Here is a 286,198-nt window from a genome sequence, read left to right as displayed (position 1 = left end):
GCTTCTTTCTGCCTTTTCATCCCCCTGATTCCTGACTATCAACATTAACTATCCATTCTCATCATGTACTCAGCACTGTATAAAAACTACAGCTTTTAAAAATAGTTTTATTTAGTCCTTGCATCAACCCATGAGATAAGTATTACTACCTCTATTCTACAGATAAGAAAGCTAAGGTTAGAGTTTTAGTAACGTATAAAAAATAACATAAAAAATATTAGTCCTAAGTATATCTGACCCCCATAAGCATTTTTACTACACAGCATACAAGATTTATGGATAAAACTTCTACAATCTGTTACTAGTAAGTATTGCTAAAATATAAGATGATGACTAATTTTATGTCTATCTTAATTATTGCCTATATTTCTCAATATTTAAAATTGGGTATACACGATTGAGTAACAGAGAAGGAATTCACCCTTACATCAAAAACAACAAAAAACAGGTGAAATAAGTGTGGTGCCCCAAGGACAAAAGAGCAAATAACCAAGGACGGTCTTGGAATGCAGGAACAGAAAAACCAGACCCTTATCGTCCTTCCCTCCCCCGTGTTGTAACTATTTTTTTTCTTTTTTAAAAAAAATTTATTTATTTATTTTAATTGGAGGCTAATTAATTTACAATATTATAGTCGTTTTTGTCATACACTGACATGAATCAGCCATGGGTGTACATGTATTCCCCATCCGGAACCCCCCTCCCACCTCCCTCCCCATCCCATCCCTCTGGGTCATCCCAGTGCACCAGCCCAGAGCACCCTGTATCATACATTGAACCTGGACTGGCGATCTGTTTCACATATGATAATATACATGTTTCAATGCTATTCTCTCAAATCATCCCTCACTCCCACCTTCTCCCAGAGTCCAAAAGACTGTTCTATACATTTGTGTCTCTTTTGCTGTCTTGCAGATAGGGTCATCGTTACTATCTTTCTAAAGTCCATATACATGCGTTAGTACACTGTATTGATGTTTTTATTTCTGGCTTATTTCACTCTGTATAATAGGCTCCAGTTTAATCCACCTCATTAGAACTGATTCAAATGCATTCTTTGTAATGGCTGAGTAATACTCCATTGTGTATATGTACCACAGTTTTCTTATCCATTCGTCTGCCAATGGACATCTAGGTTGCTTCCCATGTCCTACCTATTGTAAACAGTGCTGCAATGAACATTGGGGTACAGGTGTCTCTTTCAATTCTGGTTTTCTCAGTGTGTAAGACCAGCAGTGGGGTTGCTGGGTCATATGACCCAATCAAAAAATAGGCCAAAGAACTAAACATTTATCCAAAGAAGACATACAGATGGCTAACAAATTCATGAAAAGATGCTCAACATCACTCATGATCAGAGAATTGCAAATCAAAACCACAATGAGGTACCATCTCACGCCAGTCAGAATAGCTGCTATCAAAAAGTCTACAAACAATAAATGCTGGAGAGGGTGTGGAGAAAAGAGAATCCTACACTGTTGGTGGGAATGCAAACTAGTACAGCCACTATGGAGAACAGTGTGGAGATTCCTTAAAAAACTGGAAATAGAACCCCCATGTCGTAACTATTAATGGAACAGTATAACCTGTCTCCCCTCCTACCCCACAGGGAGAAGGTATTTGCCATACTCTTCCCCCACCCAGTATACGTGCCCCATCCAATCAGCAAATGACCTGCAAGATCCCCATCCCACTCCTTGCACCCTGGCTATAAAAGGGAACTGAGGACCCCTGTTCAACGTCAGTTCTCCCTAGAGCTGGTCCAATGTTCTAACAGCATCTCACACTCTAATAAACTTTATTTCCCTCCCGTTCTGTCTCATGTCCGGAAATTCTTTTCCAACCCGCACCCAGATCATGACAATAAGGACTTTCCTGGTGGTTCAATGGCTAAGACTCCCTGCTCCCAATGCAGAGGGCCCAGGTTCGATCCCTGGTCAGGGAACTAGATCCCACAAGCCACGACATTCACATGCTGCAACTAAAAATCCTGAATGCCGCAAGGAAGACCTGGCATGGCCAAATAAATAAAATAAGTACATTTTTTTTTAAAAAAGATGAAACTTATGAAACAAAAGTTTTCAAGACTCTGGATATCAAGCAACAAAGGCAGTGATCCCTGAGAGATGAGAAACAAACGAGGTGAGCCCTATGATTGCCTCAGAATACTTTATTTAGAAAGTGCACCTCTGCACAGCAGGGGAAACCAGGCAAAACCGAGCAGACTCCCTGAGTTGAAGAGGCAAATCTGAGAGTTCACAGAGACCAAAGTGGCTACAATTCACATCACAGAGAACCAGTAAGGAGGGAGGTGCACAGAGAACTCCAGACACCACAGAGGGTGCCCTTTAAGAATTTAACGAGGACTGATAAGTGCAGTGCATATGTGTGAAAAAACTACCCATCCAGACTAGAAAACCATGTGATGCACAAGTCGCTGAGTACACACTAGGGTCTTGCCTCAGTCATGGAGAGTAATTATCGCTAGACAGCTCTGCTCATATTCTACCTAATATTTCTTAAAAGCTATACACACAAGGATCAGATTTCTTCCAAGTAACTTAAATATGTCCCAGAATAAACCTCAAAAAGATTTAGAGGGATACAAAAATATCCAGCACTCTGTAAGGTAAAATTTACAATGTCTGGCATCTATTAAAAAATTAACAGACATGAAAAAGTAAAAAGATACAGCCATAATGAGGAGGATAATTAAAACTATTGGTATTCATGCAGTCCATATGTTCAAAATTTGAAGTACAGACATGAAAGATAAGATCCAAATCAAGCTTCTAGAGATGAAAAATACAATTATAAGATAAAAAAACTGACTTGATGAGAGTAACAGCAGACTAGACATTACAAAGAAAAAAATAAGTGAACTTAAAAACACAGCAATTAAAACTATTCAGAATGTACCACTGGGGGAAATATGTATCCTTGAGAGACAAGAGAACCCAATCTAATATATGGGTACTTGTAGCCCTAAAAAAGAGGAGGACGAGGAGAAAAAAATACTTGAACAAATTGCAGTCAAAAACTGTCAAATAGGATGAAAACTATAAACCACACATTCAAGCTCAAATGTACCCCAAGGACAAGAAAAAAATTTTAAAAACTATACCAAGATGTATCATGATCAAATTACAGACTGGTAAAAAAAAAAAATCTTAATTTCAGCTGGAGAAAAAAGACATGTAGAGAGGAACAAAGATAAGGATGAGAGCAGGTTTCTCATCAGAAACAAAACAAGGAACAAAATAGAAGAGTAACACATCTAAGTATGGAAAGACAAAACTGTCATAAAAGAATTCTAAGCCTAGCAAAAATGTCTTTCTAAATAAAAGCAATTCAACAGGGATGAACCTTGAAAACATTATGCAAAGTGAAAGAAGTCAGTGACAAAAGTCTACAGATACTATTTAATTTATATGAAATGTCTACAATAGGAAAAGCTATACAGAGAGAAAGTAAGTTAGTGGTCGCTTAGAGCTGGGAGGTGGGGGCAAAAGAAGGTGATTACTAAACTACAATAACAAAACAAAGAGTCACAGTTAATAAAGCTAACAAGGGTGATAAAAATAGAACCATAAAAAATACTCTCAAAAAAAAGACAGAAAAAGAAAACAAAGAACAGATGAGACAAACAGAAAACAACCTGAAAGATGATAGGCTTAAAACTAATCAAAGCAGTAATTACAACCAATGAAAATGATCCAAATATTCCAATTAAAGGCAGAAATTGCCAGGTTTACAAAATGTAAGACCCAACTAAAGATACACAAATAAATCCGTGGACTAGAACAGACCCCAGAAATAGACCCATAGATGTATGAAAAATTCAGTTGATTTTTTTCAATGACACTAAAACAATTCATTGAAGAAAACATCTTTCAACAAATGGAGATGGAGCAATTGTATTAGTATAATCTATATATAAACATAGAAAAAATAATTTTGATCTGTATCTCATACTATATACAAAAATTAACTCATTTGAAACCAAATATAAACCTTAAGCTTCTAGAATAATACAAACGAGAAAATACATTGAATTAGACAAAGGTTTCCTAGCTACAATACAAAAAGCACAATCCATAAAAGACCAAATTCATAAATTGAACTTCATGATAATTGAAGATCTTTGTCCTTCAAAAGACTATTAAAAGACTTAAAAGGCAAGTCACAAAGCAGAGGGAAATTTTTGCAAATCTTATACCTGATAAAAGACTTCTTTCCAGAATATTTTACCTCTCAAATCTCAAAAATAAGAAATCAATCTGATTTTTTTTTAATGGGCAAAAGAGTTAAACCAATTCTTCAGAAAATAAAAAGACATACGAATATATATAGAAGTATAAAATATATAAAGTATATTATACAAATATAAAGAAGTATAAAAAGATACTCAATATCATTATTCATTAAGAAAATGCAAATTAAAACCACAATGATACAGCACCACACACTCTAATTTGATGGCTCCAATTTAACAGACTGATCATTCCATGTACTAGTGAAGATGCAGAGGAGCTGGGCCCTTCAGACACTGCTGGTAGGAATGTAAAATGGTACAACTGCTTTGGAAAACAGTTTGGCACCTTCTTAAAAAATTAATAATACATCTACCATGTGCGTGCTAAGTTGCTTCAGTCACGTCCATCTTTGCAACCCAGTGGACAGTAGCCCACCAGACTCCTCTGTCCATGGGATTCTCTAGGCAAGAATACTGGAGTGGGTTGCCATGCCCTCCTCCAGGGATCTTCCCAACCCAGAGATGGAACCTGTGTCTCCTCCAACTCCTGCATTGCAAGCGGATTCTCTACCGCTGAGCCATGGAGGAAGCCCTACATCTACCATATGATCCAGCTATTCCACCCCTAGATATTTATCCAAGAAAAAAGAAGAGCTATGTCCCTACAAAGACTTAAGAATGTTACAGCAATTTTATTTGTGATAGCCAAGACTGGGAATAAGCCAAATGTCCATCAACAGGTAAAAGGATACAATTGTATATCCATACAATAGGATATATTCAGCAATAAAAAGGAATGAACTATTGATATACACAATATGAATGACTTTCAAAATAATCATGCTGAGTTAAGGAAGCCAGACTAAAAATACTTTAATAAAAAAACACATTTTGTCATTCTTTTTATATAAATTCTAGGAAATGCAAACTGATATAGTGGTTGGATAGCATCACTGACTCAATAGACAAGAACTTGTGCAAACTTCGGGAGATAGTAAGGGACAGAGAGGCCTGGTGTGCTGCAGTCCATGGGGTCACAAAGACTCAGATACAACTTAGTGACTGAACAACGACAATAGTGACAGAAAGCAGATCACTGGTTGGAGGGAAGAGGGAGCAGCCAGGATGATGAGGGACAAGAAGGAAGAATTTAAAGGAAAGCAAGAAAAACACAGGTCATGAATGATATGTTTACTACCTTGATTGTGACAGGTGTATACATAAGTCAAAATGTATTAAATTATGAACTATAATATGTGCCATTTATTGAATATCAATCATGCCTCAATAAAAATGGGCACTCACTACTTTAGAATCATAAAGCATTAAAGCATATCTTAATAAATCCAAAGAGATATCTAAACTAGTGGGAATTTCGTTTGCTATAATAAGAGAAGACACTTTAGGGGAAATGGAATCTTCAGTTTCTATGAGATATCAATCTGAAAGTCCAGCATGGCTAAAATATGTTATGGGCCAGACCATAGCTGGTGATAACTGCCTATTTGTCTTATAAGTACTAACAGAAGTAAAATCTAAAATAAAAATCTACAGAATTTCAAGAGATTTATTTCAACCATTCATACAAGGACTCTTTTCCTCGTGAGACCATTAAATGGGGCTCCTTCAACACTGACTCATAAATCTAGGATGAAAAAAAAAAAAAAACTTATTTCAGTAGATAATGCTCCATGCTAATGTTTCTTTTCAATCACCAAGTGAAAGTCCATCACAGTCATAAGGACTCCCACAAATCATTTCTCTAGGTGTTGCTGTCTACTTAAAAGCCGCCATCCAGTGAAACCTCTAGCTATCAATTTCACTCCTCTTTGAGGATTTCAAGACTGTCTTTTTAGCACTCAGGTTTGTAAGCCAAGCCACAATAATTACCAAAGATTCCACTACCGAAGCACCTCTCTGTTTAACTACTGATCTTCCTCGACTAACAAGGGTTACCTCCCGATACACATAAGTTGAAAATATAATAAATAGAAAATGAATTTAATATACCTAACTTACCAAACATCATAGTTTAACCTAACCTACTTTAAACTTGATCAGAACACTTACATTGGTGGCAGGGGCTTCCCTGAAGGCTCAGTGGTAAAGAATCTGCCTGCCAGTTCAGGTGACACAAGTTCGATCCCTGGGTCAGTAAGATCCCCTGGAGAAGGAAATGGCAACTGACTCCAGTATTCTTGCCTGGGAAATCCAATGGATAGAGAAGCCTGGCAGGCTACAGCCCATAGGGTCACAAAAGAGTCAGACATGACTTAGCAACAAAACAACCCCCTTAAACTTGCTCAGAACACTTACATTAGCCTACAATTGGACAAAGTCATCCAACGCAAAGCCTATTTTATCATAAAGTGTTGAAGATCTCTGAAGATACTGAATACTGTACTGAAAGTAAAGAACAGAATGATTAAAATGTATCAGTTATTTACCCTGGTGATCACGTGGCTGACTGGGAGCTGCGGTTCACTGTTGATGTCCAGCATCACAGGTGAGTATTACACATGTGTATTGCTGGCCCAGGAAGAGAGCAAATTTAAAATTCCAAGTACGATTTTTATTGAACACATATCACTTTCACATCATTGTTAAGTCTAAAAGTCATCAGTCAGGACCTCCTTGGTGGTACGGTGGATGAAAATTCACCAGCCAGTGCAGGGGACACGGGTTCGATCCCTGGTCCAGGAAGATCCCACATGCCTGGGAGCAACTAAGCCCACTACTGAAGCCCACGTGCCTGAGGCCTGTGCCGTGCAACCAGAGAAGTCACCGCAATAAGAAGCCCATGCACCGAAACGAAGAGCAGCCCCTGCTCACCGCAACTAAAGAAAGCCCGCATGTAGCAACAAAGACACAGCACTACCAAAAATAAATTAATCAATTAATAAAAAAGGAGGTTGTGCATTTTTTTAAATAAAAGAAAAATCATCAGTCGAAGCATTACAAGTTGAGGACAGTCTGTATTTAATTGCACTTGCCACAAGAGAAACTTCACAAGTGTAGACTCCCCCCACCCAAGACCACAGGGAAGAAACAGACATTTTGAAATGCTATATTCTTGTTTTAAAAGTTGATACTCTCATTTCGGGAAGAGAGGGAAGAAAAACAAGTAATTAGTTATACTGAAATCCTCTGGGAAAAAGAACCAGGATCAGAGACTGGAAGAGGGACTTTTACTTTTTACTTCACATCTTATAAAATTTTTTTGAATTTTCTACTCGACACATATAACTCTTTTAAGTCACCAGAGGATATCCTGATATTAGATTTAAGATCCTTTGGTATTCACTTCTACAATCCTCTGTGTTAAATCTTTTTAAAAGGTGATTTTTAATAAAGTTCATCCTCTGTTGTCACTGGGTCCATTCAGAACCAGGAGAAATAGAGATCTCTTCATCTGAGCCCTTCATTTTACAGATGGAAAAACTGATGCTCAGACTAGAGAACTAGACATTAGAGAACTAGTCTGCCTAAGTCTCACCCAGTAATTGGTATGGCCAATGCAGGGACTAAGGCTTCTTAACTTTCAATACATCCTAACTAATATCTATATAAAGACTCTACAACAAGCTTTTTAAACCCTAAATGTAGCAATATTTTGAATGCCATACCCTGAAAGAAAAGGGACGAAAGTGGGAACTATCAGATGTGAAGTAGTGGAGGAGATTCAAGGAGGAAACTAACGAAGCATGTGGACGTTTTCTTGTAATGCCTGAATTTCTTTAAAGTGACATCACAGGGACAGGTAAGGAACACGCTCTGTGCGGCTCTAGAAAGAAGAACTAGGTCCCAGGGGAGGAAGTCCAAAAGGGCAACTGCCGGCGGTCCAACTGTCCAGGATGGAGTGTTGCCTGTTTCTGCGTGTGTTTGCTCATGCGTACAGCAAGCTGGGCAACAATGTGCCAGCTATGTTGGAGAAAGAGACAGATGTAAGAAGAAAAATAAGCTGGATACAATCCAAGGTCTCTTGCCCTCTGGGCCAGGGCAGACTTGTACACACTGGCCGCTCCTTAAGTGCAGGAAAATCATTCTTCCTCTTGCCTCCTTTCACTTGGACACTGCCTCATCCTCTACTACTCTGCCCATGAAATAAATGAGCTACACGTGGCTTCACAGGATTAAAGCTTTAAATCAGCAGCAACCATTACTGGACACAGTGGCAAAGTAAGAGTACAGGGTCCCACAAACAGCCAAGGAGTAGAGCTCCCAAACAGAGCTAGACAAAGTTCAGAACTTGAGATGGCCTATTTGTTACATCCCAGTCTTTCCATCTCATGACCCTATACGTCTCACTAGGGTTTTAGTGTTATTTTTGCCTGTTTTCTTGTTTGTTTTGCACTCATTTCAAAGCATCCTGACTATTCAAATAACAGCAAAGCAGGCTAAACAATCTTAAACAGCCTAAGGGTACTGGATCTTTGAAGTAATATTAAACAAATACAGCTTCTAAACTTCCTTAGGGCGAGCCTACCCTTGTATCTTCTTTGAAAAAGAAAGTGAGAGGTAAGAATTAGCAGAATGAAAAGTGGGATCAACACTGAATATTATCCCCAAAAAGACTATTTTATAAGTTTCTTCATTAATTTATTTCCCCATGTAATGAGTAATGTGTGTAAAAATATAATAATAATAATGTGTGAAAAACATATGAGCTCTGACCAGACCAAACTTTGAACTTTGGGAAAGTGACTTAACCTCTGAGTTTCAAACTCATCAAGTGCATGGAAAGAAAAATAAATTTCTGTTGATCTTCAGATTCATACACTGAGCTAACTGAAAGCATCCTTACTCAAACTCAACATGAACCTATATAACCTTCCAGAGTTCTCTGTTCCGCATTGCATCACCACACACGTAGCCATAAATCTGAGTCATACTAAATATATTACTTCTTCCTTACCCACCCACATTGATCTAGTCACCAAAGTCCTCCACTCTAAAAAGGAGTATTGTGCAATCATTAAAAATAAGATTGAGGGACTTCCCTGGAAGTCTAGTAGTTAAGACTCCACACTCCCAAGGCAGGGAACTAAGATCCCACAGGCTGCATGGCACAGCCAAAATAAAAAAGAGGGAGAGATGGAGAAATACCTAATAGCTTAGAATGATGTCCCAAAAGCATGTGTACAAACACACAGAGGATAAGGTAAGAGACAGAAAGGGAGGGAAGAAGATACAAAAAGAAATTACAAATTGCTTTCACTAGTTACCTAAAGGATGTTGGAAATGGAGTCGTTGCTTATTTTTCTCTTTTTGCTTATCAATACTATGGGCTTCCCTGGTGGCTCAGAGGTTAAAGCATCTGTCTCCAATGCAGGAGACCCCGGTTCGATCCCTGGATCGGGAAGATCCCCTAGAGAAGGAAATGGTAACCCACTCTAGTATTCTTGCCTGGAGAATCCCATGAACAGAGGAGCCTGGCAGACTACAGTCCACGGGGTTGCAAAGAGTCGGACACAACTGAGCAACTTCACTTATCAATACTATATAAGTTTTCTATCATAACTATTAATCAAAGGATAAAGTTACAGTTTTAATTATGAGAATTAACTGTGGAATAGATTCCTTTGCTAAAATGCCAGAAAAACAAACCCTGTTGTTGCTTCAAGATTGAAAGAAGCAGCATGGAGCAGTGATTAGGACACGGACTCAGCCAGATAGCCTGGCCTGAACACGAGCTCGGCCACGTTGCCTTATGATACACTAGGTGAACTACTTAACCTCTTAGCTTCCTCATCTATAAAATGGGGATGATATTAGGGTCAACAGGACAATTAAATTAATTCCTACTACACCCTTTAAACGGAACCTGTAATATATCAGGATGTACTGCTGACCCTTGAACAATGTGGGTTTGAACTGCACAGGTCCACTTTCATGCAGATTTTTTTCAATAGTATATACTACAGTACCACCTGGTCCAAGGTTGGTTGAATTCACAGATGTGGAACCATGGGTAGGAGGGCCAACTATCAGTTAGATGGGGATTTTCAACTGCACGGAGCGGGGCAAGTTGGGGGGGCCCTGAGTTGTTCCAGGATCAACTGTATTTAAATGTTGCTATCGGTAGTAACAGTAGCACAAGCAACTTCATCATCATCATCCTGTCCTTCTCTGTCCTAAGGTAGGGCCTCAATTTCTCTCATTGGACTATCTCAACAACCTTCTAATTCCTCTCCCTGTTTCTAGCACATCATAAATTCATCATCCAATCAGTAACCAGACTGATGGATCTAAAGACAATTTTGTATCCATGTCACCTTATTTACAGACAACATCTTTATCTTAGTGGGCTATAGTTACTAGTTCTGGTCTGGCTCCCCTATCCATTCTCCTTTCCTCACTTCCAAAATAAGTTACTTTGTACTTTGGAGTGTGATAACTCCAAACTGATTTCCACAAACTCTGGTGAAACACCACATCATTTCCTACATACCTTCTGGCTTTGCTTATGCTATTTTCTTTGCTTGGATTGTATCGCCCTTCTTTTCTCCCTTGGATGGCTTTTATCCATTCAATCAGGTTCAACATAGACGCATGTCCAGAAAGCTTCCCTGAAACCCCAGCTAATATGACTCCCCTTCTTTTTTTACATAATATCCAGTATTCTACTACAAAGTGTTCTCGTGTGGCTATTTTGCACACCCAACTATGGGAATCTCAAGGGCAAGGACTATGTTGATTTCTTTGTATGCTCAGATTCTAGCTCTGCACACACACTCAAGTGTGTGTATAACTGAGTTTATCTGTGTAATTACCTCATAAAGATTTGCTTTCCAAGTGACTCAGTGGTACAGAATCCGCTTGCCAATGCTGGAGACCCAGGAGATGCAGGTTCTATCCCTGAGTCGGGAAGATCCCCTGGAGTAGGAAATGGCAACCCACTCTCATATTCTTGCCTGGAGAATTCCACGGACAGAGGAGCCAGGCAGGCTACAATCCATGGGGTCGCAGAGAGACAATCACAACTTAGCAATGAAACAGAAACGACGACAAAGATTTGTGGGATTAACTGAAATGGCAATTCTCTTTTTAGTTTACTTTTTAAATCAAAAGAAAGAACAGAAAAACATCACACACACACACACACACCTACTCAACCACCTACTATGTGCCAACTCTGAGCTAGGTACAGTGGAAATGGTGATGACATTATCATATAAAAACAGTGATAAAGTGAAAGTCACTCAGTCGTGTCTGACTCTTTGTGATCCCATGGATTGTACAGTCTATGGAATTCTCCAGGCCAAAATACTAGAGTGGGTAGCCTTTCCCTTCTCCAGGAGATCTTGCCAACCCAGGGATCAAACCCACGTCTCATGCATTGCAGGTGGATTCTTTACCAGCTGAGCCACAGGGAAGCCCGAGAATACTGGAGTGGTAGCCTATCCCTTCTCTGCTGGATCTTCCCAACCCGGGGATCGAACCAGGGTCTCCTGCATTGCAGGCAGATTCTTTACCAACTGAGCTATCAGGGAAACCCCAAAAACATTGATAAGGTTCTTAGAAAACAATAACAGTATGAGGTAACATTTGATTAAGTACAAAAATAAGATACAGATACAGGAATTTAAGGGATTAGCAAAGGAATAAGTTCTTTATTAAATTCAGTACATTGAGACCTGTGAAATTGGACCCTTGATGGTTCAGGGCATAACGGGGATTCTCCTAGACAGAAGCCTGGTGCATGAAGAGTGGTCTGTGTTTTGTCTTCTACTTGTATTCTTTCCTTTTATTCCACCGTAGCATGGTGTTTTTTTGGGGGGGAGGGGGGCCTCTCCATATGGCATGTAAGACCTTAATTTCCCGACCAGGGATCAAACCTGTGACCCCCGCACTGGGAGCATGGAGTCTTAACCACTGGGCCGCCAGGGAAGTCCTTTCTGTTCACTTCTTGGAATCCACAGTGGCCACTAAACATGTCCTCTTTGTCTTAAGTAGAGCAAGGATTCATTGTTCAAAAACAATGTCAATAACCACCAAAAGGTGAAAATATAAGTCAAGGAAACTATAATAGCAGAAATTAACAGTCAAACATTTGTGAGCACCCAAACAACAATAAAAGCATCAACACACACAGAGTGTACTTAAAGTGGTGATCATAGTGTCCTAGGAGTAATAAGCCTTGGCAACAAGTAGCTATAACTTCCTCAGAACAAACCAGTAGGTAGGAGGATTCTGCAGACAAGGAAACTGAGGCTCAGAATGATTAAGAGAGTGGCTCAAAGTCACAAGGTTTGTTGTAGAGACAATATTCAAGCCAGTGTCCACTAAATTGGAGAGTCTATATCCTTTTCATTATTGTGGGCTCCCCTCCTAGCCTGCTGTACCCCCCCAACACATAAAATAGATTTCTCTCCTGATCAATACTACCTATTACTTTAAGCTATACCTGCTAAGTATTGATTCACGTGTCGCTTCAAAATGCTCACCTCCTATTGGCAGAGGCCAGCCGAGCTGCAGAGGAAAAGAGGATCCAAGAAATCCATATACTCCATGATTCTGGTCTGTTTTGTTCCTTGACGCCCGAGACCAATTCACTGTCACGAGCATTCTATTCTGGCTGCCCCAGGCAGTAAGGAAGAAACACAATATTGGGAACTGTGTATACACGCTGCCCATATTTGCTGAAATAACCAAAGAGGGTATGGAAACAATAGAAGATCATATTCAAAGGCCTCTCCTAACCTCCCTATTCCCCACCACGTAAGAGGTAAAACAGAGTTCCCATCACAGAAGACAAAAGGCATAACCTCTGGTATCAGAACCAGGATTTAAAGTTGTGGAACTGAGACATATCAATTTTCTTATGTGTAAAAGGGGTTGTTATGAGGATTCAAAATAATAAGTGTAACTTGCCCAGCCCACTGTAAGGTCAGCTGAACACTGCTGCTATTGTAAATATTAGTAGTAGAAGTAGTAGTTACTGTTTTAGCACAGGACCACAAGTAACGAAACACTGGCCTGGCAAGTCCTCAACGAACTGTATGGGCTCTTGGAAACCAGCTCCTACACGAATCCTTTCCCTTCAACAAGGGACCATGTACAGTCCAACCTAGACAAATAATCAGGGGCTTGACAAAGCATATGTGAGGAGACAGTGCAATCTTCCCATTCCTTGAGGGGCTACTGATCTGATGAATGGTGAGAGTGAAAGTTGGTAATGAGGCATAATGGTAGGAAGCATTCCCCATTAAATATTTAAATCCCAGTCGCCATTCCCAAGGCCCCAGAACTCACATACTCAGATCTGAAACAAATGAAAAACAAGAGAGCAAGTAAAAGTTAGCAACCCACTTCAGAAATGACTGCATTCGTTCTGTTGAGCAGCTCTGTCAGTTCTGGTGGTTCCCACCCATTTGCCTGTGTGTAACTCTATTCAGAAGGGAAGTCTTTAATCACAGCACTATTACAGGATCTTATATCCTGAACCTATGAGGATTCTTGTCAAAAGTAAATATCTTGCAAAGGAAACTGAGTCACTGGCTCACAGCTCTATCTATCCCAGGCTTATTCCTGATGCTGAGCGGCCACAGGGCAGTACCTATCTTTCCCCTGTGTGCTTAAGGTTATCTAACTATGACTTGGCCTTCCACCTCCCCATGCACTGTCTATAAAGGTCATAAATGTCCTTCTATCTGCCTAGACTCAGGTCAGCACACAGATTCTGACTCTTATGTTATACTGGTCGTTTAACTTTCCCTCTCTTTTTTTTTACATGTAAAGCAGTATGTCAAGGCATCCTATCCCATTGAGCCCTCAATGCCTTGACACAGGGCAGTACCTATTCTGAGGTTAATGTGAGGATGTCAGGGGGAGGGATACGGTTAGGAGATATATACAGCTAATGCATCAGGCCATAAAAGTAACTGGGCTCCATTTGCATTTTAAAGTAACAAAGAAAAAAGGAAAAAATCATGTTAATAGCCCACAATATCTTGCCAAATAAATTTAAAGGAAAAGTGTCACATTTCCTCCTTATAAGCAATGACTCTTACCTTTGGATCAACTCCTGCAAACCACCTTGGCCCCCCCATCAGGTCAACAGCATTATTTGAAGTCAACTCAGTAGCCTAAAATTTAAACAACTGTATATTTGCAGAATCTATCCCATCCCTATTATTTTAGCTACTACGGCTGGTTATTTGACACCCATCTTTGATTCCATCTTCAGCTATCAACCCTTCAATATCTATACTCTTCTTTACCTCTAATCCATCCCAGGGGTCATTTAAAAGCTTCGGACATAAATCTCCTCTCAGTTAGCCTACAGAGAATTCATTCTCTTTTCATCCTGTCTTAAGTATCTGCATTTTCACATATCAAATCTACCTCTGTGGTTTTAACCTTTTTAAAATAAAGTTCTTATTCCCAAACACTAAATGTCTCCCCAGGAAATAAAGGTCCAGATATCTCAGCCTGGTTTTCGAGTATTTTTACAACCTGACCCCCAATGTCCTGCATCCATCACACTTTCTGTCCCCCTCCTTGAATTCTGGAGTCCACTCAAGATAAACTGGCTGTTGGTCCCGGAGTGCACAGGGTCCAGGAGGATCCTTTCCTCAACGTGTGTGCATGATGTTTCCTACCTGCAAGGAGACCTTCATCCACCATGTCTAAGCCATCCTTCAGCAGCAAATGTCCCCCTTCCTGAAGACCTCCCTGAACTCCCACACAGAAATGGTCTTTCCCTTCTCTGAGCCTTAGTGCCCTCTCTCTAACATGAAATACAGTGTGATGACTCCACAGGCGGAGTTTGTCACCAGTTCACTCAAACTTTTCTTAGTGCAACAAATTAATCTCTGAGGAGTTTGAATCCTGGCCATTTATTAAACCTGGGGTTGTTTAGTTAACCTCTACCAGCCTCCATTCCCTTGCTTGTATAATGGGGGTAAGACTCCCCTGGTGGTCCAGTGGCTATGACTCTGTGCTTCCAATGCAGGGGACCTGGGTTCAATCATTGGTCCGGGAACTAGATCCCACATACTGCAGCTAAAGATCCCGTGTGTTGCAACCAAGACCCAATGCAGCCAAATAAAATAAATAAATTAATAAAATGGGGGTAAGAATGATTCCTACTTCACTTAGGTTAATATGAGGATGTCGTGAGACAACATATGACCAGTACTTAGCTGGCTGTCTGACACAGAAGAGCTCACTAAATTTTAGCTATGGTTCTTATTTATTTGTATCTGTGGAAGGTACTCTCCAAAAAGAGTTCCCTCTCTATAAGTGTGTGTTCAGTCAGTTCAGTTCAGTCGCTCAGTCGTGTCCAACTCTGTGACCCCATGAACCACAGCATGCCAGGCCTCTCTGTCCATCACCAACTCCCAGAGTTCACCCAAATCCACGTCCATTGAGTCGGTGATGCCATCCAACCATCTCATCCTCTGTCGTCCCCTTCTCCTTCTGCCCTCAATCTTTCCCAGCATCAGGGTCTTTTCAAATGAGTCACTCTTCGCATGAGGTGGCCAAAATATTGGAGTTTCAGCTTCAGCATCAGTCCTTCCAATGAATATTCAGGACTGATTTCCTTTAGGATAGACTGGTTGGATCTCCCTGCAGTCCAAGGGACTCTCAAGAGTCTTCTCCAACACCACAGTTCAAAAGCATCAATTCTTCGGCGCTCAGCTTTCTTCACAGTCCAACTCTCACATCTATACATGACTACTGGAAAAACCATAGCCCTGACTAGACAGATCTTTGTTGACAAAGTAATGTCTCTGCTTTTTAATATGCTATCTAGGTTGGTCATAACTTTCCTTCCAAGGAGTGAGCCTACGTAGTGTGTGTTACTTCACCCATTACCACTATTACTACCCCTCCTCTTGAATCAGGGCTGGCATTATGACTTTCCTCGATCAGTAAAATGCAACAGGCCTTGCAGATGCCACCACCCCAGAGCCTTCTATACTGCCCAGCTATGGTCAGTCCCACTGTGTTCTTCAACACCACTGACAACAGCGAGTCTTTGGACCACGTCTCCTTTGAGCTGTCTGCAGACAAAGTTCCAAAGACAGTGGAAAACTTTCATGATCTGAGCACTGGAGGGAAAGGATAAATCCTGCTTTAATAGAAAAATTCCAGGATTTATGTGCCAGGGTGGTGACTTCACATGCCATAATGGCACTGGGTGGCAAGTCCATCGATGGGGAGAAATTTGATGATAAGAATTTCATCCTGAAATATACAGGTCCTGGCATCCTGTCCATGGCAAACACAGGCCCCAACACAAACGGTTTGCAACTTTTCATCTGCATGGCTAAGACTGAGTGGTTGGATGGCAAGCATGCAGTCTTTGGCAAGGTGAAGGAGGTCATGAATATTGCGGAAGCCATAGAGAGCTTTGGGTCCAGAAACGGCAATACCAGCAAGAAGATCACCACTGTGGACTGTGGACAAATCTAATAAATATGACTTTTTTATCCTTAAAAATAAATAAATAAAATGCAACAGAAGTGATACCACTTCTGGTCTTCTCCTTTAAAAAGCCAGGCAGCTTCTGCTTTCTCCCTGGTAAAGCCAGGCACCTCGCCGTAAAGAAACTTGGACTAGACTATTGGATGATGAGACCACAAAGAAAGAGAAAGGCCATATGGAAGAGCACCGAGATGCCAGACATATGAGTGATGTCATATTGGACTTCCAGCCAAGCTCAGTAGCCAGCTGAATGCATGTGCATGGGAGACTCCCCAAGCAAGACAAGCAGAAAACCTGCCCATTTGAGCCTCAGAAACCTTAAAGTCAGCCATGGATTTATGGGAAATCATAAATTACTATCTAGATAACTAAAACAACATCTATCCACTTTCCCCTCTGCTAGACCATGAGCTCCTTATGCGTAAGGATCATATCAAATTTACATTTGTATCACCAGCTCCAGAAGCGTCAATTAACTCATACATTAATACACTAGTGGAGTATGTGAGTGGCTAAGGCAGAGTTGTTTGAACGGAAAGCTACTGAATGAATTATTTCCTATCTCTTTATGAGGATACTGGACATACAGAATCAAAGCCCAGGGTACAAAAACATTAATACAATCTTACAACCTAAGCAAGAGGACCCCATTTTTGAAAGCTCCAGGCTCAGCACCTTGGTTAAACATTTCCCTTCCAAAACAACCTGGATCCACGTCAACTTCTAAGACACTGGCAACCTGGGCAGCCTGAGGAAAGGAAATGGGAAACTTGGATTTATTGCACCGAGTTGAAACTGCAGAGGGAAACAGACGGGAGATAAAACGTTCCTTGATGTTGACATTTTTCTACCCATTCAAGTAGTGATTGCTGCTCACCATCTGTCTTGGCTCCAGAGAGTTGGGTCTTTTGAGCATTGAAAGAGCTTCCTTCTGTCACTTCTGCAGAATGATATCAAATGTATCACCTCTTAAGATTATATTTTGTCTAACACAGAGTCTAGCTCTGTCCCTTTAAGCCTGACAGCCCATCCCCAGATCAAAAGACCTAAAATGAAGTTATCTCATCCAGCTTTTTCTCATTCTCAAATTTTGTCCTAAACCATAACCCTCTTGTTTTTACATCTCTTTTCTGTTAAGAATCTTGCCTATGTCCTCAGACTCTTACTATGCACCAGAGGTTCTGATCCCAAGCTCTTCGCCAGCCACAATGATTTATTTTCCCATGAACTTTCCAACTTCCAGTTATATGAACAAAGTGAAACCATGCCACCTCAGTCATAAAGCACCTTCTGACCAAAGCATCCAGAGTAAACCCTTGTGATCTCTATAATTTCTGGGCATTACACATGAGATCTCAAATGAAGCCCACATTCTATCTGCTGGAAAGCATTTTACACAAATCCTTTGGAAATGAGTTATGAAGAGAAACAAAAGGATCAAGGATATGATCCTGCTAACTTGAGTAGATGTGAATGAAACCCCATGCCAGATACACTTGATAGCTTTCATTCTTAACTTTTCATCAAATCAAAAGTCATGTCCTCCACAATAATTTTTGTTAATTCTCAAGGTTCTTATATTCTCACTGCCACTCCATACTGCAGTTCCCTGAATCTAATGAATTCTTGTTCCTAGTTTTAATAATGCCACATGTACATGTACTGAGCCTCAAATACCTTTCTTACATCATAAAATGCTTCTTGAGTCTTTCATATGTGAGTGCAACAAAACCCAGTCACTGCGGTCTAGGACATAATGACCCAGTGAAAGGACAGGGAAAAAAAAAAAAAACAGTAGACAAACAGCAGTGAACACTCCTCCAGGAAAAGTTGAATGTGCTCTGTAGAGCAGCACCTCATTCTGGAGGTGAGTTGGGAGAACAGAACAAGATTCCCAGGGAAATAAAAAACAGGAGATACTTACACTCAAAGTATGAGCCATTAAAACAGACAAATCCCAAGTTACAGCTAGACATTTCAGTATGTCTCAATAATTGATAGAACAAATGGACAGGAAATCAGCAAAGAGGTGGTAGATTTGAACAGCTATCAACCAGCTTGACCTGAGTGACATTTATAAAACACTCAACCCAACAATGTCAGGATACACATTCTGCTCAAATGCATCAAGAACAGTCATCAAGAAAAACCCTATACTGGGTCATACTCCAAATCTCAATTATTTCAAAAGGACTCAACTCCCAAAAAGTATTTTTCTCTGACCACAAAGAAATTAAATTAGAAATCAATAACAGAAAGATTTCTGAAAAAAATCCCCAAAGTTTTTAAAACTAAATACATATCTAAGTAATAAACAGGTCAAAAACAAAATCAAAAGGGAAATTAGAAAATACTTTGAACAGGAGGAAAATGAAAATATGAGAATTTATGGAATGTCACCAAAGCAGATAAATTTATAAGACTAAATGCTTATATTAGAAAAGAAAAATCAATTTCACTTTCCACATTAAAAATTAGAAGTAGAAGATAAAATTAAACCCACATTAAGCAGAAGAAACGATATACTAAAGATCAAAGTGGAAATAAATGAAACAGAAAACAAAAAGGCAATAGGAAAAAAAAAATGAAGCCAAAGTTGCTTCTCTGAGATCAATAAAATTAATAAAACTCTAGCCATAATGATTAAGAGAAAAGACTCAAATTATCAACATAATGAATAAATGAGCTACAACATTTAAATTTCTACTGGGAATTCTCTGGCAGTCCAGTGGTAGGACTTGTTATTTTCACTGCTGGGACCCAGGTTCTATCCCTGGTCTGGGAATTAAGATCCTGCAAGCCATATGGTACAGTCAAAAGTAAAAAAGTAAATTTCTACAGATATTAAAGGAAAACAGCAAATACAGGGGACTTCCCTGATGGTCCAGTGGTTAAAACGCTGCACTTTCAATGCAGGAGGCGTGGGTTTGATCCGTAGTTGGGGAACTAAGATCTCACATGCCACTCACCCAAAAAATAAATAAATAAAATTTTAAAAATAAAAGTAAATGTAATGAACAATCTTATGGCAATAAATACAAAAACTTATATGAAATGAACAAATTCCTTAGATGACACAAATGACCAAAGCTCATTAAAGACAAAATTTGGCAACCTGAAAATGTCTATCGATGAAAGGAACCTAAACTATAATTTAAAACACCCCATCAAGGGAGAACGGATACTTGTGTATGTGTGGCTGAGTCTCTTCACTGTTCACCTGAAACTATCACAGCATTGTTAATCAGCTATACACCAAAATGAAATAAAAAGTTTTTAAAAATAAGTAAGGTATTGTATATATAGGGGGGGAAATATATATATATACATATGTCCCAACGTTCATTGCAGCACTGTTTACAATAGCCAAGACGTGGAAGCAATCTAAATGTCCCTTGACAGTGGGTAGAGATGTGGTGCAATGGAAGATACAATGGAGCATCACTCAATGATTAAAAAGAATGAAATAATGCCATTTGCAGCAACATGGATGGATCTGGAGATCATCATACTAAGTAAAGTAAGTCAGAGAAAGACAAGTAGCGTATGCTATCACTTATATGTGGAATTTTTAAAAGTGATACAAATGAACTTATTTACAAAACAGAAACAGACTCACAGACTTAGACAAAGAACTTATAGTAACAGACAGGCGTGGGGGGTGGACGGGGGAAGCGTCGAAGGAGGGATCGGTTGGGGATTTAGGACTGACATGTACACGCTGCTGTATTTAAAACAGATAAGCAACAAGGACCTACTATACAGCACAGGGAACTCTTGCTCAATATTCCATAATAACCTAACTGGGAAAAGAATTTGAAAAAGATAGATATATGTATATGTTTAACAGAATCACTTTGCTGTACATTTAAAACTAATAAAACATTGTTAACTATCCAATATAAAATAAATTTTTTAAAAAATAGTAGCTGTATCATTAAAAAAGAAGAAAACTCCAGGTCAGATGACTTCCCAGTGCATTCTATCAAATATTTAAAGAAGAAATAATGTCAATTCAATAAAAACCCTTCCAAAAATTGAGAATGGACTACTCCCCAACTTATTCTGAGGCCAGCAGGACCCCAACAAAAAATCAGAAAAAGATACTACAAGAAAAGAAACAGACCAATATTCCTCTTGAATATAGATGCAAAAATTCTAAACAAAACTTCAGCAAATCAAAAGCAACAATATATTAAATGGATAATATATCAGGACTATGTGGGATTTTTCCAAGGAATGCAGGGTTATTTTAACGTTCAAAATTCAGTCAATGTAATTTACTATGTTACATAGTAAACTAACTAAAGACAAAAAAACACATGATAATCTTAATAGCCACAGAAAAAGCATTTGCCAAAATCCAACATCCAATCCTGATTTTAAAAAAAAAACCTCTGAAAAGAACAAACAGAAGAGAACTTCTCCAATCTGAGAAAAGCCATCCACACACACACACACACCCAAAAACAGTTAACATCATACTGAATGGTGAAAAACTTGAATGTTTCCTCCCTAAGATCAAGAACACGTCAAGGATTCCCACTCTTATCACTTCTACTGAACACTGTACTAGAAGTTCTAGACAGTGTAATCAAGCAAGAAAAAGAAGTAAACAGTATCCAGATTGTAAAGGAAGAAGGAAAATGTGAATCTTTATTCACAGATAATATGATAACCCATCTGGAAAAAAACAAAATCAACCAAAAAACTACTAGAATAAATAGATGAGTATAGGAAAGTTGTAGGAGTCAAGATCAATACATAAAAATCAATTATATTTGTATATGCTACCTATAGTTGGAATCTGAATTTTTAAAAATATCACTTAAAACAGGTATTTTAAAATAATAATTAGAGATAAACCAGAAAACAATGGGAAAGACCCAAACAGTGGAAACAACTGTTGCTGAGAGAAATTATGGATGAATTAAACAAATGGAGAGCTATACTTTGACTATGGGTCAGAAGACTCAGTGTTGTTAAGACATCAATTCTCCTCCAAACTGATCTGCAGATTCAAAGCAATCTCAATCAAAATCCTAGCAGACATTTTTGTAGAAATTGATAAGGTAACTCTAGAATTCATATGAAAAGATAAAGAACCTAGAATAACCAAAAACAACTTAGAAAAAGAACAAGTTTGAAGGACTAACATAACTCATTTTAAGAGTTTTTTTTTAAACTAGAGTGATCAAATCAGCATGGCATTGTATAAAAACAGACAAACAGAACAGTGAGTCCAGAAAAAAAAACCTACACATATATGAACAGCTGGATTTTTACAAAGGCACTCACACAATGCAGAAAGGATAGTCTTAACAACAAACAGGGATGTAACAATTGGATATAAATATACTCTGGCAACTCTAGACCTTCATTCCCATCAGCTAGCAACTTACTGGGCACCGTGCCAGTCACCCAGAAACCCACTCTGCATTTTGACCTGCTCCCCACTGCTCCCACCACCCAGCTTGACTCCCCTGCATAAATCATTCATTCTAGTTGCTCACTCAGCCCCTACAGACAGCTGAAGAGGGCACCCTCAGGGGACTCTCTCCAGACCTGTGGCCCCCTGGGCCTGCCATAACTGCTGCCATCCTCCCTGCAATGACCAGCCTCTGCGCTAGGAAAGGATTTCTGGATTCTGCCGGGGTGCAGATATGAAGCGAAGCCCACTGACACACAAGGCCAGACAGGGCCTGGGCAGTGGGCTGTCACACTGGTGACACTGGTGACTCCAACCACCTGGTCCCTCTTACAGAGCCTTCCCAGAAACTGGACACAAGTCAAGCTCTGGTTAAAAAATGGGCCCTTACCACAAATGCCCACAGGGTCTAGGCCTAGAAGTTGAACCAGTGGAGGGTCAGGGAGAAGACAACAGCAGATGGAGGGGATTGAGGCAAACTATATAGAACAGCCCATCCTGGTGGCAGCTGACTCCTGCCTACCCTGACACGAACTGGTATTGTCATAGCCTTGCTTTTTGAGAAGATGGGAGTCCAGATTTTCACATGTAACTGTCTAAGTGTCGTCAGTGAATCTAAAGTAAAAGAAAACCCACAAGAGGCAAACACCCCAGTTCTGAAGCCACATTCAGACTCAGATGCCAGCAGATCCCAGGTTAAACCCTTCAAGGCGTGGGATCAGCTCTGGTCCTGGGTGCCTGTGCGGCAGGTGTGAGCTGGAGGGGCCACAGGCAGGGCTTTTTGCTTCCATCTGGGAACAGCAGCCCAACCACAGCTCAGCTTCCCAGCTGCCTTCCCCAGCCAGGGCAGACTCCCAAAGAAGCTGTTGTCTCAGCCCCACCACCTGGAAGCCCAAGTGATGAGACTGGCAAAACCTCCCACACATGATGAGAGCAAATATGGCCATGCCTTTGCACTGCTGCTTGGTGACAGTCTTGTTCAAGATGAGCCCTCTGAACCTGGGGAGAGAAACAGCAAGCGGTTGGAGTGCAGACTTGCCACCCTTCTCCACAAAGACCACCCTATCAGCCTGTGTCCCCAGCTAAGCACTATTCTGGCCACCCTCAAAATATCTGTGGTGGCCCAGCTCGTTTCCCCAGTGTCCTCTGCACCCCACACATGCGTTCCCACCTCTGTTTGGAGTCTTGGCTCTTTCAGAAGGTTCACCTGATGATATCAGCCCACTGAAAACACAAGGAACCCCTTCGGAGACCACTTAGCTGGCGGAGGTCTGCCACCTGACAGCCTGTGAGCTACTTTTCAGCAGAAAGCTGAATCCGCAAAGGTCTCCCACTGCTCCCCCCTCCACTTCCCAGAAGACCTGCCCCATCCAGGCCCTGGCTCCACCAGGCACTGTAGTTTATCAAAGGCCTGGAGCCCAGAAGCTTCTGGAAGGAAAGACACCTTGACCACAACTTCCCCATCCTGAGAGTCAGTTAGGAAAACACATCGGAAAGGACTGGGGTGGTCCCCTTCTGGGTCCACGAGCAGAAAGGGCCCAGGAGGATGCGGCTGGAGAGCAGAAGGTGTGGGCTGGGACGGAGGCCCCAGGGCCCCGCTGCCCTAATCCCTCTGCCCTGTGAGTCCCACCAGCGGCGGTGCACTGAGCCGTCACCTTGCGGCCAGCTACACGGGGCCAGGTCGGCGAGGGGCCTGGCCAGCACTGTGCTCGGAGCCTCGCGTGCCTGACTCTCATTCTCAACGACAAGCCCAGACATGCCTAGGAGGAGGTGGCCGACGAGGACACAAGCCGGGGAGCTGTGATGCCAGCCCGGCTCCTGCAGAAGCCATTTCAGGGAACCTCCTCGGCGCCCTCCTTTCTCCCTGGGCCCGGACCTCGGCCTGCTTTGCACGACCTGCTCCAACCGCGGGAGCCGCGAAGATGGACCGCAGCCTGGGCCCAAGCCGGAGCCCACACCCGGGGCACAGGCGGCCCTTCGCCCACCGGACGCCACCACCACCTGCCTCCCACACACACGCAGAGTCACCGGCCTTGTGCAGAAGGGTCCCCCGACAGCCGGCGCGCCCAGGGCAGGCTCAGGGGTGCGCAGCCCTCCGGAGAGGCCGCAGGCCCAGAGTCCAGGCGCCGCTCCGTGTCCCCTGCCCTTCTCCGCAGGAAACAACCGTTGCCCGTGCTTCCGCCCTCCACGCCCTCTTCCAGCTGCCCGGCAGCTGCAGCGAAGGACCGGCCCCCACAGGCCACGGGCTCGCGGAGGGCGTCCTGGGCAGGAGGCGGGCCCGGGAGTCCGACGCCCTGGAAATGGCAGCCTGGAGAAGCAGCTACTTCTGCCCGGATCCTCCCAGCACCCTGGTGACCGCCTCTCAGACCACACGGCAGGCTTGATGGCCGAGAGCTCTCCAGCCAGCACGCACCTGACTGGTGCCCCGTCGGAGACCCGCGTGCCCCCGAGAAAATCCATCGTCCAACTGCAGCGACAGGTTACCCAAAACTCAACGCAGCCTCCAGTGCGTCGTGTGGGGACGTGGGGCTGAGCGCAGACTGAAGGGAGGGTCTAGGGGAGGCCTGTGGCTCCACGCTTCTGTAAATTAAACTCAATCACTAACCGGTGCACAAATCTCCTTTGAAATTCAATTTGGGTTGGGGTTTTTTTTGTTTTTTTAGAGTAAAATTACTCTACAGTGTTGTGTCAGTTTCTGCTGTGCAACAAAGTGAAATTCAATTTGTTTGAAAAATAAAATTAGGTCATCTTATAAAAGAGAGAGAGGAAGGAAGGGATCTCAAATAAACAAGCTAATTGTACACCTCAAGGAAATAGAAAAAGAAGAATAAACTAAACCTAAAGTTAGGAGAAGGAATAAAGATGAGGGTGGTGATAAATGAAATAGATAATAGAAAAACAATAGAAAATATTCATGAAACTCAGATCTGGGTTTTGTTTTGTTTTGTTTTGTTTTAAGATAAAGTTTGACAAATCTCTAGGTAGACTAGGAAAAAAGACTCAAAATTATAAATGAAAGAAGAGACATTACAACTAATATTATAGAAATGCAAAGGATCATAGAAGACTACCACAAACATTTATTTATACGCCCACAACCTAAGAGAAGCAGATAAATTCCTGGAAACACAAAACCTACCAAGAATGAATAATGAAGAAACAGAAAATCTGGACAGACCAATAATGAGTACGGAGATTGAATCAGTAATCAAAAGTCTCGCAACACAGAGAACAGGCCCTGATGACTCCACCAATTAATTCTACAGAATATTTAAAGAAGAATTAATGTCAAGCCTTCTCAAACTCTTCCAAAAATTTAAGAAGAGGGAACACTTCCAAACTCATTTTAAAAGGACAGCATTACTCTGATACCAAAGCCAGACAGAGCCATTACAAGAAAAGAAAATTACAGGTCAAGATCCCTGATGAATATAAATGAGAAATCCTTAAAATACTAGCAAATTAAATTCAACAACACATTAAAAGGGTCATATACCTTGACCAAGTGAAATTTATCCCTGAATGTGAGGATTGTTCAATATACACAAATCAGTAAGTGCAGTATACCACATTAACAAAATAAAGGACAAAAATTATAGGATCATTTCAGTAGATGCAGAAAAGGCATTTGACAAAATCCAATACCCATTCATTATAAGAACTCTCAACAAAATGAGTAGGGAGGGAACATAATAACATAAAGGCCACATATGACAGCTAACATTATACTAAATGGTAAAAAACTGAAAGCATTTTCTCTAAGATCAGGAACAAGACAAGGGTGCCCATTCGGACCACTTTTATCCAGTACAGTTATGGAATTCCTACTCAGAGCATTTAGGCAGGGAAAAGAAATAAAGGCATCCAAATTGGAAAGGAAGAAGTAAAAATGCCTCTGTTTACAGAGGACATGATATTATATAAAGGAAACCCTAAAGAGTCTGCCAGAAAAAAAAATGCTAGTACTAATACACAAATTCAGTAAAAATGCAGGGTGTAAAATCATATTCAAAAATCAGCTGCATTTCTACCCAGTGGTTTAAATCCTCTGGGCCACATTGGGGTTGTCAGCAAAAAGAAAAGAGAACAAATGAACCCTTGCTAGAATATTATGGAGAAGATTCAATTCTCTAAAATTCTTAGAAGAATACCTGGGTGGGGGTGGGGGTTTCTAAAGTGACTTTTACAAGCCCCTGTCTCCTGCCCAGCATTTCTAAAGGAACTGAACCTATACCTTGGACAGCGAAGGGTGATTCCAGCAGGCAGATGGGAGCTGAACGCCACAAGTATCAATAAATAAGTCTTGAATGTCACTTTGCGGTCTTTTTGGAAGCCAGATGGAGAGGGGGTAGGTAATGAGAATTTCCTTCCACAGGCTCTCTGTGATCAGCAGCCACAGCAAAAAGATCCCAGGATCCTCATTTCCAGAGCTCTCTGCCACTGGTCCCCAGTCTCATAAATCCAAGAGGAACCAAATCATGTGCCCGAACTCTCCATCTATCAGTGACAGAACCCAGCTGCTCTTCCCCACTGGACACACACACACACACCTTCCAATGTTCACCTGCTTTTCTGACCCATCAGCTACTCCACTCTGGAAAAGTAATGGTATTAGTTATTTTGAAATTTTGATCAGAAGTCAAGGTAGACATTCAGGTCACCATCACTGTCACAAAGATTTACCAGAAGGAGCAACGTCGGGTAATATGTTGAAATATTTCATCTCTATTGTATGTTTCCCAATTTCATGTCCTCAGTTCAGTTCAGTTCAGTCACTCAGTCATGTCCGACTCTTTGCGACCCCCTGAATCGCAGCATGCCAGGCCTCCCTGTCTAGGAGATAAGCAAATAACTGGGCATGTCACCATTGACTCAGGAGAAAAACAAGGCTAAGTTTAAATCAGACAGATGTTGCAAATCTTTTTGCAATTTTTATCTAAATGTTAACCCTCGGGAAGAAGAGGATTCAGAGGTATGGACACCTTAGGGCTATGTAATGGGTAATTTTATGTGTCAATTTGACTGGTCTAAGGGATGAGACCAAACAGCTGGTAAAACATTATTTCTGGGTGTGTCTGCAACAGTGTTTCCAGGAAAGATTGGCATATGAATCAGCAGTTGAGTAAAGAAGATTGCCCTCCCCAATGTGGGTGGGCATCATCCTATCCATTAAGAGCCTGAATTGGGACTTCCCTGGTGGTCCAATGGCTAAGACTCTGCACTCAGTGCAGGGGGCAGGTTCAATCCCTGGTCAGGGAACTAGATCTCACATGCGACAACTAAGAGTTTGTATGCCACAACTGAAAGATCCCTCATGTCGCAACTAAGACCTGGTTCAGTTCAGTTCAGTTCAGTCACTCAGTCGTGTCTGACTCTTTGCGACCCCATGAATCGCAGCACAACAGGCTTCCCTGTCCATCACCAACTCCCAGAATTCACCCAAACTCATGTGCATGGAGTCGGTGATGCCATCCAGCCATCTCATCCTCTGTTGTCCCCTTCTCCTCCTGCCCCCAATCCCTCCCAGCATCAGGGTCTTTTCCAATGAGTCAACTCTGCGCATGAGGTGGCCAAAGTATTGGAGTTTCAGCCTCAGCATCAGTCCTTCCAATGAACACCCAGGACTGATCTCCTTTAGGATAGACTGGTTGGATCTTCTTGCAGTCCAAGGGACTCTCAAGAGTCTTCTCCAACACCACAGTTCAAAAGCATCAATTCTTCGGCGCTCAGCTTTCTTCACAATCCAACTCTCATATCAATACATGACCACTGGAAAAACCATAGCCTTGACTAGATGGACCTTTGTTGGCAAAGTAATGTCTCTGCTTTTTAATATGCTATCTAGGTTGGTCATAATTTTCCTTCCAAGGAGTAGTGAAAAGTGAAAGTGAAGTCGCTCAGTCATGTCTGACTCTTTGCAACCCCATGGACCATAACCTACCAGGCTCTTCTGTCCATGGGATTTTCCAGGCAAGAGTACTGGAGTGGGTTGCCATTTCCTTCTCCAGGGGATCCTCCCAACCCAACGATCGAACCCGGGTCTCCTTTGCAGGCAGACGCTTTACCATCTGAGCCACCAGGGAAGCCAAGGAGTAAGCATCTTTTAATTTCATGGCTTCAATCACCATCTGCAGTGATTTTGGAGCCCAAAAAAATAAATTCTGACACTGTTTCCACTGTTTCCCTATCTATTTCCCATGAAGTGATGGGACCAGATGCCATGATCTTAGTTTTCTGAATGTTGAGCTTTAAATCAACTTTTTCATTCTCCTCTTTCACTTTCATCAAGAGGCTTTTTAGTTCCTCTTCAGTTCAGTTCAGTGGCTCAGTTGTGTCCGACTCTTTGTGACCCCATGAATCACAGCACCCCAGGCCTCCCTGTCCATCACACAGCCAAATAAACAATTTAAAAAAAAAGAACCTGAATTGAACAAAAAGGTAAAGGAAGGGAAAATTTGCTTTTTTGCTTGAACTTCATCTTCTCCTCTCCTCAGACATCAACACTTCTGGTCCTCCTGACATTCGCTTTACTGCAATGGTCTGGAACACAATGTGTGATCTCTCTGAGGTATGCCTGTATTATTTTTTTTCCTTACATGTTCAAAGTCGAGTGAAAGGGTTAATAAGGGTTTGGGTAGATATCCTTACGTGGCTTGGCATTCTGTAAAGTTTTGGGTGAACAGGCAGAGCACGAACGATTTTTTAGGGCAGAGAAGATATTCTGGACCATACATAATGACGGATACATGTCATTATACCTTTGTCCAAGTCTCTAGAAGGTACAACCCTAAGAATGAGCCCTCATGTAAACTGTGGACCTTGGATGATTACGATGAGTCAACGTAGTTTCAAAGGTTGTAACAAATGTAACACTCTGGTGGGAGACGTCGATAATGAGGGAAGCTAGGTGTCTAAGTAGGGGTACAGAGTTGATAAGGTAAATGTCTGTACCTTCTACTCAGTGTCGCTGTGAATCTAAAACTGCTCTAAAACAGTATTAAATAAAGTAAATATGACATACATTCTACTCCAGAATATATCTATCTTGTTTCAGGTTTGTTTTTTTTTTTTAATTGCTTTCTGGTAAAATCACTTAATCCTCTTCCAAAAGCAGAATGGGGACTGCTCAGCCTTTGCTGTGTCCTGCATGGAGCATTCTGAGAAGCTACCACGAGGTGGCAGCATCCACCCACAGACGCTACAACCAGCCTAGCCCGTCTCTGCAGCAAGGAGATGGGAAGAAACCTGAGTCCTCCTCATCTCTTTAGTGGGAGGCCGAGATGCCAGTTCAGTGCGGGTTCAGAAAACATTGTAACCCTATGTTTTAACCCTATGAGAGGCAATCTTCTCCTCGCCTCCACAGGTACACACGTAGTCCTCCCCTCACTCACTCAGAAGGTCCTGTCACTTTTTATACACTTGTGGCTCTTTTAAACACACATACACACTTACACACACACCCCACCCAAGTTGTCCAAGCCCAGAACAAGCCCCTAACACACTAAATGGTAAAGTTCAGAGGACTATTGCACCTGTTCATTCATCCCTATTTTAACTACAGAAGTCACTTCAGATGCAGCATGTTAAATAATACATGCTTTGTATGATTTACAAATAATACACAGCAAGACAGCTTCAGTATCAGGATTTACCAGCCGCAGTGTCAGCCAGGTCACCTCAGTGGGGTGGGGGGATGGTACTCTGCGCAGCCAGGACCTACAGGAAACCACAAACTAAGGAATCCCAGACATCGGATGAGCACACCCTGGGACCATGAAGCAATTCATTCCCTTTTTTCACTCCGTAACTGATTGTCAGTGTGCTTTAGTCACATCTCGATTTTCATAGACCACCTAGTGGTTGAAGAGAGATTCAAACCCAAATTGTCTGATTTCAAACCCCCTTCTTTCTACTATCACTTTATTGTAGTGTTTATCTACTTTATTGGAACTTTTCCTGCAATACTGGAGGCGGGGGGACAAGAATATTCGGTTCTCTGAAAAGATTTAGTGTCACTTGGGTATTTTTTTTTCTTCTTACAAATAGAATCCAATAGAATTAAACAAAGAATTTTGCCAAATGCTAAACAGAAGTTTTCCTATTAAAGACATAGCATAGTTCAATGAAATGGAATATGGAATTCTAGTCAACAAGAATTCTCACAAGTATAACAGATAAAGAAATTAGCACCTGAAATTAGCACCTGAACTGCCTTCAATAGCACCTGAACTGGAGAAGGCGATGGCACCCCACTCCAGTACTCTTGCCTGGAAAATCCCATGGACGGAGGAGACTGGTAGGCTGCAGTCCATGGGGTCGCTAGGAATCGGATACGACTGGGCGACTTCACTTTCACTTTTCACTTTCATGCATTGGAGGAGGAAATGGCAACCCACTCCAGTGCTCTTGCCTGGAGAATCCCAGGGACGGGGGAGCCTGGTGGGCTGCCGTCTATGGGGTCGCACGGAGTCAGACACGACTGCAGCGACTTAGCAGCAGCAGCAGCACCTGAAATGCCTCATCACCAATATAAAATTTAAGTTCTATGAAGATTGACACACTTGTTCAAAAACATCAGTAAAATAAACTATGCATTCTTATTAGTTTGAGGTTAGTGGTTATATAACTCTTACTCAGAAGAGTTTTTTCTATGCTACTGCTAGCCACAGGGCCATTATAACCAGGAAATCAATATGACATTAAGTTGCATTAATAAAAGAATGAAGTGATTATCGGGCCTCCCCCGTGGCTCAGATGGTAAAGAATCTGCCTGCTATGCAGGAGACCTGGGTTCGATTCCTGGGTTGAGAAGATCCCCTGGCAAAGGGAATGGCAACCCATTCCAGTATCCTTGCCTAGAGAATCCCATGGACAGAAGAGCCTGGTGGGCTACAGTCCAGGGGTCGCAAAGCCAGACACAACTGAGCAACTAGGCACAGCACAGCATAGGCTGATGATGTATTGATTATCTGTTCCTATGTAACAAAATGCCACGAAGTTAATGGTTTAAACTGAGAAATTCCAGTTTAGCTGGATTTAGAAAAGGCAGAGGAAACAGAGATCAAATTGCTAACACTCGTTGGATCATAGAAAATGCAAGAGAATTCCATAAAAACATCTACTTCTGCTTCATTGACTACACTAAAGCCTTTTAGCTTAGTCTATGTGGATCACATACAAACGGTATGGATCACAACAAAGTGGAAAATTCTAAGAGATGGGAACACCAGACCACTTTACCTGCCTCCTGAGAAATGTGTATGCAGGTCAAGAAGCAACAGAACCGAACATGGAATAATGGACTGGTTCCAAATTGGAAAAAGAGTACATCAAGGCTATATATTGTTACCCTGCTTATTTAACTTCTATGCAGAGTCAATGCGAAATGCTGGGCTGGATGAAGCACAAGCTGGAATCAAGATTGCCAGGAGAAATATCAATAACCTCCGATATGCAGATGACACCACCCTTATGGCAGAAAGTGGAGAGGAACTGAGGAGCCTCTTGATGAGGGTGAAAGAGGAGAGTGAAAAAGCTGGCTTAAAACTCAACATTCAAAAAACTACAATCATGCTATCCAGTCCCATCACTTCATGGCAAATAGATGGGGAAACAATGGAAACAATGACAGGCTTTATTTTCTTGAACTCCAAAATCACTGCAGGTGATGACTACAGCCATGAAATTAAAAGACACTTGTTTCTTAGAAGAAAAGCTAATACAAACCTAGAGAGCATATTAAAAAGCAGGGACATTACTTTGCCACAGCTATGGTTTTATCAGTAGTCATGTGAGAGTTGGAGTATAAAGAAAGCTGAGCGCCAAAGAAGTGATGCTTTTGAACTATGGTGTTGGAGAAGACTCTTGAGAGTTCCTTGGACTGCAAGGAGATCAACCCTAAAGAAAATCAATCCTGAATATTCATTGGAAGGACTGATGCTGAAGCTAAAACTCCAATACTTTGGCCACCTGATGCGAAGAGCTGACTCATTAGAAAAGACCCTGATGCTGGCAAGGATTGAAGGCAGGAGGAGACGGGGATAACAGAGGATGAGATGGTTGGATGGCATCACCGACTGGATGGACATGAGTTTGAGCAAGCTCCAGGAGTTGGTGATGGACAGGGAAGCCTGGCGTGCTGCAGTCCCTGGGGTCGCAAAGAGTCAGACACGACTGAGTGACTGAACTGAACTGAAAGTGATTATCACACTCTCCTCTGACTGGATCAGACCTCTCCCAATAGTGCCAAGTTCTTGTTATGACATTTTATGATGGATTTGTTAACCTAAAGAATGGGTTTTGATGCAAAAAGTTCTTATAATATTTTAGGATGAAAAGAGAAGAGAGCTCAGGATGGTCAGGAGCTCTATGCCAGACGTCCCCAGGATCCTCAGCTGCTTCTGCTGCCATGAACTGAAGAAGAAATGGTTTCTTATATTATTTATTTGGCTGCAACAGGTCTCAGTCGCAGCACTTGGGATCTTTTAGTTGCAGCCCATGGGATCTAGTTCCCTGACCAGGGATTGAGCCCAGCCCCCCTACACTGGGAGCACAAAGTCTCAGCCACTGGACCACCAGGGACGTCCCAAGAAATTAGTTAATGAGGGGGGCACAGCACCTGTACTCAAATATGCAGGGCATTTGTTTCCTGGCTCTAGTGGTCAGATGCAGATCTTTGAATAGAACGTACACAGATAGGGATTATATTGTGATGGGGAAAAGCACTGTCATGCTGAGTGCTGTCCCACAGTGGAACAGGTGACCTGGTGAGAGCATCAGTCTTTGATGAACCCGTGAGATCCATAAGCAGAAAACCCTCCCATGTATGTCCGATGCTGTGCCAAATTCTAGATGTGCAGTGGTGTTTGAGGTAGGCTTTGTCTTTGCCCTCACAGGACCTTCACAGAGAACACAGACCAGAAAACAATACAGTTTTAACTATAAGGTATAAAATGTACTATGGTAAGAACAAGAGGGCACCTTGTTCTCACCCATCCAAAGGGCACCTGACCCTGTCTCTGAGTGCAGAGGATTCTGAGAATGGATACCTAACATGACACTTAAATAGTGAAGGAGAATTCTTCGAACAAAGAAAATAGGAGAAAGAGAAGATTTTCCCCTGAGAAGAAAGCTCCTTCCCAAACAATTCTCTGTAACCTCCTTCACATATGTAACCTTTAAAAACATCAGGAAAAATAGCCCATCGTTATCAGTTATCTATTGCTGCATAATAATAAACCACCTCAATATTTTGTGACTTAAAACCATAACCATTTAGGGATCTTCCCTGGTGGTCCGGTGGTTAAGACTCCAAGCTTCCACTGCATAGGGCACAGGTTTGATCCCTGGTTGGGTAACTAAGATTCCATATGTCATATGGCAAAAAAAAAAAAAAAGGTAATATTTTAAAAACCACAATCATTTATATGCTTACGATTCTGCTCTTGGCCAGGCGTACACACAGGAACATCTCCTGGCTCACCTGGGCTCATTCCTGCAGCTAAAATTATCCAGTGGCTCCACTGTGATGGACTGGTCAGATGCCTTCAGCTAGGGCGCCTTGGTTCTCCCCCACAGCCTCTCACCCTCTGGCAGGCTAGACGGTTCCCCTGCTTAGTGGTCTCAGGGCTGCATTCCAAGAGGACACAGGAGACATCTTAAGGCACCTGGGGACCCAGGCTCTAGAACTCATATAGCATCATTTCTGCCACTTTCTATTAGTCAGAGCAGGTCATAAGGCCAGTTTGGATTCAAGCAAAAGGGGAACAAGCAAGAGACCTGGGTTCAATTCCGAGGTCAGGAAATTCCCCTGGAGAAGGAAATGGCAACTCACTCCAGTATTCTTGCATGGAGAATCCCATGGATAGAGGAGCCTGGCAGGCTACAGTTCGTGGGATCGCAAGAGTTGGACATGACTTAGCGCTACCTTTCTTTTCTTTCTTTAAAAGGGAAACAGACTCTTCCTTTTGATAGGAGGAGCTTCAAAATACTATGGCTCTCTTTTTCCATCTACCTTGTGTATTCTAAGAAAACCCAAAGTGGAAGGAATTAGGGGAGACTCCAGGGAAGAGATGGAGCTTGAATTCAGTCTTAAAGGATTAGTCAGATTTTTTTTTAGAAGAACACAGCATCATAATGACGTGGAGCTGTCAGAGAGGATAGACGACCTGTTTGAGGAAGAATACAGGGATTGGCATCCAGCTCAGGGGGCAGAATTGTGGCGAAAGACCTATCGGGAGAAGAATGTCACCGCATGTAGTCCTGTCCCACAGGCATCTGGCTGTTCATGATATGATTAATAAATGCTGACTGTGAGGGACTTCCCTGGTGGTACAGTGGTTAAGAATTCACCTTCCAATGGTGGGGACGTGGGTTCAAACCCTGGTGGGGGAACCTAAGATCCCACACACTGCTAGGCAACTAAGCCCAGGCACCGAAACAAAGACCCAGTGCAGCCAGTTTTTTAACTAAAAAATAAATAAATAAAATAATATACAATAAATACCGACTGCGTCCAATCAAGGCCAAAATTATGAAGGTTATATGATAAATGTAGGAGTTCGCCAAGAGAAAATGTTTAATCAAGGGAGTTAGGCAATGAGACTTTTCCTAATGTGTCTGAAATGTCAATTCATAGACACTGCATAAAGTATTGTAGCATCCAAACTATTTTCTTTCTATGGATCTGGTCACGACCTTTAATTATCTGTACTTTCTGTGGAGGCTGACGTGATCATCTGTGTCAATTCTGACTCCTTGTTCTGATCACATCAATTCACTCAGAGCAGAGGACAGAAATACTGTCCTCAGCAAGTTACATTTCCATCTGACATAAAAATGGACACTGAAACCAGGAGACCATTATGAAAGCAGACATGGAGGCATTTGCAGCTACCATCTAAGCCAACACACATTATCTCCCTCCAGTTGTGTTTACACAAGATTTTTTCTTCTCTGTGCCCTCAGTCGGTAGAAAGGAGATATTTTATTGCTAAAAGGTTGGAGAGAGAGAGAGCTGAGACTGTAATTCTGGAACTAATCAACTTTGGCAAAACCAAGATAGTAGTTATTTGTCACTAGAGTGGTAGATTTCCCAGGATCACATGGACCAAATGATTTAAGCTACTAAGAACAGAGCATAAACATTTCCCTACATCTGTGGTTGCTCTGTGAGCAGGAACCAACATGACTCATGATGAAAGTGCAGTCATAAAAGACCACGTATTATTACTGTATGATTCCACTTACATGCAAGGTCCAGAAGAAGCAAATCTACAGAGACAGGAAGTAGATTCGTGGTTGCATAGTACTATGAGGAGAAACAGAGGGTAGCTGCTGAAGGACACAGGGTTGCTTTTTTGTCTAGTCTCTAAGTCGTGTCCGATTCTTCTGCAACCGCATGAACTATAGCCCAAAAGGCTCCTCTGTCTGCGAGATTTCCCAGGCAAGAATACTGGAGTGGGTTGCCATTTCTTTCTCGAAGGGATCTTCCCGATCCAGGGATCGAACTTGCATCTCCCGCATTACAGGCAGATTCTTCACCGCTGAGCCACAGTTTCTTTGGGGGATGATAAAATGTTCAAAATTTGATTGTGTAACTGAGCAGAGGGCCTTCCTAGGACAAACCCTTTCACCATGTGCTCTGCCTGCCTATTATTTGTAGAAAAACTAGCCTCCTAAGGCGTTCCCCAGCTTCCAAAGAATATATTTAATCAAAGAGGTGAGAAAATACAAGGACAGAGGAAATACAGGAATACAGAAAATACAGGACAGAGGACAGCAGTTGAGCACAGGTATTAATAGTTGAGCCAATAAACAAATTCAAAGACCTTTGGTTCCTCTTCAAGGGCTGTAGATAATATTCTGAGCCAAATTCCTTGGGCTGTTTTGCAGCCACTGACACCCCCACCAGGTGGGAGAAGTTAACTGCATGCTGCCCACAAGCACATAGACCCCAGACTGGCTGGTTGATGATACTGACTCCCAGTTACCTCACCACCAGCCAATCAGAAGAGTGTCCACGAGCTGATCACACACACAGTGCCACCGCCTCCCTCTCCCTGTCTTTATAAACCTTTGTCTGAAAGCCATGGGGAGTTCGGGCCTTTTGAGAATTAGCTGCCTAAACCCTTTGCTTTTTCCTGGTATAAACACTGTACTTTTCTTCACCACAATCTGCTGTCATTAAATGGGCTTTTCTGCATGTAGGTGAGCAGACTGAGTTTGGTTCAGTAACAGTTGTGGTGATGGTTATAAAACTGAATACATTAAAAATCATTGAATTGTACACTTTAAATAGATGAATATATGGCATGTGAATGCTATATCAGTAAAGCTGTTCCAAATAATACTAAGTTAAATTAAAGCATAAACTCTCTTTACATGCAAATCCTGTCATTTGGATGCTGGCTGGCAACCAGCCTCCAATCTAACCTTTGTGCTCAGAAAGTCTTTTCGAAATCAAGGAGAGACATATTCTCAAAGCAAAAACAAGTATAATAAACATGTCTTCTGCTTTCTAATTGTGCCCTTTTTCAATCCAAAGGGAGCAAAGGGCTTTCACACACAATGGTCTTAGTGATACTCTCCTCAGTCATTGCCCGGAATAGTTTTTTTTTTTTTTCACTGACAAGTAAGTTTAATGTAGTTATTTTCAGTAAGTTTTTATTGGTGTCTTGTTGCTTTACAATGTTGTGTTGCTACTATACAGCAAAGTGATTCGGTTGTGTGTGCATTGCATGCGTGCTAAGTCGCTTCAGTTGTGTCCGACTCTTTGCAACCCCATGGACTGTAGCCCTCCAGGCTCCTGTGTCCATGGGATTCTCCAGGCAAGAATACTGGGTGGGCTGCCATGCCCTTCTCCAGGGGATCTTCCAGACCCAGGGACCGAACTTGCCTCTCTGAAGTCTTCTGCATTGGTAGGTGGGTTCTTTACCACTAGCACCACCTGGGAAGCTTGTTGTACGTGTACATATATCCCCGCTTTTTTGGATTTTTTTCCTTTTTAGGTCACCACAGAGCACTGAGTAGAGTTCCTTAAGTTATACAGTTGGTTCTCATTGGTTATCTATTTTGTGTATAACATCAATAGTGCATACACGTGAATCCCAAACTCCCAACTCATCCCACCAAACCCTCTTCCCCCACTGGTGTCCACATGCTTGTCCTCTGCGTCTGTGTCTCTATTTCTCATTTGCAGATAAGATCATCTACACCACTTTTATAGATACCACATATATGTGCTAATATATGGTTTATTTCTTTTTTAATGGAAGGATAATTGCTTTACAGAATGTTGTTGTTTTCTGTCAAACCTCAGTATGAATCAGCCATAGGTATCCATATACCCCCTCCCTCTTGAACCCCCCTCCCATCTCTCTCCCCATCCCACCCCTCTATATGAGGGGTGTTTTTGTCTTTCTGACTGACTTCATTCTGTATGACAGTCTCTAGGTCCATCCACATCTGTACAAATGACCCAAGTTCATTCCTTTCTATGGCTGAGTAACATTCCATTGTATATATGTACCTCATCTTCTTTATTCATCCTCTGTTGATAGACATTTAGGTTGCTTCCATGTCCTCATTTTCAGAAATAATTTTATTTACATTTATTTGCATATAGGAAACTGAGGTTCAGAAACATCAGAATATATAGTTGTCAGAGCTTAGCTTTAGTAGACATACAGTGCTTTGTTCAAATTCCTTAAATACAGCTTATTAACCCAAAGACTTTTGGCAAGTTTTTACACCTGAGTTTTAGTCGCCTCATCTTTATTAGGGATGATAATAATACCTCTCTCATAGGCTTGTTAGAACTAGAGGAGAATTTATCCACACGCACATGCACATACACACACACACACACACAAACACACACATGGACATACACACAGACAGAATGCTAAACTTCAAAAGAGTTTAGCAAATGGTTATTAAACTGGCCTCTGGAGTCTGACTACTTGGGTTCAAATGCCAGGCCTGCCATCTGCCAAAGCTCAATCATGGAAGAAGCTTGGCTTCGCTGTGCCACATTTTCCTAGCAAATGGGGACAGTAATGGACCGCACTAATGGCAGTGCTAATTCAGGGGACATGGGTTCTATCCCCGGTCTAGGAAGATCCCACATGCCACGGGGCAAGTAAGCCTGTGAGCCACACTACTGAGCCCTTGTGCCTAGACACTACAAGCTACAAGGGCAGCCACTGCAACTAGAGAGCAGCCCCTGCTTGTGACAGCTGGAGAGCCCGCAAAGCAGCAAGGATCCAACAGTCAACAATGAATAAAATTTCCTGGACAGGGATCAAACCCATGCCCCCTACAGTGGAAGCATGGAGTTTTAACTGGACGCACAAGGAAGTCCCCGTTCAGCTTACTTTTGATAAAGAGTTTTCTGCTATGATCACAAGGCACTCATATACCGCCCTGCGCTATGCTTAGTTACTCATTCGTGTCTGACTCTGCAACATCATGAACCCCACCAGGCCCCTCTGTCCACGGGAATTCTCCAGGCAAGAATACTGGAGTGGGTAGCCTATCCCTTCTCCAGGGACTCTTCCCAACCCAGGAATCGAACCAGGGTCTCTTGCATTGCAGGCAGATTCTTTACCAACTGAGCTACCAAGGAAGCCCCAGTACCTATTTTCAGGAGAGTATATGAAGGTGGCCATTTGTATCTTGACCTTCACCTAGGTCATTCATTCATTCAATCATTTTCCTAGTGCTTTAACTAACCCAAGTTCAAATACTTTGCAATATATTAAGTTTCAATTTCCTTATCCTTGTTGGGAGACAAGTCTGACCAGATTTCTCACCTGATGCAAGATCTGGGTCTTCTATGTAAGGTATGTTTGAATGGAAAACAGCCTTGGAAGCTAGAGACACATATTTCATGAGATGTTTGGCGATTATCTCTCTGGAGATACGGCAAGGTAGTAAAGATAAGCCTTTTCCTCCTCTCTCCCTCAGTGGAAACCTGCTTACATTCCAGGGGAATAACTGATCTCTCTCACCATTGGAAAGGATCACCAGTTTCCTAATCTGAGGGCTCCTGTCCCATAGGGCAACCCTCTGTATGAACAGGTAACCTCTAGCTTTCATCACCTTTCCCCTCGGAGCGTGAAGCAGGTGGAAAAGGTTCCCTGGCAGGTGAGTACTAAATCCTCCTTGTCTCTGACCCAGAGGTCTCATGTCTGCTCTACGTATATAAAAACTCTAACAGGCTAACTCATAAGCTTACAAGTAAGGTAAAAATCTCAGACTTTTCTCAATTTCTGACTGAAGATTTTATAAAATGAATAAGAAGAGTCACCCTTTAGGATTTTTGTCAAGACCATATGAAATAATGCAGGCAAGAATTAGCTATTACGTGTCAGTCACTGTGTCTTAATATAGGCTTCCCAGACAGCTCAGTGGAAAAGAATCCGCCTGGCAAATGGGAGACACGCGTTCAATCTGAGAGCACCTTGACTCTGACTATCTATGCCTTGTTCTCTGATGTCTTCCAGCCTTAACAAGTGCTGTTTCTTTATGTTGGTAACATCCTTCCTTTTCTGCTTAGTAAACTTGTACTCAGTCTTCAGATTCAAGTCAGTGTTTCCTCCTCCAGATGTTTTTTTCCATATTTTTTATTGAAGTATAGTTGATTTACAACATTAATATTAGCTTCAGGTGTACAAAGATAAGGAAATGCAAACCACTCCAGTATTCTTGCCTGGAGAAATTCATGGACAAACCTGGCAGGCTACAGTCCATGGGGTCGCAAAGAGTTGGACATGACTAAGCAACTACTTGATGGAATTCCAGTTGAGCTATTTCAAATCCTGAAAGATGATGCTGTGAAAGTGCTGCACTCAATATGCCAGCAAATTGGGAAAACTCAGCAGTGGCCACAGGACTGGAAAAGGTCAGTTTTCATTCCAATCCCAAAGAAAGGCAATGCCAAAGAATGCTCAAACTACTGCACAATTGCACTCATCTCACACGCTAGTAAAGTAATGCTCAAAATTCTCCAAGCCAGGCTTCAGCAATACGTGAACCGTGAACTTCCTGATGTTCAAGCTGGTTTAGAAAAGGCAGATGAACCAGAGATCAAATTGCCAACATCTGCTGGATCATGGAAAAAGCAAGAGAGTTCCAGAAAAACATCTATTTCTGCTTTATTGACTATGCCAAAGCCTTTGACTGTGTGTATCACAATAAACTGTGGAAAATTCTGAAAGAGATGGGAATACCAGACCACCTGATCTGCCTCTTGAGAAATCTGTATGCAGGTCAGGAAGCAACAGTTAGAATTGGACATGCAACAACAGGCTGGTTCCAAATAGGAAAAGGAGTACGTCAAGGCTGTATATTATCACCCTGCTTATTTAACTTATATGCAGAGTACATCATGAGAAACGCTGGACTGGAAGAAACACAAGCTGGAATCAAGATTGCCAGGAGAAATATCAATAACCTCAGACATGCAGATGACACCACCCTTATGGCAGAAAGTGAAGAGGAACTAAAAAGCCTCTTGATGAAAGTGAAAGAGGAGAGTGAAAAAGTTGGCTTAAAGCTCAACATTCAGAAAACGAAGATCATGGCATCTGGTCCCATCACTTCATGGGAAATAGATGGGGAAACCGTGGAAACAGTGTCAGATTTTATTTTGGGGGGCTCCAAAATCACTGCAGATGGTGATTGCAGTCATGAAATTAAAAGACGCTTGCTCCTTGGAAGGAAAGTTATGACCAACCTAGATAGCATATTGAAAAGCAGAGACATTACTCTGCCAACAAAGGTCCGTCTAGTCAAGGCTATGGTTTTTCCCGTGGTCACGTATGGATGTGAGAATTGGACTGTGAAGAAGGCTGAGTGCCGAAGAATTGATGCTTTTGAACTGTGGTGTTGGAGAAGACTCTTGAGAGTCCCTTGGACTGCAAGGAGATCCAACCAGTCCATTCTGAAGGAGATCAGCCCTGGGATTTCTTTGGAGGGAATGATGCTGAAGCTGAAACTCCAGTACTTTGGCCACCTCATGCTAAGAGTTGACTCATTGGAAAAGACTCTGATGCTGGGAGGGATTGGGGGCAGGAGAAGGGGACGACAGAGGATGAGATGGCTGGATGGCATCACTGACTCGATGGACGTGAGTCTGGGTGAACTCCGGGAGTTGGAGATGGACAGGTGAGAGAGTCATTTCCTAGGCAGGTTGATAGGAAATCTAGGGGTCCCCAAGGAGAGAGGGGTCTAGAATTCTCAAGGAGGAAGAAAGGACAAACTTTTTTTCTTTCTCCACATTCCTTAGGATTATATAACAATAATGTATCCTGCCTGAGGACAGTCTCTGGATTAAGGACAGTCTTTGGATTAAACCTTCTGTTATCTTAAAATGTTAATAATGGGAGTAGACCTGGTCTTTACAAGGATGTATCTTGCCTGAGGACAGTGTTATCTTAAAATGTAAATTATGGGAGTAGGTCTGATGAGGTCTTTACAACCTCCAGACATTCTTTGGATTCACTGGAGAGTATATAACTTCATTGTTAACACTAGCAAGCGGGTACTCTTTCTACCCCCTTCTGATGCCTATGTCAGAAGCTTTCTCTATCTCCTTTATACTTTAATAAAACTTTATTACACAAAAGCTCCAAGCGGTCAAGCCTCGTCTCTGGCCCTGGATTGAATTCTTCTCCTCCGGGGGCCAAGAATCCCGGTGTATTCGTGTGATTCAACAACAACCTTTCACAGGGAGGCCTGGCATGCTGCGATTCATGGGCTCGCGAAGAGTCAGACACGACTGAGTGACTGAACTGAAGCAACTATTTGGAGAAGGAAATGGCAACCCACTCCAGTGTTCTTGCCTGGAGAATCCCAGGGACGGGGGCGCCTGGTGGGCTGCCATCTATAGGGTCGCACAGAGTCAGACATGACTGAAGCGACTTAGCAGCAGAAGCAGCATCAAGCAACTATTACTCACTCACTCAGGTGTACAGCACAATGATTCAGTATTTTTATATGTTATACTCCACTTAAAGTTATTACAAAACAATGGCTTTATTCCCCATGCTGTACAATATAGCCTTGTTATTTATTTTATACATAATAGTTTGTTTCTCTTAATCTACCTTTCACCCCTATTCCCCTCTCCCTTCACTCTCCTCACTGGTAAATACTACTTTGTTCTCTATATGTGTGAGTCTGTTTCTGTTTTGTTATATGCCTTTGCTTGTTTTAGATTCCACATGTAAGTGACAACATAGAATATTTGTCTTTCTCTGATTTATTTAAGCATAATACCCTCTAGGTCCATCCACATTGCTGCAAATGGCAGAATTTCATCTTTTTTTTTTGACTGGAGTGATATTCTATTATATACATATATGTGTGTGTGAGTGCTCAGTCGTGTCCAGCTCTTCATATATATACATATATATCTTCTTCATTCATTCATCAGGATGCTTTCATATCAGAGCTATTGTCAATAATGTTGCTATGAACATTGGAGTGCATGTATCTTTTCAGATTATTGCTTTTGTTTTCTTCAGATATATACCAACAGTGGAATTGATGGATCATACTTCAGTGCTCTTGCCCATGGACGGAGGAGCCTGGTGGGCTGTAGTCCATGGAGTCGCTGGGAGTTGGACACGACTTCACTTTCACTTTCACTTTTCACTTTCATGCATTGGAGAAGGAAATGGCAACCCATTCCAGTGTTCTTGCCTGGAAAATCCCAGGGACGGGGGAGCCTGGTGGGCTGCCATCTATGGGGTCGCACAGAGTCAGACACGACTGAAGCAACTTAGCAGCAGCAGCATGTTTAAGTTTTAGTTTTTTGAGGAACCTCTATTCTGTTTTCCATAACCGCCGTACCAATTTACAACCCCACCAATAGTGTACTAGGGTTTCCTTTTCGCCACATCTTCACCAAAACTTGTTATTTGTAGACTTTATAATGATAGTCATTCCGACAGGTGTGAGGTGATATCTCACTGTGGTTTTGATTTGCATTTCTCTGATGATTAGAAGCTCCAACACATTGACCACCTGATGTGAAGAACTGACTCATTGGAAAAGACCCTGATGCTGGGAAAGATTGAAGGCAGGAGGAGAAGGGGACGACAGAGGATGAGATGGTTGGATGGCATCACCAGCTCGATGGACATGAGTTTGAGCAAGCTCTGGGAGTTGGTGATGGACAGGGAAGCCCGGCATGCTGCAGTCCATGGGGTTGCAAAGAGTTGAACACGACTGAGTGACTGGACTGAACTTATGATCAGTGACGCTGGGCCCTTTCTCATGTGCCTGTTGGCCATGTGTATGTCTTCTTTGGAAAATCCAGGTGGTTTTACTTGACATCACAGGTCAGATGTCTCTGCTCTGCACTTCTCTGGCCAGCAGCATCTGTATTTACATTTATTATCACATTTTGAGAACCCCAAATCAGTTCTGCCCTTCAAAATGCTGTCTTATGGCAGATGCTGCATCTTCCTTTATAATTGCCCTTTTTCGCAATGTCCCCTAGGGTGATGATATGTTTTAGAAGGACACTGCTGGCTGTCCTAAGGAGAATGCCCTAAGGGGCAAGACTGGAGTCCAACAGTCTAGTGACGGGCTTCTGGGGTGACCCAAGAGAGGGCTATGATGTAACCACGTGGATGAGAGGCAGGTGCCTTCTACTTCCTGTGATAATGAGAGATGGGCCTGATCCCCAACTCAGCCCCTCCCTTGCTATAGACTTTGGGCTCCAACTTCCTTCCAACTTATTGTGAGGAATAAATGAGGGAATAAATGTTTTAGTAGCTATTTGTTAGTATATTCTGGGGTCAACTGGGGAGTGTGGGAGGTGATAGAGAGTTGGATCAAGGATGACTTGGATTTCTGGTAAAGTCAGAAATGACTCAACACTGAGCATGTCAAGTCTTGATGGGAGGGCGTATTTGGGATCAGTGGATGCAATAGGCGCAGGCCTTCACATCTCAACCTGAATCCTGGTCCTCACCCCATGGGCAGGGCAGGGTGGATCCAGCAGAGGCAACCAGAGGGACAGAACTGTTTGGGAAAAACAACAGGCCACCTATGTGACAGGCTGCTGCTGCTGCTGCTGCTAAGTCGCTTCAGTCATGTCCAACTCTGTGCAACCCCATAGACGGCAGCCCACCAGGCTCCCCCGTCCCTGGGATTCTCCAGGCAAGAACACTGGAGTGGGTTGCCATTTCCTTCCAATGCATGAAAGTGAAAAAATAAAGTGAAGTGTGACAGGTTAGGCCCTATTAAAGGTGCTCTGTGTGGCCCTGGGTGAGTCACCTTCTCCACCTCACCCCTCCTGGTTCCCCAGTCACAGGCAACCCCTCTAGACTCTGGGCTCCTAGAACCACCACATGACAGGCAGTTACTTAGAGCTACCCCACAGCCCCAACACAGATGGCATACACAGGACATGCGAGGCCACGTGTGCACCTCCCTCTCATGCAGGTGACCGGCGTGAGCCAGGGCTGGTCCAGAACCCAGAGCTAGTCATGATTCTAGCTGACAGGGCAGCTGGGGTCCTTCAGGTGAAGTGTCTTGAGTGTGAAGCAGAACAAAGGGAAACCAAGACACACCCAAGGGCCGCACACAGGAGGCCACAGTTGGACACCTTTAATAAAGGGTTTTCAAAAATCATTTATTGAAATCCTTATAGTTATCAGGTAAAAACACGAAGTATACTTTTCCAGAGTGACTTCACAGGCACAGAAAAGTGTTTGGAGACATTCTGCGAGCCAGGGGGAGAGGTTTCCAGATGGTCCACCAGCCAAAGACCCCAATACATTCTGTGGGGGCTCTGGAGATGCCCTCCAATCCTGAGGAGGGGCAGAATCACCGGAACCTTCTCCTACAGCCTCCTTCTGGTAAGAGTGCCTGCACCCAGGCCTCCCCTCAAGCTCTTCTTCCAGGGCTGCACCTTTTCCTGGGGCAAGCTGGGCGTGGAGGACAAGGGTTGAGGGGATACAGAAGGCCCCGGTCCATCCAGAGAAAGGGCTGCTTCTTCAGATGAGGTGGCCTTCAGCAGTACCATCCCCTCCCCACCCAAGGCCACAAAGACAGCCCAGCATCCCCTGCCCTGGCTCAGGGGCCTCCTCTGTTCTCCTCGGAACAGGAGGCCACAGGGCTTCTCATCGAGTGGGTCTGGAGGCCAGTACATGTCCAGCTGCCACCACTCCCACACCCACACACAAATGGAGCACACCCAGACGTCGGCACAGAGCCACACACTGCTGACTTCCACGTGTACACACAAATGAATGACACAACAGGTCACACTCAAATGCAGGCACCCCAAGTGCACATGAACACTCTCTGAAGGTTCCAAAGAGGCACATTCCTATCCAGCCACCATATACACATGTGCGCGCGCACACACACACCCCCTACATACAAGTGGGTCCCTCATAAGTACTCTCTCATAAGTACTCTCTCCTTACAGTTTATATAAACATCCACGTGGTAGCCGCTGGGGGCGGCTGCTCAGATGCCCTGCTCCCTTTCCACTGAAGCATTCACTTGCCAGGCAAGGCCATGCAGCAGGACAAGGGACTGTGCACAGGTGTAAAAGCCAGACCCCTCGCCCCAGTTCAGGACCACTCTTCAGGGCCATTATAGCTTCAGAGCCTTTGTTCTTACTGCCCAGTCCTGCTTCCGTCATTCCCCCAGGTGGTGATGGCGAGAACACTCCCCTAAAAGTACAAGTCTGTGCAAAGGTCTCTCTTTCCTTAAGGGTCTTCAGTTCCCTGGCCTAGAAAAGATTATACCTTTTCTTCCTGCAGCCTGAGGCTGACCCGCAGCACCGATCCACAGCCTGGGCCTGGAACAGAAGCCTGGAGATGGTTCCTGGACAGGCCACCAAGGAGCTGACTCCAGGTCAGGAAGAGATCAGGGGATCCTCAGAGTCATCCGCAATTGGTAAAAGGAATCTACCCTTCATCTGTGCTTTTGTTCCCAGTCTCAAGCCCCAGCTGGCCAGGTGACCTTAGGCAATACTTCGTTCCTTTGACCTCAGATTCTCCATATATACAGTGGGAAGTCTGGAGTTTGGGACACAGGCTTCCACTGACATCTATAAAGTGCTGCATGGCATGGTCTAGATTTACACTGCTCCAAACATGGTCCACTGGTCAGCAGCAATGGCCTAGCCAGGGAGCTTATAAGAAAAGCAGAATTACAGGCCCCACTAAGACCTGCTGAATCAGAGCCTGCATTTTCACAAGACCCCTGGGTGGTTCCGATGCACATCACAGCATGAGAAGCACTGTCCTGAAGGAGCTCTGAAAGCCCTTTCAGTTTCTAGATTCTATGATCTACAACTGCATTGGGATGGAGTGTGGGCCTTTGGGTTGAGAGGAGTTATTGATTTGCTAGCGAAGTTTTGTCTTTGTTGCTCTCTCCAGCTCAGTTCCAGGCAGCTGGAACTCCAGCAGAATTCCTGGCTGTGTGGTAAGAGTAATTTTTAAAATAATAATACAAACAATGATGAGGGTTGAGTACAGTGAAAAATTTCTTTGACTCAGGATCTCCTCACTATTAGACATTCCTGCCCCCTTTCACCCAGGAGAATCCAATAAATATTTGGATCTACCTGGAGCCCAGGGGGCTGACTTTTCTGAGCTCAGAAAAGTTTCTGGAAACACTTCCTCTGAGTCTGCCTGAGGGCAACCAGGAAATGGGAGAAAGGCTCCAGACGCCATGTAACAGGGCATGATATTATCAACAGTCATTTCCAATTGCTGGAATCCAGAGCCTGTGACTGCCTGAATCCAAAGGTCACCCAGACTGCCTGGACCAAGGGCTTACATGTGGTCTGTTACAACTGATTTAAAGGGAATGGGAACTCCCTGGAAGTCCAATGGTTAGGGCTCCATGTTTTTACTGCCAAGGGCCTAGGTTCAATTCCTGGTCAGGGAACTAAGATCCCAAAGCCACACAGCATAGCCACCCCCCCCCCCCCAAAAAAAAAAAAAACTGATGAACTTGACATATATATATGAGTGTATGAGTGTTTACTTGGAAGTTTATATGTAAAATAAAGAGAATATAAATAAAGTACAGATACATGGTTGACTTGAGGGCAGAGGAGGCTGCCAGAGGCTCTCTGATTGCAAAAGCAGATGGATGGATTAAAGAATTCAGTCAGTTCAGTTCAGTCACTCAGTCGTGTCCAAACCTTTGCTACCGCATGGGCTGCAGCACACCAGGCTTCCCTGTCCATCACCAACTCCCAGAGCTTGTTCAAACTCATGTCCATCAAGTTAGTGATGCTATTCAACCAACTCATCCTCTGTCGTCCCCTTCTCCTGCCTTTGATCTTTCCCAGCTAATTAGCAGATGAGGACCAAAATCTGAAATGCAGGATTCAGGAGTCCAGGCCATTAATAGTAGGGTTGGGAGTGGGAGGTAAGAGGGTGAGGAAAAAAAAAACAGGAAATGGCCAGAAGAGATGATCAGTCAGAAGAGGGAAGCCAACTAGCCACTGTCTTCTGAAGATAAGAGTCAGAAGGTGGAGAGCCACCCTGATGATGGTTGAGAACAAAGACAGGAACCAGCAGGGGCAGCAGGGACAAGTTAGACAGTGAGGTGGAATACGGACCATGTTTTCTCCTTCCTTCCTCCCCAACGTGCAAACCATCATACATCCTACAAAGTTCAGATCAAATGCCATCTCCTCCATGAAGGCTTCCCTGCTTTCCACAACTGGCACTGAGTCCTCACTCCTGGGCCCTCCCCAGCTCTCTCTCCTCCAGCTCATCTTTGCCACATTCTGCCTCATTCTATTATAGCTCCCTTAAAAGGCAACTGGTTGAGAATTCTCTGGCATTCCAGTGGTTAGGACTCCATGTTTTCACTGCCAAGAGCTGGGGCCAGGGAACTAAGATCCCAAAAACCACCTGCCAAAAAAAGGTAATACTGTGTATCCTTTGTACTTGATTTTGTGTGTGTATGTGCGCCTCTTCCTTTAGACTCCTGCTTGGAATGGAGACGTGGTGGCTGAAGCTATGACTGCCTCCTTGGACCACTGGGTAAGGGCCACACCTTATGGAGGATGGAGGCACGAGCTGGGTTGCTGAGGGCTGTGTGGGGCAGAAATGCCATACTCGCCCTGGACTGCCTATCTCTAGATTTTTAAGTTAGAGAAATACATTTTATCTTGATTAAGCCTGTTATTTTGGATCTCTGTTACCTGCAGATAATTCTAATTTTAACTGATAAACTGGGAATTATTTCAGACTCCTTTTCTACTTCTACCTGAATTTTAATCACCAAACACTTTTGATTCTTCCTCGTTGATAAGTCCAGACCTGTAACCTTTCCTCCATCATTGCTACTTTTACCTGAACTCAGACAATCGAGAATTTCTTGCCTGGATTATTGTCAGCCTTCTTTTGACCTTGCCTCCCTACTCCTTGGACTTCCCTGGTGGCTCAGTGGTAAAGAATCCACCTGCCAATGGAGAAGACGCAAGTTCATAGCTCAGGAAGATCCCCTGGAGAACGAAATGGCAACCCACTCCAGTATTCTTGCCTGGAGAATTCCATGGATTCTCATGGACAGAGAGGAGCCTGGCAGGCTACACTCCATGGGATCACAAAGAGTTGGACATGACTCAGTGACTAAATAACAACAACCCTACCCCTAACAACTGTCTTTTCCAATTCACTTTTCATACCAGTATCTCAAATTTGCTTTCTTATGAGAAAGTAAAATGTATTTATTACAGAGTTCCGTACCCAGAATGGTGATAATTGGTAACATTTTCTGTAATTTTTTATGAAGCAAATATGACAAAGTTGTCTTATTCTCTCCACAAGGGCAAACACCCTCTTGTGCCCTCCTGATCCTGAACTCAACTGGATCTTTGGTGCATTCTTTCAAACTTTTACATATGTTTATCAATGCAAAGAAATAGAGGAAAACAACAGAATAGGAAAGACTAGAGATCTTTTCAAGAAAATTAGAGATACCAAGGGAACATTTCATGCAAAGATGGGCTCGATAAAGGACAGAAATGGTATGGACCTAACAGAAGCAGAAGATATTAAGAAGAGATGGCAAGAATACATAGAAGAACTGTACAAAAAAGATCTTCACAACCCAGATAATCACGATGGCGTGACCACTGACCTAGAGCCAGACATCCTGGAATGTGAAGTCAAGTGGGCCTTAGAAAGCATCACTACGAGCAAAGCTAGTGGAGGTGATGGAATTCCAGTTAAGCTATTTCGAATCCTGAAAGATGATGCTGTGAAAGTGCTGCACTCAATATGCCAGCAAATTGGGAAAACTCAGCAGTGGCCACAGGACTGGAAAAGGTCAGTGTTCATTCCAATCCCAAAGAAAGGCAATGCCAAAGAATGCTCAGACTCCCACACAATTGCACTCATCTCACACGCTAGTAAAGTAATGCTCAAAATTCTCCAAGCCAGGCTTCAGTAATATGTGAACCATGAACTTCCTGATGTTCAAGCTGGTTTTAGAAAAGGCAGAGGAACCAGAGATCAAATTGCCAACATATGCTGGATCATCGAAAAAGCAAGAGAGTTCCAGAAAAACATCTATTTCTGCTTTATTGACTATGCCAAAGCCTTTGACTGTGTGGATCACAATAAACTGTGGAAAATTCTGAAAGAGATGGGAATACCAGACCATCTGACCTGCCTCTTGAGAAATCTGTATGCAGGTCAGGAAGCAACAGTTAGAACTGGACATGCAACAACAGGCTGGTTCCAAATAGGAAAAGGAATACGTCAAGGCTGTATATTGTCACCCTGCTTATTTAACTTATATGCAGAGTACATCATGAGAAACGCTGGACTGGAAGAAGCACAAGCTGGAGTCAAGATTGCCGGGAGAAATTTCAATAACCTCAGACATGCAGATGACACCACCCTTATGGCAGAAAGTGAAGAGGAACTAAAAAGCCTCTTGATGAAAGTGAAAGAGGAGAGTGAAAAAGTTGGCTTAAAGCTCAACATTCAGAAAACTAAGATCATGGCATCTGGTCCCATCACTTCATGGGAAATAGATGGGGAAACAGTGGAAACAGTGTCAGACTTTATTTTCTGGGGCTCCAAAATCACTGCAGATGGTGATTGCAGCCATGAAATTAAAAGATGCTTACTCCTTGGAAGGAAAGTTATGACCAACCTAGATAGCATATTGAAAAGCAGAGACGTTACTTTGCCAACAAAGGTCCGTCTAGTCAAGGCTATGGTTTTTCCTGTGGTCATGTATGGATGTGAGAGTTGGACTGTGAAGAAGGCTGAGCGCTGAAGAATTGATGCTTTTGAACTGTGGTGTTGGAGAAGACTCTTGAGAGTCCCTTGGACTGCAAGGAGATCCAACCAGTCCATTCTGAAGGAGATAAGCCCTGGGATTTCTTTGGAGGGAATGATGCTAAAGCTGAAACTCCAGTACTTTGGCCACCTCATGTGAAGAGTTGACTCATTGGAAAAGACTCTGATGCTGGGAGGGATTGGGGGCAGGAGGAGAAGGGGACGACAGAGGATGAGATGGCTGGATGGCATCACTGACTCGATGGACATGAGTCTGGGTGAACTCCGGGAGTTGGTGATGGACAGGGAGGCCTGGCGTGCTGTGATTCACGGGGTCGCAAAGAGTCGGATACGACTGAGTGACTGAACTGAACTGATGAGTGAATGTATGCTATGGTTTTGTGTATTTTCAAATTTTATCTAAGGACTTCTCTGGCAGTCCAGTGCTTAAGAAGACTGAGTCAATGGTTAAGACTCGGTCTTCCAACACAGGAGCTGTAGATTTGACCCCTGGTTGGGGAACTAAGATCCTGCATGCTGCAGGGCACAGCCAAAGCAATAAACAAATAAGTAAATACGATCACTTCTTTAAAAAATAATAAATAAAATAAAATTTTATCTAAACGGCTCCATATTACACTTATAGTCCTGTAACTTGCTTTTTTATGTTCTTGAGGTCATACATATTGATACCTATAAACTGAGCTCATTCATGTCAGCAGTCTGTAATTCTTCACTGTGTGACTGTATCAGCACATGCGTCTAATTTTCTCTTGATAGGCAACTAGGTTGTTGCCTGTGTCTTAGTTTTACCAATAACGTTTCACTGACATCCTTAAACATACACAAGGTCTCTAGGATCTGTCCCGGGAAGTATAATTGCTGGGCTCTGGCGACAATGATTATTATGCATTGAAACGTATCCTGCAATCAGGTAGCTTGAAGTTCCAACCCACATACCTGGGAATGTGATTTACTAGCAAAGGAGGTCTTTGCAGATGTAATCAAGCCATTAATGGGAAGCCCTTATGGTGGTCCCTAACCCCATATGACTGGCATCCGTGTAAGAAGTGAAGAGACACACAGGGAGAGAACACCACGTGAAGATGGAGGCAGGGGTTAGAGCAATCTGTCAGTAAGCCAAGGAGCTAGCAAGGATTGCTGGCAACTGCCAGAAGCTAGGAGAAAGGCATGGAACAGATTCCATCTCAGAGACTCCCAAAGGAATGAACCCTGCCTTGATTTTGGAATTCTAGCCACTGAAAACTGTGACAGAACAGCTTCTGTTGCTTTAAAACATCCGGTTTGTAGTAATTTGTTACAGCAGTTGTTAGGATACTAATGCAGAAGGGGAATGGAAATCACGGCCTGTGAGGGCAAAGGCTGAGGTCGGAGAGTGAGCAGATGAGTCTGAGACAGTAAGTTGGGGCTGCTCTAGGAAGAGCCTAGAATGTGACACCAGGTAGGCATCCAGACTTACTCATTTACACACTGTCATGATATAGAAGATAAACTAAGTCGGCAAGAGACACAGTTCTACTTGGGTTTCAGAGAAGAGGGTCCCAGAAACAGCCACTGGGAATTACCTGGCGGTCCAGTGGTTAGGACTCTGTGATTTCACTGCCAAGGGCCAGGGCTCAGTCCCTGGTGGGGGAACCAAGTTCCCATAAACTGTGCAGCATGGCCCCAAAAAAGAGAAACAGCCACTGTTTAGAATGGACTTGTTTGAATCTTTCCACGTCTGGAGTCTCAAATTCATCTGCTTTTTCCTTTAAGAATGATTAATTCCCTTCCACACACAACTGCAAGGATTTGACAAACACAAGGTTATCATTAATAACCACGAGTTGTTTCTAGTTTGCTAAACCAGACCCTGTTTTTCGACCTAATCGGCTAATCTCGCCTAATCCTCAGAAGTGTCCCAGGAGATAACGCATGTTATCTTCTCCATAACAGAGATTAGAAACCACGCAGGAACAAGATGAGGTGATCTGCATTTACGGAAACATCCGGCTGAAGATTTAGGAACGTCCACTTAGGTAACTGGCTCTATAGTCTTAGGCAAATTACTTCACCTACGTCAGCCTACCTGTTCCCATCTTTTAAAGTGGCATAATAGCAGCTACCCCTTCGGTCGGGTCCGTCGTCGTTAAATGAGTGAAGTGTGTCGAGCGCTGTAAACTGCAATAAACTGTGCTGTCACTGTTTTCCGGGACCACGTGGCGCCGACCCGGGACCCGCCACCCAAGGCTGCACAGAAATCTAGCCGCTCCGCTCCGACCGCCAGGGTGCGCTGTGACGCGGCTCGGGGCCTGGCGGGAGGCCGCTCTAGCCTCTCCCGGGAAGTCGCTGCCCTTACTTTCAGCAGGACCTCGCGCCTCTGGGTCCGCGCCCGCTGGCATCTCCGCTCAGTCCTCCAGCTACCCACTGCCTGCCTGCCGCCCACCATGGCCCTGCTGCACTCTGGCCGCTTCCTGTCCGGAGTCGCCGCGGCTTTCCACCCAGGCCTCGCTGCCGCGGCTTCTGCCAGAGCCAGGTAAGCAGGGGGAAAAGGAGCTGAGGCGACAGGCCTGCCCAGCCGAGCTGCCGGCGCCCCAGGACATCTAACCCGCCTTGTAGGCACACGCGGGCACCCTCACACACCAACTTTCTCCGCTCCCCTCTCGGATTCACAGGGGGCTGATGATTGAGCGTCCACATCTCACAATGACCCTTTGGGTCCTACATCCCACCGCTCCCATGTCCCTGGGACTGTTGGAGAGCATGCCAACGTGTTCCCCTGGGTTAGGAAGTATGTCCCTCTACAGCACCCGGACTCCATTAGGGGTTGGGGGCGGGGGTGGGATCTCAGTTTCGGCTCAGTTGGGGGTGGGAGCGAGGGGAGAGCACCCGGGCTGCGGCGCAGAGGAGGCCTCGCGCGGATTGGCTGCGGCGCCGGCTCTGCCTCGCGCCTATTGGCTGCGGGGCCTGGGGAGCGTGTGCCCTTGACCGGCCGCTCTGGGGCAGGAGGCGGGGCTCACCCGTAGAAGTCTCCCTGGGCCGCGGCAGGCTTGGGCGGACTGCAGCTGACGGCCGTTTGTGCGTCGGGGCAAGGAAGCTCAAGGAAGGAAGATTCTTGGGCTCTGGCTTTCGGGTCCGGCTTTCCTCTCTCATTCTGTGGCCTTGGCTCCCGGCATCCTCCCGCCAGTCGTCTCCTGAGTCACCAGTGACCCCTCCCCCAGCCCTTTAGCCCTTGGATCTAAGAGTCCGGGTTGAGTGACCCCCCCCTCCCGCCTTTTATCCCTCAGGAGGTCTGGCCGTAGGAAAGTTGCCTTTCTTCCCCTCCCGCTCGCTCTGCTTTTTGATCTAGTGTTTCTTCATCCCAGTTTCACAGAGCCAGGCACTAGACCTGTGCTAGATAGATACTGCAGTGAACAAACAAGCCCGAGGGAGGCGTCGGTGCCACTCAAAAATTCCAAATTTGTCATTTCAAACTGTGTGATGTGTTGCAGAGAAAAGGTTGCAGCGCATGAAACGAGTCAGTAATCCCTTCCTAGTGGAGAGACCTAAGCCAGGCTGTTTAATTCACTCAAGAAGCCGATTTGGGACAGTGTCCTTAATAACTCCCTAATCAGGAACCGAGTCTCCAAAACCACCGCAATCAGATATTAACTCTAAAGAGCGAAGCCTTGACCTCTCGGACGTGTCTTGGCCTTTTCGTTTAAATGCATACAGGAAGCCTCTAAGCCGGCGGGACACTTTGTTCTTTCCAAACCCTGTCCAGGTTTGCCCAGGCTTTCCCGTTCTTCTCTCCCTGATTTGATTCCTTCTTGGCCCACTGTCAAGCTGTGCTCTTTAAGGCCGCCTATCTAGTGGGCCAGAGTTAGGGAGGGCTTATCATTTATGCAGCAAATTTGGAGAACAGAAAGTAGTGCCTAAAATTATAGCCAAGTGACAGTCTGTTTCACCATTGTAAATCTTCTTGTTCTCTGGATTTGACTGGGTGCCCTCAGCTCTACTTACAAAGTGATTGGTGAAAATCCCCGTGGCTCTGACCTTTTAGTCATTCTTTCACTTTGACAGCCTGATTCTTTTGTGTCTTTTCCCCATTAGAATGTGAATTCCATGAGAGCAGAGACTATACCTACTACGTTTACTGTTCCGTCTCAGCATTTAGAACATTGGCTGGCATGCCTTTCAAATGAAATATTTTAACTTTAAACTTTGCTTTTTAACTTAATGCAACAGAGACAAATACAACATTTTCACATTGTATCTTAGTTCAAAATCTAAACATAGGGGAACCAGAGTGGTGCAAAATGTGTACCAAAAAAGTCTTAAAGTATGTGAGCACCTGCAGTTGAGATGTTCAGGTTTAACACTGATGCATGATTGACTGATAGAAACAGGTGCCAGGCCTGGCTATGACTGTTAACTGTTCAGACAGCAAGAAAGTAAGAACCTCCTTTCCTGCCACTGTGGATGTGATCTTTACCTAAAGCCAAATGGTAAAGTTGGAAAACATTTATGAAAAATAAACTCAACTGGTTGAAGTTTCTTTTCTTTTTCTTTTTTTTTTTTAACAGCTCGTTCTAATACAGTGAAACCTTGGCAGTTGGTATTCTGAAGAACTGGGTATTTATCCTATGAAATACTTTATTTTCATACTTGAGTCATTTAAATGAACTAAGTTCAAGTGTTTCATATAGCTGCATTTTTTATACAGAAAGCACTAAACATTTAACCTTTCCTTATTGTGCTGTAAAAACACAGTAACATGAATTGAGACAGAGTCACAGGACAGTGAAGAAAGGAAAATATGCTAATGTATTTTATAGATATCTGTTGTTATTTAATTCTGATTATTTAATTTGTAGTGAAATAACTGAAAGAGTATCAGGAGACCCTTTAAAAGGCCGTGTACAGTAGTGGTACAGTAACCAGTAAGAAGATCACAGTTGTAGTATCGTCTTTGCTGTTTTTAGTTCTATGATCATAAGCAAGTTAATTAACTTCTCTTATTTTAAATTAAGAATCTGAGGGAAAGCATTTTTAAAACTATGAAGCACTAGATAGGCCTGCAGAAAGTTTTGCAGAGTTTTTGAGTTGGAGGTGTTTATCTGCATACTTTGCACCTGACATCTTTTGGTTGGCTGGTCAGTATTGCTCAATGGCTGAAGTTTTGCACTTTTGTCCAAAGTGCATAGATAAGAGTGCTTTGTAGGCCACAAGTTATCAGCATCAATTTTGTCCCTGGAGCACTCTTGGTTCCCACTAGTACTCTCTTAAAAACAGAGTTCTTGCAGTGTAGGTATAATCTTTACCCTTTTAAGCAATAGAATAATAAAGAGCATAAAGGACTCAAACATCCTTACTGATGTAGAACTAAATCAAATGAAATATCCCTGCTCCTTTATTTAGATTAAGATTTAATATTTTGAAATTCTTTTAGAATTCTTAAAAGATAGCACTCTCAGTGACTTCTCTGCCAGAAGACTCAAGGCTGTGATTTCTGAAGAAATTTCTCTACTAGATAAGCTTTTTAAAGAACTTGACAAATAATTGCTTTTCATACGCTTTAATAAGAAGGGTGCCTTCTCCTTGTGGTTTAGGAGCAGTGCTCTGTCATTGTTGATGGAAGGCCTTGGAAATAGAACTGTGTTTTTAAAAGTGAAAATTGCTTACTAAAAGTTCTATGTCCTTAGGTATTCAGGGTGTTCCTTGCACTCATCATTTAATGATAGTGATATAGATGGGCAGATGGCTACATGTTTTCAGGGTCTGAATCATGGGTAGGATATAATGAAAGCTTCGCCAGGCACAGTTCAGAAATTGCTTCGGGGTATCTGTTTCTTACTATTGCTTAGGTACTGAAACAACCTAGCAGCCTAGAACAATGAGAAAGAATGAGAAGGAATTTGACTCCTGGCAGGAGCGCTAGTAAGGAGGAAAATTGATGATATCTCCCAAGACTCCAGAAAAAAACTGAGTAGTAATCATTGAAAAGCAAGAAAGGCCTGCATTTGGTCATAAAGTTATAACTTACGCTCCTTGAATTTTTTTATGTACTTGCCTCATCAGTCTCTGTACTACTGGCAAGATGGTTTAAAAAAATATATAGTAGTAATTACTTAGTAGCAGTGATACCAGCTAACATCAAGCACTCACTGTGTACCAGACCCTGTTTTTGAGTGTTTCACATTTAATAACTCCTTTCATCCTTATAACAACCCTCTGAGATAGGTACTGTTGTGCCCCCACTTTACAAGTAAGCAAAGTTGAGGCTTAGAGAAGTTAATTGATTTGCCAGTGCTCACACAGCTGGTAGGTGACTGAGCATTGGAATCCATGCTGTTTGCCCAGTCCTAACATTGCCCAGGGCAAGCTGTTAAAAGAAGTAAAAGCCTGGGAAATCTGAAAATGGAATAATCCACCCTTTGACAAGAGAGAGTTAGCTGTACACACCAATTACTGCTCCAGAGACTGAGACAGTTTTCACCTTGTCAGGAGAGCTAAAATTTACCTCTGCGGCCGTGTCTGAACAGCTATCCCGTGTGCCTTGTGGAGGAAAGAGGTATATTAGTGCTGACTGGCCTCAAGTTCAACAAGAGAACGATTGTTGGGAAAGAAATTTTAATGAAATAATAATAATTCATCAGGCTTTCAGTGTGGATAGTGTGCTGTGCTGTGCTGAAACATTTGATTAGTTAGGATTGGATAAATGATTACTAGAAAAAGGTGGGCTGTTTCACCTAAGTCATTGGGAACCTTGCTTCCCTAGCTTCCAGTTTCAACTGCAACACCCTAGGCTCTTTCTTACCCCTAGCCTCTGCTTAGACTGTCTTTTTCCTCCTTTCATCTGTAGCAGTTAGCTCTCAGGTCACCCTCTCCTGGAAGCCTTCCTAAGCCTGTACTTCACTCCCCTTCCCAGGCTATCAGGCCCTTTCCTCAGGGCCCCCATGAATAATAATCTATGCCCTGAGCCTGTCTTCATCACTGTGCATTGTCCCCCTCACCTCCACCCCCCAGCCTACATTGTCTGTAACTCCCTACTGGTCACTCCACTGGGCTAATCTGGTGGTGAGGGATTGTGGTTTTATACCCAGCTCTTAGCACACAACAGGTTCTCAGCAATTGATTTAGAGATCATACTTTGTTTTCTATAATATGAAACTATAAAATAAAACCCTTTCTGTTCATTATCCCTGAAGGAAAATCTAGAATAATCTTTTTCTCAGAACAGTAATTTACCATGAGGTAAAACCTCAGTTTTATCCACTAATGCATCCATGCTGCCAGGAGTTTTATTGGGGGGAAAAAAAGATAGTGCTTTTCAGAGGTCAATCACAAAGATAGTTTTTGGTAAAAGATAGCCTGAAATTTTTATGTTTTCTGTAGCTATGATTCAATTTGGGGAAGGTCAAGTGAAAGTGTTGTTAGATGTTATTAATATTTGGTCCCTTGATTAAGATGAATGAAGGATTGTGAGTGCCAGAAAAGTGATCATTGCTTACCTATATGATCAAAACAACCACAAAATAATATAAACATATAACATGATTGTAAAGAACCTGGCTCTTTCAAATGTGCAGAACATCAAATTTAAAAAAAAACAACTTTGAGTTGGAAAATAGAAAGGAAAAAAAAAACTCATTGTACCTTAAATTCTTTTGTTCACCAAATTGCTAGCCAAAACTAAGATTAATCTACTAAATTTGTTCTAATTTATCCTTAAATAATCAAAGACTTAAGAGTCAACATAAAGCATAGAGAAGTATTCTGCTTTCTAAAACACAGAATCTCTAACATCTAGACAGATTACACAAAAGGTAAAAAGTAACCTTTCATATTGTTGGTAAAATCACCAAGAATGATTGAGCAAAAACCTTATTAAAATGGCAACATATTCCGTAGCTTCTTTTCAGACCCAGTTATTATAAATCAAAACAAAATTCACTTTCTAAGGTTTGTCATGTAACACCACTTGTGGCGTCTCAGTTCACTGACAAGGGATTGAACCAGGCCACGGCAATAAAAGCCCAGAATCCTACCCGTGAGGTTACCATAGAACTCAACTCCCCTAAAGTGTGTCTTACTTGTTCTTTCACAAACTGACACTTTAGGATAGTCTCTCAGTTTCATTTCTGATAGAGTAAATCTTGGTAGGCCTATGCCGTATAAATAAAGGCTCAAAGGCTCTTTTGGATCCTCAGTAAATTTTGGGAGAATAAAGGGATACAAAGACCAAAATGTTTGAGAGCAACTGCCCACTGCAGTACTCTTGCCTGGAAAATCCCATGGGTGGAGGAGCCTGGTAGGCTGCAGTCCATGGGGTCACTGAGGGTCAGACACGACTGAGCGACTTCACTTTCACTTTCATGCATTGGAGAAGGAAATGGCAACCCACTCCAGTGTTCTTGCCTGGAGAATCCCAGGGACGGGGGAGCCTGGTGGGCTGCCGTCTATGGGGCCGCACAGAGTCAGACACGACTGAAGCGACTTAGCAGCAGTAGCAGCTTTAGAACAACACTTTTTTCCCTTGAAAAACAAAAACTTACACATTTATTTCTGTGTCACTGTTGATCATAGTATAGTCTCAACCACTCAATAATTATAATCTTAACCAAAGTAACTTACATTTCACAGATAAAACAGGGGAGAGAGTTTATGTCAGTCCTACACAAGCATTTAATTAGGCTTAGTAATCAGCATTTCAGTATTTTGTCATACTTAGAAGTTATCTCTGTATCAATGATTAATTACTCTGTTAACTCATTATAATATGAATCCAAGATTTTAAGTTATTCAAAGATCTGAGAAATTGTCTTCGAGTATTCCAAAATTTACAGTTCTCCCAAAAATTCTCTCCAAAACCCATAACCCTAGTCTAATCATGAGAAGAACATCAGACAAATTCCAAAAGAGGGGCATCCTACAGAGTATCCCTAACCAGTCCCCACAAGCAGTCAACATCATCAGAATAAGGTATGTCTGATACTGTCGCAGGCAAGAAGAGCCTAGGGAGACATGACAACTAAGTGTAATGTGGTGTCCTGGAACAGATATAGAACACTGGGTAAAAACTAAAAAGTCTGAATAAATTGTAGACTTAATGTAGCAACCATTGGTTCTTTCATTGTAACAAGTGTACAATACTAATATAAAATGTTAAGAGGAAACTGTTGTGGAGTGGGTGTACAGGAGTTCTGTACTATCTATTCCATTTTCTCTAAATATAAACTGTTCTAAAAAATAAAGTCTGTTAATAAAAAGTAAAAGTATATTTTTACTGAGAACCTCCCTGGTGGTCCAGTGGTTAAGACTCCCTGCTCCCAAAGCAATGGCAGTGGCACCCCACTCCAGTACTCTTGCCTGGAAAATCCCATGGACAGAGGAGCCTGGTAGGCTGCAGTCCGGGTAGGCTGCAGTCCATGGGGTTGCTAAGAGTCAGACGCAGCTGAACAACTTCACTTTCAGTTTTCCCTTTCATGCATTGGAGAAGGAAATGGCAACCCACTCCAGTGTTCTGCCTGAAGAATCCCAGGGACGGGGAGCGTGGTGGGCTGCCGTCTATGGGGTCGCACAGAGGCAGACATGACTGAAGCGACTTAGCAACAGCAGCAGCAGCTCCCAAAGCAGAGTGCTGGGTTCGACCCCTGGTCAGGGAACTAGAGCCCACATGCCAAAATGAAGATCAAAGATCCCACGTGCCACTGCAGAGTCCCAGTGCAGCCAAATAAGTACAATTTTAAAAATATATTAAAAAATATACTATTACTGTTAAAATTTTAAATTTGTCAAAATAAGAATTGGTCGAACACAAATTTACATTTTCCATAATTTTGGGTGTTTAGGAGTGCTGTTGGGCTTCCTGGGTGACTCAGTGTAAAGAATTCACCTGCCATTGCAGGAGACGTAAGAGATGCGGCTTTTTTCTTTTTCTTTTTTTTAATTGAGGGATAATTGCTTTACAGATTGTGTGGTTTTCTGTTATACATCAACAAGAATCAGCCATTTATTTTCAGGGCAGCAATGGAGAAATGGACATGGAGGACAAACCTATGGACAAAGTGGGAGGAGAGGAGGGAGAAGGGGAGATGTATGGAGAGAGTAACACAGAAATTTACAATACCATGTGTAAAACAGATAGTCAGTGGGAATTTGCTGTATGACCCAGGGTACTCAAACAGGGGCTCTGCGACAGGCTGAAGGGTGGGGTGGGGAGGGAGATGCAGCTCTGATCCCTGGGTTTGGAAAGATCCCCTGGAGAAGAAAATGGCAACCTACTCCAGTATTCTTGCCTGGAGAATCCCATGGACAGAGGAGCCTGGTGGGCTACAGTCCATGCGGGATCACAAAGAGTTGGACACAACGGAGCATGCACCCGTAGGAGTGTTGTTAGTTTCTTTTATCAAGTGAACTAGTGTAAATTTAGAAAAAACAAACCCACATAGAATAAAACGTATGCTTGTATTATATTAACATGAATAAATAAAATATGTAGCTGGGTTTTTTAATCAAATTTAGTCTTATTTATCAAGGATTTAATTTATATGAACTTGAATTTCTAAAATGTTTCTGAGCTGTTTAAGAAAAATTGAGTCTAGCACATTTTAAGCACTAAAAATTCAGTTTCTGTAACAATTAGAACAGAGCACCTTTACTTTGAGGTTTTTATAATCTATTTTATCAAAGATAGAGTAATCTAATCAGTGTTTTCCATCTCTCGCCAGAGATGGAAAACATTTAACATTCAGACACTCAGAGATATAACAAACAAACAAAAAAAAGGACTTTCTGAATTATACATGGAGACCTTATATCTCTTAAGATCTGTAACTTCGGACTTCCTTGGTGGTCCGGTGGGGACACGGGTTTGATCCTTGCTCTGGGAACTAAGATCCTGCATGCCAAAAAGAAAAAACTATAACTTCAGTTACAGGTGAGGAGTAAAAACACACAATCTCAAGTCTTATTTTAAAAAAAGAAAAGGTGCAGGGAACTTCCCTGGTGGTCCAGTGGATAAGAATCCACCTGCCAATGCAGGGAACACAGGCTTGATCCCTGGTCTGAGAGGATTCTGCATGCCCCACAAAGCAGCTGGGCCCATGCAGCACAACTACTGAGCCCGCGTTCAAGAGCCCCACACTGCAACTACTGAGTCCAGGAGCTGCAACTATTAAAGCCCAAGTGCCCAGAGCCTGTGCTCTGCAACTAGAGAAAGCCCACACACAGCAACAAAGACTCGGCACAACCAAAATAAACATGCAGGGACTTACCTGGTGGTCCGTGGCTAGGACTCCACACTCTCAATGCAGAGGGGCTGGGTTCGATCCCAGATCTGGGAACTAGATCCCACGTGCCTCAACTAAAGATCCTACATGCCACAACAAAGATCAAAGATCCCATGTGCCATAGCTACAACCTGGTGCAGCCAAATAAGTAAACAAATAAATAAAGATGCAAAACGACAACAAACCAGAGTATCTGTCATCTCGCCCAATGGAGAATAGAGCTCTACTATCCATTTCCAGAAATCACTAATGGTCAAAGCATAATACCACATTCACAGTCTGTGTTGCTGACAACTGACCATAAAGGAACCAGAACCCCCAAATTAGTAGGGAGTGGGGAACAAGCTAGAGAAAGCTATTTAGGTGCGTTTCCCTTTTGGGATTCACTCTGGGAGTGCACTTCCCTAGCAAGGCAGTTCATCTGACCCCACCAGGTAAATCCACTGGGCAATGGTGGATGACCCCAAACACTGAAAGGATATGGTTTTTCTTTTAATTCTTATTTTTATACAACTTTTCAAAGGTTACTTTTCATTTGCAGTTATAACAAAATATTGACTATATTCCCTGTGTTGTACAATACATGCTTGAGCCTATCTTAATACCCAATAGCTTGCACCCCCACTCCCCCTGCACCCCTGTATTGCCCCTGCACACTCTCCACTGGTGACCACTAGTTTGTTTCCTGTATTTGTGGGTCTGCTGCTTTTTTGATAGGTTCACTAGCTTTGTTGTATTTTTTAGATTCCCCATGTAAGTGATATACCGTATTTGCCTTTCTCTGTCTGACTTAATTTCACTTAGCATAATGCCCTTCCAAGTCAATCCACATTGCTGAAAATGGCAAGATTTCATTTAAAGGATATTTTTTAAGGTAAAATCATGACTGATACAAATATAAAGTGCTGAACATTGTTAAACATTTTAACTCAATAAGTAATAAGGAAATCAGTGCAGTGTTACAACCGGCTCTAAATACCTGGCAGTTCTTTGTCATCTCCACCACTACTGCCCCGACCTGGTTCAAGCCTTCATCTCTTTCTCTTGCTGGGTAAGGAACCAGATTTTTCAGTGATCCTCCTGCATTTCCTCGCCCTCTGCATTCAGTGACCATCTTGTGACCAGACAAGCTATAAAAATCTATTCACATCACTGTTCTTACCTGATGACCATCTGCCCTCCAAAAAAAAACTTAAATGATTCTGTATAGTTTCACTGCATCCAAAGTAGAGCCCAGCAATCTGTATGTTAGCAGGCTCTCCAAATGATGCCCTCAACAAGTTGGTAAACAGGCTAAAATGCAACCCCCTTGGTTGGGTGTGTTACATAACAACTTTACATTGGCCTTGCTTCCTTCTCTTGTCTCGTCATTTACCACTCAGCTTCTTACTGCCAAATTACTTGTGATATCTTTTGCCTGGGAATTCAAGTCAGGTTTGGACTGCATTGAAAGCATGTACATCCACCCTGTCCTCCCCAGGATGATTCAGGTGTCCCTGCCTTTTGCCTCTCAAAGCATTTGTATTGATATTATTGGCCTTCTCCACTCTTCAGCAACTGCTGTGACATCTTAGGTATTGTATTATATTGGTGTCTGTTGCTATACTGTATAGCATAGTATAGCAGAAATAGTAGAAGAAATAGTAGACATTTCTTGAAATGGATTTTTGGCAGATCCAAGTTGTCTCTGGCCATGGAAGTCTAGGTACTGTGACTGATATCTTATTTTTCCCATTTCAGCTCCTGGTGGGCTCATGTGGAGATGGGGCCCCCAGATCCCATCCTGGGAGTAACAGAAGCCTTTAAGAGAGACACCAACAGCAAAAAGATGAACCTGGGAGTTGGTGCCTACCGGGATGATAATGGAAAGCCTTACGTGCTTCCAAGTGTCCGGAAGGTAAGCTTGCTAGACATCTGTTTGATGGGGATAAATAACTGAAGGGCCCTCCTGAAGACAGACTCCTGGATTGGGGAGACCTGGGTTCTCGTTCTGATGCTCACTACCTGAATCACATGTGTTATCTGGGGTAGTCTCCTTAGCTGTAAAAGTGAGAGGTTGGGACTATATGATCTTTTCCAAGATTGAACTTCTGTGATTATCTGTAAAACAGGCAGAGTGTAATGATGTTTGAGATGGTTGAATGGCATCACCGACTTGATAGACACGAATTTAAGCAAGCTCCAGGAGTTGGTAATGGACAGGGGGGAAGACTGGCGTGCTGTAGTCCATGGGGTCACAAAGAGTCTGACAGGACTGAGTGACTGAACTGAATTGACTATAATGATTAATCCTAAGGATGCACAAAAGGACCAAGAATTTAAACATTGTCTCTTGGTGATAGGAATAGCCCGTTATAGATGAGGGTTACCATTGTTATTTTCCATTTTTCCCATTTTGATTGCCTTAATAAGACACAACTACCTAGGTATGCTCTGTCCTTTCACCCTATTGAACTATTAAATAATTTTATTTTGTTATATTTTTATTAGTAGTCTTTTTACTGGTTATCACAACTCTAAATAATGTAACTAATTTCCTTCTAACAACTTTTTAAAAGAAAGTACTTCCTTTCCATCTGCACCTCCTCTGATGAAATATCAATGTGCTGCTGTGTTTCTTCCAAACATGGGGTAGTGATGTGTTGTTGCTACAAACAGCAGAACTAGGCATCCTGAGTGGCAGTTACAGAAGCATAATTTTGGGTGACAGTAAAGAACCGCATTTGAGCTTCAGTAGGCTGGCTCAGGCCCTTGTGAGCCACTGCAGTAACAGAGCAGGAGCTGAAGGAACCACCGAAAGAAGAAATTTCTGAGTGTGTAGGAGTACAGATTAGGTGTCATCTCTCTAGGAAAAAAAGGACTTAAGAAATAGCTGTGATGAGAAGACTCAGAAAAACTGCTGGCTCCTGGGTCTCAGGTCGTGCAGGGATTACTTTTGTTCTCAGTAAGTCAGTTTAAAGTATTTGGCGTGAGGCTTCCCTGGTGGTCCAGTGGGTGAGAACCTGCCTGCTAGTGCAGGGGTCAGGGGTTCAGTCTCTGGTCAAGAAGATCCCACATGCCTTGGCACAACTAAGCTCATGTGCCACCACTCCTGAGCCCATGCTCTAGAGCCCATGCTCCAGAACAAGAGACACCACTGCAGTGAGAAGCCTGTGTGCCACAACTAGAAAAAGCCCATGCACAGCAGTGAAGACCCAGTGAAATCAAAAATTAATTAATTAATTTTTTTAAAAGACCTGGAATAAAAAGGAGAAGAAAGAAAGATTATCTGCCTGAACAAATTTTTTAAAAATAAAATTTAATTTAAAAAATTAAGTATTTAGCATGTGTTAACTATTGACAGAAGCTGAAACACTACCACATACTTTTGTATATTACCTCCTAACTCTTTACCTGAGTCATATGAGGGGTAGAAACAGCTGTTGAGCAAACTGAAATTCAAGGAGGTTAATAAATCACCCAGAGTCACACAGCTAGTAAGGGTCAGCCAGGCCTCTGACTCCAAAGCATGAAGATACGTGACTATAACTGTCAGCCTTGAGACTCCATGGACTATTGCCCGCTAGGCTCCTCTGTCCATGGGGATTCTCCAGGCAAGAATACTGAAATGGGTTGCCATGCCCTCCTCCAGGCGATCTTCCCAACCCAGGGGTCTCCCACATTGCAGAAAGATTCTTTACCATCTGAGCCACCAGGGAAGCCCTCTTAGATTGGCATATACCTTAAAATACTCCCCCTTTATGTATTCAGATTTGATTTGCTCTTGTGCATCCCGAGACTGCCATTTTTTGTTAAACCAAGAGATATCATATACCTACCCATTCACATAAAACCTAACTTTAAAAAATAATAAAATATGATTAAAAAATATAAAATTTCTGTGCTATTTATAAAATATATTCTAGTTACCCTTCTTCTTGGACAGTATCTCCAAACTTTTTAAAAGAGGCTTTACTTCCAAAATTTAACTTAGAAAACATTTTTTCCTTATCTAGGCGGAGGCCCAGATTGCTGCAAAAAATTTGGATAAAGAATACCTGCCCATTGCGGGGCTGGCTGAATTTTGTAAGGCATCTGCAGAACTAGCCCTGGGTGAGAACAATGAAGTGTTGAAAAGTGGCCGGGTAAGTAGCACAGACTCTGGCATCATACAGGGTCTGTTTTTAAATTTAACAGATTAAAGAAATCTGAAATAATTTAAACAAGAAAAGATGTATCACTTTGTGTGTGATGGCTGTTTGGAGGTGGCTACACTATGACTAATGTCTCTTCCTTTAGATAGTAAATTGGCACTCATTCAATAGAAGATTTCCTATAATACTAATTCCCAAAATGGAGTAGGAATATGAAATGTTGTGATCTGACCAAAGATTTGCCACTGCTTTTGCTGTTAGTCTGTGTGAGCTTTTGCTCGTTTTACACTGAATGGCTTTTAAGAGTGCCAAACTGTGCCGAGTTTTAAGGCCTGAAGTTAGCGCTCTCACCCTCTGTTCCCACGCTTCAGCTTAGGTACAGGAAACAGGCGGAAAACAAGCCACAGGGCACTGCTGGGGCCAAGACAAGTCTGGCGGTCCTCTGCTGCCTCCTCACAGCCAGCTTGTAGAAAGAGAGCAGACCATACTTACTTGTGAGTGTCTCCCTCCTCTCAGGGCAGAGCGCATCGCTCTAGCCTTGAGAGGATGCACAAGAGACTCCTAGATGTCTCCCCCCTCCAGTTCCCTGGGGGGCCCTCTTTCTAGGAAAGAAAGAGGTTTTTACAAACAGATTCTTGTATGCACCCACAGAGAAAGCATAAGCCACTTCATGCACGTGGGATACAGCTGGCCAGCCTGACAGGTGGGCTCATGTGCATTACAGTTTACTTGCCTTTGAAGCAAATATATTTGTTAAATAGATAGATTTGTGTGTTTAAATATTTACTTTTCTGGGTAAGTCTGGGGGAAAACACACACAGTAGCAAAGCTAAACTAACACATCTCCCTTCCCTATTCCCCAGGCCAGAATAAATGGTTTATATAAGACTGGTCTAAGTCAGTACATCAGTTCATTAACTCCAAGAGAAGCATACACCCTCAACCGCAGGGTCATGTACTATTGATCGTAAGTCATGGACAAAATATGGTCTGATGGCTGTCTGTCAACCAACCACCTGTTGAAGTAAAGTGAAGTCGCTCAGTCGTGTGTGACTCTTCGTGACCCCATAGACTATAGCCTACCAGGCTCCTCCGTCCATGGAATTTTCCAGACAAGAGTACTGGAGTGGGTTGCCATTTCTTTCTCCAGGGGATCTTCCCAACCCAGAAATTGAACCCAGGTCTCCCACATTGCAGGCAGACGCTTTACGGTCTGAGCCACCAGGCAAGATCCAACCACCTGTTTACCAGTCACTAAAATGTCTATATTTTTCTGTAATTTTTGCTTAGTCTGTGTTCCTTGAGTGAATTACAGCTAAGTATAAGACTGGCCTATCTTAAAATAACAGTTTAAATAAAATAACATCAGTTTCTCTTTTATAAATTGCCATGCCTCTGTCAGTCTTATTATCAGATCTACAGTTAGGTTTTTATTTCTATCATGCCGAAGTTTGCATAGGCAAATTTTGTTTACGAAAGAGTACATTAGTAGGGGTTCCCACCATTTAATGCATCGCCTCCCAGTCCAGAAAATAGGTTTTGTAGAGCGTAGTACTTTGTGGTGCCTTCAAGCAAACAAACAAAAAAACCCTAACTGTAGTTTCTTCCTCATCCCCTAAAGTTGACCAATTTGAAGATTTACTGAGGCCGTTTCCCTGTTACCCAAAAGATATTTTCAGATTATGAAAACTCATAGGCTATGATTCATGTAATAATGTTATTCTAACATACTTGTTGACTTTTTAAGATGACTTGCTTTTTCATGTTCAGAGAGTCATTCGATTTCATCTAAGTCTAGATTCTATATATAAATCAGTCCTTTTTCATATCTGATTGAGGTGGGAGTTGTGTCCTGAGAATTTCTGCTACAACACAGTATGACTGACAATTTTCAGGCCAGGCAATAAGGAATTAGCGTCCACATCAGCAAAGGCGCTGGAAAGTGGAGAGCCAGCTCTTTTGAGAACGTGTAAGAAGAGTCTTGCCTGGAGAATCCCAGGGATGGGGGAGCCTGGTGGGCTGCTGTCTATGGGGTCACACAGAGTCGGACACAACTGAAGTGACCCAGCAGCAACAGCAAGGAGAGTCTATCTGTCACTTAGAAAATGGAATGAAAACAATAGTGCTGTTCTCTTGTTTCCAAATCTTCCCTTGGAAGGGTGTCCTCAGCTTCTGAAGAAGGAGGGGCACTGACTGTACAGTGCCTCTCTGTGGGCCTGAGCTCAGGTTGGGTAAGTCATGGGCCCATAGAGAGACTGCTGCACGTCACTGACCACTCACCTCTCTCCTTCAGTATGTCACCGTGCAGACCATTTCTGGAACCGGGGCCTTAAGGATCGGAGCCAGTTTTCTGGTGAGTCTGGAAATTCCTTCATGAAAGAGCAGTAAGACGGTCTGTAAATTAGGGATGATGGGGTTCCCAACTCCATATGTGTTTGACTTCTGACCTGGAAATAGATTTTCTCTTTCCACAAGGCTGGAAGATTTCCTGTTTTCTGATAAATGAAGTTTGAGGAGGGGAGGAATGGAAGTACTTAGAAGAAACAATTATTAGAAGAGTTATTATGAAGTACAACTTACTGAGCACGTACTGTAACTAGGAACTTTTATATTTTAACATGTTTTATCTTCTGAGGGAGACTTAGTTAATGCCATTTTACAGAGGAAGAAAGTGAGCCCAGACAAATCCTTGGCAACACAGCCCAGTATAATTGTCGGAGCCTGAACCAACCCAGGAAATCTCACTGCTGAGTCACCACTGTCTCTCAATCATAGAGAGAAGCTGACTTTCAGTAGAGAAAAACCTCCTCTCAGTAAAATATACTTTTTTTTGGCCTCTCCTTTCTTCATTTTTCCATTCACTTTCATTCAATCTTTTAGCAAAGATTTTTTAAGTTCAGCCGGGATGTCTTCCTGCCCAAACCAACCTGGGGGAATCATACACCCATCTTCAGGGATGCTGGCATGCAGCTCCAGAGTTATCGGTACTATGACCCCAAGACGTGCGGCTTTGACTTCACAGGCGCTATTGAGGACATTTCAGTAAGTGTGGCTCTCAGGGCAGGAGGGGGAGGGAATAAGGAATTAACCTCCTTGTGGAGGTTTGAAGTCTCCCTACTTGAGTCCAATATCCAACTTAAAATACTGGGATGTGGGACTTCCTGGTGGTCCAGGGACTTCCTGGTGGCCCAGTGGTTAAGCCTCTCCATTCACCGCAAGATGTTATGGATTTGATCCCTGGTCGGGGAACTAAGATCCTTCATGCCATGTGGAGTGGCCAGAAAAACAAAACCAAGATGAGCTAATTCCCAGACCTCATGTTATCTTCGTTACTTATCAAATAATGGTGACCCTGTGCATTTCAGGTAAGTGATCTCCTGTAAAGCTGCAGAGTAATCTCTTGGTCCTTGTTTTTTTAGAAAATACCAGCGCAGAGTGTCATTCTCCTGCACGCCTGTGCCCACAACCCCACGGGAGTGGACCCTCGTCCTGAGCAGTGGAAGGAGATGGCGACAGTGGTGAAGGTGAGGGGGTGAACTGACCGGTGACAGTTCTGCATTTAGGAACTAGCCTTGGACGCTTCACTTGGCAGAGTCTTAGCAGTGAGAATTAACCTCAAGGCTGCATGAGATTTCCACTCATTGTGTAGTCACCAGAAAAGAATTCCTCATTTGCATAATTAGCAGTTCTGTAATTCATGATACACTAGGAGTTTGAAAATAACCTTTTGTTCCTCAGCCAAGATGTATGGGATTCTGCTAAAACTTGTCTCTGGCTAGTCTGCACAGTTGGCATCGTCAGCCCCATGACGTCTGCTGCTGGTGCCTCCACTTGCCCTGGCCAGTGGTTACGTGGTCACCCTTTCATCCACTGTTGCACATCCCCTCCTGTCTGCCACTCTTCTCAGCACTGCCGTTAATTATTCACAGTGAGTCTCATTCTTCTACGAGAGAAGGCACTCGTCAAAGTTCCCAAGGAGGGAGATACCTATTGCCTCACATCCCCATTCTCATTCCTTTTGGTTTCCCCTTTCTTTCGATTCTGTCAAACCTAAGCTACGAACAGAATGAGACAGAGGAACAGCATTCAGAGAGCACTTTCAAGATGAAATGGTTATAATGAGGCCTGGAATAAGATGGCCTGCCGGAGTCACATTAGCCCCAGGAAAGGCTGAAGTTAGTCCTATGTTGACTGGACCAAAATAATTACCCAGACCACTGTGGGCCTTAGAAGAGCTTCCTGTTTGGACTTCCCTGGCAATCCAGTGGTTAAGACTCTGCTCTTCCAATGCAGGGGGCACGGGTTCAATTTCTGGTCAGGGAACTAAGATCCTACATGCTGCACAGGTGGGCCAAAAAACAAGGAAGCAGTTTTCCTGTTTGACCACGCAGCATTCTATCCAGATTGGATTATCTTTTCTTAATGTTTTCTTGAAGGCCTGTATCCACCAACATAAAAAATATATATATGTTAATACCTTAATTCTAGGAAAGTTAAACATCTCCAAACTGACACCTGGGGACAAAACTGTTGAATCTGAGCAAGGCAGGCATGGTCCCGATAAGCACAGGTAAACATCTGGGGCGTCTTGGGAAGGACTCCTAAAGCTTTGGCCATCTTTTCTTTCCTTCCCAGAAAAACAATCTCTTTGCATTCTTTGACATGGCCTACCAAGGCTTTGCCAGTGGCGATGGTAACAAGGATGCCTGGGCTGTGCGCCACTTCATCGAACAGGGCATTAATGTTTGTCTCTGCCAGTCCTATGCCAAGAACATGGGCTTATACGGTAAGCTAAAGGACTGAGGGTGATGTGTGTTCTGTTGAGATTGAAGAAGTGCTGGGAGAGGGGGCCGCAAAAGTGTAGAGTCGAGGAGGGAGGGATTGCACATGAAGATGTGTTTATAACAAAGAGTTATTTTTGCAGTGCTTCTAATGGAAACATATAAGACATAGCAAATTTAATCATGATTGCCTTTATCATTTTCAATCAGAGAACCAGAAGACGATCCATGTTGTCTTTTCAGGTGAGCGTGTGGGAGCCTTCACTGTGGTCTGCAAAGATGCCGAGGAAGCCAAAAGAGTTGAGTCCCAGTTGAAGATCCTGATCCGTCCCATGTATTCCAACCCCCCTATCAATGGGGCCCGGATTGCCTCCGCTATTCTCACCAGCCCGGATTTGCGGAAACAATGGTAAAGGCGATTTGCACCTCCCCAGCCATCTGCCTTTCCCACCACTGATCCTGCAAAGCTCCCTTATACTTGGCTTATAGGGACATGCAGTCATCACTCAGCTTCCACAGGTGGAAGGGGAAGGAGAGAGGAGTATGCATTTTGTCAGCACTTTTGAACAGATAAATTGGTTTTCCCCTGTAAGAGACAGGCCTAATTCAGAAACAGCAGTTCTCTGTAGTCCATTATCTCCATGTTGAGTAAAACCTGCCTTCTCCTAAACTGAAGTGTCTTATGTAGGAAAACTTTCTTCCGAATGTTATATCTTTTGTTTTTATCCTAATAATAGCAAGCATTGAATTGGTATTTCTGCATGTTTTATATTATCTATACTATCTGAATCTCTTGGCACCTGTGCTCTAAATTAGTGTTATTCAGAAAAAAAAAACTTTTTTAATCACAATCCACATAAAACTTATATCTTACATCATCACCTATGTATGTATGAATATATAACTGAAACTATATACATATATATACTATATACGTGTGTGTATATACACACACACACACACACAGCTTTCAAAACTCAGGATTTGGTCTTCCTGAGCTATACTCCAATTTTTTTTTAAATGCCAGTTGCCCCCAACTGTATTGAGTTTATGACCTACTAATGGGTCATGGCCACAGTTTAGAAAACATTGCTGTAGATCAGGGGTTGGCAAACTATGTTCTACAGATCAAATCTAGGCTGCCGCAATTCTAATAAATAACATTTTATTGGCACACAGCCCTACCCTCTTCTTGATGAATTTGTATGGATGCTCTCATATCACAACAGCAGAGTTCAATAGTTGTGACAGAGGGTTATACAGCCCATAGAACCTCATATATTTATGATCTAGCCCTTTAGAGAAAGCTTACCAAACCTTGCTCTATATAATTCAGAGTCTTGGAAGATGTGATTTGTTATGTAAGAGTTTATCCTGTATAGCTGATTAGCTGAGAGGTAGATCCCTAAGCAGCTAATGGGATAGAAGAACTAAGTCTGTAAGAAACTTCATCCTCAGCTCACCTGGACATCATGTGAGAACTATTTTTTCTACCTTAAATTAATCCTGTGAACACTGAGGGTAAATAGAGTCTGGTTCAGGATATTTCAGATATATGCTAGGCTTACTAAAAAATAAACTACTTTTTAAATTAGAATTTTATTTTTTTCCTTTACAAAATTATTGTGTGATTACATTACAGAAAATTTGGGCAAGTCACTATAACCCAGATTTTGTTTTTCCCTTTGCCTGTTATTATTCCTATTGTAACATTAATAATATGTCTATATATTTATTATATGTGTGTATATATTAGATATATATGTGTAGGGTTGGTTTGTTTTTGTCACAAAGAATTATAACCTTTTTTCTTAATTTTTAAGTGGTTTTTAAAAAAGATTTCCATGGTCCTTAATGGTTATCAAGATGTTTATTTTTTTTTAACGTGTGCATTTCAATATTCATTTTGAAGTCTGTAGTGATTGGAGAAGGAAATGGCAACCCACTCCAGTGTTCTTGCCTGGAGAATCCCAGGGACGCGGGAGCCTGGTGGGCTGCCGTCTCTGGGGTTGCACAGAGTCGGACACGACTGAAGTGACTTAGCAGTAGCAGCAGTAGCAGTGTACAAAGATGACAGAGATACTGTGCTAGGTGACTAAGATGTCTGTCCCTTTGGGGAGTTTATAATCTAGTGAGAGAAACATGTATGGCATTGATACAAGACGATAGGATAAATGCTGAGTAAAGGAAGAGCTGTTGATTAGTGGGAAATGAGGAAGGATGTGATGCAGACAGCATCATTTGACTGTGCCTTGAGGAGAGAGGGAGCTCTTTTCCGAAGGGAGGCGAAAGGAAACTTGGAGGGAGAGATGTGCATGAGGATCAGCACAGGCGCAGGATGTGCTTTGAACGTGGCAAGTGAGTTTTGTGGCAGAAACACTGAGTGTAAGGAGGATGGAAAGGGCAGCGAAGCTGGGAAGGAGCAGATCAGGAAGTACTCTGATATTGTAAGAAGCCAGATCTTCATTCTGTGGACAACAAGGATCATGGATGTGACCCTTGGAAGCAGTGGTTGCTGAGGTGGCCCTGCATCTAGCCATTTTGTGTACTCAGTGCCTTTAGGGCCCAGGCTCAAAGTGAGTGGAACTGGATGAATAGGACTACAGGAAATTTAAAATCAAATGCCATCCTTAGTGGGGCCAGGGGTTCCAGCTCCAGCCAATAATCGCACTGCCAATGCAATGCTGCCAGCTTCTTGTTTTTTAAGAGAGGCTGCAAATCTACATCTTTATATGCAAGTGCCAAATTTAGGAATCTTTAACTGGGTCAGATAAGTCACGACTAAGACTCTTATTTGACCTTTGGTTGGTAACCTGTAACCTCTGTTCTAACTCTGCATGACACTATCATAGAGAGATGGTTTGGAAAAGTGAACCCATGAGAACAAGGAGGTAAATTCTTCACAGTCATCTAGCTGGTAGGAGCCCACAAGAATTGCCCAGAGCTCCACAGGAATGGAAAAAAAGGGTAGATCCTGAGGAAGGGGGAGACTGTGTCTTGAATCCAGAGGACTGCTTTCTTTGCTCCCCCAGATGGAATTAGCCCTCTCTTCCAAAGGCTGTCTTAACGCAGCACCTATTGGTTCATGGCTTGTCCTGCTTTGTTCCATAGTGGGTTGTTTACAGGTGTGCCCCGGCCGCGGGTGGCGAGCCTTTAAAGGCAAGGGCCAGGTCTTAGCCCTGCCCTTCTCCTCAGCACTTAGACATGGCTGGGCACATGGCCATTTCACAGCACACTGTCTGAACTGTGAAGGTGGCAATGTTTCCTCCATCCATGTTAAAGAATAAGGTAATATTTTACTGTTTAATTTGAAGGTTTTGCCCCTGCATAAAAGATGGAGAGCCTTAGCCCTCGTAAGTTTTAGAATGATTTATTCATTCTTCTTTTTTTTTTTTAATTTGAAAATCTAATTGGCTTTATTAAATAATTCATAAATTGGGCAGTATCCATCTGGTAAGTAGAAAGGCACTCTGTTCATTTTCCTTAATAACTCCATTATGTCAACTATTTTAGTTGCCTGATCATAGTGTTTCTGATATAAAGCAGAAAGCTATCAAATAGCTTTCTTCCCAGACAAGGATTTGGTCAAGAACAGAGAATTGAGGCACCCTTGGGGGGTACTCAAGGGAGGTATTAATAAAAGCACTGAGAGCTGGCTTATCTGTCAGGGCTTGGCCAGAACTGAGCTACATCTTGGGGGATTTTTTTTTACAGGTTGCAAGAAGTGAAGGGCATGGCCGACCGCATCATCAGCATGCGGACACAGCTGGTGTCCAACCTCAAGAAGGAGGGCTCCTCCCACAACTGGCAGCACATCATTGACCAGATCGGCATGTTTTGTTACACAGGCCTAAAGCCTGAACAGGTGGGTAGACTCCCGTTCCTCTCCCACTGACTAACTGATCAGTCCTTGCAAACCAGAATTCCTCAGGTCACCTATGTATTTAGGATTACTCTGCTGCTGCTGCTGCTAAGTCACGTCAGTTGTGTCCAACTCTGTGCGACCCCATAGACGGCAGCCCACCAGGCTCCCCCATCCCTGGGATTCTCCAGGCAAGAACTCTGGAGTGGGTTGCCATTTCCTTCTCCAATGCAGGAAAGTGAAAAGTGAAAGTGAAGTCGCTTAGTCGTGTCCGACTTTTAGTGACCCCCATGGACTGCAGCCTACCAGGCTCCTGCATCCATGGGATTTTCCAGGCAAGAGTACTGGAGTGCGGTGCCATTGCCTTCTCCGAGGATTACTCTAGGAAGAAGCACTCATTTCATCTTATTCTTTGTTAGTCGTTTATCTTTTGTTAGTACTTTACCTATCTGTTTACTCTGTGAGGTTATAAACTTCTGAAGAACAGAGCTTGCCTTGGTCATTTTTATGACCAGCACTGTTTCTCAAAAGATTCCAGAACAAGCAAGAGCCTGAATATTGATAGGAGAAGTAGCTATTCCATAGCTAGATTCTGGATCCATTTTTCTAGAAATGCTGAATCTAAGATTTTTTTCACCTTTCCCTACCTCAGAATTCAACATCCTACTTTAAGATAGCTATTTATTCTTCTTTTGTTTTAAGCTAACACACCAAACTCTAGGAATGGGTTTAAATGAGAAAACAGAGCTTCTGTTATTTTTTTTCTGTTCTAAACATTGGCTAGTTGTGCTGTGCCAGGGCTGGGGAGACCACCCCCCTCAACCAGGAAGCACCCACACACTCTCCTCTCTGCAGGTGGAGCGGCTGACCAAGGAGTTCTCCATCTACATGACAAAGGATGGCCGCATCTCTGTGGCAGGGGTCACCTCAGGCAACGTGGCATACCTTGCTCACGCCATTCACCAGGTCACCAAGTAATTCCCCTGGTCAGCAGGAACAGAGACAACCTTCCTGTCTTCAGCCTCTGCTGTTATGAAATCCACATGGAGGAAGAGGGAGGGTGGATGGTGGTAAGCGGATCTTTTTTTTCCAACCACAGTACTGTAAAACTCAGCGATTGAATGTGTTTCTCAGAAAAGAACGTGCAGTGAAATAGGGCGGAGGCACCTGTGACTGGTGTCGGGAACTTTGTGGCTGTAAACCAAACTCATCCTTTATTTCCAGTTTTTCCACCAGAGTTTACATGTACGAGAAAGCCCCCCAAAAAAAAAAAAAACCCTGTCAGTCACACCATTGCAATATTTCAGAAGCTTTAAGTGAAATACCTTTTGGTGTCACGGGTTTCTCTGTAGAACCAGCCTGAAAACAGCACCTGTTAGAGGCTTTATGAAAAGATGAAGTTCTAACATTAGCAGTCAGCCTCATGTTTGTCCTCCCGTGACTGAGCAACTTGTCAACAAACTGTATTATGGAAATCATGTTTTACAGCGAGTCTGCTACCACTGTAGTGGGAGAAAATAAAAGATGCTCTTTCCCATCTTATTTAGGGAAAAGAGAAAGAAGGCTTTTCTTTCTAGTACCTGCAGGATTTTAATGTTCTTCTTTTCTCCCTAATCACTGCTGTTCCTTTCCTCGGGCCCAGAGATCTGTAACTAGCCCAGATATTCGTCCTGTCCTACTTCCTGAGTGACCATCAATCCCATCCCATAGGATTTATTTATTTGAAGAACGAAGAACATTATTTACTGCTCATCCCAATACCCTCGCTTTTCTTGGCAAAGAATAGCAGAGAGTAGGTAAACCGCTTTATTTTGGCATCCTCTTCAACGTGGGGATGTTGCCTCTGCCCAGCTGGCCCTCATCCCTTTGTGCAGTGTGGTTGTGCAGTCAGTCATCTCATCAGGAGTCAGGCCGTGCAGGGTAGAACCGGGAAAGAGGATACTCTGGGCTTCAGTTTTAACCCTTGTGTGCTGCCAGCTGGGCTCAGGCTTCACCCTCTGGAAAGAAAACCACCATTTGCTCTAATCATGTAGACTTGTTGCAGCCTGGTTTCTCTGTTACAATAAAGTTACTGTAGACCCAACCTGTCTACCATGTTATCTTTTTTCCTTAATGGGATGAAAAGGTATGAGTGGGTATATATCCCCGGAATCTAGAATTGTGTCCAGGTGACCATAAGCCAAGAGATGTTTTAGCTGTTTCGAATGTAAACTAAAGCCACATCCTAGGTGTCATTCCTTATATCCAGTCCAATAATGTTGAAAATGTGGGTATAATCGTTTGGACCTTGGGGGAACAAGTAAGTGGAGTACCTCAAAATCCTCTGGATATAGGCAGTGATGAGATGACGGGGAAGTGGCAACTTCAGATGTCTACAGGATTCAAGTAGGTAATGTAAATAAATAGTACATGTAAAGTAAAAAAGTAATGTGAACTTGACGTGAAATGCTTATTGGTGACCAGCCAACGTCCTCAGAGTGAGACATAGAGAAGTAATTGACAGGTACTGTGAAAACAAAAACCCAGGGTTGCAGGTCTTCATTTTTTCAAATAAAATGGAAATCCTGATTTTTTTTTTTTTAAGGAGGTCTATTGATGCTTAAAAGCTGGCAACTAATTCTTTTTTTTTAATGACTTATAAGCAAGATGCAAACTAGATCACCAGCCTCTACCATAAAGTCACGTACTCCATCAGCAAACATCCCAAGGTTTTCCTGTCACCTTATACTTCATGCCAGGAGCCATTCACGACAGGACAGCTCTGGACGGACAGGCAGTGGAGCAGGGGTCAGGCCCAGAGCCCATCCACAGAGTTTTGATTATAGTTAGGAGGGGAAAACGGGCTCACCTTGGTCCTTCCCCCTTGCATCTCCTCACTCTCTGAGAGACACAGTGCATAATGGGCTCATTCCCGCTTCTTGGCTCTGCGTGTTCCTGTTGCTAATGGATACCCCAGGTGATGAAGGGTCAAGTGAATGGACTGACTCACTGCATGTCTTTGGGAAGGTATCTTAAATGGGTAAACAGGCAACGGATTACTCAGCGGCTATGTAAAGGAGCTGACTGCCTATCATAGAAGAAACTGCTTAAAGTCGCCCTGTCTGGAGCCAAAGTGGTTGAAAGTTGGCCATCAAGACCTCAGCTGGAAAAGGAACTTGACCACGCAGCCAACCTTGTTATTTTTAAACACATGCATTTCCAGCTCACCCTGGAGTAAGTCCTATTCCTCACGAAAAAGTCATGCAGGGTGTGAACCTGATGTTTTTCTGACAGTTCAGTCTGTTTGCCATCAACCTTTTCCTTGCTTCCTACTAGAGTCTAAGATGTTAATGTTCTTCCACTTGATAGAGGAGGTGGTTTGCCTGCCCAGAAAGAGAAGTCATGCCTTTGTTTCACTATGATTTAAGGCAAAATAGTTCTCAAATCTGGATTTTTAAAATATTGATTCCCCGGTCTTACCTCTGGGCATTCTGGCTCAGTATGTCTGAGGTAAGGCTTGGAATTTGTTTTTTTAATAATAATAATAAACTTTCTAGGTGATGCGGAGATACAGCTGACCCATGGGCCAGCCATTGGGTGCTATTAGACCAAACTGCCCTTCTTACCTCTAAACAACCAAAGTCCAGCTCATTCAACCAACTTGAGAATTTTGTTTTTGAGAATTTTTTCCTTACTCCTAGGCTGTTGAAATTTTTTTAATTAGTTTTTATTGGAGTATGTTGATTGGAAAAATTTTAATAGAAATTAATGGTTCATTTCTATCTAATAACTGAAAGACCAACTTTTTTTTTAAAGTCTTATAAACATGTTGAGAATAGTGTTGTAAATCACATAATTGACAAGGGATTTATATCAAGAATATATAAAGGAATCTTACAACTCAATAAAAAATAACAGGAAAAGGGGTCTGAATAGACACTTCTTCAGAGAAGACATACTAATAGCTAATAGCCACATGAAAAGATGCTAACATGAGTCATCAGGGAAATGCAACTCAAAACCACAATGAGAATCACTTCACACCCATTAGGATGGTTCTAATCAGACAATAGCAAGGGTTTTCATGGAAATAGAGAAACGAACCGTTATGGACTTCCCAGGCATCAGTGGTAAAGCATCCACTGCCAGTGCAGGAGACACGAGAGACGCTAGCTCAATCCCTGGTTTGGGAAGATCCCCTGGAGTAGGAAATAGTAGCCCACTCCATTATTCTTGCCTGGAAAGTCCCATGGACAGAGGCGCCTGGCTGACTGTAGTTCACAGAGTTGCCAAGAGTTGGACACGACGGAGCACACGTGCAGTTATAGTTACAGAACGTTTATACATCTGCTGGTCAGAATGTAAAATGGGGCAATTGCTGTGGAAAACAGGCTGGCAATTCCTCAAAAGGTTAGACGTTGTTTCCGTTTGACCCAGCAAGTCTACTTCTGTGTATACAAAATAAATAAAACGCGCATACAAAAACATGTACCTGAATGGTCACTGTGGCATTATTCATAAGAGCCAAAAAATGGAAACCATAAATGTCCAATCAACTGACGAATGAATAAGCAAAATTTGATATAGCCATACACATACGTACATGTAATAATACTCAGCAATAAAAAGAAATAAAGTACTAAAATATGCTTCAATATGAATGAATCTTGAAAACAGTTCATGCAGGGCACAAAGTAGATTAGTGGTTGCCAGGGGCTTGGGAGAGGGAGGAATGGAGAATGGCTGCTAACGGTTGCAGGGTTTTGGGAGTGAGTGATAACAATGTTCTGATATTAGGTCTGGTTCCAAATAGGAAAAGGAGTACGTCAAGGCTGTATATTGTCACCCTGCTTATTTAACTTATATGCAGAGTACATCATGAGAAACGCTGGACTGGAAGAAGCACAAGCTGGAATCAAGATTGCCAGGAGAAATATCAATAACCTCAGATATGCAGATGACACCACCCTTACGGAAGACAGTGAAGAGGAACTAAAAAGCCTCTTGATGAAAGTGAAAGTGGAGAGTGAAAAAGTTGGCTTAAAGCTCAACATTCAGAAAACGAAGATCATGGCATCTGGTCCCATCACTTCATGGGAAATAGATGGGGAAACAGTGGAAACAGTGTCAGACTTTATTTTTTTTGGTGGGTGGGGGGGGCTCCAAAATCACTGCAGATGGTGACTGCAGCCATGAAATTAAAAGACGCTTACTCCTTGGAAGAAAAGTTATGACCAACCTAGATAGCATATTGAAAAGCAGAGACATTACTTTGCCAACAAAGGTCCGTCTAGACAAGCCTATGGTTTTTCCAGTGGTCATGTATGGATGTGAGAGTTGGACTGTGAAGAAGGCTGAGCGCTGAAGAATTGATGCTTTTGAACTGTGGTGTTGGAGAAGACTCTTGAGAGTCCCTTGGACTGCAAGGAGATCCAACCAGTCCATTCTGAAGGAGATCAGCCCTGGGATTTCTTTGGAAGGACTGATGCTAAAGCTGAAACTCCAGTACTTTGTCCACCTCATGCTAATAGTTGACTCATTGGAAAAGACTCTGATGCTGGGAGGGATTGGGGGCAGGAGGAGAAGGGGACGACAGAGGATGAGATGGCTGGATGGCATCACTGACTCAATGGACGTGAGTCTGAGTGAACTCCAGGAGTTGGTGATGGACAGGGAGGCCTGGCGTGCTACAGTTCATGGGGTCGCAAAGAGTCAGACACGACTGAGCAACTGAACTGAACTGAACTGATATTAGGTAGTGGTAATGAGCAAAACTCTGAATACACTAAAAACCACTGTACTGGGCACTGAAAGTATGAATTCTGTGGTAAAATTCATAAATCACAACAAAATCATTTTTGTTTTAAAAAACCTGAAACAGCTCAGATGTCCTTCAAAAGTGATTAGTTGCACAAACTGTGCACAGACCATGGAATATTGTTACTCGGTAACAAAACATATACTCCTTGCATGAGTCTTCCAGCAATTATGCTGGATAAAAATAGTCAATCCTAAAAATTTACAGACTTTATGATCCTATTTATAGAACATTTTTTGAAATCAGAACCTTTTAGAAATGGAGTTGACTGCCATGGATGAGTAATTGAGAGGAGTTGCAGAAGGGGGTAGCCTTGCTGGAGGGAGGTGAGTGTGGTTATGTTAATAAAAGGGCAACAGGAGGGATCCCTGTGATGAATGAAATATTCAGAATCTTGAATGTGGTATATGTAGATTTGTAAACTCCGCACATGATTAAGTTGTATCGAACTAAATATACACCAAAAATAACTATAAATGTGACTGAGGAAATGGAACATGATCAGTGGATCAAGTCAATGTCAGTATCCTGGTTGTGATATGGTGCTGTAATTGTGCAAAATGTCACCATTGAGGGAAACCAGGTAAACAGGACACAGAATCTCACCAGCAAGGACCTTTGGTGCGTGGAGAGGAGGTAATATAGATGAGACCGTTGGAAAGCCAAAGGTTATGTGGCAACTTTCAAGTGGCACACAGCCAGAAACAGAAGCCAGGGCTCTGGACACTGATTGCTTGGTTCAACAAATATTTATTTATTTGAGTGACACCAATGCCTCAGATTCTCAGTTGTAGAATCCAGGCTCTGGGGTTATAACTATTAATATGAACAACCCTCAGGCCAGCCACAGCTCAAGGAGGTACAGACGACCCCTCGCTATCCTGAGTCCCTGTCCGTGGGTGTGACGGCAAGAAGGGAAACAAAGAAGGACAATGAAGCCCAACAGCCAGGGCCCACGGGGCACCGGGACTGGCAAAGATACCAAACCTCCCAAAGCTCTTCCTAAAAGGAAGCAGAAGTGTGTGCTTTGGCCAAGGGACCCGGGACCAAAGGTAACGGGATAAATACGGGCGGACAGGGTGCCGGGAGTAGTTTGGGGCAGTGCTTTCAGGATGAGGATTAGAGAGCTGGCAGACTCATTGGAAAAGTCCCTGGTGCTGGGAAATACCGAGGGCAAAGCTTTTGGGATGAGGATTAGAGAGCTGGTAGACTCATTGGAAAAGTCCCTGATGCTGGGAAAGATCGAGGGCAGAAGGAAAAGAGGGCGTCAGAAGATGAGATGGCTGGACGGCCTCACCGATGCAATGAACATGCACTTGGGCAAACTCCTGAAGTTAGTGAGGGACAGGGAGGCCTGGCGTGCTGAACTACACCGGGGTCGGAAAGAGTCGGACAAGACTTGGTGACTGAACAACGGTCTAACACTGACGCCCCCAGAAGACTACAACTCCCAGCGTGCCCCACGGTCCGCCCCGGCCCCGGCGGTCATGTGATCGCTGCTCACGTGTCTACACTACCGGCCGGGGCTAGAAAGACCGCAGGTAGGTGGAAGGAGGTACAGGTTGGTGGAGGGTGGAATCTGGGTCCCCAAGGGCCCCACCGCGGCAGAACCCTACTCACTCGCTGCAGGGCTCTGCAACCTGTCATCCTCTGTACCACGCCCGCTCGGGGTCAGCCGGCCCTTGCCGCACCTTATCCCGGCCTGTCCCTACCTGGTCTCCACCTGTCGAGCCCCGGAACCCCCTCCACAGTTTACCACACAGCAGCCCACTCTCTGTCCCGGGTGGGCCGTGGCCCATTTTCCAATGCAGCCCACCCCTCGTATTTCTGGGATTCGGCCCCAGGCTGGCCTGGGTACTTACTCTCGTTGGGCTCTCAGGGGCCTACTGCAGTGGTTACAGCTCTGGCCTGAGGGCGTGGGCATTAAGCTGCTAGTTCTGAGTCTGCCAACGAGCCTCTGGGACATAAGCCTCTCTCCTCTCTCCCTCCGTGGGTCTGTTTCCCTAACTGAGCTGTTGCTTCACTCTGTGAGTTAAGTCATAGAGTCTCACTTCCCTTCACTCTGTTGACCAGCACTGGTGAAGTTTGAGAAAGGAAAAATTGAAGGCAGACAGGGAAGTGAGGAGAATCAGATCTCAGAGTTTGGGGAAGAAGGCGCCATAAGGAATAGCCCATAGCTCTCTGTCCACCAAAGCCAGAAGGGTGGAAAGAGCAGGTAAGCTGGGGACCATGGAGCAGAGTAATTTGAGGGGAGGGGAGGCTAAGAGATTCCGGAGCAGTGCAGAGACCTCTTGTGTCTGAGAGGTGAGCAGGATGGAGGGCGAGGTCTCACAGCGTGGGGAGCACCTGCTTTACATGGTTCTCTCTGGAGCTACACTGGAAGCCTGAGACCAAAAGTGCCTCCAGTACTCATTCACTGCTTTGATTTTTTGCTGAGTTGCTGGCTGGGTGGCAAGTTGCATAAGAGAAAGCCCTGTGGCATCTGACTGATCTTTCTGGATTTGAAGCCAGCAGGGAGATATTTTCCCTGGAGCTGTGTCCCTTGCTTGCATGCTTGGTGACATGTCTGAGAGTACCCAAACGCCCCCTTTTCTGTGTGATAAGTTTACAGCTCCCAACTTTGTTCAGCCATCACAGGAGGAGCCATGGCAAGAATCAGACCACCCAAGAGGCCTCAGTAGACATTTTAGACCCCCCAGTGTGTTGGGGGCATGAGATGGAATGCGTCTGTGATGGGCAGTGGTGAGGTCAGTCATGTGGGAGAAGAGAATTTAAATCCTCACTGAAATTTTGAAGGGCTTTGAAAGCTCCACAGCATTGAGACTCTGGGCAGGAGGGAGGTATGCTGGGTGTGAGAAACTGAAGTACCCACAGTTCTAGGTGAGGATTGTTCTTCAGACCCTGCGGTATAGAAACCAGTTGGGAAGCCAGACAGATTTGGATCTCAATCTTCCTCTGCAGCTTGCTACTGTGTGATCCTGAATGAGTGATTTGATCTCTCTGAACCTTATGACCACTGTAATCTAAGGAATGAATGAGATAAGATATGTGCATGACACTCCTGCTTGATGCACGCATGGCCTCTAGTGCTGACATGTCAGTACCCCTCTCTTCTGGGTTTGTGTCTTACTTACCTGATCAGTCCGTGAGCCTGAAGCAGGCAGGGGTTGCGTCTGACACCTTTCTGTCTCTGCCATTACGCTGTGGCACCCAGTGCAGTGATCCACACACCAACACACCTGGGTTTGGATCTCAGCCATCTGATCTTGGGAAAGTTGTTATCTTGGGATAACAGTATACCTGCCTTTCCCATCTAGGTTTAGGAGAGCCGGAATCCACAGGCCTCCTAGGATAACAGCCCCACACAGGCTGGGGCCACCCTTCCAGCTGAAGGTGTGTTCCCTCAGTTCCCCAGTGGATGAGGCCGTGAGACAGAACCCACAGACCCTGCGGGAACAGGACTCCAGGGGCCATGGCCCAGGTCAGCATCAACAGAGACCTTGGCGAATGGGGTTTAAGCACAGACTCTGGGGAGCGTGCCCGTCTGCTGCAGAGTCCCTCTGTGGACATAGCCCCCAAGAGTGAGGGGGAGGCCCCTCCTGGGGGTGTGGGCAGAGGCACCACTTCCACACTTGGAGCCATCTTCATCGTTGTCAATGCCTGCCTGGGCGCGGGGCTACTCAACTTCCCGGCAGCCTTCAGCACTGCCGGGGGCGTGGCAGCCGGCATCACATTGCAGATGGTGAGTGAGGGGGCCTGGCAGGCAGAAATGCAGAGTGGTGGGTCTGGGCTCCTGGCCTCAAAAGGGGGGCTCTGGATCGGAAGTGGTCAGTGACACATGCTAATCACTCTCCCCTCTGCCACACATGGCTGACATTATTAAACTACTGTAGCATTCTTTCCTTTGAGGCCAGATGAGAAGCGTTCTTAGCAATTAGGGAATTTCAGACATCAGTTGCGTATTTAATAGTTATGTGGTTACGTTTAAAAAGCGGGCCCACACCTTTTAGAACTGCATGGTGAAATATTTGCTGATGAAATTTGTATTTTCTTCAACATAATCCAGAGTGGGAGAGGGAAGAGATGAAACAAGACTGGTCTTGAATTGATGATTTTTTTGTTTTTAATCTTTTGGCCACACCACACAGCATGTGGGATATTAGTTGCCCACCAGGGATTGAACCTGCCCTCCCTGCATTGGCAGCATGGAGTCCTAACCACTGCCCCACCAAGGAAGTCCCTGAATTGATGATTTTTGAATTTGAGATTTGAGCGGTTTGAAATTTTCCTCAAAACTTTTTGTCTTTAAGGAAAATGCCGATTCCAGTAATCTATTAAAATTACCCTGCAGGATAAGGCTCATTTGCCAAATGGACTTTGGGCACCAGGCCAGTAAACGCTGAGCAAAACCAGGCTGCTCTTTGCTGCCAGGCCTTTCCCATACACTCTTGCTCCACCCTGCCTGCAGGCCATGCTGGTTTTCATCATCAGTGGCCTCGTCATCCTGGCCTACTGCTCCCAGGCCAGCAATGAGAGGACCTACCAGGAGGTGGTGTGGGCTGTGTGTGGCAAGCTGACAGGCGTGCTGTGTGAGGTCGCCATTGCCACCTACACTTTCGGGACCTGCATCGCCTTCCTCATCATCATCGGGGACCAGCAGGACAAGAGTGAGGTCCCCCCTCAGTATCTACCTCATCCCTCCCCCATGGCCCTGGGGATCCTGCAGTGGGCGGGGAAGAGCCTGGAATACCCACCCAAGGCCCGGGCCCGGCATTCATCTGGGAATCCTCCCTGCTGGCTGCTGGGCCCATGAGACAGTTGGAGATCCCAGCAGAGGTGGAGGACCATACCCTGCGGGAGCCTGGCATCACCTTCCCTCCTTCCTCCCTCTGCAGTTATAGCTGTGATGGCAAAGGAGCCTGAGGGGCCCGGCGGCAGCCCCTGGTACACAGACCGCAAGTTCACCATCAGCCTCACTGCCTTCCTCTTCATCCTGCCCCTCTCCATCCCCAGGGAGATCGGCTTCCAGAAATATTCCAGGTTTGGAGGCCCCACCCCAGCCTGTGCTGGACAGCAGTTCTGGTCACAGGCAGTCAGAGACCCAAGGGCAGCAGGGGAACCCCTCTCCTCCATGCCACCTTGCCTCCGGGGCAGAAAGAGGGGGCAAGGCAGAGACAGAACAGGGCTTGCAGAGGTTCTAGCAGAAGACGTTCCTTCTGTGTCAGCAGCTAGGGAGACAGTGGCTCTTTGCATCAGTGGGAGCATCAGTTCCAAACGTCCTTGTCCAAGAAGGGACGGATAGTAATCCTGAATGTGAAGGCCTCTCCTGGCCTGGGCCTTGTCTTTCTCACAAAGCATGAGATTTTTTGATCATTTGGGATGGTTAGCTTCACAGCATTTTCCATGCAGCTCAGTGTGAAGGGAAGGGACTAGCTTCTTGGCTCAGAGTCTGAAAAACAGGGATTCTAACCTGTTTGCTGTGATCCTTAATTGAAGGGGTCATGCTCAGTGTCTCCAAGGTTCTCTTTAATGTTGACTTTCTGGTATTAGTGCCTTGGAGCCTTCTCCCTCCAGCCTTTCCTGCTTCTCAAAGGCCCTGCTTGCAGCTCTGGCCATACCTGGGCTGCTCTGATTGAAGTAGCAGATGTGCTTTGAAGCCCAGCGCCCCCTGCTGCAGTCTCTGAGCTATGGAGCTGAACCACCTTATTTCCCAGTGGCCACACATGTCAGTCTGCTCCCCTCTTGGCTTCCTAACTGTGGCTTGTTTCTTTGAAATTTATTTCTCATGCATTTCTTAAGTCTTTGTTTGGAATGATCTCCCAGTTGGTTCCTTAGACACTTTTGGTCACTAAGGTGAAGGATGGATGTCCCTGGGGATAGAATCGAAGAAGAGGCAGCTGGGACTAGGGAGGAGGAGGCTTAATTCATCCTTTCTGGCAGCTTCCTGAGCGTCGTGGGTACCTGGTATGTCACTGCCATCATCATCATCAAATACATCTGGCCTGATAAAGAGATGACCCCAGCAGACATCCTGAACAGGTGAGTGAGGGCCCCCAGGAGGCACACAGGGTAGAAGCTGCACTTGGGCCCCAGGAGGTATTAGGTCAGGCATCAAAAAGCCACACAGGAGACTTCCCTGGTGGTCCAGTGGCTGAGCCTCCGTGCCCCCAAGGCAGGGGGCCCCTGGTCAGAGAACTAAATACCACGTCTAATGACTAAGACCTGGCACAGCCAAATAAATACATTAAAAAAAAAAAAAAATCCCAAGGCTCATTAGGGGTTTGACTCATTGGTCATTGTAGGAAGGAGACAAGAGGTCCTGATCTCCTTTTACTGGAGAGAAGAGTAAGAACCAGAGATGAGGGCCACTTTGCCATTGACGTACAACAAATGAGCCAGTGTGAGACTAGGCCTTGGGTTATAGATCCTGCCAAGGTGGAACTGCACGTTTTTTCAACATGTGCTTACCTGTATCTTCTTTGTGAAAATGAATCAATTTTCTCTTTTTTTTTTTTTAAAAAAGGTTTCTTTTTTTTTTTAAAACTTTAAAACTTTTTTAAATTAATTAATTTATTTTTGGTTGTGCTGGGTCTTCGTTGCCTCTAGAGCTTTTCTCTAGTTGTGGCAGGTGGGCACTACTCGCTAGTTGCGGCACACAGGCTTCTCTTACAGTGGCTTCTCTGTTGTCTTGTCGCGGAGCACAGCCTCAGGCTTCAGTAGTGGCAGCATGTGGGCTCAACAGTTGTGGCTCCAAGGCTTAGTTGCTCCTTGAAATATGGGCTCTTCCTGGACCAGGGATCAAACCCATGTCTCCTGCATTGGCAGGCAAGGTGTATTTTTTACCACTGAGAGGAAGTTTGGTTTCCTTTTTCTTGAAAGGAGCAAACCAGAGAAGCAGAAGCCCAAGTGCAAGAACCAGAACTTCTGGATTTGAGTCCCAGGAGGGCCTTCCAGAGCCTCAGTTTACTGACCTGTGAAGTGTGTCCTCTCCACTCCACCCTTGTGTGGGGGGAATGTGTGTCGCTGGCTGGTGGGGGCTGTGGGGGGCTGACTGAAGAGTAAAGGCGTGGGGCAGTTGGGGACTCCGAGGGCTTCACGGGCAGCAGCATCTTGTGTGTCTGTCCGCAGGCCAGCTTCCTGGATAGCCGTGTTCAATGCCATGCCCACCATCTGCTTCGGATTTCAGGTGGCAGTTTCAAGGTCCCTTTTGTTCCCTTAGCTCACTCCCCATCCTGGGATGGAATCTACATTATCGGTGGGACGGGCAGGGTGGTGGTGAGGGTGGTCCTGGAAGGGAGAGCTGAGTGGGAGTCCCAGGACTTTGCCCTTTGTCCTTGGGATGAAGTCACTTGCACACCCTGACCCTGCCCTTCACCCTGACAGTGTCACGTGAGCAGCGTACCCGTCTTCAACAGCATGCGGCAGCCCGAGGTGAAGACCTGGGGCGGCGTGGTGACAGCCGCCATGGTCATCGCCCTCGCTGTCTACATGGGCACAGGTGAGTGCTCCCCTCTGAGGGCCAGGCTTAGAGGGCTCCCACTCTCCATTTTCATCCCCAAGTCCTCTGGCCCAGGATTTCCTGGGCTTAACCCTGCATTCCCAGCACGTCAAATACTTCCGTTGGCGTTGGCTTGAACTTGGGGTTCCTTGGGGCTCCTCCCGCCCAAATGAGAGATGCATGCATGTATTCATTCAGCAGCTGTCAGTGGGTACCTAGTCAGTCAGTCCCAGGAACGTTCTCAGCATGGAGGGGATGCCATAGACAGAGAGAGGTCTGGTCCTGCTTTGCATGAAATTGACAGTCTATTTGGAGAGACAGTCTTATAGCAGTAAACCGGCAATCAGTAAGGAAATCCAGATGCGTGCCACAGTAACAGCGAACCAGGGAAGATGTGAGTGGGGCTGGCTTTAGGGGGCGGATCACAGACGGCTCCCCTCAGAGGAGATGGCATCTGGGGAAGCCCAAACCATGATAAGGAGCTAGAATCTGAAGAGCCCAGGGGGAAAGCATTCTAGACAGAGGAACGAGAAAATGCGGAGTCCCTGAGGCCAGGACAGAAGAAGGTCTGTGGAACAAGCTGTGGGGGTGGGTGGTGGGCAGCAGCACCAAACGGGGAGCACAGCCAGACCCTTGAGGACTGGTGGGAGCCAGAGAGGAAGCGTTTTCAGCAGGGGTGTGGCTCGGAGAAGGGTTGGCTCTGCGTATTGTGTGGAGAATGGTGTGGATGAGGGAGCAGGACTGGGAGACCAAGAAGAATGGCCCAGTGATTGCTCCCACAGATGGGTCTCAGGACCAGCTCTGTACTAGCCTCTGCAGATACAGCCAGGAATAGGGAGCCAAGAACAAGGGAGGCAAATAGGCAGAGCCCCTGTTCTCCTGGAGTTCATGTTTTTACTAGTTGAGGGAGACAGATGATAAACAAGTGGGGGAAAAAAAAAAAACCTCAGAGGAACACTGAAGAAAAGAGAACAAGGTGATGTCGAGAGAGTGCCAGGGGTCGGGGGTCACTGTGGATGAGGAGGGACCTCTGAGCTGAGACCTGAATGATGAGGAGATGGGCAGACAGAAGTTAATGCAGAAGCTCTGAGACAGGAACTGCTGGGGGAGTTCAAGATTGAAGAGGTTAACAGTGTGGGTGTGGGGAATGTGAGAAGTCAGGGAAGAGGGCTTCTGAGCCCAGCCCCGACACCCTTCTAAGCCTCAGTTTTAGCCTCCAGGGCTGGTCTGTCACCTCCCCATCTGCTGCTGGACTGAGCAAGGGATGGTCCCTCTCCCTTACCCTCCCAGGGTCGCTCTGACCCAGCCCTCTTGTCCCCGCCCTCAGGTATCTGCGGCTTCCTGACCTTTGGAGATGCCGTGGACCCTGACGTGCTCCTGTCCTACCCGTCAGAAGACATGGCTGTGGCTGTGGCCCGTGCCTTCATCATCCTGAGTGTGCTCACCTCCTACCCCATCCTGCACTTCTGCGGACGGTGAGCCCCCCGCCCCACCCCTCGAAGGTGGTGCTTCTCACCAGGGCCCCTGGATGCCCTTTGAACACGGCCTTGGGCCTTGTGAAACATCCCTTTTATAGAGAGAGACACTGAAGCCCATAGGAAACAGTCAATGCCTAGGATGGCCCTGTAAGCACCCCCAGCCGGGTCTTGGGGGGCAGAGTCACCAGGACAATCTGTGAGTGCTCTGAGAACCTCTAATCCAGGTCCCTTCCTGAACACCCTGTCTTCTGGATACCCCAGACCCTCCCTTTCCAGGAGTCTAGTGGAATCAGTTCCCATGGGGTGTGCAAACTCTGGACCAGGCAAGGCACTCAGTCTTTCACATTCACCATCCCATCCGGTCCCCATGGCAACCCTGAGAAGAATGCCACTAGACCCATTTCGCAGAAGAGGAGACTGAGGCCCAGGGATTGTCTTACCTACAGTCCATCCAGTTGGGGGTCTGGCTCCATGGCTGGAGTTGGGGGGGCACTGTCAGCAGGTATGCCTCTGAGCCCCTCTCTGTGTGGGCAGGGCGGTGATCGAAGGCCTGTGGCTGCGCTACCAGGGCATGCCGGTGGAGGAGGACGTGGGCCGGGAGCGGCGGCGGCGAGTGCTGCAGACGCTGGTCTGGTTCCTGCTCACCTTGCTGCTGGCGCTCTTCATCCCTGACATCGGCAAGGTCATCTCAGTCATTGGAGGCCTGGCCGCCTGCTTCATCTTTGTCTTCCCAGGTGTGGACCCCCGGTGTCCCCACAGCACTCACTCCCAGACCCTCCTGGCCTCAGCTCCTGTCTTGCTCACCTGCGGGGGAGAATAATCACCAGCATTTATCAGTCACCTTCAGGCTCTGTGGGAACCCCTGTTTGAGCATCACCTCCTGCAGAGAAGGTGTAATTGTCATCTCCATTTTACCCATGAGGAGGTGTGAGGTTCAGAGAGAGTAACAAACTTCCCTAGAGGTTAACAAACTCAACTAAAGAAGAATAGAATCTTTTCAAACTGAAGTCTGTCCAGATCCACAGTCTATATAGTCTTAACTCTTATTTCAAGAACCTGTTCCTCCATGACTGTCAGGGATCTGGCTGGGTCAGCCCACGACAGGGTAATTAGGGTCTGGCAGTGGCACCCTGACACGGAGGTTGGGAGACTTGAGTTTCAGACAGTCTGCCACCAGATCCCTGGGAAACTGTCCTGTCTGCCCAGTCACGAGTTCTGCCTATACCCAGCTTATTTCTACCCAAGAGGCCAGCTGGAAGGCCCTTGCCACTTGGCCTGGAGCAAGGGGGCCACACCTGCTCAGAAGTGCATTGGGAAAGCCCTGCAGCGAGGGCACCACAAAGTCGCCTCCCAGTGCTGCCCCTTTAGCTCGAGGTCTTATGTGCCACCCAAGGACCTCTCCTGGGAGCCCAGTTACCAGGCTTCCAGCTGGGTGCAGAGTGGAGGCAAAGATGGAAAATGTGGAGGAGGAAACACAGGCCTTTCTCTGTCCACCTCCCCTGTCTCCTGGCAAAGGTGGAGGCTGGCTGGTTACGGGGGGAACCCAGCCAAGCTCTCAGGGCCATCTCTTCTCTTCCAGGGCTGTGCCTCATTCAAGCCAAACTCTCTGAGATGGAGGAAGTCAAGCCAGCCAGGTAAAGCAGGGCCCAGCCTGTGGGCCTCTCAGGGAGGTGCTGGACGGGGAGGTACCCTTTAAACTGGTCGGAATCAGGAGACCTGTGTACTTTGAAAATAGGAGTTTCTAAAATACTGTTTAAAAAATATATATTTATTTATTTATTTGGCTGTGCTGGGTCTTAGTTGCAGCATGTGAGATCTAGTTCGCTGACCAGGGATCGAACCCAGGCCCCCTGCTTTGGGAGCATGGAGTCTTAGCCACTGGACCACCGGGGAAGTTCCTTAAAATACTTCTTTTAAAATGAGTAACGTGTTAGTTGTAACAGTTCAAACACTTCTGAAGGACTTTAGAGAAAAACATAGAAGTCCATCCTTCCCCACCGCCCTCTCCCTTCTCCTGAGAGAGTTCATGTCATGAGCATGGCCTGTGCCCTTGTACACTGTTGCTGTGTGTGCACGGATGTCTGTGTACACAAAGTGATGCGTGTGTATACACAGACACATGGGTTTTTGTGTCTGGTTAGCTTTTTTCCCCAAAATTATTTCAAGCCAGACACACTTTCCTACCCCTGCTTTTTTTCACTTAACCATGTATCTTGGAGATCACTCTCTGTCCACACAAGATCGACTGCTTCCTTTTTCAGTGGCTGTAGAGTCTGTTGTTTGAATGTGTCCTGAATGTGAACACACTTCTGCACATACACCTTGGCACACCTGTTCAAGGATCTTAGTGTCATCAATTCTTGGAAGGAAGTTGCTTTATCACAAGGCATGCCCCTTTTCACTTTGGCACGTGGGTTCAAATTACCCTCTCAAGAGGCAGTACCAGTTCGAGTCCCAGCAGCAGTGAATGAAAGTGCCCTGTTCCCCATATCCCTGCCAGCACAGTACATAGAGGCCTTTTCAATATTTCTTAGTCTATTGAAAACAAAACACTATATTTAAAAAAATTTTACCTTTTTAAAGTGTTCGGTAGTTATCAATTCCATTCATATTTTTGTGTAACCACCAGCCATCTCCAGAACTTTTGCATCATCCTAAACTGAAACTCTGTGCCCATTAAACAGTCACTCCTTGTTCCCTTTTGCCCCAGCCCCTGGCAACCAGCATTCTATTTTCTGTGTGAATCTGACTCTTCTAGGTACTTCCTGTAACTGGAATTGTATTTGTTTTTTTTGTACCTGGCTTCTTTCACTTAGCATAATGTCCTCAAGGTCTGTGTGTTGTAACTTGAGTCAGAATGTCCTTTGTTTTTAAGGCCAAATAATATTCATTGTATGTACAGGCCACATTTTGCAAAACACTGCATTGTTTTTAATATGTACATGTTCCTGAATGGTAGAGAGGTTATGACCAGGTTGCATGCTTTAAAAACAAACAAACAGAAAATTATTGTGGGGACTTCCCTGGCAGTCCACTGGTTAAGACTCTGTTCTTCCAATACAGGGGGAATGGGGAATCGGGGAACTAAGATCCCATATGCCATTTGGTAAGGCCTAAAAAAAAAAAAAATCCAGTTATAACCCTGCAGCTGTTTTTGATACACATAAGTTTGCAGATGCTTTTGACTTATTTTTTAATAAAATGGATCACTTCATGTGACTTGCTTTTTCCTGACCATCTTTCCCATCAGGAGACATACATTCTAATTCTGGTCCTGCCCTTGGTCTCCTGTGACCAGTCAGCTAATCGCATTAGGTCTTGGTCTCCTTACCCATGGTCTAGGAGTCATACACCCAGCCCCATAAACCTTTGTGTGAAAGCTGTTGAGAAGTAGGAAGTGCTCTACCCACAGGAGAAGTGGTATAAGTAATTACAGTAATTAACTGATACATGGCAACCCACTCCAATATTCTTGCCTGGAGAATCCCAGGGACAAAGGAGCATGGTTGGCTACAGTCCATAGGGTCACAAAGAGTCATGACTTCAGACACGACTGAAGTGACTTAGTACATACATTTACATATATATGAGAGTCTGCAATGTCATGAGTGGTTGACTGACCAGGCCCCCTCTCTCACCCTCTGCTCTACAGCTGGTGGGCGATGGTCAGTTACGGAGTCCTCTTGGTCACACTGGGAGCCTTCATCTTTGGCCAGACCACAGCCAACGCCATTTTTGTGGATCTTTTGGCGTAACCACTGCCTCCCAGAGAATTCTTGGCCTTTGTTGTTAGACCCAGGACCCCATCTCATAGAGCTTCAGGACCACCCTGGGCCCGGCATCATTCCCCTCCACTGGTGGGATGACATCCGCACATCCTTTTCCAGAAACAGTTCTGGGGTGAAATCAGACCCCACCCCCGTGGACAGTTCCAACTCAGCTCCCTTCCTGCTCCCCCATCCTGGCAGTGCCGTGGATGGTAGGAGGAAGTCTCATGCCACAGGAGAACCTCCTCCCCTCCTCCACTTCTCGACTTCTCCATGCCTGGACGCCATGGGTAAAGAGTGTTGGTAGGTCTCCAAAGAAAGAACTCAGCCTGACTTGCCTCTGGAGAAAGAGTGTGCACCGAGAGGTCCCCTCCTCCACAGAGAAGCCTGTCCTGAGTAGAGGCTCCGCTCATCACCCCGGGACTCAGCACCTGCTCCCGTGTGTCGGCAGCCCAGCCACCAGCGGCTTCCTCCCACAAGTCCCAGAGGTAGCCTGAAAGCAAATGAGTGCACCAAGGCAGGTAGATGGATGCCTGTCCACTGCCTCCTGGGCCCGTGGAGAGCCCGAGAGCCCCCTTGCCCATGGCTGATTGACATTTCCCAAGGCTTTTGGGGTCTCGCCCTGCCTCTTTACCCAGACCTGTGGTCCAGACATCCCTCTGCTCCTCCATCCCAGACATCACCAAGTCTAATGTTTACAAACGGTGCCAGCCCAGCTCTGAGCCAGGGGCCAGGAGCCACCCCGTGCCACGGTGCTGTGAGTACTCCCGGAACTCACCCCACGGTGGGGAGTCTGCTTTCTCTCTTAGATTCCAGGTGGGCCCCTCTTTTCAAAGCAATAAGAGTGGGGACGTCCCTGGTGGTCCAGTAGTTAAGACTCTGCTTGCAGTGTAGGGGGCACAGGTGCAATCCCTGTCAGGGAACTAAGATCCCACGTACTGCGAGGTGTGACCAGGAAAAAAAAATGGGACAAAGGCCCAAGAATGGGTGATGGAGCAGGCTGGAAATGCCACGTGGGCTGGGCTCGTGAGGATCAAGGTGACTGTGTCTGGTATCTTCACTTTCAATGGCTGCTTCTCTTCTCCCTGCCCTCCATGTCAACCCCAGCCTGGTACCCGGAGACAAGACAAAAAAGGCAGCTGACATGTCATTGTCTGGACAACATTTGAGTGTAGTCATGCTGGCCTAGAAGTTTCCCTTCCAGTCTGGATCTTGTCTGCTCCTTTCCCCCATCACCTCTTCTCCCCCACCCCATTTTCCTATGGAGCTCAGTCTCTCCTGCTCTCCTAAGTATGGTAGTGGGGTGGACCAAACCCTCCCTTGTCCACTTCCTCAACTCCACGTGTCCACCAAGCCTGGCCTCGGAGGCCTGTCAATCACATTAGGACATAGCTAGGTTGTGCCCCACGCGAGGTGAGGAGAGATACTCTCCGCCTTCATATTTTGAACACTTTGGCTACTCAGGCCAACCCCAGGCACCGAATCAGGCTTTCTCTGCCTGGAACACTCAGCATTTTCCCTGGCTCTTCCTGCCCAGAACCTCTGAATGGAGAAGTAGGGGTGAGAGGGACCCATGTGCTCAGGGCAGGGAGATACCAGAAGCAGAGGCTGGCTGGAGCCACATAGACTTCTGCTCAGCCCCAGCCTGGGTGACTTGCCCCTCTTCACATCCCCTCTGGGCTCCCCCAGGGCCAGGCCCACGTGGCCGTCTTCTCTCAGCCTGCTACACAGCACCAGGCCCTGCCAGCACGCATATGGACAAGGTTGGGAGGATGGACATCAGCAGGGCTGTACTGCCGCCTCATGTTGCATTTCAGTCACGGGTGGGGGTCCGCAAGGGGGAAATGAGCTGGAATCTGGCCTAATAACCTCAGGAGCGCCTTCCCCTGCCCTCCCTGCCTGGGCATTTTACTGTTTCTTTTTTACTTGTGCACATTCAGACCGGAAAGGAAGGTTAATAAAAAGGGACTTGTGCTGCTGAGCTGCGTGATCTGTGTCTGACACCGGGGACAGTCCAGGCCACTGGCAGAAGGAAGACGGACTTGGGTGGGCGGTAGGGGCTGGGATGTGGCAAGCCCCTTTTGGCTTCACTATCTATGACCCTTGAGTTGAGAATGGGCCCACTGCACTCCCTTTACCGAGCAAGAAACCTCAAGTGGTTCTAGACACCTCTGCCTTCTTCCACATCCCATCAGCCTTTCCCTGCTGACTTGGGACTCTGCCTTGGCTCACCCCCTCCTGTGCAGGCACACATGGGCCTCTGTGTTGTATGTCCCCCCACCAACCTCAAGTTTTGGGGTGAGCTTCAAACTCCTGAGCATCCCCTCTTTGTCCTTTCAGAGGCTGGTGTTGAGAGCAGGCCCCGTTGTCCCAGTTGAGGAGCCAGACACCGTGCTCAAGTGCTGGGGAGAAGATACTTGGCAAAACACACCAGCTCTGCTCTCCCTTTGCTTAGCAAGTCATCACAAATATAAACACACAAGTTGTGATACATGCCAAGAAGGGAAAATACAGAATGTTACATTTGGGGGTCTGGTGCTTCTCTGGAGAGTCAAGGAAGGTTTCCTAAGGGAAGTGACATATGAGCTGGCCTCGAAGGATGTGTAGGAATGAACTAAGTGAAGAGGTGGGGAGACCTTTGCAGGCCATGGGAAATGCATTTGCAAAGATGGGAGGAACATGGTGGTTTGAGGAATTGGAAAGTGGGCATTGTTGGTGGAGCATGGCCAGGGTGTGGGGGAGTCACAGAGGAGAGCAGAGAATTCTGGGATGGCTTCAGTCATCAATGGCTGCCCCTTAAAAGTCTAACCAGCTCACCTTCCACACACTCTACCTCTCACACTCTCTATCCATGCTCAGCTATTTTGCAAAGATCCTTCCCTCCAGGTGGAGATGAGGACTCTCTCCAAGGAGGAAACATGATGCGAGACTAGACAGGTGGGGGACTCCCCTGTGGTCCAGTGTCTAAGACTCCAAGCTTCCACTGCAGGAGGCATGGGTTCAGTCCCTGGTCAGGGAACTAAGATTTCACATGCTATGCAGCCAAATAAAAAGACGACACAGGTGGGACAGCTTTGGGCCACGCTCCACACTTGCTTAGTGGGCCAAGAGCTTGAGGGTGGTTTCACTTTCTCTGAGTAAACAGAGGGAAGAAAAGCTTACATCTAGGCTATAGGCAAATAAATAGCCAAATTCATCCATTCATCCATTGTAGCCAAGACTTGTAAGTACTTAATCAGTGTCTGTCTTCCTTCCCCATTAGACTGTAAATTCCATGGGGGCAGGCACATCTCCCTTACCCGTCAGTTATCTGAGCCAGTGCCTGGAACACACTTAGCAAGTGTTCAGTAGTTGCGTGAATGAATGAACATCAGCTAACACTTGCTGATTTCCTACTTTGTGCTAGCACTTGAATCATTCACATTTGAATCATTCACATCATACTTCTATGCAGAAGTAAAAGCTAAGAGATGTTACATGGTTTACCCAAGGACACACAGGAAGTAATACTGGAGCCAGACAGCCCTCTTGCCGTCCATGAATGAACAAGTGAGCAAAGGGTTCTTGGCCTGGTGACTTCTGACCCCAGAACGCAAGCTTAGGAACTTCCAACCCTCATGCCGGCACCAACATCAGATCCTGGAACCGCTGGCTTACCCTCCAGCCAAACCACATCAAGTGGTGGGATGTCAGCTGGCCAGTGGCTCTGGGCAAGTCACTTTCCATCTCTGAGCTTCTGTTTCCATATCTCTAATGTGGGACTGATCATCACTGACCTTATTTACCTCCCAGGATAAAGGAGAGCCAGTGCCAAGAAAGTACGTGAAAAAATGACAAGTGCTTTATGACCAGAAATCCACATTTACAGAAGAAATGTGAAAACTCAGTTTCTCCTCAGGAGGCCACATGCCAAGTTGCCCCTAACACTTCCTGGGAGTCAGGATATTTCTCAAACTTTAATGTACTTAAAAATGTTTTTATCTCCTTAGGATACAAATTCTGATGCAGTAGATCTGGTGTGGGGCTTCAGTCTGCATTGTAAATGCTCCCAGTTTTGCCCATGCTGGTCCTTGGACCGCACTTTGAGTATCAGGAGACTGGTAGACAAAGCAAAGGCTTTGGCTTCAGACAGAGCTGGCTTAGATCTGAGCAATACCTCTTTACACTGGGAACTCAGGAAATCAGTTCACTTCTAGGAACCCCACTTTCCTCAACTATGAAGTAGGAGTTATGGTGCCCATCTTGTAGATGAAAATATTAAAAATCCGAGGACACATGGTATAATATATGTGAAGTGCCTGGTAGAGAGCAGGGATCATGTTGGTCATTTCCTCATACTGGAAAGAAAGAGCAGGGCAGGGGGCGCATGGCGTGTAACTACAGTTCCACCCTTTCGTCAGTAGAGGGCACCTTTGTATAATTTCAGCCTGTAAAAGAGAGGCGCCTATGGCTTCAGAGGATGCTCCAGTCCGTTGAGTCCCTCAGGTTCCTAGTGATCTGCAGCCTAGCATTTCTGAATGATGTCCCTCTACTGGGGCAGGGCCACTTCTAGATCATGGCCTCCAACCTAGTGGGGGACTCAGACCAGTCAAATAATCTAATTATGTAGGTACATGTGCTAGATGTAGATTCAATATTACAAATCCAGATTTGGTAATTCACTGCTGTGATATGATGAAAAATTTTTCAGTTGATATGGAGGAAGGCCAGAGATAATGTAGCCAGGAAGAAGGAAGAAGGCAGACACCCTGTCCTCCAAATACTTTATGTTTCCTGAGAGGTGGGGTGAGAGGGGAGAGCAATAGGCACATGATTCATCTATTTGGATATTCTTCCATTAAAAATGAAATTGAAAAAAAGAAAAGATTTAATTGATGTGTTTCCTAGAGTCCAGCATTTAAGAAGTTTGGAAGTGGCCAATCCATCCTAACAAGTAAAAAGCTGAACAAACCAAAAAGTCAATTCATCTAAAATGTGTAAGATACGTCAGACTATAAGGCACACCCCTGCCCCTCAAATTGAAGAGAGACACAAATACAGAGCAGAAACCCACAAGCAGAAACCTCTGTGGGAGTCAGTGCCAGAGGAAGGGGACCTAAACTGTAATTGATGAATTTCTGGAGGTTCAATGCAGACAAATCAGAGGGAGAAAAACACCAAGGAGCCCAGTCCTTTTGGGAGAAGGAGGCATACTTTGAGACTTTTTACCTGAAGTTCTACCAAGTTCTCATAGTAAACATCAGAAAGAAATCCATCATGCTTCTAGCAGAGAAGAGTAAAAAGAACCATTCTGAAATTGCTAGAGCATTCTGTTCTTGTTAACAAAGATATGCCCTGGGGAGACACTTAAAATTTAACCAGAGCCTAACCTACTGGGATTTTATCAGAGCCTATGGGGGAGCCTGGTGGGCTGCTGTCTATGGGGTTGCACAGAGTCGGACACGACTGAAGCGACTTAGCAGCAGTAGCAGCAGCAACAGACCTAAGGGAAGGGAAACACACAATTTCGTCCCACTCTAGCCACTGTGTCCCACCTAAGGGGGACTGGACAGAGAGCTGAGAAACATAAGGCGTTCGCAGTCCAGAAGCACACAGGCTAAGAGTATGTGATCCAACCATAGGACTACAGACACTTCCCCTCCCCTTATACCATGCAACCTCATTACTAAAGGCCTACTTACAGCAATTCCTTTTACCTAGTACATTATGTCTATCAAAAAAAAATTATAAGAGGGCTTTGCTGGTGGTCTAGTGATTAAGACTCTGCCTGCTAATGCAAGGGACATAGGTTTGATCCCTGATCCAGGAGGATTCCCACATACCATGAAGCAACTAAGCCCGAGTGCTACAACTACTGAGCCCATATGCTGCAACCACTGAAGCCTGTGTACTCTGGAGCCCATGCTGCACGAGAGAAGCCATGACAACTAGGGAGTAGCCTCCGCTTGCCCCAACTAACGAAAGCCCTCACACAACAGTGAAGACCCAGTACAACCACAAATTCTTTTTAAAATACAGCATATACTAAAAGGCAAAAAATACAGTTTGGAGAGAGAGCATCAGAGCTAGACTCAGATATGGCAGGGGTGTTAGAATTATCAGAGCAGGAATTTTAAACAACTACGATTAAAATACTAAGGGCCCTCATGGATAAAGCAGACAACCTGCAGGAAGAGAGAGATGGGCAATGTAAGCAGAGAGATGGAAATTCTAAGAAAGAACCAAAAAGAAATGCTAGAGATTACAGAAGAAAAAAAACACTTTAAGAGAAATGCAGAATGCTTTTGATAGGCCTATACTATATAGGGGGGTTCCCAGTGGCTGAGTGGTAAAGAATTCACTGCAATGCAGAAGACTTGGGTTTGATCCCTGGGTTGGGAAGATCCCCTGGAGAAGGAAATGGCAACCCACTCCAGTATTCTTGCCTGGGAAATCCTGTGGACGCAGGAGCCTGGTGGGGTACAGTCCATGGCGTTGCAAGACTTGGACACAACTTAACAACAGAAACAAACACACAGTATAGATTAGATACAATTCAGGAAAGAATCTCTGAGCTTTGGGATATCTCAATAGAAACCTCCAAAACTGAAGAGAAAAAAAAAAAACTTAAAAAAGAAAATAAAATCCAAGAACTGTAGAAAACCAAAAGTAATAATGTACGCAGAATAGGAATATCAGAACAAGAAGAGAGAAAGGAACAGAAAAATATTTGAAGTAATAATGACAGAAATTCCCCCAAATTAATTTTAGGCACCTAATCAATCCTCTAAGGAGAAGTGGATGACAGAAGATGAGATGGTTGGGTGGCATCACCACTCGGTGGACATGAGTTTGAGCAAGCTCCGGGAGTTGGTGATGGACAGAGAAGCCTGGTGTTACTGCAGTCCATGGGGTCACAAAGAGTCAGACACGACTGACTGACTGAACTGAACTGAATTAACTAATGACTCATTCAGGAAGTTCAGAGAACACCAAGCAGGATAAATGACAAAAAGTTTGACACCAAGTCATATCATTTTCAAAAAAAAAAAAAATCAAAGAAAAAAATTCTGAAAGAAGCCAGAGGGCGAAAACACTGTACTTACAGAGAAGCAAAGATTAAGAATTACAGGACTTCCCCAGTGGTACAGTGGATAGGAATCTGCCTGCCAATGCAGGGGACACGGATTCAATCTCTGGTCTGGGAAGATTCCACATGCTGTGGAACAGCTAAGCCCCGGCACCAAAACTACTGAGCCCGAGCTCCAGAGACCTCAAGCCACAACTATAGAGCATATGTGCCCCAAGTACTGAAGACCATGTGTCTAAAGCCTGTGCTCTGAAACCACAGAAGCCACCACAATGAGAAGCCCATGCACTACAACGAGGAGCAGCCCCTGTTCATCACAGTTAGAGAAAGCCCACGTGCAGCAACAAAGACCCAGTGCAACCAAAAATAAATACATATTTAAAAATAACAAAAAATTTAAAACCTGCCTTCCTCCTCTATCCTCCCCCCTCACAAAAAAAAAAAAAAAGAATTACAGAGAATTCCCAGGACTTCCCTGCAGTCCAGTGGTTAGGACTGCACTTTCACTGCCCGGCCCTGGCTTCAATTCTTGGATGGGAAACCAAGATCCTGCAAGCCAACAGGTATGGCAAAAAAAAAAAAATTTACAGTTGACCCTAGAACAATATGGAAGTTAAAGGTTCTGACCCTCAACATACTTGAAAATTTCTATATAATTTATAGTTGGCTTTCTATACCCACAGTTCTCATCTACCAACTGCAGATCATGCAGTGTAGTAGTATTTACTACTGAAAAAAATCCACTATATATACACCTTCACAGTTCAAAGCCATGTTGTTCAATAGTGTACTACACATCTGACTTCTCTGAAACAATGCAAACATAAAGAGAGTTGAGTGAAATATTTTAAATGTTAAGAGAAACCTAGAATTCTATATTCTGTAAAATGGTCCTTCAAAAGTGAAGGAGAAATACTTTCTCAGACAAACAAAAATTGAGGGACTCTGTTGCCAGTAGACTTGCCTTCAAAGAACTGTTAAAAGGAGTTATTTAGAGAGAAGGGAATTTTTTTGGGGGGGGTGGGGGACATGCTATCTGGCTTGGCTTGTGGGATCCCCAGGGGTAGAACCCAGGCCCCCTGCAGTGGAAGTTCAGAGTCCTCACCACTGGACCATCAGGGGATTCCCAAGAGAAGGGCAATTAAATAAAGCAGATATCACAACTATAAAGCCAGAAGAGGACTTTGAAAAATGGACAAAAAGAAAACTAGCACCTAAAAATTAAAAATATGATTGCCAAATTTAAAAATAAATCAAAAGAAGGGTTAAAGATAGTTAAGACAATCTCCTGAAAAGACAAAGAGATGGAGAGAATTCCCTGGCTGCCCAGTTGTTGGGGGCCGGCGTGAGGCACTCCGCCCATGGCAAAGGTCAGGAGGAAGGAGGCTCGACATACGCAAAGGCGGAATCGAGCCTCAGGAGTCCCCCTGGAAATCCTCGAGCATCTACCCCCATAACCAGAGCCTGCCTACTTTACTACTTTGTGCTCTCCCCTACACCTCTGACTTTACGGGGGGCTGTCCCCCACCACCTCTTTCGAAGAAGGAGTTAACTTAGAGCTCCAGTTAATAATAATTCCTGGGCGTGATAGGAGTGTTTCAACCTACAAACTCCTCTGAAGGTTCTCTAGCCTGCCTGACAGGCTTGTCCGGCCACATGTGATTGCTCACAGCCTCCCAACCGTGAAAGGCACGAGATGCTTTAAACCTTCTAAAAACAGGTTCCTTAGAAAAGTTAGAAAACCATTAGTATAAGTATAGTGGGCTGATTAGAAATTGTATTGGTGAAGGGTTTTTCATTCGTTGACCCAATGTTTGTTGCTAAGACTCCACATCCCCTGCCCTTACACACATTAATGAATATATAGAAGAAATAAGTATTAACCTTTTATATAAATCACATTAGACCTTAGGCTAAGTAAATTCTTTCCTTAACTAAAACCCACTACACCCTCACCCTGTAGGAATGTAACTTTATTTGGGTGGCGTCTGTTTTAAGAATAATCACCCTTGGAGAAAAAAGTGTTCTGGTTGACTGATCACTGTCACAAGGAGAGGGTCATAAATTGTCAGCAGGCCCCCCTGGCCAGAAGATGATGTAACACCCCCAGGACCTCTGTATACATTTGTATGAAGCACCTGACTTTAATAAAAGTCAGGACTGCTGTCCCCGCGTGACTTTTGTATAACATCTCAGTGTATAAAAACAGACTCTGGAAAATAAAGAATTGGGATCAGTTCCTCGAAAGACTGGTCTCCCCATGTCTCTCTCTCTCTCACTCTGGCTGAGTCTCCATCTGGAGCGAGGAACACACCATGCTTACTAATTATGCCTGGGCTTCTAAGATCCGACCGGGGAGGCCTCAGTGTCTCCTCTCCTTCGGGAGAACAGAAGGACGCCTGAGGCCTACGTAAGTGATGCAAACTTCTTGTCTTGAAGTTTTATTGGTCTCCCGCGTAAACCAAGCTACTCAGCCTCTTTTCTCCACTGAATTTTCCTACTGAGCTATCCTCATTCTATTACTCTTTACATCTCTAATTAATGTCTAATTGAAGCTATTGTATCCTGATCCTCGCTGAAGCCGTCTCCACTTCGAATACCCTCGATCAGCTGGGGCTGGACCCCGGCACCCAGTGGTTAAGGCTTAGCAGCTTCATTGACAAAGAGATGGAAAAAAAGAGATAAGAAAATTAAGTTTCAACTCAGCTACAACATCTGACTAACAGGAATTCCAGAAATAGAGAACAGAGAAAATGGGCAGGGACAGGAAGTAGTGGAGCAGAGAAAAAGAGATATTATCAAAGAAATAACTCAAGAAAATTTTGCAAAGACAGACATGAATCTCAATATTTGAACCAGTGAATTGAATTTTAACAGCTGCACACTGGAAATAGAGAGAAAACCATAAAGATTTTCTGAGATGGTGGAGGGCAGGGTAGGGATGTCATACTTCTTGGCATCACTGCAGGCTAGAAGATAACACATCAATGTTTTCATAATTTTTTATATTTTTGAAAAATTAATTAAATTTTTGACTGCACCACACAGCATGTGGGATGTACTACATCCCGCCCCCTCCAAGTGGAAGTGCGAAGTTTTAACCACTGAACAGTCAGGGAATTTCCAATGCCTTCATTTTTTTTTTTTTGCCTTCACAATTTTTGAGTGAAACCTTTCAACCTAGAATTCATGTGCAACCAAACTTTCAATCAAGTATGAGGCTGAAATAAAAATATTCCCAGATAAATAAAGGGTAAATAAATGTACATCCTGTTTTACTTTTCTCAGAAAGTCACTGGAGAATATGTTTCAGCAAAATAAAGCTGTAAAGCAAGGAAGTGGAAAGCAGAGCATCTAGGAAACCAAGAATCAGTCTCAGAAGAACAACCAAGAGGTTTTCAAAAGACAGCTGGGGAACTGACCAGAATGTGGCCAGTTCAGTTGGAGCAAGAATATGGAGCACTATCAAAGGAAAGTCTCCAGGGAGAAATAAAACTAAGAGGTTATCTGACTTGTCTAAGCATTTGGAATAATTACTGACAGATCTGTTGGAGCATTTGGGTAAGTATGCATGTAACAAAGCAAATGGGAAAATATGGCCATTATTTATCACAGGAAAAACAAGCAAGATTTACACAAAAGGTAATCAAAGTAAACTGCTAAGCACAGCAGTGAACGATATTTGCATACTCAATAATGTCCATACTGATTATTTAACCCTATGGGCTGTATTGTGACATAACTTCATTTTAAAAGGGGAGGAAAGGACTTCAAGGTGCAGGAGTAAGAAAGCTAAATCTTTTATCAATAATTACTGCTTTTAGTTTTTAAATCACGAAATAACAATATAAGCACATTATCTTAAAAGTGAAAGTGAAGTCGCTCAGTCATGTCCAACTCTTTGCGACCCCATGGACTGTAGCCCACCAGGCTCCTCCGTCCATGGGATTCTCCAGGCAAGAGTACTGGAGTGGGTTGCCATTTAAATACTGAGATAAATGCCAAAAGAAACAGCTTAAAAGAGATAAATGTAGGCAACACAGCGAGCTGGAGGTGGGCAAAGCTAGGACAAAGGACTGCTGGCATTTCATGTGAGCTTTTTATTACCACTGGATTTTCTTTTAAAAAAAATGTGGCTGTGCCTGGTCTTAGCTGCGGCATGCAGGATCTCTGATCTTAGCTGTGGTGTGTGGGATCTTTAGTTGTGGCCTGTGGGATTTAGTTTCCTAACCAGGAAGCCAATCCAGGTCCCCTGCATTGGAAGGGTGGAGTCCCAGTCACTGGACCCCCAGGGAAGTCCCAGGACTGGCTTTTATAAAACAAGATGCATGACTAGTTGTTTTGTTGTTGTTGTTGTTGTTTTTGGCCACACCACGCGGATGCAGTACTCTTTCCCGACCAGGAATGGAAACTGTGCTCCCTGCAGTGGAAGCAGAGAGTCTTACCTACTGGACCACCAGGGAAGTCCTGTTTTGTTTTGATGCTTTAAACTTAAAATCATTTTTATACTTACAATAGCCAAGGTAGAGAAGCAACCTAAGTGCTCAGTGATAGACGAATGGATAAGATGTGGTGTACATATATGTGTTAGTCGCTCAGTCGTATCCATGGAATGTAAACCGCCAGGCTCCTCTGTGCAGGGGATTCTCCAGGCAAGAACACTGTAGTGAGTTGCCATTCCCTTCTCCAGGGGATCTTCCTAACCCAAGGATCAAACCCAGGTCTCCTGCATTGCAGGTGGACTCTTTACCATCTAAGCCAGTAGGGAAGCTGGTGTGTGTGTGTGTATATATATATATATATATATATATATATAATTTTTAGAGTGACTGATTATACACAGTGAACTATTTTTCAGTCATAAAAAAAGAATGAAATCTTGCCATTTGGGACAATATAGATGGACCCAGAGGATATTATACTAAATGAGATATAAGTCAGACAAAGACAATTATTTCAATTATTTGTGAAATCTTAAAAAACAAACACCACCACCACAACAGAATGTAAACAGAGTCATAGATACAAAGAACTAACAGGTGGATGCCAGAGGAGTAGGGTGGGGAGATGAGAAAAACAGATGAGGGAGATTAAGAGGTACAAACTTCCGGTTACAAAATAAATGAATCATGAGTATGGAATGTACAGCATGAGGGACACAGTCAGTAATTATATAATATCTTGTGTGGTGAAAGATGGTAACTAGATTTATCATAGTGATCATTTTGAAATGTATGTGTGCTTAGTTGCTCAGTCATGTCTGACTCTGCAACCCCATGGACTGTAATCCGCCAGATTCCTTTGTCCATGGGAGTTCTTCAGGCAAGAATACTGGAGTGGGTTGACATTCTCTTCTCCAGGGGATATTCCCAATCCAAGGATCGAACCCAGGTCTGCCACACTGCAGGTGAATTCTTTATGATCTTTGCCACCAGGGAAGCTCATGAATACTGGAGTGGGTAGCTTGTCCCTTCTCCAGGAGATCTTCCTGACCCAAGAATCGAACTGTGGTCTCCTGTACTGCAGGCAAATTCTTTAACAGCTGAGCTACCAGGGAAGCCCTTTGAAATGTAGAGAAATATCAAATCACAGTATTGTATACTAGGAAGTAATAAAATGTAGGTCAATTATACTTCAAAAAACAAACAAACCAAATCATAGAAAAAGAGATCAGATTTGTAGTTACCAGAGGTGGGGGAGTTTGATGAAATTAGTCCAAAAGGTACAAACTTCTAGTTATAAGATGAATCAGTATTAGGCGTGTAATGTACAGTATAATATATATAATTAATACTACTGCATGTTATCTATGAAAGTTGTTAGAAGAGTAAATCCTAAGAAATCACAAGAAACTTTTTTTTCTGTTTCTTTTATTTTGTATCTATATGAGGTGACAGATGTTCACTAAACTTATTGTGGTAATCATTTCGTTATGCTGTACACCTTAAACTTACAGAGTGCTGTGTATCAATTATATCTCAATAAAACTGGAAGAAAGAATGAATTAAAATAACAGCAGCAGAACTGACTACAGCAGAACTGAAACAGGAGGGAAGGGGTCCAGTCACAACCTTTACAAGAATGACAGGGACTTCCCTGGTGGCTCGGTGATTAAGAATCCGCCTTGAAATGCAGGGGACTCGGCTTCACTCACTGGTTGGGGAACTGAGATCCGACATGCTGCGGAGCAACTAAGCCCAAGTGCCGCAACCACTGAAGCCTGTGCTTCAACCAAAGAGTCCATGCTCCACAACAAAATATCCCATGTGACGCCAAGAAGATCCCATGTGCTGCAACTAAGACCCAATGCAGTCAAGTGAAAAAAAACAAGAATGACATAGCCTGAGGATAGGGCTTCCCAGGTGGCACCAGTGATAAAGAACCCACCTGCCAATGCAGGAGACTTCAGAGATATGGGTTCAATCCCTGGGTAGGGAAAATCCCCTGGAAGAGGGCTGTATTCTTGCCTGGAGAATCCTATGGATAGAGGAGCCTGGCAGGCTACAGTCCTTAGAGTCGAAAAGAGTTGAACACAACTGAAGGACTTCGCAGCAGCAGCAGCCTAAGGACCTGACAGAAGCTGTGTGTGTACTTAGTCACTCAGTCATGTCCGACTCTTTGCGACCCCATGGACTGTAGCCTGCCAGTCTCCTCTCTCCATGGTATTTTCCCAAGCAAGAATACTGAAGTGGGTTCCTAACCCAGGGATCAAACCCACATCTCTTGTGTCTTCTCTTGGCAGGCAGATTCTTTATCACTACGCCGCTTGGGAAGCCCATGACATAAAGTGATTAAAACCAAATAGGCCCAAGATACCAGTCTAAGGGCAGAAAGCAAAGAGGAACTAAAGAGCCTCTTGATGAGGGTGAAAAGAGAAGAGTGAAAAAGCTGCCTTAAAACTCAACATTCAAAAAACTAAGATCATGGCATCTGGTCCTATCACTTCCTGGCAAATAGATGGGGAAAAAGTGGAAACGGTGGCAGATTTTATTTTCTTTAGCTCCAAAATCACTGCGGACAGTGACTGCAGCCATGAAATTAAAAGACGCTTGCTCCTTGGAAGAAAAGCTATGATCAACCTAGACAGTATATTAAAAAAAACAGAGATATCACTTTGCCAACAAAGGTCTGTATAGTCAAAGCTATGGTTTTTCCAATAGTCATGTACAGGTGTGAGAGTTGGATCATAACAAAGGTTGAGCGCTGAAGAACTGATGCTTTCGAATTGTGGTGCTGAAGAAGACTCTTGAGAGCCCCTTGGATAGCAAGGAGATCAAACCAGTCAATCCTAAAGGAAATCAATCCTGAATATTCATTGGAGGGACTGATGCTGAAGCTGAAGCTCCAATACTTGGCCACCTGTTGCAAACAGCCAACTCACTGGAAAAGACCCCAATGCCAGGAAAGATTGAGGGCAGGAGGAGAAGGGGGCAAGAGAGGATGAGATGGCTGGATGGTATCACCTACTCAATGGACATGAGTTTGAGCAAGCTCTGGGAGATGGTAAAGGACAGGGAAGCCTGGCTTGCTTCAGTCCATGAGGTCACAAGGAGTCGGACACAACTGAGTGACTGAACAACAAGGTCCAAGGTGGCAGATGAGTGGACTTCCACTAGACCTTGAGCTTCTGTACATGACCACTGTAACACATCAGCAAGTAATGACATACCCACAGGCGCCATAACAGTTTCAAAGCTCAAAAAGTGGGTGGTGGCCCAATTACTGGAAATCCCCACCACTTCCCTGGTGACTTAGATGGTAAAGAATCTGCCTATAATGTGGGAGACCTGGGTTCGATCCCTGGATCAGGAAGATCCCCTGGAGAAGGGAATGACAACCCACTCTAGCATTCTTGCCTGAAGAATTCCATGGACAGAGGAGCCTGGCGGGCTACAGTCCATGGGGTCTCAAAGAGTGGGACACAACTGAGTGACTACACTTTCACTTTTCCCAAAATAGCTGTAATACTCCTTCCTCTCATTAACCTATGAAATCACCCACCCCTATATAAACTGACAACCCCATACCCTGGTGCCACTCTCTCCTTAGATGGCCCACATTCTATCTGCGGAGTGTGTTTCTCTACATAAATCCACTTCTTACCTATCACTTTGTCTCTCACTGGATTCTTCCTGTGACAAGACATCAAAGAACCTGAGCTTCATTAAGTCCTGAGACCAGGTGTACAATCTCAGTTAAAAGACCATTGGTTCAAGTCCCAATCTGGATATCGGTTGGGTTTGCATCCCAGCCTGTGGATTCAAGTCCCAGTCTAAGTTGCACAATTTCAGAAAGCCGAAGTGTTAGTCGCTCAGTTGTGTCCAACTCTTTGTGACCCCATGGACTGTACCCTGCCAGGCTCCTCTGTTCGTGGGATCCTCCAGGCAAGAATACTGAGTGGGTTACCATTCCCTTCTCCAAGGAATCTTCCTGATCCAGGGAATGAACCCAAGTCTCCCGCATTACAGGCAGATTCTCTACCATCTGAGCCACCAGGGAAGCAGTTTCAGAAGTGCTTGTTAAAAGTAATCATAAAACATTTTCTTTAAATAAGAGAAGAAAAAATTGATATCTATTATAGGCACCCCTCCAGTACTCCAGTACTCTTGCCTGGAAAATCCCATGGACGGAGGAGCATGGTAAGCTGCAGTCCATGGGGTCGCTAAGAATCGGATACGACTGAGCGACTGCACTTTCACTTTTCACTCCATTTCATTGGAGAAGGAAATGGCAACCCACTCCAGTGTTCTGCCTGGAGAATCCCAGGGATGGGGGAGTCTGGTGGGCTGCCGTCTATGGGGTCACACAGAGTCGGACACGACTGAAGCGACTTAGCAGCAGCAGCAGCAGAGGCCATGTTGGAATTCTAGCTTTGCTGCTTCTAATGAGGCCTTAGGCAATTAGTTAAACTATCTGGGCCTTGATTTCCTTATCTATGGATTACAATATTTGTTGTGGCAAAGACTGCTTGTCAGCCTCTCCATTCTTAGACAACAGTACAACTTGTGAAATAATAATTTTAAAAAAATACATGTATTGGTCTCTGCCCCATTTCTGGCACAGAGCTCCTGAAACGTTTGTAATTTCCTAAATGATAAGGGCACTTTGGAGCATCTTTTGTTATGATGTTTGGTCTTTGACCCTGACTCCTGCACAGAACTACTAAATCCCTTGGAATTTCCTGGGCAATGATTGGTGTGCTCTTGGATAACTGAAGGATTGGAGCAGGTCACCAGAAAGACCAGGCCATGATTAAAAGATTGGAACTTTCAGCCCCGCCCCCTCAAACTCTGGCAAGAGGAGAAGAGCTGGAGACTGAGTTAATGATCACTCAGGCCTATGTGTGAAGCCTCCACAGAAATCCTAAAAGTCCATGGCTGGCAGAAGTTCTGGGCTGGTGAACACATCCACATGCCAGGAGGGTGGTACATCCTAACTCCATGGGAACAGAAGCTCCTGTACTCAGGACCCTTCTGGACCTCACCCTATGTACCTCTTCATCCTAGCCATTCTTCTGTATCTTAAAATATCCTTTACAGTTTTATGTATTTAATTTTGGCTAAATTTTTGGCTATGCAGGGTCTTCGTTGCTCCTCAGACTTTTCTCTAGCTGTGGAGAGTGGGGGCTGCTCTCTAGCTAAAGTGCATGGGCTTCTCATTGCAACAGCTTCTCTTGTTTCCGAGCACAGGCTATAGGGTGAGCAGGCTTCGATAGTTGCAGCTCCCAGGCTCTAGAACACAGGCTCAATAATTCTGGTGCACAGGCTTAGTTGCTCCCGAGACATGTGGGATCTTCCCAGATTAGGGATCGAATTCTTATCTCCTGCATTGGCAGGCAGATTCTTTACCACCAAACCACCAGGGAAGCCCTGTATCTTATAATATCCTTTACAATAAACCAGCAAATGTAACTAAATGTTTCCCTGGGCTCTGTATGTTATTGTAGCAATCAATTAACCTCTGAAGTGGGAGTCATGGGAACCCCAATCCATAACTGGTCACCAGATTCAACTGGGGGAAGCTAGGCCCACCCCGCCAAGAGAGAAGTGACATTTGTGGCCATCTTTATCTACCACATACTCTGGAAAAATATACATAAATACTTAGCTCAAAGGGTTGTTGCAAAAATTATATCTAATTTATAAAAAGTGCTTTGCCTATAATAAGGAATAAATAAATGTTTTATTACTGTTATCCTTTTTAAGAGGTCACATTTGGCATCAGAGGGTACCTTTGTTTTTTGTTTGTTTGTTTGTTTTTTGCCCCATGGTTTACAGGATCTCAGTTTCCTGACTGGGGATTGAACCTGGGCCATAGCAGTGAAAACCCAGAATCCAAACCAATAGGCAACCAGGGAACTCCCACAGAATAATTTAAATAAATTAGGATAGAATTCTTCACTTACAAGAGTTCACCTCAAGTCTCTAAACAGCAAGATCTCCTTGGAAAAGAGGACTTGGGTTATGTTATTTCACTGACATCTTATTAGCTAGAACTCACCCTTCATACTCACTGAGGTGTCTTTTGAAGGGTCATCTTGGAGAAAGAGGCTCTTGCTGGGAATGTGACCAGCTTCATCTCCTGGAGGGACAGTGGTTGGAATAGGGGCCAACTAAGACTAGATGATGTCCCCAGGGCTTGACTCCTGATGACCAAAGCTGAGGATGGAGGAATGAGAGGATGCGTCCACAGGCCACTTGTTTATTCTCAGTGAGATTGATTCTGTGGTCCCTCCCAGCTCTGGAAGATTATCTTGTCCTCAGCCTTTCCCTCCTCAGTTCCTTATCACAGGGGTTGTCAATAGAAGCCCTGTGTGCTTATCATTTAAAAGGAAGGAGGAGGAGAAGGAGAAGAAAGAAAAGAAAGAAAGAGAAAAAAGGAAGAGAGTGAGGGGGGAAAGAAGGAAAGAAAAAAAGGAAGAAGAATTAATAACTAATGAGAACCTACTGTAGAGCACAGGGAACTCTACTTAATGCTCTGTGGTTACCTAAATGGGAAGGAAATCCAAGAAAGAGGGTATATATATTTATATACATGGGCTGATTCATTTTGCTGTACAGCAGAAACTAACACAAGAGCAAAGACAGAAATCTGGATGTTGAGCTTCTCTGAGAAACTACCACGTCTAGTAACACTGTGTTCAATCCTGTCTGGAAACCACCAGCTAGAGCTGGGTAGGCGCCTGCTTTCCAGTTCAGTACAGTAGCAACCCCGAAGCTTCTTGCATGTATGTTTCCTGCCTGGCACTTGGGGATATCTGGGTTTTGGAGCCCTGCAATGATCCTTGAACCAAATCAGCCAATCCCTGCCCGCCCAGGCACTACCCTGTGACCCAGCATCTGTCCTGAGGTTCTGGAATGCCAGTGGCTGAGCAGGAGCCAGCACTGGAGCCAGATGTCCTACCAGCCTCTGCCCAGAAGCTCAAGCTGACAGAGGGAATGGGACTGGCCAGGAATACTAGCCAGGGCAGTGTAGGGAGTAAATCGAGATGGATGTAGCCTCCTGGCTTCACCATTAACTTTGGCTGTTCTCAGACCCCAACATTCTCCAGGCTTGTCTGGCTGCTTATGGTTAACAGAAGGCCAAGGAGAAGCTGACCGTACCTTCTTCTGAGCCATGCCTGGGGGGCACCATGCATATTAGTATAAAGGAGGCTTCTGGGTGCTGTGATATTATGCTGGACCTCAAGTAACCAGAGTTGACCATAAAGAAGGCCGAGCACTAAGGAATTGATGCTGGTGAACTGAAGTGTTGGAGAAGATTCTTGAGAGTCCTTTGGACTGCAAGGAGATCAAAGCAGTCAATCCTAAAGGAAGTCAACCCTGAATACCATTGGAAGGACTGATGCTAAAGCTGAAGCTCCAATACTTTGGCCACCTGATGTGAAGAGCTGACTCATTAGAAAAGACCCTGATGCTGGGAAAGATTGAAGGCAAGAGGAGAAGAGGGCAACAGAGGATGAGATGGTTAGATGGTATCACCGACTCAATGGACGTAAGTCTGAGCAAACTTCAGGAGACAGTGAAAGACAAGGGGAAGCCTGGCAACTGCAGCCCACGGGGTTGCAGAGTCAGACACAACTGAGCAATGAACAACAACAAGTAACCACAACCAGTGACCCATCTTTCTGCTTAACTGAATTCCTGATTAACCTGTATATCCCTAACCTATGTATCCTTGATGTTTAAGATTAACAATTCCAAAATGTGTTAGGAATGCTTTCCTCTTTAGCAAAGAATACCTCATAAATACAATACAACTGAATCTTTCTTTGGGGAAAAAAGGTCTGGCAGAGAGCTTCTTTACTTCCTTCTTCCTTCCTCCACAAGCTGTTTTTAAGCATCTATGATGTGTCACCCCCTGTCGAGGCTTGAGGACAGAGAGGTGCAGATAGCTGGCTGGAGTAGGTATTAACTAGAGAATATTCCTGAGAAATTGCCTTCATAGACTAAATTCTGAATCCTGGTCTGTTTCCTGTGGATTTGCTTTTTGTTTGTTTGTTTGTTTTACAATTTTGAGTAGGAAGCTCAGGGGGAAAAAATCAACCTAATTGTGAGCTCTGGGTGGTGGTGGTGTTTAGTCGCTAAGTCATGTCCCACTCTTTGTGACCCCATGGACTGTAGCCCACCAGGCTCCTCTGTCCATGGGATTTCCCAGGCAAGAATACTGGAGTGGATTGCCATTTCCTTCTCGAAAGAATCTTCCCAACCAAGGGATCAAATCCACGTCTCCTGCATTGGCAGGCAGATTCTTCACCACTGAGCCACCAGGGAAGCCGAAACTCTGGCTAGCTGAGTTCAGATCAATCAAGTTTGAACTGAGCAGGGCTGGGACACTAGGAGAACCTAGATCCTTGGAATAGAGCAGAGGGGACTGGAATTGGATGGGTCTGAGTCTGAGTCTTGATCCTACATTGCCCTTTATTGAGCATTTACTATGCACTTAGCATTGTATTCAACACATCCCAGGCATTATCTCATTTGATAGGTGAACTTTAAAAGCACTGCCTAAGAAATACCTGGAGAGGCACTGTACCTTTCTGAGTCTGAATTTCTACATCTGCAAAGTGGAAACAAAAATAGCATCTGGGACTTCCCCGGCTGTCCAGTGGTTAAGACTCCTTTCTTCCACTGCAGGGAGCATGGGTTCAGTCCCTGATCTGGGAGCTAGCATCCTCTCTGCCAAGTGGCCCAGCCCCACCCCCCCAAAAAAAACAGTAAGAAACAAACCAAAAAAAATAGCATCTGACAGGTTTGTTGGGTAGATTGATTGAGCTCAGTGTTGGAAAGTCTTCCGAACTGGGTCTGGGCCAAGGTGAGTGCACAGCAGGTGTGGTAGCTAGGACCTGAGCGTGTGCACAGTTGCTCACTCGTGCCCAACTCTTTGCTACCCAATGGACTGTAGCCCACCAGGCTCCTCTGTCCATGGGATTCTTCAGACAGAATACTGGAGTGGGTTGCCATTTCCTACTCCAGGGGATCTTCCTGACTCAGGGATCAAACCCACATCTCCTGAGTCTCCTGCACTGGCAGGTGGATTCTTTACCACCCACCACCTGGGAAGCCTGGCAGGGCATTCCAAATGTGTCCTGCCAAGGTGCTCTGCTGGGCAGTCAGATTGGGGTTTTAATTTTTTCTTTCTTTTTAAAAATCTTGTCCCTCTTTTTATTTTTTTTTTGTCATTTTAAGGGAACTTTCTGCCCCAGTTCGACTGGGCATGAAAAATGATAGAAGACTTCCAAGGCCCAGACCAATGCTAAATGAGTGCTCCTTCTTTTCACTGGTTGCCTGCCCTCAGCAGGGTACAGACAGTAAGAGAAGAGTCACTGTTAGTCTAAACAGAACACTCTCTGGGTCTCAGGTTCTCTTCCTCTACAGTGGGAGGGCTGAAGCACATGACTGCTGAGGTCCTTCTGACTTCTGTGGGTCCAGCTGGAATTTGCCACTAACTGTGCTGCAGATATCTCCCAAACCCTAGCCCATCACATATGGCTGACGGGGCTGAAGCCAGGCCAGGAATTAGCCACAAGAACTAGAGCAGCCTGAGCCTTCAGTGAGAACCCCAGAAAAAAAAGAGAAGCTAGTAATTTTCCACCCCAACACAGGGCTTCTGTAGGAGGGGGGGAAAGGCAGGGAGGTCCACTTTCAAGCAGCTGGGCTGCTTCTTGGCCACAGGATCTGCCACATCATTTGTGGAGTCCTTGCTCAAAAGTTATTAAGAATTCAAGACAGTGACAGCAGAGCCGTCAACCAAGAGTGGGGACCTTCTAAATATCAGACCATGCGACTGCACAGATAACACGCCCATGAAGCTGGCCTGCCTGGAAACCCTGGGACATGGTGCCGGAGGACCCCTTTCTCTTTCTCCTGCAGGTTTGGGGAGTCCGAGGAGAACCCCTTGTCCAACTGTCTGGTGCCCTGGCTGAATGGTCTGCGCTGGAGCCCCATGCAGGGAATTCTGGCTGAGGTGGGCCCTGCTGGGTGAGGCAGGGGCTTCCTGGGAGCTGTGTTGGGGTGGGGCAGGAGGAATAAAGGCCATCTGGTCTGCTTTTTCCTTGATGATCTAAGTCAGAGCTATAGTGAGTTTCCCTAAGGAGCCCTGCTCCACCTAGTGCAGGGTGGAGGGTTGGAGGGTTGGAGGGTTGGATAATTAGATTCAGGCCTTCAGAGCCGAAACTCTGGGAGAGTAACCGGTGACAGCAGCTCCGTGTGGTGGAAAGAACACTGGACTTAGGTTCACGGGGCATGAGTTGTACTTGGTGTCACTTTGGGCCAGTCACTCCCCCTCTCTGAATCCCAGGATTCTGAACCATGTATTTTCTTATGGACTTTTTAGGATCAGATGAATAACATTCCATGGAAAGCAAACCATCCTGAGCATTACTAAAAGCTGCAGGGTCAAGGACTTCCCTGGTGTCCCAGGGGCTAAGACTCTGAGCTCCCAATGCAGCAGCTGCTGCTGCTGCCGCTAAGTTACTTCAGTTGTGTCCAACTCTGTGCGACCCCATAGACGGCAGCCCACCAGGCTCCCCCGTCCCTGGGATTCTCCAGGCAAGAACACTGGAGTGGGTTGCCATTTCCTTCTCCAATGCATGAAAGTGAAAAGTGAAAGTGAACTCGCTCAGTTGTGTCCGATTCTTAGCGACCCCGTGGACTGCAGCCCACCAGGCTCCCCCGTCCCTGGGATTCTCCAGGCAAGAACACTGGAGTGGGTTGCCATTGCCTTCTCCAATGCATGAAAGTGGAAGGTGAAAGTGCAGTCGCTCAGTCATATCCAACTCTTAGCGACCCCATGGACTGCAGCCCACGAGGCTCCTCCGTCCATGGGATTTTCCAGGCAAGAGTACTGGAGTGGGGTGCCATTGCCTTCTCTGCCAATGCAGCAGACACAGGCTCAATTCCTGGTTAGGGAACTAGATCCTATATGCCACAACTAAGACCTAAGACCCATCACAGCCAAATAAATAAATATATATATATATATTTTTTTTTTTTTTTTTAAAGTTGCAGACTCAGTTCATATGCTATGATAAGACCACCTCCCAGCTGTGGGAACTTGGGCAAATTACTTAACCTCTTTCTATTTAACCTCTCTCTGCAGGTCTCTGTGAAGTGGAAAATAATATTAGTATTGTGAAGATATAGATCATTTAGGAGAAGTTTAGCATATATGTGCCATGGAAACTGACTAGTTCAAATGTGAGCTCTGCCATATACTAGTTATATGGCTTTGGGTAAATAAACCTGGTTGGGCCTCAGTTTTTTCATCTAAGAAATGGGAATAATAAAAGAACCTACTTCATGGGAATTCCCTGACAGTCCAGTGGTTATGACTCTTTGCTTTCACTGTCAAGGGCCTGGGTTCAGTCCCTCATCAGGAGGGAACTAGGATTCCATAAGCTGTATAACAGAACCAGAAAAAAAAAAAAAAAAAAACGTACTTCAAAGGCTGCTGTGAGGAATAAGGAGACAATTCCTATAGAGTACTTAGTACAATAGCTGGCAGACAAATTATCTATCCATAAAAGAACAGGACAAGCCAGGGGCAGTTTTGAGGTTCAGGAAGAAGCTCCATAGTAAAGTTTGGCCTGAAATGGGAATACTCTCTGTCGCTTAGGTGGTGGAAGGATTCTCTCCAGGGAAGGTTGGAGAGGCTGGAAGACAGAGGGCTTCCCTCGCCTCCCTTGTGATACCAACCTGGGGGATACCCTGGAGCCACCTACTCCCAGGCTGGAGCAGCCACCTAACGCCCCTCCCTGGCTTCCATCTGGTTAGGAGGCACTGGCAAAAGGCCCACAACCCCTGCATTCAGCCTAGTGAGTGCCCTTTGTGCCTGCCACCCGAAGGACACCTACATATCTCCCTCCTCCCTATAGAGGGAATGCTGACAAATCCCTCTACATGAATCCCCGCTGCTGTGGATTTGAAAAGTTCCCCATTTTTTCCAGCCAGGACTTATATGTCTTTGGAGAAAAATACTGAAACTCCAATACTTTGGCTACCTCATGCAAAGAGTTGACTCATTGGAAAAGACTCTGATGCTGGGAGGAATTGGGGGCAGGAGGAGAAGGGGACAACAGAGGATTAGATGGCTGGATGGCATCACCGACTCGATGCACATGAGTTCGGGTAAACTCTAGGAGTTGGTCATGGACAGGGAGGCCTGGCGTGCTGCAATTCATGGGGTCTCAAAGAGTCAGACACGACTGAGCAACTGAACTAAACTGAACTGAACTGATGGGGGTATACGGGGCCTCCCTTGTAGCTTAGTCGGTAAAGAGTCTGCCTAGAATGCAGGAAACCCTGGTTCGATTCCTGGGTCGGGAAGATCCCCTGGAGAAGGAAATGGCGACCCACTCCAGTATTCTTGCCTGGAGAATCCCATGGACAGAGGAGCCTGGCGGGCTATAGTCTATTGGGTTGCAAAAGTTGGACACGACCGAGCAGCTAAGCACACACACAGTGCTTGGGGGGGATCGGGATATATACATCCCCCCCACCCCAAGTGCACAACTTTTCAAGGATGCATTTTCCAGCAACTTCAAGGTGAGTCTCAGGTCTCTGGATGGCTGAACAGGAGCCAAATGCCAACACTGCCCAATAATCTTTATCTTGTCCTTCACTCTTCAAATATTCTTTGAGCACCCAGTCTGACACAGACTGGGATATGGTGGTGACCAAGACAGTCTCTGCCTTCTAGGTGGGGGGAAAATAGACAATCAATGTACACACATATAAACCAGGTCATTTCAGAGGATGTTAAGGGCTGCTAAGGACTGCTTTAGACATCATAGTTGGAAAAACTTCCTGAGAAGGAGACAGATGAGTTAAGTGACAGGAAGCCAAGAGAAAAGCCTCAAGAAAAGTGGTCCAGACAGAAGAGAAAAACAAATGCAAGACTGAGGCATAAAAGCACAGGTAGAAAGAAAGCCACTGTGGATAGAGGAGAATGAATAGGAGCACATGGTAAAGTGCTACTGGGGAGATAAACAGGAACCTGGGGGCCTTGTAAGCCATAGTAAGAATTCTCTAAGAAGTCATTGGAACAGGCTTCCCAGGAGGCACTAATGGTAAAGAATCCACCTGCCAGTGCAGGAGACACAAGAGACACAGGTTAGATTCCTGGTTGGGTTTGATCCCTGGGTTGGAAGATCCCTGGGGGGAGGAAATGGCAACCTACTCCAGTATTCTTGCCCAGAAAATTCCAAGGACAGAGGAGCCTGGCAGGTTACAGTCCATGGGGCCTCAGAGAGTCAGACACAACAGAGTGACTGAGCAGCAGCAGAAGCAGGAAGCCACTGGAGGGGTTTTAGAAGGAGGCTGGATTGCAGGGGATGGAGGGAAAGCAGAAGGAAGGGACCCAGTAGGACCTGTTGCAGTGATCCAGGCAGAGATGACGGTGACACATGGACCAGAATGAGAGCACTGGAGGTGGAGATGAATGGAAAGATTTGGGATATATCTGGAAGACAGAGATCAATCTCTGACCTTGAGTCCTATCCCTTTGGCCTGTTTCCCATCTATACATAAGGTTAATCTGAGAGAAGTCAGCTGCTCTAAGATAACTGAGTATACATAAGGTTAATCTGAGAGAAGTCAGTTGCTCTAAGATAACTGAGTAGGGTTCTGTGTTATTTGTGCATGAGGCATTAAGAATAGAGACCTGGAGATGGCACTAAGCTGGGTTTGAACCCTGGCTCTGACACTGACTGGCTATATGGTGGTGAGCAAGCTCTTTAGCCTCTCTGTGCCTCAGTTTGCTTATATGTAAAGTGGGGATACACAAAATAGTACTTGCTTCACAGGATTACAGTGAATAAACATATTCAGTGACAATGAATATACAGGGCTCAGAGCAGGGCCTAGTGCTCAAGCTCAGCCATTATCACTGTTACCATCAGGAGGGACTTCTCAGCACTTATTTGTGTCTTCTGGTGTCTGGGCTTCAGCATGGGAAAGGAAATGAGCAACTACCAGCTGAGTGATGATGCCCTGATAGAGTATGGTTACTACCCTGGGCTCATTGGCAATGAGTAAGTCCTGTTTCCTTCCTTGGCATGCCTACTTTTGAGGCAGCTGGCTCTCTGCCATCCATAGGTCAGAGGCAGGTGATGCCACCAGGCAGGCCAGTTCACATTGATCAGAGGTAATTAACACGGCAGGCAATGGGGTAACTGCCATGGGAGTGGAGGTGAGCCCAGGTGGCCACACCCTCACTGCCTGATTCCAGGTCTCAGCCCACAGCCTCAGGCCTTCCCCCAACACCTACTACAGCTCTGCAGGTACACCACAGAGGACAACTGCTTCAGCGCTGTGAGTCCCCCTCTCCTCCATGAGGGCTGGAAACAGGACACCTCCTTCCTCCTCAGCTGGTGGGAGAGTAAAGGAAAAGAGGAGCTCAGAACCCCAGTGTGCAGAGCTGTCCTGACACACACAGTGCATGCTCCCAAGTCAGTTTACAACCCTGTGAGGCAGGCAGATTGGTGGGACTCACGTGGTGATCTAAAAATTCTTATTTCTGGGGACTTTCTGATGGTCTGGTGGTTAAGAATCCACCTTGCAATGCAGGGAACTCGGGTTTACTCCCTGGTTGGGGAACTAAGAGTCCACATGCCAAGGAGCAACTACTAAAGCCCGTGGGCTGCACCTACAGAGAGTTTGTGCTCAGCAGAGTATCCCAAGTGCTGCAACTAAGACCCGGCATAGTCAAATAAATAAATATGTAAATTCTTAAAGTCTTATTTCTGGAGGGTGGGGAAATTTCTGAAAATGGTCAAAAGGTACAAACTTCCAGTTATAAGATAAATAAGTTCTGGGGATGTAATTCAGCATGAAGACACTAGTGAATAATACTGTTGCTGTATATTTGAAAGTTGCTAGGAGAGTAGATCTTAAAAACTCTCATCACAAGAAAAAAAAATATAACTATAAGAGGCGATGGACAGTAACTAAACTTATTGTGGTAGTCACAATAAGTGATGCCTTCGAACTGTGGTGCTGGAGAGGACTCTTGAGAGTCCCTTGTACAGGAAGGAGATCAAACCAGTCAATCCTAAAGGAAATCAACCCTGAATATTCACTGGAAGGACTGAAGCTGAAGCTGAAGCTGAAGCTGAAGCTCCAATACTTTGGCCACCTGATGTGAAGAGCTAACTCATTGGAAAAGGCCCTGATGCTGGGGAAGATTGAAGGCAGGAGAAGGGGAAAATAGAGGATGAGATGGTTGGGTGGCATCACTGACTCAATTGGACGTGAGTTTGAACAAACTTAGGCTTCCCTGGTGGCTCAGACGGTAAAGCATCTGCCCGCAATGCGGGAGACCTGGGTTTGATTCCTGGGTCAGGAAGATCCCCTGGAGAAGGAAATGGCAATCCACTCCAGCACTCTTGCCTGGAAAATCCCATGGGTGTAAGAGCCTGATAGGCTACAGTCCATGGGGTCGCAAAGAGTCGGACACGACTGAGCGACTTCACTTTTCACTTTTCCTTGAACAAACTTCCAGGAGATGGTGAAGAACAGGAAGCCTGGCATGCTGCAGTCCATGGGGTCGAAAAGAGTCAGACAGGACTGAGAGACTGAACAGCAACAATGTGGTAGTCATTTTGCAATATATACGTATGTCCAATCATTATGGTGTATACCTTAAACTAATACAATGTTATATGTCAATTGTATCTCAATAAACCAGAAAAAAATTTAAATATGTAAAAATAAAATCTAAAAACATCCTGTCTCTTTTTGCTTTTCAATTGTAAATACAATATACTGTCCTCATTAAAAATTCAGGCAATATTTCCTCCCCATCTTGCAGAAAAACAAACAAGGCCTTCCAGCCAGTAAGAGGCCGAGTGTGCACTAGAATTCAGGATATTTTGTGTCTAAAGGCCAAGTTTGTCCTCTGGGCTACGTGGCCTCCCAGAGGGCCTCTACCTCTGCCCCCTACCCTGCCCTAATCCAGAAGAAACCTACATAGGGTTTAGCAAACAGCCAGCAGATAGGCCCCGATCCACATCAGATAACATTTACTCTCCCTCAGGAGACAGGACTGTCCCCCGTTGCTCCTGCAGTATTTGCTGTCACACCACTCTAGTCTCTTCCTCCCAAGAGGGTGTGCATATCTGAACGCAAATGATGCAAATCTGAGTGCAAGCTTTAGCACGCTATGATTTTTTAAGCCAAATATGCAGCAGGAGATCTCACTGGGAAAGATGACAACACTGAGGGGAGGACCTTCCCGGAGCAGCATTTCTGCCTCTGCTCCCTGGGCTGGTGCTTGTCCCTCAAGGCCCTTTTTTTTTTTTTAAGTATTTATTTATTTGGCTGTGCCAGGTATTAGTTCTGGCATACAGGACATACAGGATCTTTTAACTGCAGCATGCAAACTTGTAGCTGTGGCATGGAGGCTCTAGTTCCCTAACCAGGGATTGAACCTGGGCCTCCTGCATTTGGAGTGTGGAGCCTAAGCCACTGGACCACCTGGCCATTGCCAGAACCCCAAATGGAACATGCCTCACCCCTTCCTTTGACCCTTGACAAAGGGTTACTGTACACGGGGAGCTATTCTGGCTCACGAAATTTTGATTTGCAAATGAGGATGAGCATTTCAGGAGTGTTTACTGAGCAATTGAACCCCAGATTTCTGCCAAGGAGTTTGCCTGCCATGCAGCCTTGCAAAATTCCTGCTATGCGTGCTCACACGAAGATAGTGGAATGCCACGAGGACTACGAATGGGGAAGATAAGAGGACCACAGAGCCTTTGACCCTATCTAAACGGGCCAAACTTAAAAAAAAAAATCAATTGCTAATCCTGGCCTCTAGAGCAACGGTCCCTAACCTTTTTGGCACCAGGGAGTGGTTTCACGGAAGACAATTCTTCCATTGAGGGGGTGGCGGAGGGGATGATTTCCGAATGCTTCAAGTGCATTACGTTTATACTGCACTTTATTCCTAATCTAATGCCGGTGCTGATGTGACAGAAGGTTCCGGTCTGTGGCCTGGAGGTTGGGGACTGCTACTCTAGAGCATAATCCACCCCGCTGACTTGGTGGAGCCGGCTGGCACTTGGTGGTTCTCTCTCACGAGAAAGGAAGCAGCAGTGCCCTCAGCTCCCCGTCATATGGCACGGACGTGTCTCCCTGAGTCAGCGCCAAGACTGCTGCCCATCCAAGAGACCAGGGGGCACAGGCTCCGGTCCTTCATGCTTTGCTGACTGGTTTTACCATGTTAGGTATCAAAGTCAATAGAGTGTGCCTGAAAGGCCAGCAACCTGTGTTTTTACCCTCGACCCTGGAAAGCCCTTGGACTGGTTCCTCTCTGCAGGTTCTGGAAGCTTATGGCATGACTCAGGGCATTGCCCTCAACATCTGCAACCTCTGCTCACCCTGCTGGGGGGCACATGGCCACCAGGGGCCTTATGCTTGCTGACACGAGCAACCTCTTCTGAAGATACCAGGTCAAGACTTCCTGGGTGGTCCAGTGGCCGAGAACCTGCCTTGCAACACAGGGGACAGGGGTTTAATCTCTGGTTAGGGAACTAGGGTCCCATATGCCATGGAGCAGCTAAGCCCAGCTGAAACTGCTGAGAGCAGCACAACTGGAGAGTCTCTGAGCTCACACGACGTGATGGAGAGCCTGCACGATGCCACTGAGACCCGATGCAGCCAAATAAATAAAGAACATTTTTAAAGCTGCTCCTAACTAAAAATATATATATATATACCAGGTCAAAGGGCCACCTGAGTAACTGGTTGGCGAGGTGGGATGGGAAAGATTGAGGGCAGGTGGAGAAGGAGGCAACAGAGGGTGAGATAGTTGGATGGCATCATCGACTCAATGGTCATGAGTCTGAGCAAACTCCGGGAGCCAGTGAAGGACAGGGAAGCCTGGAGTGCTGCAGTCCAGGGGGTCGCAAGGAGTCGGACACGACTTAGCGACTGAACAACAACAACAACAAAGGTGGGATGGGGGATGGTGAGGGCTGTGCCCTGTAGTCTGGAGATAATTATTACGGGTAATGCTTCTCTCCACCTTTGCAACTAGTGTAATCCACCATCATGTCTTGCCTGGATTATTACATCCTTCTAATCTGGAGATTGCTGCTGCTCCCTGCCCCTTTGCTCTCCTGTAGTTTTCTCTTCCTGCAATAAGGTTTTAGAACTAAGGTCAGTTCACATCATCCTCAGCTCAAAATCTATGTATGGCTTTCTCGTCTTACTAGAACGAAAGCCACAGTCCTCACCATGGATGACAGGGTCCCATGATTCCGGTTCCCATCTGACCTCATCTTCTGCTACTCCTCCTCTCCCAGTGCTCAGCCCCAGTGGCAGACTCACCACCCTTCAGCCTCAGGGACTTTATACTTTCTGGTCTCCTGCTTGGAACCCTCTGCCACAAGATGTCTGCATGGTTCCCTCCCTCACTTCTTTTGGGGCTCTGCTCAGATCCTTTATCAGAGAGGTCTCCCTAAACAAACAGACCTGTCCATCTCCCTAAACCCCTCCTCTGTCACTCTAGCACCTTGTTCTGCTTCATTACTTTTTGTAGCATTTATACTGCCTCACATGATGTCTTTAGTATTATTGTTTATCACAACCCCCTGTTTAAAATCAAGATCAATGACTGAAAGAATTTGCTTTTTTTGCTGCCATAGTCTCAACACCTGACACATAAGAGGCACTTAAAAACTATTTTTTGGGGCTTTCCCAGTGGTCCAGCGGTTAAGACTCCGTGCTCCCAAAGCAGGGGCCCAGGTTGAGTCCCAGGTCAGGGAACTAGACCCTGTATGTCACAACTAAAAGATTCTGTGTGCCGCAACTAAGACCCAGCACAACCAAAAGAAAAAAAAAAAAAAAATCCAAAAACTATTTGTTGAATCCATGACTGAATAAATGAAGTGTCTCTGTGCTAGGCACTGAGTATTTTACATACTTCATCAGATCATGTAACTCTCTAAAGAACCTCCACAGTAGGTATTATGGTGACCCCACTTCACAGATGAAGGAACTGAAACTTAGGAGAGACAACATCCCAGTGCAAGTTTACCTAGGGCAACCTTGGACTGCGGACAGCATGGTCTGAGCCGAAAGAGATCAGGATGTGGGATGCTCAGGATGGTGGGAATGGGGACATGCAGCACTTCCCCAGGTTCCCCTGACCGGGACAGGTGTATCCTTGGAATCCTTACTTCTTGGGACTATCATGTGGTGATGGTGAGAGTGGAAGGCAGGCAAAGTAGCCTGGCTGCCCCTCCTCTCTCTATCCAGCCTTCTTCAGGCAACTTTCCCTGACAATTCCTATTTGGGGTACAGGGAGGACCAGAGGCTGCTGTGGAAGCCAGAAAAGTTCCAGAGAGAAAGGACTTTGAGATCACCTGGGTCAATTCTTCTGTTTTATAGGAGAGGATTCTGAAGTCAAGAGAAGGGGAAAGGGATGAGCAGAATCATAGTAGGGGCTCAGGGGCTTAGAAGATGGGAAGAGTTTGTGGGATCCCCAAATAGCATCTCTATGAGGCTCACCAAGTTTTGGGGGGACTGGCATGGAAAATGGGATGTTGGGAGGGAATAGTTGAGGCTTTCAACCCCTAATCCCTTCCATACTCTGCCTCCAGTCTCCTAATGGCCCCATCTCTGGGCTACCTGAATGTCTCCAGGCCACACCACATACCTGTGTTTCAACCATGGAGCTGAGACACATCCCCAACTCCCTCCCTGCCTGGGAACTGTGCAGGTAAGCCTGAGGAGATCTAGCAGCTCCTGGTAGAGGCATGAGAGTGTGGATGTGACCTCCCAGGATTACAGGGCCTTCTTGGGGAGAGGTAGGGCAGACATGTGTGTGTGTGTGTGTTACTCACTCAGTCGTGTCTGACTCTTTGTGACCCTACGGACAGTAGCCCGCCAGGCTCCTCTCTCCATGGAATTCTTCAGGCAAGAACACTGGAGTGGGTTGCCATTTCCTTCTCCAGGGGATCTTCCTGACCCAGGAATTGAATCCTGTTTCCGGCACTAGTCCAGGGCAGAGATAGCAGCACTCAGGTGTAGGTGAGGGCAGGCTGTTTGCTCACTGTTAGGATCCCAGCACTTGTGTCAGTGACTGGAACACAGTAAAGACTCAAATGGTTGTAGAAAGAAAAGATGGATGATGCAGAGGCACCTGCCACAGTCGGAATCAGATGGGATGGAGGTGCAGTCCGAAAGTCCAGGAAGAGGTGTGGGAAGGAATCGTTATCCTGGGAGAGTGGATAGGCCCATATCGAGGAGCAACTTTTCGCTGATTAAGAGGTGAGGCTGGGGCTTCCTTGGCGGCCCACTGGTTTAGACTCTGCCTTCCAATGCAGTGGACGCAGGCTCAATCCTTAGATGAGGACCTAAGGTCCCGCATACTCTGGGACAACTAAGCACACGAGCTGCAACTAGAGAAGCCAGAGGGCCACAACAAAGGGTTCCAAAAATAAACAAATACACATTTCTTTTTTAAAAAAGAGGCGAGGCTGAAAAGGGGCTCAGGAACTCCAGTTCCCAGTTTCCCTGTGTCCCAGAGTAGACATGGGTTGTCTGGACACCTTCGGCTGCTTCTCCCTGCCGCACCCAGATACCACCCCTCTCCCCTGAGAACTGCTGCAGGATGACCTCTGAGCCCTTGTCTATAAGGGGGACACTGACCCGGCTTACAACTTCTTGGGGAGGGCGATGTGCATGGAGGCCCCAAGGCAGCCAGTGAGGACATGATACCCCAGGAGAAGGGTGGACTCTGGGGTGGTCTGGGTGGGAGTGGCAGTGGGGTGGTTGTTCTTTTCTTCTTCCCAAACTTAGCAGCCAGAGGAAGAGTTGCTTCCCATGGGGGCTGTTGCTGGACACATTCTGCTTTGGAGAAGAACCCTCAGGAGAAGAAGGAAGAGGAGGAGGGCTGGAGAACATCAAAGCCCGAGTATTTCCAAAAAACGGTCCCTCTAGCTATCTAAAACTGCTAAGACTGAACTCCAAGGACTTTCAGTTCAGTTCAATTCAGTTGCTCAGTCGTGTCCAACTCTTTGCGACCCCCTGAATCGCAGCACGCCAGGCCTCCCTGTCCATCACCAACTCCCGGAGTTCACTCAAACTCACGTCCATCGAGTCGGTGATGCCATCCAGCCATCTCATCCTCTGTCGACCCCTTATCCTCCTGCCCCCAATCCCTCCCAGCATCAGAGTCTTTTCCAATGAGTCAACTCTTCGCATGAAATGGCCAAAGTATTGGAGTTTCAGCTTTAGCACCAGTCCTTCCAAAGAACACCCAGGACTGATCTCCTTTAGGATGGACTGGTTGGATCTCCTTGCAGTCCAAGGGACTCTCAAGAGTCTTCTCCAACACCACAGTTCAAAAGCATCAATTCTTTGGCGTTCAGCCTTCTTCACAGTCCAACTCTCACATCCATACATGACCATTGGAAAAACCATAGCCTTGACTAGACAGACCTTTGTTGGCAAAGTAATGTCTCTGCTTTTGAATATGCTATCTAGGTTGGTCATAACTTTCCTTTCAAGGAGTAGGCGTCTTTTAATTTCATGGCTGCAGTCACTATCTGCAGTGATTTTGGAGCCCCCCTCCCCAAAAAAATAAAATCTGACACTGTTTCCACGGTTTCCCCATCTATTTCCCATGAAGTGATGGGACCAGATGCCATGATCTTCATTTTCTGAATGTTGAGCTTTAAGCCAACTTTTTCACTCTCCTCTTTCACTTTCATCAAGAGGCTTTTTAGTTCCTCTTCACTTTCTGCCATAAGGGTGGTGTCATCTGCATATCTGAGGTTATTGATGTTTCTCCCGGCAATCTTGATTCCAGCTTGTGCTTCTTCCAGCCCAGCGTTTCTCATGATGTACTCTGCATAGAAGTTAAATAAGCAGGGTGACAATATACAGCCCTGAGGTACTCCTTGTCCTATTCGGAACCAGTCTGTTGTTCCATGTCCAGTTCTAACTGTTGCTTCCTGACCTGCATATATGTTTCTCAAGAGGCAGGTCAGGTGGTCTGGTATTCCCATCTCTTTCAGAATTTTCCAGTTTACTGTGATCCACACAGTCAAAGGCTTTGGCATAGTCAATAAAGCAGAAATAGATGTTTTTTTGGAACTCTTTTGCTTTTACCATGATGTTGCTTTTTCCAGCAGATGTTGGCAATTTGATTTCTGGTTCCTCTGCCTTTTCTAAAACCAGCTTGAACATCTGGAAGTTCACGGTTCACATACTGCTGAAGCCTGGTTGGAGAATTTTGAGCATTACTTTACTAGCGTGTGACATGAGTGCAATTGTGCGGGAGTCTGAGCATTCTTTGGCATTGCCTTTCTTTGGGATTGGAATGAAAACTGACCTTTTCCAGTCCTGTGGCCACTGCTGAGTTTTCCAAATTTGCTGGCATATTGAGTGCAGCACTTTCACAGCATCATCTTTCAGGATTTGAAATAGCTCAACTGGAATTCCATCACCTCTACTAGCTTTGTTCATAGTGATGCTTTCTAAGGTCCACTTGACTTTACATTCCAGGATGTCTGGGACTAGGTGAGTGATCACACCATCGTGATTATCTGGGTCATGAAGATCTTTTTTGTACAGCTGTTCTGTGTATTCTTACCACCTCTTCTTAATATCTTCTGCTTGTGTTAGGTCCATACCATTTCTGTCCTTTATCGAGCCCATCTTTGCATGAAATATTCCCTTGGTATCTCTAATTTTCTTGAAGAGATCTCTAGTCTTTCCCATTCTGTTGTTTTCCTCTATTTCTTTGCATTGATCGCTGAGGAAGGCTTTCTTATCTCTCCTTGCTATTCTTTGGAACTCTGCATTCAGATGCTTCATATCTTTCCTTTTCTCCTTTGCTTTTCGCTTCTCTTCTTTTCACAGCTATTTGTAAGGCCTCCCCAGATAGCCATTTTGCTTTTTTGCATTTCTTTTCCATGGGGATGGTCCCCATGTGCCCTAATCTCTATCTTGTGATAGAAATGTGCCTTAATCTCTATCTTAAAAACAAACCCTCCCTTCCCCTCCACCTACAGCTCTCCTGGCAGCCTAATCCCTTCTGGTTTAAGGTCCCCTCTCTCCATACACAGAAAAGGCTCTCTCCAAGGTCACATAGCCCTATCACACTGCCCAAGGCCTTGTCAATCTCTTCCCTGCTTGGCTGCTCTAAAACATTGAGTCCCTCTGTCCTCTGGCTAGGGTGACTGCATTCAGCCTCCAGCAGTCCTCAGGCCTTCGGGCTGGTCTATTTCCCAGCAAGCTAACGACTCTTCCCTCCTCAACCAGGGTTCTGAGTGTAGCTCTTCTCAGGGCCCCAGGGCCTCTGCTCTCTGAAGTCTCCCCCAGGGCCACCAGCTGGTCAGTGACTCAAGTCTCCATCAGCAGTTCCAGCTCTCAGTCGCCTCGGGCTTTAGCCCAAGGGGGCCACTCCACTTGTGTGAAACATATGCACTTTTAAATTGAACTCACTATCTCTGCCCCCAAACCTGCTCCTCCAGTCTCCCTGCTTTATGGGATGGGGTTGCGGGGGCAGGGGCGGGGGAAGTACCCAGGAGCAGACAATCCTTCCCTTTGCCCTCTCACCTTTCACATTCGATTAGTTGCCAAAGCCTGGCGCTTTGAGCTCCCACATCTGTGGTGGCCCCACTTCCCTCCACTCCCGCCTCCCCTGGATTTCTGTGGTGGCCTCCTGGTTAGTCTCCCAGCTACCTCTCTTGCTTGACACCAATCCTTTCTCCATGCCACAGCCAGTCTGACCTTCAAACAATGCAAATATTAGCACATCAGCTGTTCCATCCAAGAGCCCTTAGGATAACGGGCTGACCACAGAGGCTTAAGCCAGCCTCTGGCTGCTTCTCTAGGCTCCAACCTTTCCATTCTTTTAATTCCTCAAAAATGCCGGCAGTCGTCTCTTTGAGGCTTAGCTCTTTGCTGGAAGGTACTGCCACTCTGTCTAGAGTACCCCGATGCCTTTCATGTCCTTAGAGAGTCTTTGAATCCCTAGACTAGGTTGCAGGTTTCTCCCAAACTCCCTGTGTTCCCCATTTGTTAACATTGATCGCATTTGTAATCCTTTGTTCTGACAGTTGGCTTCTCGACTAGTTTGACCAGAGGATAATGAGCAACATTAACTTGCACAGGTGCCTGAAGTGCCTATTGGGTTCTGAGCAGAACAGAGGTGAAGTGAAGTGAAGTGAAGTTGCTCAGTTGTGTCCGACTCTTTGCGACCCCATGGACTGTAGCCTACCAGGCTTCTCTGTCCATGGGATTCTCCAGGCAAGAATGCTGGAGTGGGTTGCCATTTCCTTCTCCAGGAGATCTTCCCAACCCAGGGATTGAACCCGGGTCTCCCGCATTGTAGGCAGACACTTTAGCAGATGTTTAATCCACGATTATCTGTTGAAGAAATGAGGGTTCTGCCCTGGTCGGGGAGGGGGATGTTGAACTGTTCTGGCCCAGGATTCAGCTGATTGACCAGGGCTCAATCCCTGGTTGGGGAACTAACATCCTACAAGCTGTGAGGCTTGCATGTGTGCTCAATTGTGTCTGACTCTTTGTGATCCCATGGACTGTAGCCCACCAGGCTCCTCTGTCCATGAAATTTTTCCTGGCAAGAATACTGGAATGCATTGTCATTTCCTCCTCCAGGGGATCTTCCTGACTCAGGGATTGAACTCAAGTCTTCTCCATTGGCAGGCAGTCTTTCCCACTGGGCCACCTGGGAGGGGTGGCTTGGCACCCCTCAAAAGGGGAATTTGGAAGACAATATTCAACTTCTTGCCCCCTCCCCACTTCATTTCAGGATATCGTGTAAGTTTATTTTTTTAAGATGACAGTAGAGATGGGTGCTAGGTAAATGATGTTAAGTATAAGCTAGGGGCAGAGGGATTGAGACAGTGCACAGAGAAGTTTGTAGAACTAAAGGAGAACTATCTGTGAAGGCAGGGGCCCAGATGGGCAGAGGATGAAGAGCTCAGACTAATGGTGCAGGTTTCAGGCAATCGTTTCAAACGTCAGGTCTGTAATCAGGGAGAACATAGAAAATTAGGGCAGAGTCACACAGACTCTGCCCAGCTCAGAAGAATTCCATCGATAGTCCTAAAGTCCACTCATCTGTCTACAGCCCAAGGCAGGTTTCTCAGACCTGCTCCACTTGTTTGCAAGCATTCACTCATTGCTAAACTAACCATAAACTAACCATGAACCAGAGGAAATGCTTCACAGCTTTTCCTTTCCTCTCTTAGCTTCTTCCCTGTTCACTCATGAAAAGAGACAGAGGGATAAACAATCTTAAAAAAAAAAGTCAAAAGTTTCTACACAGTCTTTGGACAGAATCCTCTGTTAAGGAGAGGATCTAAAAATTCAAATGTAAACTTAACTGGAAAACTCCAAACTCATGGAAGTATTTTCAGAACCTGTGTCACTAATTTATAATACCCCTGTCAGATGATGCATCACATTTTTTTGGCTTGGAAACTGTCTGGTCATTCCTGGATCACTGAACATGACAGTTGGGAGATCACCTAGGCACGGCGGTTTCCAAGTGAAGGCTTAGAGGGCGATAACTGGGAATGTACGCCCTGAAGTCAGAGAGCTTGGGCTGCAAGGCATGCTTTGCCATTGACTAGGTATGTGATCTTGGGCGAGTGATTCACCTCCCTAAGCCTCAGTTTTATGATCTGTAAAATGGGGTCCCTATCCTACAGGGTCTTGAGGTATGGATGAGATAAAGCATGTAAAATTTTACCTTTAGAGTATACTACTACTACTACTAAGTTGCTTCAGTCGTGTCCGACTCTGTGCAACCCCATAGATGGCAGCCCACCAGGCTCCCTGCCCCTGGGATTCTCCAGGCAAGAACACTGGAGTGGGTTGCCATTTCCTTCTCCAGTGCATGAAAGTGGAAAGTGAAAGTGAAGTCGCTCAGTCGTGTCCGACTCTTTGCGACCCCATGGACTGCAGCCTACCAGGCTCCTCTGTCCATGGGATTTTCCAGGCAAGAGTACTGGAGTGGGATGCCATTGCCTTTAGAGTATAGTACTTGATATATTATTAGTTAATAAACCTATGTGCACATAAGAATTCCAGGACCCCACATTAAGTCCTTGCCTTCCTGCTGCTGCTGCTGCTGCTAAGTTGCTTCAGTCGTGTCTGACTCTGTGCGACCCCATAGATGGCAGCCCACCAGGCTCCTCCATCCATGGGGTTTTCCAGGCAAGAGTACTGGAGTGGGGTGCCATCGCCTTCTCCGCCTTGCCTTCCTAGGGGTCCACAGAACACAATCACACCAAGTATCCTCAAGTATTGGGGTCACGCCCAATATCCTCAGAATAATGAAGGGGGAAAAAGAAGTACAGGGAGGGGAAGTGACTTTCCCAAGGTTACACAGAAAGTTAAGGGCACAGTCCAGCTTAGGGACTGGATTTTTGAATTCCTCAATGGTCTTCATAGAACATGCCTCCTTGTTCATCCCGCATCAGGGTAGAGTCACCAAATTCATATCAAAGCTTGGGTGTCCAGGGAGCCAGAAGGTTTTGGAGCTAGGCAGTGGTGATGGACTGGAAGGAGATCAGAATTCAGACTTAGGCTGTCAATGAGTTGTTTTGGATAAGACAGTCAAAACTACTGTGAGTTGAGGTTACTGACTCTCTGATAAATGGGACTGAAAAACAAGAACATGGAATAAAAAGGTCTTGTATCTCCTCTTTCAGTTCAGCTCAGTTGCTCAGTCGTGTCCGACTCTTTGCGACCCCATGAATCACAGCACGCCAGGCCTCCCTGTCCATTACCAACTCCCAGAGTTCACTCAAACTCATGTCCATCGCGTCGGTGATGCCATCCAGCTATCTCATCCTCTGTCGTCCCCTTCTCCTCCTGCCCCCAATCCCTCCCAGCATCAGAGCCTTTTCCAATGAGTCAACTCTTCACATGAGGTGGCCAAAGTACTGGAGTTTCAGCTTTAGCATCAGTCCTTCCAAAGAACACGCAGGGCTGATCTCCTTTAGAATGGACTGGTTGGATCTCTTTGCAGTCCAAGGGACTCTCAAGAGTCTTCTCCAACACCACAGTTCAAAAGCATCAATTCTTCGGCACTCAGCTTTCTTCACAGTCCAACTCTCACATCCATACATGACCACTGGAAAAACCACAGCCTTGACTAGACAGACCTTTCCTGGCAAAGTAATGTCTCTGCTTTTGAATATGCTATCTAGGTTGGTCATAACTTTTCTTCCAAGGAGTAAGCGTCTTTAATTTCATGGCTGCAATCACCATCTGCAGTGATTTTGGAGCCCCCCAAAATGAAGTCTGACACTGTTTCCACTGTTTCCCCATCTATTTCCCCTAAAGTGATGGGACCAGATGTCATGATCTTCATTTTCTGAATGTTGAGCTTTAAGCCAACTTTTTCACTCTCCTCTTTCACTTTCATCAAGAGGCTTCTGAGTTCCTCTTCACTTTCTGCCATATGGTGTCATCTGCATATCTGAGGTTATTGATATTTCTCCTGGCAATCTTGATTCCAGCTTGTGCTTCTTCCATCCAGCATTTCTCATGATGTACTCTACATAGAAGTTAAATAAGCAGGGTGACAATATACAGCCTTGAGGTACTCCTTTTCCTATTTGGAACCAGTCTGTTGTTCCATGTCCAGTTCTAACTGTTGCTTCCTGACCTGCATACACGTTTCTCAAGAGGCAGGTCAGGTGGTCTGGTATTCCCATCTCTTTCAGAATTTTCCAGTTTACTGTGATCCACACAGTCAAAGGCTTTGGCATAGTCAATAAAGCAGAAATAGATGTTTTTCTGGAACTCTCTTGCTTTTTCCATGATCCAGCAGATGTTGGCAATTTAATCTCTGGTTCCTCTGCCTTTCCTAAAACCAGCTTGAACATCAGAAAGTTCACGGTTCACGTATTGCTGAAGCCTGGCTTGGAGAATTTTGAGCATTACTTTAAGCACCTCCAAACATTTTTATAACACAGTTTTCTGCAGACCTCAAAGTCTCAAAGTCCTTTGTCTTCTAAGTATTTTTGCCTCCACCCCAAGCCAATTCAATAAGGCTTTTGTTTCCTAGCACTTACATATTCCTCTCTAGGCTATTTTAAGAAACAATTAAAAGAGTTTGTATAGTTCTTCCAGAGTCTGGGATGCACAATTAATTGGGGGGTGAAGGACTGGAAGAAGGCTGAGCAAAGAGGCCAGGTGAGTAATTAACATCTGGTAAAAATATCGTGTTTCTAAATATGTTTGAACCCCAGAACACATAATTGCTGAGTTACAAGTTGATTCAATTCTTTGTGAAGGTCTCTAGTAAACTACTTTGTCTGGGCATGACTTCCAACTATGTCTTTCAATAAAATGAAAAAAGTACACCAGGTGATCTCCACTAACCCTTCCAATTGGAAAACATTCTATGCATCTCTCTCCTTTCTAGTGAGTATAGAAGCCACCCAGAATTCATGATAACACACAGTTGAAGACCTTTGATTTCCAAGCTATTTATTGTGGGAGTCCTTGCAGGTACTAGGCTAAGTCCCCAAAGCAAGTCAACTCCTAGGAGTAGTGTTGGTGTAGCTGGGGCTGTGAGTTTGGGGGCGGGAGGGAGGGGTTGGGAGTGGACAGAAGGGTCTCCCAGAGCAGCCTTAGGGTAAAGATAAGCTGAAGTGGGGAAAGGTAACTTAGCTTTATTTCATTCAACTTACTTTACTTTAGGAGATTTATGTCTAAGACCAACTACAATTCTAGTTGTAGAATTACAGTATTGATCTTAGATAGCTGACCTCTACAGGTATCTTTTAAAAAAAAATATTTTAAATTATACAAATGAAACATGAATACATCCTCTTTTCAAAAGTTCGAATAGTATGGTAATAAAACAAAACAAAAGTCAATCTTGTCAAAGCTATGGTTTTTCCAGTAGTCGTGTATGGATATGAGAGTTGGACTATAAAGAAAGCTGAGTGCCGAAGAATTGATGCTTTTGAACTGTGGTGTTGGAAAAGACTCTTGAGAGTCCCTTGGACTGTAAGGAGATCCAACCAGTCAATCCTAAAGAACATCAGTCCTGAATATTCATTGCAAAGACTGATTTTCAAGCGAAACTCCAATACTTTGGCCATCTGATGCAGAGAACTGACTCATTGGGAGAGACCCCGATGCTGGGAAAAATTGAAGGTGGGTGAAGAAGGGGACGACAGAGGATGAGATGGTTGGATGGCATCACCGACGCGATGGACATGAGTTTGAGTAGGCTCTGGGAGTTGGTGAGGAACAGGAAAGCCTGGCATGCTATAGTCCATAGGGTTGCAAAGAGTCAGACAGGACTGAGCCACGGAACTGACTGACTGAAAACAAAACAAAAAGCAAAAGCTCCCTTTACTCTTCCTCATTCCACTCCCTACCCAGGGATAACCACTGATGTCGGCTGGGGGAAATGGCATATATTTTCAAATCTTTTTATACATTTATTTATAGGTAAATACAAATATAGTTCACTTCTCCTACACAAATGGTAACACACTGATTATGCTATCCATTTTTGGTTTTGTTTTTCTTATTCTGCACCTAACGATTAACAATAAATCTTTGAATCATTCCATATTAGTACCTACAGACTTATAGTTTTAAAAAGCTTTGTGGTATTCCATACTCTTATTTGTCTTCTTTTCTATTGTGTCTAACCTTTTAGGACCTCATTAACCCCATCAATTAATATCTTTAAACATCCATCTCTGTACAAATTTTCAATATTCACCTGTGGAATAAATTATTAGATACTGGATCAATGGGTCTATGCATTTTCAGTTTTGATAACTCTGCCTAAAATTCTGCTATCCATTGAGGTTCCAGCAATTTTATACAGCAACAAGGTATAGGAAGGACTTATATTCTAATCCTTGATTCCCTGGTGGCTCAGACAGTAAAGCGTCTGCCCACAATGCAGGAGACCCGGGTTTGATCCCTGGGTTGGGAAGATCCCCTGGAGAAGGAAATGGCAACCCACTCCAGTACTCTTGCCTAGAAAATTCCATGGATGGAGGAACCTGGTGGGCTGCAGTCCATGGGGTTGCAGAGTCGGACACGACTGAGCGACTTCACTCGCTCACTGGTCTGTTTAAGGAGTCTTCTATCACTAACATTATAATGTTTTAAATCCAATTCTCCATTGCATGATTTTTCAACATTTATTTGCTCACGTGTCTATCAAGTGCCAGGCACTGTGCTAGGTGCTGGAATACAGCTATGAACAAGACTGAAGCAACCCTTGTGCTTATTGTACATGGGGTCCTTGGGTATCCTACAGGTATTTGAAACCACCAGATACTCAGTAAAAGTTTGCTGCAAGAGTTGGCGTCCAACCAAGGCAGGTGTCAAAAAGTGTTTTTAGGAGGTTAGAGAAATCAGTCAGTCACAAAAAGACAAATTCTGCATGAGTCCACCTAAAAGAGGTATCTAAAGTAGTCAAACTCTTAGAAAACAGAAGGGTGGCTGTCAAGGACTGGAGGGAGGAGATGAGGAGTTGTTTGACCGGTACACAGCTTCAGTTTTGCAAGATGAAAAACTTCTAGAGATCCACTGCACAGCAATATGCATAAAATTTTAACACTACTATGCAATACTGAACAACAACATGCAATACACATAAAAACGTAAATTTTGTTAAGCGTTTTTACCACTTTTTTTTTTAAGGTAAGATATGGACTTAGAAACATACTCCACAGAGTGTGGGACATCTCAGAAGGCCACAGGCCTTACCACAACTTTTTTTTTTTTTTTTTTTTAACTATTTTTAGACACAAAAGATAGTAGGAGAGATGGCTAGGAGACAACTCCGCGTAGCCCCAAGACGTGGATGACAACGATACGTGTTTTCAAAAAGTAAAAAAGCCACCAGTCAACACTTTCTTCTTACTTCTCCCACCCCTGAGCTGGATACAGGTGACCACAAAATCTTTTTTTTTTAACCACAAAATGTTAAAAAAAAGATGTTTCTATATTTTTTTCTCCTGACAGCAAAGGGCATAAGTATTCCTTCTGCTACCACTAACAGGGACTAAGCCAAACAAAGAACCCAAGAGTTTCCTATTTCTTCGTAAGGAGTGCCTTCTTCCAGAGGCAGAACTAGACGGGAAAGTTCTCCTGACGGGAGCATGAGAGTACCAAACGGGACTACGTTCTCCAGAATGCATTGCTCTTCCTGGGGCGCCGTAAATGAGGAAGGAACTCGCACTACTTTTGCGACAGGAATGGGCTGAGGGGGAGGACTACACATCCCAGGATGCAAAGCGCCAGAGCTCTAGTTAGAGCCTGGCTTGCTTGTAGCTTTCTCGTAACCGGCGTTCCCCGCCAAAGAGACGCGGGGGAGGACGGGAATGTTTAAGATTGGGAATCCCCGTGGTCTACCGGACGCTTGACACTTCGAAAGAGGAAGGAGAGTACTGGAAGGCTGTTTTTCACTCTAACTCAGAGTAGTTACCTCACAAGGTGGAGAGGGCTTAAGGGCCCCCTCCTTTATTTATTCTCAGAGGCTTTACCAGACCCCAATTGATCGAGGACCTCGAGGGCAGGTGGGAAGTCCGTGAAGCCCCAAATCGAAGTTATCTGCTTCTCCCCATTGGCCCTCGCCTCGAGCGCAGGCGCGAGAGCGCCGACTCCGGTCCCTGGGGACTGGTGAACGGCAATTGGCCAAAGCCCGCGAAGTAGGAGTCTGGATTGGTAGTTGCTAGCAGGAGCCTGGTTTCTTCCTTGACTTCTGCAAGTGATAGTGTGTGATTGGTTTAAATCCGCGGGCACCTGTCGGTGATTGGGCGGGAGCCACAGGCGGGGTGCGATCATTGGCTGGTGCTGGGTCCATCCCTCCTCGGGCGGGCAGCAAATGATGAAATGAGAATGGGGAGGGGAAAGGCCGCGACGTGAGCGCGCGACCTCCGGCGCCATTTTGTAGAGAAACAAGCGGAGTTAACCGAAGAGGGGGTCTAGGAAAGCCGGAGTCGGGGACCCAGGAGTTTCCTGTGTCCAGCGCCGCCGGAGCCGCTTGAGGTGTGGTGGGCTGGGGTCGGGTGCCGAGGCCGGCGGGCGGTGTCAGCTACGGAACGCGGGTGCCGGTGCGGGAAGGAACGGGGATGGTCCCGGGGCCACTGGGAGCGTTTCCCGGGGCTCCGAGGTGTGAGGGGCAGTCGGGACGGAGAAGTGGCGAGGCGAGAGAGGGCGGACTCTTTCCCCTCGGCCCGCGGAGTCTTCGGCCCCTGAAGAGAAGAGGGCTTGGTGAAAGCTCTACGAAACCGAGGGCAGGGCGCGGAATGAGACCCGGGATTGGCCCCCCCTTGCCCGGGCCTGGCGGCTCTGAGGGCGGCGTTGGCCGCACTTGGGGCGGCTGGGGCCTCGCTTCGCGCGGACTGCACCCTTTGCAGACTCCACGAGCTCCTCAACTGCCGGATGGGTGCTGCGGGCTTCGGCCTCGGAGGCCTAGCTCCAGGGCGGCGGGGGGGGGGAGTGGGTTGGGGGGCGAGGTGCCTGTGTTCGGAGTAGTTGCCGACTCCGGGTTCCTCTCGGTGGACCTGGAGCTGCCTGTCCCCTTCCCCCGCCCCCCAGCACGTTGTCAAACCCCGAGTGTTTCGGGTGTCCGCCGGTGGGAGGGGCGGGCGGGAGCGAGCACTTCCTCATTACTTCTTGCCACAGGTTTTGTTCCACTCGCGCGCCCAGGCGCTCAGTCAGTCTCCAAAGTCGGCCCCCACCCACCTGGCTCAGTGTCTGTTCTGTAGTAGCGGTGCTACTCGCCCAGGAGAAGTGCCCTCCTAGTGAGCTGAGCATTTGGGAGGCCTCAGTGAGAGATACTATGGGTCTCCAGGGGGGTTACATAAGGCCAAAAGCACAAATGTTCTTTTTCAGTCCCACCCCCTCTGCAGATTTCACCCAACTGGGTTCCCACAGATGAGTACCCTTCCTAGGATTAAACTTTAATGCTTGATGTCTGTGGGTTTGGAGATGTGTTTAAAATAAACTTTGAGCAGAAAGCTTTTCCCTTTGAAGCCACTCAGACATCACATATTTTAGGACTCTTAAAAGTATTTATTTCCTGAAAGTATTAACTCTTAGTCTCCCTTTTTATTTCTCTGTAACTCAATTGCCTTGGGGAGTTTAACAGTTAATAATTGAGTGAGTATAGTTGATTACTTTTGGCGGAGAAAATTCTGAGTGTTTGCCTCGCAACAGTCCGTTTGATAGTAGGGATACACGGATGGAAAAATGATTGGACAAATACAAAATCAGGAAGTAGGTCAAACAGATTAAGAACAAACTTGTTTGTGTAGAAGTATTTGGGTTTAATATCCTCAGGTTGTCATGTCTATCCTTCCAGAGATTTGGCAGTGTAGTATTTTAGCTCTCAATAAGATATATGGTAACAGTTTAAATTATCCTGTTTTAGGACATTCCAAATTGTTACCTTGTCTAAGAAGAAAATGAGCCAATGATGCATAACGTAGGCATCTAGTTGTGCTTTGAAATGGTAGCATGCTAATAAAACTTGTTTGGAGAGTTGGTCCCTTTTCAACAAGTGAAGGGTCCCAATTCCTTCCGTGGAAACAAGGCAGAAATTTGACCATCAATAACAACGTCTTATCCTTTCTTGCCTAAGATTGTAATTTTAGCAGTTTTAAGGCACCCTTTTCTGGCATTATTGTGGAACAGAAATGAAATGCTTTTGGTTCCTAACTCAAATGGATCTCTGGCTTAGCCAGAGAGAAATATAGTCTCTTAGATTTCTGCTGGGGTTTTAAGTACTGGTCTCTTTAATATGGATCTTGTCTGCTAAGTACTGTAATCTCCTAACTTTGGGTTAAGTCATTAAAAAAAAAAAAAACTCGGAGGACAGAAGAGGAAATGCTTATTTCTTGACAACATGCTTAAAGACTAATAGCAAATTATCCTTGAGTGTTGCTTTTTCCAAGTATGTTTTTGGTTAGATCCTGATCTAGTTATGAGAAGTTTCTTTTTAACCAACTTAAGTTTATGAATTTATGAACTTGAATCTTTATTTCATTCTACCATGTAACAAATCTTTGTTACTCAATACTATGGAAGAGAATTTGTCTACAGTAAATTGGATGCCCAGATGTTTCAAGATACTTATTTTTGGTAAGATGTTTATGATTCTTGAACTAACAAAATTTAGAGAAGGCAATGGCACCCCACTCTTGCCTGGAGAATCCCATGGACGGAGGAGCCTGGTGGGCTGCAGTCCATGGGGTCGCTAAGAGTCTGACACAACTGAGCGGCTTCACTTTCACTTTTCACTTTCATGTATTGTAGAAGGAAATGGCAACCCACTCCAGTGTTCTTCCCCGGAGAATCCCAGGGATGGGGGAGCCTGCTGGGCTGCCGTCTCTGGGGTCACACAGGGTCGGACACGACTGAAGCAACTTAGCAGCAGCAGCAGCAGTACCAGTCATAAACTTGGTATTTTTTTTTTTTTTTTGGTAAGAGAGCAAAACTAACTTGTAAGTCATTTAAAAAATATTGGTCAAAGCATTTAACTGGCCCTCTGTCCAAACTGAACTTCCTGCTGGGAAGTTTCAAAATGGCATCCTACTGAGTCTTATTTTAAGACCTTATATAAAGAAAGATCTTGCAGTTCCTTTCCTATTTGCTTACAATTTTTAAGAAGCATATTTCAAAGCTAAAATGGGCTCAAAACCTTTGCATCCTTTATGTACACAATAGTTAATTTTAAGGTACTTTTCATTCATGTATTTGCAAGAATGTAGCAAAGCGAATAAAATTATTCATTGAAAAACTCATTTGAGAAGTCAGTAGATATGTAGACTTAATTTGAAATCCTGTGTTGAGATTTGAAGGAAATACAGCCTTTGGGAGTATGGAGTATAGGTTTGAGAAATGCATTTCTGGAAAAAAAAAATGCATTTCTGCCTCTAGGCTAAATTAGAATGTTGAATGATATGTTGAAGGGTCTGCAGTGGAGGTGTAGGTTTTGTTCTTGTGGGTTTTTTTGTTTTTGTTTTGTGGTGGTGGACTAATTATATGAAATGTAAAGTGAAAGCATTATTTTGAAAGATACCATTTTATTGCTCTTAAGCTTCATATTAAGAGCTCAACACTTCCCCTTTTAGATAATTAGTTTGAAAGTTTGTCACCTTGGATTTAGAGCTCTTAGGTTTGAAATGCAGCATTACTGTTAATTTTTTTGTGAACTCATAATCAGAGTGGTTCCTTCTTTGTTTCAGACCCTGTCATTTTTTCATTATCTTTCTAACTGATCTCCAGTATCTTTTATTGGATTTCTTTATTACATAAATAATACATGAAAATGTAAATGATTCCAGGAATACAGTTAGTTCTTTATATTAATGACAAATTGTCTACCAAGTCATTGGTTTGAATCTAGGCATTCTGTACTCAAGTTTTTCAGTACCTTGACCTATCACTGTGTAAGTATTGATCCCTCTGTACTCATAGCAACATGTTACTAATATGGTGTAGTTAAAAGATTGTTGCAGAGTGGTGCCCCTATTGTCTGGAGTGTCATCATCTGTAGTTAACAAAATATTACCATTCCAATTTGTATTCACATGTACCGTCTATATTTTCCCTGATTTCCCTAAGCAAATTAATTTCTTCTTCCTCTTGGCTAGTTTCACTTACCTGTACCATATATTGATTTGTAAGTTTTCTATCCTACTTTGTAGTAGGTAAGGAGTCTCTCATTCTCCAAACACATACAGTTGTCCTGAGTTGTAATTGAATAATGCTTCCATTTGTTACACTTGGGTAGATTTATAGAACACGGAACACGGCGTTCTTGGAAAACCATACACCGTGGTTTTTGTTCTTTGAGGGCACAGGCTGTTTCTCTTCAAGCTATATATACTTACAATTCAGTTGACATCTTTTGGAAAGTTAAACTTTGAAATCTAGTCATACAGAATTAATGGTATGTTTAGAAAATTGAAGCCCAGGAAATTGAAGTGACTTCCTTAGATTAGTGTTAGACCAGGTTTTCCTACTCTAGCCTACTGTTGGTTCTGTCTTGCCGTACTGCTAAAGTACAAGGAAGACTTTGATCGTTCATCAAAAAGGTGAGGATAATCTATGATCAACCACTAATTTTTGGAGGACAAGATACAAGATTTGAGTTTTTCATCTCTTCAGTGTGAAAAATATAAAACTCAAGTATGACAGAAAGATAGTCTTTTCTCTTACAGTTATTGAAAGTAGGCATTATTGAACTTCAGTGTAATAAACTTGCATTTCTTTTGAGGCCTTCAAAGGATGAGCGGCTTTAAAAAAATTTTTTTTTTACATAAATTTTTAAATGTTCTTCACTGTAAATTGAATTGTGACAGATATTTGAGTAAGTTTTCTATTGGTGTAGTTAGAGTTTTAAGGTATAGCTCTAAGAAGAGTTCTCTAATTTTTTTAGCAGTCTTAAATATATGGCATAGCTTTGTAATTTTGCACATGTTACTGGGAAGATGCTTCTGAATATTTGGTTTCAGATCAAGAACTGATTCTTTTCTGATTTTGGAGTAAGCATGCTTTTTGAGATCGTTTCACTTTTTCCATTTTTATAAATAAATTGTTTTTTGCTAACACTAACAGTTGTTTAAAGTATGCTGATATATATATTGGAGAAGGCAATGGCACCCCACTCCAGTACTCCTGCCTGGAAAATCCCATGGACAGAGGAGCCTGGTAGGCTGCAGTCCATGGGGTCGCTAAAAGTCGGACACGACTGAATGACTTCACTTTCACTTTTCTCTTTCATGCATTGGAGAAGGAAATGGCAACCCACTCCAGTATTCTTGCCTGGAGAATCCCAGGGATGGCGGAGCCTGGTGGGCTGCCGTCTGTGGGGTCGCAGAGTTGGACACGACTGAAGCGACTTGACATAGCACAGCATAGCATATGCTGATATATGGATTGTATTCTATTAAAAGTGTGAAGAGACTTTCCTGGTGGTCCAGTGGTTGAGACTTTATGCTTCTACTTCAGGAAGTGCTGGTTCAGTCTCTGGTTGGGAAACTAAGATCCCATGTGCTGTGTGGCCATAAAATAAATAAAATTGCGAAGCTATCCACACAAGGCTATTAAATGTTTTTTGAGTTAGTATTAAGGTTCCATTGCCTTGAGTAAAATTGGCATATTTGAAGTGACATAGTTATGAAGTAAGTCAGCTCTTGATCAATTCGTTTTTATCCTTGGCAGAGCTTTCATTTCAAACCAATTTATTACCTGTCGACTCTTATACCCTTGAATATTTCCTTATTCCTTGCCAGGTGGGTTCTAAGAAAGTTTTACACTAAATCTTTCTAAGCCTGGAAATACATAATTTGGGGGTGTCCACAATTTGAATTATTTATGCTGGTGCTCTTTGTTCTTTAGGTAATGAAGAGATATGTATACCATGTATAAATAGTCACTATTATGGCATGAGTATTTTAGGAATAATCCTCTTCCCTTTTCAAACAGTTATGCTAGAGGTTACAGCAGTTGAGATTGTCTGTCCAAAGGTAAAATTTAAAAATTCCTTGAAAGTATTTCATTTTGATTTTTGTCTTTTCCAATCAGTAAGCCCTCAAGGACTTTGGCAACTACAAAATGTTGGTATGATAAATTGCTTTAGTATACTGACCTAGTTTTGGGATATGTGTATAGCTTTTTAGAGTTCTTCTGTGTTTGGGTTTTAGTCACTAATTCTCTTAATGTGCTATTATCTACTTTGCTTTCTACCCTTGGCTCCCCTTTGGTTTATTCTCATCATCTAGAGTGATTCTTACAGTTTTAAAACTAAGGTCGTGTCTTCCGTTCAAACTGGCCATTGATTCTCCATCTGTCTTTAGTAAAAGCCAAAGAAAGTCCTTTCATCATTAGCCCTGCCCTGTACCTTCTCAAATATTCCACCTTCCCCCTGCCAACTTACTCTCTCCCTCACTAAGTTTACTTCAGTTACAGTTGACCTCCATGTCTTTCATGTATCTCAGCCAATCCAAATAGCTTCCAGAATTGTCTTTATGATAAAATGTAAAATTCTCAAATGGATTCTGCACATTCTAGAGAAGAGACCCACAAATTGAGTCCACTTACCTTCAGAAGGCATTTCTTCTTGGCTAGTAACAGAATGAATGTGTTGGGAGGTGGGTGTCCAGTAATTTTGTAGAAGGACTCACAGGACTTGGCATATGGCTCTACTCAGGGCTGTGATTTATTACAAGAATACAAAGCAAAATCAGGAAAGCAAACATGCTGAGTCCACCTGCCAATGCAGGATATGCAGATTTCATCCCTGGATCAGGAATATTCCCTGGAGAAGGAAATGGTGACCCATTCCAGTATTCTTGCCTGGGAAATCCCATGGACAGAGGAGCCTGCCGGCGTACAGTCTTTGAGGTTGGAAAAGAGTCGGACACAACTTAGTGGTTAAACAACAGCCAAAGAAAACTAGGGCTTGTTCTCCCGTGCCTGAGCCTCTCCCAGTGGGAGTCATGCAGGACTCACTTAATTCCTCTAGCACTTGTGACAACACATGTGTATGAAATGTTGGCTGGCAAGGAAGCTCGTAGAGACTCAGTGCCTCGGTTGGTCATGAAGGCACCTACTGCCTACCACATAGAAAAATTCCAGATTCCCAGAGGGAAAACAGCTGTTCAGTATAAGCCACTTTTTTGGGTACAGTTTAGGCACAGTGAGCCTCATTCTGGGAATGGGAATTCTCTCAAAATCCAAGTACTGACAACAGCAAAGAGCCAACCTGGCAAGTCTTCCTAAGGAGAAGCAGTCTCAGGCCTTCTCTGTTAAATTAACTCTTTTCTGCACAGGGAATGAGGTTCAGACCTCTGTAGATTGGGATTTCTGTATAGAGAATCTTGGAATATGCAATAAACTTTTATTGACCTTTTGTTTTTGAAAATTACTTTTTTTTTTTTTTTTCAGGGAAATTTTATTTTATTTTATTTTTACTCTAACAATTTTTAATTTTATTTTATTTTTAAACTTTACAATATTGTATTAGTTTTGCCAAATATCGAAATGAATCCGCCACAGGTATACATGTGTTCCCCATCCTGAACCCTCCTCCCTCCTCCCTTCCCATACCACCCCTCTGGGTCGTCCCAGTGCACCAGCCCCAAGCATCCAGTATGGTGCATCGAACCTGGACTGGCGACTCGTTTCATACATGATAGTATACATGTTTCAATGCCATTCTCCCAAATCTTCCCACCCTCTCCCTCTCCCACAGAGTCCATAAGACTGTTCTATACATCAGTGTCTCTTTTGCTGTCTCGTACACAGGGTTATTGTTACCATCTTTCTAAATTCCATATATATGCGTTAGTATACTGTATTGGTGCTTTTCCTTCTGGCTTACTTCACTCTGTATAATAGGTTCCAGTTTCATCCATCTCATTAGAACTGATTCAAATGTATTCTTTTTAATGGCTGAGTAATACTCCATTGTGTATATGTACCACAGCTTTCTTATCCATTCATCTGCTGATGGACATCTAGGTTGCTTCCATGTCCTGGCTCTTACAAACAGTGCTGTGATGAGCATTGGGGTACACGTGTCTCTTTCCCTTCTGGTTTCCTCAGTGTGTATGCCCGGCAGTGGGATTGCTGGATCATAAGGCAGTTCTATTTCCAGTTTTTAAAGGAATCTCCACACTGTTCTCCATAGTGGCTGTACTAGTTTGCATTCCCACCAACAGTGTAAGAGGGTTCCGTTTTCTCCACATCCTCTCCAGCATTTATTGCTTGTAGACTTTTGGATCGAAGCCATTCTGACTGGCGTGAAATGGTACCTCATAGTGGTTTTGATTTGCATTTCTCTGATAATGAGTGATGTTGAGCATCTTTTCATGTGTTTGTTAGCCATCTGTATGTCTTCTTTGGAGAAATGTCTATTTAGTTCTTTGGCCCATTTTTTGATTGGGTCATTTATTTTTCTGGAGTTGAGCTGTAGGAGTTGCTTGTATATTTTTGAGATTAGTTGTTTGTCCATTGCTTCATTTGCTATTATTTTCTCCCGTTCTGAAGGCTGCCTTTTCACCTTGCTTATAGTTTCCTTTGCTGTGCAGAAGCTTTTAAGTTTAATTAGGTCCCATTTGTTTATTTTTGCTTTTATTTCCAATATTCTGGGAGGTGGGTCATAGAGGATCCTGCTGTGCTGTATGTCGGAGAGTGTTTTGCCTATGTTCTCCAAAAGGTTAATTCCCATCTTAGCTTCCTTCGTCTGACTTTTCATGTATGGTTACTGTTTGTATTCTTCTAGATAGTCCGCATATAAGGACATATACACACATGTAGCTTGCTTTTATCCCCTAATAGGTATTTCCAGTCTTTCTAGGTAGCTCCTCTTTTTTTTTTAGTGTTACATAATATTCCATTTTTTGATTTGCTTAACAAGTGCCCTTTTGGTGGATCCCAGGCAGTTCTGAGTAAGTTTTTTAAAGAGTTGGTCATTTCCTGGGTGAAGAAGGAATCAATTAAAAGACAAAGTGCAGAGATAGGGGGGCTTAGGGGCCTAAAGCTCTCTCTTTTTTTTTTTATGATGTATTATTATTTATCTGAAATTCAAATTTAGTTATCCTACTTTTTTACTTTTTGGCCACACTGTGCGGCATATGCTGAAGCTCTTATTTTTCATCACTTTCTTTAAGATTGGTGATACTTATATCAGGAAATGGCATTAAAACAATTAGATTCTTTAAAATACTTATTTGGAAGTTATAATACAAGTTGTGTTTTTTAAATCCTGTATCTCCTGCCCTATTATAACTGTGTCATAATTCTTCTACTTAGTAGCTGCAAGTTCAGCTATTTCTCTTTAAAGTTGGGATAATATCTTTCTCAACAAGTTACCAGGTTTAGATAAACTGACATAGTTGACCCTTGAACAATGTGAGAGTTGGGGCACCAACCCCATTGCAATAAACAACTAATGGACAGCTTTACTGTTGGCTCTTTTTATCTGTAGGTTCAACCAACTTTGGATGTGGTACTGCAGTATGTATTTATTGAACAAAAATCCACATATAAGAGGACCCTCTCAATTCAAACCCTTGTTTAAGGGTCAGCTGTAGGTAAAATGCTTAGATTAATTCTAATTATTAAAGTATTTGTTGTGATTATGCTTCTGTAAGTTATCCTATTATGTACACAGTAATTATAACTAGAATTTTAATAAGTGAGCCAACATTTTTGATGAATGACTTGGAGCTGTACACAGTAAATTTAGAGTCCCTGCCTACTGGAGAAATATTAAACATCAGGATATATATTTTAAGTTAGGGCGGGTTTGATCCCTGGGTCGGGAAGATCCCCTGCAGAAGGAAATGGCAACTCCAGTATTCTTGCTGGGAAAATCCATTGCACAGAAGAGCCTGGCAGGCTACAGGACATGGAATCGAGAAGAGCTAGACTCAACTTAGCGACTGAACAACAACAAGGGTTTAGTTGATCATGAAGTGAGCTCTTTTAAGGAAACCAAAGTGAAAAGTGGGACATCAGGGAAAATTAGTATTGGTTGCTTCTGGATGCAAGAGTAGATACTTACTCTGATTTATATGGGCCATAGCACTTTACAGCTTTGTCCAGTATGGTAGCACTACCCACATGCGGCTTAGTGTGGCACAGGGGAACTTAGTTTCCCAACCAGGGGTTGAACTTGAGCCCCCTGCATTTGAAGTGCATAATTTTAACCAGTGGACTGCCAGGGAAGTCCTTAATTTTGCACTAAGATAAGTTAAAATTAAGTAATATTTTAGAAATTGAGCCTTTTGGTCACTAGTCACATTTCAGTAGCCACATGTTCATAGCTGCCATATTGAACTGTTCAGTTGTAGAACATGTTGGGAATGAGAAAAGAAGGCTCAACTCAGCCTCTTTTAGTCAGAATGCTACTTTTAAAGACTTAGTAAAGAGAACAGACTTGTAGACAGTCAGGAAAGGAGAGGGAGGGACAATTGAAAGAGTAACATTGAAACAAACCTTTGTTGTTCAGTTGTGTGGGATTGTCTGCCACCCCATGGACTGCTGGGTGCCAGGCCTCCCTGTCCTCCGTCATCTCCTGGAGCCTGCTCAAACTCATGTCCATTGAGTTGATGATGCCATCCGACCGTCTTGTCTTCTGTCGTCCCCTTCTTCTGCCTTCAGTCTTTCTCAGCATCAGGGTCTTTTCTAATGAGTCAGCTACCATATGTAAAATAGCCAGTGGGAATTTGCCGAATGATGCTAACTGGTGCTCTGTGACAAACTGGAGGGGTGGGATGGGGGTTCAAGAGCGAGGGGACATATATGTATCTATGACTGATTAATGTTGATATATGGCAGAAACTAACACAATATTGTAAAGCAGTTATCCTCCAATTAAAAAAGCCTATCACAGGCAGAGCCTAAAAAAAAAAAAAGACTTAAGAATTTTCAAGGTCAGACTTTGGTATTAGTAGAGAATATCTGAGAATTCTGTGTGTTTTTAATAATGGAAGTTGGGGGTTCAGTAAACCTGATAGCCTTGGGCCTAGTCTGTTTGGCTTTTTTAGGGGGGCTTCTCAAAGTACCTATTGATACCATATTTAAACCTAGAGCAAGCAAGTTAGGTGATACTATGCAGGTTGCTGGCCTCTGCTATGAATAACCAAATTACCTTTACAAAGATGTCTCTGCTCTAGCCAAAAAAGGAATCAGTGGGAGGGACTTTCCTTATGTTACAACAACAGACTGTGTCAAGTTATACTTTTCTTAAACTAATCCCAGAGCTATTTGTAAAATCAGTGGTTTTGTAACTTTAAAATTCACAAAAACCCATCTCCAGAGTTTAAAATGCAGCGTTCTGTTCTCTTTCCCCGAAGATTTTGACTCTTGGTGTAAGGTGATGTTTAGGAATCATCATTTTTGGCCATGCCATGCAGCTTGCATGATCTTAGTTCCCTGATTAGGGACTGAACCTGGGCCCACAGCAGTGAAATCTTGGAGTCCTAACCACTGGACTGCTAGGGAATTCCCAGGAATCAGCTTTTTAGAAAAGAATTTTATATTTTTTTTGGCTGTGCTGTGTCTTCCTTGATGTGCGAGCTATTCTCTAGTTGTGGTGTGCAGTCTTTTCATTGTGATGGCTTCTCTTATTGTGGTGGCTTCTCTTCCGTGGAGCGTAGGCTCTGGGGGATGTGGGCTTCCGTTGTGGCACGTGGGCTCAGTAGTTGCAGTTCCCGGGCTTTAGAGCACAGGCTCAGTAGCTGTGGCAAATGGACTTACTTGTTTCTCAACATGTGGGATCTTTCCGAATCAGGGATGTCTCCTGCATTGGTAGGCAGATTCTTTACCACTGAGCCACCAGGGAAGCTCCAGGAATCAGCATTTTAAATACTGTTCCCCACCCCCCCCACTCCTTATATACAATTGCCTTGTTGCAAGCATTGCAGTAAATTCTGTATTCTGCTAAGCCCCTTGAGGTCAGTGTTTATTTTTGTGTTTTCTGTAGCATCTAAAGTATGCACATGGTATATGGTTAGGCTCAACTGTGAATTAAAGGAAGGTACAGGCCATCTCTAGAAGATGATTCTTATGGTATAGTATAGTGGAGTAAACTGCAAAAGAATCATTTGACATTTTGTATAATCCTGATAAAATAAGGAATAATAATAGTGAAACTTTCCAATTAAAAATATTTTCAAAGTTAATGAACTTGATCTTGTTTCTGTAGTAAGATTTATGTTAGTTTTATGCTTGAAAGAGCTACACATACTTTAATAATCCCCAAATTATTGACAGTCATCTTGAGCAAGAAGTTTCACTTTTACATAAATATATGATACATTCAGAGCATTTTTTTCAAGACATTCAAAAACTTTAAATTGAAGTGCTTAAAGATAAAGTCTTGTCCTTTTTATTTAGTACTGACTTTTAGAAAAATGTGAATGTATTTTGAGCCCAACATTAAAAATAATGATGTAAAAGTATAAAGATGTAACCTTAGTTTGAGAATTTGTGTGCATAGCAGCATTGCAACTGTCTTGAATGCCATTTGAACAGAGAAGACAAGAGATTTAAGGGTTTCAGTTGCTCCTGTCAGGAGCCAATGACTCAGCTTTACCATATCATCACGGAGACCAGTCAGTCACAACTTCGTCTGCCTGTTTACCCTTCTTGGCATGTGGTATGTAAACTTCCCCAGCAGCTCCACCGAAAAGATTGACAGTTGCTTACTTTTCAGCTAGCTGTTAAAGGTGATGTTGAGGTGAAAGAGCATCATCTACTGTTGTTCCCATGAGGGCTTAGGAGATCCTTATCTCTGCTATACCTTCTACCCCTTAAAGATAAACCCTTTTGGGAAAGCTTTGGTATAGCTGAGAGATTCCCAGGAGGTGCAGTGGTAAAGAATCCACTTGCAAGTATAGATGGGGTTTCCATCCCTGGGTTGGGAAGATCCTCTGGAGGAGGAAATGGCAACCCACTCCAGTATTCTTGCCTGGAAAATTCCATGGTCAGAGGAGCCTGTAGTCCACAAGGAGTCGAACACAATTGCGCTAGCTACTGGAGAGACAGAGCACTGGCTCAATAGTTGTGGCAAATGGACTTAATTGTTCCTTGACAGGTGGGATCTCCCCGATTCAGGGATTGAACCCATATCTTGTGCATCATTGGCAGGCAGATTCTTTACCACTGAGCTACCAGGGAAGCCCTAGGAATCAGCGTTTTGAGTACTGCAGATACACACACACACACTATAGCTGAGGCCTGATTTTACAAATGGGGGGAAGCATATATGTTCAGTCACTTATTCAAGGTCATTTACCCTTTCGTTACATGTAGTTAATGGTCTTAATGGCTTTAAATTTTGAATTTTTAAAAATAATTGCTTAAACTTACCTTGAATTTTTTACTTTGTAAAAATTACCATATACTTATAAAAATTTAAATACAACTTGAGTACAAAGTCAATTTTTGGAAATCTCATCATGTGCTGGTAATTCCTGCTTATAATTATGAAGGTAATACATGCCCCCATCCCCAGTTTTGTTAAGAAAAATTCTTTCACATGTACAGAAAAAAGAATAGTACAGTGAACAACCCTGTAACGTCTTCCTAGATTCAAGTTAACATTCTGCCATGTTTATTTTCTCTACATTTCTATATTTTTACTGAAGTATTTGATCATAAATGTTTCAGCATGCATCTCCTACAAATTAAGACTTTCTGGCATATGCATGTGTACATGATCACTTGTGTCTGACTCTTTGCAACCCCATGGACTATATAGCTTGCCAGGCTCCTCTGTCCATGGGATTTTCTGGGTAAGAATACTGAAGTGTTTGCCATTTTCTTCTCTGGGATTTTCCTGACCCAGGGGTAGAACCCCGCGTCCTGCGTTGCAGGCAAATGCTTTATTGCTGAGCCACTGGGGAAGCCCTGTATTATTGGTGATTCTTGCCTGAATTGGTTTTTATACTGGGCAGGGATATTACAAAATGGCAACTTAATCTTTTATACTTTTAAAATTTGTTAGCCACCACCTTTCTGTACGAGGTACATCTTGTCCTTCCTCTTTAAGGGTAATAATGGATTCAGGAATTCTCATTCACTGTGTTATGGTCATAGGCAATTTTTTTTTACCCTGTGATTTATTGGAAGGAACTTTTACCCATAGTAGCGTACTGCAATTACAGGTTAGATAACACATTTTCATTTAATCTTATAACTATGTCAGAATGCTTAACTGTTTGGATTTTATTTTCATCTGCACACATGAAGAACTTAGAATTCATAGAAAGAAATTTGTGGCTGCCAAAAGTAAATTTGATCACCAGTGTGGATTCAGAAATGTGTGTTCCATGTTCTGTTCCCTCAAGCATTTCTAAGTGATGTGGCATTTGGGGTAAATTATAGAAACATTGTTCATAAGTCCCTTCTGGTGCTCAAATAGACCTAGCATTAGTAACAGTCCTTTTAATTGGCTCTTGTGTCTTTCTGACATTATCCCCCTGAAACTTGTGAGTGTTTCCCGTTTTTGTCACAGGATGATCCAAATTCACCTTGCGTCTTCCTTGTTTAAAAATCCTGGAATTAGTCATGTCTCCAAGGAATCTTGATTCTTCTTAGTATTTAGAAACCAAGATCCAGAAGTTAGATGAGTTCCTTGCTTCTGGGGTATCATTGTTTCTAGGGCTTTTAAAAAACTGAGACAGAATTGATACATAACATTGTAAGTTTAAGGTGTATAATATGTTGGTTTGATACATTTATAATGTAATATGATTGCCTTTGTAATGTTAGCTAATACATCTGTCAACATCATACAATTATTTCTTATGCTGAGAACAATTACTGTCTTAATAAATTTAATGTTTATTATACAGTTTTGTTGTCCATAATCACTGTACTGTGTATTAGATCCCTAGGACTTATTTGCTAGTTGCAAGTATGTACCTTTTAAACATACATTCCCTCACCCCCTGGGTAACCACCATTCCACTATGTTTTTTCAAGTTTGATTTTTTAACATTTTAACTTATTTTTTATTGAGTTATACTCAATAGTTACAGGCATACATCAAAATGATTTGAAATTTGCATATATTTCAAAATGATCACAAGTCTAAATGTTTATTATTACACATAGTTGTTAAATCTGTTTTTTCCCTTTTTTCCTGACTTCTCAGATTTATTCTATTAATCACTATAGTCAGCATGTTGTATATTACATCCCCAGGACTTAAACTTTATAACTGGAAGCTTGTACCTTTAACCACCTTCACATACTTAATGCATACACCTCTGGCAACCATCAGTCAGTTATCAGTTCTCTGTATAAGTTTGATGGTAGTTTTTTTTTTTTAAAGATTCCACATAGAAGGGAAGTCATAGTCTTTGACTTATCTCACTTAGCATAATGTTCTCAGACCCAACCACATTGGGACAAATGGCAGGATATTTTTCCCCCTCATGGCTGAAGAGAATTCCATTGTATACAGAGTTGACCCTTGAATGATATGGAATTAGGGGCATGAATTCCCATGTATAACTTTGTAGTTGGTGTCAGTATGTGCAGTTTGGCATCCAGCCACAGATCATACAGTGCCATAGTACATATTTAGCATAAAAACCTTTGTGAAACCTTCGTTTGGTGGACCCACTCAGTTCAAGCCTGTGTCTTTCAAGGATCCATTGTATGTACTGCATCTTCATATGTTCGTCCATTGACAAAAACTTACGTTATTTCCGTATTGGCTATTGTGAATAATGCTGCAGTAAATACAGGAGTACAAATATCTCTTTAATAACCTGTTTTCATTACTTTTGGATGTATATGCAAGTGGGATTGTTGGATTGTATGGTTGTTTTATTAATATCTTGAGGAATCTCTACGTTCTCCATAGTGGCTGAACAAGTTTATAATTCCAACAGCAGTATATAGGGCTTCTCTTTTCTCCACATCCTTGCTAACTCCTCTTGTCTTACTGTTGATAGCCATCCTTATAGATGTGAGATGATACCCTGGTTTTGATTTGCATTTCCCCCAAGGATTAGTGATGTTTAGCACTTTTAATGTTGGCTAGCTGTTTTGGTGTCTTCTTTGTCCACTTAGTTCCTTTGCTCATTTTAAAATCAGATTTGGGACTTAACCTGGTGGTCCAGTGGCTGAGACTCAGAGCTCCCAGTGCAGGGGTGGGGGGTTCAATCCATGGTTGGGAAACTAGATTTTAGATGATGCAACAAAGAATTCCCGCAGCTTAAATATTTTTTTTAAGTCATATTTGTTTTTCTTACTGAATTGTATGAGTTCTTTATAAACTTTGGATATTAACCTCTTGATACATGGTTTGCAAATATTTTCTCCATTCTATAGGTTGTCTTTTCATTTTATTCTTTTGTTATACTGAAGCTTTTAAGTTTGTTGTGGCCTGATTTTGTTCTTTTTTATAATTGCCTTGGCTATTCAAGATCCTTTGGTTACATACAAATTTAGAATTTTTTTTTCCTATGGAAAAGGCCATTGGAATTTTGATATTATGTTGAATTTATTGATCGCTTTGGGTTGCATGGACATTTTAACAGTGTTAAGTAACACTTTCCTTCCTGTATTTATTACTATTATTTTTCTGATGCTTGCTTTCAACAAAGTCTTGTAGTTTTTGTTGTTCACTCTAATATATTTTATTAGACTCAGGACATTTTTGTTTATTTGGCTGCACTAGGTCTTAGTGGCATGTGGGTCTTAGTGAAGACCTAGTAGCACTGGGTTCAGTTTGCAGCATGTGGGGCCTAGTTTCCTGACCAAGGATTGAACCTGGGCCCCCCTTTGTTGGGAGAATAGAGTCTTCAACCACTGGGTCACCATGGAAGTCCCAGAAATTTTTCAAATGAGTTCCTGTTGATACTTATATTTCAAATAAAATATTTCAGGTTTTTTAAACTTTTATCTTTTTTAAAAATATATTTTTTAATTGAAGGATAATTCCTTTATAGAATTTTCGTGTTTTCTGTCAAACTAAACTTTGGTCTTTACTACATTGATCTGCACTGATTCTGGATGCCTATTCATTTATTTGCTGTGTCCAGTAATATATAAATGTAGCTTAGAATTGCAGTAAAATATTACTGCTAAAAGTAAACCTGTTGAGTCAGATTTCTTTGATTTCTTTCTGTCCTTAAAAATATATCCCACTCTACATCAAGAATGTTCAGGATACTGTGTTAGTTGAAGTATTTGTTTTTACTGTGTTCTTTATTATCAGCTTGATACTCGGGTTCATTTATGCTTTTTGTTTTTTTCTTATTAAATATCAAAGATGTAAATAATGGTTCAGAAGTCAAAACCATATAAAAGGTATAATCAGTGAATTTTTGTTCTGATTCCTGTGTCTACTACCCACTTCTCACCCACTCCAGTGTAGGTAGCTTTTTATTAGTTAATGGCTGATCTATCCATGTATTTTTTGCAAAAAAAAAAAAAAAAGGCAACTGTGTTTATGTGTGCATATATACAAAGTAAAAAGTAGCATTTATAGAAATTAAAGCTTTAAACAAAGAGTAGAATACTTTGTACATTATCCGAGATGTTTGTTCTCCAGTCACCAACTCATGACCGTTCCTTTGCTAGGATAAATATTGCAGTGAATAATACTGTGTATATGTTATGTTACATGTGTGACGTGTATAGATTTCTTAGTGGACTTAAAAAAAATGGAATTTTAAATGAAAGCCTCTCTGTAATCTCTGTTAATCTATAGCTTGTTTTCTCTGCACATGTAAACATAGATGTGTTTATGTGATGGCATCATGCTATTCAGAGTATTGCAGCTTTTCACTCAGTGTCATGAATATTCTTTTATGTTAACACTTAAAGGATTAACTGTAAACCACAACTGCCTGGTATTCCTTAGATTGGATGTTCAGCAAATAATTTTTAATATTGTGTAGTGTTTTTCATTTAAAATGTGAAATAATTTTATATAAGTTGGACTTCTACGTACCATTTTATAAGCTTTTCTTCATTCTGCACTGTGTAGTGGATGTTTATAGCAAAACTACATTTTAAATGTCTAGTTCACATGTAGGGTGGGATTCCATTGGATGTAGGTAGCTAATCCTTTTACTGCTATATATGTGTGTGTGTGTGTGTAAAAGATACTAGAGACAATATACATATATACTTTGAGCAATATATATACATATGTTCCAAAGAATAGCAAGAAGAGATAAGAAAGCCTTCCTCAGTGATCAATGCAAAGAAATAGAGGAAAACGACAGAATGGGAAAGACTAGGGATCTCTTCAAGAAAATCAGAGATACCAAGGGAACATTTCATGCAAAGATGGGCTCGATAAAGGGCAGAAATGGTATGGACCTAACACAAGCAGAAGATATTAAGAAGAGGTGGCAAGAATACACACAAGAACTGTACAAAAAAGAGCTTCATGACTCAGATAATCACCATGGTGTGATTACTCACCTAGAGCCAAACATCCTGGAATCTGAAGTCAAGTGGACCTTAGAAAGCATCACTACGAACAAAGCTAGTAGAGGTGATGGAATTCCAGTTGAGCTATTTCAAATCCTGAAAGATGATGCTGTGAAAGTGCTGCACTCAATATGCCAGCAAATTGGGAAAACTCAGCAGTGGCCACAGGACTGGAAAAGGTCAGTTTTCATCCCAGTCCCAAAGAAAGGCAATGTCAAAATGCTCAAACTATCGCACAATTGCACTCATCTCACATGCTAGCAAAGTAATGCTCAAAATTCTCCAAGCCAGGCTTCAGCAATATGTGAACTGCGAACTTCCAGATGTTCAAGCTGGTTTTAGAAAAGGCAGAGGAACCAGAGATCAAATTGCCAACATCTGCTGGATCATGGAAAAAGCAGGAGAGTTCCAGAAAAACATCTATTTCTGCTTTATTGACTATGCCAAAGCCTTTGACTGTGTGAATCACAATAAACTGGAAAATTCTGAAAGAGATGGGAATACCAGACCACCTGACCTGCCTCTTGAGAAACCTATATGCAGGTGAGGAAGCAACAGTTAGAACTGGACATGGAACAGCAGACTGGGTCCAAATAGGAAAAGGAGTACCTCAAGGCTGTATGCTGTCACCCTGCTTGTTTAACTTCTATGCAGAGTACATCATGAGAAACACTGGGCTGGAAGAAGCACAAGCTGGAATCAAGATTGCCGGGAGAAATATCAATAACCTCAGATATGCAGATGACACCACCCTTATGGCAGAAAGTGAAGAGGAACTAAAAAGCCTCTTGATGAAAGTGAAAGAGGAGAGTGAAAAAGTTGGCTTAAAGCTCAACATTCAGAAAATGAAGATCATGGCATCTGGTCCCATCACTTCATGGGAAATAGATGGGGAAACAGTGGAAACAGTGTCACACTTTATTTTGCGGGGGAGGAAGGGGGCTCCAAAATCACTGCAGATGGTGATTGCAGCCATGAAATTAAAAGATGCTTACTCCTTGGAAGGAAAGTTATGACCAACCTAGATAGCATATTGAAAAGCAGAGACATTACTTTGCCAACAAAGGTCCGTTTAGTCAAGGCTATGGTTTTTCCTGTGGTCATGTATGGATGTGAGAGTTGGACTGTGAAGAAAGCTGAGCGCTGAAGAATTGATGCTTTTGAACTGTGGTGTTGGAGAAGACTCTTGAGAGTCCCTTGGACTGTAAGGAGATCCAACCAGTCCATTCTAAAGGAGATCAGTCCTGGATGTTCTTCGGAAGGAATGATGCTAAAGCTGAAACTCCAGTACTTTGGCCACCTCATGTGAAGAGTTGACTCATTGGAAAAGACCCTGATGCTGGGAGGGATTGGGGGCAGGAGGAGAAGGGGACGACAGAGGATGAGATGGATGGATGGCATCACTGACTCGATGGACGTAAGTTTGAGTGAACTCCGGGAGTTGGTGATGGACAGGCAGGCCTTGCAACAATTCATGGGGTCACAAAGAGTTGGGACACAACTGAGCGACTGAACTGAGCTGAACTGAATATATACATATATTGTTTCTAATATCTTTAATATTAGGAAAAGTACCAAGAATACACTTAAACAGTCTTTGTCTTCCAAAGTTGCCGTTTTAATATTTACATAGCCATATCCTTGGTAGATTTCTTTTGTCCTTGGTAGATTTTTTAAAAATTACTTTGCTGTTTATTTGGCTGTACCCTGTCTTAGTTGGCAACATGTGGGATCTACAGTCTTTGTTGCAGCATGTGAATCTTCTAGTTGTGGCATTTGGGATCTTTTTTAGTTGCAACATTCAATCTCTTACTTGAGGCCTGCAAACTGTTAATTGCGGCATATGAGATCTAGTTCCCTGACCAAGGATTGAACTTGGGCCCCCTGCATTGGGAGTTTGGAGTCTTAGCCACTGCACCACTGGAGAAGTCCCTGAAGTTAGTAATTATTTAGCAATTTGAATCCCTGATATATATGGAGACCAAAACTAGGCACTGCGTATGCACATGAAATGCTCCTGGGCCACAGATCCGTTACAGTTGAGGAGTATCTTAGAATCTCAGATTTAGTGATCTTGAAATAATTTAACATCTAAACATTTTGATGGAAAGCTTTTGAAAGACACTTTATTGTTTTGCACTTATCTATTTCAATAAAGATGGCCTATAAAGACATTGTGACCCAATTTATATACACATTATGATGCTAAAGGTTAATTGGAAGGGTCTTAACAACTTGATAGGGCAGCTACTGAGGCAGTTAAATTAAAAATTATCTATCATTTACTCTCATGTGATTGTACTTCTGACTAGGAAAATTTCAGTGGATTGTCATACCTTTTGGTAGAGTCGGAATATAAGTGCAAAATCCTAAGCTTCAGTTTATAGTTTTTCAGATACGCAGTGAACTCCTTGTATGGGCCATGTAGTGCTTGTAATAAATTGATGAACAGTAGACAATTATGATCACTGCTTTCGTGGAACTTTTATATGAAGAGATAGGCAAATATGTTACCCATGTTTGGTGATATAATGTGGAAAGGAAAAAGACTGGTTGGGGGGGGTGCAGTTTGCAATTTAGACAGGGTAATACTCACTGAGAAGGTGACATTTGTGTAGACTTGAAGTAGTTAGCCATATTGGCATCTGGAAGAAGATGGTTCCAGGCAGAGGAATCTAAGGTAGGAGTATGCTGGAGAAGCAGCCAGGAGGCCACTGTAGCTAAAGGGAACTGAGCAGAGGGGAGTGAAGAAGAAGGCTAGAACAGCACCAGTGGCTAGGTTCCCTCAAGCTGTGTTTATTCATAGGCCATTGTAAGGGCTCAGGCTTCCATTCTGAGTCATTGGAGGGTTTTGAGCACAGGATGACCTGAGTGTTTTATATTTGGAAAGTCTTTTTGTCTTGTTGAGAATAGACTGGTGTGGAGCAAGGGTGCAAACAGGGAGACTAGTTTGGAGGTTAACATAGTAATCCCAGAGAGAGATGATGATTCTTGGTTATAGCTGTGGTGAGAAATGAATAGATTCTGTAGAGCCAAAAGAATTTTTTGACTGATTACGGTGAATGGGAAATCTAAGAATTTGGCCTGAGTAACTTAAAGATGGAGTTGGTATCAACTGAGATGGGGAAAACAGGTACAGGGATCGAGCCCATGTCCCTTGCACTGGAAGCACGGAGTCTTAACCACTGGACTGCCAGGGAAATCCCAGGGGCTCATTTTTGAACACGTTGTAGTTGAGTTGTCATTAGGAAATTAAATAATACAGTTTTAGATATATGAGAGAAATTTGGGTTGGAGATAGAATTTATAGAAGTTATTGCTATATGTAGTTTCTAACACTTGTAAGACTGAAGTATATCAAGAAAGTGAATGTAGAGAAGTCCACAGATTGCAGTACTGTGAGGTCAGAAGAGGAAGGGCTGGTAAAGGAGACTAAGTAAGAGACCAGTGACATGGCATTTTAGAAACAGATTAACAGAAGTGGATCTTGGAGAGACAGATCAGTTTGTCTAAGGCTTCTAGATGGCTAAGGTGATCACATGTCCTAGTTTATACCTGTTGTCTTGGTGTAAATTGTTAATGGTACCCCTTTATTTTCAGAAGCATCCTAGTTTGGTTAATAAATTATGTTGTCACCCTACTAATAGATCTCATAAAGTGAGGGCTTAATTGGGCATTAGTTTAATGCATTAACTTGCTTATGTAATGAAGATTGACTTGTTGAAAAGTGTGTTAGACTAGTATTTTTATCCTTTGCAGTTCTTTTTTTTTTTTTTGCCACGCCTTGCAGCTTCGGGATCTTAGTTCCAAGGATTGAACCCTGGCCTCCGGCAGTGAAAGCACCAAGTCCTAACCCTTGGACTGCCAGGGAACTCCCTCCTTCGTAGTCTTTAGATGTTAATGCGAAAAAGTTGTAACCCTTGTTATGGAGTTCATGTCGGTAGAGAAGATATAGTTTGAAGTGCCAAAGCAAGCAGGAATTCATTTTATTGGAAGGTCAGTGAACACTTACTTTGCTGGATTTGTGCTGTACCACAGGTAAACCTGCTTTCCAAGTGGCACTAGGGGTAAAGAATCCGCCTGCCAAAATAGGAGACACAGAGAGAGACGATGGTTTGATCCCTGGATTGGGAAGATCCTCTGGAGTAGGAAATGGCAACCTGCTCCAACTGTCTTGCCTGGGAAATCCCAAGGAGCTGGGTGGGCTTCTGTCCATGGGGTCACAAAAAGAGTTGGACATGACTTAGCAACTAAACAACAATATATTGTAAAGTAACTACTGTTCATATGAATAATATACTTTGAATAATACAAATTTGGGGGGTTTTTTGGCTCCACTGGGTTTGCATTGCAGCTTAAGGGCTTCTTCTCTTGATGCGGAGCACAGGCTCCAGAGCGTGAGGTCTTGGTAGTTGCGGCGTGCAGGCTCTCTAGTTGTGGCTTGAGGGCTTAGTTGCCCCGTGGCGTGTGGGATCTTAGTTCTCTGACCAGGGATTGAACGTGTGTCCCCTGCATTGGGAGGCAGATTATTCTTAACCACTACACCACCAGGAAAGACCTTGAATAATACAGTTTTAACTGAACACAACTTATAAAAATTAAAAATACTTTGACTTATACTTGCCACTAAAAACAAGCATTTTATTTTACTGTTGTTATTATTTGGCTGTACTACGCAGCTTGCAAGACCTTTAGTTCCCTGACCAGGGATTGGTACTGGGACCACGGCAGTGAAAGTGATAGGTCCTAACCACTGAATTGCCAGAGAAATCCCCCAAAATGAGCATTTTAGATTTTTAATAAAGAGGTCTTCTTTTGACCCCTTTTATTCACACAGTTCTGGTGTTAATGTTATCTGAAGGCATCTTAGCCAAGGATTTCTGACTTTGAGTTTTTATTTTGAACTTGGGAGGGTATTGAGTGGTTTCTTGGACTTTTTTTTTCCTGGAAATGACTTGTATATAAGCTGCTTGGTTTAGCTTGGATGTGAAGATTCTTGAAACAACCAGTGGTATATATGTGTAGCTCTGTTCATTTTTCCTCTAGTTTCTTTGGCTGATATTTTACCAAAAATCTCAAGTAATCTACTTATTCTAAACTTATCTACCCTTCTGATGGGTTTCCCCCCCTTTTCTTTAAACTTTTCTTTGAAAAAGAAAGGTGGAAAATAAAATATATACTTGTGGGAAAACAATGTTAGAAACTAAAGAAGATACAAAGGGCAGTCTTCCACACTTTACCTTCTTACGCAGAGGTAGCTATTAAATACTTACTCAACAAAAATTCCTATGTCCTCACCCCCACCTGCAGGATCTTAGTTCCCTGATCTAAGTTCCCTTAGTTCCCTGGGATGAAACCTGGGCCTAGGCAGTGAGAGTCCTAACCACTGGCCTGCCAGGGAATTCCCATCTGTGTCCCTTTTTTTGTCTTAATAAGTGTCTTTCCTGCACAGTTTTGCTTCATTTCTGTTTAACAGCTGCCTTGTTTCAATATACCATAATTTATTTCTTGTATTTCTTCATATTTAAGCAGTTACTTTTTGCTCTACTTTCTATTTGCTATGATACACAGTATTTCACTGAAAATCTGTTTCCCTTGAGTTCTTGAGGTAATATACATCAAAAGATACAGTCTTAATGGTGGAATTATAGTTTCTGAAGTAATGCAAAAATCACTTTCTACAATAATTGCCAATTTGAGTTTCAGAAAAGGTTGTACCAGTTAATAATGTTAACAATTTTGGTGAAATATGCCATCATCATACTATGAAGGAAACAACTTGCTCTAAGAATTTATAGCAAGCATGTTAGTTACATATAATGGATAGATATTATCAGTTTATCTTCGACTTCTTATATGGTATTACTTTCAGAGAAGGCAATGGCACCCCACTCCACTACTCTTGCCTGGAGAATCCCATGGACTGAGGAGCCTGGTGGTCTGCAGTCCATAGGGTCACTAAGAGTCGGACAGGACTGAGGGACTTCACTTTCACTTTTCACTTTCACGCATTGGAGAAGGAAATGGCAACCCACTCCAGTGTTCTTGCCGGGAGAATCCCAGGGACGGGGGAGCCTGGTGGGCTTCCGTCTATGGGGTCGCACAGAGTTGGACACGACTGAAGCGACTTAGCAGTAGCAGCAGCATGGTATTACTTTAGAATAGACAAAAATGCCTTGCCACATCCCCAAGATTCTCTTACTGTTTTTTTTTCTCCCCAGGAAGATGTAGAGAAGAATAACATAGGTAGAAACAAAACAGAACAAAGCAGGGTAGTCTTTCTACATTGTTAAGAAGTTATTAAAGGTTTAAATGCCCTTACCAAGGGGGTTTTTAATCTTCATGAATTTCCTTTACCTTATGTAGTAAGTTCTGATGGTAATGAAGTTATGAGCAGATTTCTGATTATGAAGCTGTGTATAAGCTCAGCTCCTTGCATTCAAAGATTCTTGTGTCAGCAGTGGTACTTGGTGAATTCTTAAAAACTTGGCGGGGGGGCGGTGTATGTGTTGTGATACAGAATAGTCCTGTATGTGTTGTAATATAGAATAGTTCCTGACTCAGCAGGTGGTTGGAATTAATAAAATGATAAGCATCCTGTCATTTTAGCTATATTGCTGCTTTTTCCTTTCTAAATTCTGTTACTGAGAAGTTTGAACAGTACAGGAAGGAATTTGGGTTCTGGGGTCCTTAATTTTAAGTCAGCTGTTCAAATACTGAAACATATATCCTAAAATACAGCTTTAAAACCAAACTACTGTCTGATTCTGAAGCAATACATAAGTAGTAAGGTGAATAAATGGAATCTTTTAAATAAGTTGTAGACAGTGTGGGAAGAGGGATTGAGAATGTCAGATGAATGTTTCTTTCCACAAGCCCTAATTTTAGGGTAATACTTCCTTGTGGCTTCTAAAGGATGTAGTGTAAATTATCATTGAAATTGTTACAGGAGAAGCCTCATGTTATAGGACATCTTGCGAAAAATACAGTCTTTTATGAAGCGGATGGATGTATTTTCTTTTTATACTGCCCCTACCTAATTTTTCAAACTTGGCATTTTTTTATCAGTAATGGTTGAGACGACATAATTTTTTAAAAGGTCCTTGGTTGTATTTCAGGTCTTAAGATGGAGAGTTATTTAACCTCTTTTAATCCTAATAAAAAATTAGCTAATTAAAATTTTTTTTATTCTAAACAGGTGCCATGTTTCAGAACAGAGTAAGACTCCTGGTAAAAAAGAACTGAAGACACTGTACGGACACCAGATACAGGCTGATTACAAAGAAAGCATTAACCTGCCTCTGAGGTGACTAAAGGGGAATAATGGTGATTTTGCGCCGGGCTCGGCCGCCTGCTTCCGCCCCAACCAGCAATGAATCTTGACTCGCTCTCGCTGGCCTTGTCTCAAATCAGCTACCTGGTGGACAATTTAACCAAGAAAAACTACCGAGCCAGCCAGCAGGAAATACAGCATGTAAGTAAACTAGTGAGAAAACAAGCATCATTAAAGGAATGAGTATACAGTGAAGAAAATTGGAAATTTATGTGGGTATGCTGCATGAAAAATGCCTCTTATTTCTAGTGATTTCAGCTTAATATATAGACGAGATCTTACTTCATTGCTTTTTTCTAAATTTTAGGATTCACAGATTTTGATTTTTCTATAAAATTTAGGAAATCTGATCTGTTTCATTTTAGTCTGTCCCGTTTTCTTTTCTGTCTTAAAGTGAGATATACTTCACAAACTATAAAACTGATCCTTTTAAAATGTAAAATTGGCTAGTTTTTAGTATATTAATAAAGTTGTTTGGCTGTCGCCATCTAACTTGAGAATGTTCGCATCACCTGAAGAGGAAACACCTGAATCCATTAGCAGTTGCTTTCCATTTCTCCCTCCCTCCAGCCACTGGCAACCACTAACCTACTTTGTGCCTCCATGGGTTTGTCTTTCTAAACATTTCATATAAATGGAATCATACCATATGAGGCATTTTGTTTCTGCCTTCTTTCACTAGCGTAAGTTTTCAAGGTTAATTCATGTCGAAGCATGCATCTGGATATTTAGGTTTGGTTCCACTTTTTGGCTGTTGTAGATATTGTGGCTATCAACATTCATTTACAAGTTTTGGGTGGATGTTTATTTTAAATTTTGAGAGTATATACCGAAGAATGGAATTGCTTGGTTATATGGTAATTCAGGAGAACTGTGGTGGAAACTCAGTAAAAATCTTGGCCAGCTCCACAGGGAGAACTGGAGTGGATATCACAGTGGTCCTCTGGGGGGCCCAGATGGCTTGGCCTTTATATCCATCTTGTTGTTTGAGGGCTGCCTCAGAAAGACATGTGTTCTTGAGTAATACAATTGCAGCTTAGACGAACACGGAAGGAGCCAATTGCAGGGGCACCTACAACTTCACCTTGAAGTGGGAAATATGGTGGCACTGCCTGGATTTCCCCCAGCAAGGCTCTATGTGGTCAACTTAATAGTATATTATAATTGGTTTGATCGTCTTCTCTACTCCAAAGACCTCAAGGTGTGGGACTGTCCTTTAGTCTCTGTCTCCTATACCTAACCTTTAGTGTTCAAGTGCATTTGAATTGAAATGAAAGAAGGAATAAATTATTTAGTAATTAATTTTGAACGTCGATGTTAGAATGTTTGGTTTTAGCCTTGGGCTGAGGTTTTCAGTGTGTACAGATTTTCTTTATACAAGTATGGCCTCACTGGTACCTTTGCAGATAGCCCCCTCTCTTAACTTTGAGAATGGTAAGAAATTTAGAACTGGGATGGGAATAGGGTTCTAGTTCTTGACTCTGGATTTCCTTTGGTGATAGGTAAAGGCTTACTGCAGTTCTAAGCTGCCTAGTATTTATTTTTATAAATATTTAGGGGCTTCCCTCGTGGCTCACTGAATGATGCTAAAGCTGAAACTCCAGTACTTTGGCCACCTCATGCGAAGAGTTGACTCATTGGAAAAGACCCTGATGCTGGGAGGGATTGGGGGCAGGAGGAGAAGGGGACGACAGGGGATGAGATGGCTGGATGGCATCACTGACTCGATGGACGTGAGTCTGAGTGAACTCCAGGAGTTGGTGATGGACAGGGAGGCCTGGTGTGCTGTGATTCATGGGGTCACAAAGAGTTGGACACAACTGAGCGACTGAACCGACCTGAACTGAACTCGTGGCTCAGACAGTAAAGAATCTGCCTGCAGTGCAGGAGACCCTTGTTCAGTCCCTGGGTTGGGAAGATCCCCTGGAGAAGGGATCTTCTCCAGTATTCTTGCCTGGAGAATTCCATGAACTGAGGAGCCTGGTGGGCTATAGTCCATGGAGTCACAAAGAGTTGGACACAACTGAGTGACTAACACTTTTCACTTGTTGTGGCTTAAATAGGTTGACTGGAATTGTGTTCCTTTTGTTCTTTCTTCTGCTGACAAGTAGGAAGAAGGAATATTTATCAGATTTTCTTTAGATGTATGAAATCCCTAAATGTGAATGAGCTGGCTAGTATTACTATGCTATAGGTGAAAAAGCAACTTGAGAATTTAATTTGCCCCCTTAGTCAGGGTTTTATGATGTTCTTTAGAGAGTAACTCCTATAGTTGTTATTTTCTTTGAAAATATTTGTTGTCATTATTAAAGAAAACATGAGGACTTTCCTGGTGGTCCATTGGCTAAGACTCCACACTCCCAACTCAGGGGGCCCTGGTTTGATTCCTGGTCAGGGAACTAGCTCCCACATGCTACAATTAAAGATCAAAGATCCCCCAAGCTGCTGCTAAGACCCGGTGCTGCCAAATAAACAAACAAATTAGTAAATATTTAAAAAGGTACTATGTAAGTAAAATATAGAAAAATAAAATCAAGCCTGGTTTTCCTACTCAGCTTTTTAATACTTGAGTAATTTTTGGTTTGCATTAAAAGTATTTTTATTATAAAAACATTTTATACTGTTCTTTAAATGATAGTCTCAATAAATTTAAAAATTTTATTAAAATTTCAATTATTTCATCCATAAAATGTAATAATAAAATTGCAGTTTAAGATTTTATTAAAGATGATCTCAGTCACACATGAGTAGGTATAATAGAACCCCCATGAATCTGTCATCTGGTTTCATTTGAAACCAGACTGGTTTCGTAACCAGTCTTGTTTCATCTAACCCATTCTCTTCAGTTGTTTTAAAGCAGATCCCAGGCATAATTTCATTTATGTCTTACCATAAACCTAATCTCAATACCATTATCACATCTTTTTTTAAAATGCTCAGTAACTTTTTTTTTTTTAATGTTATTAGAGTATAGTTGATTTACAGTGTTGGTTAGTTTCTGGTGTACAGCAGAGTGATTCAGTTATGTGTATGTATATTATTTTTTGTATTCTTTTTCATTATTTTATATATTATTTCATTATTCAGGATACTGAATATAATTCTTTTTGTTGTAGAATAGGATGTTTATCCAGTAGGATGTGTTTATCCATTCTGTACAGTAGTTTGCACCTGCTACTCTCAAATTCCCAATCCTCCTCCAAACCCTTCCCCCTGGCAGAATAGTTCTTAAGCATCAAATATCCAGTTAACATTAGCATTTTTTCAGTTTGCCTCATTTAAAAAAAGGTAAAAACTGTTGACTTGAGTCAGGACTTCTGCCCCATAGTTTGTTGCATTTTTATTAAATCTCTTAAAATCTGTGTTTTATCCTTCTTCCCTCCCCAACCCCCCCACCCTTGCAGTTATTTTGTTAAAGAAATCAGATTGTCCGGTAGTTATCCACTGTCTGAATATTGCTGATTACATTCCCAGGGTGGTATTTTACATGTTCTTTACTTTGCTATAAATTGATAATTAAATTTGGGAGCTTAATCAGATTAAGGTTTTTTTCTCCCTTAGGACAGTTTTATGGGTGGCAGTGTATACTTTATTTAATTAGGAGTTCATAATGTCTAGTCTCTATTTTTGTGATTTTTGTCAGGCTTTGTTCATTGACTGGATTCATTGATTGTTAAGGATTGCAAAGTGGTAACATTCTAATTGTTAGCATTTTTTATTAGTTGAAATAGTTCTGTAAATGGAAACTTGCCCTTACCACCTGTAATTGTCTGGTTGCCTGAAGTATGATTTATATAGAGGAAGGGCTTGATTCTGTTTGCCAGTTTTCAAAATGACTTGTTTCCTAGCCTCCAAATAAGACCAATGAATGGTTTTTTAATATTAGAAATCTGCGTATTTTTTTAACATATTTGATGTGTTTGAAGCCATTGAAAGTATTCTTGATATTCATCCATTATCCTCTTTGGCCACTGAAAGCTTATTCTTATCAGCTTCCAAGTCCTTTGACCCTATTTTAAATTTAAAAAAAAAAAAAAAATTGCCTCCTTCCTTCCTTGAGCCTTTGTTGCTGTGTGGAATTTCTCTAGTGGTGGTGTCCTGGCTTCCCACTGTGGTGTCTTCTCTTGTTGCAGAGCACAAGCTCTAGGTGCACAGGCTTCAGTAGTTGTGGCACATGGTATCAGTTGGTCCGTGACATGTGGGATCTTCTTGGACCAGGTATTGAGCTTATGTCCCCTGCATTGGTAGGCAGATTCTTAAACCACTGGATGACCAAAGAAGTCACTGAAGTTTTTTGTTTTTTTTTTAATATGAGAGGCTAGAATAGGGAAAAAGTAGTCTTAGTTCCACCATCTTTTACTTAGGAGTTTGACAATTATGTCTTTTGTGTTAAAAGTAATCTTTTATGTCTCCCGCAAAAATTTTTCATGTTCTTTTTAATATGTTAAACTGTTTGAATAGGTGCACTGTTTTTTATAAAGTAATCCAAAGCATTCATACAGATAATATACTAAAAACCCAGAACGAATCTTTTGGCTCATGGAGTCTGTTAATGTGCTATTTAATAGACAGATGATTACTCTACATATACATTGTGCTAAGCTCTTTTCAATCACCTCAGATATGCAGATGACACGCCCTTATGGCAGAAAGTGAAGAGGAACTCAAAAGCCTCTTGATGAAAGTGAAAGAGGAGAGTGAAAAAGTTGGGTTAAAGCTCAACATTCAGAAAACGAAGACCATGGCATCCGGTCCCATCACTTCATGGGAAATAGATGGGGAAACAGTGGAAACAGTGTCCACTGCAGATGGTGATTGCAGCCATGAAATTAAAAGACGCTTACTCCTTGGCTTCCCTGGTGGCTCAGATGGTAAAGCGTCTGCCTGCAATGTGGGAGACCCAGGTTCGATCGCTGGGTTGGGAGGATCCCCTGGAGAAGGAAATGGCAACCCACTCCAGTACTCTTGCCTGGAGAATCCCATGGACAGAAGAGCCTGGTAGGTTATGGTCCATGGGGTCGCAAAGAGTTAGACATGACTTCACTTTCACTTTTCACTACTCCTTGGAAGGAAAGTTATGACCAACCTAGATAGCATACTGAAAAGCAGAGACATTACTTTGCCAACAAAGGTCTGTCTAGTCAAGGCTATGGTTTTTCCAGTAGTCGTGTATGGATGTGAGAGTTGGACTGTGAAGAAAGCTGAGTGCCAAAGAATTGATGCTTTTGAACTGTGGTGTTGGAGAAGACTCTTGAGAGTCCCTTGGACTGCAAGGAGATCCAACCAGTCCATTCTAAAGGAGATTAGTCCTGGGTGTTCTTTGGAAGGAATGATGCTAAAGCTGAAACTCCAGTACTTTGGCCACCTCATGCGAAGAGTTGACTCATTGGAAAAGACTCTGATGCTGGGAGGGATTAGGGGGAGGAGGAGAAGGGGACAACAGAGGATGAAATGGCTGGATGGCATCACCGACTCGATGGACGTGAGTCTGAGTGAACTCTGGGAGTTTGTGATGGACAGGGAGGCCTGGTGTGCTATGATTCATTGGGTCGCAAAGAGTCGGACACAACTGAGCGACTGAACTGAACTGAAGCTCTTTTCTTGACTAGATATGACATGAACACAGATATATAAATTCCCAGTTCTCACTTATAGTCTAGTGAGATGTAGAAAATAGAAAATTATCTGGTGATGGTAAGTACCATGGAGAGAAGTAAAGCAGGGTGAGGGGTGATGATGGCAGGTCATATTGCTGTTTTAGGGAGGGTAATTAGGAAACCTCTCACTGATGAAGTGACTTTAGAGCAGAAACCTAAAGGAGGTGAGAAGACAAACCAATTTGTAGATATCTGGAGTTTTTTAGTTATAGGGAATAGCATTGGTAAATTTGAGCAACAGCCAGAAGCTCAGGGCCAGTACTAATAATTAGATCAGTTCCTTTAGGGCTTTTCCATGTGGGCTATTATTATAAAAATTGCAGTTGTGTTAGATTTTAGGTTATACTCTTTAGGGTAAAAACAACAATGGACAGAAAAAATGAGGCTCCCACGAGTGCAGTTTGTTATAAACTTGTTGCCTTACAACTTCAGTGTGTTATTTGTGCTGTTTGATGCTTTTGATATAGAGGGGAATCAGAGAACACAATTAGGTGGGGCTAATTCCTGGTAGTTTTTGTTTTTCTTTCCTTCTTGCTAGTGCCTGTAGGGAGCATTTTAAAAATATTTAATCACAAAATATTGGCACCTCCATCTCAATTCCTAGAACTCTTATTCCAGAATGAACAGTTATGTAATTTGGGATGTTGTCCTAGAGGTGAATTTAAAAAAAAAATCACTCAGTTTTGACTACAAACTCATATTTTTGGTCTTTTTAGATTGTGAATCGGCACGGTCCTGAGGCAGACAGGCATTTATTACGCTGCCTATTTTCGCATGTGGATTTCAGTGGCGATGGTAAAAGTAGTGGCAAAGATTTTCATCAGGTATTTGGGGCTTACACAGTATATATTCACTTAGATCTGATTGTTCCCTGAGTTGCATTTTGGGCCTAGTTGCATAGCAGATCTCACATACAAATAGGATCCAGAAATAATCTTAGCTGAATGGCTTAAAGATAGAGGGACTTCTCCTTTTCTTGTCCTTCTCTTGTCTTGCCTGGCTGCAGACCATTATAGCTACACAATTCAGGCTTAGAGAACTGGGAATGAGACCTGCCTGAAGGAAGCGGGACTGTAGGGCAGTCCTGCTTGACAAGTAAGTCAGGCAGAAAGATCTCTTGTCCTAGATTGAGTTCTATGGCTTGATTCTCAATTTGGGAGCAGTTTGTCATGATATTACATGATATTATGGTGACCTTGTCAATGGACTCTGTCCTACAGAGGTTTTGGTAACACTTCTTGTTAATAGACTTTGGTAGTTTCAGTGGGATTTTTAAAGAGCTGATTTTGATAATGTAGGAACAGTATACAGTATCAGGTTACCCTTTAATGTTCTGAGCAACGCTGTTTCTGTTTATGCAAGATAATGACTGAGTGCTAATGAAATTTTATTTTTTATTTTTAAAGACTCAGTTTCTGATTCAGGAGTGTGCGTCACTGATTACGAAGCCAAATTTTATCTCGACGCTGTCCTATGCCATTGATAATCCATTGCACTATCAGAAGGTTGGTATTCCTTTTAGTAGCCCTAAGATGTGATATCTTATTAGATGTTGTAAAAAAGCCTTAATCCTTGATCTCATATCATATTTTAATTAAAAAACTTCAAATACTTACTTTGGAGGGTTTTATAGCTTTCTAAAAAAGTCAAGGTAGTTTGATAATAATTAGAATCTTAATAAAACCAGGTCATATCAAGGCTTAAGCTTGTCAGAACACAGTTCCACAACTGTTGCTAGCCTCAGTACAGATTTGTCACTCCTGTGCAGCACCATAATTGGGTGAACAGATGCTTTTATAGATCTGAAAATTGTATGTTCCTATTTTAAAATAAAGTTTGGTTTGTTTCAGAGTTTAAAGCCTGCACCCCACTTATTTGCCCAGCTGAGTAAAGTTCTCAAGTTAAGCAAAGTACAAGAGGTAAGTGATTTAAGAAAAGAGATAGACAGAATTAGAAATAAAGCAACTATTTGTACTCTTTGGTCAATCTGACCCTTCTTCTTTCAGGTAATTTTTGGCCTTGCCCTCTTGAATTCTTCCAGCACAGATCTCAGAGGTTTTGGTAAGTTCTTCTTTCCTGTAGTGAGGTTAGAGTCTTTAAAATCTGTGGATTTCTGAATCTTGAACTTAGTTTAGAGAGTATGATTATTTTTGTTTGATCTCCTTTATGTGTGTGTGTATATAGTAAAAACACATTAAAATCTGCCTTCATAACCATTTTCAAATGTATAATTCATTAGTGTTAACTGTTCACATTGTTATGTAATGGATGTCTGAAACTTCTTTGTTCTAAAAAACTGAAGCTCTGTACCTGTCCAAAAATTCTCTACCCCCTCACCAAGCCCTTGGCAATTGGTCTTTTATTTTATGTCTGCCAGCTAGAGCTGTGAAAATACAGAGGGTGAAGGGTGAGTTGGTGAATGAGAACGATGGTCATCTATCTACATTTTGATGGTATGTGACTTCTGACCTGTTGTGGTACAAAAATAACTTGTTTTGTTTGTTTGTTTACCCTTCTAGCTGCCCAGTTTATCAAACAGAAGCTTCCAGATCTTCTGCGTTCTTACATTGACGCAGACGTCAGTGGAAATCAGGAAGGTGGCTTCCAAGATATAGCAATAGAGGTCCTACACCTCCTCCTGTCCCATCTCCTCTTTGGGCAGAAGGGAGCCTTTGGAGTTGGACAGGAACAGATAGACGCTTTTCTTAAGACGCTGCGCAGAGGTAAAAAGACTGTCTGTAGCCTATAAAAGATGAGACAAAAGATGGTTTTTTTGGATGAATATACATGGCAAAGGGATTTCAGAATACAAATGAAGACAGCGATTTACCTTTCTGTTAAGTTGATAATCTTTGAGAAGGAAAAGAGTATTTTAGTGACAAAGCCTCGTTATAGAAACAGTATAATGCGAAGAGCACTTCACTGACAATCTTGTTATCTAAGTGCCATCTCAGTTTGGACTTGGTGTATTTCCATGTGGTCAGATTTTTCCCTTTTATGGGATACAGAGACTATGGTATTGTGGCATGTTCTTTTTGGTTGAAATAAGTTGATCACTTTTGATATACCGACTTTACCTCTTTGGCTGTTGGCATTGTTGTGCTAAGATAACTCCTGGTTCTGTTATTGCCATCTTCCTTTCAGAGATCTTTAAAACAAATCTTATAGTGGACTAGCCACTATCCATTTTCACTGTTATTATTGTTTTCTTAATGTTTATATAATTATATTAAAATTTATATAATTTTAAACTGCATTAACTTTCTCAGTAATAGGAAGTTTTCCACTTGTCAGTGAAATGAAAAGACATGGATGTACCAGTTGTTTCTGATGCCTTCCTTGCATGGGAATTGATAGCGCTGTGTGACATTTTAGAGTGATATATAGGGTGTGAACTATATAGTGATATATAGGAACAACAGACTGGTTCCAAATAGGAAAAGGAGTACGTCAAGGCTGTATATTGTCACCCTGCTTATTTAACTTATATGCAGAGTACATCATGAGAAACGCTGGGCTGGAAGAAGCACAAGCTGGAATCAAGATTGCTGGGAGAAATATCAATAACCTCAGATATGCAGACGACACCACCCTTATGGCAGAAAGTGGAGAGGAACTGAGGAGCCTCTTGATGAAAGTGAAAGAGGAGAGTGAAAAAGTTGGCTTAAAGCTCAACATTCAGAAAATGAAGATCATGGCATCTGGTCCCATCACTTCATGGCAAATAGATGGGGAAACAGTGGCTGACTTTATTTTTCTGGGCTCCAAAATCACTGCAGATGGTGATTGCAGCCATGAAATTAAAAGATGTTTACTCCTTGAAAGGGAACTTACGACCAACCTAGACAGCATATTGAAAAGCAGAGACATTACTTTGCCAACAAAGGTCTGTCTAGTCAAGGCTATGGTTTTTCCAGTGGTCATGTATGGGTATGAGAGTTGGACTATAAAGAAAGCTGAGCACCGAAGAATTAGAGTCCCTTGGACTGCAAGGAGATCCAACCAGTCCATCCTAAAGGAGATCAGTCCTGGGTGTTCATTGGAAGGACTGTCTTGAAGCTGAAACTCCAATACTTTGGCCACCTGATGTGAAGAGCTGACTCATTTGAAAAGACCCTGATGCTGGGAAAGATTGAGGGCAGGAGAGGAGGATGACAGAGGATGAGATGGTTGGGTGGCATCACCGACTCAATGGACATAGGTTTGGGTGGACTCCAGGAGTTGGTGATGGACAGGGAGGCCTGGTGTGCTGTGGTTCATGGGGTCGCAAAGAGTCGGACACGACTGAACTGAACTGAACTGATAGGGTGTGACTTAGTCAATGTCAATGGATAATGGGATCTAAAAGAATTAAAAATATACTCATGACCATTATATATGACAAAGGAACATTCAAATTTTAGAATTGGTGTTGAAGTCATAGTTTGGACTGGGCTAGCTGAATAAACTGAATAAACTTTGCTTTGAGTATGAACTTGTCAAAGACTCAGGTTTGAGGGACTTTTAGAGAGTTAAAGAGGACAGTTCGTTTTTAATCAATATAGCAGTTATAAGTATCTTCTTCCTTTTCTCAGATTTTCCCCAGGAACGCTGTCCTGTGGTGCTTGCACCACTTTTATACCCTGAAAAACGGGACATTCTAATGGACAGAATCCTGCCTGATTCCGGAGGGGTAGCTAAAACCATGATGGAGAGCTCTTTGGCTGATTTTATGCAAGAAGTGGGCTATGGCTTTTGTGCAAGGTTGGTAGGAAGGCATTTTAAACCTCTGATTACTCTTAGGACAAGTACAGTGTCATTTTTTACAGCAAGTTCCTGATGATTCCTTGATGTGTTATCTTTGCCTCTCAAGAATTTTGCTTCTAAATTCAATCTTCCACATATTAGTTTTGCTGCCACCTATTAGTGTTTTGGTGGCTAAATTTCTACTTATCCATCCCCCCTAATTGCTCACATTTACAGACAGGGGTTCCTAGCCTAGTTGGCATGTTATGCGTTTTTAGCTTTTGAGAGAGAAAGGGCATTGCAGCAAGTGTTAATGGGATCGTGTCCCATCCAGCATGCCTGATTTGCTTCTGCCTCCTCCCACCCTCAGTTTCCTCACTGTGCCTTGATTTTTACAGTCTTCCTTTTCTAGCCTTTCATACCCTGCCTTTCAAATATTTTCCCCACTTGCCAGGGGCATCAGAGGAAATTGCTTACCCTAATGGTAGCACTTAAGACTATTAAACAGTGGATTATTAATGTTTCTTCTGAGAATATATTATTAAGGGCATTTATGTGCTTTAGTTTGACTTTAAGTGTAACATTTAATATTTTTAAAACTCAAATCACATTTCCACTTAGTTTGAAAGTGTATTTCTTATGTGTATATATGTGTCTGGCATAAAACTTCTGTTGATGCAAAGTGAAAAAAAGTACATTTTCAAGGCTTTGTACATATCAGAATAACCCTTGATTGGTATAAATCAAGTTATTCTTTAAAATACTGATATTCAAAGATTGAGGAGGATAATTTTGTTTCTTTTTGAAAAATACTACTCTTAATTCATATTTCCTTCTTTAATCAGTATTTTAAACTTTTTTCTTAACTGGACATTTTTTCCATTACTTGCTATGTGAAAGTAAGAAGAAATGAAGTGTATTACTCTATGTTAGTAAAACTAGTGATTTCACTCAAAGACTCATATGAGTGTTTCTTAACCTTGGTGTTGAGGGTGCTATTTTTCTGAAGTTAAATTTTTGTTTCAGTATTGAAGAATGTCGCAATATAATCATGCAGTTTGGTGTTCGGGAGGTCACAGCTGCCCAGGTTGCAAGGGTTTTAGGAATGATGGCTCGAACTCATTCAGGATTAACAGACGGAATTCCATTACAGGTAAGTGTGGCAATCAACTATTTTACAAAGTGAATTAATGTCCTACCCTTTTTATTTTATTAAGTCAGTATGATTGTTCTATCAACCCGAGCTGAACACATGCAGTAGTTGGCTTTGTTTAATTCATTTTTTACTCCTACAGAGTATCTCTGCTCCTGGCAGTGGAATCTGGAGTGATGGGAAAGATAAAAGTGATGGAGCACAGGCACACACATGGAATGTAGAAGTCTTGATCGATGTTCTCAAAGAACTGGTGAGTACATGTAATGTCGTATATTTATGATATTAGTAAGGTATAGCCCAGAGAATGAAAATTTTAATAAGTGCCTAGCTGAATGAGGGCTGCACTGTTTTGTAATTTCTGACTTCATTGGCTTAAATGTAATGAAACATCAGAAGTAATTATGTACTGGAAATAGCACATAGTCAAACTCTGGCTTTGTTCATAATGAATTGTTGCTATGCAGTTCTGAATCACACTGATGAGATGATTGGCTGGCAGTTAGTGTGTGGTTTTTGGGGAAGGGTGAATTTGTTACAAAATAATGATTATATGAAGAATTATTGAGGAGAAAGAAAGTCTGAATGTTTTCTGGAAGGTGTACAAAAACCCTGCCAACTTTGTTTATGGTGGATAGGAATAATAAAAATCAGTACATCTCTTACTAGTTCCACTTCTGGAATATCCATAAGCTAAATAATTGGCTCCCAAATAAAAAGTACCTCTCGTAAAATAAAAAGTACCTCTCCTAAAATGTTGAAATGTTAAATACAAGGGTAAAACTTCTAGTTATTAAAAGGGAGTGTGGAGTCAAGATCAAGGTGTAATATTCCAGGCTTGTTCATAAAATGTCAGGGAACTACATATAAGGCTAACGACTACATACACACATATAACATTCTTGGTAAGGTGTCAGGTCATTTGTCTATCCTATATTTCAGTTTTAGTTTTCCACATATGTAACTTAGAGGCAGAACTGAATAACAGGGAATCATACCATTCTCTTTATGACCTTAACATCAAAGAGTTTTCCTTTTATTTTAATAGTAGATGGATTTATGGTGTTCAAACCTATTAAAAAATAACATGATCATGGCGGAAAATTTGGAAAGTGAAATGAAATAAAAGCAAAATAAAATCACAGTTTTATCACTTATGGATAACCAGTTATTAATTTGTTCTTAACCTGTGGTTGTCTATAAAATGAAAACATGCTTTTCTCTCTGTTTCATCTCAGTAGTTTATTGCCTTATTGATGATACTCTTTTTTTTTTTTTTATTGTAGACAAGGACAGTGTTCCATGTTATCTGAACCTATGTTGTTTTGATTTCAGAGTGCAAAGGCTATAAATTAAATACCTTCAGTGTGGATTTGAATAGTTGAATTAGTAATATTTTCCTCTTCCTTTTTCTTCTCATATATTTGAGTTTCTGTATATTTTTTTGTAGACAGGGAGCAGAGGACAATTTCAGACATACATTGGGTTAATAATTTGTTTGGTTTTTTTTTTTACTACCCAGGATGGAAGGAGGAAACCATAGGGGCATACCTGTGGACTTTCCAAACTTAACCTCTTTCTAGGAATGCTATTTAATAGTATATTTATGATTCTGTTCTGTCACATTCAGTCCTTGAAACAAACTGTAGAAAAAAATCTCACCTCTGAATGCTATTGTTGCCTTAGAGTGAATACCCCAACTGAGGTTTACTCTTTGTACTGTATACAAAGCAAGTCTTCAGAGAAGTCACCTTAAAGCAAAACTAAATTGGATATGATGTTTTGGTTGGAGATTTAATTTTGAAGTATGCACATCCTTTTTTTTTTCCCTTTCAAGCACAAAATATTCTTTTTTTTTCCATTTTGGCCACATGATGTGGCATGCAGGATCTTAGTCTCCCATCCAGGGATCCAACTTGTGCCCCTGACATTGGGAGCTCAAAGTCTTAACCACTGGGACACCCACTTGGGACACCAGAGAAGTCCCAAGCACAAAATATTCTTATTGCTTGGTGCAGACTGTTTGGTAAATGATCTTCTAAAGTTGTTTCCTGTGCTTTGTGTTTCTTTAAGGAATCTCATACTGCTTTTATGAATACCTTTTCATAAAACATTTTTGAATAGAATATTTTTAGTCTTTTTGTCATAAAGAATTTAGATCACTTTTCCTGATACATACATTGAGATACTTTTAGGGGAGATCTTTAAGATTGACATTTGGGATAATTGGTTTATCTTTGCCACTTTGTTCCAAAGTAATGAAGTCTTCTGTAAAGAAGAGGCATTATCGGGATGGGCGTGTTCATTGCACTAAAGTAGAGGAAGAGAAATTTCCCCATTATGTCCTCATATATATTCAGAAGTATATCATGAGCTGAAAGGTTGGAGTTGCTTGCTGAAAGATTGGAGTTACTTACTAGTAGAGCTGGTTTATTTTGAATATTAAGAATTTGCTTTTCTGAGACTCCCCTGGTGGTCCACTGGTTAAGAATCTGCCTTGCAGTGCTGGAGATACAGATTCGATCCCTGGTCACTAAACTAAGATCCCATATGCTGCGGGGCAGCTAAGCCCATGTGGTACAATGAAGACCCAGCACAGCCAAAATAAAAATAAAAATTTTTTAAAAAAGGAATATACCTCTTCTAAGACTTTTTGGTAATGCCGGAAAGATTTAGATGATTTTGTGTCTATAATTAGACTATTACCATCTTGATTAAACTAAAGATTTAATGTGACTCTTTGGATAAAGCAATCAAAATATGTGCACTTTTGTTCATTAAACTTTGAAGTGCTTTTCTTTTTTAGAACCCAAGTTTGAATTTCAAGGAAGTAACTTATGAACTGGACCATCCTGGGTTTCAAATTCGTGATAGTAAAGGACTTCATAATGTAGTCTATGGCATTCAAAGGGGTCTGGGTATGGAAGTGTTCCCTGTAGATCTCATATACAGACCTTGGAAACACGCAGAAGGCCAGGTAAGTGAATAGTGTTTAGCTATAGAAGAGACACAAAATAACAACTAACATAGTGACATCTATCCTTTGATTAAAATATTGTTTTAAAATAGAATTTGTTTTGCATTGCTCAGAAAAGCAGGGACTCCCGTGAATTTTGAAGAAACATTATTATAGTTTAATACCAGACTCAGCTGAAGTGTAGCAATCCATCTGTTTTCCCAGTATTTTAAGGATGTTTGTCTCTAGGGTCATCATGTACCTTATTTTGTCTGAATTACCTGTGGTTTTGAAAGATCAAATAATTAAGATTTTAAAGGGAAATTTCTGATAACCTTAAGGTTGAAATTGCTTTGTTAAAATGTTTCAGTTTTTTAACATCCACAGTCATTTATGGTAGTAAGGACTTTTTTCTCTTTTTCCAGCTCTCCTTCATTCAGCATTCCCTTATAAATCCAGAGATCTTCTGTTTTGCCGACTATCCCTGTCATACTGTTGCCACTGATATTCTGAAAGCACCACCAGAGGATGACAATCGAGAAATTGCCACATGGTAAACACTCTTCATCTAGCTTTTCTTGAAAGGATCACTTCTACTTTTTTGAAATATAAGATTAATAGTTAGCCAACTACATAGTTAAAGGTTTAAATGAAATAGTATTTTTAGCAAGCCTGCTTACCCTAAATTTTATATAGTAGGGTGTTCTTGGGTGAAAATCTCTATTTAGTCCCCTTATCACTAGACACATCTTTCTTCTTGTAATATCTGCCATTGTATATTTTCTGAAACTATCAGATACGTTAGAAGGAGATTTGCACTTCTCTATTAGGGATAAATCCCTTTCTTTTCTCTGTAGATTTTGCTTGCTTGCTTTTGTAAGTGGCTCAAAGTGGCCAACTCATGAAATCTCAAATTTTAAGTTAATTATCTATTTTCTCTGAGTTTCAATTCCAAATTTCTGAGGGAAAATCTGACTGGCTGAGTTGGTTTCTCCTGAAACTTAAGTCATTCCTCTCTGAGGGATGGATGTGCATTACTATTAAAATACACTCATGGCTATAGGGAGTGGCCATGGGCTGCTTTGGTCCTCAAAGACATCTACTTTATAATGTTTTTTCCATTTTTTTCAACCATACTCTACTGGGACACTTTTTCAACATGAACAGTTAGTGTTTGGGGGGAGGGGGAGGGAGGAGGACGTGTTGTGGCTGTTCGTTTTAGGTCAGTATAAAGCCCTATTGGGCTTCCCAGGTGGCACCAGTAGTAAAGAACCCTCCGGAGAATACAGGAGACTTAAGAGATGTGGGTTCAATCCCTGGGTTGGGAAGATCCCCTGGAGTAGGAAATGGCAATCCACTCCAGTATTCTTGCCTGGAGAATCCCCATGGACAGAGGACCCTGGCAGGCTACAGTCCATAGGGTCACACAGAGTCAGACACGACTGAAGCTACTTAGCATGCACGCACGCACAAAGCCCTATTGACATCATCTTACAAGACAAAGGATGGTAAATTTTCCCTGTAAAGGGTTTAATATGTGGCTTTGCAGGCCAGATGGTCTCTGTGCAACTACTTAACTCTTAAATTGTAGCACAGTATAAATGTGAGTGTGACTCTATTCCAGCAAAACAGTATTTACAAAAATTAGGCAGTGTGAGATTGGGCCTGTGAATGTTGTTTGCTGATCCCTGTTCTGAAGCAGTGGTCTGTTCTAAAGTGTATCGATTCCCCAGATGTCCAGGTGGTAGCCAGTGTTGGATCTGCTGGGTTGGTTGATTTTTTTTTTTTTTTTTCCCCTTCCTGTTAAGATTAATGTGTATGGTAGTGTTTCTTCATTTTAACAGATAAAAACCTCTTTCCAATTTATAAAACTGAAATGTCATTATATATTTAATAACTCCTTGATACAGCTGTATATTCAGGTTTCCCTAATTGTCTCAAAAATGGTTTATAACACTTTGTATGATTGGGAGTCCACACAAGGTCTAAGTACATAGTTTCTTTCATTCTATGAGTCTTCCTCCTTTTTTTTTTTTTTTAATATAATTCTTGACCATTGATTTAATGGAAAAATAGCATCCTGTAGTCTTCCCTATGAATAGGGTATCTATTTCCTCATGGTGTTTAATTTGATCTCTATCCCATAGTTTTTATGGACTAGGATTAGTAAGATTTGAGGCTTGGCTGAAGCCAACCACGTTTAGCTTCCAATTCATAGGAGGTATTGATTACTTCTGAACTTGTATAGACATCAGAGGGGGCACGTAAGTTAAAACTGTGTTACCAAAGTAAGTGTTCTGGCTGGGCTTTCTTTTTAAATTGAAATACAGTTGATTTGCAGTGTTGTGTGAGTCAGGTTGTATTTTTATGTAGAATGTTTGTTGTGTTTATGTTTTATTGAATTTTTGACTGTTTGTAAACTCTGATATTTTTACTTTTCACTCTAATCACAAAAAGTTTTTCATGGTGAGGAGGTCCGTGGTTATGCAAATGGTCAGTCACGTCTACTCCTTCATCACTTATTTTGTTAATTTGGACGGCTTTTAAAGTTAGTTTGAAAGCATGCCAGCATTATATATTTGAGATGAATCAGCACCAATTTAAATATTTTTCAAATACTAAAGATGACAGCAACTTGGTTTTGTCTTGATAGCTGGTATCATTTATTTGGAAAATGGATTTTGTGTCCTTAGATTTTCACTGACAGATTATCTTATTTCCATTCTTGTTAGGAAGAGCTTGGATTTGATTGAATCTCTGCTAAGGCTCGCAGAGGTAGGGCAATATGAGCAAGTCAAACAGCTCTTCAGCTTCCCTATCAAACACTGTCCAGACATGCTGGTATTGGCCTTATTACAAATCAACACCTCCTGGCACACCTTGCGCCACGAACTCATCTCCACTCTGATGCCAATTTTCCTTGGAAACCACCCTAACTCAGCTATAATTTTGCACTATGCATGGCATGGACAGGTAAGATACGACCATTTCTTTGTCTTAATAATCAACATTAAAACTTTTTTGTTGATTTGTGTTTTGGGTGTACAGCAAAGTGAGTGTTATACGTACACATATTCATTCTTTCAGATTCTGTTCCATACATGCCATTTCAGAGTGTTGAGTAGAGCTTCCTTTGCTGTACAGTAGGTTCTTATTTAGTTATCTCTCTTTTGTACATAGTAGTGTGTATATGTCGTTCCCAATCCCCACCCCCCATAACTGTGTTAGTTTCCTACATCTGTAATTCTATTTCTGCATAATAGACATTCTTTTGATGATGTTCAACTAGAGAAATTGTCAACCTTGGAATCCTGACACTCTGAGAAAGTCACACTTCCATAAAATTTATTTTATCTTTTAGCATCATGTAGGTATTAAGTATAAAACTTGAAAGAGCAAGGAGGCTAGACAATTAAAAAAAAAATTCAGTATTATGAAAACTGTATCGCTAGGGTACCAGTACAGAGCTTAATAGAAACAGAAGGTTCTCATTTTACTTCTTAATAGCAAATGAGAGAATATCACAGATCAATTGAATTGACATAATTGTACTTTAAATCCAGCATTTAGAAAGATGCTAACAATAACCCTGTGTACGAGACAGCAAAAGAGACACTGATGTATAGAACAGTCTTATGGACTCTGTTGCAGAGGGAGAGGGTGGGAAGATTTGGGAGAATGGCATTGAAACATGTATAATATCATATATGAAACGAGTTGCCAGTCCAGGTTCGATGCACGATACTGGATGCTTGGGGCTAATGCACTGGGACAACCCAGAGGGATGGTATGAGGAGGGAGGAGGGTTCAGGATGGGGAACACATGTATACCTGTGGCGGATTCATTTTGATATTTGGCAAAACTAATACAATTTGTAAAGTTTAAAAATAAAATAAAATTTAAAAAAAAAAATTTTATTTTGGTTCCTGCTGAGTTTTCAAGCCCTTGTGCCCCCCACCCAATTTTGTAGGATGCATTTGACAAGTAAATACTCTTCTGTCCATTGATCTTCCCCTCCTCCCCAGTAGCCTGCATTTTAAATGCAGATATATGTAGAGGCTTTAAGAAAAAGCAGTTGTTTTCCCCTTTATACCAAGTTCCCCTCTTTAAGATATTCCTGCTATTATTCGTTATATACCAGATAAAACTTGGAAAACATTAGCCTTGGTTCCATTCCTTTCCTCGGGCCACCTGCATTGCTGGAGACTGAAATCACATGATAGATAAGAGTTTACAAAGTGTTTATCAAACATTTAACCAGAAGTTTGAAGCGTAGGCCTTCTTAGACTTTTCTCAATAAATCTGTGAGAGAGGGCACAGTGAAGGGACATGCATCACCATTCCTGATTAGATACGTGTCTCACTTGGGCTTTCTGTCACTCTGAGACAGTTACTGGAAAGTGGTTTAGATAGTAGATTTAGATTGCTGTTGCTTCTCTGAGAGACATTAGCTAAATTACCATTCAACTGCAAAGACAGGCTGTTTTCTGCTGAACACTGTTTTGTCTTTATAGGCCAGTAATATGTAATTGAATTTAAGGGATCATGTAAATTTGATGCACCCTCATGTTCACATCATATATTGTCTTTGAAAGTGTTTTATAGGACAGATTTGTTGTAGTGAGTATATGACCTAAGGGTTTATGGGTAGGCATCATTTGGAAGATATGGAAATAACACCCCTTCCCCCACAACACACAAGTCACTGTAATCAATGCTTTATCATTTGCACTGATACAGCTCAATTTTACATGAGTACAGGTGAAATCAGCGTTTGTAATAGCAGTTGCAACAACGTATCAAAATGGTTAGTAGTAGTAGTGCTATTTAACTCCCCTTTTTCTTTTCTTAGGGACAGTCTCCCTCAATCCGCCAACTTATCATGCATGCAATGGCAGAATGGTACATGCGAGGGGAGCAGTATGACCAGGCCAAGTTGTCTCGAATACTTGATGTGGCCCAGGACTTGAAGGTGAGTTTGAAGGGACAGAGAACGCTTTATTTATTGATGATAAAAATTCCAAGTGTCTTAGGAATAAGTCACATGTAACTCTAAGCTAGAATGGATGAGATTTAGTTTTTCCTTATAGGTAGAAAGAGGTTGGAAGAAGAGTGGTTCTTTAGAAGTGTAAAAATGTTTTCATTTACATTTCACTGAGTTTTGTTTGGTCTTCTATGATATTTAAAGGGCTGTTTTAAAATAAGTGATATTGACATCTTCTTAGATGTAATCTGTGAGATACAATTTTTGGAGAAACTGATTGGCTATCGACTTTTCTACAGATTTCATTAGCATTAACGGATTCTTTTGACAAATAGTCTGATTCTTGATGTCTTTGATTTGATGTACACAGTACTGGTGGTGTAGTTGTACTTAGAGGAAGCCTGAGTTTAGATTTTTTTTTTTTTAACAGATAAAGATAATTTTTCATGCTTTGTGTTTTGCTTTGCTTTAGGTTTATTTGAAAAAACACAGGGTAAAGTTTATTGTGAAGGTAAAGTCATGTGTTTGTCTTTGAAATGTGATCGTATAGTTAGGGACAAGTGTTACCATTGATATACACTAAGCTGTTTTGTTTAAAAAATTACGATTAAGAAAATATTAGCAATATTTTATTTAGACTTGTTTGTGAAAATAAAAACTGGAAACAGAAAATAGGACAGAAAAGTCACTCAATTGCTTGACTCGTAGTTTCTAATATTCTTTTTCTTTAGGCTTTGTCAATGCTGCTAAATGGTACTCCATTTGCCTTTGTTATTGACCTTGCTGCACTTGCTTCACGTCGTGAATACCTCAAACTTGACAAATGGCTCACAGATAAAATTCGAGAGCACGGAGTAAGTGGGATTTGTCCGTTTATTACTTCTTTTAAGTTTTGATGGTCAAGATAACTGAAGAAAATGGCAAAATGTTATTACTATATTCTGGAGTTGAGTTGTAGTGCTTAGTCTGAAATCAGTTAATGATGAGTTTCAAATACACTGAAAGACTTTCTCTTTTTCAGGAGCCTTTTATCCAGGCTTGTATGACTTTTTTAAAGAGACGGTGTCCTTCTATTTTGGGGGGACTTGCCCCAGAGAAAGATCAGCCCAAAAGTGCTCAACTTCCTCCAGAAACCCTCGCGACAATGTTGGCCTGTTTACAAGCTTGTGCAGGGTAAGAAGAGTATATTTAATACTGGAACTGGATTGTGTGGATAATTATTGATTTGAGGAAGAGGGTTTGAATGATTAAATACAACAGCATTTAAAGTAATCCAGTGGGTTTTAAGTCCAAAGTACTATACTACTGAAGTATGAGCTCTGTTTGAGTTAATTTTTTAATATGTGGTGTGAGATAGGATCCTAAATGCATGGTTTTACATGTGAATAGTCGATTTGTTTGTTGAAGAGACTGGTCTTTCCATTTGGGACTATCTTCTGAAAAATCAGTTGCACATAATAGGAGTTTATTCTGGGCTCTTAGTTCTATTCCATTGATCTATATGCCTGTCCTTATGCCAGTACCACATTGTCTTGATAACTTTCACTTTTAAGTAAATTTTTAAATTGAAGTGTGAGTTCTCTAACTTTGCTTTCTACTTCTCCAAAATTGTTTCGGTCATTCTGGGTTCCTTAATTTTCATAAGAATTTTAGGGTCAGCTTGTCCATTTCTGCAGAGAAATTACATAGCCCAGTGGGATTTTGATAAGGATTATGTTCAATCTTTAGATCACCTCGGGGGATAGTGCCATTTTAATAGTATTAAGTCTTCCAGTTAACAAATCTAGGATATCTTCCCATTTCTTTAGTTGTCTCTAATTTCTTTCAGTGATGTTTGCATTGCCTTAGTCGTGCTTTTTGCTGGATATTTGATACAAGTCATGGTATCTGAATAGAGAGTTGGATTGTTTTTTTTGGTCTAATTGTTCTTGTTTGAACCTCCAGTCTAAAGTTGAATAGACGTGGTGAGAACAGACAACCTTATCTTGTTCCTGATTTAGGAGGAAAGTATCCAGTGTTTGACCATTAGCTATAATGTTAGTTATGGGTTTTATAGTTACGTTTCACATTGAAGGGAGTTTCCTTACCTCTGTTTCTAGTTAGTTTGGTTATATGTGTGTGTGTTGCATGTCTTATTTGTGGTTGAAAGCTGGAAAGTTTAATATGGCAATTCTCGAAATCACAATTCTCGAAAACCCACTCAAGGGTTTTTTGTTTTGTTAATGCTCTTTTCTGAACGAATTCAGTAATATCTGTATTCTTTGTCTTCTTTGGTCACTGATATCTCTGGATAAGCTTTGTGGTTAGCTAAGATTGGAGGTTTTGTTAAACTAAACTCTGAAATCAGTAAGCTATTCTTCACCCTGTGATTCTATGTGCTGTGTCCAGGCATATCTTTAACCCTAAGTTGGTCTCTTGACAAGTCCACTGTGGTATTCACTTGCTTCTTAGTCAGAACCTGAAGGTTGGCTTGAGGTGAACTTGGGCTTGAACCTAAGAACTTGGGCTTTCTTAGATCTTTCATGGCAGTGGCACAGCTTTAGATGCTAGCACAACCCTACACACACCTCATACCTTCTAGATTCCTGGGGAAATGTGAGAGTTTTTCAGATTTCCACCCATGGGAATCATCTGAAGTTTTTCTTTTGAACTTTTGGTTAGCCTGTTGTTTCGTCAGACTGTTATCTTCTACCTTAGGCATTCAGGAAGTTAAAACAGTGACCTTTAAAATGTTTTCTGCAAATAACCATGAGGAAGAGTCTGTTTGCCCTGGGTCAGTTCTTAGGTCCAGTATAGACAACCCGGCCATTGTGGTCTCACAGGGAATCCTCAGATAGGTGAAATAATGATTATTTCTTTGAGAATGAACTTGGAAGATGTTTCAGCCCAGTTCTGAGCCCTCTTGATCTGGTGGTTGTCAGGTTGCTTGCTGGTTTTCACTGTGATTGTGTTTTAATTCTGAGTTGGGCAAATTAAGATGTCATGAAGCTTGCTGTTGTTACCAAGAAGTAATCATCTTTCTGGAAGAAAAATTCCCCTCATGTTTTTTTTTTCTTGGCCACTCTGCGCTGCTCTACCTGGGATTGATCCCTGGCTCCAGCAGTAAAATGAAAGCAAGAAGTCTTAATTCCTGCACTGACAGGGAATTCCTTCCCTTGACTGTTGTAAAGCCTGTTGTTCATTTCTAGAGTTTTGGAAAAATCAACTCCTACCTTTTTTTGGCTAGTGTTCTAGTTGGTTTTATGGAGGAGAGAATATTTAGAGGTCTTTACTCCACCGTCCTCACTTTTGTTCTGTCCTATATATTCTTTTTTGTAATTTCTGAAGCATAGTAAAATGAATACCTGTGTGATTCTCAAAGGGGAAAAGTAGTAACATTTCAGTAGAGAAGGCTGGATCTGACATTTACGACATTAATTTATTGATCAGGAGGTCACCAGCTCCATTCTACACGTGCCTCATGATAAAACCCATTGAGAACGTTGTGTACGTTATGTGGTAATCTCGCTGTCAGCAAAATACAAAGTAGCAGACAAACACAAATCAAGGGGACATTGTATAAAAACAAAAAACTGGCTTCTACTTTGTAAAAAAATCAAGTTTAAGAAAAGAGAAATAAAAGTTGATGAATTCTTGACAGTTTAAAGAAACAGAAGAGATGTGACAACTCAGTGCAATGGATTCTGATCCAAGTGGGGGAAAAGAGCATTGAGGACATTATGGGAATAATTGATGTAATTTGAATCTGGCCTATTTTATTTTATCCTTGCCCAACTTGCGTTGGATTTCATGATTGTTGTTCTACAAGGTTATGTAAGAAAATGACCTTGTTCTTAGAAAACAGGTTATAAAGTATTTAGAGATAAAAGATACATGATGTATCTAATCTAAAATGTTTTGGAGAGAAGTGGATATTATAGAAAAAATGGTTAAATAGGGCAAAATGTAGCTAATTGGTGAGTGAAGCATTTATGGGAGTTCCTTCTAGTACTCTGGTTTCTTTAAGTTTGGAATTTTGTCAGCTATGGCAAGTTCTGCAATAGCAAGGAATAATATTTTAATTAACCATTTTTATCAATCATAAGTTACACAGTTTTAATATTGTAACATCTCTGAAATGATGATTCATCTCATTGGTGACCTCTTACAATTAGAATTAACCCAGTTAATTTTGTAGAGCATGTAAAATAATGCTGTGGCTTACAATTGAAGGCATTTTGTGTTGAATATAATATGATAATTATTATCTATTACTTGTAGCCATTAACCCATGGCATAGAAGTCTTTGAAACGGTTTTCCTTTTAATTTAAAGGGGTGTTTTTTTGTTTGTTTGTTTGTTTTGGAGAAGGCACCCTACTCCAGTACTCTTGCCTGGAAAATCCCATGGATGGAGGAGCCTGGTAGGCTGCAGTCCATGGGGTTGCTAAGAGTCGGACACGACTGAGCAACTTCCCTTTCACTTTTCACTTTCATGCATTGGAGAAGGAAATGGCAACCCACTCCAGTGTTCTTGCCTAGAGAATCCCAGGGATGGGGGAGCCTGGTGAGCTGCCGTCTGTGGGGTCGCACAGGGTCAGACACGACTGAAGCGACTTAGCAGCAGTAGCAGCAGCACTCTACTAAATAGATGTTTTGTGCCTTAGTGAACTAGTACCTATTTGTGAATATTCAGTTTGTTTTTCACTATATATCACAAATAATGTTGCAATGAATAGCATTTTGCATCCATCGTCTTTGCCAGTGTATATTTGGGCCCACTAGAAGTGGAATTGTTAGGTTAAAGGGAAATGGCATATGCAGTTTTGCTAGGTGCTATAAAATTTTTCTCTATAGCAAGTTCTCCATTTATTATAACCAGAGGCAGTTGGTCTATTTCCCCATAGTTTTGTGCTTATCTGCAAGATAAATTATTTGTTTTGGCTGTGCCTCATGACATGTGGGATGTTAGTTCCCTGACCAGGGATTGAACCTACACTCCCTGAAGTGGAAGCTCAGAGTCTTAACCACTGGTCCTCCAGAGAATTCTCTGAACTGTTTAATGTAGAGTTTTACTTGGTACTTTAAATATCCTAATCTGTCCTCTCCCTCCCCTCAGAAACAACTTTCTTGTCTGAATGACTGCTTTTACTTTTTAGAGTCAACAGTATGATTAAGAATTTAGAGGGTAAGGTCTAAGACAGTAGGAAGTTTGCATAGCATTTATGAGTGCAAGGGGTTCCACAGTTTTAGGAGACAGTAGCACCCTGTGATAGGAAGGTGGATTTTCCTGTCAAACGTATAGCCTATTTCACATTTTAGAAGTCAGTTTTTTACATGCTTGCCTAATACAGTTACTGACTACACGTATGACATTTTTATCTATACATAAATTAATGTCTTATTTTTGACTGAAAACCTTGTCTAAAGATTGTTTATCTGTTTACTGTGATAACTTTTATCCACTTTTGTGCATAATTTTTGATGAAGTAGTTGAGGATATGGAATGTTTCTTAGAGCGGTATTTCAAAATATATGGGCAGCAGTGTACCCAAGGCTTGTTAATTTCAGAGTTATTAAAAAATATTTTCACAAGAAAGGCAGTGCTCAGAAAATCCTGGTGATTAGTAACAGATAGAGAGACATGGGATATGGTGGAAATTGAGCCATAGGTTCCAGCAAGTTTTCTATTTATTAGAAATCCAGATTTGTTTGTTTAGGTGTTCTAGGGAATAATTAATGATATTTTTCTCTTTTTGTGTCTCTCCAGGAGTGTTTCTCAGGAGTTATCAGAAACCATCCTCACCATGGTGGCCAATTGCAGTAACGTTATGAACAAGGCCAGGCAGCCACCACCGGGAGTTATGCCAAAAGGACGCCCTCCTAGTGCTAGCAGCTTGGACGCCATTTCTCCCGTTCAGGTAAATGAACACTACATTTGGTACATCTCCATTTGGTCATAGATTTGAAATAGAATAAACTTCTGCATCATCATTAATAGTCTACTCAAAGGAGATTTTTGTCTGAATTTATTACATTTTAGATAACTGCATGTCTAGTATCCACTTAAAGGAGATCTGTAAATAGGCATTGTGGTTGAGAATAGATTTGAATCATTAAACAGACTATGAGAGGAAAGATACAAAACAACTTAGGTATATGGTAAGGGCTTCTTTTTAAAATAAGAATAACAGACTTGAGAAATAAGCACTGCCTTTGAACCTGATGTGTCTTGTTTGTAGCTTCACGGGCCAAGCAACAGTGCTAGAGCATAAGGACTTGTTATAACTGGGGCTCTTCAGCTCTCAACTGAACTGCTCTTTTAAAAACAAGGTACATTTAAGTTACTCCCTGACACCAACCACCCCCTTCTCTCTGGGAGCAACATATTCCGCTTCTATTTTCAGCTGCATTGAATGGCAGGTTGGGGTTTATTTTAAGAAAGAGCACTTAGGGAACCACTTCAGTGACCACTTTATAAAAGGCATATCATATATTATTTTCTATAGTCACAGAAGTCTGAAATAATGTCACAAACTAAGAAGTTTAGAAGTGTAGTTATTAGATATTTTATAAAATCTTTTGGTATGAATAGTATACCTTGTTTTTTGTTTTTTAAATTAGAGCTGATCTCCTCCAACCCCAAGATTCTCAAAGTTTGACAAGATTTGTTTTGACTAGATTTCTAATTTCTAATGCTTTTATTGTATTAAAAGTTAATTTAATTGAGATTTGTTTATATTAAAGGGGCCTATTGGAAATTATAAGGATCGCCCCATGTCACTACTAAATGTTTAGTAGTACAGCTTCAGAGAACTTCATCTGAAATGTTATTCTTGAAGTTTTAAAGCCCTTATATTGTGGCTCTGGTTCTTTGGCAGGGGCTCTTTAAACCTGCTGTATCACAGATCCTGTGATATAGTTGTGATATATTAAGAAAAATGACTGGTACACTTGGTTTGGGAATTAAGCATCATCATGTTTTGCAGTTTATTAAGCATTTGAAGAGCTATTGCTAAAGATTGCTTTACCTGTGTCATTTATCTGCCTTTGCTTGAAGTGTGTTTAATACGTTTTTATAATGTTTTTCTTTAGATTGACCCTCTTGCTGGAATGGCATCTCTTAGTATAGGTGGTTCAGCTGCCCCTCACACCCAGAGTATGCAGGGCTTTCCTCCAAATTTGGGTTCTGCATTCAGTACCCCACAGTCACCAGCAAAAGCATTTCCACCCCTTTCAACCCCAAATCAGACAACTGCATTCAGTGGTATTGGAGGACTTTCATCACAGCTTCCAGGTAAGAGGAGTGGTGGGGAGGGGTACAGATTATCTGTAAGCTTCATCATGCCTTAGTGCATGTAAGGTGTTCTGAGTCACTGTGATAAAGGAAAAGTGCTTAAACTAAATCGTGAAAGTTGTTTTCACATCCAGAGCTGGGAAGAGAAAAACATTATTACATTAATTTAGTCAAATTGTAATGAGGATATTTATACTTATAAATTTTTTAGTTGAGTTATTCAGTAAGGATTCTATTACCACATGATACTATAAACAGTAACAAGTTCGTTAATCACATTCTAAAGAACTTAGGCTTAGATCAAAACTCATAGCTTTATAAATTACCCAACCTTCGTATAATAAAGGTGAAATGTTTCATACATCAGATTCAGGTATATGTCCTGCCTTTTTGCATCTACCTTGAAAATGATAGGAAAGCACTAGAACTTTCCCACATATTTTGGCTTTTAACGTGGAAGTAAAGTTTACATTTTCCCCCGTAGTACCAACATGTTTCTCCTAAGCTGTTTGCACCTTTTATTGCCAGAGTATAAGTTTAGAATACTAAAACCTAATTAGTGAAATGTTGTAATAACTTGGGCTTCCCTGATAGCTCATTTGGTAAAGAATCTGCCAGCAGTGCAGGAGACCCCGGTTCGATTCCTGGGTCAGGAAGATCTGCTGGAAAAGGGATAGGCTACCCACAATATTCTGGGCTTTCCTGGTGGCTCAGCTGGTAAAGAACCTGCCTGCAATGCAGGAGACCTGGGTTCGATCCCTAGGTTGGGAAGATCCCCTGGAGAAGGGAAAGGCTACCCACTCCAGTTTTCTGGCCTGGAGAATTTCATGGCAGCCTGACTGGTATAGAAACTGGGGCTCTTGGACTCCCTGCAGTGTAATAACTCTGTAACCTAGTTGCAACTGAGTTAACAAAAGACCATGACTTTTTAATTAAGAATTTGTCTTTGATAAAGTCAAGAAGATGAGTAATGATAAGACTTTTGGCTGCCTTCATTCTTTCTAGTAGGTGGTCTTGGCACAGGCAGCCTGACTGGTATAGGAACTGGGGCTCTTGGACTCCCTGCAGTGAATAGCGATCCTTTTGTACAGAGGAAACTGGGCACCTCTGGACTGAACCAGCCTACATTCCAGCAGAGTAAGATGAAACCTTGTAAGTGGTAGTGTTGTCTGTGATTGTGAAGTGTGACTGATACATATATAACTTACATGTCCAATTTGTTGTCCCCAGAGATACATGGACAAAAACATTGACTTTGTCTTAATATGCTGTTAAAAGGCCATTATGTTGACATGCCTCCTAGATGGGTGGGAGTATCATGAATTTAAATTTTTAAAACAAAAATTTGAGGTATTATTCCACCTTTCATCCTGGATTGTCAGAACAAGGTGACAGTTAAGAGGTGGCATTCTTCAAGGTGTTATCCGAGGAGTAAGGAGCAAAGTAAAAAAAGGCTCAGTAGTTTAAATCTATGTATATAAACCTTTTTTGTTTTTTAAATCAGGAGCAGCCAGGAAAATCTCAGATTTCTGTTTGAGTTTTGCCAGTTTATAAAGTAAATAACTATATTTTAATGTTATAGCTTTATGATTTAGAAGTACACATAATTATTGCCATATATGTGAAAAAAATCAAATTTTAAACTTTTAATCTCCTTTAGTAAGGTATTTAAAAGTCAGAGGAGTCTTCTTTGTATGTATGTATCATTGACTTATAAATATCCTTGTCATTGGGACTAAATATTCATTATCCAAGGTTTGAAAGTATACAAACTGATTTGAAAATGTTAGTGTGAAAGGCTTGTCTGAATGTTATGTTTTGTAGCATGCTTTGTGTTTTCTTTCAATGTGTCATGCATATGCATTGGGAATTCTTACATGTAAAAGGTGATAAAGTAACCTTGAATGAGGTTGTGTTGAGGGTAAGTGCATTATAAATTTGAACCTAGTGAACTTTCATGGTGTGAAAAGTCCTTATATAAAGTACTGAGATAGAACTGTGGTTGTAAGGCAGTTTTGTTAAAATCTCTTGTGTCCTTAGAGCAGTTGAATATTGAAACTTCACCCCTTTAACACGTCATTTTAGGTTTTTTGTTGTTTTTTTTTTCCCCCCTCTTAAAATTCAAACTATATTGGTCTCTCTGGCTCTGTGTGCTTAATGTGGGGGAGTAAAGGAAGAGCCTAAATGCCCACTGTTTGCTTTTCTGTTTTTAACAGCGGACTTGTCTCAGGTGTGGCCAGAGGCAAATCAGCACTTTAGTAAAGAGATAGATGATGAAGCAAACAGCTATTTCCAGAGAATATATAATCACCCACCACATCCAACCATGTCTGTTGATGAGGTGAGTGTCTAGAATGATCTAATTCTTTATGGTTTAGGTAAATCTTAAATAAATGCCCCTTTCAAAGTGAAATATAACACCAAGTGTTTTGATATGTCTCTTTAATATTTATCTCAAGCTCAGTTTATTGTTAAATATTCTGCTTAACAATTAAGAGTATTTGAGGAGTGCATTCCCTGGTAGCTCAGCTGGTAAAGAATCTGCCTGCAATGCAGGAGACCCCGGTTTGATTCCTGGGTCGGAAAGATCCCCTGGAGAAGGGAAAGGCTATCCACCCCAGTATTCTGGCCTGGAGAATTCCATGGACTGTATATCCTTGGGGTCACAGAGAGTTGGACATGACTCAGCAACTTTTACTTCACTTTCTTAATAATGGTTTCCTTTATGTATATATGATTTTTGTCTTGCTTTTTCCAGGTATTAGAAATGCTACAGAGATTTAAAGATTCTACCATAAAGAGGGAACGAGAAGTATTTAACTGTATGCTAAGGAACTTGTTCGAAGAATATCGGTTCTTCCCCCAATACCCTGATAAAGAGTTACATATAACAGCCTGCCTGTTTGGTGGAATAATCGAAAAAGGACTGGTCACTTATATGGCACTAGGTTTGGCCCTGCGATACGTTCTTGAAGCCTTACGCAAGCCTTTTGGATCCAAAATGTATTATTTTGGGATTGCTGCACTAGATAGATTTAAAAATAGGTGAGTGGATAGGTTTGCTGTGAAGGTTCTCTGTTTTAATAAAAGAAGAAACAGTAGCTTACTTTTCAGCTAATTCTTCTATGCCTTATATGTGTATTAACTAACCTTAATGACTGTATGAAATAAAAGGAAGAAGTGAAAACAGTTTGTTATATTTACCAAACAAGTGGTTGGAAAAATGTAGCAATTTTTTTTTTGTTTACTGAACTATACTTTATAATACGTGATAGTCAGTATTTTAGGTTAATAGGTCTTTGAAATTCAAACAGTTGTGTAACCACCACCACCACCACCACAGTCAAAATAACTCAATATTTTCGTCACCCCCAAGAAGTTCCCTTACTTCCCCTTTGTAGTTAACTTTCCTGCACATCTAACCTCTGGCAATCCCTGATTGGATTTGTCTGGTTTTTCCAGGGTATTATCTAAATGGAGTCCTACACAATGTATATGAGTTTGACTTCTTACACTGAGCATGATGCCTCCAAGATTTACCTATGTTACTGCATGTTTCAGTTTCTTTTTATTGCAGAATAGTATTCTATTGTATGGGTTCATTAGCAAACTGGTTTTCTCTTCACCTTTTGATGAACATTTGGAATTCAGCTAGCTGGAAAGATAGTAGTTTTAGTGGCTCATTGTAATCTTAAGTAAAACAAAGTCTTACTTAAACTTGTTTAAAAAACAAGTTTTTTTTGATACAGAAAGGATGAAGTTCACATTTTCCCTCTCTTCTTTGTTTTTCCTTTTGGCATTCTCTTCAAATAAGGTATTTATTTCAAAGGTAGAAATGGGAGAAATGGCCTAGATTAGCTTTTGAAGATTTGAAATTGTACTGCCTCTGTTCTTACATGAAATGGCAAATGAATAAATGTTTTTGTTGACAGATTGAAGGACTATCCCCAGTATTGTCAGCACTTGGCTTCGATCAGTCACTTTATGCAATTTCCACATCATTTACAGGAGGTAAGTATTTTCAGTACCTAAGTAATTGAAGGGTTTATCTGTTTAAATTTGGATTTATCGGCAATGGCATTAAGATTGCCTAATGATTGTTCTGACATAGGTATACATATTATTTGTTGCTTGTTTTGTAGCTTAACCTTGAAAAAATAGGAATTTTATATTTTGTAAGCAGTGGTTTTGCTTGATTTGATAAAAGGCTTTTGCTAGTTCTTTTAGCCTACTAATTTTATCAAGGAGAAGAAATCTTTCACTGTTAACCAAGAATCCCTGCCTGAGTCTAAAAATATAAGTTTTTCCTCTGATTTAGATGTTAATGTGAATCAAAGCTATTTCTTTCTGTTGTTGGTGTTTAGGTTTTTTGTTTGTTTTGGTTTGGTTTTGGGGGGCTGCTCTGTGGCTTGTGGGATCTTAGTTCCCTGACTAGGGATTGAACCCTGGCCCGTGACAGTGAAAGCGCCCAGTAACCACTGGACCGCCAGGAAATTCCCCAAACCCATTGCATATACAAGTTTTTAGATCAGTGTTTCTTAAAAATACAGCCTTCTTAAACTATCGGTTTAGATTCCTCCAGGGTTAAAAAGGAGACAGTCCGTAAGGAAATGGACCTAGAGAATATTTTAAACCATGTTATGTGACTATTCTTGAAATTTGTATATATTTCTTTAATGGTTGATTTCACATGATTACTAAATATTCATACTTTGATCTTACCTTTGGTCAAAGTCAGCTTACAGAGAACAAGAAAAGAAAGTTGATTAATCTCTGTTAACTTTATTTTACTTTTTTCAGTACAAAGCAGATGAACTCCTTTATAAGATCATATTTTAAGAAATCAGATCAGAATTTGAACTGATTTTAATTCTGTATTGTAGTTTAATCCAGCACTTTCTACCTCATTCCGCTGGGTTTGTTTGTAGGAGTACAGAGTCATTATGATGGTTTAGCCTCAGAAACCATAGCATGGGAGGCAGGAGTATATTGATCCCTATTGAGGGGTTTTGGAGGGCTATGCCAAAATTATGGCACTGAAAACTCGGCAAGAAAACAGAGTTTGAAAAGCTGGGATGGGAAGTAAGAGGCTGCTGCAATCAGATGAGCTTGAAATTCAGATCTGGGACCTTGAAAGACTAGAGAGCAAGAATGAGGGAGGTGATACGAAAACGGTCACACTGACTGGTCCTGAGCTCCCACTGTAACACACTTATTACCCAGAGAAGGGGGGAGAAGTCATTGCTTATATTTCAGTTTAAAGGGCTATATTTTTCCTTCTTGAAAATGTCTCCTTTTTTGAATAAAGTTATGGTATATATACACAGGTTCTAGTTTTTGGTCGGGAACAAGCTGTTGGTAATAGTATCGGGAAGGCTATGTCAGTCTTCTAATTTGTGTGGGAGAAGGAATTTTTTTGGACTGGGAAATGTGGAGGAGAGGGATGAAACTTATCCTAGAACATTGCTTACCCTTCAGTTGGCTAGGTGGTGTAAACTGTTCTTGTTTTGTGCTATTAGCTTTACTGAGAGAGAACTCACGCTGCAGTGTTTTTTAGGCTGTGGTTTTTTTCATTAGCATCCAATAGAAATCAGTTTATTATATAAATTTTAGAACCTCTAAGTTTATTTATGTGAAGGAATTTAAGGAAATTTATAGGTAAGCATTTGTGGCTACCTTTTTAAAACTTGTTAACTGGTTCTCTTATAAATACTTAAGCATAGTAACATTTTAGTTTTATTTCTTCAGAAGTTCGTGGTATCCACTTACATATTACACATATGGGAATATTCACCAGAATGGGGCAAGATATAAGGGAGATAGATGAACCAAAAGAGTGCTCTGATATGATTTCCAGTCTCTCAGAAGTGAGGGAAGTTTAATTCAAGTATTTCAGTTTCTGTTAAGAATTCTTATTTAATGTGTTTTTCTCTACCCCTTTAGTATATTGAGTATGGACAGCAATCTAGAGATCCTCCTGTGAAAATGCAGGGCTCTATCACAACCCCTGGAAGTATTGCACTGGCTCAAGCCCAGGCCCAGGCCCAGGTTCCAGCAAAAGCTCCCCTTGCTGGCCAGGTTAGCACTATGGTAACCACCTCAACAACCACCACTGTTGCTAAAACGGTTACAGTCACCAGGCCAACTGGAGTCAGCTTTAAGAAAGATGTGCCAGTAAGTAGGTCTATCTTCTTTCTTTGTTGTATTTGTTGTTACATTGCAATATATCCAATAGTGAGCATGTACTTTATTATAAATAACACATGCCTATTAATAAAGCATGAAAGATCAGCATTTCTCCCTTTACCACCCTGATTTCCCACATGTAGCCCCTATGAATAGTTCAGTACATGTTCTTGCCAGCACTTCAAGTGCACAGTTGTACATACCATATGTATTTTATATACTAAAGGAATCTGTGTACATACCCCACCCCTAGGATTTGTGTAGTAAGGATTTCAGTTTGTTAATTTTATGTATTTTATTTCTTTAGCCTTCTATTAATACAACAAATATAGATACATTGCTTGTGGCCACAGATCAAACTGAGAGAATCGTAGAGCCCCCAGAAAATATCCAGGAGAAAATTGCTTTTATCTTCAACAACCTTTCCCAGTCAAATATGACACAAAAGGTGAGTCTGAAGTAATAGTTTATGTATCACTACAAATGTTCTCTGTTGTTTTTCTTGATGGATTGGGGGATTTACATTTGATATTCTCTACCCTTTTTAATCTTTAAAGGTGAAGATAATAAAATCAAAATGAAGGGAACTTGGATATACAACTAGTGGTTGTAGATTCTGTAGATGTTAAATAGCACTGATTTTATTTATTTATTTATTAATTTTGGCCACATGGCATGACATGTGGGATCTTAGTTTCCTGACCAGGGATCGAACCAAACTCACACTCCCTGCAGTGGAAGTGCAGCCTCTTAACCACTGAACTTCCAGGGAAGTCCCAAATAGTATTGTTTTGCAGTGAGTTACAGGCTTTTTGAAGTAAACTTGAAAATGATTTCATGATGGGAATTTCATTTGTATTTGTAGTAACAATTCACATCCTTCCAGAGATCATTAACAGCTTGTGAAAAGAATTGATGCTTGCCTTACAAGATTATGTGCTAAGATGATACTTGGAAATGTCTGTTTTCGTCAATACTAATTAGCCTAAACAAAAGGGTTTGAAATGTAATTTATAATGCAAGTACTGTCTTTGAGACTCTCACCATAATTGATTGGGGGAAAATTTTGAAGCATTTTGCATGCTTTTTGGAAGAAGAGTTTCAAACTTTGCAAATAATTCCTAGAGATAGAAATGTAGAAAAACATAGTTCTGGCATCAGGCTTGTTAATAACAAGTTGTAGATTAGTAATTTATCTTCTTTTGTTCAAATGGAGAGTAAGTAAGATGGGGATGAGGGACTACATATTTTGCAATTTTAAAGCTTAAAGTGACCATAGATGTTTCAGTTCTAATTACCCAGCTTAAGAGATGATTGACTCTATACTTACATGGACTTGAATATACTGTACTTGATAGCAACTGTGTAAAATTGGGGAGATGTAGCATGTTGCAGTGGCACCCCACTCCAGTACTCTTGCCTGGGAAATCCCATGGAAGGAGGAGCCTGGAAGGCTGCAGTCCGTGGGGTCACTGAGGGTCGGACACGACTGAGTGACTTCACTTTCACTTTTCACTTTCATGCATTGGAGAAGGAAATGGCAACCCACTCCAGTGTTCTTGCCTGGAGAATCCCAGGGACGGGGGAGCCTGGTGGGCTGCCATCTGTGGGGTCGCACAGAGTCGGACACAACTGAAGCGACTTAGCAGCAGCAGCAGCATACACTGTAGTCATGTTCACAGAAACGAAACATAAAACTGTATTTTATCATCTTTTAATTGAATACTTCCCATGTTGTAATGGTTGGCTAGGTTGAAGAACTAAAGGAAACTGTGAAGGAAGAATTTATGCCTTGGGTTTCACAGTACCTGGTTATGAAGAGAGTCAGTATTGAGCCAAACTTTCACAGCCTGTATTCTAACTTCCTTGACACGCTGAAGAATCCTGAGTTTAATAAGATGGTTCTGAATGAGACTTATAGAAACATCAAAGTAAGTGTTCTTGTGTGTTTTTTTTTTTAATTTATTTTTTAATTGAAGGATAATTGCTTTACAGAATTTTGTTTTCTGTCAGACCTTTGTATTTCTTTTTACTACTGTTTTTAGTTTGGAAATATTTGATTTCACAGGTGGAATTAGAGGGTATTGTTTTCTCTTGTATGTTGTATTTGTTACAGTATTTATGCAAGTTGCTTTAGGCATTGTTTCAAATACAGGGCTAAGTTTTCATGAAGAATTTAGTCGTATAGACATACTCGTTTTCATCATTCTATACCATACCATCATTTATGTCTTAAATGCCAGATAGCTCAAGATTCTTCAGTGTTGTAAAATAGCCATTTAAGATTCTCAGAAGTTTAAGGTCAAACGTTTCCTAATGGGCTAATGCTTGTTCTATAATATCTTAAGTATTTTTCTTAGGAAGAATAATTTTTAAAGAAAACAGCATGAACCAGCATATAGCTGAAAACATTCTTTGCTGAATAACTTGGGATATTGGCTTAGGAACCAGCACTATATTTAAACCTGTGAATAGGAATTTTCCCTATTCTTGGTTACGCTGTAGTGCAAAAGAATTCCTGGCTCCTTTCTATTGCACAGCTGACTTTGTGCCATTCTGCTGTTGCTGTATGGAGTTAAGGAACATAACTAAATCCAGCCTTTGTCATTTGATAGCAGGGATTGTTGGGATACGAAAATCTCCACATGATTTGGATCAAAAGATTCTTTCTTTTAAACAAAAGTATGAATTTAAACTAATAGCCATAAAAGGTATTATGTAGGAAATGAGTGTATGAGTGTATGCAAGACACTGGAGTGTTGGTTCTGTCTCCCTTAAGAAAGTTAAAAGTAGAGAATTGATGAAATGGATTAGGTCTTCTCAAAGTGTGTAAGCAATATTACAGTGTATTCCAGAAGGTTATCTTAGTTGTTTCCAAAGATAATGCTAAAGATCACAACAGAGCACTGCAATCTTCTTATACTCCTTAGAATGCCTGCTGTCTGGGAAGAACTTAAAGATCATAGCTGTAGTCTTCATTTGAATTGAATTTAGCTCTTCAAAACAGATTTGCAGTTGGGTCGCTGCTTCAAACCTAGCTAAAATTTTCAGTTTTAAAATACTTTGCTGTGGGACCATATACGATACGTGGTGTTACTTCACGTCAGTATGATGTATTTTATATTTTTTACCTTCTGTAAAATTTAGTTTTGTAAATTTTTTTACTTTTTTTAAATGTAAAGACGTTTGAAGGTAAAAATGTCACTGAACACAACAAAATATTGCAGTGATACGTGGACAGGATCTACCTTGGGGCATGTTCTCAGTATTGATAGCTTGTTTTTAATGTAGAATAATGGAATCCTTAAACATTTAGTTGAGAATGTTTTTTTATAAGCTCATTTTCATACCTTTCTTAATCATACACTGTTTCAGGTACTCCTGACTTCTGATAAAGCTGCAGCCAATTTCTCTGATCGGTCTTTGCTGAAGAACTTGGGACATTGGCTAGGAATGATTACACTAGCTAAAAATAAACCCATCTTACACACTGTAAGTTTTAACCAAAGGCTCATGTAAAACTTGAGAATGTTCATACAGCATAGTCTATCTAAAAATCTTGACTTTAATTGGGGCTGTTTTGCCGGGGTATCTGTGAAGGTTTGGCCCATGTTTTGAATCCCTAATTGCATGCCCATGGCCTTACAATGTTTAGCAAGATAAACAAAAGGTATGATTGTTAGCCTTGGCTTTTCATAAGGTGAGGGTCAATTATTGATTCCAATTTTGGGGATGAGTTTGGCAGAGTATAATTGGGGATATTGAATAAGGAATTTTCTAATATATTCCCAGCATTTTAAAAATGTGTTTGTTTTTCTAGGACTTGGATGTAAAATCTTTGCTGCTAGAGGCTTATGTTAAAGGACAGCAAGAGTTGCTCTATGTAGTGCCCTTTGTTGCCAAAGTCTTAGAATCTAGCATTCGTAGTGTGGTGAGTAAATTTTAATATTTTATTGAAGACTTATTTGAGTCATCTAATGAGAGTTCATTTGTTTTGGCAGAAGGTCAAGAGGCTATATCCTCAGTTCTTAGCAACATAGAGCTAGATCAGTTAGTTTCCTCAGGAAGCTTGGGATTTCCAAATTGAGAGGCTCAGTAGTATACAGGACTCACTTTAATGGGTGGCTTTGGGTTTTGGTGTTTTTCTGAAATATGATTTGTGGGAAGGCTAGGGATTTTATTATGGCCACATGGGTGTGAGTGCTTAACTGTTTTAGATAATACATATTAAAGAGTGAGTTTGGGGCAAGCTTAACATAATGGTTTTCTTCAGGTTTTTAGGCCACCCAACCCCTGGACAATGGCTATTATGAATGTATTAGCTGAGCTACATCAAGAACATGACTTAAAGGTAAGTTTGTTGCTCTTTATCCTTAGGAACACTGTCTTCCTTTACATTATTAAAATTTACAGGAAAAAGAGGGTTTTTAGTGGGGGGAGCACTATGACAAATGGGTGAGAATACTGTCTGTTATTATGACGCTGAATATTCATTTTTAATATTCTCATTGAATATTGGAATTACACAGTTAAACTTGAAGTTTGAAATTGAGGTCCTCTGTAAGAATCTTGCATTAGACATCAATGAGCTAAAACCTGGAAACCTCCTAAAGGATAAAGATCGCCTGAAGAACTTAGATGAGCAACTCTCTGCTCCAAAGAAAGATGTCAAGCAGCCAGAGGAGCTCCCTCCTATCACAACCACAAGTAAGTGTGATAATTAACCCTCTATTTATCATACGTTTTCTTCAGTGGTACATTCGCATGCATGCGTATAGCAAGTTGTAATTTTCTGTGTAAAGTGGGGTTGCAGTTTTGTGTACTTTCTGGTGAGCCTTCTAAATTTTTAAGGGAATGTTAGTAATGTCTAGGCATTGTCTTAGTGTATCTGTCTGGTAATTCTATCTGTGGTATTCGTAACTAATATCATTAATCAGTTGTTCCTCATATTCCCCCTCAGCCAGACTGTTACATTGTTTGAGGTCTTAGAGAAAGAAGTGCACTGGCATGAAGACCTGTGTTATTCTTCAAATTTGGGGATGGCCAGATTGGCTCAACCCATTAGGCGAGTGGGTTATTTAACCTGCATTAAGAGGACTGGGAGCTTTAGGAGGTGTGGTTACAATAAACCAGCTTTTCTTTTTTCTCAGCCCTCAAGAATCCCCAGGTAAAACTAGAAACAGAATAGGTTCAAAATTGATATACATTATATATAGAATAATGGGACAAGGTTTGGGCCAGCTAATGTGGCAAGACCCCTCAATTCATTCCTGTGCCCAGGTGCATGGCCTGGCACTCATGACTGAGTCTTACATGCTTTGTTTAGATTGTGATAATTCAGGGTGGGAAAAATGTGACCTGTGCCACCCCTCCCCATCCCCATTCAGTCAGTTTAGTTAGATTAAAACCACATGATGCCCTGCTAATTTTATAGTAAAGTCAGGAAGTGTGCTTCTTTCATTAGCTTTTATTTTTTCTCTACATTTAGCAACTTCTACAACACCAGCTACCAGCACCACCTGTACAGCCACTGTTCCACCACAGCCACAGTACAGTTACCATGACATCAATGTCTATTCCCTCGCAGGCCTGGCACCACACATTACTCTAAACCCAACAGTAAGTAAACTGTTACTTTGTGACGAGGTCAACTGGTTAAATTTCCCTTCCCTTTTTTACTTCCTATGTGGATTCCTAAGTTGTAGGCTTTTGTTGCAGAGAGTAGGAATTGCTATGTGTAGTATAAGTTCATCATGAATATTTTTTAAGTTTCTTAAAAATTCAGTAAATACCCATAAATAGTCTTTCAAGTAAAGAAAAAGATTTCAATGTAATTTTTTTTAATAAAATGCTTGCTATTTTGAAAATAATAGTTTTTGTAGAAAGCCTTTTTTTCTATTATCTTGATTATTTTTGCATTTCCCCATGGTACTAAAGAAGTTACTTTCTTTAGGAGTACTCAAGCCACAAATTTTGACTAACCAGGGTAGTGTCTTTAAGCATCTAGTAATGAACAGTTTGCCCATTAAACTTGATGTGTAATCATGTATCACAAGATACAGTGATTACTGTGCCCTCCTTGGAGCCCAGCTTTCCAATTTCTGAGCTTTTCATTATTTAAAGTAGAAATGGGTAGTTCATGGTTAATTTGGAAGTAATTCAAAGACAAGGGCGTGATTACTGATAGAAATTTGGTTGTTTTATTTAAACAAATTGTTGACTTCTTTTTTCCTCCCTAGATTCCCTTGTTTCAGGCCCATCCACAGCTGAAGCAGTGTGTGCGCCAAGCAATCGAACGGGCTGTCCAGGAGCTGGTCCATCCTGTGGTGGATCGATCAATTAAGATTGCCATGACTACTTGTGAGCAAATAGTCAGGAAAGATTTTGCCCTGGATTCTGAGGAATCTCGAATGCGAATAGCAGCTCATCACATGATGCGGAACTTGACAGCTGGAATGGCTATGATTACTTGCAGGGAACCTTTACTCATGAGCATATCAACCAACCTGAAAAACAGTTTTGCCTCAGCCCTTCGTGTAAGTTTACTATTTTCTTGTAGTATAAAACTCATTACTGCTTACAAAGCTCATTTTTCTTTGCTTGTAGCAGTGAGCATTCCACGTACTCTTAATAGTCACCATATGTGTTTGATGTCTTCCTCTTAGATTTGTCAATTCTATGAGGTGGTGTTTATTTTTGTTTATTTTATCCTCAGTAGTATTTGGCAAGTAGTAGATACTTACTGGTTTAAAGAAATGAAGGATTTTTTGAAAACTGCCTAAGTTAACACTCTTGATTCTGTTTACCATGAAGAATTTAGATTTAAAGCACTTTGGAGTAGGACAGTACAAAACAGTTTAAAGTGACTACGCATGCGTGCACATATACATAAGCACATAGTCTCTTCAGATAACTCACTCACTCATTTGGGGTCTCAGATGTCATGGTTAGTAATATCTTTGTGTACTGCTTTATTGCTTTCATAGTGTTCACCATCTTCATAACAACCTGGTAAGATGTTTCAGTTGAGTAGTGTATCATCTTGAAGATGATTGTTAGATTACTTCATGGTCACGGCTAATAAGTCATAAGTAGAGTTGGAACTTATAAAATTAATTTGCCCAAACATTGCATTTTCTAGTATCCCATCTATCTGTTTTGTCTACCCACAGAAAACTTTAAATTTTTTTCTGTCTCTTCTCCTCCCAATAGACTGCAAGCCCACAACAAAGGGAAATGATGGATCAGGCAGCTGCTCAATTAGCTCAGGACAATTGTGAATTAGCTTGCTGTTTTATTCAGAAGACTGCAGTAGAAAAAGCAGGCCCTGAGATGGACAAGAGATTAGCAACTGTAAGTGTTTAGCATTTGCCTTTTAAGTATTTGTTTTTCCATTTAAGAAAGTGCCTCATAACAAGAACCTCAGTGATTTTTTTGTTTGTTTGCAGGAATTTGAGCTGAGAAAACATGCTAGGCAAGAAGGGCGAAGGTATTGTGATCCTGTTGTGTTAACATACCAAGCTGAGCGGATGCCAGAGCAAATCAGGCTGAAAGTGAGACTTGGGGCTGTCTCTCTCTCTCTGCCCTGTCTTTGTTTTCTTTCTGAGGACTAAGATAGGGGTTAAATTCTGTTTCTGAGAAATCATGTGATTTCTCTTAAAGGCTGCCTGTGGGGAAGACACAGAAATAGCTTAGATGTATCCCCTCCCCCTGTTGTTGAAGTGCTGCTGTTAAACGTTCATATGCCTTCTAGTTTTTGTTTCTGAGCTTGGTCTTCCCTTCTGATACTTGAGTTTTTATTGCTAGTTGCTTGTTGGTGAGAAGACAATGTTGAGAAATCTTAGCAATTTTACAGCTCCATTGGGGAATTGCACTGGCTGCATGGTCCTACTTGAGGCATTTGCCAGTGGAAAAAGTATAAATGAGGGTGACTCTGACACGTCTCAGGGAAAATAGGAAACCCTGAACTGTGTGTGCATACATGCATGCCTATTCAGTCGTGTGTTAAATGTTGTAAAGACTCCTGTGTCCCTTCTCAAAACCCTGGTGCTTACTCCCATGCAAAGTTTCCACTTTGATAAAAAGGTTTCCCTTGATTGTGAAGAGGATCCTGTTAAAACAGGTTTTCTTCTTCCAAGGTTGGTGGTGTGGACCCAAAGCAGCTGGCTGTTTATGAAGAGTTTGCACGCAATGTGCCTGGCTTCTTGCCTACAAATGATTTAAGTCAGCCCACAGGATTTTTAGCCCAGCCCATGAAGGTAAGTACTTGTCTTGGATTAAATTGAGGAATTTACAGTTTAATTTGAATGTTTCTGTCAGTTAATCTGTCACTTGTTCCCAGGAGCTTAAGTTACAAGGAAAAAAAATTACCCACAGCTGTTGCATTGTGGAGTGTAGCTACCCTTTGTATCACATCAGCATGGCATTTGGGAATTTTTTTAATTCACGAGGTTGATTTAACCTTCATGTTTGACATACTAAAGGAATTTACTTGGTGACCTCATGGTTTGCCCTGTTCTTTGTAAAAAGATTTTCTAAAAATTTGAAATGTTATAAAAGTTGAAAATGTGAGGGGGAAACATTTTCTTCTGAACCATTTGAACATAGGTGCTGACCTTGATGTCCCAGTCACTCTTGTATCCTTTAGTCTGTGTTTCCTTACAGAGACATTCTACGTGACCATAGTAAAACCACTGAAATCAGAGTCAACACTGATACATCAATGTCATCTAATCCTCAGACCTCATTCAAGTTTACAAAGTGTCCTAATATGGTCTTTTTATAGTAAAAGAATCTAAATCAGAATCACACACTTCAGAGAATTCCCTAGTGGTCCAGCGGATAGGGTAGGACGCCTCACTACCACTGCAGGGGCCCGGGTTTGGTTTCTTGTCAGGGAACTAAGGTCTCACAAGCTGTGTTCCCCAAATCCACCCCCCAAAAAAGAACCGCATTTCATTTAGTTGACATATTTAAAATTTTTCCCCCAAGTCAATCTAGCCTAGCTCCTTTTTTCATCTTCCATGGCCTTGACACTTTGATTACAGGCCCATGGTTTAGTGGAATGACCTGATTTGGGTTTGTACAGTATGTTCTCATGAATAGATTCAGGTAGTACATGTTTGATAGGAATAGCACAGAAATGATGCTGTGTTCTTGTTCTCTTACTGAGTTTTAACAGTTGGACTGAAAACTATATTTTCCATGGCTTGAATTACTTACTTTCATAGGCTGCAAAGAGATTATTACATGCTACAGGGGGTGCTGCCCTCAGCCTGTCTCATTGTTTATCATGCCGTCTTTATCACTTGTTTGTACTGGTGTTTGCAAAGCTTTCCACTGTCAAGTAAAACCCCCACCCCATGCCAGGGCTTATTTTGCACTGCCCCACCTAACAGCATCAACACGAAATAGTTCAGGAAGGGAAATGAAAGAGCCCTTCCATGTTTTTGATGAAAAGAAATTACGGGTAGTAAACATACTTTTAAATTGCTGCTTGTGCCAGTGAAAAGTCTTTTAATTCCACGCCTCCCCCCTCCACCCCCTTTGGTTGTTTTCTCAAAACAGCAAGCTTGGGCAACAGATGATGTAGCTCAGATTTATGATAAGTGTATTACAGAACTGGAGCAGCATCTTCACGCTATCCCGCCAACTTTGGCCATGAACCCCCAAGCTCAGGCCCTCAGAAGTCTTCTGGAGGTTGTAGTATTATCACGGAACTCTCGAGATGCCATTGCTGCTCTTGGATTGCTCCAGAAGGTTAGTGTTCTTAATCTGTTTGTTTTAGAAGACGCTGAGTTTGTATACATCTGGTGACCTGCATCATTATCTACTTTATGGTTAAGATTTTTAAAAATTAATATAAAGTAGGTTCTGTTTTGTAGTAAGCAGGTGGTTTTCTCCAGAATAGAGTGTTACAAATAGTTACAAATTTTAAAGTGCGAAGTCTTTTTTTCCCTATAAAGGTAAGATTTTCAGGAATTATGATTATTTAAGAAACTTTAAAAGATATTCCCTTAGGTTTTGAGGGACAGTTGATCTAAGTACTGGTGGGGGGCAGGGTGTGGGGCCACAATGGGTTTTGGCTCTGCTGGGACAGTGAAGCCTTTTCTGACAGTGAGGAATGTAGTAAGTATAAACTGGAAGGAACTGGGAGAGGGTGTGTGTGAGGCAAGTGGAAAGGGTTTTGGTGTGTGGGGAGAGATTCTTTACTGAGGCCTTAGAAGATACATTGTACTTTGTATCAAGGTTTGGTTATTGGCTTTGATTATTGGGCTGAGTATTTTCCATGAATCTGAATGAATGCTTTTTTCCTTCAATAGGCTGTAGAGGGCTTACTGGATGCCACTAGTGGTGCTGATGCTGACCTCCTTCTTCGCTACAGAGAGTGCCACCTCTTGGTCTTGAAAGCTCTTCAAGATGGCCGGGCATATGGGTCTCCATGGTGTAACAAACAGATCACAAGGTCAGTCCCTGTCTTAGAAGAGTAATATTTATTCAACTGCCTTCTCACATTACCACATGGCCCTGTTTATAAAATTCAAACATACGGAATTTCTAATTTTCAGTAGTGAGAATTATATGTCTTAAATGGAATGCTTTGTTTTCCAGACTTAGCAAAACTTTTAACACTGGGTTATCTGTTCTCCTTAGTTACTGGTTATTTTAAATCTTGGAAACTGATACACTGATTTTCAGTTGGTACTCAAGGCATCCTTAATTTGGAATAAGTTAACATTGAATGAAGTGGGCCCTTTATTTCACCTGATCCACAGCATGGGTGAGCCTTTATGAATAAAGGAATACTGCCTTTCCTAGGTGCCTAATTGAGTGTCGGGATGAATACAAATATAATGTGGAGGCAGTGGAGTTGCTAATTCGCAATCATTTGGTCAACATGCAACAGTATGATCTTCACCTTGCTCAGGTATGGAAAGAATTAAGTGGGAAAAGAGACTCTGGTAGTTGGGAAGTGTGTTTGCTGTCAGTGCTGTCTTTCTTACATTGTGCTTTCTGTGTTGCCAGTCAATGGAGAATGGTTTAAACTACATGGCTGTGGCATTTGCTATGCAATTGGTAAAAATACTGCTGGTGGATGAAAGGAGTGTTGCCCATGTTACTGAGGCAGATCTGTTCCACACCATTGAAACCCTCATGAGGATTAATGCTCACTCCAGAGGCAATGCTCCTGAAGGGTGAGAAGGAAATGTTTTGGGGTTGTTGTGCATTCCGCAGTTTTAGAAATGAGTGTGTAGACTTACTAACGTTACCGTTACATAACAGCTTTACCTACAACATATGGTAAGCTTTGGTGAGGCCTAATATTGTCCCTTGAAATATGAAAGCTTAACTAACTGCTGCCAAGCCCTCTTGCTGCAGACCAGTACATACAGCACTAGGTTTGGTGTCAGAGTCCTCTGTTGAAGGCCTGGCTCAGCTGCTTAAAATCTGATTTTAGACAAGTTGACTTATCCTCCCTACGTTTGTTTCTTATATAAAATGGAAATAATACCTTAAATAGCTGTTGAGAATTAAGTAACACAAAGCATGGCACATAGTGGGCATGCAGTGAATAATTTTTTGACCACAGACATCAGCTCCCTTTCATTGGGCGTTTTTTGGTCAAGAAGTGACTTAACTGAAGTCAGTCATTTGCACATTTTGTCCTCATGGGTAAACAGATAACAAAGAAAACCGAGGATAGTTTTGTTTAATCATGGGAATGGTAAATGATCATCACTCTTGTGGTTTCTATTAAATAAGCAAATTTCCAACTGTATGTCTTTGAAATCACAACCATGAGTGGACTGATTTTCATTCTGGATTTATTGTACTAGATTGCCCCAACTGATGGAAGTAGTGCGATCCAACTATGAAGCAATGATTGATCGTGCTCATGGAGGCCCTAACTTTATGATGCATTCTGGGATCTCTCAAGCCTCAGAGTATGATGATCCTCCAGGCCTGAGGGAGAAGGCAGAGTATCTTCTGAGGGAATGGGTGAATCTCTACCATTCAGCAGCAGCTGGTCGTGACAGTACCAAAGCTTTCTCTGCGTTTGTTGGACAGGTAGAGCTTTTGGAAAGAAAGGTGCTTTTTATTCAACATAAGTAGGGTGTGATGCCTCCATTATTAAAGTTCAGTATTATGTACCTGTGGTCAGTTACCTCCATACTCATGTAAACCAAAAATGTCTTCATCATTACTCAGTTAAATTGATACTGTTTATTTTCTCATCATTGGTGACTAAGCAGTAAAGTCAGCATTTGCTATCCCCTTTAGTACTTTTTATCTGATTTCAGTTGTCACAGCTACAGAATACAGTGGACCAGATAATGAATAATAAAATTGCCAGATGTATATAGTAATTTTACCAGCTTGATTATCAGCAGTGATGAGATTATGGGCTAAGTAAAGTTCTGTAACAGCCCATGTTTAAAAGTAAAATAAGGAGTCCCCTGGTGGTCTCGTGGTTAGGATTTGGTGCTTTCACTTTGGTGACTCGAGTTCAGTCCCTGGCTAGGGAACTGAGATCCTGCAAGCTGCGAGACACAGCCAAAAAACAAAAAAATAGAAAATTGAAAATATAACAGCAAAACTTAAGCATTTAAATGGTAGTGCTTTTTATCTTTCTAAATTAATTAGCTTAGCTATCTCCTAAAATAGCTTATTTCTGCATTTTGACAATTGTGTTTCTTCAAACTGAGACCAAAGCTTAGGTGTGCCACCAAAGAAAGATACAAATTATCTTTCATTTGAATGACAATTGAATATGGAAGAGCTGGTTTGAATTTTAGAAGTTGTTAGGAATTGGATTTACTTTTCAAGGTGATTTTTTTTTTTTTGTTAAATCATAATAAGTTAAGTTTCTCCCTTAAAAGAAACCAAGGAATTATCAAACATACCCTATTGAAAAGCTGCTACTGCATACTTAGAGCTTGATTTCCAATTTGGATGGAGGAATTTGAAATCAATTGGTTTTTGTGATCATTGATATTTCATGGGTATGGATGTGGCACCTGTCTCGGCTCTTCCTCTTGGCTTATATGCTCTTGTTTCTTCTCTTCATTTGAAAAAGATAATGTATTATATTTTTCTGTGCTTTTGAATCTTTTTGAGAATTCCTTTCTCCTCTTAGGCTCCCTCTTGATCATAGCAGTCTGTCCTCATTTCTTCTCCCCACTTAGTTTTTTAGATTTCATTGTACAGAAGTCCCTTTGCAAGCCATCTGTTTTGCCTAGTGTATTAATGTCAATTCAGCTGTGTTAATTATTTATCAAGGGACAGTTAACTTGACCATTATCTTGGAAACTTTTTAAAACAAGTTTTCTTTCTGGGCTTGGTTTCATTGCTTAGTAAGCACTGACCTCCCTCTGCAGCCTTAATGTTTTTACATTGTCGTCTTTTTCTTCTTTTGTACTAGCCAAATAACTTCCCTGCTTAACTTCCAGATTATGTCATAAAATTTGTACTTATCCTTTCTTTTAAATAAACTTACCCTTTTCACTTTATCTTAATTTACATTAAAATAGCTGGGTATGATCTGTGAGCTAAAATTTGGTACCTACTTATTGTATAAATTATTATTTGATTTTCCTAGTACAACTAGTTGGAGTTTCAAAAATTTTGTTGTTTTTGGTTAAGTCAGATGGAAGAAATTATCTTAAATTTTGTAAGGAAGTAAAGTATATGTAACTTAATCTCTTACTTGGGGGAAATACACATTGACCAGAATGTCTTAGTATGACTTAATGGGTTACTAAAAAGGTGGTTTAACTTGCATAGTTAACTTTTGAAATTATTGGCTATGGACTGCTTGTTTAAAATTGCCCTGTTATTCTTTTTCATTTTCCATCAAAGTTGATGGAATTCTGTCATGGGTTCTACTGTTTTACAAAGTAACAGTTAGAAATGTGACAACAGGATTAAACGAGAGAATACTTCTTGGCATGAAAATTAAACGTTTATCCATGTGTGTTATCTCATCCTGCCTTCTAATGTTTTTGTTCCCTTGGTAGATGCACCAGCAAGGAATCCTGAAGACTGATGACCTCATAACAAGGTTCTTTCGTCTGTGTACTGAAATGTGTGTTGAAATCAGTTACCGTGCTCAGGCAGAGCAGCAGCACAATCCTGCTGCTAATCCCACCATGATCCGAGCCAAGTGCTATCACAACCTGGATGCCTTTGTCCGACTCATTGCACTGCTAGTAAAGCACTCAGGGGAGGCCACCAACACTGTCACAAAGATTAATCTGCTGAATAAGGTCTGAAATCCTTTCTTGCCTTAGACTTTTGCACACTTGAAGTCTGCATCAGTGGTTCTCAACCCTACAGGGCCCTCAAAACATTTTGTAATATCCCCCTTTCTGTCCAGAAATTAAATTCATAGATAATAAGTAAACATAATAACCGAATTTTAGAAGAGGAGTGTGGTGCCTTAACTGAAAGACACCCTCTCTCAGAGCAAAACGGTATAAGGTATTTTCAGTGTGTTACTGTTTGGTAATGACTACATTAGAAGATACTTAGGGTAGTATAAGATTTGCCCCCAAGTACAGAGTTACTGTGAATGGGATGACTAGACATCTCCTTTGATAACATAAGATTGACAACTCAGATACCATGAGTGACATTGCAGTTGTCTTTGATTTTCTGAAAAGGAACAGAGTTTTTCTTTGATTTCTGCAGTGGAATTCCTGGTAATTTGAATGTTAAGATAGTGCAAAAATGAACTTAGACTTTGGTCTTGGATAGTTACAAATGGGTTTCACGTCCCCTACTCTTCAGTGGTGAAATCAAGTGGAGTGCAGGATAGTTCTGCAATGTTTCTGCAACCTAAGAGCATATCTGACCTCCCATCTCCTAAATGCCAAGAGAAGTATACATCATTTGCCTCCTGTAAGCTTTATGTCAGACCAGAAAGATTAGGTTGGTTGTGTAAACAGGATAAAATATGTACCATGCTGACTTCTAGAGCTTTAGAAAAATTTGTGGAGAGTGTACATGTCTGGTCCATGGTTATGGAAATTCAGAGAAAACATATAAAAGTACAGGGCAGATCAAACCAACGTGTGGTCCCTTTGGCTTTCAGTATATAATTTTATATTTACTTCCATGTGAGGCATAAGAATGAAAGGTATGAAGCATGACTAGAGAGTGGTAAATGAATTGTCTTCATGATTTACATGCTGTATAATCTATGTGCTCTATAGGTCCTCGGTATAGTAGTGGGAGTTCTCCTACAGGATCATGATGTTCGGCAAAGTGAATTTCAGCAACTTCCCTACCACCGAATTTTTATCATGCTGCTCTTGGAACTCAATGCACCTGAGCATGTGTTGGAAACCATTAATTTCCAGACACTTACAGCTTTCTGGTGAGTTATTATTGAAAGTAATAATGTTAAGGATTGCTGTTTTAGTGTCATAAAATTTGAGAAGAACTCTGGGTTAGAAGCATGTTGATTTACAATGCAGCTTGCATATTATCTACTTATAGTCTTTTAACTTTAAGTTGGACTGTGCTTCTGACTAAGGTTTTCTTCTTTCAGCAACACATTCCACATTTTGAGGCCTACCAAAGCTCCTGGCTTTGTGTATGCTTGGCTTGAACTGATCTCCCATCGGATATTTATTGCAAGAATGCTGGCACACACGCCACAGCAGAAGGTGTGGCTGCAGTTTATCTCCTACAGATGAAGACTGTAACTACCTGGGACTAACTAGCACTCTTAGTCATTCAGTGGTCACTGTACTTCTTTCAGGCTTAGTTGGGGGTCCTTACATTTAATGTAGAGTCAGGTCATGGGGAGAGGCATAACAGGTACTTGACCGCCTCTGCCTGAAAGCCATTCCTCAATGATTAGCGTATGGCTTCTCCAAGTTGTCATGAGTCACCTTACGTCAGCCTTGTAAGGCATTTTCCAAAAAATGTTGAGACCCTAAAGCACCTCTGTAGACAGTTATATAAAACTCTTGAGTAATGGAACTCGGGAACCTGCCACTTTTACAAGTTCTCACTCTAAATACTAAAGACTCATACATTTAGAGTTGAGGACCACTGGTCTCTACTGTATTTGAAGAATTAAGATAAAATTTGAGATAAGAGTTTTTAGTATAATTGTGAATAAACACAGTTATGAGAACATTTCTCTCTCATCTTGCAATTAAGTGGCAGATGAGTGTAAGGAAGTACCTTTGATTGACCCTTCAGATCAGAAGACAAATGTGACTACTATGGTTAAAAAAAAAGTGAAATAATCCTTAAATGGATTTGGTATTCGGTGAATAAGTGCATTCCAGGAGGAAGAACAGTACTGAATACAATCTACCCAAAGTGCACATAATTGGTATAATTGGAATATGGTAAGCAGGCCAAATTTGGGTGAAAATAAAGGATTCATGTTGTAAATTGGATGAGGTTATTTGCTAAGAGTTGAGGAATTGAACGTGGGAAAAATAAATAGTTGAGATCCAGGACTTGAAGAAATTAACAGATGTGAGTTTCTTAGTTGGCTGGGTGTTTTGTGTTCTGTCTGAAACACCCTTACCCTATTTGGTGCAGGCAGAAGGACCGAAATATCCTGGAATTTCTGGAGCCAGTTTGTTTCAAATATCATTTCCCATTATCTGCATTATTTTGCTTACTCCTTTTTTGTGCTAGTCAGTCTTTAAGAAAGGTTTATGAAGAAAATAATAGTCACAGCGTAGCTGCTTGGGCAACCTTTTTGGTGGCGGGACAGCAACTGAGTGTAATTATTACCCATGTTTCTTTCAGGGATGGCCTATGTATGCACAGTTACTGATTGATTTATTCAAATATTTAGCGCCTTTCCTTAGAAATGTGGAACTCACCAAACCTATGCAAATCCTCTACAAGGTAATTAATTTGAAATTGTAAAATCAGAATAATTAAAACCTAGCAGTTTAAAACACTTGAAAAATACTTCAACTGGCAGTATATGAGGCCTAATGTTGTTTAATTAAGCTTTTAAAGTATAACACATATTCAGAAAAGTGCAAAAATTGAACATAGTTTGTATAACCAGTGCTTGATGTTCATATATCAATGTGTGCACCAGTTAACTCTTCCAGAATTGCATTAGATTGTTTCTCCCCATATTTAACATACTTGAAATTGTCTGTTTTTCATTTTAGCAGTTGTGCAGAAGGATCTCATTGTGGATTTAGTTTGCATTTCCTTGATTTCTTAATAAGATTTTTGTGTGTAGATTGGCCAGTTGGGTATCTGCCTTTGATGATATACCTCTTCAGCCTTGTGCTCATATCCCTTTGGGATTATCTGTGTTTTTCTTCTTTTTAAACAAGGATTCTTATGTATTCTGGATGTAAGCCGTTTGATGATGTATATTCAGACATCTCCTATTCCTGTAGCTTGCATTTTCACTCCCTTAAAAGTAATGTGTTTTTTGAGGGGTAGATGCTTTAAATTCAGTGTAGTTAAACTGACCTGTTTTCTTCTTTTATTGTACGTTGCTTTTTGTGTCTTGGGTAAGAAATATTTGCTAATCTTAAATTCATTCTGTTCTGCACGTGCCTGCCCCCTACTCAAAAAACCATTAATTCTGGCTTTTACATTTACATTCAGAAAGCAAACTTAATTTTGTGAATGATGAAGGTCATTTTCTCCCCTTCCTTATACCCTCCAGCTTAATAGGTATGTAAGGCTTTTCACCAACAGTTTTAAAGTTCTTCATTTCTTGTTCAGTTGTTTAGTACCTGTATGATCTAGTTGACTGTGTATGGGCATCTCCCTAGTTTACCTGTTGATCTGCTTTTAGCCCAGTATCAAAAGGTCTTGATGGTAAGACTTACTGTAAAGGTACTCAGGTAGAGCAGAATGTTCTTCAACTGCTCTCTTGTAACACTATTTTGGCTATTCTGTATCATTTGCAGTTCCATAAAACTTTGCAATTAGCTTTACTTATAAAACTTTCTGGGATTTAGATTGAGATTTCACTGAATATGTAGATCAACTTGGAGAAAACAGATGCCTTAATAATATCGAACCTTTCAACCCATGTGTATCTCCATTTAGTTGTTAGGTCTTTAATTTTACTTCCCTTAGACTTATGTTCCAGATATTGATGTTTTTGTGAAATTGTATAATGTTTTTATAAATCTGTAGTTTTGTAGGTACCATTTTCTGGTTAAGGAAATGCCCTTTTAATCATAATTTGCTGATAGTTTTAAAAATCATTAAAATGAGTATTGAATTTTATTGGATGCTTTCTTGAACTCAAAGTCATGTGTTTTTTTGTCAGTGTTATTAGTCCATTAATTTTCAGATTCTTAAACTGCCATTGCATTCATTTGTGGATCATTTGGTTGTGATGTATCACTGATTTCCATTTCTACTATTTAGGATTTTTTTTTGTTTTTAGTTTTCATGTCATTTTGGGATCAAAGTTATGCTACTTTTATTGAAGGGGTTGGAAAATAATCTTTTTGTATTAAGATTGTGAATAGTGTTAATTTTTCCTTAAATATTTGTAAGGATTTGGCAGTAAAGCCAGCCAAAGTAAAGCCTCTTCCTCTTTGAGGAAAGAGTTTTAACAAATATTTAACTTCTTTATTATAAAGGGCTATTCAGATTTTCTTTTTTGTTTGGGTTTTGGTAAGTTGTATTTTTTATAAACTCTGGATACCTAGTTTTGCCTTTTTTTCCCTCCAGTTAAATTTATAATAGTAAAAATGTTACTCTTGTTTTCTTAATGTGGAAACAACCAATGTTTTTCTTGTTTTTGAAAAATAGGGCACTTTAAGGGTGCTGCTGGTTCTTTTGCATGATTTTCCTGAGTTCCTTTGTGATTACCATTATGGATTTTGTGACGTGATCCCACCTAATTGTATCCAGCTAAGAAATCTGATCCTGAGTGCCTTCCCAAGAAACATGAGGCTCCCAGACCCATTCACTCCTAATCTGAAGGTAAAGTTCTAAATAGTTTTAAGGAAAAGAAAGTTGTTTGTTAGTATTTTAGTCCTTTCTCTGCTAAGAGAGGTATATGCTGCCCCCAGAACACACATACCTACAAGTTACCTGTTGGATAACGTTGCTCTTTGGGGGGAAGCAGTTATGTTATTAAACCTGATAAAGTATGAGACTGACTGCTTCTGGATATTGGTTCACAGTATTTGTCTAGTTGCTGTTTTCAGTTTTTTTATTAAATTTAGCTGTATTTATAGAACCTCAACCTGGGTATTGGGCCAGTCATTTGTTGGGTGGCCCCACTAGTGGCAGAGCATTGCAGAATAGACACTAGTAATGCCATATTTCATAGGTGTGTATTTGCATTTTGTTTAAACTGTCAAAATAAAAGAAGGGACTGTTTTAAGATCATACCACCCCTTACATGGCTACTGTAAGTTTTATTAAAGTAGAGAATATGATGTCTTACTTTGCTGGGATATCTTTTCAAAGAGTAGGGCTCTTGGTGAGCAAAGAGTCTCATTCTGTATTTTAAACTAGACTTCTACAAGATACCTATTGTGCCTTATTTTAAGAAGGATAAAATAGTATAGAATGAGAAATTACTATCATTTTGTATATAGGTACCTTTGAGTAATCTGTTTCTTCTAATAACATTTTGCTGTGCAGCAGAAATTAACACATTATAAATTGCTGTATTTCAGTAAAATGTTTTTAAACGATTGAGTACTCTTCAAGACAAAATTTTATATAAACAACTTTCTAACATAGAGACAGTTTGCTATTAAGGCCCTACAAATGCTTCTGATTGTGATTCTTGTATTTGTTTGTGGCAGGTGGATATGTTGAGTGAAATTAACATCGCTCCCCGGATTCTCACCAATTTTACTGGAGTGATGCCACCTCAATTCAAAAAGGATTTGGATTCCTATCTTAAAACTCGATCACCTGTCACTTTCCTGTCTGATCTGCGCAGCAACCTACAGGTTAATTGGTTTGACTGAAACTCTTGGTTGTGTCTTTATAGAAAATACTTTATATGCATAGTTAGTCCTGTGCATGGTCTCATTTCAACCTGCTTTAAAGGTTTTAAAGCACATTGTCATTTTTAATGGTTAGATGAGATTATATTATACATTTTAGCATAAGTACATATATTCATCCTATACATCTATAGCATAATCTTGGAAGAGGCAGCCAGGGAATGGACTGGTTTTCTGTAAGAATAGATTGCTGATAATCGCTCCCATACTCTAATAAGACTTCTAAATTGGATTCTGATTCAGTTTGCTGTATAGAAAATGATTGAGGCTATATTATTTTTCCGGTCTTCCCATACCAAGAAACCACATCTTTTTCCCTCTTCAATTTTTTTTTTTTAAATAAGTGAGATAATGCATATTTTGACTTTATAAACTTTATTTTTGTGCTGGTAACTGTTAAAGCTTTAGTGTCCCAAGGGAAATCATACCTCTTTTATTGACACACTATCTTTGAGCATCTGTGTATTTGTTACATAACCATACAAAATCAAAGCAGATTTCTAAAATTTAAGTCACAGAGAATATTGGGAGCAGTTCAGCTTTTCTCTGAAAGTCATAAAAAGGATTCTTAGAACTATCGGTGCCTAAATCAATGCTTAAATCACTATCGGTGCGAGTAAGTCAGGAGCTTTCTGTTTTGTTCACTTAGGTATCCAATGAGCCTGGTAATCGCTACAACCTCCAGCTCATTAATGCACTGGTGCTCTATGTAGGGACTCAGGCCATTGCACACATCCACAACAAGGGCAGCACACCTTCAATGAGCACCATCACGCACTCAGCTCACATGGACATCTTTCAGAACCTGGCTGTGGATTTGGACACTGAAGGTGAGTGAAGCCAGCCAGTTCTCAGAGTCAAGTTTTCTGTGTATTTGGTCATAGTCTGGTCCTAAAAATACTTTAAGCCACAACAGAGAATGTTCTGTCAATATGATTATAGGTCTGGCTGATTATTTAATTCAGTAGTATCTGCTCAATGCAGAAAACACAGAAAAGCGTAAAGGGGGTAAAAAACCATCCAGAATCCTTACCACATCAGTTAATATTTCAGTATATACGAGTGTATTGTTTTGTGTTTTTTTAGTGTAAAAATAAACATTTTTTTTACTAGCCTCTCTAAAGATAGGCTCACTTGTTTTGCTAGCCTGCTTTTTGTTCCAGCATTATTGGTGCCTCTTTGCCAGGCAGAATGTTACATATTCCATGTGTAAAGAAAGATTAATGAATAGGACTCCCCCTACCTGCTTTGCAAAATGTTCACATTATAATTTCTGGTGTAGGTTATCTCACGTGCTTAAACTACATCTTTTGGTCTGTATTCATTGTAATAGAGACCCAAGTAGGTGGTGACCAACCTACTTGTCCTGCTTGTCTTGGCTTTTTCCGCTATGGATCCTTGAGAGGCTAATTTTAAGTATATGTTGCTGCTACTGCTAAGTCGCGTCAGTCGTGTCCGACTCTGCGACCCCATAGACGGCAGCCCACCAGGCTCCCCCGTCCCTGGGATTCTCCAGGCAAGAACACTGGAGTGGGTTGCCATTTCCTTCTCTAATGCACGAAAGTGAAAAGTCAAAGTGAAGTCACTCAGTCGTGTCCAACTCTTAGTGACCTCATGGACTGCAGCCTACCAGGCTTCTCTGTCCATGGAGTTTTCCAGGCAAGAGTACTGGAGTGGGGTGCCACTGCCTTCTCCAATTTTAAGTATATACTACTTGCATATTTGTGGCGGGGGGCGGGGGGCGGGTCTGAGACAGCTTAAAAATCAAGATTTAACACAGGTAAATACCACTGCATCCAGAACCCAACAGCAAAAAAAGAGGGTAGTCTCCAAGGCAGTGTTGAAGCTCACTGTGAGTAATACCAAGCAGACACAGACAACCAAATCCAGTTAAGATGAGGCTAGCTTCAGAGTAGAGACTGGGAACCCTTGGTGGGTTATCCCCAAAGTAAACCCCTTATAGAGGGACTGTGAGGTCAAAACTATTTTCATGATGAAACATTTGCGTTTTTCCACTCATTTTATTACTAGTGTACAGTGAAGGTTTCCAGAGGCTACATGAATGAAATACCATACTGGAAACAGTCTGAACAAAAGGGCAGAAATGAGAATCCAACAGAATGTAAAACACTGACACTCTATATAATAATAAAGTTTTTTTGGGGGGAAATACTTAAATTTTATATTTACATGTTATATTACTATGCAATAGTTCTCAAAAATAGTTTTCAACTAAAAAATTTTTTAATGTGGAAAATAGTGAAGTAAAAACCCACAGAAATGAAAACTCTTTGGGGGTCCAAGTCCCACTGGTTGAAACAAAGGATAACATGACAGCCTTTATCAGAAATCCAAACCCTAGCCAGTCAGAATGATTCAGCCTTTGAAGAACAAATTCTCGCTAAACTGTCTTAATTTCTAGGTCGGTATCTCTTCTTGAATGCAATTGCAAATCAGCTGCGGTACCCAAATAGCCACACTCACTACTTCAGCTGCACCATGCTGTACCTTTTTGCAGAGGCCAACACTGAAGCTATTCAAGAACAGATCACAAGGTAAGACAGAAGTCTGTTTTTCGGAGTTTCTAAATGGAACCTCTTCCCTTTTATTATGAATTCTGAGTGTTTTTCCTATGGATTCCGTGTTCACCGAGTATCTGTGTTAAATGCATGTGTGTTCAGGCGTGTCTGATTCTTTGAGACCCTATGGACTGTAGCCCACCAGGCTGCTTTGTCCAGACAAGAACACTGGACAAGTACTGGGCTTCTCCAGACAAGAATACTGGAGTGGATAGCCTTTCCTTCTCCAAGAGATCTTCCCAGCCCAAGAATGGAGCCCACATCTCTTGCATCTGCACAGGCAGGCAGATTCTTTACTATTGAACCACCTTGGAAGCCCGTGTGTTAAATAGTTGTGAACAAAAGGACTTGGTTCCTGCCCTCCTGAAATAGTCTGATGGGCACCAAAAAAACCCCCCACACACAAACAGAATTACTAATCATTGTTAAAACCAAAAAGTAGGTGTCAACACAAGGTGCCAGTACTTTTATAGATTAGGGATTTTTCCCAAGTGGTGTTGTCAGCATATTTAACCTGAGTCCTGAAGCATCAGGCCTTTCAAAGGCCAGGTTAAAGAGCTTAAACTTGTCTTCATTACCTGTAGGTAGTAAGGTTTTAAGCAGGAGAAATAACAGGATCATACTTGTGTTTTACTAACAATAGTTAGGAATCTATTACAGATTGCTTGGACTATATACAGCATTTGCAAATTAGGAAATGGGAACATCCTAGTGAGAGATATACAGGCAAACTTAAAGAACTGGACCAGACTTCTTAAACTTGCCCCTTCACATATTATTAGCTTCTAGGTATTAATATTCCTTAGTTGTATATACTAAAAATTAATTAGTATTATTAGATGTTTAGATGGTAAGTCCTTTTTGTGATTACATATAAAGCATCAGTGAACATCCTTGTACTCATGTCTTTGTTGCTGTGCTTTATTTACGTCTTTAGGATAAATTTAGAAGTACAGTTGGTTAGGTCAAAGAATGTGAATATTTAAGCCAATACTGACTGCCATTCAGAAGAATCATCCCCCCCAGTTTACATGTGTACTAGTAGCATTAAAATCCTTACTTCCTATTTGAGTATTTATTCTTTAAGTGATTACCTTCTCTGTGCCATGTAATCTATTATCTATTACCTTAGTTTTCTAGGCTCAGTAATGGGAAGAGGTGGGGTTCAAACCTACTTTATGTAATTCTAGGATCTATTTATGCTAACTTCTGTATATCCACCTTCCTTTTCTAAAGCTAATAGAGAAGTGGTCATGATCTGGTGTTTTCCTGTGCATTGATGAACTTTTTCTTCCATCCTCCAGGGTTCTTTTGGAACGGTTGATTGTAAATAGGCCACATCCTTGGGGTCTTCTTATTACCTTCATTGAGCTGATTAAAAATCCAGCATTTAAATTCTGGAACCATGAATTTGTACACTGTGCCCCAGAAATTGAAAAGTGAGTCAAAAGTAATTGTTTTCATTGTTTCAGTCTTAAGACAGGAGAAATAATCATTTGATGGCTTCAGCTTGGGTGGGTGATTAAGAAGGGAGTAGTAGCCAAAATTAGTAAGACACAAGGTTTGGTCAGGCCTGAATTTTTCTCACCAGCTTGTACTTGTCTTCATTCTTCAGGTTATTCCAGTCCGTCGCACAGTGCTGCATGGGACAAAAGCAGGCTCAGCAAGTAATGGAAGGGACAGGTGCCAGTTAGATGGAACCACATCTCTGTTGTAAATGTGTCTGCCTGGAGGTCCCACTGTACCAAGTTCATAAACTGGCTGAAGATCCTTTCAGCTCTTCCTGACTTGCCCGGCCCTTTGGTTCTTGGGTATCTGCCCCAATTACTGTTTGGGTCAGCTACCTGTCTATGTGGACACGTTCCAAAGTTTAAATGCATTTTTTTGACTCTTGGCCAAAATTTAGAAGATGCTGTGAATATCATTTTGAACTTGTGTAAATATATGAAAGAGAAAACCTTTGTCTGAAACTTCTTGGGTTTGTGCAAAATGTGTTCAAGGCAAGTAGGTAAACTGGTACCTGCCCAATTTATAATGGAAGGAGCTGCTGATGCCATGCACTTGTCTGGGGGTGGGGTGGGGTGGGGACGGGGCATAGCGCCATGTCTTCTGACATTCCAGGTGTCCCAAAGAATAGCAAGAAAGCCAGTTTAAATATTGTGTAACTTTTTTTTAAAAGTATGGACAGGGACCTTGAAAATCACCAAGTTGTTTTTTAAAAATGTGGATGTGTAGAATCTGGTATGCTAGGAACATGTGCAGAGTTCACATTTGAGATCCCATGGGTTTTTTATTTTACCTCTTCCCCACATCTACAGCTTGCTGCTGGGAGAGCATCATTTTCTCTTTGCTGCTGGAGAACACACCCTCTTGGGCCCTGTGAGACACTTTTTATAAAGGGAAGCCAAACCAGGCCTAAAGCTCCCCCATCTCTCATTATAGTAACTTGTAAATTGTGCAGAAAGGAGCCAAATAGTAGGAATTGCCCTTCCCCATTATCCCAATGAATGGCCATACAGGCTGAGTTCAACAACAAAGTCAAAAGGACCAATACAGCCTCTTTTGTAAGGATTTTGAATGTTTTGCAAGTATATTGGTCCATGTGTTGTATTTTGTAGCCTTTCTAGTTCCTGGCTTTAGCCTCCCTACTTCTTCTATGTGTATGTGTACTGTAGTCACACATTAAAGTTATGACACACGAGTCCACTGTGCCTTTCTCAGTAGCAGCCAGTGCTGGTGGTGAGAAGGAACGTGGACCACCCAGCCTTCCCATTGGGCAACACCAACTTCTGCTGAATGCTAGGTTTTTCCACTACCAATGTAGCATCTTTAAACAAGGAAGTGATTTCTGTGTAGTGTTTTCCTTTTCCTTTCTCAAAGTTAACTGCACCAGGTTTCTGTGGTTAAATTCAAAATGCCAGTTTAAAAAAAATAGACCCTCATGGCGTTTTGATATAATTTTTAAAAGAAAAGGAATAGGAGTAGGTACATATTTTATATTTATCCCACTTGAAATATATACAAGATAAATAGAAATCTTACATGGGGGCTTGTATGTCACTGGTATCTTAGGCTGCTAAGGAATTAAAATAACTGCTCAGAGTTCCAGTAACATAGCTTACTAAATCCTCCAACAGGAACAGTTTTTTAAAAAAGGGAAAGTGGTTGCTCAAGACCTACCAGGTCTACTTTCAAACTCCATGTTATTAAATGCTGCTGCTAAGTCGCTTCAGCGTGTCCGACTCTGTGCAACCCCATAGACTGCAGCCCACCAGGCTCCCCCATCCCTGGGATTCTCCAGGCAAGAACACTGGAGTGGGTTGCTGTTTCCTTCTCCAATGCATGAAAGTGAAAAGTGAAAGTGACGCCTCTCAGTCGAGACTACAACAAAATGTATCACTATCACATTTCTGCTTTGGTTCAAACTCGATAACAAAACAGCTATAAAGTTTATCAGTGTTAGTAACAGCAGCAATTCACAAGTCTACTGCTCCCAATCCTTCAGCATGTCACTCTTACCTTGGCGTACATCCTATTTTGTTAATTTCGCTACTTTTCCTTTTGGTATTAGTACAAAACACAAAGCAAAAGATCCAAATTTTACTTCTTTCCAAGTATCAGTGCATACTAGCTTAGCATGAAGTTCCTCTTCGGGATACTCCTTCAGGCAGAAGGGAGCCTGCTAACGTGTCAGCTCCAACAGCCGGTGTAGAATCATCTTCTGACCATAACGCACCTGTAAGGCTTGCTGTTCCCTCCAGCTAAGTGCCGCATAGGCCTCCTTATTGCTGAGTAAATCTTGCTCAGTTTTTAAGTCTGTGGCATAGGTTTGCAGGGTCAACAATACACTGTCCCGAAGAAGCTGTCTCCATGATGCTTTGAGTTTGGGGATATCTGTGATTGTCAGGCTGTCTTCTTCACTTTTATCATCTTCCCATCCATTCTGGTCTTTAAACTCTCTGAACTCCTCAGCAGGCATGCACAGTACCTAGAAGCAACCATGGGGCCCTTTAAAGTAGGATGTAATACTTGCATGTTTCTGAAACTGATTCAGAGAAGCTGGCCTATCCTGGCAGCATTTAATTGTACTCTGTCCAGGCCACCTTTCTTCTCATCTAGCTCTAAATACTCATTTTGAGCATGTACCTTGAGTGTAGTGGCCAGTTCCTCTTCAGTCAGTACCTCTTCACGCCCAATCACAAAGGCTCCCTCTTCCCCTACCATCTCCAATTTGCATAAGAAATCCCAGCGTTCATAGAGTAGGAGCCTTTCAGCTTCAACTTTTGTCCCTATAGATAGAAGTACTGGTGTGAAAGTCTTGGTAAACCCAAAACCTCATTTCTCCTTAGTCCACAAAAAGGGGGCAGGATAGACACACACTGGTGTCTGAGTTAACCACTCACCCTGTAACGCGGCTTCACGAACAGTTACCATCTGAATGTCAGCTGTGTCATTCGTGTTGTCGGGATACGGTTCAGCAAAACCATACATGTGAATCAGTTGCCAGTTAGCCATTTGCCCGTAAGTGTTGAAGATCTCATGGCCTTTAGGAATGGGCTGAATGGCCACCATCCGAAGACAAGTCTGGGGTGGAAGGGTTCAGAAGCTGGGGTCAAGCCCTTTCCAGGCCACCCCTAAGAAGATGACTTCACTTCCCAGGAAAGTATAGTTCCCACCAACAGTTATAGTTCAGCAATGAGGCTGATGCTATACCTACCAACATTCTACTTTTAGTTAAGATCCTGTGCTGTAGAATAAAACATTTGAGGCTTACAAAAGTCTAAACAGCCCAACGCTTTAGTAGGTGAAACTTCTGCTCAGTCATCTCAAGCACTTCAAAAAGCTGCTAGCTTTAAAAAATGAATTAAGGAGGACCTCCGGGTGGTCTTGGTGGTTAAGACTCCAAGCTTCCACTGCAGCGAGGTGTGGGTTCCATCCCTGCTTGGGGAACTAAGATCCCATGTGCCTCACAGTGCAGCCAAAAAAAACCCAGATCAAAGGAAATTCACTGGTGGTTTAGAGATTAGGACTCAATCCCTGGTTGGGTAACTAAGATATGCACAGCTCTGCAAAAAAAGCCAACAAAAAACTCAACCCAGATCAAAGTAGGAACAGCAAATAGAGACAAGGTTTTAAAAATAACAGCCATTTCCTAATTTTTAACTCCATAAACTTACATCTTTTCTTGCAACTTTCCACTTAGCAAATAGAACAGATATAAACACAGTCCTGGTATCATCTTAAACCCTTTCTTAGGAACATCCCCTCTTCTGAAAAGTACTGACGCTATGGCTGTTGCAGATTGTTGTCCACAGGGCCCTGACACAATCTCAGCTCACTGGCACTGCACAGAACAGACCTAAAGCACCAAAACAATGGCACAGGTTTAGCAGAGGATAACCCCAACTTTCTTTGAGGGCTTTAATTTGTGTTCAAAGAACTTCACTGTAATATGCAAGCAAAGTACATAGCAGAGGAACTAATTTCACCTACTGATTTCTAGTATGAGGAGAACTGAGCCCATTTGGCTCAACTGCCAGGCCAGCATGAAGAAGACATTGGTTCGATTCAAATGCCCAAGCATCAAGGCACAGAAACAAGAACTGGGAGGCATCCACTCACTGGAGAGTATTCTAGATTGGCATTGTGATTGGCTAAATGGTTTAGTATGTCTGCAGCAGGCACCATCAAAGGGGAGTTTGGCTCCTTTTCATCCTCCTCTTCCTCCAGTGGTTCCTGAAAGCTGCCACAGAGAGAACTTGGCTAAAGCCCAGTGTTGGGGTGGGGCTCACTGTTCTTTCCCTTCTGGTCACTCAACAGAGTTCTAAAGAAGAGAGTCCTGTGCAAGGCTCTACTCACTGACCTGTAGGCCATCACAAGAGCCACGAGCTGGCGGTAGAGTTCCAGAGATCGGACCCTGGGGCTGAAAAGATCGGGGTGGGCGTCCATGAAGGGCAGCACAATGGAATAATACTCGCTGCGGATGTTGACCAAATCCTTCTCCACGGCCTCGGGTACGCCTGTGCCCTGCAGCAATCGCCGGCGCTCCTCCTCTGGCCTGCAGTGACACCCCCACCCGGGTTCTTCACCCAATCTACCGAGACTAGCGCTTGGCACCCGTGTCCCAAGGGCAAGCGGTTCGAGCCAGGCTACGTACGGTGTTGGCGTTCCCCAGCCCCTTCTACGGCTCTCACCAGAACATGGGGTGCTGCAAGCGGCCCAGCTCGGGCCAGAGCGCAAAGTAGGGGCTCCAGGGCGAGGCCGGGGCCTGCATCTCGTGGAGTAGCGCCAGCAGCAGCGGCACCCAGCCCGACTGGCTCTGCAGCGCGCCTCGCTCTGGGGGAGACACGGAGATTAGGGACCCCGCGGGCCCAATTCGGCGTCTCTCCACCCCTGTCGGCGTGCCCACCTCGTTCCAGCACACCGCTGATGGAGCAGGTGTGCTGCGACAGGAGCGCGGCCCGCGGCACCGCGAACAGCAGTTCCCCGGGCTGCACGCTCTCCCGGGCCACCATGCCGTAGCCGGCCACCGTGCCCTGCCGGCTCACCGCCACCTGAGCAGAGAGAATGGCCCCTCAGAGCTGGCCCGCGCCCGCTTCCCCGCTGCACCCACCTCCCCCAGTCCCCCTCTCACCTTGGGACTCAGCTCCAGTCCCACCCGCTGGCACCAGCTCAGGAAGCTGGCCACCGGGGCCGGGTCGTCGTCGCTGCCCGCAGGCCCGGCCACCTAAGACAGGCAAGCGCAGTGGCGCGGCCCCGCCCGGGAGAGCTCGCTGGGGGCGGAGAAGGGGGCGCGCGCGCGGAGGAAGGCCCGGGGTTGGGGAGGGGACGCGAAGAGCGGCGAATGACCCGCGGCAGGCCGCGGAGCGGCGCGCGAGAGAGTGGCGTGGCGCGGTGGAGAGGGGTGCACCCGCGCCGCCCGCCGTAACTTACCCGCCGGCGCTTTGCCTGGGTCGCCATGGTCCGAGGGCGCGGAGCCTCAGGCGTCTGTAGACCCGCACCGGCGCTTCCGGCGTCCGGGGGGCCGGGCTTTCGAGGGCGGGGCCTATGTCCCCGCCCCGGACAACGTGACTTTCATTTCGCCTTCGCTCGGAAGACAAGCAGGCATTTGCACTCAGCACAGAATCGGACACGACTGAAGCGACACAGCAGCAGCAGCAGCAGCAGCAGCAGCAGCAGCAGGAGCTCTTGAACTGTGGTGCTGGAGAAGACTCTTGAGAGTCCCTTGGACTGCAAGGAGATCCAACCAGTCCATCCTAAAGGAAATCATTCCTGAATATTCATTGGAAGGACTGATGTTGAAGCTGAAACTCCAATACTTTGGCCACCTGATGCGAAGAACTGACTCATTGGAAAAGACCCTGATGCTGGGAAAGATTGAAGGCGGGAGGAGAAGGGGACGACAGAGGATGAGATGGTTGGATAGCATCACCGACTCAATGGACATGGGTTTGAGTAGGCTCCGGGAGTTGGCTATGGACAGGGAGGCTTGACGTGCTGCAGTCCATGGGGTCGCAAAGAGACGGACACGACTGGGCGACTGAACTGAACTGATACCATTCCGGCTGAAAACATCTTTGAGGCCAAGTGTCCGCAGCTGGGTTTAGAAAACGTGCGGTTGGGTGCATGAAGGCGTGTCCTTTTGCCGCCTTGAGCGTGGTCTGAGCCAGGCACAATGCTTTCCCGCGTAGGTCTCTGACAGCAGAGGTAGAAGCCGGGTTGAAGTGCAAAATTTGGTTTCTGGATGCGAAGGGAAGGCCTCGCGAGAGGTCGGCTGGGAGCGCGAATAGAGCGGTTTGCGCAGTTTCGTGGGGAGTGGGCGGGGCTCCCCAAACTAGAACAGACCCTGTCTTGTTTCTGCAGAGTAGGAGGGGTTTGCTTTTATTTACTTGGTTCTTTAGTAGCTGACAAACAGCAGGATAGTGAATGAATTGGAAATGGTGGTTAAACACGGGGAAATAGCATGTCGTTAAATTTAAGAAATTAAAGGCAGCGAATACAGAGATTACAGATCTGGGTTTTGAAGTCAATTACTGCCAAGGTCAGCTCCCACTTTGGTCTCTTATTAGGGCAAATTCAGTTTTCTCAGCTGTGAAACTAGGATAATTAATATCTGCCTTGTGGAATGAGACAAGATCTGGAAATACAGAGATGGATGGAAATGCCTGTCTTCACTCTAAACGTTCAACCCCACCTAAAACCCAGGAAGCACCAGCCTCACCAGCTTATACTTTCAAAGCTTCCCACGATGGGCATAGCATCACCATACTCAAATTTTTCTTATTACTTTATTAGTTTTTCAGCACAGTTCACTCTTTCTACGTTGACAAGGGGTTTTGTTTTACATTTTGTCATCTCAAAGTCTCACGACATCAGCCACCAGAATACACAAGAGTAGGCTCTTCACTTTGTACAGAGAGGAAAATAATAAATTCCATTAAAAGTTCACTTTGACCAAAGAAGACACAACCTCCGGTGGAAAGCCACACGTGGGGGTACCCAATATACATATATATATATATAATGTATAGATATTTATAGATATCTCATCTGAAAGAACACAGAAAAGAAATCCAAGTTTCACAGCGCTATCTACAATAAGGGATTAATTCTACCAGCTTTTCAAACAGTCACATTCGATATTCAGAGGAAGCACGTGAGTGAACAGAACTGGGGGCAGACTAACACTCCACTGGGCTCTAGAGCAGTCTAGAGTCATGGCTTAAGAGTATAGAAGGGGAGACGTGTGCAGAGGAAATGTGGGTGCAGGAGTCCCCTCAGCCCCACACGCACCCACCCCCCTCCACAGTCCTGCATTTTTCATTGCCCTCTTCTCTTTGCTCATTTGGGGGCTTATGGCAATTGATATAGGCTCAGAGACGAATGGCTTCTGGTTTCTGGGCCCGGAGATTCTACCTGGTAAGGTGGGTGGATAGGGAGTATATGGCACAGTGCTGGGCTTCAGGTGACAGGAAGGGGCTGGGGTGTGTGGGGAGCTTTGCTCTTCTGCCTGGCCCTTGTTCACTTCAGGAAACATTACCTCCCACCCCTGGACCCAGCAAGCCCCAGCTTAGGCCTCCTCCACCTGGCTAGGATGGTGATGTGGGACACCTCGGACCAGTTCTCCACATGAGCTTGCTCAGTGATGCCTACATGAAACGCTGGCATAGCTTGACGAGAACTCTGTCTAGAAACATTTCTAATGACCTTGGCCACGCTGCTGCTGACTGAGTTGTCTTCCATGGAACCTAGGGGCAAAAAGGGGGGTCTCTGAGGGAACTCTATAGGAACTCTGAGCCGCCACTGTCTGCAGGCTTCCAAAAGCAGTCACCACGAAGTTCTCAGAAGTGCACCCAACACTCAAAGGCTGTCCCAGCCTTTAACCTCAGCCCGTCAGCTCCCTATGGAGGCAGAGGACCAGGTGACGTTCTGCCTCAGGGCCTTGGCTCAGCAATGGGCCAGGGCCAGGAGGTGGCCGAGGGTGGGGCTGGAAGGGACAGTCTGTGGGGTTCCTGCCCTCCAGGTCCTCCGTGTTCTGTCTTCCTCAGGCAAAGCAGCCCCGTTCAGCCCCTGCCTGGCCCTACAACACCAGGCTTGCCAGGAGAGCACCCGCAAAACTGCTGCCTGTAGTAGCGCCCCCTTGTGGCTGCTGTTCAGACGATTGTCATAGGTGCTAAGACCAGACACAGACGTGCTCGGTGTTGGGGCTGCTGGGGGAAAGGGGCTGGCTCCTGGTTCTCACTCCAGCGCTCGAGCTGGACCCCGTGTTCCTGCTGGCCCAGAACCCAACACCTCAAAACCTCCTCCCCATCTTCAAACCTGCCTGGCCCAGGGGTCAACCCATGCTTTGACCCAGGATGTTATCCTGGATCCTGGTCAGAGGAGGACTCTGAGTCTTTCCTGAGCTAATTCCCTTCCCTCCCTGGAACAGTGCCTTTACTGTGCCTGGGCCTTGGGGAGTCAGAAGAGAGGGACTGAGTCAGCCAAGTTAACGAGGTTCGAGAGGGGAATGAGGTGGGGAGGAGTGAGCCCCTCAAACCATCTGGAGACTGTTCTGCTGCAGCATCTAGACGGATCCCCTCTTCTTTTTAAACAAAAGAGAAGTAACCCCATTTCCTCCCCTTCGCCCTCACAAAAATAAACTAAAGGGGAAATGAGCCGTGAGAGGGTGGCCGTGGGACATCGATGCGGGTGAGGGGGCGAGTGGGCGTCTTCGTGGGACCGGGGCTTCAACAGGACACCTCCATGGTGTGGTTGACCTGGCCCAGCCCCTCGCTGCTCTCCGAGTGGGTGCAGGCCTGCGGGCGGCTGCCGTCCACCGAGTTGGCGCTGGTGAGGGACGCTGTGCGAGAGCGGGCAAGACGAGTCATGCTGGCCGAGGGCACTGCGGACAGAGAGGGTACCGGGGGTGAGGACCGGCCAGCAGGGCGGGCACGGGCACGTGGGAGAAGGGAGAAGGATTTACGCAAGCAAAGCGGCCAGCAAGACCCATTCTTCCGACGAAGGCACGGAGGCCCATCCGCAGCCAGGGCTCTACGGTCATGCAACGCCAGTGACAGGGAGTGCGCCCAAGGGCTGGGGGCCACAGGGGCCAGCAGGACCCTCCTCACAAGAGCGGGCCAGAGCTGTGGCCCCAACGGGGCAGCAGCTGACGACCAACCAGGAGTCCTTAAGCCCGGGGAAGGATGGGGCATTCTTTCTAATTCTGCTTCCCTCAAGAAGACAGTGGGGCCGGGAGGGGGGAGATCAGTTCTGTAAAGAAGGGCAAGGTGTGGTAGCCTCAGACGGCCCTCAGTCCATTATTCAGAGAGTCACACAAGTGAGATAAACTCGCAGGGAGCAAATGCTTCCTTTCTGACCTCCACCGGCCACCTGTCCAGCTCAGGCGTGGCTTGCCCCTGACACCTCTGAGAGGTTCTGGCCCCAACTGCCAGGGCTCTGGAAGCCACGGGGCCCCAGGGAACCTAGAAGCATGACTGGTCTGAAGCCCGGCCACTCCGGAGCCCTAACCGGGATAGAGCCCACGGAAAAGCGGCACAAGAAGTTTCCACAGCAAGATGCGGCTTGGCTGCAGCACTGCATAGAGGGAGGAGCAGGGGGCCCAGGGCGCCGGAGGCGGGCGGGGGGATCCATGCATCAGGGGAGGGGCTGCGGGGCTACCTGCTCCTCCACTCAGCCTTCGGTCCTTCAAGTATGCAACTAAGAGAGAAGACAGAGCCAGGGGGCGGGGTAGGGGAGACACAGAACACGGGTGAAGAGGAGGTTGGGCGAGGCCCGGGCGTTGAGATGGGCCGGAGAGGAGAGGAGGGTACAGAGAGGCTGGGGGCAGGGCCGGAGCCTCAGGGGCGCCCTCCTGCACCCCCAGAAGGAGCCACTGATGTCAGTCTGCCCCGAGGAGCCCAGAGAGCAGGGTGGGGCACTCATCCACCTCTGCTTCTCCAGCTCGGGCTGCAGTCCTGGGGGCTCTGCCGACAAGGCCTTTGAGGACTATAACCTGTCCCCGCACCCTCACCACTCCAGTGGGCTCAGTATCCTCGTGGATAGAGGCCCATGCATGCGTGCTCAGTCGTGTCCGATTCTTTGTGATCCTGTGGACCGTAGCCTGCCAGGCTCCCCGTCCATGGCATTCTCCAGGCAAGAATACTGGAGCGAGTTGCCATATCCTCCTCCAGGGGATCTTCCCGACCCAGGGATCGGACCCAGGTCTCCTGCATTGGCAGCGGATTTTTTCCCCACTGAGCTGCCTGGGAAGCCCTGGATAGAGGCCTGTATGATCTCTCAAATCTTCCCAGGTCTTGAGCTGCCTGGTGGTATTCCTGCCAGGGCCCAGAGAACAGGTCCTGGCCCTGACAAGCACCACTTACCCACCCGTCCCAGCCGTGTTCTCCAGGCACCTCCGGGGCTCTGTGTCCCCGCCGGGTCTCACTGTGGGGCTTGGCCTCTCGTTGCCCCGCTTGTCCCCAGACAGGCTGCAGGGGGGCCCGGTCCCCTGGAGGCCGGGAGTTCGATTCCTGGCTGGACTCCCCCTGTCTTTCCCTATAGGCCTGTCCTCCCAAGGAGACACAAGCTCCAGAGACTGAAGTCGAGGGGGAAGAAAACAAATTCAGGGAGAGGAAGTCTGCTTCTAGGAGGAGAGCCAGGCATAAGGGGGAGATGGGAGGAACTCAGGGATACGCCTGTGTCACTGAAGGGCTGTGTGTGCATGCGGGAGAGGCTCACGAGCAGGGTCTCACCCCTGCACGAGGGGAAGCTGGAGGTGGTAGGGAGCTGGTTCCACCCACCCCACAGCCCCTATGACCTCGGGGTCTTCAGGTCTGCTGCCCCCAGGCTTGGCTGCTTTCAGCTCTCCTCACACCCAGACGGCCTCCCGTGCCTTCCCCAGTTCCCAGACTCCAAGCCCGCTTCTCTGCTGCCCCTCTCACCATCCAGCACCTTCCCAGCCCTTCTCGGGTGCTGGAGGCCCAGCTGGGGGCATGGTGTGGATGATTCACCCCCCAGGCAGGCTTCCCTGGCAGGATTCAGCTCCAGGCCTGGGTCCCCCAGGGCTGGGAGAAGAACCCCGCCACCCAACAGGCCCAGCCCTGCCATGAAAACAGTGCCCCAAAGCCTCCCTCTCCAAGGGCACGGGAGGGCAGGGGTCAGCCTGGGATCACCGACTTTACAGCCTAGGCGAAGATGCCCTAGAAGTCTGCAGGCACAGCATCTGGTCCTGGAAAAGGACTCATGCTCAGAGCCCCCACCTGCTGCCTGCTCCCTAGTCAGTGGGGGTGTGGGGGGGTAGTACACTTACTGTAGCCCATGCCTTGCAGGAAGTATTTGAAGGCTTCAGTCAGCTTCCCGGGCTGCAGGGCAAGGGACAGGCACAGGGTCTGATTGGCGGCCTGGGATTGGGGGAGGGGGGAGGTCCCGCCCACCCTGGGCCAGGTAGGGGATGGAAGGAGGGCCAAGAGTCTCACCTGTGTGACCTGGGGGAGACCCCCGGAATCTGCCATCTGCAGGGAAAAGAGGGGGTGAACTGAACAGGGGCCACCTCCCACCACACCTTGCCTGTCCCTTGCAAACCTGGGCAGGTCCTCTGATCAGACACATCATCCTGCTCCCGCCTTGGCTGGGACCCCTCCCTTTGGGGGGGTCCGTGGTGGGGAGGGGGAGGCCTCACCTTCAGGAAGGTCGTGGTGGTTGGATCCAGTTTGGAGTTGCACTCGACCTGGGGACAAGGAGCAACTTCAGCATGTGAGGCACCTGAGGGTGTCAGGGGCGCCCCCTGCCCCAGGTGCTAAGGCAGCTTCTCTCCCCAGGGCTGGGAGACAGGGAGGGACTGCAGGGGGCAGACGCAGGCCAGCCAGCACCTCCCTGGGCACCTTCGGAGAGGTCAAGGCCCTGGGGATCTGGAAGCGGCTTCCTGAGGGCCTGAGACCCTCTGTTCCACTCACCACTGCTGGTGGGGTGGGGGCTGGGCCCAGTCCTCACAGGGAGCCAGGGCCACCTCTGCAGGAGAAGCTGGAAAGCACTAGGGACCTCAGGAGTCCGGGGTCAAGGTGGGGGAGAGCCAAAGGTCAGCAGGAGACCTGAAGCCTCGGAAGCTGTGGCCCTGCCTGGGTTAAGACAGCAGGCACAGCCCCACCCCCGCTCCCCCGGCCCTTGGGCACAGGGAGCGCGCAGTAGTCTGGGTGCGCACTGGGCAGGGGGGCTTCCCTGGGCATTCCTGAGCCCTGGCGTTCTGTGCTAAGGGGGACACGCAACCCCCAGGCTGTCAGAGTTCCAACAGGAGAGGTGACACACGGTCCCAAATGTAACGGGGGTATGTGCTCCTGTGCTCACAGATTATTTCATAACCAATGAATCAGATTTTAGAGAAAAGAGAGATCTTAGTCTCTGGGCCTAAAATGGGTCGAGACTGCAGAGGGGCTGCACTGCTGTGGGGTGGGCAGAGGGAATCAGTGGCCTGGTCCTGGCCCCAGGGCCCTCCTGTCTCCAGGCTTCCCCCACCTGAAGGATGGGGTCACTCCAGGCAGAAGTGCATGGCAAGATGGGGGGAAGTGGGATGAGGAGCCCAGCAGCCAGTGTCCACCCCGAGGCTTCCCGGGGCTGGGTCAAGGATTGGCCTTGCGGACTAGGAGCAAGTGACCCCTTTACCCTTGCCTCCCACCTGCACAAGGACACGATCCTCACTCACCACACCATCCTCGGCAGGTGCGTTATCCCCGACCACCAGCATCACGGGGCAGCTGCAGGCACAGAGGAAGAGGGCCGTCTGGCCTGGGCACCGGAGCAAGGTGGGGGGCAGTGTGTGCAAGGGCCAGGTAGGCTGGAGGGGGAGGGCCACTCACCGGAGTGTCTTGGCGTTGGGCACTGTCCCAGGCCGGCTAATGTCTAGGTCTCTGCGGCTGCAAGGGGAGGCAGAGGCGGGCAGCCCAGGACGGGATCCCGGGGCGGGGTGTTGGAGCGTGTCCCTGAGCCTGACCTGCTATATTTCAGCCGTACCCAATCCCTCCACATGGCAATTACGGCCCAACATCCCTCCAGGTGCCGGGCTAGTCCCAGACTTGGGGCTCATGCTCTGGTGTCTTGACTGTGAGACAGATCCTCACGGATGCCATTGGTGAAATGGGGAGATCCCAGACTCCCCAGCTCATGCCAGGTGGGCCCTCACATTTGGCTGTCATCACGGGCCGTGACCACCATTGTGCTGGGAGTCCTGGGCCTTAGAGGGAGGCAGGCTGGGGCTCCTCTCCCTCCCCAGTGTTTCTCCAGCACCACACACACAACAGGGGCTCAAGAAATATTTGTAGGAAAAAAGAGAAGGAAGGACATGCCAGTGGGAGCTGCAGGATACTCCCCTGCAGGACTAACCCCAAGGGGATCCATCGAGCACTTCATCCCCGCTCCTCTCCACTTTGGGCTGTCAGCACTGAGGCTCAGGGTGGTGGGGGCAGGGGTGGCGCCCACATCCCCCACTGCTCCTGCCAGCAATGCCAGGGGTGGAGGAGGAGCGGACAAGCCCTGCTCGCCCTCTGCCCCTCCAAGGGTGTGACCCTGGGCAAGAGGTCACCCCTATCGGAGGTTCCACAGTCTGCTCTTCTGCCAGCCGGCCAGCGACCTGCTTCTCCCTCGGACGGCTGAATCAGGGATCCCCCAGCTATGTGAGCCCTTCAGTCTTGGTGCTGCCATCTGGCCCCCCCCAGCCGCCCACACCTGTTGTACATGTTCCAGAAGAGCTGCAGGTTGGCCTGGTTCACCACGTTCGAGATCTGCTGCCGGTAGCTCTGCACCAACTCTGTGTTGCTCACCAGCTCCTCCTGGGTCCCGGGGGACGGGAGGAGGGGAAGGGGGCGGTGAGCGGCATCCATGGAGGGGAGCCACAGACAGGGACGTCAGAGTGGGCATCGCAGAGCAGCCCTTGCCCCACCCCCAGTGATGGTGGGGAGAGGGAGACAGCAAGACTGTCGTGGGGAGCCCATGACCTTCAGAGGCGAGGGAACCCCTCCCAGTCCTCGGTGCCGCAGTCTCCTGGCTCACCGCAGGGCAGGGGTGCGGCAGCTCAGCTCAGATGCTACATCCACTACCGCTCCCCGCCCCACCCCCGGCAACCAGGCTCTTCGGGAGGTTTCTAGCCCGGCCACCCCACTCCTGCATGAGGTCGTCCCGCACACCCTTACCTGGCTGAAGAGGTGGGATAGCACCGTGTCGGGTAAAGTGCTGGTCAGGCCGGAGAGCTGCGGGCCGGGCAGAGGCCAGTTTAAGAGACGCCTCTCAAGACCCCCGGCTCTGCCCTGGCCCCGGCTCCGCCCCGCCCCCCCTGCTCCGCCCCCCTCCAGGTGGACCGCGCTCACCTTGGTGGCCGCCCAGTCGATCCAGCCTTTGCCGTTGGGGTCGATGTTCATCAGCACCAGCCCCTCCACCAGGTCGGGGAAGATGAGCTGCCGTGACAGGGAGACAGGGCTTGAGGGGCGGGACGGGGTCCAGGGAGCCCCAGTCTTTCCACCTAGAAAGCCAACTGTAAAATTCCAGCCCTGCCTGTCTCGTGGGCGGTGGAGGGTGGTAAGGGTCTGAAGAGGAGGACGTGTTCTGTAAGGGCTTCCAAGGTGCAATCGATGACCAAGTGCCTTCAGCTGAGAACTTGCGCCCCTTCCAGCCCTGCTCATCCTCCTCTCCACCTGGAACTTTTCACAATCCTTTTATTTGGAATCTATGCCTATATCACAGTTTTTCAGCTTTTAAATATATCTTTGAAGAGGTTCCCTCATAGCTCAGTTGGTAAAGAATCAGCCTGCAATGCAGGAGACTCCAATTCGATTCCTGGGTCGAGAAGATGCCCTGGAGAAGGGAAAGGCTACCCACTCCAGTATTCTGGTCTGGAGAATTCCATGGACTATATAGCCCATGGGGTCGCAAAGAGTCGGACATGACTGAGCGACTTTCACTTGAAGAGGTTACTATTCCAACACTGAGGACTAAGCATATTCAATAAAATATTGTTTCTTTGCTTTCATAGAAAAAGCCCTAGTGATGTGAAGAAACTGAGCTTTCCAAAGCCTGTTCTGCGTTTAGATATTGTAAAAGAGACTGGAGTTTTCTGTTCGACTGACTGCCCGTGTTTAGGAGAAAATGGTAATATATACATACTGTGGTCATGTCAAGGTTGTCTGGGGTGGCAGGGAATGACTGACAGTCAACAAGGTGGTTAAGTACTGCAGTCGAAACTGGAGTTGAAAATTCTTGGTCAGTTTTTTTGTTTTATTCTTTGTTTTGAAGAAAGAAATACTTTGATTCCTAAAAATTAAGGTTTTCTTTTTAGAGATGGAAAGCTTGTGGGCTCCTCCTGCCTGACATGATGTTTCTGAAATCTGACTTTTAAACCTCAAAACTTAACATAAGAGTAACTTTTCATTAAAAAATGATTCATGTTTAAGTATTACTCTAATTAGTGAATGAGGAATTAAGATAATCCTTACTTAGCGGCTAATTAGTTGTATAGCTTGTTGGTTTTGGATAATGGTTTGAGCAACTTACAGACTATAGTGTTTTAAGGAAATGTATGAAAAAATTAACTTTTTTTTCTTAATTTCCTTGGAGGAAAGAAAAAAGGACTTTTCTAAGTGAAGAGGAAGTAGAGGGAGGAGGAGAGGAAGAAAGAACACAGAAAGTTCCTGCAGGGTTACCCCCTGGGGGGACCAGTCCTGGGATTAGCTGGGCCTGGCGGCGGGGTGGTGGGTAGACTTACTGCAAACTTGGCCAGCACATAGGCTCCGGCTCCCACTCCGATGCCAATCACGTACTTGAACCTGACAGAGAGCATGCTGGTCACTCTAGGGGTTTCTTTTCCCGTGATGGCCATCCAGAGCAGACCCAGCCACAGCCCTGAGCCCTCAGCTGGAAGCTGCTGGCTCTGTGGCAGTGGTGGGCACCTCCGGGGTGGGGGTGGGGGACTGGGCAGGGACTCACCCAAAGTGCTGTACCACACTGGGGAGCATGGCAGCCAGCTGCTCCATGGAAGGGAACTGGTACCTGCAGGTGAAGCAGGAAGTCAGGTCCGAGGCAGCTGGAGGTAGGGGGGCCTAGAGAAAGCTGGGAGCAGGGTTCTCTTGGTACCTACCCCTGAGGAAACTGTGACGCCCCCACCTGCTGACCAGGGGCGTCCACGTGGCACACCACGAAGTGCTTGGTGATCTCCTGCATGTCCTCAAAATTGAAGAAGGTATTGAAGCACAGCTTGTCTGCAAAGACACAGCTCTCAGCTCTGGCTGAGCCAAGGAACTGGGGAAGTTGGGGAAGGGATGGGGGGATGGGGAGGCCCATGAGGCCCGTGGATGCTGGGAGGGAGGTTGAGACAGAGGTGATGATCAGCCTCATGGTTCAGCGGGGAAACTGAGACCCACATGGCTGGAGGCATAGAGCTAAGCGTGAGTGGGGATCCACACAGCCCTGTGGGGAGGGAGGGGGCCTCACTATTCCGGCAGACCTGAGGCAGAGGAGGGCACACTTACGGTTGAGCCCCACGTCATGGTAGGTAAGGATAGCTGGGCGGTTGCCCTTGGGAGAGCCCCGGATCACCACGTGCAGAAGGCCATAAGGCGTCTCAATGTCATGTTCCTGGAGAGGAGAGACCGCGCTGGACCCTCTGGGCAACTCCTGGCTCTTCTGGGAAACGAGGCTGGGGAGCAGCCTGGGGGCTGCTGGGCCTATGGTGGGACCTTCACCCCTCCCCCCATAGGGTGGGCATCCCCTTCTCATCACCCTCAGCTGCCCCCGGAGAGGACAGACCAGAGGGCACATCCTTCCTCACGGGTGTTCAGCACAGGGGCAACATAAACTGGGCTGCACGTGAACATTCTTGTCTCCTTCGCAAACCAGCCAGCGGGGCGGCCCAGCCCGGCTGCACTCAGCCCTCCAGGGTCCAGTGAGGCCCATTTTTCCTCATCTCACTGCAGCCCTCTGGGTCAGCTCTGCCATCCCCACCGAGTCCTGCCCTCATCATGATCCCCCTGGACTCAGAACCCTGCAAAAGGGCTGCAGCCCACCTAGAATCCACGGTGAAGACCCCATGCCAGCCAGTCCAGCTGCCCATCCCCACAGCTGTCCCTGTTTCCACCCCCAGGCTCTCGCTCCTGCCTCTCTCAGATCCCCAAGGCCTCCCTCGGGCAGGGCCAGGCTCGACACCATCCCCTCCCCCAAAGGCCTTCTGCAGTGGCGGCTCTGGGCTCCTCCTGGGTCCACCCCCTTGGGTTTGCTGCTCGAGGTCATCAGTCCTTCAGGAAGCAGGAGCTGAGTGCTGCAGGTTCAGGAACCGCTCTGCCCCTTACTGTGTGACTCTGAGTGGGACACACACTTCTCTGTGCTTCAACCACCTCTTTCTGAGCCATCTCATGGGGGTTCAGAGAGACCTAGATGAGCTGATACCTGGCCCCAGAAAGGGGGCTGCCGTGGGTGGGCGCATCCCCTGAGCCATGCTGGCTGGTCTTTCTGGGAATTGGTCCCTCTTGGCCACTCACGGGCAGACTCCCAGAAGGTCTGTCAACGCTGAATAAACTGCCCTGCCCTCCCAGGGACAGTCTTGGGGACTGCAAGAGGTGGGTGGTCCCTTCTGGGGAGTTGGAGGTCAGGCTGAGGTCAAGGAGAATCACCATGTGACTGAGCACCTACTGTGTGCCAGGTTGAAGGAGTACTTTTCCCCACCTTTTACATGGAGGATGCCAGGACACTCATATTCAGAGAGAACCAAAGTTTCTGCCTCCGACAAGAAAGGGGAGCCTTAGGTGACCGGCCTTCTTGGGTCTAGGCTCAGAGGACCACTGCCTGGTCCCGTCTCCAAAGGGGAAGGACTGGTGGTGCCAACCCTGGGGCCCAAGGCCACACCCCGGGAGCCACACTTCTGGGGTCCACAGCAGCCTCTGCAGGGCCCAGCCCTGTCCTTCCTCACTAGCACTTCCTGCTCAATGACCACTGACCAGACACTTTTCATATACTTTCTGTTTACTCACAGAGGAGGAAACTGAGGCTGGCCAAGGAGCACTGACTTGCCCAAGGTCAAGCTCAGAGAGGGCAGGCAGGGTGGGCCTTGGGGGTGCCTCTCTCAGGCTGCTATTTCTGAGGAAGAGATCCAGCTCCACCCCAGAGACTTCTGAGCAGACCCCTCCCCATAGCTGCCTATCCCTGCTGGGGGGCCCTGCCGCATCCCCCCCCCCAACCTCCGGCCATGCTCTCTTGGCTCTGGAGGGCGGGGTAGGGGGCAGGAGGGTGCACGGTGCTATGGAGGGGGCTGGGAGGAGCTCAGTTCTATGAAGGGCAGGGAACAGGGCAGGAAGGAGGCCGGTGCAATGGAGGATAGGGGCTGGGGCAGGAAAGACCCAGGCTGCTATGGAGGGCGTGATGGGGGCAGGAGAGGTGCACAGTGCTATGAATGCTACGGGGTAGGGCGGGTGGGCAGGAGGAGCTCAGTTCTGTGAAGGGCAAGGAATGGGGGCAGGAAGGACGCTCGGTGCTATAGAGGGTGGGGGCTGGGGCAGGAGAGGGCCCCCATGGCACTAGAGCTGCAATGCGCTGCCTGCGGCAGTGGGGTCAGCTCTAGCCCTGCAGAGCACAAATGAGGGCCAAGAAGGGGTCTTCCCAGCTCTCCACCTCCCCTAAGTGTGTGTGTGAGGGGGTGCCTGCCCCCTCCCAGTCTCGGTGTGATCGCCTGGGTCCCCATCCCCGCCCTCACCCACCCCCATCACCCCGGGGCAGCGAGACTCGGCGTGGCGCTTGCCCCACTAAGGCTCAGCTCCCAGGGGACGGGAAGGGGGGAGCTGAGCGCGCCGTCGTGGGCGCCGGCCCGGTTGCCCAGTGACCTTGGCGGAACCCTCCGCCGACCTCCCTGCACCCGCTCTGAACCAGAACTTCAGATCCAGTTCATCCTGATAGAGGCCAGATGTCCCCAAGAGGGGCGTCCCGAGGGCCGCAGGCGGACGCACTCGGAGCCCCCCAACCCCCAGGGCCGAGGGCTTTCATTGGCTCCCGGTGACGTCAGAGCTCGTCCCGCCTCCAGGTGGGCGCCAGCGCCAGGCACTGCGGCAGTCCGGGAGGGGGCTCTGATGTCCTCTCTCTGCCTGTCCCGCTCCCCTCATCCGTGACCTTGAGGGCTGGGGCGGGGAGTGGCGGGGGGAGCCCTCCGACTCGGGCTTCAAGACGAGCACGTGTGGGGCTGGTTGGATTCTTCCCGTCAACCGCATCAATAATTCAGAGGACCGAGTCTGCAGCGGCGCGGAGGCACTGACGTCGCTGCTTGGGTGCGGGTGTCAGGGGTGGCCCCATGGCTATTGGACCCGGCAGGGCAGGCCGGGGAGTACAGGGGTGGGTCTGCCCCTGCCTCTCCTTCTTAGAGTTAGAACTGCACGGATTCAGGGCACCTGCTGCCCCAGGGAGGAGGTGTCCTGTTTCCCCACCCTCCCCCCGCCCCCTCCCCACCCCGCCCCTCCAGGTCCTTACACTGCTGGCTCATCGCCCCAGCATTGCCCTCCTATGCCCAGAAAACAAAGCACAGAGACCCCTTCTCAGCTCCTCACCTGCAGGGACCCCAGCCTGACGGCCCAGTTAAAACCACACACAACCCAGACTTCTTTGCTTCTGCATGCAGTCCCCCCCAAACAACCATGACAACCCCCGCAGGGTCAGGAGGTCAGACACCTGCAGGTACGGACCCCAGACGCCTCAGAGAACAGCTTCTGCAGGGTTGAAGGGGTCACAGGCGCCAGGCAGAGCTGGGACGTGCCAGGCAGAGGGCACACTGTCAGTGGGATACACATCCCGCACACCCATCCACACGGGCTGACAGACAAGTCACAGCCCTTTTCGATTTCCGCAGAGATTTCAGTCTTCCCCCGTCCTCCCCCGCGGACCCACCAACATTTCCTCCCAACCACGCAGCGGACCAGGGTCACCAGGAAGCCTGGGACCCGCTGATCTTGCCTTGTGACCCCCAGGGTGCGCCAATTGAAGGCAGAAGCACCGCCGGACAGAGGCAGAGCATGCCCCCGCCTCCCTGCGGACCTCGCGGTCCCCTGAGTCCTCACTCACCCCATCCCAGCACTCCGGCATCTTGCCGAGGGAGGCCACACGCCTCGACCAGGAAGGGCAAACAAAGGCCTGAGTCACCCGAGTCCAGAGGGAGACTGGACGTCTGCGCAGGTGGGAGACCAGCGGCTCTATGGTGGGGCCCCAGCTCACGGGCCATTTATATGAGGAGCTGCCCGGCCTGGACTGGCCCCTCCTCCCTTCGGGGTTTGTGAGCAGCCACTCGCTCACCCGGAGCCCCTGCTCTTGGATTGGCTTTCAGGAGACAAATCTTGGTTCCGATTGGCTTCCAAGGTCCTCGGTCACCCCGGCTTCTGCTCCTCCCACCCCCAGCAACACATCAGTCAGGATGGTCCCCAGCTCCTGCAGCCCACTCACCTCCCCCACCCCCGCCCCGCCCCACTGCACAGAGGCTCGGAACCGCAGCTGCACACCGGGTCCCAGAAAGACTAGAGGCCACATGTACAGGTGCGCCCGGTGGCAGGTACAGATTAGCCTCTCACAGCAGAGCAGTCCAGGGTGCCCTAGACAGCACAGCCCTTGACCCATACCCTGGGAGCAGGGAGAGCCTGAGTGGCTCCCAAGCCCAGCCTCCACATCAGGAAGGCCTGGATCCCTTCACCTGGAGAGGTGTGGGGAGTCACTGCTGCCTGCGGCAACCTGGGCTGTGACCCTACTCCAGGAAGCTGTTCCTCCTCCACCCCCAGGGTTTCCCCTTGGGCAGTCCCCAATCTGCGTACATGGATGCCCAGTGCCTGCCCACTGGGGACGGGAAATGAGGGTTCTGGGGCCAGGGGGCCTGGAGAGATTTCGAGACCAGGGATGTGGTGGGCATACACCAGCTCTGTCCTCCCGCACCCTCATCCTGCACCCAGGCCAGAGTCCCCCTGGAGAGAGAGGAGGTGGAATGGGGGCAGGGCAGCTTGTCCACGTGCACACCCCGTCTCCCCATAGCCACACCCAGCCTTCTTTTCTGGGGTCACCCAGCCTGGGGCTTGGCTCTAAAGTCTCTGGGGAGCAGGACAGGTGCTGGGGGTTATGTGGCTCAGGATGTGGGTGAGGAGCTGGCTGGAGACAGGCAGGCAGGGTACTCAGATGAGAAGCAGGAGGCAAAGGAGAATAGAGGAGGAGAGGAAATAGGCCAGGGAGGGGTGCAGAGGAGGGAGCCCAAGGACTGAGAGGAGCAGGAGCAACAGAGAGGGGGCGGGGGGCGGGCGCCTGTGCCCCCATTCTGTCGCTTTGGTGAAGGAACCTGCCACTCGCCCCAGCTTTTATGGACAGCCGTGCATGCTGGCCGGCTGCCCTGGGGGAAGGCGGTCACCTCCCCATCTCTGGGTGCCTGGTGACCTGGTCAGCACCCACCCTCTATGCTATTCCCGGCCACGTCCTCTGCCTGGTGGAGGGGGAGCGTCAATAACTTCTCTGCCCCTTTCTGACCTCTCGCCATGTGGGCCTGCTGCAGAGTGCGGGGGTGCCTGTGCACTCCAAGGGCAGCCAGGGCCTGGAATGGGTGTCCCCCAGCCCCTCACGTCCTGCCCACGTTCCCTGTTCCACGATCCCCATCCAACCTAATGCCCACCTGAACCTCTGAGTGGCCTTCTCCACCCTTGGGCCTAGGTGACCTCGGATACTAGCCACTGCAAGCCATGACCCCCTGATTCTGCTCAGCTCAATGGCTTCAAATCCCCAGACTTGCGTCGAAGTCTCAACCTTCCCATCCACTAGCTGGGTGACCTTGGACAAGATTTTTCCACTCCTCTGTGCCTTAGTCTCTTCAACTATCAAACAAGAATTGCGCCTTCCTCACAGAGCTCCTAGGAGGATGATAAAAAGCTACATACCTCACTACAGACCCAACCCCACGTCTGCCCAGGGGAGAAATGCGGTAATCTGTGTGCTTCTCCGAACTGTGGGTCTCTTCCCTGGAGGTTATACAGTTGTTGGGGCTGAACAAGGCAAGCTCAGGTCCTGGGAGCCAAACCCTGCTAGTCTCTGCTGTGTGACCTCTGGCAAGTCAGTTAACTCCTCTGAGCTGTCATATCTTAAATGGGAGAACAGCAGAGTAGCTGCTTGCATAAGGAGCTGCCAAGGATAATACATAATTTTCACAATATCATATATGAGAAAGGATGAAGAATCTGAAGCACAGCGAAGTAAATTCTCCCACTCAGCAAGGAAGCAGTGGAGCTTACCGGTACCTCACGTTATTATTATCTTTTATTATTTTTAAAACTTTTGGCCACACCCCGAGGCATGTGGGACCTTAGTTCCCTGACCAGGGACTGAACTCCAGCCCCCTGCACTGGAAGGTGGAATCGTAACCAATGGACCACCAGCAAAGTCCCATGAGGTCACATTATTAAGAGTTGTAAATGCTTACGGCCTTAGTTCTCTAGCGGGCCAGACTCCCATCTAAAAGCTTTGCTATGTTACCTTATTTTGTCCTCTGAACATCCACTTTACAAGCAAGGAAAATGAAGCACAGAGAGGTCCTGTAACCTGCCCAACATCACACAGCCAGAGGGCTCAGAGCCAGGGGCTGCACGGAGGCAGTCTGGCTCCGGTGGCCACTAGTCACAGTCAGCCCAGGGACGAGGGCACCATCATCAAGCCTACAAACACCCGGGGTCTGAGCTGCCTCAAATTTGACCTCCAAGTTTGACCTGGAGGTCAAACCTGCCAGGGTTTGGCTACTACGAATGAGGTAGTGAGCTGTGCTGGTGGTTACGTGGCAGGGTCACAACTTGGACCAGGTCCTTCCGCCTCCCCCACTAGCTGGGCCCCCTGAGGCCAGGGACTGAACAGGATAAAATCCTTGCCAGGCCTTGGCCCAGATAAGGACCATCCTGGCGGCTGCTTTACTTAACAAAAAGCAACCTGTGTGGAGTAACCAGAGCAGAGAGTAAGGTGCTTTTTAATACATGCTGCGGTCTACCAAGCAAAGATCTTGAGAACCAGGGTCTCACACACATGGGGTGACCCACCTGGCCTGGGCCTGGTATATGGGTGCAGAGCACCCCAGGATTCTATCACCTTTCACCCCCCAATCCGCCTCCCAGGGTGTGTGTGTTTTGGGGGCTGGCAGCACCACTGGCATCCGAGGAGTCCCATTCAGGGTCAGGCAGCAGCTCGTTGCCCTGGATTTTATTTCAGTAGTCCCTTGCACAGAAAAGGGGCTGTGTGTTCACACTCCTCAGCCCTCTCTTGGAGCAAGGAGGACAAAGGGCACTCTGGCTGGCCTAGGCTACCTTGTGGCCTAGGCTCCCTCCCCTGCCACTGGCTCCTGGGTCCCCACTCCCCCAGGTCCCATCCTGTCTTCCCCAGCAGCAGAGGCCTTTGTGATCGGAGTTAGAGTTCCCAGTGGACAGGAGCATGTGCCCAGGCACTGCTCTGATGCCTCCGCTGTGTCCTTGAAGGGGCACGTGACCCAGGGTCCAAAGCCTGGCTCAGATCCACATCCTCAGGTCCTCGCTGCAGAGCCGTGCTCCTGGGGGAGGAGCCTGCAGGCCGCTCCACCTCCCACGTCACCCCTGCGTCCAGACCACGAGGCTGAAGCTGGCATGGGGCTGGGAGACTGACCTAAATTGGATGGTGGCCTGAGGGCTAGTTCCCGCCAGCCAGGAGGAAGGTCCCAGAAAGGTCTGACTTTGGTCAATAGGTTTTAATGGCCAATGGGGGCCCTGGAACCTCGTGAGGCTCCCATTCTGTCTATCGCGCGTTCTCTGAGACCCAGAGATAAATGGCCACGTTGGGACTCACAGGGGAGAAATGGCGGGCCAAGTGAGCGAAATCAGAAATCATCACGTGGAGGAATAAACACAAAGACTGATTTCAGTTTTCCCAGGGAATCTGGCATCAAACTGAAGAGGACATGGTTGTCCCGGGCAACTGCTGCCATGGAAACAAGAGCTATTCGGAGCATCAGTCTGGCTTTCATAGGAGGAAAGTGCTGATTCAGATGACAGCATCCTCACTCCCCCAGACCTCCCCTCCTTCCCCTGTCCTGCTCGAGGGAGGGGGCATTTCTCCATGGGGCAGGGTGCCAGGCAAAGCTGCTGTGAGCAGTAGGGGTGGTTCTGAAGGCTGCCAGGTGCCCAGTCCCTGTGGCTTCAGGCTGGGAGCCCTCGGAAGGGCTGTGACCCTCATCTGAAACAGGCTGAGTCAGAGAGGGGCCAGCCAGCAGTCGGTCCCCTATCTGGGGAAGCTGAGTGGGGACCTACCTTCCAGTCTGTGTCCACAGCCAACAGGAAGGAGTCAGAGTTCTCCTACAGGAAGGCAAACAGAGAAGGGTGGCTCGTTAGGGCCAGGCTGGCCGGGCAGGGAAGGGTGACCAGGAGGGGCTCTGCCTTGAGCAGTATCACTTGCTGTTCCCATCTTTTTTTTTTTTTTTTTGGCTGAGCCTTGCAGCATGCAGGATCTTAGTTCCTAGGCCAGGGATTGAACCCACATGCCTTGTGGTAGAAGTGTAGAGTCTTAACTATTAAACCGCCAGGGAAGTCCCTCCCTAGTCTATCTTAATGTGAACAAAAGTGACCCAGGGCTTTCCACACACCAGGTTTCAAGCCATTAAATATGTGACAGATGAAGCTACGAGCAGCTACACACATGGATTTTTACCTCCTAGTGTTTTTTTACCTATTAATTTAAAATGTGAAGATTTCCACTTTGCACTCTGAGGCTCAGAGAGGCTGAATCACATGGTGAGAAAGTGATGGAACAATCTCTGACCCCAAATTCTTGCTGTTCATAACTCTGCCCATTGGCCCCTCGGATGGTTTTCAAGGTCGACCATCAGGGCACAAGCTCAGGGGCTGGGGGTTGAGGGCCTGACTGTCACACCCACCGTGAGGATGGGGAAGCCAAGCCCCACACCCTGAGGGAGAAGTGGGCTTTTCTGACCTGCACGAAGGCGCTGCCTGGGCCCGTGCCATAGCTGCCCCCATCTTTTCAGACCCACCTCTCAAAGGTTGGCTTTTCGGCTCATTTCTGCTGATGGTGTGCCCATCTGATTGGTACCTATTCTTCCCACTGGATTGTAGGTACCCAGAGGGTGTGGACCGTGTCTGGCTCGGCTCTCAGCATAAAGCCTGGCATGGACCAGGCTCCTCCAACACAAACAGACCTGGGTGAACAAGTCTGACGTCACAAGGAGGGGAGCAAGGTTTAGATATACCCACTGTTTAAAAGGTGGTGGAGATGGAGAGCGGAGGAGTAGGAGCCCAAACCCTCGGCGTCTAAGTTGCCAGGCTCTCCTTGATGCAGCCTGGAGGCCCCTGGACAATCTGCACCCTCTCTGGGACTCTATCTGGGGAAGGAAACCTCATGGAGGGTGGGATCCCACATATCCAGGAAGAGCGGAGATCTGGGGCCTCTGCTCTGCCTTCTCTCGTGTCTGTTGAGAACGCTTGCTGCTCCCCTCTGCTTGCTGTGGGCAGGTGGCTTAGCCTCCAAGCCTCAGTGTCCATGAGGATTGACCAAGGGCATGGAGAGCAGTCATTCTGTCCTGGCACCCCTGCACTGGGCTCTGGGTGCTACAGAGGCTGCTGGGTAACCATGTGGACAAAGGAGACAGACTAGAACCAGGATGTCACGGGAGGACAGCAAGAGAAGGGCAGGGCCACCAAGCGCAACAAGAAGGAAAATGGGCCCGCATCACAGGGATGGGAGGGAAAGAGCGAAAACCAGCGATGCTGATGTTTCCCTCTCAGAACGCGAAGGAACGCGAAGTCCATCCATCTGCATTCTGGCAGCTGGAGTGGGAGGCGTGGCAGACAGAATCAGACAGGACTAGAGGCTCTCACACCAAAAAGGAGGCCAAGAGGCTTTCATCTGTCTCAGGTGACATCAACAACGGCCATCCTCCCCCTCCTGGTTCCCCCAGGGCCAGTGCGGGGGAGGGGGGCTTTCTCTGCATGGGGAGGGGAGGAGAACACGGAGGCAGCCACTCCTGGACCCTCCGAAGGAGGGGGCGGGGCCCTGGGGGAAAGGGAGGAGGCTGGATATTCACGAATTTTGTCATCAGAAGACCTGGCCCGGGAAGGGGGGTAGGCAGGGGAAGAGATGCATGCAGGAGATTTTCAAGGGGAGGGGCAGGACCCCAAACCAAGAAACAGCAGGAATAACACAAGCCAATCTGGAGATGCCGGAGGCTGGGAGGAACCACATGAACATTTCGAGGAAGACAGGTGGGAGAGAGGGCCCAGATGGGGCGAGGCAAGGAGGCCCAGGAGCAGCCTAAGGAGATCCAGGTGGGGGAATGTAGGCACGGAGCCCCAGACACAGCAAGCAACGACTTCAGAGTCTCAAATGGTGGAGGGATGGTGGGTGATCACATGGACGCATTCACTCCTCAGTAGACCCAGGGAATTTATACCTCGCAGGTGGCGAAAGATTTTAAAAAGTGCAAAAGGACAGGGGACAGGTACTATCATCCTGTGTAGCTGGACAGGGGGACTCTGTGGGTGTAACTGCCTGGGAAAGAGGCCAAAAGCAAAGGCAGGCAGGACTGCACCAGCTGTCACTGAAACCTGGGAAGGCCACACTGGGAGCACAGAGGCGGATCTGGGGGGCGGTGGGTTGGGGCCACTCATAAGCAGATGTGACTGGTGACCAGGTCCACTGCAGAAAGGGGAGAAACTCAGCTGGGGATTCGCAGTCTCGGAGGAGAACAGAGATGCGGGCCCTTGTGGGCGGGAGGGGTTGGGGGTACAGGCATATTCAGGTCCAGTTGGGATGAGAGAAGACACCAAGGGCAGCAGAAAGAAGGCAGAGCCTGGGGGCTGGTCAGAGGGGTTCTGACAAGGGAAGGGAGGGGCAGCAAGGTGCCAGGCCAGGCTGGGCAGAGAAGGGGTGTGGGGCATCTCCTGCATGTCCTGCCAAGGCGAGGGGTGGGAGAGACGCATAGAATGTGTGAGGCCACGGTGCCCTCATCTCTCCGTACCACCCACAGCTGCACACCCTGTGTCAGCAGGCAGCCCCCCCCGAGCCCTGGTGATGGGTGCAGGGGTCCCTGAGAGCCGCCGTCGTGCTCTCACAAGAAGGCCGGTCTCTGCCTGCATGCCTTGAAGGACAGGCTGTTTGGGGGCAGGAGGACTTTACAGAGAGTTCTGGAAAACTTCTTTCTTCTGAACCACATCACAGTCTATAGCTTCCACCTGGCCCAAGTCTTTACTGAACACCTACTGGGTATCAGGTGCTGTGCTGGGAACTGGGGGAATCAGGGAACAAAACAGACAGGGTCTCTGCCCCAGGAGCCTGCAGGGCAGGGCCTGAGAGTGGCGAGTGCTACGGCCAGGCCTGGAGGGTGTGCAGGGGGGTCAGTATTAGACCCCGTGGTCAGAGAAGGCCTTTCTGAGGAGGGGGCATTTGAGCAGAGCCCAAATAAAATGAAGGGCCTGCTCTGCAAATTCTGCAGCCAGAATATCCCAGGCAGAGGGAACAGCTGGGAAGATGATTAGCTGGGTCAGGGAAGAACAGTGAGCCCATGAGACAGGAGAGGAGTGGGGTCGGGGAAGGTTGGGGGTTGGTGCAGAGCATATGCTGGTCCCAGGGAAGGACTGTGGCTGTAACTCTGAGAGCAATGGCAGCCGCTGGGCAACAATGTGGAAAGTGAGGGTATGTCTTATTTATTTTTTGGTGTATGCAAAAAAGGATAAATTTATCCGAGTCCCTTACCAAAGCCAAGAACAATAGTTAAAAACAGGCCTGGGGAGGGATGGTGGCCAGTAATAGAAATCAAATCTTGTCGGTCTAAGCAAAAAGGGAAATTTATAATTAGGATTCAAGGGTGACTTACCAAGCCCAAGGGCAGGACTCACCAAGGGCTGGAACAAGGGAATGGAGCATATTAGAATGCCAGGAAGGACATGGTGGACTTTAAAAGGTGGACAGAGTAGGGAGACCAGTGGGGCGGCTTCTCCAAGCAGAAGGAAGGGGTGAGGGGGCATCTCTTGGGGTGCCCTGCCAAGGGGAGGGGTGGAAGAGAACATGTGAGGTCAAGGTGCCCTCAGCTCTCTTTGCCACACACAGATAGATGCACATCCATCCTGGCATGGAGCACCCAGAGGAGATGATGGGGGATTGGAACAGGGAGGGAGTAGGATCAGAGTCAAGAGTCTACAGTGTCCAGGAGAGGGTGGAATGTGTGGAGAGAGTAACATGGAAACATACATTACTATGTGTAAAATAGATGAGTGTGCTTAGTCGCTCAGTTGTGTCTGACTCTTTGAGACTCCATGGACTGTAGCCCACCAGACTCCTCTGTCCATGGGGTTCTCCAGGCGAGAATACTGGAGTGGCTTGCCATGGCCTCCTCCAGGGGATCTTCCCAACCCAGGGATCGAACCCAGGTCTCCCGCATTGCGGGCAGATTCTTTACTGTCTGAGCCACCACGGAAGCCCATGTCAAATAGACAGCCAATGGGAATTTGCTGTATGACTCAGCAAACTCAAACCAGGGCTCTTACAACCTAGAGGGGTGGGATGGGGAGGGAGGTGGGTGGAAGGTTCAAGAGGGAGGGGACATATGTATACCTATGGCTGATTCATGTTGATGTTTGGCAGAAACCAACTCAATACTGTAGAGCAATTATCCTTCAATTAAAAATAAATGAATTAAAAAAAAAAGTCTACAGTGTCCAGCTCACCAGTGTTTCCTGACCATTGCTGGGGGCTGCCCTCAGGTAATCAGGCCTTAAAAGTTAACTCAAGGTTCTGTCTTAGAGATGGGGGAGGGGAGGCAGGAGAGTTTCCCAGGTGGCACTGTGTAAAGAATCTGCCTGCCAATGCAGGAGATTCAAGAGATGCAGTTCGATCCCTGGGTCAGGAAGATCTCATGGAGTGGGAAATGGCAACCCACGCCAGTATTCTTGCTTGGGAAATCCCAAGGACAGAAGAACCTGGAGGGCTCCAGTCCATAGAGTTAGACACGACTGAGTGACTGAGCTTGCACCCAGGCATGGGGGGAGGGAGGGAGACTCAAGGGGGAGGGAGGGAGGGAATACATGTATATTTATGGCCCATTCATGTTGTATGGCAGAAACCAACCCAACATTGTAAAGCAAGTATCCTCCAATTAAAAATAAAATTTTAAAAATGTGCCCTTCTCTGGACCAGGACTGCCAACCTCATGTGGCTGGCCCCCTGGGCCCTGCACAGCCACTCTGACCCCACATGCGGTGCTCAGCAGCTCTGGGGCTCACCTTCTGGAGGGAGGCTGTGGGAGGTGGGGGCAGGGCAGAAAGGGGGTGTGCTGAGCACCCGGGGACTGGGTTCCTGGCTTTCCCATCTGTGAAGTGAGGGAGCCTGGCAGCATAACCAGCAGACAGCTGCGGCTATGTTGCCCCAGAATTCCACGAGCAGTGGACCCCCAGGTTTTCCTTGCAAGGAGGGAAAGGGAAGCCATGCTGGAAGTGACCATTACTAGAAAGTGTGGGCAGAATTAATTCTGGAATCTGATGTCTGGGGTCCTGATGAGGGCCCTTTCAGGTAAAATAACAATCTCCAATGCCTTGGGCCCACTGCTCCTTGGGGCTCTGCTGGTAATACCTGCCCACCTATCTCAAAGGCTTGTGAGGAAAAAAGAGAAGCTGCAGACCTGAAAGGGTTGAGTGAGGGGGGAAGCATGGTTCTGCTGCTGGAGGCAGCCCTGGCCAGCGGGGACCCTGTTGGGGTCCAAAGGCTGCTCAGAACCTCACTCCCTGATAACTGTGTGACCCTGGCCAAGTGAGTTAACCTTTCTGTGCCTCAGTTCTCTCATCACTGAAATGAGAATAACTCTTCTAAAGAGCCTCCCTGCCTCAAAGACAGCCAAAGCCCCAGCGAGGCTGGCTGGATGTTAGTTGCGTGGGCGCTCAGCCCGCGCGGAACTCTCTCCCGGCAGGGACAAGGCTTCCCAGGTTGGCCTGAGGATTCCTGGCCCTTGGCTCGCGTCGCGGTTCGGAGGGTCAGCTCCTTGCCATCTGCCAGACTAGAAGGATGGACGGTCAGCTGCTTGCCATCCGTCAGACCAGAGAAAAGGCGCGCAGTTTCCTTCCTAGCCACGAGGTGGCGCCCTCCGCCCCCAGGACCGCGAAGGCGCGACTACTCACCAGCTCCGCTGCGTCCTGGCCCCGGAGCAGTGGTTTCTCCTCGGGGAATCGCAGCTCCTGCAGGCCGGCCATGGTCACGTCGTGCAGCAGGAGCCCTGGGAAGAGAGGGCGAGGACGCGGGGTTAGGGCCTGGTGCGGCGGGGACGTCTCAGCCCGGCGGAGAGGACAGCGCCACCCCGCACTGGGACAGGGGCATCAGGCACCACCCGCCCGCTCCGCTCCATCCCCGGATCGCGGTCCCCAAGAGCAGGCCCAGCTCAGCGCTTCACAGGGGCAGCAAGGCTCAGGGGAGGTCATTACATTATTTGTTTTTAAAACATGTTCCCCCAAGCCCCCGACGAAAGGAAGAAGGGGCGAAAAGGGAAGAAAAGAAGGGAGGAAGGGAAAGAAGAAAAAAGAAAGGAAAAACAAAGCGACACCATATACCATGACCCTTGAAACAATTTCAAGTGAATTCCATTTATTAAGAAGCCGGGGGATACGTGTGGGGAAGCCCCCGGTGGTCAGAAGTGGACAGTGGGGTCTGGAGGACACGGAACTGAGCTGAGCTCAGTGCTTAGGACAAGCCTGGGTGAGGGGGCCTCTGAGAGAGGAGGGGGCTGGCAGTGTGACACTGAAGGAAGGGGTGCCAGTCACGACACACCACCAGCAGGGAGGGGTGAGACTGTGACCCCTCAACCACAGCCACCAGGTGGAGGGGCCCAGGCCTAATGGCTGCAGGTTCTGGGGAGACTCTGGGCCTCTGAACCCCAGGGGAGGAAGGGTCATCTGTGCACATGTGTGTGTCTGGAGGATCCAGTGTTTGGGGGAAGGCAGACAGAAAGGGTTGCCAAGACCCCACAATCCGTCTAGTCTGGCACCACCATTCTTCGCTGGGACTGTAGGATGGCATAAATAAGAATTCACCAAGAGAAACACTAGGCAGGAATATGAGCTGAGAACTCATAAAAGAATTACAATTAGCCAATAAATACAGGGGGGAATATTAAAGCGCACTAGACATCAAAGATATATATATATATATATTTTTTGCTAATGGAATTGGCACACTTTGCAGTGCTGGCAAAGATGCACCAAAACGGGCACTTTTCTTACACTGCTTGTGAGTGTATAAATTGATACGTCTTTCTGAAGGGCAGCTTTACAGAACTGAATTAGAATCATTTAAAAGGTTCTTACTCTTGGACTCAGCAGTCCTCTCCCTGGGAGAAATTTCCTAAGGAAACCATATGCTTTCCTTAGGAAAACTAGCATCTAATGATTTATCTCTAAGAAAGCTCACCCCAGTGCCATTTATAATAGGGGAAAAAAAAAACAAAACTAAACTAAAAGAAGCCAAATGTCCACAAATAGGGAAGACAATAACTTGTAAGATTATTTAATAACGTGAGAAAATGCTTGTGTTGTAATAGATTTTTAAAAAGAAGTTGTAAAACATACAATATTATCAAAATTACGAGAAATATGAATAGTTTCACACACACAAAAAAAGCCTGGAAGGCTTTTTATAAAGTTAACAGGTATTATCCCAGAATGAAGGACAGAAAACTAGCACCTAGAGTCTGAAATCAGGGAGAAAAAAAAACCATTAAGAAAGACTCCCTGAAGATCATTAACAATTCTTTATTCTGGCAAAGCACTCCAGGGCTCCCAAGGCACTTTCCTGTGTTGTTAGATTTCACGCTGATGGGAAATGTGATGAGATAACCAAAGCTCAGAGAAGTTCCAAGCCCAGATGGGGCCAGGCCTGGAAATTCCTCATCCAGCCCCATGCTGGTGCTGTAACACTGTCTGTCCTGGAAGGACGCTCCCTATTCTTCTTCCCAGCCTCCCTCCCTCCCCTCTCTCCTTCCTTCCCAATTCTGTTATCAGTCTATCTTAAAGGTGAAGCCCTCAGACTTTCCTTTCTGCCCTGAAAGGCTGACCATCCCACTAGCTGGTTGGTTAAGAAGGTGCCCCCCATCCTTGCCCACCCCTGCTCCTTTGGCTTCTCCCTGTAGAGGCCCTAGTGACGGGGAGTGGGCACAGTCGTTGCCTGGACCCAAGGACCTCAACTGGAACCCATTTCCTGTGGGCAGTCCTGAGACCAGGTTGCAGCTCCAGACCTCCCCTGGGCTTCCTTCCATCCTGTCAGAAGCAGGAAGCATTGGCCCTCAGAATGCTATCAAGATGGTGCCTTTGATTGCCTGGTGGTCCCCACCTCAGTCTAGTCTGGGGTTGAGATGCGCTGAGGCTGGGCTGGGAACTGCTGGCCACCCAGGCCTGCTGGAAGGTTAATCCAGCTCTGTGCTGCCACCCCTGGCAGAGCCTGGTCCCCAGCATGAAGAGACCAGGCAGGAAGGCCCCTGCCCGCCTAGGCGCCCAGGTCCCCGCACCTTGTGCCACCCTGGAGCTCTCTGTTCCCAGTGGTTTCCAGGGAAACCGGCTAACACAATGCACATGGGCTGTATTTTTAGAGCGGCGTCCTCTCTCCCCTCCCCCACTTTCTCTTCCATTCTTTCTGATGTGTGCACATTCATCCCTCCATCCGGTGGGGAGCTGAAAGAAGGGCCCCCACCCTGGAAGTCTCTTCCCCATTAGGGAGTCTTTAGCCTCCAGCCTCCCTGAATACCCGACTCAATTAAATGCCTTGGCAGGACTGGGATGTCCCCGCCCTCACCCAGGTCTGTTACGAAACCACCCTGGAGACCCAGCCTCCCCAAGGACGGTGCTATTAAAAGGGCTGAGAGTGGGCAGTGCAGGGACAGATGGCCTGTGAGGGAGGGGGTGGTGGGGAAGGGGGCTGCAAAGAGAAACCTCATACTCCAGAGAACCGGGGATGTCTCAGCCCCAGGAAAACAGGGACCGCCCAGGGCCCAGCGGGTGGTGGTGTGGGGCTCCAGAACAGAGGCCACAGCAGGCATTCTTCCCAGGTGGTGGTGGCAGACAAGTTCCTTCCTAAGAGAGTTGTGATTGGGAGGGAAAAAGCAGGGATTCCCTGGTGGCTCAGTGGTAAAGAATCTGCCTGTCAATACAGGAGACGTGGGTTCAATCCCTGATCCAGGAAGATCCCACATGCCACAGAGCTACTAAACCCATGAGCCACAACTATTGAGCCTGTGCTCTAGAGCCAGCGAGCCACAGCTGCTGAAGCCTGAGCTCTCTAGAGCCCGTGCTCCACGGCAAGAGAAGCCATCGCAATGAGAAGCCCAGGCACTGCCACTGGAGAGTAGCCCCCTGCTCGCTGCACTGCCCAGAGCAGCAACAAAGACCCAGCATAGCCAAGAAGTAAATAATTTTTAAAAATTAAAAGAAGGCAGCTAGATAATGTTACAAGAAAATGAGATTCCTATCAAATCAATACATTGTATACCTTAAACTTATTATACAATGTTATATGTCAACTTTGGTATCTCAATAAAGCTGGAAAAAAGCTTTCAGAAAAGAGTGAGGTTCCTATCAAGTCCCACAAGGAAGCCTGAGTCAGGTCTGTACAGAGTCAGGGGGCACAGAGCAGGTGGGGTGGGAGGTGCCCGGGGGGAGGGGGTCTTGGAGCCATAGCGATGGGCCTTTTCACTCTGTCTTTCCCCTCCTCTTAATCCCCAAGTCCCTAAAGGCAACGCAGAGTGTTAGAAACAAATGGGCCTGGGATGAATTCCAGCCCTCAGCTTCTCAGTGGTTAGGTCCGCAGTCCCTGGAATCTCTTCTGTCTCACTCACTGCCTAGCTTTATTTTGAGCAGGCCACTAACAGGATTGCTTATCTGCAAAATGGGAGTGGTAGCCTCCCTTTGCCCACCTCAGAAAGCTTTGAGGTACAACAAAGACAACAGACAGAAATGTGTTTTTGTAATTTATTTTTAGTATTTTTACTATGTACCAGGTGTTCTTTTATTTATTTTTTTAAACTTTTTTTTTTCTGTATTGGGTATAGCCGATTAACAATGTTGTGATAATTGCAGGTGAACAGCAAAGGGACCCAGCCATATATATAGGTGTATCCATTCTCTCCCAAACTCTCCTCCCATCCAGGCTTCCCCATAACATTGCGCAGAGTTCCCTGTGCTATACAGTGGGTCCTAGTTGCTTATCCATTTTAAATGTAGCAGTGTGTACAGGTCCAGCCCAAACTCCCTATCCCTTCCCCACAGTCTTCCCCTCACCCCAGGAACTATAAGTTTATTCTCTAAATCTGTGAGTCTGAGAAACGTGCTTTTAAAATAGATTTCTATACCCATTTGGATGGGACAAAAATCACAGGGTTGATTGGGGTCCTCCTAACTTTCTTCTGCCAACTTGGAGGACTTTCTTTTTCTTTTGTCTCCTGTTTAAGGAAAGTCATACCTGCTGGCAGGGAGGCTCTGCTGATGTTTGCAATAAAAGGACAGGAAAGGGGTGAGGGAGAGAAAGCAAGGGCTCTTTGGCTGGGTGACAGAAAGGGGCCCTAGAGCAGTGAAGGTGGGTGAATTCTTTAAAAGGAATTGCATTTCTTTTCTATTACTTTTGGTTGCTGATTTTGTGCTTCTTTAAATGTGATTCTGTGCTGAGACCTGGGCCATGTGAACGCTCAGACTTAACAGGGTTAAAAATGTAAATGATTACTATGATCGTTCCTGAGGTGTGTAGTTGGTGTGTAATCACTCAGTCATGTCCAACTGTTTGCGACACCATGGACTACTGGAGCCCGCCAGGCTCCTCTGTCCATGGGATTTCCCAGGCAAGAATACTGGAGTGGTTTGCCATTTCCTTCTCCAGGGGATCTCCCCGACTCGGGGATTGAACCCGTATCTCCTACATTAGCTAGGCGAGTTCTTTACCACTGAGCCACCTGGGAAGCCCCGAAACTATTCAATAAATGCTTCAATTAAACTGATCAGTGGCAGTTACGCATCCTATGGAATAAAGCCATTGTTGAGTAGAAGCCCAGCTCAGTCAGTAGTAGGGGCATCTGGAAATACATGCAAGGATTTGAGCTTGTCTCAGCAACCGAGAGGAGAAGGCAATGGCAACCTACTCCAGTACTCTTGCCTGGCAAATCCCACGGACAGAGGAGCCTGGTAGGCTGCAGTCCATGGGGTCGCCAGAAGGCGGATATGACTGAAGCGACGCAGCAGCAGCAACCGGGGGCACCTACAGTGGTTAGGAGTCAGAGGCAAGGAAGGCTGCCTGGGGACACCGCTGCACAGTGAAGCATCGCTCCCCACCCCAAAACACCTTGAGCTGCCCCCCTGAGAAACACAAGAGCTGAAGGAGAAGGAAGGCCAGACACCAACAGGATGAAGTTAGCGTATGCAGGTGAACCAGATCCTGTGGGACAGGGAGAAACCAAACTATAAAAGGGGTAGGACTTTCTTGTTTTTTCAATCATTGGAGGGAGGGGGTCTCTGGCAGGTCATGGTCAGGGTCTTGGTCCAAGGCACCCTGTGGTTGATGCACTCCTGAAAGTCCTAGTTATGACGTCCCGTTATGAGAAGAGCCTCGAGCAAATGGAACAAGGAGCAGAGCCAGTCTGACCTGGGCAGCTCCACCCTGGGGAAGGGTCTGTGCCACAGATTGAGAAGGAGGTCGCTTAGGGCAGGATCAGACTCACGTTCAAGCCTGGGCACCCGATGCCCTTCCATCTACCCACACCACACCAGCACTGTGGTTTGAAAAGAAGTCCCAGAACTCAGGGACCCAGAACTCAGGAACTTTGCTTCCAGCTGCATTGTGTAGAGGGTTGAGAGCTGTCCGAGTAGCTGGCCCCTCATATCACTCTCACTGTCTGGATGCAGACCTCAGAGGGCTGGGACAGCGCTGGTGGCGGGCCTGGGATGGAGACAGACCTTCCCTCAGCATCCCCATCTCACAGGTGAGGCAAGAACAGGCGCATGGAGGGTGTGACTGGTGCAAGTCCCCTGTGGCGCATCCAGGGAGGAACCCCAGAGCCCGTGCTCTTAAACCCAACTCTAGGGAATCCCCTGGTGGTGCAGTGGCTCAGGACTCAGTGCTCTCACTGCCAGGGCCCCAGGTTCAATTCCTGGTCAGGGCACTTAGATCCCGCAGGCTGCATTGTGGCCGACTGCCCACCCCCACACCCCATAAAAAAAACAAACCCTACTCTACACAGATTCTGTTTCCCTGGGGTAGATGGCTTAACAGGAGGCTGCAGGGAACATGATCTTGTGTTCTGGCCCAGCCTCCATCTCCTCTCCCATTACAGCCCCCTGCTTTATGCCACATTTGACCTAGACTACGTCTCCTGCTTCTTCCTTGATTTGGGCCCGTGAATTCCTATCTCTCCACAACCACCGCCACCCTGCCAACACACACACACACACACACACACACACACACACACACACACTCCCACTGTGCTGAAGGCAGCCATATTTGGATGCCGACACTCAGCTAAAGACCCCAGCTGACTCAGTCGGCCCATTATTCCTGCAGGAAGCACGTGCTTCTGTGCATGCTCTTCCCTCTGCCTGAAATGCCTTTCCCCATCACATGCCCACAACAATGACAACAGCAATAATAATGAAAATAAATTGTTAATATTTTCTGACACGATGTGTGTTTGTTGAATGACATGAAATGAATGAATGAATGATTCTTTGCTCAGACTCTAACATATTAAATGATTGGTAACATTCAGTGTCAATGAGGTTGTGGGGAAAATGCAAATCTCTCTCAATAATTCCGTTTCTAGGTATTTATCCTGAAGAAAAACACGAAGAGGCTCTGCACAGGGGTGCACTCTGCAGCGCTCTTTGGAATAGGAAAAAAAGTGAAAAGAATCATCACAAGGAAAATAAATGTCAGGAGAATGGTTAAACAAACCCTGGCACATCTATACCCCTGAGCATCACACAGCTATTTAAAAAATGAGGCAGGTCCACTCAAACAGATAAGGAAGGCATTCTAAAATACGCAGGTAAGAGAAAAGGGCATGGCACAGAATAATAAGTATAAATAAATAAGCCCATTTATGTGAAAAATACATGCATGGAACAGGTACTTTTATTTGCAAATTAAAAAAGAAAAAATGTCCTCGAATGAATCAAGGTAACTATAACAATGCTCATTTCAGAGGAAGAATATGTATTTGGAAGAGTCTAAAAGGAGACTTTTATTCTACAGAGCTGCTGCTGCTGCTGCTAAGTCGCTTCAGTCATGTCCGACTCTGTGCGACCCCGTAGACGGCAGCCCGCCAGGCTCAGCCATCCCTGGGATTCTCTAGGCAAGAACACCTGAGTGGGTTGCCATTTCCTTCTCCAATGCATGAAAGTGAAAGGTGAAAGTGAAGTGGCTCAGTCGTGTCTGACTCTTAGCGACCCCATGGACTGCATGGACTGCAGTCTACCAGGCTCCTCCGTCCATGGGATTTTCCAAGCAAGAGTACTGGAGCGGGGTGCCATTGCCTTCTCCGATTCTACAGAGCAGATCTTATCAAATCTAAGATACCATCAATTAGAGCTGACACTAACATTTTATGAATCAATAGAAAAGAAGGAAAAAAAAACCCCATTATTGATGAAATTAATACTGCCCCCTACATTTTATTTTGAAATAATTTCAGATTTACAGAAAAATCACAGAAAAAAAAGCACAGAAACTTCCTACATACTCCTCATTCGGCTTCCTCTAGAATGTCACCGTGCTACAGAACCTTAAACAATTAGAGAAACCAGGAAGGAAAATACTGATATAATCCGGTGATACAATCTGCACCGGTCACTGAATTTCACGTTTTCCAGCAGCCTCCGCGTCCAGGATGCCACACTGCCCTTAGTCGCCGCACGGTCCCTCCATTCAGGGACAGTTCCTCAGTCTGTCTTTTATGATGCTGACACCCGAGAAACACTGAGTAGTTAAAATCTGTAGACTGTCCCTCAGTCTGGGTTTGTCTCTCTCTTTTTTTTTTATGATTAGACCGAGGTTTTGTATTTTTCGCAAGAAGACAGCAGAAGAGATGTGCCCTTGTCACTGCGTCATTTCATGGGGTACAAGATGTCAGTCTGTCTCATTACTGGGGAACCTTAAGCTTGATCCCCTGACTCAGGTTCTGCCGGGTTTCTCCAGTGTAAAGTTACTGTTTTTCCCTTTGTAACTAACATGTATCTTGTGGGAAGATCCTTTGAGATTATGCAGACATCTTGTTTCTCATCATACTTTCTGCCCACTAATTTTAACAACTATGGATGAGGCTTGCCTACAGTTATTACAGTGGTATTTGCTTGATGATCGTTTTCTATTTCCATCATCCCTTCTACATTTATTAATCGGATTTCTCCTGGAAGACACAGAGTTGTCTTTTCTTCTCCATTCACTGATTTATTCAATTACTTATTTTATTCTATGGGTTATAATCCATTTCCATTATTATTTTATTGTTCTGATTGCGCCAGATTTGGCCATTGGGAGTTAAGTTGGCTCTTGGGTCCTTTCACCATTCGCTGTCTTTTTTATTTTTTAGTAGCTTCTAATTTACTCCAAACTCATCTTTTATTTTTTCTGCCTCACACACACACTTTTCTCTATCTATGTATGTATCTGTATATCTATTAAAAATCTGGAATTTATACTGACATCTCTAATTCCAATTCAACACCAGTTTATTCTAACTTCCCTCCTTTCATTATTTGTAATTGTTTTTCTTCCACAGTGAGAAACCTGGCTATAATTACCCGCAATATTTTTATTTGTTCATTCCTACTATACACACAAAGTAACTGCAGAACTGTCACTAACATAATGAGTTCCTATCATTCAGAACTTTTGGTAATTAATTTTTTTAAATATTTTATTCTTATAGACTTAGACCCACATCTATTACTCTTATAAGTTCTTTTTTAAAAAAACTGAAGTATAACAATGGGATATTACTCAGCTATTAAAAAGAATGCATTTGAATCAGTGCTAATGAGGTGAACGAAACTGGAGCCTATTATACGGAGTGAGTCAGAAAGGAAAACACCAATACATTATATTAACACATATATGTGGAATTTAGAAAGATGGTAATGATGACCCTATATGTGAGACTGCAAAAGAGACATAGATATAAAGAACAGATTTTTGGACTCGTGGGAGAAGACGAGGGTAGGATGATCTGAGAAAATAGCATTGAAACATGTATATTACCATATGTGAAATAGATCATCAGTCCAAGTTTGATGCATGAAACAGGGCACTCAAAGCTGGTGCACTGGGATGACCCTGAGGGATGGGATGGGGAGCAAGGTCGGAGGGGGATTCAGGATAGGGGACACATATACAACCATGGTTAATTCATGTCAATGTATGGCAAAACCACTACAATATTATAAAGTAATGAACCTTCAATTAAAATAAACAAATTTTTAAAAAAAATAAAAAAAATTGAAGTATAGTTGCTGTACAATGCTTGTAAATTCTTAAAAAGAAATAGAAGTGAAAAAAAAAATAGAAGTGAAATAAACTGCATCAGTTCTTCCTAAAACTTTTTCACATTCAGGATCCAATGTTTCTGAATTGCTCTCTCTCTTTTTTTGGCTGCCTGGGTCTTTGTTGCTGCAAGAGGGCTTTCTCTAAGGGGGCTACTCTCTAGCTGCAGTGCGAGGGTGTCTCATTTCAGTGGCTTCTCTTGTTGCGGAGCACAGACTCCAGAGCTTGCTGGCTTCAGTAGCTCTGCTGGGCTTAGCTGCTCCACGGCATGTGGAATCTTCCCTGACGAGGGATTGAACCTGCATCCTCTGCATTGGTAGGTGGATTCTTAACCACTAGACCACCAGGGAAGTCCCACTCTGTCTTGAGGTTGTGGCTGGCTATGCTTTTCCATGGAGTCCCAGCTCCTCTGATATCAGGAATGTCGCTGGTACAGCATTTCCCAAGAGGGCTCCACTACCACCTCCAGGATTTCTCACCAGATTACACCTTCTGGTGTACCATGATGCCCACCTCACCAAGAGAGGATATATGTCAGAGATGTTATGAAAAAAAGGTGCATCTGAGAGTTGCCATAACATAGCTCTTTTATAAAATTTTCTTCCATTGAGGCACAGCACCTATGTGTGAACTCTGTTTCTGTACACAACACGGTTCCAGACATTAAACAAACCTCTAACCTTCAGACCAAGCTGCAGACAGAATGGGAATCCCAATAATATATTCCATGTAAGCAGCTTGTGTATGGAGCCAGGAAAAAGTCCACTGCGACAGAGACTGTTAATTGTCCCCCAGTATCTGTTCTCCCCTTGATACTCTTAATACTAGATCCCCAAATTTTAGATGAGTAGGTAGACAAGGGAATAAAGCCTATTTATGACAACAATCAGCCAGTTAGATGTAAGTGGAACCATGTGACTTTGGGATAGTGGTCTTAAAGGGAGGAGACATGCCATTCTTCAGCCCTTCCTTCTTTTTGCTGACTGGAATACAGATGTGATGGTGGGAACTTGAACAGCCATTTTGGACCCTGAGGCTGGATACTAAAGGTGGTAGAGTACCACTATAGATAGCGTCTAAGTTCCTGAGAGTCATGAAGCCATGGTTCTGGATGGCCTAGCTCTAGACTCTGCTTATAAAAGAGGGAAATATCCTTTATCTTCTTTTATCCATATTTTAATTGAGCTATATTTGATTTACAATGTTGTGTTAGTTTCAGGCATTGAGCAATGATTCAGTTATATATATATATATTTTATATATTACACATATATTTCAGATTCTTTTCTGTTACAGGTTATTACAAGATATTGAATATGGTTCCCTGTGCTATGCAGTAGGTCCTTGTTTATCTATTTTAGAGTAGTGTGTATCTGTTAATCCCAAATTCCTAATTTATCCCTCCTCCCTCTTTCACCTTTGGTAGCCATAAATTTGTTTTCTATGTCTGCGAGTGTGTTTCTGTTCTGCTGTTTAATCTATTATTATTATCCTTGGCTTTCTGTCACATACCATCGAAGCTAATTTAAACTTGGGACATTTTTCTTGGAATCCCAGCCTAACATGCTAAAGGAACCCAAAGAAAAGGAACAGGCTGGGCCTGCCTGAGGGGACACAGGGAAATTCTGCAGACCCCTCTTTGCAGCGGGCAGCATTCTCACTTCAGAGAGTAAGCCAGCCCCTTCCAGACCACCCCTCACAGGCTCACAGAAGCTGCGTCAACACTGGTAACCATGACCCACATTCAAAAGTTAAAATGCTCTCAGTCTGGCACTTGGGGCCGCAAATTCTCAAGTTTCTTGAACACAGGTGCCTCGATTCACTCCTGTATCTTTGCCTAATTTGGCAAACGTCCGGAAACAAAGATACTGGATGTTTGTGCAAGATTCAAAGCGGGTAACACAAGGCAACAAGTCTCCCCCAGCTCGCAGGTCTGCAGTGTGGTCTGCAGGAAAGAGAGAGCCTGAAGGAGCAGTTTTCTGACTGGGTATTTCTCTCCCAGAAAGCCCCCGTCCCCTCTGAATTGCCTCTTGTATTCCTATTTTGAGGAACAACACACACCTGGCAGGAAATCACCCACCCCAAGCCGCTCCCAGGGTCTCCCCGCCTCACATACAATGTCTGCAGAAGGGGGCCGCGTGTCAGTGCCACTCAACCCAGGCCATTTCTTCTCATAGCAGTACCTGGTTGGGGAAATGTCACCCCCGCCCCACTCTCAGCCCGCATGGCACCAGAATGATCACACTCTCAGGGCAGCCGAGTGGCTCAGGTCTACATCCTTCATTTATTCACTCATTCATTCAATCGCCAAATACTGACCTACTATGTGCCGGGTACTGTTTCAGGCACCGGAGATAAAAGACCGATGATTACAGACAAGAAGTCCTACATCTGTGGAACTTTCAGGAGAATTCCAATCAACAAATCCAAGTAAATACCCGGTGTGCCAGACATGCTGGGCGCACCAGGAAGCAACATCACAGTAGGGGGAGGAGCGTGGGGCTGTGATCTGAAACAGAGTGTAAGAGTGAGCCTCCCCGAGGAGGTGATGAGAGCAAAGGCGTGGAGGAGGTGAGGGAGGGGGCTGTGTGGATGCCTAGGAGAGTGCTCAGGGCAGAGGAACAGCAAGTGCTAAGGCCGTGAGGCAGGTGTTTGCCTGGTGGCTTCGGGTGGATTCTTCGAGGAAGGCAGCCAGCATGGCTGGAGCAGAGTGAGTCGAGGGGAGCGGGGAGGGAGGGGTAAGGACAAAGAGTGAAGAGTGGAGGAGGCATCAGATCACATTTCATCTAGAAGTTTTGTTAGAAAAACTCTGGCTTTTCCTGAGGTACCTTAGAGGTTTTGGTTTTTAAAAAATTATTTATTTGGCTGCACTGGGTCTTACTTGTGGCAAGTGGGGTCTTTGTTGCAGTATGTGGGATCTTTTTTTTTTTAAGTTGCAGCATGCAGAATCTTCAGTTGCAGCATGTGGGAGCTTTTAGTTGCAGCACATGGGATCTAGTTCCCTGACCAGGGATTGAACCCAGGCCCCCTGCATTGGGAGTGCAGAGTCTTACCCACTGGACCACCAGGGAAGTCTCTGCCTTGGAGGGTTTTGAGCAGCAGGGTGATGTGATAGGATTTCCACGTTAAAGTCTCCCTTCTCCTGCTATGTGTGGAGCAGACCTAGGGCATAAGGGTGGGAGCAGGGAGACCAGTCGCTGCAGTAATCCAGGAAAGAGATGCTGAAGGCCTGGGTGGAGGTGGTGGCTGGGTATGTTCTGAGGGTAGAGCTGGCGGGAGCTGCAGGTGGATCAGATATGGGGAATGAGAGACAGAGAAGAGTCCAAGGTGATCTGGGTTTGTCCTGAGCCACTGGAGGGAAAGAGCTGCTGTTTATGGGCCCAGAAGGCCTTGGGAAAAAGAGGGTGGGGTTGGGGGAAAAGCTCAGGCAGTTGGCTTAGACCCGAGCCAGGGGATGCTGCCAATGGGGTTCTAGAGTCTGCACTTCGGGGGAGAGGTGTGGACTGGACCCATCACCACAGAGACGGGGTCTGAACCCGGAGCTGTCACCTGATGGGCAAGGAGCAGGTGTGTGCTTGGGTGGGACAGGCCAGGATTCTCACTTGCCCAGGACTGGAGCATCACCAGGCACACAGGGCCTATGCTGCTTTCCCCACCCCTGCCCCAACATGAACTGAAAAAACATCTCAGTCCTCAAAGGTATTGGATGTGGGGCTAAAGACGTATGGTCATTTTGGTTGGAGTGTACACGTGTGGTTTGGTGTTTAAAGCACCTGAGGACTGGGACTTCCCTGGTGTCCCACTGGCTAAGGCACTGCACTCCCAATGCAGGGGGCCCAGGCTTGATCCCCGGTCAGGGAACTAGGTTCCACATGCTGCAACTAAGAGTTCACATGCCAGAAGTAAAGATCCCACATACTGCAAACAAGAGCTGTGTGCGCGTGTGCTCAGTCGCTCAGTTGTGTCTGACTCTTCAACTCCATGGACTGTAACCCACCAGGCTCCTTGGTCCATGGGATTTCCCAGGCAAGAATGCCAGAATGGATTGCCATTTCCTCCTCCAGGGGGATCTTCCTGACCCAGGGATCGAACCTGTGTCTCCTCCGTCTTAACCTGCTGAGCCATCAGGAAAGCCCTTGTAGGAATTAGGATCATAATATATCTGGGGGCCAAAATTCAGCCTAGCACGTGTGTACACACACACCCCCCAGCTGTGTGTTATCCACTTTGCCTACAATGACTTCCTCCTCCCTATACTTATGGAAAGGCAAGTTCAATATCTACCGTGAATGACACTTCCTCCCTAGAGTTTTCCAAGAACATACCCTCTTCACAAAAGCAGACTTCAGACCGCTTTTAGAATCCCCCCAGGAATTCTGGTTTCATCAGACCCCCAGAGCTTCGCACGTTCCCCTATGCATTTGTTAATTTTTCATTTTTTAAAATAGAACTTGAATGTCATGCAATACACATTCACTGAGAAAAGTCAGAAGAGCAAAAAGAAAAAATCACATATGATCCTAGTAACCAGAGGAAACCACTGTTAACATTTTTACTTATCTCTTTTCACTTCCAGTGCTAATCTGTACATTTAAAAACAAAAAACACTGTTCTGAAACATCTTTTGGACTCTGGAGCCAGATCTCCTGGTTGAAATTTCAGCCAGTTACTTGCCATCTGTGTGACCTTAAGCAAGTTATTTAACTTCTCTGGGCTTTGGTTTCCTCATCTGTCTAAAAGGAGGAAATAACAGCGCATATTTCATAGGGTGGTTATGATGATGAGTTAACATATAGAAAGTGCTTTGGACTGTGCCTGGCACACGACAAATGCCATAGAAGTGTGAGCTGTCATCACGTTATTATATGTATATCAGGAGACATCTGTTCAGGTGGGTAAGTGACTTTCGGTAGCCTAATTCGCAGCTGCCTGAGGTTGCCTGGTGTGAGTGTGCTCCTGTTTATTTAGCCTCCCCTACTGTTAGGCGGTTGTCTCCAGTTGTTTTCCTTTCCTTTCTATAAGCAACTACGGGATAACATCCTTGAACAAACACCTCTGAACACATCTTTATTTGTTCCTAAAAATTCAACTGCTGAGTCACAGACCATACATATTTTTGAGCTTTTGATACATCACTGCCATCTTGCCCTTCATAAAGCTGCACCGGTGGAACAGCTTGCCCATCTCCCCACACCCCGTGTAAGGACCCGCTCCCCTCCCCGCTGGTCCAGCAACCCACGTGTCCCTTCACACCTGACTCCAGCACCTGAGTGAAGCAGTGAAGTTTACTAAAATGGATGGGCTAGCAATGAGGATTCAGGGTCTTGGGGGGGTGGTAAATCTATGCCTCAGTTTCCCCCACATATAAATATATGGGTCAGAGTTATACCTGCCCACAATCTAACACTATTTAAATACACATTCCACGCGTTAAAATGATACCAAAATTCCAGACTGAACTGGCCAAAGTTTGGCTTTCTAATCACACATCAAGCATATTTTGAAAGTTTTCAGCATCTAATACTGACGCTCCCAAGGGACCATTTTTCAGAGCCTTAAATCTGCCATTTTAGAGCTCTGACTCCGAACCCTCCTAGAGACAGACTGCTGGAGAACAAATGCACAAAAACCATCACCTTCCTGCTAGCAAACAGACAAATGTCCCACTTTTCCCATCTCACTAAAGAATAAAAAAAGGCACCAAGAGTCTGTCCTCTGAAGCCGCAGAGAGCTTGTGCGTGGGCAGGACAGAGTCCTGGGTCCTTCTTACCATGCTAACAAGGGAGGGCCTTTGTTCCCATTTTATTGATAAAGAGACGGAGGCTTGGAGAAATTAAGAATATGCTCAGGAGCTGAGAGCAGAGAGGAGACTCTGAAATTCACACCCTCTGATTCTTGAATCCCTGCTCTCCCTGTGCGGGAGCACCCTGGAAGGGCGTCTGGAAACTAGGTGCTGGCCGCCTAAGCATTGTTCGTGGGTGAAGAACCACCTCCTCTTCTTGCTGAAACAAAAAGACAGGCTCGGGCTGCCCATAACAATTCATGGGCATCCTTCCAGCCCCATAAGTAAGGGGGACTAGCTTTCCCTACCTTGTGTCAGAGCTGTGGACGTCAGACCAGCAGGACCCAACCCTAGAAAATCATGTCTCCCCTTCCCAAGTGACGGAGAACCTAAGGCTGAAGCAGAGTCCCCCAGATGCACATCTCAGGAGGCCTGGATTGTGTGGAGAGCCCAGAGGAAGAAAGGAGCTGGAAATTCCCTGAAGAAGGGATCCGGTGACTGGAGCACAGAGAGAAGGGGAGGAGACCTCAGGACACAGCTTAGGGACAACAGCCCCACCTCTCCCACTCGCTGCCCACCTGCCAGATGCTGCTCTTGACGTTTTACACACAGTCTCACCACTGTGTGGGCGGTGCCACGACGAGCCCATTTCACAGATGAGGAAAGTGAAGGGTAGAGCAGCTGTGAGACTGGCCCGGAAGAGCTAGGCAGTTAGAAACGCATAGGATGGCTCAGGGCTCAGGACTCAGGTTTGAAACAAAGCACCACCTCTTCTCAGCTGTATGATGTGAGGCAGAGACTGGCCTCACTGGTAAAATGATCACAATAATAAAATGGGAGAATGTGAAAACTATAAACAGCTCAATAAACATGAGTTGAACAGAGGTTCAGTGAAATAATTTCCTAATGCTGATGTGCGGGCAGGGAGTTGGAGACCTCTATGAAATTATCCTGGAGATGCTGCTGAGCCTGGCTCAGTCAACAATTATTGAGCGCTTGCTGTATGCCACTACGAGAAACCAGCCACAACCTGTGACCTGCTCATCGGCCAATGGAGCAGATAGGTCAAATTTTCACAGATGCATGGAACAGGGATAAAGTGGGTGAAAGCAGATCCAGACTTTCTAGTGGCCAATCAGCCAGGGCAGGTGGATTCTCCATCACAGGGACAGCTAAGACCAAGGAACCCGAGGGGAGATGAAGCCCACGAGGTGCCCACCAGGGGCCAGGCCCCAGCCAGGAGTGTCTCCTGTGCCATTTCAGCAAGCTTCACCCCAGCTTATAGAGGCAGGGGTCAACAGTTTCACCTCTAAGATGAGAAAACTGGAGTCAGAGAGGTTAAGCCACCTGTCTGAGGTCATGCAGCTGGCCTGCAGAGGGGCTGGGATATGAACCCAGATTGGTGGGACCAGGAAGAGGATGGGAGGGAGTTGGAGAAAGAGGGAAAGCTGGAAAAACCACTGGAGCTGGGGCATGTCCTGTATCCCAGGGCCTGGTGAGAGAAAATGGCAGTGGGACCCAGGACTGAAGACTGACCAAGGGAGCCCTGTTCCAGCCTGGCCAGGGCACAGAGTCTGTGAGAACTGGGCAAGTCTGTCTAATGAGGGAGGAGGGGCCCTGACCCATATAGCCAGAGGATGAGGGTACACTGTATTGGGACCCCAAAGCCTGGAGCCCCGCCAGAGCCCCCACACATGTCTCCCACCAATATTCCTCCTCCAGGCCCTTCTGGGGCTAAAGGAGAAGGATCCAGGAGTTCTGTCCTGCGTGGGGAGCTCTAAAAACCCACCCAGGGGTGGTGAAAACTTTCCCTCCAGGGGATTAACAAGTCCAGCCACCTGTGCTTCCCTTTGAAGTCAGGAGGACTGGCCTGCCTCAGGTGAGTTCTACAAAGAAAATTGGCAGGGAACTGGCCGGGGGGAGCCGTTGGCTAACTGGGCTCAGAGCTTGCTCTTCTGAGCGCTTGGTTAGTGTTCCCAATGCTCCAGGAACAGCGCCCATCTCCTCTTCTCTACGAGCCTGGCCTGAGCCAAGGAGGACTCACTGTTACTTGAACCCATACCTACAACACCAAACTTTACCTATCCCCTCCCCCGCACTCCATCCCACACACTCCAGCCCTCCAGCCTCTGCTTGGTTCAAGCCTCTCTCATATCCCAAGCCCTCTGCATGTGCTGGTCCCTCCATTCTTCAGCCTGTAGCACTACCTCCCTCTCCATTAATAGAAAATCTGTCTTTTAGGGTGCAGTTCAAATGCTGCCACATGCTCAAATCTCTCCTCTCCCCTAATCTCCCACCTCAGGCTCCAACCTGCTTCCTGAGTGTGTCCCCACACCAAACCCCCTTTCCTGTCCTGTCCTCTGTTCTGCGCTCTGTTCCCATGCACCCGGTGGCAAGGTCCTCCAGGCGAGGGACTGAACCTCCCAGGTACCAGAGGATATTTTCTGGAACCCATGTGTCTTTGCAACACACACTGACTGAGCACCCCAGAGCCGGGCACCTGGGGGCATCTGGACCTCCCTGCTGTTCCCAGCCCCCATCCTCCTGTCTACGTCTCTGCACCTCTCCCCTGGGGAGACCACAGGAGCCACCAATAGGGTTAGCCCTTCCTGTCTGGGAGACTGTCTGCACCCTTCAGACCCCTTGCCCCGTCCCCTTCCTCCTCTCCAGAGCAGACCCAGTGTCCTCTTTTGATTCCAGCCACTGTACCCGGGATGTGGTTTCCAGCAGAGTGGCTGGCACTTCTTCAGAGGGGCCCAAGGCTGAAGTTTCCTGGTCATCAGCTTCCAATCTGGCTCCCCACTCTCCTGATCACTGGCCTCTACTCCCAGCGAGTAACTTCTCGCAGGGAGGGCTGCTCAGATTGTCACAGGGAGCCGGAAATCCGAGCCCCCTCCCTCGCCAGCCCCCAAGTCTATTGGAGCCCAGGGAGCTCCTTTCTTGGGGGGAACGGAGCGATACTGATAGAAGGGCAGGGGCTCCAAGCTCCCTTTCTTCTTCTGAAGACCTGACTAGAGCTTGACTCCAGCGGGCCGCTCCCCCGACCACATCCCGGCAGCAAGCGCTCTACCCACCCCGACGCCGGGCCGCGGAGACTCAGAGAGCAAAGCCGGGCAGGGCACCGCCCCAAGTCCTCTCCCGGGGCCCGGCTCCGCACAGGAACCCGCAGCGCACAAGGTAGGAATTAGCTGGTGTCCGCACCCTCTCCTCCTGCGCCAACCCGAGACACCCCAAAGCCCTGGCCGCCGCCACCGCGCCGGGCTCCTGCTCCAACTCGGAAAGTAGCGGGCGGCGAGGCCGCGCCGAGGGGCGGCGGCCGGGAAGGGCCGGCGGTACCTGTCAGCAGCTCGATCTTGTGTCCCAGCACCTTCATCTCGGCGTCCGGCGCTGCCCGGCTCGCGGCTGCGGCGTCGGGGGAGTACGCTCGGCGGAGCCAGGGACAGGAGCGCGGGAGGCGAGGAGGGAAGCGGCAGGAGAGCGAGGAGCGGAGCAGGAGGAGCCGCCGGGAGCCGGGAGCGCTCTCGCCGCCCCCTATGCCGCGCTCCCCCCCCTCCAAATAGGTTTAAAAAAATCCACCAATTGCACGACCGCGCACCCCTAAAAGGCGCCCGCCGCCACCTGGTCCGGGTGAACTCCGGGAGGCGGAGAGAGAGCGCGGGGTGGGCGCGGGTGACACTCCGCGAGGCGGCGGGAGGGGGCCCCTCTGCCCGCCGCGCTTACAAAAAGGCCCTGCCGCCCCCGATGTTGCGATCTGGGAGGCGCGGGGGGGCGCGGTGCGGCGGGGCCCTGGCCTTGGCGGAGACGGGGGTGGTCCCCGTGTCGGGCCGGAAAGGCGAAGAGGAAGAGCCCTGGCGGGGTGGAGTGGGGTGGGGAGGAGATGCCGCCCTCCTAGGCGAAGTGTGGCCCGGCGACAAGGCGGCCGGCTCGCGGGTCGGGGTCGCGCGCGGGGGCTGCACCGAGGCAGGGGGGCCAGCCGCGGCTGCAGTGGCCGGGGGGTGGCGGGAGATGGGCCTCGGGGCGCTGCCGACTCACCTAGAGAGACGCGAGCAAGACAGACGCGCAGGCGGGGAGCCAGGCCTCCTCGCCGCCGCCGCCAACGCGCGGGTGCAGGTGCGGGCAACCCGGGGCCCCTCCGCAGAGCCACCGCTGCTGGGGGCGGGGGCCGGGCGGGGGCCGGGCCGGGGGCGGTGCGCCGCGGGGGGCGTGCCCACGAGGGCGCGGGGAGGGTGGGCGCTAGTCCCGGTGCTGCGCCGGGCCTGGGGGCTGGACCCGGGAGGCGGTTCCTGGGCGCGTGGCTTCCGCCTCCCGCGGCGAGCTAGACGCCGGGACACCCGAACCCAGCGCAGAGCCCGGCTTGATCGGCCTGTTCCTCACCTCCTGCAGGCGCCCGGAGGAAGGGTCCCCGCTGCTCCGAGTGCGCCGGGCGCGGTGGGAGGCCCCGCCCGCCCCGCCCGTCCCCTGGTCGCCGCGCCGCGTCGAGCTCCCGAGGGAGGGAGCGGTCTCTGCCCCAGTCTTTGTTTAGATTCCCCGGGAGCCGGAGGAGACAGCACCCCGCTCCCCCGCCCCGTCGCTGGCTGGGAACCGCCGGGGGACGTCCTGGGGTGTCTGGAAGAGCCAGGTGCTCAGCGGGGCTTTGGGTCGTCGTCGCCTGTTTGCAGAGCCTGAGGGTTTCCTTGGGGAAACTCATGCGGGAGTAACTCCAGGCACAGGTGTTTGGGGCCCTCAGGTTCCCCCTCCCTACCCCCAGAGCTTCCTCCCCACCCCCCTAACAGAATGTGTCCAAGTCCCTACTCTCCGCCATTCACCCTCCATCATTTGAGCCAGTAGGAACCTGGGGACCCCTTTGGTCCTCACGCTCCCTCTGGTCAGGCCCAGGGACCTTGCTCTCACCTGTTACCCCAAGAGAGGGAGCGCCAGCGTCCCCGGATGGAGTCCTACTGTAGGGAGAATGGGAGTGGGATGACCTGAGAAACTTTACTTGGGGGAGGCAGTTCAAGTGGAGGGCTCCTGGAGACCAGGGTTCTACCCGGGTTCTGCCACTGACTTTGGGCAGGGCTCTGCCCCTCCTGATTCCAGCCTTTCTGGGGCACAGTGACTGTGTGGGACCAGGTCATTAGGGCAGTCTGGGATGTTTCAGGCTGAGAGGTCAATGGGATTCTTCAATTGGATCTTTATCTGGACTAGTTTGTAGTCCTAGCTTTCCCTCAACTCCAGCCTTCCGAGGAAGCTACTATGATCTTGAGTTAACCCACTCTCCAATGTTTAGGAAGCTGGTAAGACTGGGTGGCCCTAGATGGGGTGCATATTCCTGCTTGGGGTGCAGTATATAGACTGCAAGCTTGGGTTCTCCTTACAACTCTGGGGCTCACCTTGGGGAAATCCTTGCCTCTCAGTTTCCTCCTTTGCAGAGGGGATGCTGAGGGGAGGTGGTGACAGAGTAAACCTCTACATCCAAAACACCCAGGAAGCCGGTTCTATAGATCCAAGTCTGGAGCTGGTCCTTAAGAGCACAGGCTGGTTCTACAGTTTCCTGGTTGTGTGACTTATCCTCTCCGAGGCTTCATGTCATACTCTATGAAACTGGGATGATGCTGACCTCAGAGGGTGCCTAAGAATTCACTGATGGCATAGAATGCTTTAGTATAGTGCCAGACTCACAGTTGAAATGCTCAGTAAATAGTCCCTATGATTACTGATGATAAAACTGTAATTATTGTATTAGAGATTCTTTCAGGCTTTTCTGAATTCTACCCTTTCCAATAATTTCAGAGCTAGTCACTGAACAAAACTGATTGCTGATGGTCTAGTAACATAATTCACAAGGCCTAGCCTGTTTTAAATTCCCTGGCAAATTCCCGAGGGAAACAGGCCCCAGGAGGATGTAAAAGACTGATAACAGATTTGACACTGTGACTCAACTGTCTCTGTGCAGAATGCTGTCTGCCAGGGACTTGAAGTAATGTGGACAACCCACCTGGCTCAGAATCCATGAACCGCAAGTGGGCATTCAAGGGGTCAGGTTGAGGATATGAAGTCCTAAGAAAATGTAGCGACTCAACAGATGATGAAGCAATGTGATTGTATGAACACTGCCCTCACCGGGGCCTATTGCATCAAGGAAAGTTGTTTCAGGTATAGGCAGGGAGGGGGGCTCTGAGCCCTTCTGGAGGAGTCAGTCACTCTAGGCAGAGGAGTCCCAGCTGAGTCAGTAGATGGACAAGGTCTCCATTCCTTTTTCTCCAGGGCTCTTCTTCATCCTTGTGATGGAGGCATGGTGTTTGGAGGCAGGTTGGGTGGCAGAGTTTTTTATATATATATATATATATTTTTTTTTTTAATTTTTATTTACTTATTGGCTGTGCTGCACATGGGTTTTCTCTCGTTTTGGCGAGTGGGGCTACTCTCTAGTTGTAGTGTGCAGCTTCTTACTGCGGTGGCTTCTCTTGCTGCAAAGCACAGGCTCTGGAGCATGGGCTCAGGAGTTGCGGCACCTGGGCTTGGTTGCTCTACAGCATGTGGGATCATCCCAGACCAGGGATGAAACCAGTGTCCCCTGCACTGCAAGGCAGATTCTTAACCACGGGATCACCAGGAAAGCCTCTGGCAGGGTTTTTAACAGAGGAAAGCAGGGCATGGCAGATGGCCAGGGTGTTGGCTGGGACAGGGGGCCTCTAAGACATGTCCCTCAAGCCTCACTCCTCATTACGAGAAAAAGGCTGCGAAAGTTGCTGCCCTCTCTGGACTTCCCTTTTTCCCATTTGTAGACCAGGGAAGAGACTGCCTGCACCTCAGCTGCAGACAAGATCCAGCCTATCTGAAGATCTCTCTGGGCCTTCATTTCCTGATCTGGAAACTCAAGCAAAGATATCAGTCTGGGTGGTTGCAGGAACTAGAAACCTACTCTGTCTGGTGTAAGCAAAACAGAGCTATGTTAGAAGGATGGAGGGCAGCCCTGGGGATCTCAGGATGCAGGCCCAATCCTGAAGCACTGGTGCCATCCCCCCACAGATACTACCACAGCACCGCCCCTGGGCAGGATGTGGGATACTAGCATCAGGACCATGGCTGCCTCTGAAGCCAGAGGTGCTGTGGCCGCTTTGTCACCAGGATGAATTGTTCTTATGGTCTTGGCTTTCTTATGTTACCAGATTCTAATTCACAGACAAGAATGGGATGTCTGATTGGAAGTGCCTGGACCACGTATTCTGTCAAAGCTGCAAGGGAGGCTGGGAAAAGGTATTTTCAGTTCCTCTAGTGGGAGGTGGACCCTGCCTCATAGGAAGGGCATGTCTGATGCTGTTGGCCAAGAGTGACCAGTGCCCACTTCAGATAATGATGGACTCGTTATGAAACTGCTGTGAGATGACGCACACGGGCCCTCAGCTCTGAGCCTGGCATGGAGGGAACACATTATCCTAGGTCGTTGAAAGTCATATCACACTGCCAATCTACAGTGTCAGGCAAGGATGCTCCTACATCCTTCAGTCTTTGATTTTTCAGCAGGTGAAAGACACAAGGACCTTGAGGACAGTATGGCTCGCTGCCCTTCCAGATGCAGAGGCAGCTCTGGTCCCGCTGCCAGGAGGACAGGTGACTGTGTTTTTCCATTGTGGTGATGAATTGGGCTGAGTCACCATCCTTCTCCAGTCCCCTCGTGACCATGACTGGGAGCAAGTGAAAAGAACCAGCAGGTGGGGTCAGGGGTGCAGAGGAGCCTGGGGCCATGGAAGCTTCCTCTCTTAGCAAGGGGAGGGTGAGCAGAAATGGTCCCCCCCAACACACACAACTAACCCTCCCTACTCAGTCATCATGAGTCAAATGGCCTCAGGGAGAGAAGAGAGGATCCTTTCTCTTCTTTTACAGGCTTGGCTGAGTGCCTCTTTGGTGCCAAGATCTGTGCTGAGTGCACTGGAGAAACCAGAGCAGATCAGGCACTGACCTTGACTTTCAGGTTTGTGCACCAATGGAGGAAGCCAGCTCAGAGTCCCATAATCTGGGTTCTGAGCAGACTCTGCTGACATGTGCAGTTGAGGTTCCTGTGCAGTACAGTGGGGGCCTGGAGGGGTCAGCAAGGGCTTCATGGAGGAAGAGGCATCTGAGCCTGCAGAGAGGCAGAAGGTCAGAGGATGGAGATAGAAGAGGGGGTGACTGGGAGAGATGATCCCTGAATCCATCCATCCATCCAACACTGGGTCAGCCAGGCCCCGTGATAAGCTCAGGGAGGCACAGAGCTGAGTGTGCTGCAGTCTTGCCCTCTATCAGGAGCTCCTGGATTTACGTGGAAAAGGCTGGGTGTGCATGAGCAGATGATAAGGAAGCTGAAATGAGCAAGTGGGCAGCGGTGAGAGCCTGCTCTCAGGCACTCTGGAATTTCACCAGCCACCAGATTATCTGCTCCCTGCTCCTGGGCCACCCTGGACTACTCACTGGCTATGTTGCCACCTCCTTTTCCCCATAACATGGAAAGACCCCCATCTCCCCCAGCAGGGTCCACCCTTTGCTCTCCAGGAAACTCCAGACACCCTACTCTGTCCTCCCCCATCCCAGAGGACAGCAGAGCACCCACCAGTTCCCTTTGAGAGTGCTCTCCATCTCCCCTGGAAGCTTTACCAGACATATGCAGCCCCAGTATATGCCGAGTCCAGCAAAGGGGTGATCTGATAATACATCTTTAAAATTCCAAAAGTCATCTATGCTCAATGCAGAACACTCAGTGCAGAGGAAAAAATTAAAACCACTCATAATTCCATTGCCTAAAGATGACCAGCGTTCACATGTTAACACTGGGGAGGGGTGGGGAGGGGTGCGTCCTTCAGCACTTTGTGTTTTTTCTCCAAGGAATCATACCGCATATATTTTTGCCACTCTATCTTTTTTCACTTGCCAGTATATCATGAACATTGACCCTGATAAAATTACTCTTCTGCAATGCAATTATAAGAGCTACACTGTCTTTATTGTGTGAAGTGAAGTGAAAGTCGCTCAGTCATGTCTGACTCTTTGTGACCCCAGGGACTACACAGTCCATGGAATTCTCCAGGCCAGAATACTGGAGTGGGTAGCCTTTCCCTTCTCCAGGGGATCTTCCCAACCCAGGGATCAAACCCAGGTCTCCCGCATTGCAGGCGGATTCTTTACCGCCTGAGCCACAAGGGAAGCCCATTACTGTGTGGGTGCTGCATTATTTTCTGAGCTAGTCCCACAGTATTGGGCATGTAGGAATGTTTCCAATTTTTCAGTTAGAAACATTGTTGCTAGTAATTTATGCCAAGATGCTACTTTGCTCACATCTCTTGGATGACCTCCTAAGGCCACCCTGCAGCCTCCTTTTGCTTGGCTACTTGACCTCTGCCCTCTCTGACCTCTGCCAAGGTCAGCCCATCTATCCTTGACAGGAGACCTGTATTGTGGTGCCCTGATTGGCTTTGTACCTATGCAGGTTCATTGGGGCATCCTCCGGGAAAAGTGAGTGATTATCCCACCTTCCCAATTGTGCTAATTTCATTTTAAAGCCTAATTTTTTTTTTTGATCTTGTACTTGTAAGCTGTTACCAATGGGGGAAACTGAGCTAAGGGTACACAAGACCTCTCTGTAATTCTTTTCTTTTTTTTGGCAACTTCCTGTAAATCTATCATTACTTCAAATAAAACTTTAAAAAAAACAAACAGAAGTTCAGGTAGTCCTGGAGGGATCTATTTGGCCCCAGTTTCAGGAACTAATGTTTTTAAGTCTACACTTTGTCACAAGGACCAGAAATAAGAGTTCCCTGCTTTAGTTTCCCCTGAAGGGTGGGAAACACCCCAGGGAAAGACAGCTCTCCTGGTGGGTGGTGGGTGGCTCTCCAAGCTTTCCTGGATCCTAACTCTGCTGCTGGCCTCAATCATGAGCTTCAGGGGCCTGATCAACCCTGCTTGCAGTGGGAAGGGAGAACAAAGAGGGCAGGGAGGAGGCACAGCTTCCCCCACGGATCCCAGGGAACTCCTGGGTAAACAGCAATTTGCAGCAAGCAGACAGAAAGCTAAAACTTGCTCTTTGGAGGACAGCTAAGCCATTCTCCTTCCAAAGAGGACAGACAAGTCTGGAGAAGCCTCTGTCCTGAAGTTCTGGAGAGAATGGCCCACTTTCTACAGGGTGATTGTCCCGACCCCACCCCAGACCTGAGCTAAAGCCGTAGGATGAGCTGGGGTGCCACGCCCCACACCTGGGTTAGCCCCTAGGCTGAGCCGCCCCGGGCATTCTGCCCTCCTCCAGTGTTCTCACAGTGTCCTCGGCACCATGATAACAGGGTTGGGTGGAGTCAAAGGTTCTAACCAAGTTCCCAGAAAATAGAAACTGAGGAACTGACACAGGATGCTGTGTGGAGGGTTCCCAAGACGACCCTCGAGCTTGATTTACTAGAAGGACTCACGGAACTCAGAAACGTCACTTCCCTCATAGTTACCATTTACTGCAGTGAAAGGACTCAGGTCAAATCCCTAAAGAGAGAGAGGTGCATGAGCAGAGTCTGGGAGACTCCAGGCGCAAGCTTCCAGGCGTCCTTCTCAGAGGAGTCACACACAGGCACGGTCAATGCTTCCAGCACTGGTGTGTCACATCACAAGTGGCGTATCAACCAGAGGTGCGCGCCTGAGCCCCGGGGCGCAGGGTTTTAATTGGTGCACACAGCACCAAGTGACTGACCTGAGCTACTCGGGGCCCCAGAAGTGAAACTGACACAGTGTGGCCCAGGGCCACACAGGCTTTCCCCAGAGGTCACACTGTGAGCATTCACTGTCTGATCAGACCCTGCAGTGTGGCCCAAGGCCTTAGACACACAGGAACACTCCTGTCAGGCATCCAGACCACCAAGAGCCAGTCCTTTTGTGGGAAAGAACAGGATTTGAGCACCCAAGCCTGCAGAGTTAACCCCTTACGGCATTGATGACAATCACTTATTTTGCCACTTACATATGCAAACTGTCATCTGTTTTCACTGTGATTTCATACAAGGAAGGAGGCTTAACTGCAAGAAGGTAGTCCAGACATCCTGGCATGATAGGCCCTAGCACTCCCCAAGAGAAGATAAGTGGAATCCACATGGTTAGTTTTGCAGGTGAGAGAAGGGCCAGGAGCCACGAGTGTGCATCAGGAATCTGATATACATGCTATTCTATATCCACACAGTTTTGTCCCCAGTCAAGGAACAGATGAACTGGGAAGCTCCCTCTGGCTCTGTGTGAGCTTGGGTCAGATGTCCCTATTCTTGGAGAAGAACAGGCTCTGCTGAGGGTGGGAGGGCTCAGTCTGGGACCCTCCCTGAAGTGTCCAAGCCAATTTGTCCTTTCTTATCTGGAGCCTTGCTGGTGTTACAGCTTATCCTGGGAAAGAGAGGAGCCGGTTCTTTCTAACAGTCCCTGCCCTGGCCCTTAGCCCAGACTCCAGGCACCCCTAGGTCAACTCTAGGGTAGACCAGATCTTCTATCCATCTCCTTACGGTCCAGCCTTCATGCATGGAGCTGAGCCATCAAAGCCTAGGCTGTTGGCCTGAGCAGGCCTTGAGATGGGGAGTCAGACAGCCTTTGGTAAGATCACAAACCTGCAGAGTTTCCTCCTCTCTCAAACAGGTCTAACAAATAGCAGTAAGGAGTCAAGAGTTGCTGACTAAAGAGCCCTCAGCCCAGGGCCTAGCTGGGGCCCATTGACTAGTAGCTCTTAGGACAATGAATTTTGTGGTCCCAGGCACAAGATATGGGGGCGGGTGGGATCCCTGTGATGAGAACAGTGGGTGCAATGACACATCCTGCCGCCTCGGAGCTGGGTGTTTATAAGCCAGGGGTCCCTATGGTTTCTGGACTTTGGAAGTAGGAACACAGCTCATGTACACAGCAGGAAGAGATCTGATGGGCTGTTGGGGTATCATGAGGATGGAGAGGCCTGCTCACCCCAGGGCCTTTGCACATGCATTCTGTCTGCCCAGGGACCCCTTCCTTCCACTTCCTATACTTCCCTGGGCTAATCCTGCTCATCCCTGGGGGATGTCAATTTAGACTTCACCTGGTTCCCTTCCTCTGTGCTCCCACCATATCACATTCTCAATAATAATACCACTAATCATCGTCTACCATTTAGGAAGCCCTTACTGTGTGCCAGGTACAGTGCTAAAGGCATTACCTACATATAGTATCTCATTTGATTCTCCCAACATTTTGAGAGATAGATACATCTCTTGGTTTTTTGATTTTACAAATGAAAAAACAGGTTCAGAGAAGTAAAGTCATTGGCTTCACTGTATAATGGATGTCTGTGTGCCAGCCCATCTCTTCCCTGGACTATGAGCTTCCCAAGGGCAGGGCTTGTGTCTTGTTGGTGCTTGAGCCTCAGCACCCAGCACTGGGCTACTTAGGATGGGCTCAGTAGGTGGGAGTCACCACCAGTATTTGTTGAATACATGAGTGATTGAGTGAATGCTTGCAAAGTACTGATGCAGTGCTTGGCACACCATGGATGATCTGTGGTTAGCAGAAAAATGCCTTCCCTCAAATACATCTGTGTCCTCCTCCCTGGAGCCTGTGAATATGTTACATGACTTGGCAGAGGGGAATGAAGGTTGCAGATGAAATGAAGTTGCTAATCTGCTGCCTTGATAGTAGAGAGATTATCCTGGATTATCTGGGGGGACCCAATATAATCACATGGGACCTTAAAAGTGGGAGAGGGAGGCAGGAGGGAACCAGAGACACGGCAGCATGAGGACTTGGCTTGACCGCATTGCTACCTTTGAAGATGCAGGAAAGGGCCACGTGCCAAGGAAAGCAGATGGTCGCCAGAAGCTGGAATAAGCAAGGAAATGGATTCTCCTCTAGAGCCTCCAATAGGAATGCGGCCCTGCCAACATCTTGCTTTTAGCCCAGGGAGACCCATTCCACACTTCAGGCCTCCAAACCTGTAATAAAATTGGTGTGATTTTTAAGCCACTAATATGGTAATTTTTCACACCAGCAATAAAAACCAGTATGGTGCCCAGTGCCTGACACTGGGGATCACACTTAGTGGTCACTTATTAAATGACTTGAGCTGAATTGGATTATTACTGTATGTACTTCACTATCAGGAAAGATAGACAAGAAAAAAGGATTTTTGTATATTTTGGATATATTGCATCAGAGGCCTATTGGAAAAGATCCTGATGCTGGGAAAGATCAAGGGCAGGAGGAGGTGGTGGTGGCAGAGGATGAAATGGTTGGATGGTATCACCAACTCGATGTATATAAGTTTGAGCAAGCTCTAGGAGATGGTGAAGGACAGGGAAGCCTGGTGTGCTGAGTCCATGGGATTGCAGAGTCAGACACGACTTAGCAACTGAACAACAACAAGAATTTGGGTTACAGTTTGATCCTGAGACCAAGCCATTGGCTCTGCAGGCTGAGTGAAGGAGGGGTCACAGAGAAGGACATGAAGGGTTTTCTAGGGGAAGGGAGCCCCAGAGTGTGAGTGAGCAGTGCTGCCGGCCAGTAAAGCCAGCATCCTGGACAACTGCCCATGGCCTGAGGACTGAGGGTGTCATCTCCGGGTGCCCACCTGCTGCTTCCGTAAGCAGAAGGGATGCCACGCACTGGATCTTTTCCTCTGCAGGCAGGTCCCGACTTCACCAACTCTTCACCAGCTCAGGCTGCTATAACACAATACCATAACTGGGTGGCTTAATAAACAGATCTAGAGGCTGGAAGTCTGAAATCAGAATGCCAGGAAGGTCAGGTCCTGGCGAGGACCCTCTTCTGGGTGGCAAATAGCTGTTTTCTCACTGTGTCCTCACGTGGGGAGGTGGGGGTGGAGTAGAGAGAGCCCTCTGGGATCCTTTCATAAGTGTGCTAATCCCATTTATGAACACCCCACCCTCATAACCTTGCCACCTCCCAAAGGCCACCAACTCTTAATACCATTGCATTGGCTGGAGGCCTTAGGACTTCAATATATGAATTTGGGGGACACAACCATTCCATCTATAACCAGCCCCACTGTGTAAGTCCCAGGATGATGCCAATTCACTGGAGAGGGGGCGGGAAACAGCCGGCTCTTATGTCCTTCTCTGCTGTGCTGAGCATCCTTCACCCACTCAGCCCTCATAGCGACTCCATGTGATGGGTGCCATCATTATCCCCATTTTACCAATCAGGAAACTAAAGCCTAGAAGGGTAAAGTCAGGGCCAGAAATTGGGGCTGAACGAAGGCAGGGGGGCTCCAGGGTCTCTGCTCCTCCCCACTGGGCTCTACTGTCTCTGGATGGAATGATGATTCTAAGAGCAATAACGCCGCCTAACATTTGGACCCTACCTTTCTGTTCTCAGTCATCCTCTTCCTGTTGTCTCTTGTCCTCCTCCCAGTGGCCAGGCATATGATGAGTGCCCCTGGCTTAGGTTTGGGGAAACAGAGCCCATGAGAGGGAGGTCACGGCCTCCCTCAACTCAAAGCCAGGGTGGGATTCCTTCCTGGGTCCCTTGGCTCCAAAGCCAGAGTCTCTCCTACCAGCTGCCCCCTGCCTCACCCGATGCATTATTTATGGCCCATTACTTACCTCCTGCAGTCGCCCAGATGCTGCCTGCCAGGGCTGTGACCTCACTGCGTCCCCTGGAGAGGACCAAGGGCAGCTCTCTCTCTCTCATCCTCTCTCCTTGCTCTCCTCCTCTTTTGCAGCCTCTTTGGGTCTTGGCAGGCTCCTGGGGTGTGGCACAGCTGGTCCCCTCTTCCCACCCAGGAGAGCAATTTCCTCTTTGCCCAGCCAGTCGATGCTTTCACCTAGCTCTTGGCTTTTTGAACAAAGCAGCGGCAGCCAACACAGTCCAGGCTCACCATCCCCTTATCACAGCCCCAGCTTGAGTCGCCAGTGTGTGTGTGCATAGGTGGATGTTGTGTGTATGCGTGTCATGAGAGGAGGGCATGAGTGTATGTTCTGTATGGGGTGGGCAAGGGGCATGGGTTTAAGTGCTCACAGTTGAACACATTTCAGTTGCCCCTTCTGGGTCTTGAAGGCACAAGCAAAGTCAACATGGGGACTGGGTAACGGTGCTTTGGTGAAGCATCAAGGTTGGGAACAGAACTCCCCAGGGCCCCTGGAGCCCACAGCCTTAGAGCTATGTCACCTTGAACAAGTTGCTTAATCTCTCTGTGCCTTATTTGCTTTCTCCTCAATGGCACCCCACTCCAGTACTCTTGCCTGGAAAATCCCATGGATGGAAGAGCCTGTTAGGCTGCAGTCCATGGGGTCGCTAAGAGTCGGACACAACTGAGCAACTTCACTTCACTTTAGAGGAGCTACCCCATGCTCAAGGTCAGGGGCAGCAGCTGAGAGGAGTTACCCCACATCCAAGGAGAGCGGCTGCATGGGTGCAGGAGGGCTGAGAGGAGCTACTCCATGTTCAAGGTCAGTAGGGGTGGCCATGAGGAGATACCCCTCGTCCAAGGTAAGGAGCAGCGGCTGCACTTTGCTGGAGCAGCCGTGAAGAGATACCCCAAGTCCAAGGTAAGAGAAACCCAAGTAAGACAGTAGGTGTTGTGAGAGGGCATCAGAGGGCAGACACACTGAAACCATAATCACAGAAAACTAGTAAATCTAATCACTAGGACCACAGCCTTGTCTAACTCAATGAAACTAAGCCATGCCATGTGGGGCCACCCAAGAAGGACGGGTCATGGTGGAGAGGTCCGACAGAATGTGGTCCACTGGAGAAGGGAATGGCAAACCACTTCAGTATTCTTGCCTTGAGAACCCCATGAACAGTGTGAAAAGGCAAAATGATAGGATGCTGAAAGAGGAACTCCCCAGGTCGGTAGGTGCCCAATATGCTACAGGAGATCAGTGGAGAAATAACTCCAGAAAGAAAGAAGGGATGGAGCCAAAGCAAAAACAATACCCAGTTGTGGATGTGACTGGTGATAAAAGCAAAGTCCGATGCTGTAAAGAGCAATATTGCATAGAAACTTGGAATGTTAGGTCCATGAATCAAGGCAAATTGGAAGTGGTCAAACAGGAGATGGCAAGAGTGAATGTTGACATTCTAGGAATCAGCAAACTGAAATGGACTGGAATGGGTGAATTTAACTCAGATGACCATTATATCTACTACTGTGGGCAGGAATCCCTTAGAAGAAATGGAGTGGCCATCATGATCATCAAAAGAGTCTGAAATGCAGTACTTGGATGCAATCTCAAAAATGACAAAATGATCTCTTTTCATTTCCAAGGCAAACCATTCAATATCATAGTAATCTAAGCCTATGCCCCAACCAGTAACGCTGAAGAAGCTGAAGTTGAATGGTTCTATGAAGACCTACAAGACCTTTTAGAACTAACACCCAAAAAAGATGTCCTTTTCATTATAGGGGACTGGAATGCGAAAGTAGGAAGTCAAGAAACATCTGGGGCAACAGGCAAATTTAGCCTTGGAATACAGAATGAAGCAGGGCAAAGGCTAATAGAGTTTTGCCAAGAGAACGCACTGGTCATAGCAAACACCCTCTTCCAACAACACAAGAGAAGACTCTACACATGGACATCACCAGATGGTCAACACTGAAATCAGATTGATTATATTCTTTGCAGCCAAAGATGGAGAAGCTCTATGCAGTCAGCAAAAACAAGACTAGGAGCTGACTGTGGCTCAGATCATGAACTCCTTATTGCCAAATTGAGACTACATTGAAGAAAGTAGGGAAAACCACTAGACCATTCACGTATGAACTTAATCAAAACCCTTATGATTATACAGTGGAAGTGAGAAATAGATTTAAGGGACTAGATCTGATAGAAAAAGTGCCTGATGAACTATGGATGGAGGTTTGTGATATTGTACAGGAGACAGGGATCAAGACCATCCCCATGGAAAAGAAATGCAAAAGAGCAAAATGGCTGTCTGGGGAGGCCTTACAAATAGCTGTGAAAAGAAGAGAAGCGAAAAGCAAAGGAGAAAAGGAAAGATATAATCATCTGAATGCAGAGTTCCAAAGAATAGCAAGGAGAGATAAGAAAGCCTTCCTCAGCAATCAATGCAAAGAAATAGAGGGAAACAACAGAATGGGAAAGACTAGAGATCTCTTCAAGAAAACTAGAGATACCAAGGGAACATTTCATGCAAAGATGGGCTCGATAAAGGACAGAAATGGTATGGACCTAACAGAAGCAGAAGCTATTAAGAAGAGGTGGCAAGAATACACAGGAGAACTGTACAAAAAAGATCTTCATGACCCAGATAATCACGATGGTGTGATCACTCACCTAGACCCAGACATCCTGGAATGTAAAGTCAAGTGGACCTTAGAAAGCATCACTACGAACAAAGCTAGTGGAGGTAGTAGAATTCCAGTTGAGCTATTTCAAATCCTGAAAGATGATCCTGTGAAAGTGCTGCACTCAATATGCCAGCAAATTTGGAAAACTCAGCAATGGCCACAGGACTGGAAAAGGTCAGTTTTCATTCCAATCCCGAAGAAAGGCAATGACAAAGAATGCTCAAACTACTGCACAATTGCACTCATCTCACATGCTAGTAAAGTAATGCTCAAAATTCTCCAAGCCAGGCTTCAGCAATATGTGAACCGTGAACTTCCAGATGTTCAAACTGGTTTTAGAAAAGGCAGAGGAACCAGAGATCAAATTGCCAACATCCGCTGGATCGTCGGAAAAGCAAGAGAGTTCCAGAAAAACATCTATTTCTGCTTTATTGACTATGCCAAAAGTCTTTGACTGTGTGGATCACAATAAACTGTGGAAAATTCTGAAAGAGATGGGAATACCAGACCACCTGACCTGCCTCTTGAGAAATCTGTATGCAGGTCAGGAAGCAACAGTTAGAACTGGACATGGAACAACAGACTGGGTCCAAATAGGAAAAGGAGTACGTCAAGGCTGTATATTGTCACCCTGCTTATTTAACTTCTATGCAGAGTACATCATGAGAAACTCTGGGCTGGAAGAAGCACAATCTGGAATCAAGATTGCCGGGAGAAACATCAATAACTTCAGATATGCAGATGACACCACCCTTATGGCAGAAAGTGAAGAGGAACTAAAAAGCCTCTTGATGAAAGTGAAAGTGGAGAGTGAAAAAGTTGGCTTAAAGCTCAACATTCAGAAAACGAAGATCATGGCATCTGGTCCCATCACTTCATGGGAAATAGATGGGGAAACAGTGGAAACAGTGTCAGACTTTATTTTTGGGGGCTCCAAAATCACTGCAGATGGTGATTGCAGCCATGAAATTAAAAGACGCTTACTCCTTGGAAGGAAAGTTATGGCCAACCTAGATAGCATATTTAAAAGCAGAGACATTACTTTGCCAATAAAGGTCTGTCTAGTCAAGGCTATAGTTTTTCCTGTGGTCATGTATGGATGTGAGAGTTGGACTGAGAAGAAAGCTGAGCGCCGAAGAATTGATGCTTTTGAACTGTGGTGTTGGAGAAGACTCTTGAGAGTCCCTTGGACTGCAAGGAGATCCAACCAGTCCATCCTAAAGGAGATCAGTCCTGGGTGTTCATTGGAAGGACTGATGCTAAAGCTGAAACTCCAATACTTTGGCCACCTCATGCAAAGAGTTGACTCATTGGAAAAGACTCTGATGCTGGGAGGGATTGGGGGCAGGAGGAGAAGGGGATGACAGAGGATGAGATGGCTGGATGGCATCACTAACTCAATGGACATGAGTTTGAGTGAACTCCGGGAGTTGGTGATGGTCAGGGAGGCCTGGCGTGCTGCAATTCATGGGGTTGCAGAGAGTTGTGCGCGACTGAGCGACTGAACTGAACTTACTTCCTTGAGTGGAAGATTAGATGAGGCAATCAGTACAGGGCCTGAGGGATGGCTGATAAACATCTTTTGACCAGGTGCCCTATCTTGCCTCCCTCTAAGCAGGGAAGGACAAGTTTTTTCTGGCCATGCTATGCATGTGGGATCTTAGTTCCCTGACCAAGGATTGAACTCTCACCCTCTCCAGTGGAAGCGTGGAGTCTTAGCCACTGGACTACCAGGGAAGTCCCAGAAGGACAAGTCTGGATCACAAACTCTTGAGAGGAAGGGCACTTGGGGAGGGGGAAGTGAGAGGCTAGAGGTCTGCAGACCCAAATGGTCGGTATCTAGGCAACAGCTGAGTCACCTTCATTTCAGTTTCCATGTCTGTAAAATGGGCAACGACTAAAGTTAATAGTTGCTTAATGTCCTGCCTGGCATCAGGGAATTCTGGAGAATAAGAATGAAAACTCCAGGAAATTACACAAAACAAATCACTCCTTGGACTGAGCGTTCTCCGTCCTCCTCAGAATTTAAGGCTTTGGCACATGTTCGCACGTAAAACCAGATTGCGGCATTTCTGCTTCTCCTCCATGCTTTTAAGTGCTCACAACGAATCATCCAGGTCCTGAGTGACTCGTTGAAGGTCTCAGAATCATCTGGAGACCCTGTGACCCACAAAGCCCCTGAGCCTTGACCCCAGGACCCTGGTGAGGAAGGCTCAGAGGCACCAAAGACTGTGTCTTTAATGAGCTTCCTTGATTCCAAAGCAGGTGGCTGACTGTGAGAAATGAGAGGGCACGCACCCTGCCGGGAGCCATTCCAGACACCCTTGCAATGAGTCCTTCCAGAATCCTGCCTTCTAGTTCCTGGTCCTTCATCCTAGGACCCTGAAAATGGAACCAGTGGGCTCCTCCAAGCTCTCCTCCACACACCCGTCTCCAGATCCACCTTCCAGCTTTGGGTCCCGCTGTCATCTCCCACTTGCAGTGAATATACCCGATTCCCTATGCCTGGAGTTAATTATTTCAAAAAGACATTTGGAAACTTGGCTCTGTTGGGTCTAACATGTTCCCTTTTGCTAATTTAATATTTCTGTCTTTCAAAATTGAATGTGCTTTTGAAACATGTTCACTGGACTGTCATTTCATTACCCTTCAGCTATCTCCCCACTGCTGTTTTTCTCTTTGAATCCATGCTCACACCAACTCTGTGGATCTCAGAGGGGAGACCTGTGTTTTGTAACTGGGGTACCTGCTTCCCAAAGGTCAGGTCTTGACTGTCTGTGTGCCCTGGCTCAGCAACTGGGCAGAAGGACAGAAGGACTTCTAGATTTTTCATGAAATCATGAAAAGAAAAATCTAAAGTACTGGATCATTTTTAAAAGAGGCAGTGTGGGTTCTTACTGGTGCATTCTGTTCACCAAATGCGAAGAATGATTATTTCTGGGTAGCGGATTTTAAGGGACTTTCTAGTTTTGTCTTTACCTGTCTACATCTGTTTTACTACCCATTATTTTTAATTTACAAAAGCACATATAATTTTAATAATAAAATGAGAATAAAGTTAGTATCGTTAAAAATAATATGCATTCAAGAAGAAGAAACTGATCCTTCTGGCAGAATGTCAAGGCAAGTCTGGCTTTTATGAATCTGTGAAGTGAACTTTTATAAACTTGTCAAATGACTTTTCATGAATTTGTTAAAGTCACTCCAAGAGGCAGACCTCTCTCCGAAAATAAGTAGAACTCTGCACAAAAAGAGAAAACAAGACCCAGGTTAACGCTTATATTCATACATTTGTGTGTTTGTGTGTGTTTTAAAAAGATGGGATGGGATTTGAGTTTTTAAAATGTTAACTTTATCGTTTGTTATATCTTAGACACCACTTTTCTTTACCCTTGGGCATAATTTGACTTAAATTTGTAGATCGACTGAAGGATAGATATGTTTCTATGCTTTCATTTAGCAATTGTGAATTGAGGGCTTCCCTGGTGGCTCAGTGGTAAAGATGCTGCTTTGCAATGCAGGGGATGCCGGTTCAATCCCTGGCCTAGGAAGATCCCACATGCTGCGGGACAACTAAGCCCATGAGCGGCAACTGCCGAGCCTGGGCGCCATAGAGCCTGTGATCCACAAGAGAAGTGACCACAGTGAGAGCCATGCGCACCCCAACTAGAGAGTAGCCCCCACTCGCCACAACTAGAGAAAGCCTCCATGCAGCAACAAAGACTCAGTGCAGCCATAAAGAAATAAAAATAAATAAATTTAAAAAAATAAAATTAAAAAAAAAGAGAGCATCCCTTAAACGAATTGAGTTTTGCTCAGTGTCAGACAGTGTTCTAGGCTCACAGGAATCGGGAAGAACATGGATGGATCCCCGGCCTTGAGCAGCCCCTGATCTGGGGGAGGCAGTGGTGTCCACACTCACACAGTTGGGTATGTGCTCTGGGAGGACACTGGGGAAGCCCAGGAGAGGCCGTTCTTTTCTCTGAGAAAAATCAAGGAAGGCTTCTCAGAGGAGGTAACTGACACAGACATTTTCCTGGAGGAGCAGGTGACATTCCAGAAGGAGAAGGAAGACATTTCAGGCAGAGAGAGGAGGAGGTACAAAGTTTCCTTTGGGTGGTGGTTGTGGAAAAGCTAGAATTGTGTTTGTGAAATAGCAAGCTGCTGGCTGTGCCCACAATTTAGGGTATATAGTGTGTGTACGTATATGTGTTTGCTGGACGTTGAAGAGTCTTGAATGATGAGCTAAGCATTTTATCTGGTTGGGGATGGGGAACTATGAAAAGGTCTTAAACAGAAGTGGCATGATTGTATTTGCCTCTTAAACTGGCAGCTCGATGGTATATCTGTGAAAGTCCATGTAGGTGACAGAAACCACATCAAACATTTGAACGGAGAGAATTTAATGTAAATAATTACCTAAGTTGAAATGGGAAGTCTACACTTAATGACATAATAATTACTGGAAAGGGCGTGTCTACACATAATAAATACTGGAAAGGAGGTGGAGAAAAGAGAACTCTCCTACACGGCTGATGGGAATATAAATCAGTGCCATGGGCACTATGGAAAACAGTCTAGAGGTTCCTCTAAAAGCTAAAAATAGAGTTACCACATGATCCAGCAATCCCACTCCTGGGCATATATCCAGAAAAGATGAAAACTCTAATTCAGAAAGATTCGTGCACTCCAGTGTTCACAGCAGCACTGTGCACAAGAGCCAAGACACGGAAACAGCTGAAATATCCATGAATATG

General features: G+C 44.7%; 5 protein-coding genes, 3 long non-coding RNA genes, 3 other non-coding genes and 1 pseudogene across 42 annotated transcripts in view; 6 read left to right on the top strand and 6 right to left on the bottom strand.

Moving 5' to 3' along the window:
• The first annotated feature begins 16,193 nt into the window (after window positions 1–16,193).
• On the top strand, window positions 16,194–16,688 carry LOC147353336 (peptidyl-prolyl cis-trans isomerase A pseudogene; annotated as a pseudogene).
• A 6,385-nt stretch (window positions 16,689–23,073) lies between these two features.
• Window positions 23,074–53,614, bottom strand: LOC147353335 (uncharacterized). The gene is made up of 2 exons (XR_015145547.1): window positions 53,431–53,614; window positions 23,074–23,117 (listed from the first exon to the last, which is right to left on the bottom strand). It is a non-coding gene; the product is annotated as an uncharacterized LOC147353335 (long non-coding RNA).
• Window positions 52,768–76,542, top strand: GOT2 (glutamic-oxaloacetic transaminase 2). The gene is made up of 10 exons (XM_086350958.1): window positions 52,768–52,946; window positions 63,424–63,580; window positions 65,679–65,807; window positions 68,110–68,169; window positions 68,697–68,858; window positions 69,236–69,340; window positions 70,452–70,602; window positions 70,841–71,006; window positions 74,312–74,462; window positions 75,315–76,542. Exons 1-10 carry the CDS (start codon window positions 52,858–52,860, stop codon window positions 75,435–75,437), a joined length of 1,293 nt encoding a protein of 430 aa, XP_086207084.1. The 5' UTR covers window positions 52,768–52,857; the 3' UTR covers window positions 75,438–76,542.
• Window positions 76,543–81,768: 5,226 nt separating this feature from the next.
• On the top strand, window positions 81,769–94,980 carry SLC38A7 (solute carrier family 38 member 7). Of its 5 annotated transcripts, XR_015145545.1 has the most exons (12): window positions 81,769–81,797; window positions 83,574–83,998; window positions 84,725–84,923; window positions 85,152–85,296; window positions 86,197–86,295; window positions 87,136–87,234; window positions 87,385–87,442; window positions 87,640–87,754; window positions 89,082–89,229; window positions 89,767–89,966; window positions 90,812–90,866; window positions 92,885–94,980. XR_015145545.1 is itself a non-coding variant. In XM_086350957.1 (11 exons), the coding sequence occupies exons 2-11, from the start codon at window positions 83,729–83,731 to the stop codon at window positions 92,985–92,987; spliced, it is 1,131 nt and encodes a 376-aa protein (XP_086207083.1). In that variant the 5' UTR covers window positions 81,769–81,797; window positions 83,574–83,728; the 3' UTR covers window positions 92,988–94,980. The 5 variants fall into 5 exon arrangements, 3 of the variants coding, with proteins under 3 accessions (XP_086207083.1, XP_086207081.1, XP_086207082.1); XM_086350957.1 differs by lacking the exon at window positions 87,136–87,234 and having other exon boundaries at window positions 83,574–83,737; XM_086350955.1 differs by lacking the exon at window positions 87,136–87,234.
• Window positions 94,981–136,499: 41,519 nt separating this feature from the next.
• CNOT1 (CCR4-NOT transcription complex subunit 1) lies at window positions 136,500–219,331 on the top strand. 11 transcript variants are annotated; one of them, XM_086350938.1, is made up of 49 exons: window positions 136,500–136,598; window positions 161,731–162,006; window positions 168,239–168,346; window positions 168,929–169,027; window positions 169,373–169,441; window positions 169,529–169,583; window positions 170,042–170,245; window positions 172,097–172,265; window positions 173,274–173,400; window positions 173,543–173,653; window positions 176,207–176,377; window positions 176,782–176,909; window positions 179,089–179,329; window positions 181,210–181,329; window positions 182,073–182,195; window positions 182,363–182,514; window positions 187,089–187,239; window positions 188,414–188,615; window positions 189,624–189,752; window positions 190,832–190,956; window positions 191,374–191,660; window positions 192,548–192,626; window positions 194,559–194,789; window positions 195,109–195,249; window positions 196,553–196,732; window positions 198,177–198,293; window positions 198,622–198,732; window positions 199,075–199,152; window positions 199,331–199,508; window positions 200,290–200,420; window positions 201,041–201,337; window positions 202,014–202,154; window positions 202,250–202,354; window positions 202,940–203,059; window positions 204,369–204,560; window positions 205,124–205,266; window positions 205,620–205,728; window positions 205,827–205,996; window positions 206,639–206,870; window positions 208,820–209,068; window positions 210,017–210,180; window positions 210,355–210,472; window positions 211,581–211,682; window positions 213,579–213,752; window positions 214,589–214,738; window positions 215,445–215,625; window positions 217,218–217,350; window positions 218,679–218,813; window positions 218,990–219,331. In XM_086350938.1, exons 2-49 carry the CDS (start codon window positions 161,905–161,907, stop codon window positions 219,066–219,068), a joined length of 7,113 nt encoding a protein of 2,370 aa, XP_086207064.1. In that variant the 5' UTR covers window positions 136,500–136,598; window positions 161,731–161,904; the 3' UTR covers window positions 219,069–219,331. The 11 variants fall into 11 exon arrangements, 9 of the variants coding, with proteins under 9 accessions (XP_086207064.1, XP_086207059.1, XP_086207061.1 ...); XM_086350933.1 differs by having other exon boundaries at window positions 206,639–206,891; XM_086350935.1 differs by having other exon boundaries at window positions 189,624–189,767.
• Window positions 143,450–147,650, bottom strand: LOC147353332 (uncharacterized). The gene is made up of 2 exons (XR_015145544.1): window positions 146,565–147,650; window positions 143,450–145,040 (listed from the first exon to the last, which is right to left on the bottom strand). It is a non-coding gene; the product is annotated as an uncharacterized LOC147353332 (long non-coding RNA).
• Window positions 187,524–187,659, top strand: LOC147353331 (small nucleolar RNA SNORA50). The gene has a single exon (XR_015146724.1). It is a non-coding gene; the product is annotated as a small nucleolar RNA SNORA50 (small nucleolar RNA).
• Window positions 197,251–197,389, top strand: LOC147353330 (small nucleolar RNA SNORA46). Its single transcript, XR_015146722.1, has one exon. It is a non-coding gene; the product is annotated as a small nucleolar RNA SNORA46 (small nucleolar RNA).
• SETD6 (SET domain containing 6, protein lysine methyltransferase) lies at window positions 218,275–224,379 on the bottom strand. Of its 9 annotated transcripts, XR_015145541.1 has the most exons (10): window positions 224,308–224,379; window positions 224,009–224,101; window positions 223,784–223,928; window positions 223,569–223,710; window positions 223,238–223,432; window positions 222,868–223,117; window positions 222,552–222,733; window positions 221,778–221,958; window positions 221,521–221,663; window positions 221,296–221,362 (listed from the first exon to the last, which is right to left on the bottom strand). XR_015145541.1 is itself a non-coding variant. In XM_086350949.1 (9 exons), exons 1-9 carry the CDS (start codon window positions 224,332–224,334, stop codon window positions 221,057–221,059), a joined length of 1,353 nt encoding a protein of 450 aa, XP_086207075.1. In that variant the 5' UTR covers window positions 224,335–224,379; the 3' UTR covers window positions 220,319–221,056. The 9 variants fall into 9 exon arrangements, 4 of the variants coding, with proteins under 4 accessions (XP_086207075.1, XP_086207076.1, XP_086207078.1 ...); XR_015145540.1 differs by lacking the exon at window positions 222,552–222,733 and having other exon boundaries at window positions 218,275–221,362; XM_086350949.1 differs by lacking the exon at window positions 222,552–222,733 and having other exon boundaries at window positions 220,319–221,362; window positions 222,997–223,117.
• A 1,269-nt stretch (window positions 224,380–225,648) lies between these two features.
• Window positions 225,649–268,642, bottom strand: NDRG4 (NDRG family member 4). Of its 8 annotated transcripts, none has more exons than XM_086350940.1 (17): window positions 268,553–268,632; window positions 249,012–249,106; window positions 243,144–243,188; window positions 235,362–235,467; window positions 234,971–235,091; window positions 234,820–234,882; window positions 234,599–234,659; window positions 233,208–233,294; window positions 233,034–233,090; window positions 232,570–232,673; window positions 231,705–231,761; window positions 231,551–231,602; window positions 230,534–230,581; window positions 230,331–230,366; window positions 230,165–230,216; window positions 228,535–228,573; window positions 225,649–227,758 (listed from the first exon to the last, which is right to left on the bottom strand). In XM_086350940.1, exons 2-17 carry the CDS (start codon window positions 249,081–249,083, stop codon window positions 227,604–227,606), a joined length of 1,155 nt encoding a protein of 384 aa, XP_086207066.1. In that variant the 5' UTR covers window positions 249,084–249,106; window positions 268,553–268,632; the 3' UTR covers window positions 225,649–227,603. The 8 variants fall into 8 exon arrangements, with proteins under 8 accessions (XP_086207066.1, XP_086207073.1, XP_086207068.1 ...); XM_086350947.1 differs by lacking the exon at window positions 268,553–268,632 and adding an exon at window positions 268,211–268,342; XM_086350942.1 differs by lacking the exon at window positions 268,553–268,632 and adding an exon at window positions 267,515–267,895.
• Window positions 261,395–261,467, bottom strand: TRNAG-CCC (transfer RNA glycine (anticodon CCC)). Its single transcript has one exon. It is a non-coding gene; the product is annotated as a tRNA-Gly (tRNA).
• Window positions 268,643–284,445: 15,803 nt separating the features above from the next.
• Window positions 284,446–286,198, bottom strand: part of LOC147353325 (uncharacterized) — a 15,296-nt gene continuing 13,543 nt past the window's right edge. For all 3 annotated transcript variants that reach the window (XR_015145535.1, XR_015145533.1, XR_015145532.1), the window contains one exon: window positions 284,446–284,682. This is a non-coding gene — a long non-coding RNA (uncharacterized LOC147353325). The remainder of the gene's footprint in view (window positions 284,683–286,198) is intronic.

Source organism: Bos grunniens, chromosome 18 (genome assembly GCF_055505025.1).
Source record: "Bos grunniens cultivar Pamir isolate PY7600 chromosome 18, Bosgru_T2T1.0, whole genome shotgun sequence".
NCBI classification, from domain to species: Eukaryota; Metazoa; Chordata; class Mammalia; order Artiodactyla; family Bovidae; genus Bos; species Bos grunniens.
Note: the sequence above shows the minus strand (reverse complement) of the source record. Positions and strands in the feature narration are given on the sequence as shown.

What these genes read in the sequence shown, in the direction of transcription:
- GOT2 (XM_086350958.1), top strand. Translation starts at nt 52,858, where the DNA reads ATGGCCCTGCTGCACTCTGGCCGCTTCCTGTCCGGAGTCGCCGCGGCT. An exon ending in AGATGGCGACAGTGGTGAAG is followed by an intron (nt 69,341 to 70,451) that starts GTGAGGGGGTGA and finishes TTTCCTTCCCAG; the next exon opens with AAAAACAATCTCTTTGCATT. An exon ending in CAAGAACATGGGCTTATACG is followed by an intron (nt 70,603 to 70,840) that starts GTAAGCTAAAGG and finishes TTGTCTTTTCAG; the next exon opens with GTGAGCGTGTGGGAGCCTTC.
- SLC38A7 (XM_086350955.1), top strand. Translation starts at nt 83,729, where the DNA reads ATGGCCCAGGTCAGCATCAACAGAGACCTTGGCGAATGGGGTTTAAGC. An exon ending in GGCTTCCAGAAATATTCCAG is followed by an intron (nt 85,297 to 86,196) that starts GTTTGGAGGCCC and finishes CCTTTCTGGCAG; the next exon opens with CTTCCTGAGCGTCGTGGGTA. An exon ending in GAGGAAGTCAAGCCAGCCAG is followed by an intron (nt 90,867 to 92,884) that starts GTAAAGCAGGGC and finishes TCTGCTCTACAG; the next exon opens with CTGGTGGGCGATGGTCAGTT.
- CNOT1 (XM_086350930.1), top strand. Translation starts at nt 161,905, where the DNA reads ATGAATCTTGACTCGCTCTCGCTGGCCTTGTCTCAAATCAGCTACCTG. An exon ending in CACAGATCTCAGAGGTTTTG is followed by an intron (nt 169,584 to 170,041) that starts GTAAGTTCTTCT and finishes TTACCCTTCTAG; the next exon opens with CTGCCCAGTTTATCAAACAG. An exon ending in TTCCACATCATTTACAGGAG is followed by an intron (nt 192,627 to 194,558) that starts GTAAGTATTTTC and finishes CTACCCCTTTAG; the next exon opens with TATATTGAGTATGGACAGCA.
- SETD6 (XM_086350949.1), bottom strand. Translation starts at nt 224,334, where the DNA reads ATGGCGACCCAGGCAAAGCGCCGGCGG. An exon ending in GACTGGAGCTGAGTCCCAAG is followed by an intron (nt 223,929 to 224,008) that starts GTGAGAGGGGGA and finishes CTCTCTGCTCAG; the next exon opens with GTGGCGGTGAGCCGGCAGGG. An exon ending in CAGCGGTGTGCTGGAACGAG is followed by an intron (nt 223,711 to 223,783) that starts GTGGGCACGCCG and finishes TGTCTCCCCCAG; the next exon opens with AGCGAGGCGCGCTGCAGAGC.
- NDRG4 (XM_086350942.1), bottom strand. Translation starts at nt 267,551, where the DNA reads ATGAAGGTGCTGGGACACAAGATCGAGCTGCTGACAG. An exon ending in TCGACTGGGCGGCCACCAAG is followed by an intron (nt 233,091 to 233,207) that starts GTGAGCGCGGTC and finishes CCCGGCCCGCAG; the next exon opens with CTCTCCGGCCTGACCAGCAC. An exon ending in CCACCACGACCTTCCTGAAG is followed by an intron (nt 230,367 to 230,533) that starts GTGAGGCCTCCC and finishes TTTTCCCTGCAG; the next exon opens with ATGGCAGATTCCGGGGGTCT.